This window comes from Elephas maximus, chromosome 21 (genome assembly GCF_024166365.1).
Source record: "Elephas maximus indicus isolate mEleMax1 chromosome 21, mEleMax1 primary haplotype, whole genome shotgun sequence".
NCBI lineage: Eukaryota > Metazoa > Chordata > Mammalia > Proboscidea > Elephantidae > Elephas > Elephas maximus.
Window position 1 is genome coordinate 33,019,245 of NC_064839.1, and position 286,136 is coordinate 33,305,380.

General features: G+C 42.1%; 8 protein-coding genes across 8 annotated transcripts; 4 read left to right on the forward strand and 4 right to left on the reverse strand.

Annotated features, from left to right (window-relative positions):
* Window positions 1-4,340: 4,340 nt before the first annotated feature.
* Window positions 4,341-15,298, forward strand: LOC126065056 (chemokine-like factor). Its single transcript, XM_049864722.1, has 4 exons — window positions 4,341-4,649; window positions 9,918-10,076; window positions 11,967-12,062; window positions 15,120-15,298. Exons 1-4 carry the CDS (start codon window positions 4,542-4,544, stop codon window positions 15,243-15,245), a joined length of 489 nt encoding a protein of 162 aa, XP_049720679.1. The 5' UTR covers window positions 4,341-4,541; the 3' UTR covers window positions 15,246-15,298.
* Window positions 15,299-15,381: 83 nt separating this feature from the next.
* Window positions 15,382-32,826, forward strand: LOC126065087 (CKLF-like MARVEL transmembrane domain-containing protein 2). The gene is made up of 4 exons (XM_049864751.1): window positions 15,382-16,162; window positions 19,330-19,488; window positions 30,295-30,393; window positions 32,647-32,826. The coding sequence occupies exons 1-4, from the start codon at window positions 15,686-15,688 to the stop codon at window positions 32,824-32,826; spliced, it is 915 nt and encodes a 304-aa protein (XP_049720708.1). The 5' UTR covers window positions 15,382-15,685.
* A 405-nt stretch (window positions 32,827-33,231) lies between these two features.
* Window positions 33,232-38,712, forward strand: CMTM2 (CKLF like MARVEL transmembrane domain containing 2). The gene is made up of 5 exons (XM_049864752.1): window positions 33,232-33,352; window positions 33,515-33,744; window positions 33,870-34,028; window positions 37,830-37,931; window positions 38,401-38,712. The coding sequence occupies exons 1-5, from the start codon at window positions 33,232-33,234 to the stop codon at window positions 38,593-38,595; spliced, it is 807 nt and encodes a 268-aa protein (XP_049720709.1). The 3' UTR covers window positions 38,596-38,712.
* Window positions 38,713-51,189: 12,477 nt separating this feature from the next.
* On the forward strand, window positions 51,190-61,408 carry CMTM3 (CKLF like MARVEL transmembrane domain containing 3). The gene is made up of 5 exons (XM_049864721.1): window positions 51,190-51,696; window positions 55,362-55,517; window positions 56,597-56,692; window positions 57,142-57,304; window positions 60,215-61,408. Exons 1-5 carry the CDS (start codon window positions 51,556-51,558, stop codon window positions 60,241-60,243), a joined length of 585 nt encoding a protein of 194 aa, XP_049720678.1. The 5' UTR covers window positions 51,190-51,555; the 3' UTR covers window positions 60,244-61,408.
* A 718-nt stretch (window positions 61,409-62,126) lies between these two features.
* Window positions 62,127-145,226, reverse strand: CMTM4 (CKLF like MARVEL transmembrane domain containing 4). Its single transcript, XM_049864720.1, has 4 exons — window positions 144,916-145,226; window positions 94,179-94,355; window positions 74,049-74,147; window positions 62,127-70,071 (listed from the first exon to the last, which is right to left on the reverse strand). Exons 1-4 carry the CDS (start codon window positions 145,099-145,101, stop codon window positions 69,907-69,909), a joined length of 627 nt encoding a protein of 208 aa, XP_049720677.1. The 5' UTR covers window positions 145,102-145,226; the 3' UTR covers window positions 62,127-69,906.
* A 12,821-nt stretch (window positions 145,227-158,047) lies between these two features.
* On the reverse strand, window positions 158,048-189,824 carry DYNC1LI2 (dynein cytoplasmic 1 light intermediate chain 2). The gene is made up of 13 exons (XM_049864710.1): window positions 189,518-189,824; window positions 189,283-189,356; window positions 187,171-187,287; window positions 183,057-183,287; window positions 169,850-170,019; window positions 168,763-168,856; window positions 167,712-167,847; window positions 165,468-165,579; window positions 164,642-164,701; window positions 163,832-163,873; window positions 163,307-163,424; window positions 162,358-162,474; window positions 158,048-161,030 (listed from the first exon to the last, which is right to left on the reverse strand). The coding sequence occupies exons 1-13, from the start codon at window positions 189,622-189,624 to the stop codon at window positions 160,930-160,932; spliced, it is 1,479 nt and encodes a 492-aa protein (XP_049720667.1). The 5' UTR covers window positions 189,625-189,824; the 3' UTR covers window positions 158,048-160,929.
* A 2,884-nt stretch (window positions 189,825-192,708) lies between these two features.
* Window positions 192,709-220,185, reverse strand: TERB1 (telomere repeat binding bouquet formation protein 1). Its single transcript, XM_049864724.1, has 17 exons — window positions 220,117-220,185; window positions 217,720-217,830; window positions 217,401-217,529; window positions 216,351-216,482; window positions 215,286-215,346; window positions 215,075-215,190; window positions 214,831-214,953; window positions 210,415-210,567; window positions 208,923-209,054; window positions 207,436-207,561; window positions 205,737-205,897; window positions 203,620-203,960; window positions 201,874-201,938; window positions 201,480-201,575; window positions 196,772-196,921; window positions 196,399-196,464; window positions 192,709-193,306 (listed from the first exon to the last, which is right to left on the reverse strand). Exons 1-17 carry the CDS (start codon window positions 220,145-220,147, stop codon window positions 193,119-193,121), a joined length of 2,181 nt encoding a protein of 726 aa, XP_049720681.1. The 5' UTR covers window positions 220,148-220,185; the 3' UTR covers window positions 192,709-193,118.
* A 20,066-nt stretch (window positions 220,186-240,251) lies between these two features.
* NAE1 (NEDD8 activating enzyme E1 subunit 1) lies at window positions 240,252-275,512 on the reverse strand. Its single transcript, XM_049863849.1, has 20 exons — window positions 275,370-275,512; window positions 271,494-271,597; window positions 271,340-271,400; window positions 269,476-269,506; window positions 268,674-268,745; window positions 268,366-268,445; window positions 263,049-263,158; window positions 260,172-260,281; window positions 259,266-259,328; window positions 258,703-258,766; window positions 258,321-258,412; window positions 256,555-256,614; window positions 256,324-256,457; window positions 254,792-254,867; window positions 254,470-254,509; window positions 252,877-252,963; window positions 249,854-249,946; window positions 243,380-243,494; window positions 243,245-243,294; window positions 240,252-240,576 (listed from the first exon to the last, which is right to left on the reverse strand). Exons 1-20 carry the CDS (start codon window positions 275,420-275,422, stop codon window positions 240,467-240,469), a joined length of 1,605 nt encoding a protein of 534 aa, XP_049719806.1. The 5' UTR covers window positions 275,423-275,512; the 3' UTR covers window positions 240,252-240,466.
* Window positions 275,513-286,136: the final 10,624 nt, after the last annotated feature.

A 286,136-nucleotide genomic window follows, 5' to 3' on the forward strand; every position in this document is an offset into this window, starting at 1 on the left:
AGTGCTTCAAATCCTCTTCACTTTCTGCAAGCAAGGTTGTGTTATCTGCATATTGCAGGTTGTTAATGAGCCTTCTTCCAGTCCTGACACACCGTTCTTCATATAGTCCAGCTTCTCGAATTCTACCGATTGAATAGGTATGGTGAAAGGACACGACGACCCTTATGCACACCTTTCCTGACTTTAAATCATGCAGTATCCCCTTTTTCTGTTTGAACGACTGCCTCTTTTAATCCATGTACAGATTCCTCATGAGCACAATTAAGTGTTCCAGAATTCCCATTCTCTGCAATGTTATCCGTAATTTGTTATAATTCACACAGTTGAATGCCTTAGCGTAGTCAATAAAACAAAGGTAAACACCTGGTATTCTCTGTTTTCAGCCAGGATCCATCTGACATCAGCAAGTATGTGAGATGTAGTCTCACCATTCTTGCTTCTAAGGACCATTCTGGTTGTACTTCTTCCAAGACATCTGTTCATTCTTCTGGCACTCCATGGCACACTATTCAATATTCTTCGCCAACACGGTAATTCAAAGGCATCGATTCTTCTTCAGTCTTATCGTCCAGCTTTTGCATGCAAATGAGGTGGTTGAAAACACCATGGCTTGCGTCAGGCACACCTTAGTCTTCAAGGTGACATCTTCGCTTTTTAACACTTTTTTTCCCCCATAGAATCCATCAAAATTGGAGCTTAAGGCTTGAATTTTTTCTTCAGTTCTTTCAGCTTGAGAGAAATGCTGTGTTCTCCCCTTTTGGTTTTCTAACTCCATCTCTTTTCACATTTCATTATAATACTTAAATTTGTCTTCTTGAGCTGCCCTTTGAAATCTTCTGCTCAGCTCTTTTACTTCTTCATTTCTTCCATTCACTTTAGCTACTCAGCATTCAAGAGCAAGTTTCCGTGTCTCTTCTGGCATCCATTTTGGTCTTTTCTCTTTCCTATCTTTTTAATGATCTTTTGCTTTCTTCATGTATGATGTTCTTGATGTCACCCCACAGCTTCTCTGGTCTTCGGTCATTAGTGTTCAATGTATCAAATCTACTTTTGAGATCGTCTCTAAATTCAGGTGGAATATACTGAAGTTTGTACTTTGATTCTCGCGGACTTGTTTTCATTTTCTTCAGCTTCAGCTTGAGCTTGCATATGAGTAATCGATGGTCTGTTCTGCACTTGGCCCATGGCCTTGTTCTGACTGATGATATTGAGCTTCTCCATTGTCTGTTTCCACAGATGTAGTCGATTTGCTTCCTGTCTACTTTGTCTGGAGAGGTCCATGTGTATAGTCACCATTTATGTTGTTGAATAAATGTATTTCCAACAAATAGGTCATTGGTCTTACACAAAATTCTAACATACAATCTCTGGCATTGTTTCTATCACCAAGGCCATATTTTCCAACTACCGATCCTTCTTCTTTGTTTCCAACTTGCACATTCCATTCAGCAGTAATTATCAATGCATCTCGATTGCATGTTTGATCAATTTCAGACTGCAGAAATTCGTAAAAATCTTCTATTTCTTAATTTTTGGCATTAACAGTTGGTGAGTAAATTTGAATAATAGTCATATTAACTGGTTTTCCTTGTAGGCATATGGATATTATCCTATCACTGAAGCATTATACTTCAGGATAGACCTTGAAATATTCTTTTTGATGATGAATGCAGTGCCATTCCTCTTCAATTTGTCATTTCTAGCATAGTAAACCTTATGATTGTCCAGTAAAAGTCTATTTCAGCTCACTAATGCCTAGGATATCGATGTTTATACATTCTGTTTCATTTTTGATGACTTCCAATTTTCCTAGATTCATACTTAGTACATTCCATGTTCCTATTATTAATGGATATTTGTAGCTGTTTCTTCTCTTTTGGAGTCCTGCCACATCAGCAAATGAAGGTCCCAAAAGCTTGACTCCATCCACATCATTCAGGTCAACTCTACTTTGAGGAAGCAGCTCTTCCCCAGTCATATTTTGAGTGCCTTCCAACCTGAGGGGCTCATCTTCTGGCACTGTAATAATGTTCTCCTGTTATTGATAAGGTTTTCACGGGCCATTTTTTTCAGAAGTAGACCGCCAGGTCCTTCCTCCCATGGGGTCTGTCTTAGTCTGGAAGCTCTGCTGAAACCTGTCCACCATGGGTGACCCTGCTGGTATTTGAAATACTGGTGGCATAGCTTCCAGCATCACAGCAACAGGCAAGCCACCACAGTACAACAAACTGACAAATGAGTGATGGTGATTAATTATTAGGGATTACCTAATTGAACACCTAGGAGTCCTTGGGTGGGACAAATAATGAAGTGCTCCACTAGCTGAAAGGTTGGTGGTTTAAAACCTACCCAGAGGTGCCTGGGAAGGCAGGCCTGGTGACCTGCTTCCGAAAGGTCAGGGCCTTGAAAACCCCATGGAGCAGTTCTACTCTGCACACCTGGTGTTGCCATGAGTTGGAACTGACTCCATAGCAACTAGCAATAACAACTGAGCACCTACTCTTATCCAGGCACCTCCATACACAGTGTCATTTATTCCTCACCCCTTCCCCCCAACAACTCTGAAGGTAGATATTGTCACACCCATTCTCCCATCCAACACTCAGAGAATTAGAAAACTTATTCAAAATTATAAGAAGCAGTCATTAAGTGGTAGAGCTGGAACTCAAGCCCATCTGTCTTGCTTCATAGCTTATGGTCTTTCCTCTGCACTTTAACATTTCCAGGGTCTGGACTCTAAATGTACTAGGTTCCTCAGGTAGGCACATTCAACATTCCAACTGGACAGACAAATGGTGTGGCAACCTCCTCCATAGTTGGGTTGCAAAAGTCCAGACAGGAGGTGTGAGGTAGCTGGGATCTTATAATCCAATAGGCCCAGGCCCTGTAATCCAGGTTGTTGCCCTTCAGGAGTGGTGACTGCATGTGTGTGTTCCAGTGCTTGGGTGGTGCTTCAGTAGAGGTGTTTCCCAGCTCTCCCAGTAGTATATGATGCAAGCAGTCACCTCTCAGGCAGGCAGGAAGAAGTTATTTGCCAGAGGGTTCACTTAGCCTCCAGATCTATTATCTGAAAGCTGCAACCCCATCTTATGCTTCCTAGATATCTGCCACAGACCTAGCACAGGGCAAGTGCACCTTCCATAAATAAACTTCAGGATTAAGTTCAATATTTTGGGGAGTAACAAGATGAGATTGTTGAAGGTACCTGTTGATCAGATTTGAATGTATGAAATGGATTGAAGCTGAGATGGGCAGGATCCAAAGAGGTCTGTGTGGACTAGGGTGATGGCCAAGTTATTCAAGACAGAGTTAAAATCAGATAAAAGGAGCAACACAGACTTCATATACCTAAAAGGAAACACTTCAAGATGGTGGAACTATGGCTTCACAGGAGCACTTGTGAAAAACATGAATTGAAATATCTAAAGGGCCTCCAACCATTCTAGGGAAAACACCACCAGTGGGAGGCAAAAAATAAAAATATGCAGAACAAACATAACCCAGACTGCGTTTGAAAACTCAGACTGTGAGCCCCTGCGAGCAGAAATACAGTCTCAGGCCCAGGTCATTCACTCAGACTACACATATTCTACCCTATTCTGTACCAGACCCTGGGGACCCTGCAGTGAGGGAGGCAGACAGGCAGGTCCCTGCTTTTGTAGGATATATATATCCACCAAAAACCAAACCCACTGCCGTCGAGTCGATTCCACCTGATGGCGACCCTATAGGACTGAGTAGAACTGCCCCATAGAAGTTTCCACGGAGCGCCTGGCGGGTTGGAACTGCCGACCTTTTGGTTAGCAGCCGTAGCACTTAACCACTACACCACCATGGTTTCTGATATATATATCAGCTGGTGATAAATGCTATGAGGGGAGAGTGACGGTAGCTACTCTAAACGGGGTGGCCAAGCGAAATCCTCTCTAAAGAGATGGCACTGGACAAGGCCAGGGTGTCGGAAGGCAGGCTCCTCCCTTCCCTCCCGCCCCGTGAGGAACGGCTTCCAGACAGGAAATCTCCTTGGGAGAGCTGAAGACCAGTGTCATTAGCGCTAGGCAGGGAGAAGCGGCGCTTTAAAGCGACTGAGGACAGCGGTTTGGCCTGAGTGGCTGTTTCTGATAGGCGCCGTGGATTCGGTTCCTACTCATAACCACCTATAGGACAAAGTAGAACCGCCCCATAGGGTTTCCAAGGAGCAGCTGGTGGATGCCAACTGCCGACCTTTCGGTTAGGAGCCCAGCTCCGAACCACGGGCCACCAGGGCTCCAGTGCCCTCTAACGGTGATGCGTGCGGCCGGGCACGAACTGCGAGATTGGGCTGAGCGAGGGTTGCCAGACGACGGCCCCCGTGGGGCGCATGCCCACAAGCTCGGGCCACGCCCACACGCACATGCGCGCAAGAGCGCGGGAAGCCTGGGAGAGCGGCGGGCGGCGCCCGGAAGCAGAGGCGGTTGCAGTCGCTGCGCGAAGCCCCGCGGAACACTGCTCTGAGGAGACAGGCTGCAAGGGGAAGTGCAGCTGCTGGATCTGCCGGCGCTATGCAGGCAGCGCAGCCGCGGAGGCCGGATTCCACCCAACCCCTGCCGAAGGCGCCGTATCGTCCCTTCTGTCTAAGCGTCAAAGGCCACGTGAAGATCCTTCGGCTGGTGAGGGCCGGGCCGTGGGCGGGGGCGGTGTACATTTGAAGCCGAATGTCCTGTTTTCTCCTTCTACCTTGTCTTTCTCATGTCCTCCCCAGGGGCAAGCCATTTTGCTCTGCACCTGAGAAAAGGAGAGAAATAAGACCCTGTCGCCTTGCTCAGAGAGTTCATGGCCCAGTCATAAATCACAATATCCAGATCAACAGGAATGACCTACACTTGCACGCACAAACCAAGTTCCTAGGTCACCGGGTGAGGGAGATGCAATGGCAGCATTCAGAAGCCAACAAGACACCGTGTTTATTCTAAGTCAGGAGTTCGCGGTGACCATGCTGGAGGCTGCTACAGTGGACAATGATGGAACTGCCTGTTTGTGGGGCGTCAGACCGTAACATAACAGGAACACTGCAGTCAGTTCCCAATATGGCACCCTAAGAGTTTTGGAGAACTTGAATCATCTGGAGGAAGGTGACCTGGTTAGAGAAGTGGAAACTATTCTTAGAATGTTGAAGGAATTGGAGAAAAGGGGGAGGGAAAAATAATTGTTTTCAATTTTAAAAAGTTCTTATGTAGAAAAGCGAGTGGAAATAGATAAAAGTTACAGGGACACACATTTCCACTTAATATGAGGAAGAATTTTATATTGGAAAAAAATTCTGAAATTGTAGGGTCACTTGGGAAGGTACAAGCCAGGACAGCATGGTGTCCAGGCATGGAAGACTACTTGGTGAGGATGTTGTAAAGGAGATTCAAACTTCAGGTGATTGGGTAGAATAAAATTACATGGAATATTCTTCCCGCCTAAGAGTTCATCATTCGGAAAAATAACTATAATATAGTACAAGTCAGAATGCATACGAAACTGCTCTGGAGTTCAAAGGAGGGAGAGATTACTTTTGGGTAGGAGTAAATAATCACAGAAATGGCATGAAGGTCGAGAGTTTTATGGCAGGTACTGGAAGCTCTGGAACACTGGAGTAGGAACAGGGTTTTATGACAGAGTTTTAGTTTTTGACATTTTAATTGCTTCAGCAAACGATTTGAGTATTTATGTTCAAGCTCTGGGCTAAGAATTGGAACAACATAAAAGAACCAAGTTCCCCAACTCAGAGTTCTTTAGTTTAGTCAGGGAGACACAGACACATGTGAGCAGATAGCTCTCATATGTGGTAAGATGGACATAGAACACAGAAGAGGCATCTAACTCAGGATGGAATAAGGGGAAGTGTCAGGAAACACCCTAAAGGAACCTAGTGTAGAGGGTCAGGGGGAGTTACCTGAGCAAAAGCATGGAGGCAAAAAAACAGTATAGTTAATGCAGCAAACTGTAAGCAGTTGACTATTGCCTTATTTATTCATTCAACAGACATTTTGTGAATGCCTGCCATGTCCCAGGCACTTTCCAGGCTCTAGGAAAGATCAGTGAATAAAACAAAGACCCTTGCCCTTACGAAGTTTACATATTGGGGTTGGTGGGCAGGGGAGACAACACAGTAAACATAATAAATAAATATGTAGCATTCTAGATGGTGGTAAGTGCTACGGAACAATACAAAAGTAAAGCCAGGTAAGGGAGCAGAAGAGTGGGGACTGGAAGGAAGGTTGCTGGTTGCAGTAGTAATCAGATTAGGCCTTGTTGAGATGACATCTGAGCAAAGACTTGAAGGAGATGAGGGAGTTATCTATGAGACTATCAGGAGGAAGAGTGTTTAAGGCAGAGGAAAATCCAGTGCAAAGGCCCTGTGGTAGGAATGTGCCTGAGGGTTCAAGAAAGAGCAATGAAATGAGTGTGAATGGAGTGGAATAAATGAGGGGGACATAGTAGCTTTTGAGTAAGGAGTGTATGATCTGACTTACATTCTTTAAAAAGTACATCAGCTGCTATGCTGAAAATAGAGGGGATTGCTGCAGAGGCAAGGGTAGAACCAAGAAGACAAGTTACAGCTATTACAGTAATCTGGGCACAAGATGATGATGGTCCAGACTAAGGGGGCCTCAGGGTGGGTCATAAGAAATATTCACATTTGGGATATATTTTGAAAGTAGCCCTAACAAAATTTTCTGATGAACTAGATGTGCTGTGTGAGAGGAGGAGTGGAGTTCCAGGTGACTCCAAGGTTTTTTACCTAAGCAATTGGAAGGATGGAGTTGTCATCAACTGAAACTGCAAAGCCTGTGAGTGAAACAGATGTGGGAGGAAGATCAAAAGTTCAATTTTGGACTTCAAGGTTTGATTAGAGGTGTTTATTAGACATCCAAATGTCAGTACTGAGTAGGCAGTTTGCATATACCAGACCAGATTTTGGAAAAGATATTTGGGCTTGAGAAGTAGAGGTAGCTAAAGCCACACTGGATGAGATCATCAAGAGAGGAATGTAGATAGAAGAGGACCATAGATTAAGCCCTGGAACAATTCAACATTAAGGGGTTGGGGAGAAGAGGAGGAACCAGCAAAGAAAACTGAGAGGGAGCAATTGGGGAAGCAGGAGAAACCAAGAATGGTGTCCTGGAAGCCAAGTATAGAAAGTCTATCAAGGCAGCGATCAACTGTGTCAAATATTGATGAAGCATCAAGATGAGGACTGAGAATTGAATATCGCAATTATTCTGTGGATAAAGTATGAGGCATGTCTGCTAGAGAAGTAGGGTGGGACTGGATCATCAAAAACCTTGAATACCATTGTGAGAACCAGCCAAAAACCAAACCTGTTGCCATTGAGTCGATTCCGACCATTGTGAGAGGTGGGCTTTATTCTAAAGACCACAGGGAGCCACTGAAGGATTTTAAATAGGTGAAGAAATGCACATACAAATTTGCATTTTAGAAATTTTGCTGTAGTATCTCTGTCAAGGTAGTTCCAGGAAAAGATGCAGCAGATCAGTAGTTGTAGGAATGAAAAGGGGAGCAAGCATTCTCAGAATGTTTGCATTCAGTCAGCAGGACCTGATGATTGAGCAGTTGTGGGAAGCAGGAGGGGTGATCTTAAGTTTCTAGCATGAGTAATAAGGTAGGAGGTGGCATCACCAATCGAGGTAGTCAATACAGGAGGAAGGGGCAAGATGAGTTGTTTGGGGCATGGTGAACTGGAGATTCCTGTCAATTATCCAGATTAGAGATTCTAAATGGCTATTTGTGAAGTTTTGGAGGATAGACATGGCTAAAGATCCAAATTCATAGAGTAGGTTGTGGACAGAACCCAGAGAGATGCCAGCATTTTAAGGGAATGAGTTAAAGGAGAGCCCACCGAGAGAACAATTGCAGAGATAGAAGAACTAGGAAAAGTGATGCAGGAGCCAAAAGAGTAGGGAAGTAGGAGAAAGGTGCCCAGTAACAAATAAGTCATGGGTTCCAGTAGGATAAAGATTGAAAAATGTTCATTAGATTTAGTAATTCGGAAATCATTGATGAGCCTACGAAGCAGTTTCCCTAGAGTGGTAAAGACATCATAAACATGCTAGTGGGATATTTAAAAAATAACTAGAAACAAAGGACAGGGGCTTAGGAAAGATATAGAGCTGTAATAAGGATTAAGGAGAACCCTGGAAATTTTAACAAAATGGGGTAATCATCAATGCCAAATACCATGGTGCAGAAAGGTTAGAGGATGGAGCCTGAAAAAGTGACCTTTGATTTCATAATTGGTGAACATAAGAACTTGGTTCATTAGAGTAAATGGAGTGGTTTAAGATGACATGCTGCTAATATTATACAGTATCAGTTATTAATTAGTTACATTTACTAGGTAGTCAAACTGCTTTAGAAGTTTAAAGCTAGGCTATTTTTATACTAATAAAGTAATTTAAAGCGTTATGAAAAAGCTTGTATAGATTCAAAGCAAAAAAGAATATGTAGCTGCTGCCAGCTGACAACTGATTATAAAAGTCCAGCTAGAGAGGACTTGACAAACCGTGTACAAAGAACACAAAGAGACTTTGGATAGAGCTGTCCCTGATAATGGCATTGATGGAACTCTCTGGGACCTGCCAGCTCATTTTTTTCCTTTAACAAGTCGCTTGAATTGCCATGTTCTATATCTTCATTTGGAAATGAGGTAACTGGGTTAGATGAGTTACCTTCAAGAGTTTTTTTTTCCTCATTTAAAATATTTTTCAATTCTGATTGTATTGTGTTTAGACAAGAAGAAGTGTGTAAAAATTGCACTTTGAATAATAAAGCTGTTAAACATCAGAATTGTTTTTCTCTGACAATTTGTTTTAAACTTCCCTCTCCAGTATTTTTCATGACAACATTATAAATTTAAATTTGACAGTATATTCCATTTTTCTAAGAATTTAGGAGTGATGAATGGTAGGTAGCTAGTATAACGACTTTGTTGAGAAGCATTAACAGGAAGGGGAAAACAGAAGTGGTTTCTGCGGGGAGCAGGATGAAAAGAAGGGGTGTGTATGTATGTGCTTGTTTTTAAGAGTAGTCAAGTATGTTTATAGGATGAGGAAAGGAGCTGGTGAAGGAGGAGAGATTGAAGGAAAAGGACATGTTTGATGGGAAAATATCAAGAGATGTGGAGAGTGATGGTGTTATATGTATAAGTGGAGTAATTAATTAGACTAAAACAGAGAGGGACACTGTCATGGATTGAATTGTGTCCCCCAAAAATATGTGTCAACTTGGTTAGGCAATGATTGCAGTATTGTGCCGATGTCCTCTATTTTGTGATTGTAATTTTATGTTAAAGAGGATTTGGGTGGGATTGTAACACCCTTACCCAGGTCACATCCCTGATCCAATGTAAAGGGAGTTTCCCTGGGGCGTGGCCTGCACCACCTTTTATCTCTCAAGAGATAAAAAGGAAAGGGAAGGGGGGGGCGGTGCCTCATACCACTAAGAAAGTAGTGCAGGAAGCAGAGCCTGTCCTTTGGACCTGGAGGTCTCTGTGCAGAGAAGCTTCTAGTCCAGGGGAAGATTGACAAGAAGGACCTTCCTTCAGAGCCGACAAAGAGAGAGAGCCTTCCCCTGGAGCTGACGCCCTGAATTTGGACTTCTAGCCTACTGGACTATGAGGGAATAAACTTCTCTTTGTTAAAGCCATCCACTTGTGGTATTTCTGTCACAGCAGCGCTAGATGACTAAGACAGATACCTAGTCCTCTAAAACACAAAGAGAACTCAATATCCGTACACTTTAATCGTGCTTGTTTTATATGTGTACGCATATGGCAGAAACCCATTTATCTAGTTATTTTAGAAATTATCATTTTTATAGCTGAAAACTGTATTCAATAATAATTGAATAGTTTTTTTGTTTCCTTACAGGTACTAACTGTGACATCTATGGTCTTTTTTATCCTGGCACAGGCCCCTGAACCATACATTGTTATCACTGGATTTGAAGTCACCGTTGTTTTCTTTTTTATAATTTTATATTTACTCAGACTTGATCGATTACTGACATGGTTGTTTTGGCCTTTGCTTGTAAGTGTTCAGTTTTACAGTTAAAATTTAACTACTTTTTCCTACCATAACCCGTTGCCATCGAGTCAATTCCAACTCATAGCGACCCTATTGGACAGAGTAGAACTGCTCCATATGGTTTTCAAGGAGCACCTGGTAGATTGAACTGCTGACCTTTTGGTTAGCAGCCATAACTCTTAACCATTATGCTACACACTCTGTTCTTCAGTCCTCCTAAGCTTTTAAGATGATATGTAATAGGTTTAGGAACTCTACCCCACTGCTCATGTGTTCTCTATAGTCCCTGGGGGAGGTTCTCAGGAAACCAGGGCAGCCACAGAGCATAAATTCCCCTTCTCTGAGCTCCATCTATTCATAGATGTGGCTAACCCTTCTGTTAGGAAAATTCACTTCAGTGTGGGTCTTCTAAAGAAGTTTAAATTTAGGATAATTTTGATAAAAGTGTAGATATTCTTAATCTTTACCTCTTTTAAGTGCATGTTGCTATGGCCTCAAAATTGGGAAAAGAGAGGCAAGTACTCCTGTATCTCTGCCTTTCGCCTTCCACATCTCAGATCACTACATGAACAATCAAACTAATTTGGGGGGGATGAATAAAGTACGATTTTATTTTACTTAAAAATGTTTGTAATAATGCTAAGTCGTTTTAGTTCATCCTGAAGTACCTTAACTTAATAGCATACAGTCTTCCACCTGCTATACTTATGGAGTTGGGAATAACTTCCCAGTGGAGTACCCAGATGGTTCTGAAAATTGCCCAAACAGGTGGCTTAAAGGTATTTGTTAAGGTGTATGTGGCACTTCAGCCTGGAGTATATGGTGGTTCTAGGAAAAACCGAGTAACTTCACCTCTCCTCTCGTGAGTCTCATCTGCAGCATCTCATCTCTGAAGGTCTCCCTCCTAAGTCTTCCTATTGCTCAAACCCCCTTTGGTGTGTCCAGTGGCTGCTGTGTCTTCCTCTACTACACTTGTCTCATCCTCTTGGACATTGAAGTGCCAGTTATCCAAGCTGACAACTCCTATTCAGGAGAGAGGACTTTAGAGTTAACCTAGGACAGTTAGTCTCAATATCTCCTGCCAATGAGAACTTTTCTTCCTAAGTGTATCTAATTTTGCCCTGCCCCTATTGAACCTCTTCCTACTTTCTTTTAATGTGTACTTTCCTAAATTAGCCAAATTTTGAAGTTTGATAATTCTGTGTTAACGGTTCCTTCCTGCCTATAGTTATCTGCAAACATACATAAACTTGTGATCTGCTCCTGCGAAGATCACAGCCTGGGAAACCCTGTGGGGTAGTTCTACTCCGTCGTACAGGGTTGCCATGAGTCAGAATCCACTGCACTGCACGCAACAACAGTAATGACATGGCCAACAGCTGTGAGACTTTCCTGGAAGTTACCGTTTCCTTTTTCTTAATTGTGTACTGCTTTTAGTTTTATTAATTGCATCTTAGTGGCATTATAAAGTTGTTTGATTTGCAACGTAGACTACTACACATTTTCGCTCATATTATTAAAAGTGAGCATGCTAGCTTCCCGGTGTGTCCATTTTACCGTAAACTTTCTGCATAGCCAGCACTTTCTTTCCTAACCAGATAAGTTCTCCCTTCAACTACGTTTATGTTAAAAAATAACGAAGCTTGTTAAGTAGTTAAATGATTGGTGTAACGACAAATCACGGACAAAGGGAACCACTAGGTGTCATTGTAGACCAGATACAATACAGGTGTCGTTTGACCGTGGCAGTTTGGTTTCCTTGAGATATACACGTAAGTTAGTTTTTTCTAATAAAATCGAACTTTCAAAATAAATCTTTTCAGAGCTGATACTTTTTTTAGCATTGCTTAGTGATCTTCATGTAAAGTTGGCCTTTCTATTCTGGGTTTTCAGGATATTATCAACTCATTGGTAACAACAGTATTCATGATAATTGTGTCTGTGTTGGCACTGATACCAGAAACCACAACAATGACAGTCCTTGGAGGGGTAAGTGAATACATTTCTGGATTCTTTCTTCAGGATTGTTCAGAATACAAATCCGTCTGAAAAATAGATACAAGGCAGAAAATTATGCTCTATTCATCATTGAGGCTCCTAGGCCTGTACACCGTGCCTAGTGGCTTAATGAATTATTTTGTGTGTGAATGCATGCCCTGATTAACATGAAGGAATATGATTTCACCCAAAAACTGGATTTAACCAAATACAGAGATCGCAACATATTTTTTTATGTAGGGCTTTCTTGTTCACAAGCTCATATCCCAGAAGCTCAGGAATAATAATTTCAGCCCCCAGAAAATGATACTCAGTCACAATAAACACTCCTCAGACATAAAAATATTATAGGCAGTGTTGTTACCACTAGATCTATATATTTGTACCCTACTTCCAAAAGCAGCACTGGTGGCACAGTGATAAAGAGCTGGGCTGCTAACCAAAAGGTCAGCAGTTCAAATCCACCAGCTGCTCCTTGGGAATCCTATGGGGCAGTTCTATGCTGTCCTGTAGGATCGCTATGAGTCGGAATCAAATCTACAGAAATGGGTTTGGCTTTTTTGGTACTGCCAAAAAGGGTTTAAGCCTGCCCAGAAAAGACCCAAGGAGAATAAAAGTGAAGGTAATTCAAATGAGTGAAAAAAAACCCTGTGAAGTTACAAAAGTGAGAAAGGATAATAATCATATCAGAAAACCTAGACTGAGGGAAGCTGCTGCAATTAGTTACAATAGTTAGCTCTGAGGAACCTGATGGTCAAGGTAAGGAAAAACATGATGGGTGAATTTCAAAGCTCTCCCCTTTAAATAAAAGAATACATAATGAGAGAGAGATTATTCTGAGTCAGTTACTGTTTAGCTCCTTCTTCAGATGCAATATAATAGATAAAGTAATGGTGGTAGAAACATTGTAACTAAAGGATTCGTTTGAACCCTGCTTGAAGGAAAGCAAATCAATTTAATCAGACTCTTCTGGAAGGCAAGCCAAAATTGTTTTTAAAAAGTAATTTCATTATAGTTCTGACTGATAGGCTTTTGAGATTTCTTGACAGTGGTTCAGCATCATTGGGTTTTTCCAGGTCCTGATCTGGAGAATTGATTTAGAAAGTTCTTCTTAAATAAATCTTCCTCCTACTTCCATGCCCTTTCATAGTATGGATGACCTAGAAGAATTGATCACTCTCAGACAACCATGTAGGCCAGAATTCATGATTTTTCTGTCTTCCTTATTAGGCCCTAAGCAACTTCATGAGGAGTCAGAATTACTCTAGAAGTGACATACTAGCACTGTAACAGCAGTTTCACCAGTTGTCTTTAAAGATAATTTTATGCCTCTGGAGAAAAGGAGCCCTGGTGGCACAGTGGAAAAGTGCTCAGCTGCTAACCAAGAGGTCAGTGGTTCAAACCCACCAGCCACTCTGCAGTAGAAAGATGTGGCAGTCTGCATCAGTGAAAATGACAGCCTTAGAAACCCTGTGGGGGAGTTCTCCCGTCTTACAGGGTCGCTATGAGTCAGAATTGGCTCTACACCAGTAGGTTTGGGGTTTTTTTTGTTGTTTACTTTCATTCACTTCTTTATGCATTCATTCACTTATTTATTCCTAAAGTGTGCTTTGGCAGGTGCTGTCATAAAATACAGAGCTGTGCTGTCTAATACAGTGGCCACTAGCCACACGTGGCTACTGACCCCTGGAAGCATGGCTGTAAGTGTAAAACATACACGGGATTTTACTACCCAAAAGAAAAATATCTCAATACTTTACTATGTTGATAAGGTGCTAAAATAATTTTTGGATATATAGAGTTGAATAAAATATATCACAAAAATTAATTTCACTTTTTTAACTTTCCTAGTGTGGCTACTAAAAACCTGCTGCCGATGAGTCGATTGCGACTCATAGTGACCCTATAGGACAGAGTAGAACTGCCCCATAGGGTTTCCAGGGAGTGCCTGGTGGATTCAAACTGCCAGTCTTTTTGATTAGCAGCCATTGCTCTAACCACTACACCAGGGTTTCAAGTGTGGCTACTAGAAATTTTTAAGTTAATTATGTGGCTTGCATTGGTGGCTCAATTTATATTTCGGACAGCACTAGGCTAGCATGTGAGTCCTACCCATCAGTTGCTTAGAGCCTAATACAGGAGACAGTAGTGCAAACAGCTGTATATGAGATGTTGACAGAGTGCTGTGGAGCACAGAAAAAAGGAAGCAATGACGTCTTTGGCAGAGGAATTGCAGTTTGCCGAGAATAAAAGGGGAGGGAAGGAGAGGAGTTCCAGGTGGAGGAGCCAGCAATGTGCGGAGTGCCTAGGTCATGGAAGGACCGGGAGGAGGTGTGCAACGTGGTCACAATCTAGGAGGTGGTGTCTTGAGATTCTGGGTGGAAACGGAGGTAATGAATAGGGCCACGTTGTGGGAGCCTTGTCTGCAGTCAAGAAGCCAGATTTCTGGCTGCTGAATGGAGCAGACCAGATGGCCATCATCAGAGTATCTAGAGAACCCCCTTGTGTTCTAGGGTATTCCCATCACTAGAAAATTTTATTTTCTAAGGCCCTGTTTAGATCCCACTTTATCAGATGGAACTCAGCCTTTGAGGGTGTGCTCTAAATCATCATTCCAGTTCTCCAAGGCTTTTATCACAACTACCGTCCCCCTGGTTTAATCTTAAACTGGTGTTAACTTTGACCCTTTCTTCAGCAGAGTTTGGCAACAGGGAAGTCAAACAGTTGAACGTAGGGAATAGAAATGTTGATTGATAACTAAATATGGTCATTAGGGCTCAAAATGATACATCCAGCTTCCAGGACTAAAGTCAAACAATAAAGGCAGACAAGTAACTTACGTCAGAGCCCAGGGCCACTTCCTGCTCACTTCAGTTATCTCCTCCCTTTCTATCTTTTTATCAGGAGCATATGTCCATCTCTGAGGTCTCTTCCCATTTGCACATTAGGCACACAGTGGGGGCAGTCTCAGTCCCTTAGCAGGAGAGGGTGCTGGGGGGAAAACCACTTAACTTGGTGGCTGCTGTGACACTGTGTCTTTGTTTCCAGGTGTTTGGACTCGTGTCAGTAGTGTGCTGTATTGCAGATGGGGCCCTTATTTACCGGAAGCTTCTGTTTAATCCAAGTGGTCCTTATCAGAAAAAGCCCTCTCATGAACAAAAACATATTTTGTAATTTTATATTCCTTTTTAGTTGATGCTAAGCATTAAAATTTGTCTTTATTCTTCCACATGTCTGCAGTTCTCATTTTGCTCTCAGTATTTTTGTTTACTGGGATGAGGGCTGAGGAGATTCGTGGGACATCCGGTGCCCACTGCTCACCCTGACTCTGACCTCCAGTGGGGCGCAGGGAGCACTGCTCCTGGGATTGGGGAGCGGGGTAGAATGTGCCAAGGCGCGCCTTACATGGCCGCTGGAGTTCATTGCCTGGCAGCCTGGGGGTGGTGGGCTTGCGAAGAGGGTGTCTGGAGGGCTCGGCTTGTCCTCGGGTTGCGCGCGACGAAAGGGCGGCTGGCAGCCGTTGGGGCGCGCCGCTGGTTACCCGAGGAGAGCCGGCCGCCGCGGTGCTGCTCAGAGCCGCAGGGCCAGTCAGACGCCAGGCCCAGAAGCCCACCATGGCCTCCCAAAACGCCAGACGCGGGGCACCTACAAAGAACTTTCAACCCAGACGGTCAACGCGCTCAGTGCGGTACTCAGCGCCGGCGCCTCCCAGCCGCTCAGGGCTCTCGGTGCGCTCCTCAGGCTCGGTGCGCTCCTCAGGCCCGGCGCGGTCCATACGCTCAGAGCTCTCTGTGCGCTCCTCAGCTTCGGTGCGGCCAGCACCTTCCCAGCAGTCAGTGAGTTATGGAGCCCCGGCGCCGCCAGCAGCACCTCCGACTCCGGAGCCTCCAGCACCTTCGGAGCACCCCTCACACACAAAGACTCACACGGCACATGGGCCTTCCCCTGTACATTACTTGCCATTGACTGCAAAGATGAAGAATGCGGCCAAAAAGCGTGCTGAGGGCCGGGCCAAAGTCCCACACAGATACAGGGACAGCATCAAGCGCTTTTTCTTCTCACCTACCGGAATGTTGAAGGTCCTGAGGCTGGTGAGTGGAGAGCTGGTGACCTGGCTGGGTGACAGGCCAGCCGCACCCTTGGGGATTGATGCCCAGGGGCCGCTGCCTCCAGGAAGTTCCCGGCTTCCCCTTACCACTCTTTTTTATTATTATTATTATTATTATTATTATTATTATTATTATTATTATTATTATTATTATTATTATTTTTGCCTCAGCTCTTCTCCTCTCCATCTCTGCCCCTAAAAACCTCAGCCCTTATTCCTAAATTTGGCTTTTTCTGTCTTGGTTTTGTATTTCTCAGGTTTCCTGTCACATATATTGTCCTTTCCAAAACTGTGTTTGGCTGATTATGCAGACATAACATTTTGTTCTTCTATTCCAAGTATGCCTGATTGAAGGGTTAAAAGTATTTTTCACGTGATAAGTTGAGTTTGTACAGACGAACTAGTTCCATGTTTGCATTCTTATTAATTGGCATGTTGCTAACTGAACTAGCTGGCCAGTCACTGCTTAATGTCATTGATTATCCATGATTGGTAAGTTCAGTTAATTTAATTAGAACAGTAATACTGGCCAACTACTTTGCATCCATTAAATTAGCAGAAATTTTGATGATAAAATCTAGTGTTGTCAGGTTGTGGTGAAATTTGTACCCTTCTACTCTGTCCATACCTGTTGCCATCGAGTTGGTTCTGACTCATAGTGACCCTATAGAACAGAGTAGAACTGCCCCATAGGGTTTCCAAGGAGCAGCTGGTGGATTTGAACTGCCAGCTTTTTGGTTAGCAGCCGAGCTCTTAACCACTGCACCAGTAGGACTCTCTGCTCTATTGGTGGCATTTAAACTAGCATGACAATTAATAATGAGTAATGAGAAAGCCATGTGGCAGATGTTCCTGCCTTTTGACTCAACAGTTCCATTCCTGGAACTGCTAACGAGATTATTCAATAGAGACCAAAATCTTTATGCATAAAGATATTCAGTGCAGGACTATTTGAGTAAGAAAGAAGAAACAATTTAAAGGATAGGGATATGATTTAGAAATTAATGTTCATCAAGATAGTAGTTTATTATGAAGTAATTCATAATGAAAGGAGCCTTAGTGGCACAATGGTTAAGGGCTTGGCTGCTTACCAAAAGGGTTTGAGCCCACCCAGCTGCTCCTGGGAAGAAAGACCTGGCAATCTGCTTCTGTAAAGATTACAGCCAAGAAAACCCTATGAAACAGTTCTCTGTCATATGGGGTTGCTATGAGTCAGAATTAATGGCACCTAATAATGAGATTTTTTTAATAATGAGAACAATAATAATAGAGTCCTGAAACATGGGGATTTTTTTTTTTTAATTTCTAAGTAAAATATGTATGATTGTGATTGCAGCTACATGACAGACAGCTCTGTGGTTGGGCCTAGAAGATAATATACAAAAAGGAAGCAACTGTGTTTCAGTGGTGGGAGTGTGGGTGATTTTTTTCCCAAGATCTTTTTGTTAATTTTTTTCAAAAGTATATAAGTAGAGCATACTTGTTGCAGAAAAATTAAAAAGTATACATAAGAAAAGCCAATATAGCACTGATATCAAAACCAGACTGAGTTCAGAAAGAGAAAACAGAGATTTCACTTGTGTCAAAGTAAAAAATCTTAATATATTTGCAGAAAATATTCAGCAATATTTTTAAAACATACCATGAGGAAGAAACATAAAGATGATTTCAGTATTAGGACTCAATTAAAATAACTTATGATATTATATCTAAAAGGAGGAAAAAAAAAAAACCTATGAGAGTGCATCAAATAGAGAACACATTTGACAAAATTCAGTACTCATTCCTGACTGCAAAAAGAAACCAGTAAAATAGAAGTAGATATTTTATTGACATAAAAAGACATCTCAAACCAAAAGTCAACACCATACTTAAACATCAGAAGGATTCCCATTAATATGAGCAAAAAGATGTTCACTATCAATGCTATTATTCAACATGTTTCTGGAACTGCTAGTCATCACAATTAGGAAAAAGAAATAAGAAAATTTGAGAGAAGAAGCAAAATATATGACTCATTTCTTGCAGCTGATATGATTGTATATTTAAAAAACCCAAGGTCAACTAGAAAGCAATTTAAAACCAGATAGCTAGGAGACTCATTATTGAGTTAATAAACCAATCAAAAGTGTTTCTATAAACAAGTGACCAGTCAAAATAGAAGAAAATATTTCTCTTTAAAACAGGAATTAAAATGAAATAAATACAAAAGATCTATATGAAGAAAGTTTTAAAATTCCGAGGGATATAAAAAAACCACTAAAATAACTGGAAAGATGATTTTTTTTTTAATGTAAAACTAAATTTCATAATCTTTCCAAATTAATCTATAAATTAAATGTAATCCCAATTAAAATACCAACGGGCTTAGTTTAGGGAACTTAACTAAAACAAGCATGGGAGACAGTCTTAGAAAGTAATGAGGAGTAGGTCAAACAGAAACACAATATAAAGTGAAATGCCTATAATTTTAAAGGTATTAGAGAAGAAATTGGCAACTCAATGGAAGAAAACAGTCTCAAGAGACCCAAAAAAGAACTTAGTATACAATAGAGGTTGGTGTATACAAATAATTGTGTTTTCCAATAAATGTTGTTGGGCTAACCAGCGGCTGTTTGCACAAATATAAAGCTGGAGCTCTCCCTCCGTCTTTCCATTAAAATCAATTTCAGAGAGATGAAAGATTTAAAATGGAATTATTTAAGCAGGACACAAAATATAAATTTGACATAAAAAAAAAAATTTAAACTGCTAAACTGAAAAAAAGCCACAAACTAAGTCAAAGGACAAATGACAAAGGGGAGAAATATTTACAATACATGACAACCACAGGCTATTTTCCCTTTTTTTATATATATATATATATATGTATGTATATCTGTTTGTATTCTGGCATGAAGTATAAACTAAGGGATTGAGGGATGAGAAAGAAACTGGTATTTTTTACCTTTCTATACTCTGTGCATTTTTACTGTGCACATGTATCATTTCATTTTCTAAAAATGTAAGAAATTTTAAAAACAAAATGTATGTGCAAAACAACGCAAGAAATTACAACACAATCATTTATATTCTGACAATTTACATATATATATATATTTTAGTAACATTAAATGTGCATTAAAACAAATCCTGTCTCTTTTATTGCAGGGTCTTATCACAGGAGCATTGGCCTGTTTCATCCACGTCCAAGCCCATGAGTCGTTTATAGCAATCACAGTTTTAGAAAGCTGCATCGTCATTTTTTTTATTCTAACATATATGATAACCCTTCAACACTTGATGACTTATTTACACTGGCCCTTACTAGTAAGTGTTCATTTTCATAATTCAAATATAAGCTTTTCCCTCACCCCATAAAGGCTCTCCTCAAAATGAAACAACAGAGCGCTCTCTCTCTCTGGACAAGGACATAACTGAGCTGTGACAGTTAGGAGTTGTCCTGTCCCTTGGGGAGAAAATAGCCTAACACCTAAAATGAGTCCTTGAAGTGCACTGTCCTCAGGACAACCAACTCGCACTCCCACTGCTGGCTCAGATTGTAAAGCCCATCTCACTGTGGCACATGGTTCTTTTTATCTTGCACTTAAGAATGTTTCAATTAGTACATTCAGTAGATAAACACACTTTTCACCCATGGCTTATAAAACAGTGAATGCTTCTACTTTGCAAACACCCACCCAAAAGCAAGAGGCAATATGACAGTTGTAGAAAAATTGCCACACATACCTTGAAGAGTTGTAGGAGTCAACCTTATTGTGTTGGTTGAGAGCCCTTACTCCCAAAGGGGTGCCATGTGGTAGAGTACCCAGGAAAAGACATTGCACAGCCTCCTGCAGTAGCCATTTCCAGAATTTCACATTCTTTACCAGTTGAACAATTCTTGCAGTGACTCCCTCAGATCTCAGATAAAGCCTGTTGGTTCTGGAGCCCACAGATCTGCATCCTCCATGGACTAGAGGGGCAGCTCAGCTGCATAGTTAGGAACACGGGTTTTGTCCAGAGACAGACGCGAGGTCCAGTTACTTGTCTTGTCCCCTTACTAGCCATGTGACCTTTTCCTCCTCTGCATTTCATAGATGGGGAAACCGAGCCTTAAAGGTCACATGGCCTTTGGTCAGCTCTGATAACCAACTCCCCTTGCTGCCTCTTTCCTTGGGAAGGAGCGTTCTCCTTTCTTTGGATGACTGTGGGAGCCCAGAGGGTGAGACATGCTCAGAGGACCTTGCCTTTTTCTTGCTACTGTCCTCCAGGGCCAGGGCCTGGCACAGCACGTGGATATGCCTGGTGAGCTCCTAGGAGCTTCATAGTATGACAACTCTGACTCACCAACAAGGTTGCCCAGTGATTCTGATGCTCATCTACCTAGCAGCACACACACTGAGCAACCCCACAGTCAGTCAGATGGTGAGTGATCTATTTGACTTGGAAGTCTTTGAAAAATGCCCATCAAAACAGGGCCCAAACTGTGTTCGCTTCCCCTACGCAGTCCCTTCCTTTCTACTGTGCTCTTTCAGACTGCATGAGATGGAGGACTTGTGCATATAACTTTGCTCGGAGGGGCAAGTAGCTACCACTGGGTGGTAGTGGGGAGGCCTTGGCATTGCAGGCAATGTGCTGGTTGAGTGAGAGCACTGGTGCCTGGGAAGTGACTGTTCAGTACTTGAGAGAGTGGCCAGACTTGGAGACATGCTGGAATCAAGCTGCAAGAAACTCCTGGGACCTTGTCAAGAGGTCAGAGCAGAAAGCCACAGAACATACCACCTGTGTCATCCTGGAACTGTTTCAGTGCTTGGGCTGAAGCTGTCCAGCATGCTCAGCTGTCATTTCCTTTCATCCTTTCCCTCCAGACAAGATGGTTTGGTGCCCAGGAGGTATAGGATTCGGGTAAGGAGTACTGACTTCCTTCAAGGCTCACCCCAAGGATAGCATCCCCTACTTCCATTCTTGGTTGACGAAGGGCTGAGGGCCAGGGTTCTACCAGGGAAAGAGATGAAAAGTCTGATAAATATGGGCTTCAGACCCTTATAGGTCCCTCAAAGAATACTGGCCTCAGACACAGTGACCTGCTGAGACCTGTGAGCTCTGGGACCACGTTGGGCAGTTGTGGCAGGACCATCTCTGGGCAGATTATGGAGCCTGTGCTTGGGGACTCACACCCCAGTCTCTGAGCTGTAGCTGTCTGCTTCTGTGAAGGCTGTGCTGGTGCCCTGATAGTAGGAACCCTGACATTATCAAGGAGGGTGCAGGTCCAGCCCTCAGCTCCTGTCCTGACTTTACATCAGTATTAGTGAAAGGACAACTTTCCACACTCCAACTGTAGTAGAGTCACTGTTTTCATTTTTAAGGTTAGCAGCTTTACCCACCAAAGTCCAGAGTCAAAAGTGACCTAGTAGTGCAAGCAATTAAGTGCTTGGCTGCTAACTGAAAGGATGGCAGTTCAAATCTACCCAGCGGCTCCACAGGAGAAAGACCTGGTGATCTGCTCCCATAAAGATTATAGCCTAGGAAATCTATGGGGCAGTTCTACTCCATCACATGGGGTCACTATGAGTCAATAGCAACTTGAAGACATCTAACAACAGTCTAAGGTTATCTGCCAACATGCCCAAGAAACCCATTGGTGTCAAGTCAAGTCTGACTCATAGTGACCCTACAGGACAGAGTAGAACTGCTCAATATGGTTTCCAAGGAGTGCCTGGTGGATTCGAACTGCTGATCTTTTGGTTAGCAGCCATAGCTATTAACTGCTATGCCACCAGGGTTTCCTGCCCAGGAAAAATATCCCATAAAAAAAACCCACTGCCTTCCAGAGCATAGAAAAGGATGGAATACTCCCAAACTCATTCTATGAAGCCAACATAACCCTGATACCAAAATCAGGTAAAGACACCACAAAAAAAGAAAATTACAGACCAATATCCCTCATGAACATGGACGCAAAAATCCTCAAAAAAATTCTAGCCAATAGAATTAAAAAACATATCAAAAAAATAATTCACAATGACCAAGTGGGATTCATACCAGGTATGCAGGAATGGTTCAACATTAGAAAAACAATCAATGTAATCTATCACATAAATAAAAGACAAGAACCACATGATCTTATCAATAGATGCAGAAAAGGTATTTGACAAAGTCCAATGCCCATTCATGATAAAAACTCTCAGTAAATAGGAATAGAAGGGAAGTTCCTCAACATAATAAAAGGCATTTATACAAAGCCAACAGCCAACATCATCCTAAATGGAGAGGGTCTGAAAGCATTCCCCTTGAGAACAGGAACCAGACAAGGATGCCCTTTATCACCACTCTTATTCAACATTGTGCTGGGGAGCCAGACAAGGATGCCCTTTATTACCACTCTTATTCAACATTGTGCTGGAGGTCCTAGCCAGAACAATTAGGCTAGAAAAATAAATAAAGGGCATCCAAATTGGTAAGGAAGAAGTAAAAGTATCTCTATGTAAGATGATATGATCTTATACACAAAAATCCCAAAGAAACCACAAGAAAACTGCTAGAACAATAAAACATTTCAGCCAAGTATCAGGATACAAGATAAACATAAAAAATCAGTTGGATTTCTCTACACCAACAAAGAGAACATCAAAGAGGAAATCACCAAATCAGTACCATTTACAATAGCCCCCAAGAAGATAAAATACTTAAGAATAAATCTAACCAGAGACGTGAAAGACCTACACAAAGAAAACTACAAGACACTACTGCAAGAAACCAAAAGAGATTTACATAAGTGGAAAAACATACCTTGCTCATGGACAGGAGACTCCACATTGTGGAATGTCAGTTCTACCCAAAGCAATCTACAGATACAATGCAATCCCAATCCAAATTCCAACAACATTTTTTAATGAGATGGAGAAACAAATCACCAACTTCATATGGAAGGGGAAGAGGCCCTGGATAAGTAAAGCATTACTGAAGAAGAACAACAAAGTGGGAGGCTTCACACTACCTGATTTTAGAACCTATTATGCTGCCACAGTAGTCAAAACAGCCTGGTACTGGTACAACGACAGATACACAGACCAATGGAACAGAATTGAGAATACAAACATAAATTCATCCACCTATGAGCAGCTGATATTTGACAAAGGCCCAAAGTCCATTAAATGGGGAAAAGACAGTCTCTTTAAAAAATGGTGCAGGCATAACTGGATATCCATCCTCAAAAAAATGAAACAAGACTCATACCTCTTGTATGGGTAACTAACTTATACAAGAGTTACATACATTAACAAAAGCTAACTCAAAGTGGATCAAAGACCTAAATGTAAAATGTAAAACGACAGAAGATCATGGAAGAAAAAATAGGGACAATGCTGGGAGCCCTAATATATGGCATAAACAGAAAACAAAACATAATTAACAGTGCACAAACACCAGAAGAGAAGCTAGATAACAGGGAGTTCCTAAAAATCAAAAACTTATGCTCTTCAAAACACTTCACAAAAACGGTGAGAAGACAACCTATAGACTGGAAAAAATTTTTGCTACGACATATCCAATCAGGGCCTAATCTCTAAAATCTACAAGATACTGCAAAACTTCAACCACAAAAAGACAACCCAATTAGAAAATGGGCAAAGGATATGAACAGGCACTTCACCAAAGAAAACATTCAAGCGGCTAACAGATACATGAGGAAATGCTCTTGATCATTAGCCATTAGAGAAATGCAAATCGAAACTACAATGAGATACCATCTCACCCCAATTAGGCTAGCATTAATCCAAAAAATACAAAATAAAAAATGTTGGAGAGGTTGTGGAGAGACTGGAACACATACACTGCTGGTGGCAATCTAAAATGGTACAACCACTTTGGAAATCGATTTGGTGCTTCCTTAAAAAGCCAGAAATAGAAGTACCATATGATTCATCAATTCCATTCCTTGGAATATACCCTAGAGAAATAAGAGCCGTCACACAAATAGATATATGCACACCCATGTTCATCGCAGCACTGTTCATGATAGCAAAAAGATGGAAACAACCTAGGTGCCCATCAATGGACAAATGGATAAACAAATTATGGTATATTCACACAATAGAAAACTACACAACTGTAAAGAACAACGATGAATCCGCGAAACATCTCATAACATGGATGAATCTGGAAGGCATTATTCTGAGTGAAATTAGTCAGTTGCAAAAGGACAAATATTGTATGAGACCACTATTATAAGAACTCAAAAAAAGGTTTAAACACAGAAGAAAATATTCTTTGATGACTATGAGGGTGGGGAGGGAGAAAGAGGGGTATTCACTAACTAGATAGTAGTAGACAAGAACTATATTTTTATCTTAGGTGAATGGAAGGAAAACGCACAATACAGGGGAAGTCAGCACCACTGGACTAAACCAAAAGCTAAGAAGTTTCCTGAATACAACCAAACACTTCGAGGGACAGTGTAGCAGGGCTGGGGGTCTGGGGACCATGGTTTCAGGGGACATCCAGGTCAATTGCCATAACAAAGTTAATTAAGAAAATGTTCTGCATCCCACTTTGGTGAGTGGTGTCTGGGGTCTTAAAAGCTAGCAAGCGGCCATCTAAGTTGCATCAATTGGTCCCAACCTACCTGGAGTGAAGGAGAATGAAGAACACCAAAGACACAAGGAAAATATTAGCCCAAGAGACAAAAGGGGCCACATAAACTGGAGACTCCATCAGCCTGAGACCAGAAGAACTAGATGGGCCCAGCTACCACCAATAACTGCTAGGGAATACAACAGAAAGCCTCTGACAGACTGGGAGAAAAGTGTGGTGCAGAACTCAAATTCTGGTAAAAAGACCAGACTTAATGGTCTGACTGAGACTGGAGGAACCCCAGAAGACATGGCCCCTAGACCATTGCCGAAACCAACTCTTCAAAGACTAGACTGGACTAAACCCAAAAAAACCACTGCCGTCAAGTTGATTCCTACTCATAGCGACCCTATAGGACAGAGTAGAACTGCTCCGTAGAGACTGGACTATAAGATGTAAAATGACACTCAGGAAGAGTGTGCTTCTTAGTTCAAGTAGATACAAGGAACTAAATGCACAGCTCATCTCCGGAGACGAGAGGAGAAGACAGAAAGGGACAGGAACTGGTTGAATGGACACAGGAAATCTAGGGTGGAAAGGAGGAATGTGCAGTCACATTCTGGGTCACATAACAGTGTGTGCATGAATTTTTGTATGAGAAACTAACTTGGCCTGTAAACTTTCATCTAAAGTGCGCGCGCACACACACACACACACACACACACACACAGACAAAAAGAACCCACTGCTGTTGAGGCGATTCTGACTCATAGCAACCCTGTAGGACAGAGAAGAACTGCCCCATAGGATTTCCAAGGCTGTAATCTTTACAGAAGCTAACTGCCACATTGTTCTCCCACAGAGCAGCTAGTGGGTTTGAACTAGTGGGTTCGAACTGCTTACCTTTTGGTTAGCAGCTCAGCACTGAACCACCGTGCCACCAAGGCTCCTAAGGAAAGTATACATCGTAATTATTGTCTTCTGAATAACCCATATTGCTAATACTTATACATTGTAACAAATACTATCCCACATGGTCAGATGTTTTTGCCAATAGAAAGCGATTTTTAAGAAAATGAATATAATAAACTATATTTTAAACTAAAACTCTATAGATGTGATGATTCAAAAATACCAGCAGCTCCTTTACATTGATAAATAAGAGGCTTTAGAAGGTTCCACTTCAAGTAAGATTAATGAAAAACAACAGTTCTGTTGATTTCCAATCAGGCTTTGCCACGTGTTCAGCCAGCTCCTGGTGTGAGGGAAACCAATGAAACAAATAGTAAATATTTCCTTTTTTCCTAATATTCAGTGAGTTTTAAAAATAAGCATTCACCATTAAAATATCTCTTTCCTTCCAACTTATAATTCTACACAATTTTGTGTATCTCAGAGAACTGGGGAGAACAATGGGGGAAATAATAGTCAAGCAACCACCCTATTTCTCATTTTAGTCAGAGGAGGCTACTTGAGTCAATGGGATATTTAGTGGAGGAAAGAAAAGGATGATCAGTAAGGACAACTAATGGGCCACATTTATGAGGAAACCCAGAGTCTTATATGTGGCAAGGCTCAGCTGCAATTGTACCCCAGTCATCAGGTAGAACATAGCTCTCTCTCTGTCCAGATGAGGCCAACAAGAGGGTCTGTGCCCAAGGCCAAAGGAGGGAGGTGGGTCAGAAAGGAGGCCTTGGGAACTCAAGTCAGATTGCTAAGGGGCATATCTTCTTACTGGCTGAGCAACCCTGGGCCTGCTGCTTACCCATCTGTAAAGTGGAAAGAATGAGAATTTGTTGTGAGAATCAAATGAGATGGCACAGTGCATGACCCATAGTAAATGCTCAAGAAACATGAGCTTTAGTAGAAATGTTAGGTACCAGGCAAATCTTAACTCCAAAGGACAGTTCCAGAGAGCAGTTCCTTGGCAGTGAGGACCAGAGTAAACTATAATGTCTAGTAATCCAAGAAGGAGACAGCCAGCTCAAGATTAGCTAAGTCTGGTCTGTGTTTGGCTTATGATTATTATCATTATTAATGTGCCTTTATTGAAATTATCAATGATCTATGACCACAGCTAATGAATTTCAATTTTTAAAAGTTTACATTCTGCTTCTTAATTGTAAGAGTTCTTGTTCACATCTTTCAATATCTTGGTTTACACAATCCTCAGGCTTCCTGTACAAGCTTCCTGTATAGTTGCAACCTGCTGCTGTACCTACCCAGTCGACCTTGCCCCTGCCCGCAGAACCCATCTGGGACTCACTGCCAATGCCTACCAGCCCTGCTCCATGTCCCCCTTCCACTCTTACCTACCAGACACCTAAACAATAGACATTAATGCCCTTGCAAGAGGCAAGTTGCATTCCACAGTAGGGTTCCTTGCTCACCAGCCTCAACAGGAAGTATACCTGGTGTTTGCACAAAGTTTATTAGCTGTGCGTATTTTGAGAGTATATATCGTGAAGCTGTATTCTGATGCACTCTTAACTACCCAGCAGATGGCCAGGCACCTTATCAGATGCTTTTGGATCCATTATGCCATTTAATCCTAAACCAATCACGGTCCCCATGTTAAAAATTAGCAAGTTGGCACAAAAGGGTGATAACCCATGCCCCAGGCCACACATCTACGAGTTGACAGAGCAAAAGAGGTAATCAACAAAAAACACTCTCACCTTATTTGCACCATGCCATTTTGACCCTCCATGAACCCGTTTTACAAAAAATGCCAAAAATGGATGCTGTACTCACAGCCTATTCAGGTGTTCCTAATAGGAGTCCCTGGGTGGCACAAACACTTAAGTACTCAGCTGCTAACCAAAAAACTGGAGGTTTGAGTCCACCCAGAGGCACCTGGGAAGGCCTGGTGATCTACTCCAAAAAAATCAGCTATTGAAAACCCTACAGAGCATAATTCTACTCTGACACACATGGAGTCACCATGAGTTGGAATTGACTTGATGGCAACTGGTTTAATATGGGAGGCAATAGTGAGTTGAGTTCTGACTCCACTCCGTAGCAGTTATTCAATCTTAGGCAACTTCACAAACCTCTCTAAGCCTCCATTTCATCCTCTGTAAAATGAAGATAACAGCAATACTGAGTTTGAAGGATATTGTCAGCTATGCCTGGTGCAGTGAAGAGTACCCCCTGTTGTTGTTAGGTGCCGTTGAGCCGGTTCCAACTCATGGCGACCCTATGTACAAAAGAAAGAAACACTGTCCTGTCCTGTGCCATCCTCACAATCATTAGTATGTTTGAATCCATTATAGCCACTGTATCAATTCATCTCATTGAGGGTCTTCCTCTTTTTTGATGACCCTCTACTTTATACGGGTTTTTTTTTTCTACTTTATCAAGCATGATGTCCTTCTCCAGGGACTGGTCCTACCTGATAATACATCCAAAGTATGTGAAACAAAGTCTCACCATCCATTTGTTGAAACATCCCAATTGGTATTCCATCAATTCCTGGAGACTTGTTTTTCACCAATGGCTTCAGTGTAGCTTGGACTTCTTCCCTCAATATTATCGGTTCTTAATCATATGCTACCTTCCAAAATGGTTGAATGTCAACCTGCTGTTTTGGGTACAGTGACTGTATGTATTCCTTCCACCTTCTTTTGATGCTTCCTGCATTGTTCAATATTTTGCCTATAGAATCCTTCAATATTGCAACTTGAGGTTTGAATTTTTTCTTCAGTTCTTTCAGGGTGAGAAATGCCAAGCATGTTCTTCCCTTCTGGTTTTCTAAAGTCAGGTCTTTTCTATTTCATTATAAAATACTTACCTTTGTTTTCTCCAGCCACCCTTTTAAATCTGTTCAGCTCTTTTATTTCATCATTTCTTCCATTCATTCTCTATGTTTAAGAGCAAGTTTCAGAGTCTCTTCTGGCATCTAGTTCTGTCTTTTCTATCTTTCTTGTCTTTTTAATGACCTTTTGCTTTCTTCATGTTTGATGTCCTAGATATCATCCCAGAACTTGTCTGGTCTTCGGTCATTTGTGTTCAATATGTCAAATCTATTCTTGAAATGGTCTCTAAATTCAGGTGGAATATACTCAAGGTTGTATTTTGGCTCTCGTGTACTGATTTTCATTTTCTTCAGCTTCAACTTGAGCTTGTATATGAGCAATTGATGGTCTGTTCCACAGTCGGCTCATGGCCTTGTTTTGACTAATGATATTGAACTTCTGCATTGTCTTTTTCCACAGATGTAGTCAATTTGATCCCTGTGTATTCTGTCTGGAGAGGTCCACCATTTATGTTGTTGAATAAATGTATTTCTAACAAATAGGTCATTGGTCTTACAATATTCTATCATGCAATCTCCAGCGTCGTTTCTATCACCAAGGCCATATTTTACAACTATTGATCCTTCTTCTTTGTTTCCAACTTTCATATTCCAATCACCAGTAATTATCAATGCATCTTGATAGCACGTTTGATCAATTTCAGACTGCAGAAGTCGGCAAAAATCTTCAATTTCTTCATCTTCGGCAGCAATTATTATCATATACACTGGGTAGCAGAGCTCCTTGATGTCTTTCGGCTAGTGCACCAGACTGGGTGCCACTACCAAGTCAGGCCATCATGACTTAAAGACTTAAAATGGTCAGATGAGGTATCTTATTGTGGTTACATAACCCTGGGCTTTTGACCCACCTAACACATGAAAAAAAAAAAATTTTTTTTTTTTTAACGCATGACTCCATCTCCTGCATTATTGCTCTGCTACCAAAGCCCACCGTCTGCTTATTCTCAGAAGGATTCCTCCACCAACTCATCCTCACCCTTCATTTCAGCACATAAAGAAGCAGGTTGGGCTGGCAGCTAAAGAACCAGTGCTGAAAATCCAAAATGAAGGACACAAAACAGCCTTTAGATGTCAGGAGGAACTCAACTCTAGCCATGTCTCAGGGAAGAGCAAAGGTCAACAGCACAGCCAAGCACACTAAAATGTCAAGCCCGAGCCTCTGATGGGTTTGTGCATTCTTGGGATGTGCAAAACCATAGCAAAGTGTGTGACCTAACTTCCAGAGCATTGGTTTTACCTGCAGATTTGGGAGTGGAATTAAATCGGTAACTAAAGTGCTAATCTAAAATTTTATTCTTATATAAAAACAAATGTGTTATGAAATAGAAAGCAGAATTTACATTAACTTAAAATGCAAAACCTGGAAAAAATCATATTACGGAGGGCCTTTTTAGACTAGGCCCCTAGACCTCCACGTATTTTTATGCTCATGTTCTTCTGCCCTTTAAGAAAAGTCTGCTGGACAAGTTTGAAAAACAGTGCTGTCAGTTTTTGTTTTGGTTTGGGTTTTTTTATATAATGAAGTTAAACCCATTTCTGCAGACAAACTCCTCTTCAAGGCCTTGAAATCACATAAACTCATGTCTCTGAAGGATGTAAGAATTATGCCTCTCAGGGTTCCTCTAAATCAAAGGGAATGTTTTTAAAAAGATACCCATTCTTTTACGGGTAATTGACCAATTTAAATATTTTATGAATTCCATTTTCATGCAAAGTTGACAATTTTCAATTCTGTATTACAGGATCTTATCAACAGTATCATTACGGCTGTGTTCCTTTTCATAGTTGCCATCTTGGCGATGCAAGAAAAGAACAGAAGGAAGTTGTTCTATACTGGAGGGGTAAGTAGAGGCCTTCATGACTCCATTTAAGATCAGGATCCCAAGGCTCTTTGAAAAGGAAACATGGCAGGCCATTGTTATTTTATTTCTAGAACAAAATCCCCACCACCACTCCATCTCTCCCTTGCACCGACTTCCTCAGATGTGAAGTTGCACAAGCGAAGATCTTGAAAATCGTCATTCTAATACTCATTCTCCAAACAGGTGTAGAAACAAGAGTCTGTTAAACCCCTTTTGAGAGTCGTACATACTCATTTCTGAAATGTTGGAGCAAAATGTTCTTGTTTATAAATTTGGGCTTTGATTTTTTTCTGGACTAGGGAATTTTATTTTAAAGGCAGATGAAAAGAGTGCATTGTAAAGGAAAACAAGTGCATTGTCAAAACTGAGTAGCCTAGCCTATTCAAGAAGGAAGGGGAGGAAGGAAGCTATACAAGTTGAAGTGGCCAGTATATGCCTCACACCAGACTGGGCACATCATGACACTCTTTACAACTCTCATTTTTACAGGTATGGGAACTAAGGTTAAATGCCTTGCCCTGGGCCACAAGGTTGGGACAAACTGGAACTCAAACCCTCATCATATGGAGGAGCACAAGAAATGGCAGATTAAATGCTTGGAAGATGGGGGGAAGGGGTGGCAGGGCTAAACAATGGGGACAGAAATTAATCAAGGCAAAAGGTTTAAATTCTATGAATTCATTCCATAATCAGTAAATATTTGTCAATCCCATGGGACTGTGCCAGCCCTGATCGCCATGCTGGGGAATGAGTCCCTTGCCTAGGGGAGCTCACAGATTAGCTAGGGCAAGACCTACCTAGGAAAAGTTCATTAAGCAGCCAGAGACTAAGTGACCATAAGAGAAACATCCAAGCCAGTCAGGCGCAGCCGAGCACCAGGAGTCTCGAATGCTGTGGGCTGCTGGTCCCCAAAGGAAGCTAGCTCAGCTCTCCAGCCTTCTCCTGCCTGCCGGAGGCTCCCATCCCCTGTCTCTATCAACTCTTACCTGGATGGCAGCAGTTTCCCAGCTCCCCTCCCCCTCCCCATCTCCTGCCCTGTACCCTCAGGTCCCTGCCTCCATTCGCTTCATGGCCACTGAAACTGGGCTTTCTGAGCCTCGCACCTGACCTCAGCCCTCAGCCTCATCACCATCCTTTGGGGAGAGTTCCATAGCTCATGCCTCTCCAGCCTCAACTCTGCCCCCTCCTTCACTGGCTCCAGGGGTCTTTGCCACACCAAATTCCTACCCCCCTCCCATGCCTCGAGCTCTCCTCTTCCCAGTCACTGCCCTTGGAAACTCCTGCCTGCTCTTTCAAACATAGCCCAAGAGTTCTTTCCTCTGAGAAGGCTTCTCAGGACACATCCTGACCTGAGCCGTTATGGCCAGTGCCCTTCCCTGGTCCTTTCCTGGTGCCTCAGCATCCAGTGAGGCCACTACTGGTGGCAAGACTCACCATTCCTCAAATCCCCTCTCTCTGCCTCTGGTAAAGGCAGAATGGGCCTGCAGCAGCTGGCAAGGCAGACACCAGGCGGGAGAGGGGGGTCAGAGGCAGTGGTGTCACTAGGGTTGGTGTCACTCACTGTGGTAACTCATGGTGTCACCCCCACCCCTGGCCATGGACCTCCTCGGTACCAACTTTGTACTAATGTTACTGGTAAACTGTAATTCCCGCCTATCACTCCTTCTTTTCCTTTAATTACTATTTCAGTCTCAAAAATGTTATTGATAGAGGTTCACAAATGCTGATTAACACAATATTGTAGCTAAAACATAAAAAAATTTGACAAAATCAGCAACTATAAAAAAACAGAAGCAAAAAATTAGCATCACATGCTTCTAGCAGGTGCAGAGGAAACCACGTGATTCTAAGCATCATTGTAATTGGATAATAATGACAGCTCTGACCAGAGCGCATTAACCAAAAAAAACATTGGTTCAAAAAGTAAATTAGCCTAGAGTTTTAGCCTTGTAGGTATATTGATACATGTAAGCGGGGTTTACAAAACATGTTTTGCTGATATAACTATAGGGATAGTTCTAGAGATAGTCATTTTGGTGTCACCCCCTACGACAGTGTCAGCCAGTGTGGTCTGCACCCCCCCAACCCCCTGGTGACATCATGACACTCTTTACTGGTCAGAGGGGAAGAAAAGGACCTTGCGGCTCCTCCCCGGGATAGGGACAAGAGAGTATTGCTGTGGGCTGCACAATAACCCCACCTTTCCTTCCCCTATGGTCTTGTGCTGGACAGTCCCTGTGTCTCGCAGCAGCAATCGTGTGTCTCCTCGACGCGTTTGTGGTCACCAAGAAGATGAGGTCAGCTATGAAATCACTCCTGCAAATCAAAGTGCTAAAAAAGCCGGCGCCTGAGCCAGGACACTCGCAGATGCACCTGTCTTCCTCCAGTCACTTCAACCCCACCAACTACTGAGCTTGGATGCTTTTACCCATTCTGGCCCACTTGTGACCATAAAGTCGGGGCTGCTAAGTCGGGAACACTCCTGCTTCCTCATGTTGCCTTGTGTAAAGGTCGCGTTGCATTTTCATGAATGTGGTGCTGAGCCAGCTGGTTGCACGGCGCTGCTGCCCCAGGAGGCCCGGCGAGGGTCACGACCCCGGGTTTCTGCTGCCAACCGGACCCGACCCGGAATGAGAACGGCGGCTACAGCCTTAGGGCACCCGGCGAGGCTCCACCAGGCCAGGAAGGGGAGCTTGGCGTGGAACTAGCACCAGCGTGGCGGGCACAGAGGGGGGACCCGGAGGGAGCCTCCGCGTGGATGGTGGTGGGCCTGGAGGCTTATGGGTTAATAAGAACTGCGCTGCACCGCGCGCTGAGATGGAGCGGGACCCCAAGCGGAGGTGGGACCCACGCGTTGAGCCAGCACGCGCCGAGACAGCTCAAGCGTTGGCCTTCCCTGGGCCCGGCCGTTGGCTGAGCACCGCCTCTGAGCAGGTCGGTGGGCACCAGGCTCTCTCACAGATCAGGCCTGTCAGGGGACATCGGGAGAGGTTGCACAGCCCCTGAAAACCTAAGGACTCGGAAGTGAATATGACTGATAAGGGCAAGGGCAAGGGCAAAGCCAAGGGTAAGGCCCCGCCAGCACCTCCACCCGCTGCAGCGCCGGCTGCCCCGCCTCCTCCCCCACCCCCGCCCCCGCCCCCGCCCCCGCCGGACAAACCAGCGGAGGACAAGAAGGTAGAAGAGAAGAAGCCCAAAAAGCAAAAGTCACCGCAGCCCAAGGATGAAGTGGGCACTAGGAAGAAGTGTCGCCGGTACCGGTGGGAACTTAAGAGCAGCAACAAAGAGTTCTGGGTTATGGGTCACGGCGAGGTCAAATACCTATCCGTGGTGAGCAGGGCTGGTATCCAAGACGCAGGTCCAAGGACTGGGGAGCGGGCTCTAGGGGTTTCCAGAGGGGCTCCGGGGTGGGTTAGAACCCTTGGCCGCTGGCTCAGGAGCCTGTCTCCCGAAAGGGTTGCCTGGTAGTAGCGCTGATCCTGTTCACGGGCTTGTCGGTGCACCCATTCCTGACGCTCATCGTCACCATGGAGCTGTCCATCCTCATCTTCTTCATCATCATTTACACTTTCGCCATCAACAGATACCTGCCCTTCATCCTGTGGCCCATTACGGTAAGTGAGGGTCGGGCGAGGAGGGAGGAAGTACCCCTGCCGTTGTGCCTTCCTCGTGGGTCTTGGCACCTGGGAAATGACTGAACAGAGAAACACGCCTTCCCTCCCGTTTCTGTAGTCCCGGCAGCCGCAGCTGGGGGTGGGGGGAAGTTAGGCAGGAAAGGCTCTGAGCAAGCCGAGCTGCGGTGTGTGGGGAGGTGGGGGAGGTTGGAAGGGGCCAGGCCGGGGAGGGGAGGTGGGAGCTCTTACCAACTTGGTGGGCAAGGTTAGAGGGCCTGAGGCTTCACTGTCATGGGGGGTGGGGAGAGCTGCTCACAGCTGATGAGGGAGATCACTGGGGAAGGCACCTACCCCCAGAATTTAAGGAAGAAAATCAGCTTCCCCATAAATCAGTAAGATAAAATGAGAGTTTTTAAACATCACTCCTAAAGCAGACTTAGATCTCCACCCTATAAAGGATGTTCAGGCCAAGGCAGTGGTCCAGTGGAACAGGACAGAGGTGAGATTGTTCCCGCAGATTGAATGCGAAGTCCTGGATGCTGTGAACTGAAATCCCTCTGCATCACCTGTGTAATCACAGAGCACACCAACCTGACTCCTGGCCAGTTGATGAAGCTCCCAAGGCTCCACGCTCACTGCACACCCATAGCGTGCCTCCAGAGCTCTACGCTCACCATTTCACTCACCTCACACAGGATGAAACTGGGGCTCAGAGCTGCCAAATCACTTGCCCCAGGTCACTCAGATAGTAAGTGGCAGAAAAATAATTCAAACCCAGCTTTGTCAGCAGAGTCTGAGCCCCTAACTACACTCTGTCCTGCCTCCCTATTAAAAGGACCCAGGTCTCAGTGGGGTTGGTGAGGATCCCCAATACTGGGAAAAAGGAAAAGAGGGTTGAATCAAGATTCATGGGCAGGTACATGCAGAGGACAAGGTAAAAGGACAGAGGACAATTCCCCAGTGAAGAAGCCTGAGAAGGTACTTATATAATTCTGGCAAGGTGAAAAACCAACGAAACCTGAAAATTCCCCTGCTGCACTTACCAAAAATACTAGGGGAAATGTGACCAATTGTGTTTTAACCGAATGGCTGAGCTGGCAGAAAAGAAAGCGAAATACAGAGGTGCCAGAAATGAGGGGCGGGTGGGGCAGGGAGGGGGGAGTGTGTGGAGAACAGGAGCAGTGATCATATAAGCTGCTGAAGTGGGGGTGGGAATGGCCGGTGTGGTAATGTCCTGGGGTTTCATACACTCTTAAGGTCATAAGATGAGGTCTTGATCCCAAGCAAAGTGGGAACCCTGCATAAAGCCAGCACCCTGAAAAGACTGCGTGCATCCTCAGGAAAAAATGGATAGAGACGACACACACCATTCCCCCACACAGAGGAACAAGAAAGTGTTTTCATTTCTTCCTGCCCTTTGAGTGGAAAACAAACAAACAGAAAATAGAAACTTTGGGCCTGCCCTTTGTACAGATTTGTAGTTTCAATTTTTACTGCCTGCATTTTAGAAACCTTCATGCCTTAGAATTAGGGGAGGAAAAAAAGATCCCAATGTGATGATATTCTTGGAGCTTCTGCCAGAAACAAACGCAAGATCACAACCAAGTGCCCAAGAGATTCTCACAGGAAGAAAAAAAAATGATATCAAACATGAACTCACAAAAACAAAACAAACAAAACACCTGATTTTTTAAAAATTCCCCGTGAGTAAGAGTAAGCAAAATAACAAACTGAAAGACTAGAAGCACAAGACTATGAGATAATAGAACAGTTGTCTGATATTAAGAAATATGCTTAAAATGACTAAAGACATAATTAAGAGCCCTAAGAGAAGAATAAGACACTGTGAGGTCAGAATAGATTTTTTTTTTTTAAGCACAAAGCACAAAGTACAACATCTAGAATTAAAAATATTGTTATTGAAATAAAAATGTCAAAATAAAAAAGATCTGATATATGCTATGACATAGATGAGTGAAATAAGTCAGACACCAAAGGACAGGTATCATATGATGCCACTTAATATGAAATATCTAAAAACCCTTTGCTGTGGAGTCGATTTTGATTCAAATATTTAGAATAGGCAAATGCATAGAGACCAAAGTTTATTAGTGGTTACCAGGGGTGGCTGGGAGGGTGAGAGGGGGAGTTATTGCTTAGGGAGCACTGAGCTTCTGTTAAGGGTGATAGAAAAATTTGGAAACAGACAGTGGTGATGATTGCAGAACATGGTGAACATAATTAATTTCATTGAATTGTACACATAATTGTTGAAATAACAAATGTTTTGTTATATATTTACCACAATAAAAAATATTTTTTAAAAAGTCAATAGGTTGGTTAAAAAGCAGATCAGAGACAGCTAAAGAGAGAATTAGTGAACTGAAAGATATGGAGAAATTGCCCAGAATATACCATTGAGAGATAAAGAGAAAATATGAAAGAGGATGAGAAACAGAGGACAAAATGAGATAGTCCATTATAAGTCTAATAGGAATCCCACAAGAAGAGACTCAAGAGAATGGAGGAGGAGACATATTCAAAGTGATAATGACTGAGAACCTTCCAGATGTAATGAGAGTGATGTCACTGAAATTGGCAGAGTGGGGAACTCCCAAATTCTGTCCCTCTACTAAAGAAATGATTAAGCTGGAAAATACTGTCAGACTCAATCTTGTTGGAACTTGAATTTAATAAAAAACTTAAAACAACCAGGTAAATACTTAATGAAGAAAGAAGCTAGTGGATTCTGATAAGAGAGCATTGTGGCATTTTAACTTAGCCACCTATCATTCTTCCTCCCCAGCTCAGTAGAGGCCATGAAGATTGTGACCCACATTCCTGGTACAACTTGCTGGTACCAGAGGGAACAGTATGGGCCCTGTTCTCAACTGTGGGAGAGACTATGAGACCAGAGTTGGGTGGCACCTGGCTATAATTACGGAACATTTTGATCGAAGATTTTATAGAAGAATCCTGATCAAAAGGGGGAGAAATATGGAACAGAATTTCACATTTTCTTGAAATTCAGATTTTCTGGAGCCTTTGAGGCTGGATGACCCCTGAAACTATTACCATGAGAGAATCATTAAATGTTAAACCTCAAACTGAAACTATTCCCTGAAGTCATCTTTAAACCAAAGCAGCTGTAGCTCTTAATCACTATGCCACCAGAGTTTCCAAAGAATAGTTTAGCTTAATTAATAAAGAATGTCTGCCTTGAGCATTGTGCTGTTTTAAATAATTATCTATATGGGTTCAAATTGACAACAGCAGCTCGGAAAGTTAAATGAGAAGCTTAGGGGGCAGTGAGTTTATGTTAATGGTGGGAGAATAAAATGGTTGCACATCCTGAAGAATATAACCAATGTCATTATTGAGTTGTACATATAGAAATTGTTATGTTGGCGTACATTTTGCTGTGTATATTTTCACCAAAAAAATTTTTTTTTATTTTTAATAAGGTGGAAGTTTGAAAATCAGTCCCTTTGAAGGAAGCTATGCTGTGTTGAAGGAGCCCTAGTGGTGCAACAGTTAAGCGCTCAGCTGCTAACTGAAAGATTGGCGATTCAAATCCACCCAGCGGCTCTGTGGCAGAAAGACCTAGAGATCTACTCCCATAAAGATTAAAAAATAGATTACAGCCTAGAAAACCCCGTGGGGGCAGTCCTACTCTGCTCCGCGGGGTCCCCGTGAGTTGAAAATCAACAGCACCAAACAAAAACAACATGCTGGGCTGGGTGTTGCAGGTAGCGGGCTTGGCCCTGTTTAAGGCTGACTCTTATCGCTCCCATCTTTCAGGACCTTCTCAACGACATAGCTGCCTTTATTTTCCTTCTGTGGGCTGTGATCTTCGCTGTGAGAAGTCGACCAACCATGCACATGCACTACTTCATAGCTGTGGTGAGTTCATCCATGTCAGGCCATTTATTTGCTCTGCATTCGTCACTTTGGGAGAATGGGTGTGTTTTTCCTGTTTCAAGAAAGGGCTTCTTTTCTTTTTACAAACTCTTGGGATCAAGGCAAAGTTTAATAGTAAATAAAATTGGTAAATATCTCCAGTGGGGAAGCCAAATGAAGGTGATGTCTGGGGAGGCAGCCAAGCTAAAGGCTTCCTCCTTGCAGCTGCTGATCCCAGAGCAAAGGGCCCTACCCTGCTGGGTTTAAAGAGAGAAAGGACACGAGATGAAAAGACTTGAAAAATGGCTTTGGGGGAAGGCGAGGCTAGGGGAGGGACAGACTCTCTTGGTTCTGGTAGTTTGAGGGGACAAGCTGACTGGACGTGTTAAATGGCATCTATTGATGAATTAGAAACAGAGATGGGAACCTTTGGAATGAAAAGCCGAAGTAATGAGGATCCTTTGTTTTCCAGATATGCACTGGTGTGGCTGGACTATTTGCTTTAATTGATGTATGTCTTCAAAGAAGGCACTTCACCGGCAAGAGGGTCAAAAAGACTACGCTGGTTCCTCCTCCACCAAAGGACAAGACCAAGGAAAAAGAAAAGGAACCTGAAGCAAACAAGCCACAGGGACCTGAACCAGACAAGGGGACGGGAAAGAAATGACTGGAAAGACACTCTCCTACTGTCAGAAATGGCAGTGTATTTTACAACAAAACCTATTTCCACTGTCTTCCTTGTCTTCTTTCTAGAATGGTTTTCTTTTTCATTTGAATAACCACCTTTGCTTGGAAAAGAAATTTCTCTTTAAATGGCCTTGATGTAAACATTATTTTGTTCATTTAACAAAAGTTACTGAAAGTGGTGCATAAGGTGAGGTGGGAGCTGAGCCCTGGAGGTGCTCCCAGGCTACATGGCACAGAAGGATTGGGGGACCAAGAGTGTGTGGATGGGCACCAGCTGTCAACACTAACCAGCCAAAAGGACCAGAGGAAAATGAGAAACTGGAAAACAAAATGCGTTCACTTTGATATTTTTATTTTACATTTTTCTAAGGCATCCAAGTAGTCATTTTGAGAAAAATAAGGTTATTGGCCTTCCTTACTCTTTTTTTTCTAAATTTTATTTTATTGTTGAGAATATACACAACAAAATATACCCCAATTCAACAGTTTCTACATATACAATTCAGGGACACTGATTACATTCTTCAAGTTGTTCACCTATTCTCACCCTCCTTTTCTAAGTTGTTCCTTCTCCATTAACACAAACTCACTGCCTTCTAAGTTTCCTATCTAATCTTTCGAGTTGCTGTTGTTAATTTCATCCCATACAGATCTTAAAAGAGCACAATGCTCAAGGCAGACTTTCTTTACTAGTTAAGCTAAACTACTGTTTGGCTTTAAGAAGACTTCAGCAGATTTTTTTTTTTTTTTTATTGTACTTTAGATGAAGAGTTACAGAACTAGTTTCTCATTCCACAGCAGTACACACATTGTTCTATGACATTAGTTAACATCCCCACAACATGTCAACACTCTCAACCTTGGGTTCCCTATTACCAGGTTTCCTGTTCCCTCCTGCCTCCTAGTCCCTGCCCCTGGACTGGTGTCCCCCTTTAGTCTCGTTTTGTTCTGTGGGCCTATCCAATTTTTGGCTCAAAGGTGAACCTCAGGAGTGACTTCATTACTGAGCTGAAAGGATGTTCGGGGGCCATACTCTCAGGTTTCTCCACTCTCTGTCAGGCCAGAAAGTCTGGTCTTTCTTTTGGAGTTAGATTTTTTTCTACATTTTTCTCCAGCTCTGTGCAGGACCCTCCCTTGTGATCCTTGTCAGAGCAGTCAGTGGTGTAGCCGGGCACCATGTAGTAGGACTGGACTCAGTCTGGTGGAGGCCGTGGTAGAAGTGGTCCATTACTCCTTTGGACTTATCTTTCCCTTGTAATCTTTAGTTTTCTTCATTCTTCCTTGCTCCTGAAGGGGTAAGACCAGTGGAATATTCAGGAGATATTTATGGCTTAAGGTTTAAAGATTATCTCAGGGCAATAGCTTCAGGGGTTCATCCAGCCTCCATGGCTGTAGGAAGCCTGGAGACCATGTGAATTTGAGATTCTGTTTTGTTCTGTTCCCCTTTTTGATCAATGTCTTAGTTATCTAGTGCTGCTGTAACAGAAATATCCACAAGTGTATGGCTTTAACAAAGAGAAATTTATTTTCTCACAGTTTAGGAGGCTAGAAGTCCAAATTGAGGGTGCCAGCTCTAGGAAGGCTTTCTTTCTCTGTTGTTCTGGGGGAAAGTCCTTGTCATCGATCTTCCCCTGGTCTAGGAGCTCCTCAATACAGGGATCCCAGGTCCAAATGACATGCTCTGCTCCTGGCACTACTTTCTTGGTGGTATGAGGTCCCCCTCTGCTTGCCTCTTCTATATCTCAAAAGAGATTGACTCAAAACGCAACCTAATCTTGTGGATTGAGTCCTGCCTCATTAACATAACTGCCACTAATCCTGCCTCACTAACATCATAGAGGTAGGATTTACAGCACATAGGAAAATCACATCAGATCACAAAATGGTGGTCAGTAATGGGAATCATGGCCTAGCTAAATTGACACAAATTTTGGGGGGACACAATTCAATCCATAACAACAGGATTCTTCTATGGAATCTTTGATCAAATTGTTCAGTAATGGTAGCTGGGCAACATCCAGTTCTTTTGGACTCATGGCAGAGGAGGCAGTTGTTCCTGGACTCGATTAGCCCCACATTCCTATCTTCTTCCTATTCCTGACTCTTTCTTCCTCTGTTGCTCCAGGCGAATAGAGATCAATTGCTGTACCTTGGAAGCCTTCCTTACTCTTATTTTGCAGTACAGTATTGATCCTTGTTTGGAGTTCCCTTGGGAGGGGGCAGTGGGGATGGTAGTATCTCCTCAGGACTGGGGGCTTCCAAGGTCCTGAGTCAACCTGCTGGACCCAGTAGGGTGGGCTCAGGTAGAATTTTGGGCATGGTCCCTCAGAGCTTGCTCAGCCCTCTGGGACTTGCACTGGCTCCTTCCAGTGAGGACTGAGCATTAACTCAGGACCCTGCTCTCACAGGACAGTCTAGTCCTCATGGGGGGGGGGGGGCCCTGAGTGATACAAGAGCTGCTGAAAGGAGGTCTGTGTGGGGGAGCCTGCAGTGCCGAGGCCTTTCAGCGAGAGGTGAGATGTTGGCTGGGCGTTGGGGGCCACGGTAATGACTTGGGCCTCTGTTCTAAGTGCCATGTGGATGCCCTGAGGCTAGGAAGTGCCAGGTCCTCTTCTCACTGGGAGATCCCACTCTTGGCTTTTGCTGAGAAGGGAGTGCAGCTGGAAGGATGCTGCTGCCTGTCATTCAGGTGAGGGATACTGGCCGCTGGGACAGAGTCAACAATGAAGCAGGCAGAGCTGGAATCTGGTCTGGCTGGGCCCTTCTCAGAATTTAGGGCCATGCCACTGGCCCCAGACACAGCACCTCTACTCTTGAAGTCCACTGTTCCCTCCCTAGCCCTCACATTACCCCCCTGCAGGCCTGGCTGTGTGAGGAAATCTTACAGTGAATGTGGGAGACTCTGTTGTTAGCTGCTGCCCAGTAGCCCCTGACTCCTGCATTCTGTGATGGTTATGGTTATGTATCAACTTGGCTAGGCCATGGTTCTCAGTGTTTGGCAGATATTATGTAATCATCCTACATTTTGTGATCTGATGTGAGCAGCCAATTAGTTGAAAGAGGGGTTTCCTTGGGGGTGTGATTTATATCTAATATGTATGGATGTTCTGGCAAAGCTTGCCCTCTCCTGATCTTGTATCCAACATGTCATCCTCTGACCTCCGGTTCTTGGGATGTGAGCCAGCACCCTGCCATCTGACCTGAAGGTTTTGGGATTCGCCAGCTCCTACAGCCCTGTGAGCCAGCAGCTTGCCATCTAACCCACAGATTTTGGGTTCATCAGCCCCTGCAACCACATGAGTCAGAAGCCTCCATTCTGACACCTGACCCACAGATTTGGGACTTGCCAGCCTTCAAAGCTGCGTGAGCCATTTCCTTGAAATAATGCTCTCTCTATATATGTATTTTATATATACACTTCAGTGGTTTTGCTTCAGTAGAGGACCCAGCCTAAGACATTTGGTACCAAGAGCAGTTCTAGAAGAACAAAATAATAAGGATGAATTTTCTGAATTGGTTCTCCAGTCTGGCTAGTTTTAAAGGCCCTTATGAGTCTGCCTCCAGCAATAAAAAGGGCACTGCTAATCCATGGCATTGGGTAGCAATCGAAATATCATCACCAAGGGATCAAATATTTGTGAGAGACAAGGTCAATGATTGCATATTTTATACTTTTCTACAATTGTTTCAGAATAAGAAGTGTAGGGAAGGTGATTGGACCAAGGACAAAGTGGTGAAAGAAAGGGATGAGCTCAAAGCATTACAGTCAAAGCTCAGGTGCCACATACAAGACCTGAAAGTTGCCATTTGTGCCCTGAAAAAATGTCTTATTTCTTATAGTAACACAGCTGACATTGCGGAAAACCAAACCCAGAGACTTATAACAGTGGCTGAATTAAAATGCCAATTGAATTCCCAACCTCGAATAGTGTCTGAAGTTAAAGCAAGGGCACTGAGTGGGAAGAAATGGTATCCAGAAACCTGGGATGGCAGTGTATGGGCAGATAATTGGGAAACAGGGGACATCGATTCTCTAATTCTATTGAATCACTCCTGACAACAGAACCTGCTTCCATAAAGATTACAGCCAAGAAAACCACAGGGAGTTGCCATGAGTCAGAATTGACTTGACGGCACAAAATAACAGCAACATGAAAAACAACAGTCTGTGGTAGTGCAAACAGTTAAGCGCTCAACTACTAGCCAAAAGGTTGGAGGTTCAAACCTACTCAGAGAAACTTTGGAAGAGAGGCCTGGTGATCTACTTCCAAAAAGTCACACAGCCTTGAAAACCCTATGGAGGAGTTCTATTCTACAACACGTTGGGGTCGTCATGAGTCAGAATTGACTCTACAACAATTAACAACAACAATGGAAAACAATAAAATACACAAACAACTTCCGAAATGAGAAACTGGGATTTTTTAAAATTATACCTGAGCTTGTCCACTAGGTGGCTTTGCCGATCTTGGTTAGGACTGCTCCCAGGTTTGAAGGTTGGCAGTTTAGGAGTTGGCGGTTTGGGGGTTGGATAGCTGTTGGCTGACCTAGGCTGCTGTCAGTTGGAATGACTGAGGCAATTCAGCTCTGTGTCTCTCCCTCACCAACAGACTAGCCTAGAGATATCTTTATGGAAAAGGCAGAACACACAAGATTGTAAGTGGAAAAAATGTATGTGCAAGACTGGCACACCCTCAGTCTCTTCCGCCTTACTTTGTTGGCCAACACAAGTCACAGAGCAAAAATAGAAACTGCAAAGTCCCATGGCTAAGAGTGTGAATACAGACAGAGGCAGTGAGTTGGGGCCGTTAAACCAATCAGCCAGCTGCCTATAGAAAAAGTATAAAAACCACAGATAGGAAGGATAGCTACCAACTTTGTAATGGTGGCTGCCTCTGAAGAGGAAGGAAGGATATTGGGTAGAGGATGGGGTAGAAAGGTGACTTCAACTGTGTCCGCATTATTTAATTAAAGATGCAGAGTGAGAGAGCCTGAACAAACATGGCAAAGTATCAGCTTTTGTTAATTCTCAGTGACGAGAATATTCTCAATGTTGGTGATTTAACTCTGCTTTTTGTGTATGAATTTTTTTCAATTAATACAGAAAGAAAAGAAAATGGGGTGGGGAGGGATCTTTCCCACTCATCTGAAGAGGTGGTGGGCATGACCTTGATACTCAAATCAGACCAGAATAACAAAAAGTAAACAAAAGACAGACGTCAATTCTATTTATGAAAATACTGTCGTTGCTAGGTGCTATGGAGTCGATTCTGACTGATAGCAATGCCGTGTGACAAAGTTGAACTGCCCCATTGGGTTTTCTTGGCTGTAAACTTTATGGGAGGAGATTGTCAGGTCTTTCTCCCTCAGAGCTGCTGGATAGGTTCTAACCACCAACCTTTCAGTTAGCAGCTGAGCACTTAACCAGCGCTCCTTAATTCATGGAAATAGAGGTGGAAATCCCAGATAAAATACTAGCAAAATGGATCCTGAAGTTTATCAAAAGAACAAGACAGCATGACCCAGTAAGTCACAGCCCACAAATGTGAGGATGGCGGGCATGAGGAAAACTGTTGCTGTGATCACCACAGTCAAGGATGAAAGGAGAAAGACATCTGGATACCAAAAAAAGTGAGAAAAAGAAAAAAAATCTGTACGGCAAAAACTACCACAAGCAAAGTAAGACAGATGGTAAACCAGGAAAAAATATTCCATTCAGAAAAAGGACTATTTCCTGAATATATGTGTTCTTTGTGTAGCATTTTTAAAAGATCAACAATTCAAGAGAAAAAAATATACAAAGGATATGAAACGTCAGTTCTCAGAAAAGGAAATATAAATGGCTCCTAAACATATGAAAAAAGTACTTATTCCACTCCTAACTAGAGCAATGCAAATTCAAATCACCCTGAGAGATCTTGGTTTCTCAATATCATTTTCCGGCTGCTGACAGAAAGGTTAGTGCTTTGAGTCTACCCATAGGCACCTTGGAAGAAAGGCCTGGCGATCTACTTCTGAAAAATCAACCATTGAAAACCTTATGGAGCAGAGTTCTACTCTGATACACATGAGGTCTCTATGAGTTGGAAACAACTAAATGGCAACTGGTTTAAACACCATTCTCCACTAAAAGAACCAGGGCTCCTTAAAGAAATGGCTGATTGTTGAAGTAGGACAAGGGGAATACAAACTAAGTATGAAGTATCTTATAGTCAGAAGATAAGGAAGTGGAAAACAAAAACCAGTGGGGCATGCCAATGGTACACTTCAGGAGCCAACCTGAAGAAACGTTTAATGGCTAAAGCTGGAACGAGTTGACCGACAAAATACATTATGATAACATTGAATTATAACCCAACAAAATATATTATGATAGCATTGAATTATAACCCAAAGAATAAAATAAGTATCCATGCGTCCACTGACACAAATATGTGATTGAATAAATAAATAAATGGAGGAAAAGGGAAAATCTTTCTTACAGACGGAATGTAAAAGGGAAGAGGAAATGGAAAATCACTATTAGCATACCACAGTCATAACTGCTATAGGCAAGACCCACTAATGAGTGCTAGAATTAGTGAGGGAAACATTAAGGGGAAACTGGATATTTGCATAGCTTCAAAGCATCACCTTAAAAATACTTGTTAATTTCTGGGGTGATTTTAACATCTGTCCCCAAATTATTTGAAACTCTTCCCTCCAGGAGACGGAGTTTAACTCCCCTCCTCTTGAGTGTGGGCTGGACATGATGACTCAATTCTAAGAAGCAGAGTATGTTGTGGGGTGCCCTCGAGTCAATTTTGGACTCATAGCTACCCCGCATGACAGAGCAGAACTGCCCCATAGGGTTTTCTAGGCTGTAATTTTTCTGGGAGCAGATCGCCAGGTTTTTCTCCTACGGAGCCGCTGGTTGGTTCGAACCACTGATCTTTCAGTTAGCAGCTGAGCACTTAACTGTTGCACCACCAGGGTTCCTTACAGAAAGGGAGAAACAGTAACTTTGCAGTGGAAAAACCTGGCAGACATCGCCTTAACAAGTAATCCCTATCAACATCAGCAGTAATACATCTTACTGATGTCATGTACCCTGTAATAGGATAGGATGAAAAGGGCGCTTCACCTCTGTGATAGTCTTCTAAAAAATCTATAACCCCAGGTAGCACAACATGATGAACATAGCCAATGTCACTGAACTGTACATGTAAGAAATGTTGAACTAGCAAATGTTTTATTATATACATTTTTACCGTGATAAAACTACTTAAAACACAAACAAAAAATCTATAACCCCAGTCTAAACATGAGAAAACATCAGATAAACCAAAATGGATGGACACAGGCATTCTACAAAAGACCTGACCGGTACTCTTCAGAATAACAAGGAAAGAATGAGAAATTATCACAGATTAGAGGAGACTACAAAGACATGACAACTGTTATGGACTGAATTGTGTGCCCCAAAAATGTGTGTCAACTTGGCTAAGCCATGATTCCCAGTACCCTGTGATTGTCCACCCTTTTGTCATCTGATGTGATTTTCCTATGGGTTGTAAATCCTGTCTCTATGATGTTAATGAGGCAGGATTACAGGCAGTTATGTTAATGAGGCAGGACTCAATCTACAAGATTAGGTTGCGTTTTAAATCAATCTATTATAAGATACAAAAGAGAGAAGCAAGCAGAGAGAAAGGGGAAGGGAACTCATACCACCAAGGAAGCAGCACTGGGGGCAGAGCATGTCCTTTGGGCTTGAGGTTCCTGTGCCGAGAAGCACCTAGACCAGAGGAAGGTTGACGACAAGTGGCCTTCCCCCAGAACCTACAGAGAGAAGAAGCCTCCCCCTAGAGCTGGCACCCTGAATTTGGACTTCTAGCCGCCTAAATTGTGAGAGAATAAATTTCTCTTTGTTAAAGGCATCCAGTTGTATTTCTGTTACAGCAGCCCTAGATAACTAAGACAACAACTAAGTGCAATGTGGGATCCTGGATTGGATCTTGGGACAGAAAAAGGACATAGTGGAATAATGGCAGAAATCCCATTAAAATCTGTGGTTTAATTCATCATATTGTACTACGGTTAATTTCTTAGCTTTGACAAATGTGTACTATGGTTATGGAGAATGTTAACATCAGGGAAAGCTCAGTGAAGGGTACACTGGAACACTGTATCACCTTTGCAACTCTTTTTTAAGTCTCAAATCTCAACTTAAAAAAAAAAAAAACTACTCTGGGATACAAGCAGCCCTGCTGGCGCAATGGTTAAAGTGCTCGGCTACTGACCAAAGATCAGTGGTTCGAACCCATCAGCTGTTCTGAACCCATCAGCTGTTCTGTGGGAGAAAAGATCTGGCAATCTGTTCCCATAAAGATTTCAGCCTAGGAAACCCTATGGGGCAGTTTTGCTCTGCCCTGTTGAGTCGCTGTGGGTAGGATTTGACTCAACAGCACACAACAACAACAACCCTGAGATACAACTGTCCACTCTCGCCAGATCCCCTGTCTGGGAACCAGGCACTCCACCTGCTGGGGTAGGTGTCAGCTGGGTTGACCTCTACAGAAGAAAATGTGATACCCACTAAAATCAAAATACTAAATGCTCACCCCCTTGGCCCCCGAGCTCCCTATCTGAGATAGGCTGCTAGAAGTGAAATGATGGCAGTCCAGGGTCATTCCCGCAGTGTTGTGAGCAAAAGCAAAGGATTGGAAACCACCAAAATGTCCCTTGGTCCCTGAGGCTTGTTAAATAAATGTGTGTCCATCAATCCATCCCACCTCCCCCACCCCGTGTGGCAATAGCACAGATGCTGCCTACTCTTTAGAGCCCATCTTGGCTTTCTGGGGTCCCCCACCCTGCACTCGAAGAGCTCATCATTCTTCCCCCCAGCAGTGTCGCCACATCAGCTTCCTATCTCAATCCTCACAGCAGCCTGGTGAGGATGCCTGCACATCCATTGCTCACATGGGTAGGCTGGGGCCTGGGCCTCTCAAATCCCAGCTGCAGGCACTGGCTGAGCCTTCCCCACCATGAAGAAGGAGGGAAAGCCCTGGATCTGTGGAGGCCTCCTGCACGGGAATGGAGTCACAAGGACCCAGGTTCAAATCATGACACGTATACCCGGCAGACAACTCAGTCTCCCGCCCTCTGTCTCATCTGTACAGAAGTGACAAGGGCAGCTCCTGCCTCACAGGCCTGCAGAGGTGGTGCAGGGAGAAGAGGGACAAGTGGGCCCAGGCCGGGCTAGTCACTTAGGTGCTCGATGACAGCAATCCCCTTCCCCAGGTCTGACATGAAACTGCCCTGCAGGACTGACATTGATTTCTGCCATCTCTGCCAGGCCCACAGTTCTGGGGGAACCAGGAACAGGACTGAGTCTTCTTGGGGCCTTCAGCACGCTGCCTGGGCCAGGCCAGTTGGGCAAGCCACACCCTGACTTCCTGAGACTTAACTTGGGGCCCTGCACCGGGAGGAAATACAGCCCAGGCCTGAGAGAGTAGGGTGGCAAAGGCTCTCCCAGGGCCACCCTCAACACTGGATTCACAGAATCTGCCCCTAAACCTGATCCTTCCTCAGGAGTCCTCACCCTGGGCTGACCCCACCCCCCAGGGCCCTGACTTTTCCAGGTGTTAGCCCAGACCTGGGCGAAGTCCTATCTAGCCCTCACTCTCCCTGCCACATCCAATTCTGAGATCTCACATTGGAAATCCTTCTCAGATCCTGGGCAGACCCACCACCCTGTCATCCAGACCCTTTCTTCTCCTGCCAAGACCACTGGGTTCCAAGTTTCCCTCCACACTGGAGCCAGACCTGAGAGGGTCAGGCCCAACAGACTGTAGTTTCCATACTCCTACAAGCTCTGGTATCAGGGAGAAGAAACCCCCGCTAGGTGGGCCAGTGCCAGCCTCAGGATCACTGGCCAGTAACCTCTGTCCTGCCCACTTTCCTAAGCCCAGGACTGTTCGACCTGTATGGGTGTGTCTTGAGGGACAGGTGACCTCGTCCTACCCCATTTATCCTTGTCAGGCAAGGGCCTCTCTGAGCTGCCCTTCCTGCATTCCAGTGACATTTCCTGATGCTACCCTGTGTGACAGGCACGGAGCTGGGGCTGGGCTACAGTGACAGGCCCCTGGGGACCTCAAAGCCTTGTCTGGGGATGGACAGCGGTCATGGGTGTCCAGTCACCTCACCCAAGGAAACCCACTTCCCCAGCCCTTGTCAGCCCTTAGTCCAGACACTGTGCTTTTCTCAATACCCTTTTTTTTTCAATTGACATATAATTTACATGAAATAAAATGCACCCATTTTAAGTGTAGAGTTTGATGCATTTTGACAAATGTTTGTCCCTATGTAACCACATCCCAATTAAAATAGAAAACATGTCCAGCTGAGTGGTAGCCTCTTGTATGAACCTACCACAGTTTGTTTATCCCTCCACCTGATAAGGGGCATTTGGTGGTTTCCAGTTTGGGGCTATTAAAAACAAAGCCGCTATGAACGTGAGCATACCAGCCTCTGTATAACCGTGGGCTTTCATTTCTCTTGGGTAAATAGCTAAAATGGCTTGCTCATATAACAGGCCTGTGTTCAACTTTTTAAGAAACTGCTGAACTGTTTAACGTTTTACACCCCTGTCAGGAGTGTACGAGAGTTCCATTTGCTTCCCATCCTCACCAACACTTGGTAGTGTTTTGAAGCCATTTTAATAACTGGTAATAGTCTCACTCATTATACAAACAATTGTGAAGATGACTCAGGACTGGGCAATGTTGTGTTTGCTGATATATATAAGGTCGCCATGAGATGGAGCCAACTCGATGGCAACTAATAATAAAGTATCATATTGTGGTTTTAATTGCCATTTCTAGATGTCTAATGATGTTGAGAATCTTTTCATGTGCTGATTGGACATTCCCATATCTTCCTGGGTGAACTGCCGATTCAAATCTTTGGCGCATTTTTAAAATTGGGTTGGTCTCTTCTTCTTACTGAGTTTTGAGCCAGTCTTGTTTTTAGTAACACAAATCCGAACTGGGGCCTCCACTCAGCTTTTTGAGTGAAACAGAACACCAGGGGCGGCCCTCCACAATCTGGCCCCGCCCCTCCACAATCTGGCCCCGCCCACCTCTGACCTCTTCCACACAGGCTGAATTGTAACAAATATTGAACTAGCAAACGTTTTGAATATATATGTGTGTGTATATATATATTACATATATGTAATATGGAACCCTGGTAGTGTCGTGGTTAAGAGCTATGATTGCTAACCAACAAGTCGGCAGTTCGAATCCACCAGGTGCTCCTGGGAAACCCTAGGCGGCAGTTCTGCTCTGTCCTATAGCTTGGAAGGAGTCGCAATCGACTCCATGTCAACTCCATTGGTTTGGGTTTATATACATATATATATTTTAACACCTGTTTTCAGGAATCCCCTCATTCGGGATTCTGTTTGGTGTCTGTCCCCCAATCCACTTCAGACAGTTGGGGCTCCTCAGGGCTGTTCACTGCTGTATCCTGGGCTTCTAGCCCTGCTGCTGAATGAATGAATGAATGCCTCTTACCCAGCTGGAGAGATCAGGGAAGGCTTCTCTGAGCAAACAATGCTGCACTATGCTCAGTGAAGAACTGTTAGGTGCTGTGGAGAATGGGGAAGGAGGAGGAGTTAACTGGGTAAGTAGGTGCAGGGAGAGCATCCAGGTGGGGGATGGAGTTAACGTTTACAAAGGTCGAGGTTTGTGGTTTGCTCAAGACACTGTAAGGCAGGTGGGTGGGGAGGAACCAGAAAGAAGAGGGCGGCAAAGGGGTACTTTTTTTAGTTTTTAGTGTCTACACCAATACACTGAGCCAGATGGGAAGCTCCCAAAGTTTTGTGCGTGTGTGTGTGTTTTTTTTTTTTGGGGGGGGGAGTTGGAGTGGGAGCGACCCTTTTGGCTGCCAAGAGAGGAAGCTGAGAGACCCCTTAAAGACACTCGCACCCGTCCAGGGAGACAGGAATGCCTTGGGATCTAGCGGTGGCGTGGGGGTGGAGAGAAAAGGACAGAAATCAGAGAAAGCTTTAGGAGGTGAAGGTGGGTCTTGGTGGCAGATTAAGGATAAAGGGTGAGAGAGGGCAAGGACGACAGCCAGGTCTCTGGATCGTGGGGGGAGAACAGATGGCGGTGCCTTTCGCAGAGGCCCAGGCGCCACGAGAATGTCACGGGCTAGGTCTTGGTCACACCGAACTCCAGACGCCCTGGAAATGACGTGTGTGTGTGTGTGTGTGTGTGTGTGTGTGTGTGTGTGTGTGTGTGGTGTGTGTGTGTGAGAGAGAGAGAGAGAGAGAGGTGCGGGGGGCTGGGACCCCGAGGTGTACGTCTGGTAGCAGCCCCACCAGCATGGAAAGGGTGGGAGTCGAGGACCAAATCGAGGGGCTGCCAACACTGAGGCCCGAGAGGATGGGAGGGGTGGCCGAGGAGGTCGTAGGGAAACTCCCCGCCGAGAGAGGGAGGGGAGGGGTGGGCCAAAGCCTTGGGAGGACGAGGGGGAGGTCTTTGTTGTTTAGAGGCCTAGGTTCCTGGGTCGCGGACACGCGCATGGGCAGGAAGTCAGACTCGAGACAGCTAGTGTAGACAAACCTTCCGGGCAGGGAGAGATGGGTGGGAGCTTGGACGGGGTGTTCGAGGAGGGGATAATAAGAAGGGATTGAACCGCCAAGTCAGGGGTGCGGGGAGACTGCGGGATCCGAGGAGGCCCCAGGCCCGAGGCCGGGCCTGCCCAGCACCCGCCGGAGCAGCCGGGGTCAGAGGGGAGGTGGCCCGGGGCGGGCCGCGGGCGGGGCGCCGGGGCCTGCGCCCCTCGCGGCGAGGCTCGCCTCTTCTTCTGCTGCACAGGCTCAGTTTCCGCTTCCCTCCCAAAGCGGGGTGAGAGGGAGGGCGGCCGAACCCTGGCCCCTGCCGCCGCCGCCATGTGGCCCCCAGACCCCGATCCGGACCCCGAGCCCGCGGGCCGCTCTCGGCCCAGCCCGGCCGCCGCCGGGCTGCGCGCCCTCCTGCCGGCTCGCGCCTTCCTCTGCTCGCGCAAAGGCTGCCTCCTGCTGGCCGAGTCGGTGAGTGCGGCGGGGGCCCTGCCAGGAGGAGCGCGGCCTCGGGGAAGCCACCTGGGACCCTCCCCCGCCGACTCCCTCGGCTGCGCCGTGCTCCTTTCTCAAGTTGAGGTAGAGGTGGGGTTGGGGTCCGGGTGGGGGTGCCGCGGTCCGAGCACCCTGCGTCCCAGCGCCCGGCTCGGCCGACTCCTCTTCAGAGCCCTCGAAGTTGGAGAAACTTCCCCGAGTTTCGGACGTGTTCACTGAGGCTCAGAAAGCCAGGCAGTGGCGAGGCGGGGCCCGAACTCAAAACTTCCCGCACTTCTGGAGCCCGCGTGTCACAGGTTGGGGGGCCGTAGGAAAGCCCGGCTGGAACCGGCAGGGGGATCGGTTCCCGCCACCGACGCGATGTGACTGTCTGGGCCTCGGGGCCGGGCTGCGTCTCCGGCATCGCCTGGCCTCAACAGTGGCGCCCTGCTCCGCGAGCCCTCCGCCACCCCCTGGGTGGGCCCCGGGGTGAATCAGCGCGCTCGGCTCTCCAAGAGCCGGGGTGGGGTCCACTTTCCTGGGCGCCGGGAGCACCGGTCCGGAGCTGCGGGGCAGAGGCTGCGGAGCCTCAAGGGCGGGAGGTCAGAGAGAAGCCCTGCTAGCTGGGGGCGGGGGGCTGTGTAGAGTGGGAAGGGGTTCCCGGGGATTGGGCAAGGCCTGGCCGCTCTGCTGGGGGCGCCAGGCACCCCCGCGGCTGCAGTGGGGCGGGGGCGGGCCTCAGCGAGTGACTTCATTCCCCCTCCTCCGCTCCCTCGCCCCGCCCCGCTGAGCTCCTTCCCTCTCTCCCCCACCCCGGCCTTCTGGCCGCCTTTGTCCTTCCTACAGTACGGAAAGCTCCCTCACTGTCTGCCTGTGGGGTGGGGGTTGGCGCTGGGCCTGCAGGGACGGAGGAGGAAGATGAGAGGTGAGCACTGGGCGGCCACTGGTTACTTAAATCCCCCAGCACCTTGACAGTACCTGCCCTGATCCCACTTCGTAGAGAGCTGAGGTCTAGGGGGTTTGACCGGGAGACCAGTTGAGGGTCCGAGTGAGAGCCAGGCCAAGAGAGGGGGGAGGAGGATTCTGCCCCCAACCTCTTGACTGTACCTCCCAGGGTGGATGACAGGAAGCCATCCCACAACCAACCTCTCTCTTCTGCCCCTGGAGTCAGCTAGCACTTGTCCAACTTCCAGGTGAAGGGCCAGGGCCCCAGGACTCAGCCTGAACTCTGAGAGACTTCTTGGCTGGCCACCTCAAACCCACCTAGGAGACTGACGGGGCCACTTGTGGGGAGAAACCTAGAATCTACTGTCTACTGAGTGGACCCCAGACTCCCCCCAGAACCTCCCATGGGTGGAGAGGGTGCTGGCCAGAGCACAGAGCAGGCCCTTGGCCTGGGGTGGGGAGAGGGACAGGGATCTATATCTAGGAGGATGAGGAAGGAGGGGAGGAAGTGTGAGGCGGGGGCACTCAGAACAAGGGGAGCTGTCCTGGTCACTCCTGCCTCCCTGCCTGGTCATCTCCCCAGCCCCCACCACCACGCAAGTTGGGAGGCTGACATGGACAGGAAGGGGAAGGAAGTAGCCAGCAGGAATCAGGAAATGAGGAAACAGGAATTGAGAGAGGGGGATCTTCAGAATCAGGCTGGTGGGGGTGAGGGGACAGGAAGAGGAGGGACACAAGAACAGCCCTGGGCACAGGACGTAGTAGTCAGCCCCTCTCTGGGCCTTAGTTTCCCATTTGTCCAAAGAGGGCCCAGCTACCCCCATGGGTGTGTTCAGGGCAGAGGAGGGGTGCCCTGGAGGTTCCCTGGCATTCCTGAAGCTCATTGTCTTTGGGCATCTGAGTGTCCCTACAGGGCCTTTGAGCCAAGGTGGTGTCCACCTCTTCCACTGCTTGCACAGGCTCTGGGCTCCACTCCGAGCACCTCAGCTAAGGATGTGCTCACAGCCAGCCACAGTGACAGAAACCAGAAAGATGAAAACCTCCCCCAGCACCCCCAGGGCAGTGTCGCTTAAGAAGTCCAGCTGTGGGGTCAGCCATCCCACGGTTCAAATTCTGGTGCCCCTCTGAGCAAAGCACATCACTCTTCTGAACCTCAGTCTTCTCATCTATAAAGTGGAGCTGTGAGCCACACCTGGCGCATGGGTGGTTGTGAGGATCAGACCCTCAGCAGGCACTGGGCACAGAGGAACCCGTCATCTTGGCCTGCCCTGCACTGCATACCTGCAGAACTACCTGGGTGCCTTAGCGCTCTCCAGCATCAGTTGCTTCCACCTTCCCAGTGCTGTGGACAAGGCTGCAGCGGACATTTTGATTCTTGTAGTTCCTTCTGCCCCTTGTGAATTATTTTCTTGGAATAAATTCCCAGATGTGGAATTCCTGCCTCAAAGGGTAGTGTACCCTAAAGGGTAAAGTATTTTTCACAAAGGTCGGATGAATGATGAAGCAGGGCCGAGGTGTCTGTAGAGTGCATCTTCTGGATGTTTTGTCCTATTCGAATGAAAATTGTCAAATATACAAACGTGGAAGATTTATACCATTAACACCCATATACCTACCACGGAAAATGGTACAGTTGTTTACCACTTGCCACTGGGCCAACCCTGACTCATGGTGACCCCATGTCTATCAGAGTAGAACTGTGCTCCCCAGGGTTTTCAGTGGTTGATTTTTCAGAAGTAGATCACCAGGCCTTTCTTCCGAGGCACCTCTGGGTAGACTGCAACCAACGTTTTGGTTAGCTGCCATGCTCATTTTTCCCACCAGGGACTCCTGTGTTTAACACTGTTCTATTTTTGCTTTATCCCATATGTATCCATCTGTCACCCCAATCCATTTTATTTTTTGATGCAAAGTAAGTGGCAGACATCAGTACATTTCAACTCTAACCACTTCAAGGTGTATGTCATTAACTAAAAGTTCAGCTTTGATTGTTTCTTTTTAAGGTAAAATTTACATCCATGAAAAGCACAAATCTTAGGTGTTGGGTGTTATTTTTGAAGCTGGTTCCTATTTCGTTGGATCCCTTGGGCCTGCTTAGCTTTGATTTGCCCCTGCTGGGCACCGCTGGTCGCTATGAGTCGGAATCGACTGGATGGCACTGGGTTTGATTTTGGTTTGTTTTGGGGCACCACTGGGTTGGGTAGTTTCTGCCACATGCTGGGGTGAGGGGTGGGAGATTGAGGCTTCCTGATTGGGTCCTTGCAGGGAGCTATAATGGGGTCAGGACTCAGCCAACTCCAGAAGTGCTGGGGGCATCCTGGATCCCATGTTGTTGTTAAGTGCGGCTGAGTCAATCTCAACACATAGCGACCTCATGTGACACAGTAGAGCTGCCCCATAGGGTTTCCAAGGCTGTAATCTTTACGGGAGCAGATCACCAGGTCTTTCTCCCATGGAGCTGCTGCTAGGTAGGTTCAAACCGCCAGTCTTTTGGTTAGCAGCGAAGTGCTTAACCATTGCGTTACCAGGGCTCTTTGGGCCTCATAACTGGGTGGACATCCTGACTCTGCCACTCACCAACTGTGGGACTTGGGGCAGGTCGCTTTCCATGATGGAGCCTCAGTTTCCTCCTCTATTCCTTCCCGCAGGATCTCTGAGCACTTGGCAAGGGGCCCTGAAAATGCTCTGACTTCTGTCCTATACACCCCCCCTCCCAGGGTCTCTCGTTCATCGCCTTTGTCTCCTATGTGGCGTCCTTGGCATCCACCTTCTTCACGGCACCCCTGCTGGAATTCCTGCTGGCCCTCTTCTTCCTCTTTGCTGATGCCATGCAGCTGAATGACAAGTGGCAAGGCTTGTGCTGGCCCATGATGGTGAGAGCTGGGGCCTCGAGAGGCAGGGGCTGGCTGCCCAGCCCATGAGCAGTGGCCAGAGGAGGAAGCCAGAGTGCGTTTTGTTCCCTTTCAGCACAGACCCTTTCTTCAACGCATTGAAGGGGCTGTTTGCAGTTGGTTAGAGCCAGGTGGAGAGACGTGGCTTCACACAATCCAGGTCCCACCACTCAGCATCCATGTGACCTGGAGCAGGTGGTTGTACTTCCCCAGCCTCCAGCGAGGTGGGAACTCAGAGACGGGCCCTCTGCCCTTGGCCACCAGGTGGCGCTACTGCTCCCAACTGGGCCTGCAAGGAATGAGCCTCAGCCGCAGGAATTCAAGCCATTTCCACATGGGCTAGGCGGGTTAACTGAGGACTTGCAGGGATTTCCCGGCCCTCAGCCATCTGGCAGCCCTGGCCTCCTTTTATCACCTGGGACGGCCCAGAGCCTGGCCGGTGGACTTTGCTGAATGAAATGAGGCACAGAGAAGGAAGAGCAAAAGTGGGTGAACCCTGGTCTCCTGACTTCACATCCAGCGTTCTCCCGCCTGCCTGAGGAGGGCTCCACCTTCTGGCCCATTTAGGGATGGGCAAGCAGAAGCCCCAACATAAATGGATCTGCTACGAGTGCCCCACTGGCGAGCCAGAAAGGAGCACGTGGTGGGTTCCGACCCCTGCCTCCCCGCTGAGTGGGGAGATCTGCATTCAGGTCAAGCCATAGGTCAAGCCAGACACTGCAGACTGGAAACCATTCCCTGTTGGGGACGGGCCCAAATGGACCAGGGGCAGGACAGCCTCAGCTGCTGGCAGCCAGCAGAACAACAGGACTAAGACCAGAGGCAGCCGGGTAGGAGCAGGCACGGGAGGAGCATCAGGGAGTGCAGGAGGGGCCCAGGTAGGGTAGGAACCCATGGATGCTGGGCCTGTAGGCCAGATGTATGACCAGGCCACCGCGCTCATGCTCCTCTGGGAACAGTGGGGTTCCAGCCCCGCTCCTGCCACCAAGTGCCCTTCTGAGCCCCTCTCCCCTGCCTTGGCTCCCAGCCGGCCCCCATGTGGCATCCTCCTTTCTCCCCAGGACTTCCTTCGCTGTGTCACGGCGGCCCTCATCTACTTTGCCATCTCCATCACGACCGTCACCAAATACTCTGATGGGGCTTCCAGAGCAGCCGGTGTAAGTAGCTGCCCTACGTCTGGGAGGGGTGTACCCAGTAAGGCCTCCCTCAAACTCACCACTCTCTGCAGCCCAGGTACCTCTGTGTACCCTCACTTGGTGTGGAACCTGGGCACATTCTTTCCCTGCTTGGGCCCCACTTTCTCATCTCTAACGCAGACCTCAGCTATTCCAGAGATTCACCCTGCTGGACCTGGGTTTTGAAAGGCTGCTTGCCAAACCGAATGAACACTTAATTTTCTCATTTATCACTAAATCGGGGGTCTGTGCCCACCAAGCCAAGCTATATACCCAAGCAGATAAGTGGGCTGTACAGCTGGGGCGGCAACTCCTCATTCTCGCCCTCCCCACTCCCAGCCTCCCGGACCAGGGGCTCCTAGCTCCTGATGATGTGCCCTATCCACTTGTGCCCACATCCTGGTTACCACCCTGTCAACTGTGCCCCACAGGTGTTTGGCTTCTTTGCCACCATCGTGTTCGCAATTGACTTCTACTTGATCTTCAATGAGGTAGCCAAATTCCTCAAACAAGGGGACTCCACAGACGACACGCAGGCAGGGACCAGATGCTCCCTCCCAAAGTGGCCAAAGGAAGAAGGTGACAAAGCAGTAGGTGGGTAGCTGCTCTGAAACCCGGAACCCAGCTGATCACATCGGAGGCTGTTGCTGCTGCAGCCAGCCCTCCCTTGGCACTGGGCTAGCGGAGGTTGGGGTAGGAGCATTTCCTAACCCTCCCCCACCCCCCCTGCCAGCAGGAAGTGTTTTTTCGGCCCAGTTCTCCTGTCCTTTCAAGTGTCACTGATTGTAAAACCAGTCCCCTGGGGGCGCACAGGCTCCCCAGGGCCTCAGCCTTTCCAGAAAGGGTGAGCTGAGGGCATACCCCATCCCCACCCAGCAGGGCTCATCGCCTCCTCGGTGAAAACTTCTCCTATGAGCCTGGGGGCTGTCCGTGCACAACAGTCCGTACTCCTGCCTCCAGGGGTCACCTGTCCACCACACCAGCTCTCCCTGCAGTCTCCCAGCCCAGGGGCTCAAAAGCCAGAGAACCACGAGCACCCAGCCAAACACAGGCAAGCTCAGGCTTGTTTCGTTTTTTACTTCCAAGGAGTACAGCCTTCTGGCCCCTCAAGCTCCCTTTCACCAGCTCAGAATGGCTGCCATGCGTGCCCGTTAACTTATTTAAACAAAACCAGAGTTGAAAGTTGGGTGGCTGGCTTTTTAGCCTATGACAGCACAGCACATCCTCGGGTGTTTTGCCCTGCACAGGCGGGGCATGTGGCGTGGACTCTCAAAGGGGGATCAGGAGGGACCACAGCGGGTTTGGAGGTTCTGGTGCCCCTCAGGCTTTCCATAGGTACAGCCCAGGGGCTCCTGCCTAGAGAGACCACCAGGGGAGGTCCCCACCCCAAAGGGCAGGAGGAGCAGAGCAGGTGGAGGCTGAAAGGGAGAACAGAAGCTGACCTGGGACAGAGGACCTGGCTTCTCGCCTCTGTAACCTACTGGCCATTTCTCTTTCCCACTCCCCTCACGACCCCCAAGAGGGCCCTGAATGTCTAGGGAGCTGCCACTGTTAGCCAGCAGCTCGGAGACCTCAGGGGGCTCCCTGCAACTGTACCAAACTCACCCAGGCCAGTGTCCCCTGCTCTTTCCTGGGCCCTTGTGTCAGCAGGTTTCACCTGACACCCACTGGGACTGCCCTGGGCTGGGCACTAGGGATCTGCCAATGGGCAAGGCTGGGCCACCTGCCCTCGGGGAGCATACAGCCCAGGCAGGAGTTAGAACCAGAAGCAGAAAGTGGTTGTGTACACCGCGGGATGTATGTCCAGACAGACTTAGGCGAAAGCCTCCCAGATGGGTTGGAAATTACAACAGCAAAATGGGAGTGAATAGTGGTGCCAGCCTGGCCGGAGGCTGGTGGAGGTGACCAGAGCTTGGTGTCGATGGAGGTGCAGGAACGTGCACAGAAGAAATGGGGCAGGTGGAGGGAGAACAACTGATTATAAAGAGCAGTCCAGGTGAGGTGCTTCTCTGGAACAGGTGGAGGTGCCCCTGGGCAAGGGCCAGCGGTAACACATGGTGGGATAGGTAAACTAGGGCAGCACAAAGGCCCTGTGAGGAGTTGGGACCATTCCCATGGGATACCTGTTGCCCAGGACCCAGCCAGGTAGTTTTTGAACGAGCGGTCTCCTACAGCTGGCTTCTGGGTCTACAGGGATCTGCAAAGCGCAGAAACCATTCCTCTGCCAAAAATGGGTGACGCTCACCTTGCCCTGTACTGCAGCAAATATTAGGTTAAATGTCCCCAGGCATTTTCTTTAGGCCTTTGCAACCTGCTACCAATTGTCTAGGAGTCCTGGTGGCACAGTGGTTCAATGCTCAGGTGCTAACCAAAAGGTCAGCAGTTCAAACCCACCCAGTGGCTCTGTGGGAGAAAAGACCTGGTGATCTAGTTCTGCAAAGGTTACAGCCTAAGAAACCCTATGGGGCAGTTCTACCCTGTCATACACAGTCGCTATGAGTTGGAGCAGACTCGATGCACACAACAACCAGATGTGTGCTACAAGGGCTTCCAGACAACCATCCCAATGAACAAGTAGTAAATGTGGACGGAGACATGTATTTGAATTTTTGGGGTTTCTTAACATTTGGAGACTTTCATGTATATAACAGTCTCTGGTGATAAATTATTCCTGGCTTATGTAGTAGAACTGAATGTATCAAAATCTCATCAGGCTAGTCATTGGTACAGGGGCAAGGGGAGGAATCAGGGTTTGGGAGGCTTCTCCTAGCTGCCCCACCAGCCCCTGCCCCACGCTCTGGGGAGCCAGCAACACATGAGGGCAGATAGGGTTCTCAGAGCCAGGAGGCCAAGGAGAGGGGGTGATCATCAGAAAATGGTACCTGAGGCCAGGGTGGGGGATTAGTGACTTGGGTGGCTTCCCTTCCTGGGGCTGGGGGTTCTGACGAATCTCCAGAATAGCCTTCAGTGCAGGGATTTCAGGAACCCCTGAGTTGTACCTCACAGACAGACCCATAACATTATAAAATTGTTTCTGGTCACAATCTAAAAATAAAGACGGGAAGGGGATTGAAACTATAAAATGGCTAAAAAGAGGCTTTTGGATTTTTCCATGTATTCTAATTTTTTGGACAATAGCTGTCCCCAAAGTGTAGGCCCATCTTGTCCCACCAACATGGGGGGAGAGGTAGGGTCAAGATGCAGCTGTGAAGCCCTGAACCCCCCCTCCCTGGGGAGACTTGTGGGGGCATCCAGGCTTCAGTTGGGTGGATGCATGACCCCCTCACCTCCACACACTTGGCGGTGAAAGGAGCTGCCTGTGGAGGGTCCCAGGCACGGGGCTTGGCACAGCCGAGTAGCTGCCCTCTTGCCAAGCAGTTGGCTCTGGGTGAGGCCTGAGCCCAGGGTGCCTGCCAACAACCTGCTCTCTGCTTCCCTAGAGGCCATTCCAGGCACCACTGCCCTGGGAACTCCGACCAAGCATCCTCTCTGCTTTCCTTTCAGAAGAGGACTCTGACTCTGACTCTGACTGAAGGCCCGCTCTTGCTGGGCAAGCCGAACCCCCCGGGACCTTCACGCCTGTACCTCCTGCGCGAGCTGGCTGGCAGTGTGGCCAGGGGACGCTGAGTTGGAAGGAGGCTGTGACTACTCGAGCAGCAGCAGGAGATGCTGACAGTGGGCCTCCCCACAGCCTCAAGGTATATGTGTTCCAGAGTCCAGCATACAAGATGGTATCCCTTGGCTTAGCACTATTTAACTACTCTGCACGAGGGCATCTTAACTATTCCAGCCCTCACCCGTTTCTGCCCCCATGGACTTTATGTCGTTTAACTTCTCTGCCAAAGACAAGCACAAAGAAGCAAAGCCTCGCGTTTTCGCCAATGCTCAGATCTTGGTGTCGAATGGAGCCTTACAAACTGTCCGTCACAGAGAGCATTGCACACTGCAAGGTGGAGCAGAAGGGTAAGGGCTGGGGCAAGGGAGGCTGGTCTGTTCACAAATGGGGATAAAACAGAATCCACAGCAGGGCCAACCCACCAGGTCCCAGTGGCTCCTCCTGACACTCATCTACATCTGGTGCATCTGCTCAGCCAGGCACTTTGTTGAGAATAATTCCATGTCTTCCCTCTTCCTTCTTGAAGCTTCTCATCTAGGAAAGAGTGGGTCTCAGGGCCTATAACTGACACCCTCACCCTTGGAGACAACGCCTTCTGTGGGTGAGATGGCTATTCTGGGTCTAAGACTGTTTCAAAGAAAAGTTCCTTGACTAGCTGACCAGGTCCAAAAGACAGACAGTACCAAATGATCTAATAGCAGGGCAGCATCCTGGGCAGCTGGGCAGGCCCAGCCACACCCCCTCTTGTGGGAGAGAGGTTCTTGGGATGCATCTCGGGATGCACGTACTTCTAGACACCAGAGCAGGTTTACTGACCATCTCATGAGGGATGAGCCGAGCCTTCTGTGTCACCTAAGGACTTACATTGTGTATGTATCTTCAGTGGAATTTTGTAACTTTATATAATTTTTTTTTTATACAAAAGCAGCTTCTTAACAAATGGCATTTCCTGCGACCCAAGGGGCCTTGTGAATGAGCCTGAGCTCTGGGCCTGGGTTTGGGGCATTTGTATCCTTTTTCTCTCTTGCATGTGACTCTCCTACCCTGAAAAAATCATACTGGATTAAAGCAGACTGACTGCCTGCTTGGAATGTGTATGTGTGTGTTTGAGAAGACCTTATCCACCTGGAGGAATAACCGCACGACATCAGGACCGCTTTTATGCTTCTGCATAAACTAGGACCATGTGGTGTGACTCCCTACACCTTTAGGTTTTAGCAACAAGCCAGGGGCACTTACTCTGGACCAGGCACTGGGCTAAGCATCTAAAGTGCATTCTCTTACTGAATCCTCTCGCAATCCTGTTAGGAAAGGTTGGATGACTTGCCCAGGTCACCACTGCCCTTGGAGGGTCGGGGCATTTCACTTAGGTATCAGGGCACCATCCCTGCCAGCCTCTCAGGCAGTCATAACCTGGGGCTCTTATGGTTTGGAAACTGGTTGCACCAGGGACCTCAGACTTGCGGCCTGGAGGTCCTTGGTCCGCGCTGGCTCTGGTCAGTCGGAAGAGGCAAGGCATGGCAGGACAGAGGGAGGCACTGCCGTGGTGCAGAAGGGCTGCCCCAACCTGCACGCTTAGCGCACGCTGTGAACACGTGTGAACGTTGTGTGCGCAGAGGCCGAGAGAGGCACATGATGGCGTTTACTCCACTTCACCAGCCACGCAAAGCCACAAAGCTAGCTGTCACCAGGCATCTGAGTCCTTGTCCCATCCCTTGAGCTGTGTCTCCATTCACCTTCACATAACAAGCGTGTGCTGTTTCAGGGCAGGGCGGGAGGTGAGTGAAGGTGAGAAAAGAGAAGAGATGATAAGGCTTTTACATGTCTGTTTATTAAACAAGAACTCCTTCATGACAACCTAATACAATATTTATTATGATTAGTGTGGAGAAAATTATTTCCCTCTACATACAAAAATACAGATTTGAACACTATGAAAACAATCAGGACAAGTACCGTGAAAAATTGGTCCTTCAAAGCAAATAAAGGGGGAAAACTAGGGCAGCGTGAGGCTTTGTCTGCTGTTGGAGACAAATAAGCAGGAGCAAAGCTTTGAGGGGGCCCCAAAAACCACTCCATGTGGACAGAATCAAACCCGAGAGCCAGCTGGAGGGGCGTGCCCCTCCACGGGGCACTGGTGTGAATTTGAGAAGGGGGGCCCCTGACCAACAAACAGCGTAAGCCAACATTTACCAGATGGACAGCACCTCAGAAGGCCCATAGCTCTGTCTTTAAAATGTAAAAAAATAATAAAGGACATAAGAAGCAACTTGTAATAGTTAATAACATTGCCCCCCCAAAAGTGCCACTAGGTGAAGTACCAATGAATAATCATTATATTAGAAAGTTACTACTTAGCCACCTGACTTGACTTCCTTTGTTATAAAATAACTACATATTCTGACCCTTCCAAAGACAAAGAGAAAAATGCTAGCATTTCATGTCTCCATAAAGCAATACCTTCATTTTGCAATAGCTCAGCCAGCTCACTCGGCTGTTTCTTGGCCAGCTGTAACTACCGTCTGGCACGGGGGGGGGGGAAGCAAGAGGAGCAGCCTTAGTGTTACCTGTGCCTTCACACCATCAAGCTGCTCACAGCAAAGAGGCTATTTTGCTCAGGCCAAAAGCCTAGAAGGGGCCACCGAGCTGGCCCAGAGTGTCTCTGAACTGAGAGGAAGGTGAGCAACAGGAACCAGCTGAGACCCTCCCGGGAGCCCATCTGGCTCAGCAGGAGGAGGCCCAGAGGGACAGGCCTGACTGAGCTGACCCTGGGGGCCACCACACCAGAGAACACCCTGCTGGTCACCAGCCCGCTGCCACCAAGGAAGGAGCCAGACAGGCTTTTCAGCATTTTAAATCCAGGAAGGCGAAGCCAGCACTGATGGTATTCTTTTCTCTGCTGAATATGGAACCACTTTCCTATTACTGCTCGAGGTGAGTGGTGGGTCTTCAAAATGAACACGTGGTTCAAAAACACCAAATGCAATTTATACTGCTTAGTACTTATTTCACAGAAATATATTCTCTCTCTCTCAGACTATCCAAATAAGCAGAAATAAGATGGTGGGGAGAAGGCAGGGGAAAGGAGACAGGAAAAGCCTGTTCATTTGTTTCTTTTCTTTTTAAAAATACATATGAAGTCAAAGGGAATGATGGCCAAACCTCCAAACCAGCATTGCTGAAAGCATTATTAAAAGGACGAGATCTAAAATCGTGCTACAAAAATAGTGTTATCTGGTTTAACCAAATGTACATCTTTTTTTTCAATCCCATGATTGACAAGAGTGCTTGTGTGACACATGGAAGGCACCAAAGGTGAAGTGATTATAATCTGTCTTAAAATATACAAAGACAGGATTGCCTAGTTTGGCGGAAAAACAAATACACTCATACCTGTAATAAATAGTTTACTGTTTTTGCCATGGGTTCCTGAACTCTACAAAATTCAACATATACAAATATTTTCAATCCCTAGCATTCTCTTAGAGGGAACCACGTCAAACAAAATCAAGTTATGAAAAGCACTGATTTTATCCAAATAGATTTCACTGTGGGGCTGGATTTGAAAACGCACTTTTAAATGAGTGACAGTTTTCAAGAGCTGGAAGCAGGTGGCCCCTCTGCAGGCTGGGGCCGGCTTGGGAGATGTCCCGAGTTTCCTGCCCTTGCCCTCCCCCAGGAGCCTGTCTCCACACAGCCCTCGGGCCAGCCAGTTCTCCCTTCAAGCCCTGAGCATTAGCCTTCCTCACTTCTGCAGAGAGGACAGCAGTCTCAACACTTGCAAAATGGATTCTGGCCAAGGCAGGAAGGCAAAGCAGGGCCTGCACAGGGAAGCAGCCACCAGCTGGGCCTGGCTCTGCTTCTCATGGGAAGCTCTCTCCACTGTCCTCATTTTCCTGACCATTCCTTCAGGTTGCTTTCCTGATAAAAGAGGGTGTTTCCTACTGGGTATCAACAGAGACATCCAAAGACGACTCAGATTTGGTATTTTCAGAGTATTGCCGAGTCCCATACAAACCATTATCAGAATGTCATCGCACACCTTCTCTCCTTCGAGGCACAATTATGAAAAGAAACTCTGGGCCTCGCCCTAAATCTCATCAACAGAGCTGATAAAGGCAGTTTCAGACAAGTTCTTACTCATAAATCAGAACTATTAAAGTTCTGATTGCCCCCCCGAGTCTAGCAGTATTAACACCCTAACTGAAGGCTGTCTGACCACTGGTGTATTACACATCCCAATGAAACCAGGCCACCTACCTCTGTGCATCTATTTAGCAAGTGACCTGAATTAAAGTCTTGGCATAAAAAATGTAGACAAGAAACTCACTAACCCTATGAAACAGATACACCATTCAAGGATCCATAATCTAGACTTGGTTTTTGGCAGGTTGCCACTGATTCAAACTCACGGGTTTGTGGGTAATTTTTTCTTTACCGTTATGTTTATGGATTAATAAAAACTGGAAAGAAAAATAAAAAATGCCAAAGGTTGAGAAACTGTATCTTACTGGAAAAGGAATACATTCTAGTCAGAAGAATGAGAAGACATGTCAGGACCCACTCCTGTTCCAAGCCCGACAGTATACAAATGCAATTTACTGGAGTGAAGAAAAGTCAAAAAGAACACTCACTTTCAGAAGAAAAATCTCTGGATCTAACCCATATTGAGGATATTTTCTTTCAGAGATAGTTTCTGCATAAAAGAAATGTAAAAGGCCTAATATTTCAAATTACCTTCTCGACCAGTCAGCTCTTAGGATTTTAACGGTATCTGCAGAGACGAAACAAGCGCTTTCACAAAGAGCTAGGAAAGTTTACAAAGCTGACAAGAAGAAGGGTTGGGTCTGTGTCCTAAATATCCAAGATCGCATTCAAACCAGGTTCTGAGTCACCTGTCCAGATTCACAAGTTCCCAAAAACTAGACGCCAAGAGCCCACCCACGGCACCAAGGAATACTGGCCCCCATCACTGAGTTCTTCCCCTCAAGCTGATTCTGGACCATAAGACCTCGCTTTTCCAAAGACAAGAGGATAGGAAGGTAGTTAACCAAGTACACGTTTTCAAGACAGCCTGGGTTTGTAAACATGTCTAGTGGTATAAAGAGTCTGACGGCAGACAGGGCCTGGGTGAGCTGGGTCAGGGTCTCCTTGTTCCTCCCTCCTCTCGTCTCCCCGACCTCAGCAGCCCAGAATGGCAGCCCCACAAGCTATCACCTAGCTGGTCCTGGGAATGCGTGCTGATAAAAACCTCTGGATCCTGTAACTTCACGAGGAGCTAAACAAGCATTCGGAGACCTCACAAGCTAATGGTGGTTCCCCAAACCGGAAGCACTTTTTATCCTGCTGGAGAGAATCAATCAGCAGCCCTTGGCCTAGAAAGTATTTTCTCCTTTTCCTACCTGTTTAACGCCATTATGTTCCTGTAAATAAAGAGAAAATGACAATTGGGCAGTAGCACACTGATTTACTGGTTGTTTCGTCTTGAATCTGGAAGGCACAGTTGGAACCACTTAAATCATCGCTTCCTTCCAGAATCACTAAACTGTCTCTCTGTTTGTCTCTAAGCTCTATTCATCTGTCAGGACAGGTTCTAAGACCAGCACATAGAATATCTTGCACAGATGGGACTAGGCCTTGGTCCACCTCTAAGAACACAGGGATAGGAGAAGGACAGCTTCCCAAACAGCACATGCGCGTCTACAAGAAAAAGTGGGCGGGGGCCACAGAGAGGAGACGGCACACAGACACACAGAGTGGCTCTTCAGGGCTTATTCATTGCACAGACGTGTGGACAAAAGAGTTAGTGCTTCACCTCTCACAGACTCCATATGGTTTAACCCAAGAATGAAGCACTAAGAAAGCTTCAAAAACAGACTGAAAAAACTGCCCCATGAAAAAACTATAAGAGAGTAGGAATGGTTTCAGTTGAGTCCTAAAGCTGGCCAGAAGCGGCTGATGCAGAGACATCTTGTGCCTGCAGTGCCTGCCTGCAGGCTGAGCCTTCCTGCTGGTGCCAAGGGTGGAGATACCTTCAGCCTCCCAGGGCCACACCTCTCAGAGCCAGCCTGGGTTCCTCACTGGCTTCCTTGTGGTCCAGGCTGAGCTTTGCCCACACTGTACATGTTAGCTCAAGCTGCCAAGGAAGACATCACTATCGGACCTTCATTCTTGCTTTTTTGTAGGCAAAGATAATCTACTTTGAATGACTGTTACTGCACAGGGTAAAACTCTACTTGCTTTACTTTAAATCAATCCTCTCTTACAAGATTTTAATTTGTTAACAGCCTCTGCCCTTTTCCAGCTTTCTATGGGGCCAAGAAGTATCTCTAGGCCTTCATGATTGTAATCGCTCCGTATGAAAGGGAAAAGGAACTTCCCTCCAAAGCTTTAGCAGTGTGAAGTGGGGAGAAAAGAGAATAGGAGGAAAAGAACTCCCAGCAGACCAGATGAGTGCCAAGATAAACTTTCTCTGAAGACGTCAGGCTTGCATTCATCTAAAACCACCAGAGAGTCCACCAAATGCTTGAGGGTTTCAAGTGCACTGTACAAATTCAAATTTACACAGCAACAGCCGTTCTCGTCAAGTTTGGCTCCAACAATGAAAGCCAATATCGTCTCAACAGAAAAACAAAGGTTGCCACAGCCTTAAAATGCCCCAAACCAAACGGACGTTGGCCCATATTGGAACTCTTAAATGCAAAACTAAGCTTTCTTCAATTCACAGAGAGGTCATTTTAAGCCCCCCGCCAAATCTAGATTGTCTTGTGCTTATACACAGAAGGCAACATAAGAAAAATACAGGTGTCTCTTCACTCACCATAGACAACTATATTCCCTTTGTAACTTTTCCTCAGCACACTGTCTACATGGGATGAGACGTCGTTCTGTGCATTACACCCATTAGAAGGTCTACATGGCCACTTCCAGGGCTAGTGGAAGCTAATTAAATATAAGGAAAAACATTGACAAAAAGCAGGCGGAGCCTCATTGCACAAAGGATATTAAATAGTTACAGGAACATAAATAATTGAAAGATTCTAGCGCCAGGATCCAAACTGACTCCTAATTCACTCTGTGGCATCAGATGTCATCACCTTCTATCATCTACCAGCATTTACAGTGTCAATGGGCTTCAGAACCGTTTCTTGCAGCAGACTACACATCCTCAGGGGGCCAATCAATTGTCTCCTTTTCACCAGATGATAAACTGGTTTTATTGAAGTGACATGGGAAAATTGGACAAGAGTCCTGCCTGAATGGTATTCTTTTTCTCGATCTCACTTCAAAGGCGGCCTTTTATGGAGGCCATGTAACATGCTTCCCAGAAGGCAATGTCTGATAAGGTTCAGGGTGGTCCTTTCAAGTGGGCCACTGAATGCAAGGCTGAGTCTTTGTGACCCTGTTTTTAAGTGGACAATAACCGTATCTCCTAGAGAGAGATAAACCCAATTTTAACTACACATACATACCTAACAAATATGAAATAAATACATAAAATGAACAGATAAAATCTGGATGTCATTATCTCCCCCCAGAATCACTACACATAACAGATTTGAAGTTTAGGAAGCACGGTTTGTGCTGACACAGGAGGAACATGGGAAGAGGGCTCCATCGTATCAGCTGGGTAGCACCAGCTCTGGACAGGCTTGGCTGCCCTCTGTGAGAGCTGAATGAGGTGAGTATCCACCAGACGGGCTGGGGCTGCACCAGCAGCCAAGGCTCCAGGGGCAGGCATGGTGCTCAAAGATGTGACCTGGGCCGCTGCCATGAAAAGAATTACAGCAGAGCTCGCATCGTACCAGATGTTCAGTTCAGGGAGCTAACCCCTAACCCCAACCCTTCAGAGACAGTATAGTACCATTTCCTGTCAAATCCCCACTCCAGCAGTGTTACCTGATCAATCCCCCCATTGCAGGAAATCAGATACTGCCTGTTTTTGATGAATGCAATGCCACATGTCCATGGATGGACACTTTCTCACACACACGCTCCTTCCCGCACTCAAACACATACTCGCTTTCCGAGTTATTACTCAGTACACTGCTAAAGCTGTAAACGGTCATTAGAAGAAGACCCTTGGGAGTCTCCACATCACTGCAAAATCTTCCAGCCAGCAGTAAGGGTTTTTTCCTCGGTGAGGGCTAGATGCAAAATATTGGAGCTAGAGTGAAGTTTGTAAACATTAAAAACAGTTCCAAGAGTGAAAACCTGACAAATTAAAATTTTTTCTATAAAAGATAAAATTAATCTCCAATTGGGGGAAAAAAAAAAACATAAAGCAACATAGGGGCTCGCTGAACTCATTCATCGCAAATAACCTTCACTTCATCAAGGATCCAATCAAAAACTCTAAGTAACTAGATTTTTTCCCCCAACAACTTCAAGATCGATGTTCATGATTATGACCCGAGGCACCAAATGCTAAATCAGTGCCTTCTGAAGCTTCAGGGAAAGGATGTGTAACGGTGCAAATTCAAGTATTTCAAATCCTAGACTATTCAGAATCACTTAAGAACTCTTCTTAGGCATTTGAAAATTAGAACATATCCCCTAAAACGGGTGTGTGGGTGTTTATTTGTAACACACAAACACCCCCCCCCCCCAACCTGTGGGCCATGAAGCCAGCAAACGGGCAAGTGCTTTGGCTGGTGGAATGAGTTGTATTTCTTTCCTGGTTTCTACCTGAGAAGGTAAAATGACAGGAAATCTGCAATTCAGCCTCAAAGCATTTAGGGTAAGTAGGACACTGGAAAGCAAGACAGTCCCCATATTCCCAGAGAAGAATCTGGGATTCAAGAAAGTGATTAATTTGAGGAAGAATCAAGTGATTTCTCAGCAGGGTAGGAAACAAAAGGTGACCCTCCTGTGAGTAAGCAGTCCTATGGAGCTGTCCCAAGGGGACAGAAGCTCTTCCAGCCCAGTAAGGTCCAGACCTAGCAAAGAGTTCAACCAATGCACCCCTCTGCCAAGACCTTCAGGGTCACACATGGCCTTCCAGGCTTGTGCTGGCTGTCTCCATGTCCAGGTAAGGAAGACAAGGAGGAGGCAAGGATTCTAGCAGCCAGCTTCAACGCTGCCCTGGAGTGCACCATGGGAGTGCAGAAACTTCCAGGAGCTGCCTGAGAATCGCTGTCGACGGACTACTCTGACCTGTGCCTTCAATTCCTTGATTATATATATCTTTTTCCTCTTAGCAGCCTCATTTAATCCAAAGTCTTGACTTGTTACAAACACATGTGACAGGGTGGTTCAGAGTCAAGATGTGAAGCCTGTGTTCAGAGACTGTTAAGATCTAAGGTGGACACAGAAAGCCAGTGAGGCTGGCTGCTCCCACAGCCACCACAGGCTGGAGAATCCATGGCCTGTTGGCAGCCCATAGCTGTCTGGACAGCTGGATATGGGGGCTTCGTCCACCCATATACCGGCCAACAGGGCCACTCAGAAAATCCTTTTCCCAAATGAACTTTTATCAAAGAGGACAAAATTCAATATAATAACATGAAAATCTGACATGATAAGGGAAAGAAAACTTGATTGAAGGGATGGGCAGGAGGGAGGAGGCCTCTGCAGGTCCTCACGTGTCCAGGCGCTGGATTTCAGGACGACTGTCCACATCTCTGGACTCTGTGTGGGCTCGGATGTAGTCATTGGTGCTCTGTTGGCGGAGGCTGACTCTCCATTTCTGCACAGACAGGAATGTGTTCACCGCATACACCGCAGTTGCCAAGAAGCCAAATAGCTAAAAGAAACAGGCTTGGTTAGTACTTGGGCATGTTACCTGTTTACAGGGTCTCAGGGAAGAACAGACTCAATGGCAGTGGCTTTGAGTTTTTTGGGTGCTTCCCTAATAAACCCCATAATCGTGAGTATGGTCTATGAGTTCTGTGTGGTCAATGCAACAAATTATCGAACCCAGCAGAGAAGTATAGAGTGCCATGGAGGGACAGACGGTGTCAGAATTGATAAAAAGTGTGGAAGCATGCCTGACCTCTAAAAACAAAACAAACCCTCTGCCATCCAGTTGATTCACAGGAATCAGCCTTGAGCTGTTGACCTTGATTCTCCTTCCTCCTTGTGAAGTTAGAGGTCAGACACAGCCCCTGCCATGCCATTTTTACAATTGGGATCAGAAGCGGGACTTGTTGGGATGACTCCAGAGGCATGAAAGCATGGGACTTTGTAAGAGAAAGAACAATGTGAGAAGTGAAATTTTTGATTCTTATGTGGTTACTTTGGTTGCTGTTACCTATAATAGCTGAAAGTCAGTGATGTTATACTGCAGCTGCAGGGAGAAAAGCCACATCTGGAGTAGCCTGGGGCAAAAGCCAGCTTGATTAAACAAGAGGATTGATAGGGGGCCCGGGTCTACTGGTTCCACCCAGCCAGAGGCCCGAGGCCATAATACATATGATCGGGAAGATAGTCAAGGGGTGGAGAAGATGAAACTGGAATGTTCTTAAAAAGGGTGATGTGTTTATTTGAATGCACTATGGATATTGAATGCTTCTCCTAAAAGCAGACTTAAATGTATGATAGAAATGAATATTGAGTCTGCCTTTAGCTAACATTTGATTGGATATGCTAAAAGGGGAACTAGGATTTGCCTGAAACAAACACAGGCTGTTCATTTCAGTGCAGTAGCCCAGTGTATACCACAGCCCCACCCTAACCCTTGGGCATCAGGAAATTTGCATTTGAAAAGACATGCAGACCCACCCAAGCTGCTGAGAGAAGGGAACTTTTGCATTTGAAGAAAAGACCTGCAGAGAGAAAAAAAAGACTGTTTTCCTTTTTGAATTTCTAGCAAGTGGTTTGCCTCTGGATATATCAAAGCAGGAAGTCAGTGCCCATCAGAAGAACCCCCTTCTAGGACTGGAAGTTAAAGGGAACTGGCTAGTAGACAGCTTGGTATGCTCACTTATGGTTACCACCTGTGTCCACTCAATGAGTGAAAGTGGAGGAGGTGCAGCAATGAAGAGATGGGCTGAGTTTGGACAAATTCCACTGGCACCCTTTGACCTAGCCCATGGAGGCTAGGGATGAGAGAGAAGGGCTGGGTGGTCTGAAGGGCAAGTTGTGTGGACTCCTAAGCCTATGGGTGGTGCCCCCTGATGAAGGGGCTGGGTGGCCTGAAGTGCAGGGAGGTGTGTGTGGACTCCCCAGCCTACAGCTGGTACCCATTGACCTAGCCCACAGAGGCTAGGGTTGAGCTGGCCAGAACCCTAGCAACTGGGTTGAAGAGAAAGATGTTTGACACCATGAGTTGGTGTACGCTACTGCAATCTGATGGCTCGCTGGACTGGACTTTGCTGATGGATGCAGATGCTCAAAGTTCCAAGCAGAACAGAAGATTCTTCGTGACCAAGGAACATGCTTGTCTCCTGGGAGTACTGGTTTGGTAGGGAGAGGCAATTTAAACATTAACTATCTAAAACAGGGGGTAGATAAAGGCATGAAGTGGCTGGTTTTCATGACCGTGCTTACATTAAATGAGGGAGACAAGGGAGGATCTCCACTGAATAGATTCCCCTTTTCTGGATAAGTCTGGGGAAGAGAGGGTGGGGAGATATTGATAGGGTTATGTGATTCAGCTGTGAGTGTTGACTGTTAACAGGGTTAATTGTGATTGTAAAGACTCCAGTTGCAGAAGCTGTGTGAAGAGTGGACGAAGGAGAAGGCACTGCTGGACTGGAGTACAGTGGCCGAGCCTAAAGTCCCTTAAAGTTTTGCTATGCTGATACCTCATGAGTCTCAGAGCAAGGGAATAATCTTGCAGTCAGGTTTTATCAGAGGCCAGAAGGAGTGAAGATGAGATGACCTTTTGGAGAACCTGACCAGATTTGATCTGGTCAAGTGGACACCTGCAGCAGACCTGAATGGCTGGTGCCTGAGTAACCTCACCCTTAGGACTCTTAGCCCTACTGAAGGACTAATTGTTAATGACTGTTTTAGACTGTAAAATGATTAGAAGGGGAAGTTGATCCTTCAAATATGACTAGAAGAGCCAGGGGTGGTCTGTGGTACAATGAATTACTTAATTTGGCCATTCTAGCTAGAGTTTGGAAGCCATAATTTTCGTAACTCCCACCAAATGACTAGGTGGGACAATGCAAATGAGGTGCCTGTGGCCCACCAAGGGGACTGGATAGCTTGCTAATAATGTAAATAAGGCACACGGTACCTTTGTGGGGGTAGGGCCATGCAAATAAGGTATACGGAACCCTAACGAGGGGATTGATCAGTTTTGTCATCCCACTAGGCTTAAAATGAGCCATCTCAGAGGCAGAAAGAAAGGATCTCAACACCACCAAGAAAGAAGAGCCAGGAGGGGTGTGTGTCCTTTGGACCTGGGATCCCTGCCCTAAGAACCTCCTAGATCCAGAAGACAGAAAGCAAGACTGTAAACACAGAAGACTGTAAGAGATGCAGTGCAAGACTGCTGTGGTGGGGCCTCCCGGCCCATGCAGCCAGAAAGCTGAGTGCTTCTGGGCACTTATGGGCAGAGCGAAAAGAGCTCTGTAACACTTGCCAGAGCAGAGCAGAGGCCAGGCCAAGGGGCCAGAGAGAAGTGTGCTTGTGGGCACAGCTGAGAAGAGCCTGTCCTGATGGAAGAACTGTATCCCAAGTATTCCAGAACCTGAATTGTAACCTGTGACTTCACTAATAAACACCTTAATTGTGAGTATGATCTATGAGTTTATGTGGCCACTGCAATGAATTATCAAACCCAACAGAGAAGTAGAGAGTATCATGGGAGGGACAGATGGTGTCAGAATTGATAAAAAGATTCAAGGGTGGAGGCATGTCTGACCTCCACCTCATAGGAATCAGCCTTGGGCTGTTGATTTTGATTCTCCTTCCCCCTTATGAAGTTAGAAGAGGTCAGACACTGCCCTTATGCCATGCTTACACCTCTGGTCTTGGATGAGAAAATGCACTGTATTCTATCTACAATGTAGACAGAAAATTTGTGGTCTCCCATATGAGCCCCAAATCAAGCCACAAGGGCTACCCAACCTGCCTCTTACCTCTAAGTGGTCAGCTCCAGGTTGAAGAAGCAGCAGGGTTTTAATTACCTGGCAATGATTGATGAATCTACCGAGTGACACTTGGGAGAACAGCTAGTTTAATAATTTCTATAAACACTTTAATCTCCCCTCCAGTTCCAGAAGTGATACATGTTCTTTGTAAACACAGAAATGCAGAACAGAGAGAGTTAAAGTCTCACCTCCTGTGGTTCTCATCCCTTCCCCATGGCACCCCACCCTGAAGAACAAAAATGTCATCTGACTGCTAACCGGTGAGACTGTCGTCTTCTTCATTAAGGCCCCACACTCACAGGTGAGAGTCTTAAAAGCAACCTCACTAACAGACCTCCTGGGCTCTGTGTGGTACAGGGAATTTGGTTCTCAAACTAGAGCATGCATCAGAATCACCCGAGGGCTTGTTAAAATACACTTCTGATTCCATAGCTCGGGGGCGGGCACTGAGAACTTGCATTTCTAACAAGTTCCTGGGAGATGCAGAGGCTGCTGTTCCAGAGGACCACACTTTGAGAACCACAGGACTGAAGGAACTGGCAAGTCCACTGCCCAACAGCAGCACCACTCACAAGAAAAAGCTAAAGGAGAATGAACAGGACACATGCTTGGGGAAACAGCAGGCCACGGAGGCCCACAAACCAGTGTGTGTTTTAACCATGTCAAGTTCGCTTACCACAGCGGCAATTTCTGCAACTGCTTTGTGGTTTAAAGCAGCCAGTACAATCGATGCGATAAAGAAAAACAAAGTGCTGAGTCCAGTGTTGACCAAGTCCTAAAGAGAAAGAAAAATAAAATAAAACCACTTAAAAAAAATCATTCCATCCTTTCCCCTAAAAGCAATTGAAAAACTCTCAAAAAGTACAATGCCCACCCTCTGCAACGGCTACACGTTCTGGTCTTGAAGCCATAAAAGGAAGGCCAACATGGTAACAGCTTATGATGCTGCTTGGTAAATCACCACAGCAAATTCCACGTTTCCGCCAGCCAAGTTACCGTGATTTAATGACTTAGAGAAATAGCAACCAAAACTGCTAACCCATAAAGGACATGCCCATCAATTACTGTTTGGAGCTCTTTTGTCCTTTTTTAAAAAATACATTCAAGTCACCTTGGTGTGGACAAAGTCCACAAGTCCAGAATGTATTGAAACTGGTAAAATCTCCTTAAAGATACCCCCTCATCCACGTGTGGCCTTGAAAGAATGCTGTTTTCATACACAGAGAACACACTTAGTTGTCTTAGTTATCTAGGGCTGCTATAATAGAAATACCACAGGTGGATGGCTGTAACAAAGAGAAATGTATTCTCTCAGAGTTTAGCAGGCTAGAATTCCAGATTCAGGGTGCCAGCTCTAGGGGAAGGCTTTCTCTCTCTGTTGGTTCTGGGGGAAGGTCCTTGTCATCAATCTTTCCCTGGTCTAGGAGCTTCTCAGCGCAGGAACCTCGGGTCCAAAGGACGCACTCTGCTCCCGGCACTGCTTTCTTGGTGGCATGAGGTCCCCCTGTCTCTCTGCTTGTTTCTCTCTTTTATATCTCAAAAGAGATTGATTTGAAACAAGACAATCTTGTAGATTAAGTCCTGCCTCATTAACATAACTACCTCTAATCCTGCCTCATTAACATCAGAGGTAGGATTTACAACACATAGGTAAATCACATCAGATGACAAAACGGTGGGCAATCACACAATACTGGGAATCATGGCCTAGTCAAACTGATACACATTCTGGGGGAAACAATTCAATCCATGACACCTAGCCAGACCTCAGACTTTCTTACGCATGGTCTGTCAAACCTCTATATTGCTAAAACCTAGAGGATTTTTTCCTGAGCTCCTTGGATACCAAATAAGATTCCATGTCTAAGGTTTCAAAGGTTTAACTCCTGCCTTGCTTGTAGAAAGAACATACAACAGTAGTTAAGAGTCACAGCCAGACTAGGGTTCTAACTAGTCAGATGACTGCACAAGCTACTTCATTTCTGTGTTACTTGGATAGCATCCCCCTCCTCCCAGCGCTGGGGATCTCCTAAACTTGCAGCAACATTGTTCAAATGTTTAAATTTTTCAAATGCTTTTAATGAGACATGTATCTACTAGCCATATATGCTTTCCAGGCTGCCACAGTCTTTCCCACTCCCTAATGCCTCATACCCAGCTACTTTTTGTTACCTGCATGGCCCCTGAAAACACCTGAGGTTGCAGCCCCTCCTTATGCTAAGAGAAGTGGAAGGTAAAGGAATAGGAGCTCAGCAATTACCTGTCCCTTCAGCTCCTTACATAAACATGTGCTTTTGGGTCTCTCTGTCAGTAATACGGGATGTAATGAGAGGTGTGAGCCTGGGCAAATGTAATAATGATTAGCACACTCTGGCCCAGAAGGCTCTAACTAAGGCCTGTCCATCATATCTGGTGCCCAACAGCTTTACTTGATTTGCACAGTGTTCAAAACAAATTTGAACAAACCAACATTTAAACACTAGAAGACTGCACATAAAAACTCAATTTCTAGCTGCTCTTGAAAAACTCTATGAGAAATCTCAAGTTTTCTGCTGGAAATCTGCTGGAGCTGAGTGGGAGACTCCTTCTCCCTCCCTACCCCGCCCCCACCTTCTCTCTTGTCCATAAAAAGCCCAGCCCCAGAGAATGAGCCACCCTACAATATGCCCCATGCTTCCATACTCTGTGCCCTAATCAGCCCTCAAGGCCCAATTGGCATCTGGCATTTTCTCTGAACTTTCCCCGACTCGCCCACGCCAGGCCTCCTGCCCAGAGGAATTCACTACCCCTTGGTCTGTGTGTTCCCATACCTCATACAACACTGGGCATATTGGGCACACACAACACATGAAAGGAGCTTGCTCTGCACTTTCAATTTCTCAAACCTGGCACAAAGCAGGTGTTCAATAAATATTTGCCCAACAGTTTGCTGATAAGACCCTTGTAAGCATGTTCAGCCAAGGGCTGTCACTGCAATCTTGCTTGGCTCTCCAACCACTGGCCTCTGTGGCTGGCTCTAGTTTCAGCTCTACCCATGGTTGAGACAAGAAAGTTTAAGACCACTCTGGACATACCTGGGCACTGATTCATGCTCAAATGGCCCCAGTAACAAAGGGACAATCATAACATTGACAACAGTGGCAGCTACAGTTTGTGGAGTTCTTACTGTGCCAATCATTTTACTTTCAGTGTCTCAGTAAATACTAACCTATTTATGATCCAAAATATCTAGAAAGCTATTATTACTCTGCTTTTATATATGAGGAAAACTGAGTCCCAGAAAGAATGAGTCATGCTAATGGACAAGGGCTCAGGGATCAGCAAATGGCCCCTCTGGGTGACACTAGACTGTTCTCAAGGCACCAGAGAACTTGGCTGGGTCCTTAGACAGGAAGAGGGCTGTGTGAGGTCATTGACAAGGAGCAGCCCAGGAGAAGAAGGAAAACCCAGGGCAGTACAGCAACACAGGAGGTGGGAGTGGAGAGCACAGCAGGAAGGACAGAGTGTTCTATAGCAGATACTGCTAAGAAGTTCAGTGGGGTGAGAGCCAAAGAGTAGCCAGAGGATCTGAGAACATGGAGGCCCCAATGACCAGAGGATTCTCAAGGATATAGTGGGAACAGAAGCCAGAGAGGAAAGATAAAGCCAGGACCGTGGGAAGGAGTGGTAGTTGTGTTTGGAGTGGGACACATAAGAGGCTTTGGGGGGCAATCAATAGCTGATAATATCCTATTGCTTGACCCAGGTGGTAGCTACCTGATCTTTACAATTCCTTATTAAACAGTACATTTACTTTTATAAACTTTTGTGAATATGCTGTATTTGACAAGATAAGGCTAGGGAAGAAAAACGAAGAGGTAGGGAGTAGAGAAGGCAAACACAGACCTCATCTTGAGGGAGGGAAGTTGGCTGAGCAGCCTTGCTGGGGAGGGGGCTGAAGGAGAAAGAGACAGGCAGGGGAGGAGGCCTGTGGTACTAATTGCAGGAAACAATGTGGAAGACATAGGTGTGTGAGCTCCTTATATACAGGGAAAAACAAATACCACAGGATAAATCCTATGAAAACAAACAAACAAACCCATTGCCATCGAGTCAATTCCAACTCATAGCAACCCTATAGCAGAGTAGAACTGCCCCACAGGGTTTCCAAAGAACAGCTGGTAGATTTGAATTGCCAACCTTTTGATTAGCAGAAAACCTCTTAACCACTACACCTGATAAGGCTCCCATAGAGTCATTAAAAAGAAAGCTGAGAGGGGCGGGTCCAAGATGGCGGACTAGGTGGACGCTACCTTGGATCTCTCTTGCAACAAAGACTCAGAAAAACAAGTGAATCGATCACATACATAACAATCTACAAACCCTGAACAACAAAAACAGATTTAGAGACGGAGAACGAACAAATACGGAGAGGCAGCGATTGTTTTCAGAGCCTGGAGCCAGCGTACCAGTCAGCAGATTTTCTGGAAAAACTAGTTTCCCAGTGATGGCTCGGAGACAGCAGTCCATATCAAACCACATAAAGAAGCAGACCATGACAGCTTCTCCAACCCCCCAAACAAAAGAATCAAAATCTTTCCCAAATGAAGATACAATCCTGGAATTATCAGATACAGAATATAAAAAACTAATTTACAGAATGCTTCAAGACATCACAAACGAAATAAGGCAAACTGCAGAAAAAGCCAAGGAACACACTGATAAAGCAGTTGAAGACTTAAAAAAGATTATTCAAGAACATAGTGGAAAAATCAATAAGTTGCAGGAATCCATAGAGAGACAGCATGTAGAAATCCAAAAGATTAACAATAAAATTACAGAATTAGACAACGCAATAGGAAGTCAGAGGAGCAGACTCGAGCAATTAGAATGCAGACTGGGACATCTGGAGGACCAGGGAATCAACACCAACATAGCTAAAAAAATATCAGATAAAAGAATTAAAAAAAAATGAAGAAACCCTAAGAATCATGTGGGACTCTATCAAGAAGGATAACCTGCGGGTGATTGGAGTCCCAGAACAGGGAGGGGGGACAGAAAACACAGAGAAAATAGTTGAAGAACTCCTGACACAAAACTTCCTTGACATCATGAAAGACGAAAGGACATCTATCCAAGATGCTCATCGAACCCCATTTAAGATTGATCCAAAAAGAAAAACACCAAGACATAATATCATCAAACTCGCCAAAACCAAAGATAAACAGAAAATTTTAAAAGCAGCCAGGGAGAAAAGAAACGTTTCCTTCAAGGGAGAATCAATAAGAATAAGTTCAGACTACTCAGCAGAAACCATGCAGGCAAGAAGGCAATGGGACAACATATACAGAGCACTGAAGGAGAAAAACTGCCAGCCAAGGATCATATATCCAGCAAAACTCTCTCTGAAATATGAAGGCGAAATTAAGATATTTACAGATAAACACAAGTTTAGAGAATTTGCAAAAACCAAACCAAAGCTACAAGAAATACTAAAGGATATTGTTTGGTCAGAAAACCAATAATATCAGATACCAGCACAACACAAGGTCACAAAACAGAACATCCTGATATCAACTCAAATAGGGAAATCACAAAAACAAACAAATTAAGATTAATTAAAAAAAAAATAAAAATAACAATACACATAACAGGGAATCATGGAAGTCAATAGGTAAAAGATCACAATAATCAAAAAGAGGGACTAAATACAGGAGGCATTGAACTCCCATATGGAGAGCGATACAAGGCGATATAGAACGATACAAGTTAGGTTTTTACTTAGAAAAATAGGGGTAAATAATAAGGTAACCACAAAAAGGTATAACAACTCCATAACTCAAGAAAAACGTAACGACTCAACTAACAAAGTCAAACACTATGAAAATGAGGATCTCACAATTTACTAAGAAAAACGTCTCAGCACAAAAAAGTATGTGCAAAAATGAAATGGCCAACAACACACATGAAAAGGCATCAAAATGACAGCACTAAAAACTTATTTATCTATAATTACGCTGAATGTAAATGGACTAAATGCACCAATAAAGAGACAGAGAGTCACGGACTGGATAAAGAAACACGATCCATCTATATGCTGCCTACAAGAGACACACCTTAGACTTAGAGACACAAACAAACTAAAACTCAAAGGATGGAAAAAAATATATCAAGCAAACAATAAGCAAAAAAGAAGAGGAGTAGCAATATTAATTTCTGACAAAATAGACTTTAGACTTAAATCCACCACAAAGGATAAAGAAGGACACTATATAATGATAAAAGGGACAATTGATCAGGAAGATATAACCATATTAAATATTTATGCACCCAATGACAGGGCTGCAAGATACATAAATCAAATTTTAACAGAATTGAAAAGTGAGATAGACACCTCCACAATTATAGTAGGAGACTTGAACACACCACTTTCGGAGAAGGACAGGACATCCAGTAAGAAGCTCAATAGAGACACGGAAGACCTACTTACAACAATCAACCAACTTGACCTCACTGACTTATACAGAACTCTCCACCCAACTGCTGCAAAGTATACTTTTTTTTCTAGCGCACATGGAACATTCTCTAGAATAGACCACATATTGGGTCATAAAACAAACCTTTGCAGTGTCCAAAACATCGAAATATTACAAAGCTTCTTCTCAGACCACAAGGCAATGAAACTAGAAATCAATAACAGAAAAACTAGGGAAAAGAAATCAAATACTTGGAAAATGAACAATACCCTCCTGAAAAAAGACTGGGTTATAGAAGACATCAAGGAGGGAATAAGGAAATTCATAGAATGCAACGAGAATGAAAATACCTCCTATCAAAACCTCTGGGACACAGCAAAAGCAGTGCTCAGAGGCCAATTTATATCGATAAATGCACACATACAAAAAGAAGAAAGAGCCAAAATCAGAGAACTGTCCCGACAACTTGAACAAATAGAAAGTGAGCAACAAAAGAATCCATCAGGCACCAGAAGAAAACAAATAATAAAAATTAGAGCTGAACTAAATGAATTAGAGAACAGAAAAACAATTGAAAGAATTAACAAAGCCAAAAGCTGGTTCTTCGAAAAAATTAAAAAAATTGATAAACCATTGGCTAGACTCACTAAAGAAATACAGGAAAGGAAACAAATAACCCGAATAAGAAACGAGAAGGACCACATCACAACAGAACCAAATGAAATTAAAAGAATCATTTCAGATTACTACGAAAAATTGTACTCTAACAAATTTGAAAACCTAGAAGAAATGGATGAATTCTTGGAAAAACACTACCTACCTAAACTAACACAATCAGAAGTAGAACAACTAAATAGACCCATAACAAAAAAAGAGATTGAAACGGTAATCAAAAAACTTTCAACAAAAAAAAGCCCTGGCCCGGATGGCTTCACTGCAGAGTTCTACCAAACTTTCAGAGAAGAGTTAACACCACTACTACCGAAGGTATTTCAAAGCATAGAAAAGGACGGAATACTACCCAACTCATTCTATGAAGCCACCATCTCCCTGATACCAAAACCAGGTAAAGACATTACAAAAAAAGAAAAGTATAGACCTATATCCCTCATGAACATAGATGCAAAAATCCCCAACAAAATTCTAGCCAATAGAATCCAACAACACATCAAAAAAATAATTCACCATGATCAAGTATGCACGGCTGGTTTAATATCAGAAAAACCATTAATGTAATCCATCACATAAATAAAACAAAAGACAAAAACCACATGATCTTATCAATTGATGCAGAAAAGGCATTTGACAAAGTCCAACACCCATTTATGATAAAAACTCTTACCAAAATAGGAATTGAAGGAAAATTCCTCAACATAATAAAGGGCATCTATGCAAAGCCAACAGCCAATATCACTCTAAATGGAGAGAACCTGAAAGCATTTCCCTTGAGAATGGGAACCAGACAAGGATGCCCTTTATCACCGCTCTTATTCAACATCGTACTTGAAGTCCTAGCCAGGGCAAGTAGGCTAGACAAAGAAATAAAGGGTATCCTGATTGGCAAGGAGGAAGTAAAGTTATCACTATTTGCAGATGACATGATCTTATACACAGAAAACCCTAAGGAATCCTCCAGAAAACTACTGAAACTAATAGAAAAGTTTGGCAGAGTCTCAGGTATAAAATAAACATACAAAAATCACTTGGATTCCTCTACATCAACAAAAAGAACACCAAAGAGGAAATAACCAAATCAATACCATTCACAGTAGCCCCCAAGAAGATAAAATACTTAGGAATAAATCTTACCGAGGATGTAAAAGACCTATACAAAGAAAACTACAAAGCTCTACTATAAGAAATTCAAAAGGACATACTTAAGTGGAAAAACATACCTTGCTCATGGATAGGAAGACTTAACATAGTAAAAATGTCTATTCTACCAAAAGCCATCTATACATATAACGCACTTCCGATCCAAATTCCAATATCATATTTTAAGGGGATAGAGAAACAAATCACCAATTTCATATGGAAGGGAAAGAAGCCCCGGATAAGCAAAGCATTACTGAAAAAGAAGAAGAAAGTGCGAGGCCTCACTCTACCTGATTTCAGAACCTATTATACAGCCACAGTAGTCAAAACAGCCTGGTACTGGTACAACAACAGGCACATAGACCAGTGGAACAGAATTGAGAACACAGATATAAATCCATCCACGTATGAGCAGCTGATATTTGACAAAGGACCAGTGTCAGTAAATTGGGGAAAAGATAGTCTTTTTAACAAATGGTGCTGGCATAACTGGATATCCATTTGCAAAAGAATGAAACAGGACCCATACCTCACACCATGCACAAAAACTAACTCCAAGTGGATCAAAGACCTAAACATAAAGACTAAAACGATAAAGATCATGGAAGAAAAAATAGGGACAACCCTAGGAACCCTAATACAAGGCATAAACAGAATACAAAACATTACCAAAAATGATGAAGAGAAACCCGATAACTGGGAGCTCCTAAAAATCAAACACCTATGCTCATCTAAAGACTTCACCAAAAGGGTAAAAAGACCACCTACAGACTGGGAAAGAATTTTCAGCTATGACATCTCAGACCAGCGCCTGATTTCTAAAAACTACATGATTCTGTCAAAACTCAATCACAAAAAGACAAACAACCCAATCAAGAAGTGGGCAAAGGATACGAACACACATTTCACTAAAGAAGATATTCAGGCAGCCAACAGATACATGAGAAAATGCTCTCGATCATTAGCCATTAGAGAAATGCAAATTAAAACTACGATGAGATTACACCTCACACCAACAAGGCTGGCATTAATCCAAAAAACACAAAATAATAAATGTTGGAGAGGCTGCGGAGAGATTGGAACTCTTATACACTGCTGCTGGGAATGTAAAATGGTACAACCACTTTGGAAATCTATCTGGCGTTATCTGAAACAGTTAGAACTACCATACAACCTAGAAATCCCACTCCTCGGAATATACCCTAGAGATATAAGAGCCTTCACACAGACAGATATATGCACACCCGTGTTTATTACAGCTCTGTTTACAACAGCAAAAAGCTGGAAGCAACCAAGGTGTCCATCAACGGATGAACGGGTAAATAAATTGTGGTATATTCACACAATGGAATACTACGCATTGATAAAGAACAGTGAGGAATCTGTGAAACATTTCATAACATGGAGGAACCTGGAAGGCATTATGCTGAGCGAAATTAGTCAGAGGCAAAAGGACAAATATTGTATAAGACCACTATTATAAGATCTTGAGAAATAGTATAAACTGAGAAGAACACATACTTTTGTGGTTACGAGGGGGGGAGAGAGGGAGGGAGGGAGGGAGAGGGTTTTTTATTGATTAATCAGTAGGTGAGAACTGCTTTGGGTGAAGGGAAAGACAACACTCAATACATGGAAGGTCAGCTCAATTGGACTGGACCAAAAGCAAAGAAGTTTCCGGGATAAAATGAATGCTTCAAAGGTCAGCAGAGCAGGGGCGGGGGTCTGGGGAAAATGGTTTGAGGGGACTTCTAAGTCAATTGGCAAAATAATTCTATTATGAAAACATTCTGCATCCCACTTTGAAATGTGGCATCTGGGGTCTTAAAGGCTAACAAGCGGCCATCTAAGACGCATCAATTGGTCTGAACCCACCTGGAGCAAAGGAAAATGAAGAACACCAAGGTCACACGACAACTAAGAGCCCAAGAGACAGAAAGGGCCACATGAACCAGAGACCTACATCATCCTGAGACCAGAAGAACTAGTTGGTGCCCGGCCACAATCGATGACTGCCCTGACAGGGAGCACAACAGAGAACCCCTGAGGGAACAGGAGATCAGTGGGATGCAGACCCCAAATTCTCATAAAAAGACCATACTTAATGGTCTGACTGAGACTAGAGGAATCACGGCGGCCATGCTCCCCAGACCCTCTGTCGGCACAGGACAGGAACCATCCCCGAAGACAACTCATCAGACATGAAAGGGACTGGTCAGCGGGTGGGAGAGAGATGCTGATGAAGAGTGAGCTAATTATATCAGGTGGACACTTGAGAGTGTGTTGGCAGCTCTTGTCTGGAGGGGGGATGGGAGGATAGAGAGAGAGGGAAGCTGGCAAAATTGTCTCCAAAGGAGAGACTGAAAGGGCTGACTCAATAGGCGAAGAGCAGGTGGGAGTACGGAGTAAGATGTATGTAAACTTATATGTGACAGACTGATTGGATTTGTAAACGTTCACTTGAAGCTTAATAAAATTTAATTAAAAAAAAAAAGCTGACATTAATACTTTGAAAATGCACCAGTGTATAAAATATGTACTTTGCATGGTCCTCCTTATTTTCCATTTGTCATCCATATTTACATAAACCTAGGCTCCTGAATGACGCACTTCTCTAAATCTACACGAATCATACCCTATTTCACTCACCAGCTGACTCTGCCAGGGAAAAAAATGCTCCTAGCACCTTGTTAGAAGAACACAGCACAACGAAGGCCACCCTTCTGTAGTGACGTGATGAGCTGGGATAGGCCTGAAGAACCCTGTCTCTTCTCCCAGAGAATAGACTCATCGGGTCCATGTAACACACACACACACCCTTTTTTTAAAACAATTTTTATTGTGCTTTAAGTGAAACTTTACAAATCAAGTCAGCCTCTCACACAAAAACCCATATACACCCTGCTACATACTCCCAATTACTCTCCCCCTAATGAGACAGCCCGCTCTCTCCCTCCACTCTGTCTTTTCATGTCCATTTCGCCAGCTTCTAACCCCCTCCACCCTCTCATCTCCCCTCCAGGCAGGAGATGCCAACATAGTCTCAAGTGTCCACCTGATCCAAGAAGCTCACTCCTCACCAGCATCCCTCTCCAACCCATTGTCCAGTCCAATCCACGTCTGAAGAGTTGGCTTCGGGAATGGTTCCTGTCCTGGGCCAACAGAAGGTCTGGGGGCCATGACCACTAGGGTCTTTCTAGTCTCAGACAGACCATTAAGTTTGGTCTTACGAGAATTTGGGGTCTGCATCCCACTGCTCTCCTGCTCCCTCAGGGGTTCTCTGTTGTGTTCCCTGTCAGGACAGTCATTGTTTGTAGCCGGGCACCATGTAGTTCTTCTGGTCTCAGGATGATGTAGTCGCTGGTTCATGTGGCCCTTTCTGTCTCTTGGGCGCTTAATCGCCTTGTGTCCTTGGTGTTCATTCTCCTTTGATCCAGGTGGGTTGAGACCAATTGATGCATCTTAGATGGCTGCTTGCTAGCGTTTAAGACCCCAGATGCCACTCTTCAAAGTGGGATGCAGAATGTTTCCTTAATAGATTTTATTATGCCAATTGACTTAGATGTCCCCTGAAACCCTGGTCCCCAGACCCCTGCCCCTACTACGCTGGCCTTCGAAGCATTCAGTTTATTCAGGAAACTTCTTTGCTTTTGGTTTAGTCCAATTGTGCTGACCTCCCCTATACTGTGTGCTGTCTTTCCCTTCACCTAAAGTGTTCTTATCTACTATTTAATTAGTGAATGCCCCCTCCCACCCTCCTTCCCTCCACCCTCTCGTAACCACAAAAGAATGTTTTCTTCTCAGTTTAAACTATTTCTCAAGTTCTTATAATAGTGGTCTTATACAATATTTGTCCTTTTGCAACTGACTAATTTCACTCAGCATAATGCCTTCCAGGTTCCTCCATGTTATGAAATGTTTCACAAATTCCTCACTGTTCTTTATCAATGCGTAGTATTCCATTGTGTGAATATACCATACTTTATTTATCCATTCATCGGTTGATGGGCACCTTGGTTGCTTCCATGTTTTTGCTATTGTAAATAGTGCTGCAATAAACATGGGTGTGCCTATATCTGTTGGTGTAAAGGCTCTTATTTCTCTAGGATGTATTCCAAGGAGTGGGATTGCTGGATCGTATGGTAGTTTTATTTCTAGCTTTTGAAGGAAGCGCCAAATCGATTTCCAAACTGGTTGTACCATTTTACATTCCCCCCAGCAGTGTAGAAGTGTTTCAATCTCTCCACAGCCTCTCCAACATTTATTATCTTATGTTTTTTGGATTAATGCCAGACTTGTTAAGAGTGAGATGAAATCTCATTGTAGTTTTGATCTGCATTTCTCTAATGGCTAATGATTGGGAACATTTCCTCATATATGTGTCAGCTACCTGAAAGTCTTCTTCAGTGAATTGTCTATTCATATCTTTTGCCCAATTTTTAATTGGGTTATTTGCCTTTTTGCAGTTGAAGTTTTGCAGTATCATGTAGATTTTAGAGATCAGGCGCTGATCAGATATGTCATAGCTAAAAACTGTTTCCCAGTCTGTAGGTAGTCTTTTTACTCTTTTGGTGAAGTCTTCGGATGAGCATTAAGTGTTTGATTTTTAGGAGCTCCCAGTTACCTAGTTTTTCTTCTACATTCTTTATAATGTTTTGTATACTGTTTATGCCATGTATTAGGGCTCCTAACGTTGTCCCCATTTCTTCTTCCATGATCTTTATCGTTTTAGATTTTATACTTAGGACTTTGATCCATTTTGAGTTAGTTTTTGTGCATGGAGTGAGGTATGGGTCTTGTTTCCTTTTTTTGCAGATGGATATCCAGTTATGCCAGCACCATTTGTTAAAAAGACTCTTTTTCCCATTTACCTGTTTTGGGGCCTTTGTCAGATATCAACTGCTCATATGTGGACGGATTTATGTCTGGATTCTCAATTCTGTTCCAATGGTCCATATATCTGTTGTTGTACAGTACCAGGCTGTTTTGACTACTGTGGCAGTATAATAGGTTCTAAAATCAGGTAAAGTAAGGCCTCCCACTTTGTTCTTCTTTTTCAGTAATGCCTTATTTATCTGGGGCCTCTTTCCCTTCCATATGAAATAGGTGATTTGTTTCTCCACCTCATTAAAGAATGTCCTTGGGATTTTGATCAGAATTGCATTAAATGTATAGATCGCTTTTGGTAGAACAGACATTTTTATAATGTTAAGTCTTCCTATCCACGAGCAAGGTACGTTCTTCCACTTATGTAAGTCTCTTTTGGTTTCTTGCAGAAGTGTACTGTGGTGTTCTTTGTATAAGTCTTTTACATCTCTGGTAAGATTTATTCCTAAGTATTTTATCTTCTTGGGGGCTACTGTAAATGGCATTGATTTGGTGATTTCCTCTTCAATGTTCTTTTTGTTGGTGTAGAGGAATCCAACTGATTTTTGTATGTTTATCTTGTATCCTGATACTCTGCTGAACTCTTCTATTAGTTTCAGTAGTTTTCTGGAGGATTCCTTAGGGTTTTCTGTGTGTAAGATCACGTCATCTGCAAATAGAGATACTTTTACTTCTTCCTTGCCAATCCGGATGCCCTTTATTTCTTTATCTAGCCTTATTGCTCTGGCTAGGAGTTCCAGCACAATGTTGAATAAGAGCGGTGATAAAGGGCATCCTTGTCTGGTTCCCAATCTCAGTGGGAATGTTTTCAGGCTCTCTCCATTTAGGGTGATGTTGGCTGTTGGCTTTGTATAAACACCCTTTATTATGTTGAAAAATTTTCCTTCTATTCCTATTTTGCCGAGAGTTTTTATCATGAATGTGTGTTGAACTTTGTCAAATGCCTTTTCGGCATCAATGGATAAAATCATGTGATTCTTGTCTTTTATTTATGTGGTGGATTACATTTTTTTTCTAATGCTGAACTATCCCTGCATACCTGGTATGAATCCCACTTGGTCATGGTGAATTATTTTTTTGATATGTTGTTGAATTCTATTGGCTAGAATTTTGTTGAGGATTTTTGCATCTACATTCATGAGGGATATAGGTCTATACTTTTCTTTTCTTGTGGTATCTTTACCTGGTTTTGGTATCAGGGATATGGTGGCTTCATAGAATGAGTTTGGTAGTATTCTATCCTTTTCTATGCTCTGAAATACCTTCAGTAGTAGTGGTGTTAACTCTTCTCTGAAAGTTTGGTAGAACTCTGCAGTGAAGCCATCCAGACCAGGGCTTTTTTTTTGTTGGGAGTTTTTTGATTACCATGTCAATCTCTTCTTTTGTTATGGGTCTATTTAGTTTTTCTACCTGTTTGTGTTAGTTTAGGTAGGTAGTGTGTTTCTAGGAATTCATCCATTTTTTCTAGGTTTTCAAATTTGTTTGAGTATGGTTTTTCATAGTAATCTGATATGATTCTATTAATTTCAGTTCGGTCTGTCGTAATATCGCCCATCTCATTTCTTATTCGGGTTATTTGCTTCTTCTCCTGTTTTTCTTTTGTCAGTTTGGTCAGTGATTTATCAGTTTTGTTGAGTTTTTTTAAAAAAACCAGCATTGGGTCTTGTTAATTCTTTCAATTGTTTTTCTGTTTTCTATTTCATTTCATTTAGTTCAGCTCGAATTCTTATTATTTGTTTTCTTCTGGTGCCTGTGGGTTTCTTTTGTTGCTCTCTTTCTATTTGTTCAACTTGTAGGGATAATTCTTTGATTTTGGCCCTTTCTTCTTTTTGGATGTGTGCATTTATTAATATAAACTTGCCCCTGCGCACCGCTTTTGCTGTGTCCCAAAGGTTCTGATACGAAGTGTTTGCATTCTCATTGGATTCTATGAATTTCTTTATTCCATCCTTAATGTCTTCTATAATTCAGTCTTTTTTGAGCAGGGTATTGTTCAGTTTCCAAGTGTTTGGTTTCTTTTCCCTGCTTTTCCTGTTATTGATTTCCACTTTTATGGCCTTATGGTCAGAGAAGATGCTTTGTAATATTTCAATGTTTTGGATTCTGCTAAGGCTTGCTTTATGACCTAATATGTGGTCTATTCTAGAGAATGTTCCACGTGCACTAGAAAAGAAAGTATAGCTGGTTGCTGTTGGGTGGAGTGTTCTGTATATGTCTACGATGTCAAGATGGTTGACTGTGGCATTTAGATCTTCCATGTCTTTATTGAGCTTCTTTCTGGATGTCCTGTCCTTCACCGAAAGTGGTGTGTTGAAGTCTCCTACTATTATTGTGGAGCTGTCTATCTCACTTTTCAATGCTGACAGAGTTTGTTTTATGTATCTTGCAGCCCTGTCATTGGGTGCATAAATATTTAATATAGTTATGTCTTCTCGATGTATTGTCCCTTTAATCATTATATAGTGTCCTTCCTTATCCTTTCTGATGGATTTAACTTTAAAGCCTATTTTGTCAGAAATTAATATTGCCACTCCTGCTCTGTTTTGATTGTTGTTTGCTTGACATATTTTTTTCCATCCTTTGAGTTTTTGTGTCTCTAAGTCTAAGGTGTGTCTCTTGTAGGCAGCATATAGACGGATCTTGTTTTTTAATCCATTCTGCCACTCTCTCTTTATTGGTGCATTTAGTCCATTTACATTCGGAGTAATTATGGATAGGTATGAATTTAGTGCTATCATTTTGATGTCTTTTTTTGTGTGTTGACAGTTTCTTTTTCCCACTTGATTTTATGTGCTGAGTAGGTTTTCTTTATATATTGTCCTTTCCTCATATTTGTTTTTGTTGATTTTGTTTCTGCTGAGTCTGTATTTTTCCCTTGTATTTTATTTTGATGAGTAGGATAGTTTGTCTCCTTTGTGGTTACCTTATTATTTACCCTATTTTTCTAAATTTAAAACTAACTTTTATTTCTTTGTATCGCCGTATCTTCCTCTCCATATGGAAGGTGTATGATTACATTTCTTAGTAATTCTTTATTATTTTAATGTTGTCTTCTTTTACATAATAACATCACTGGCACTGGGTTTTGGGTTTGTTATCCTGTGTTGAGTTTTTTTTTTTAATCTTGCTTTGTTTTTTCGATTTCCCTATCTGGGTTGACTTCTGGTTGCTCTGCCCAGTGTTCTAGTCTTGGGTTGATACCTCATATTATTGATTTTCTAACCAAAGAACTTCCTTTAGTATTTCTTGTAGTTTTGGTTTGGTGTTTACGAATTCCCTCAACTTGTGTTTATCTGGAAATGTCTTAATTTCACCTTCATATTTAAGAGACAGTTTTGCTGGATATATGATTCTTGGCAGGCAATTTTTTACCTTCAATTTTTTAAATATGTCATCCCATTGCCTTCTTGCCTGCATGGTTTCTGCCTAGTAGTCCAAGCTTATTCTTATTTGCTCTTCTGTGTAGGTGACTATTCTTTTATCTCTTGCTGCTCTTATAATTGTCTTTATCTTTGGTTTTGGCAAGCTTGATTATAATATGTGTTGGTGACTTTCTTTTTAGATCTACCTTATGTGGAGTTCGATGAGCATCTTGGATAGATATCTTCTCATCTTTCACAGTATCAGGGAAGTTTTCTGCCAACAAATCCTCAACAATTTTCTCTGTAATCCCTCCCTGTTCTGGTACTCCAGTCACTCATAGGTTATTTCTCTTGATAGAGTCCCACATGATTCTAAAGTTTTCCTCATTTTTTTAAATTCTTTTATCTGATTTTTCTTCAAATATATTAGTGCAAAGTGATTACTCTCCGAGTTCAGAAATTCTAGCTTCTACTTGCTCAATTCTGCTCCTCTGACTTTCTATTGAGTTATCTACTTCTGTAATTTTGTTAATCTTCTGAATTTCTGATTGCTGTCTGTCTATGGATTTTTCCAGCTTATTAAAGTTTTTATTATGTTCCTGAATAGTCTTTCTAATTTCTTCAGTTGCTTTATCTGTGTGTTCCTTGGCTTGTTCTGCATATTGTCTCATTTCCTTCCTGATGTCTTGAAGGGTTCTGTATATTAAACTTTTGTATTCTGCATCTGGTAATTCCAGGAATGCACTTTTATCTAAAATATCCCCGGATTCTTTGTTTTGAGAGCCTTTTGAGGTGATCATGGTCTGTTTCTTTATGTGACTTGATATTGACTGTTGTCTCCGAGCCATCTATAAGTTATTGTATTAGTTTATGCTTGCCTACTGTGTTGTAGCTGCTTGCTTTGTTTTGTTTTGGTATGCCCCTTTGGGTTGCTTGAGTGAGCTAGCTTGATTATTTTCACCTTTGGAGCTCTGGTGTCCTGTCCCCAGCTGGCTAGAGCTGTTATCAGGTATATCAGTCTAGGAGTCCATTCAGTTTTCTTGTATAAATTCAGCTCAGGTTTCCAGGTAGCTGATATCAAGTGTGTGGTACAGGCTCTGTCCTACAGTCTTAGAGGGGCAGGGGTGATTGGTGTATATACCGATATCTGATTGCAGCAGGCGGTCATGCTGTGAACAAGGCAGGGGGCTGAGAACCGACCCCCGAGTGTCTCTGAGGAAAACGTGTCTCTGCTCCCTAGAGTGTGCTGGTGGGTGGGTTTTGCAGAGGGACCATGGGCACCCAAAGTTTTTGTTGTAAGGAATGGGAGGTACCAGTTATCTTTGGATCCCTGTCGCGGGTGGCTGGGGGACCTGAGTGAAGCTACCAGTCCTTAGGTCCCTGTTGTGGGTAGGTGAGGACCTTGTTTCATAGGCAAAGCAATGTCAAACATCAAACACCCACCTCTCCACCGCACAGCTAAAATGGTTGGAGTTTGCCAACAAGGGCCTATTCTCCCGAAATAGGCCCACACAGGTCCATGCAGAAGGGAAAGGCACACACACCCTTTTGTTGGGTAAGCATACACCAAAGGGTGGGGATTCTGGAAAGCATCCTAAGGGACAGAAAGGTCCCAAGTGATCACATCACCGCCCAGCCATGGGCCCCAAACACCACCACCCAAAATGCCAGATATCAACGTTCCAGAGAAAAAGATGCAACTTCAGTATGACCAAATAACATGGAAATACACCAATGGAAAAGTCTTTTTTTATTAAAACAGAAAAATCAGAATTTCAGAAAGGTCACCTGACAGGTATTTCTAGGGATAAGGCCAGTATCAGTTACTGAGAAATTTGAAGCACGGTCTTTTAACAGATTTCAGGCTTTTATTAAAAAAACAAAAAAAACAAAGCCATTTCCATCAAGTCCATTCCGACTCATAGTGACCCTAGAGAACAGTGTAAAACTGCCCCATAGGGTTTCCAAGGAGCGGCTGGTGTACTCGAACTGCTGACCTTTTGGTTAGCAGCCGGACTCTTAACCACTGTACCAAAAGGGCTCCAATATAAGTAGACAAAACAGAATTAACATCAAACCTGGTGAAAGCCTACAGGAGAATGGAGTGATCAACAGTCTGCTGTAAACCACCTCTTAGATTAGATTAATGCTGTAACACTGGCAGCGACAACCACTTATTGGGCGGCTCACTAAACAAATGCCTTATAACATTTTATTATCTCCTTTTATTCTTAAAACAACCCTGTGAAAAAATATAGCCCAAGGTCATACAGACTTCCAGAGCCGCCTGGAATTGGAACCCAGTCAGGCCTGCCTGACTCAGGGCCCATGTTCTTATCTTTTCCAGCAGCCATTCCTATGCCCATCATTCACCCTTCAGCCACGCTCCTCCCTCAACAAGTATTTATTAGTGACACCAGAGGCCAAGGATACCAATGGCCTTGCCTCCTTGAACTTTAGTTGGGGGGGCGGGGGGACAGGTTTGTCAGGTTCTCTTAAATGATCTGATTAAAAAAAAAAAAAAACACTGCTGTCAAGTCGATTCTGACTTATAGTGACCCTAGAGGACAGAGTAGAACTGCTCCATAGGGTTTTCAAGGAGTACCTGGTGGATTTGGTTAGCAGCTGTAGCTCTTAACCACTGCCCCACCAGGGTTTCCAACTATTAATCCCTTTTAAATTCTGTTTACTATACCATCAATTTAGGTTGTGATTCTTTAAGTATTTTCTCATGGAGGTAGGACAAACTTTATTTCACCTTAAAAATAGTTGAAATTGCTCTAAAAACAGAAAGTCTATTAAACACGTTTTTAATAGAAGTCCTGGTAGCACAGCAGTTAAACGGTAACCTAAAGGTTGGTGGTTTGAACCCGCCCAGTGGCTCTGTGGGAGAAAGACTTGGCGATTTGTTTCTGTAAAGATTACAGCCTAAGAAACCCTATGGGGCAGTTCTACTCTGTCACATGGGGTCACTACAGGTTGAAAATCGACTTGACAGCACCCAACGAAAACATTAAAAAGAAAAAGACTCAAAGCTAAAAACAACCAAAAAAAAAAAAAAAACAAACCCTCAAGAAAATAAAATAGCTGAGACATTAAAACCTGTCACAAATTCTTGGACAAAATGCTCCCAGTATCTTGAGGCTTACAGCTTAAATTTAAAATGCCATCACATTTTTTTTTTCTCAGCTTTCAAAGGTGAGACAAAAACAGTTTTCAACTGGCATCAACTTTGCTAGCTCAGCAACTTTCTTTTCATTTTTTTTTTTCCTCTTAAAAAGAGCTAGGGCCAACTGGGACAACACAGAAAGTGTGTTGCCAGGAAGACCTTCCCCTCTCCAGATCCTGAAGATTGCCGTGGGAGGGGCCGTGCCAGGCCAGGCACCGGCACCAGCTCCTCCCAGGGCTCCTGCAGCAGAGGGGACACCTTCTCAGGGTGCGTGTAGGCACCCAGCACCAGACAAAGAGAGAGCCAAGACGACCTGTTCACGTGGCTCAAGAGCCCTGTTCAGGGTAGGTGGTCTGCAGCGGTCTCCTCCTGTGCCCTCTCACCCTCTCGGCAGCAGTAGTGCCCGCATGAGTCTACCCCCAGCACCGCAGGAGACGGAAACGGCTGACTGCGTGGCATGTGTCTCCCTAACTGATTTGCTGAGCTCTTGTACATGCCTGTTTGCAAAGAAATCTGAAGAACACCCAGTGATATTAAGTTTCCTTCCTCATACATCACCGTAAGGACAAGTAATGCAGCTTCCCAGGCCAGCCAGAGGGCAGGGGTGTCAAAGAGGCTAAGAACCCAAACCAGAGAAGAGGAAACATTTCCACTCAAGACTCTGTCATTAAAACCGCCACACCCTCCCGGTTGCTCTGAATGTCTATGCAGGCTTTGCAAAGTATTGACATGTTCATTTCTTCCAGAAGCAATGCTTTTGGAAATGGCTTTTGTGTCCAGTCTGAAAAATGTACAAATGTATCAATTCCATTTTTTCTCTTTCCCGTATTCTACAAATATCAACACTACCAGTCTTCAGGTGATCACAAAAGTGAAACAACATTGAAAGGGGAAAAAGGGATTCTGTTAGAACGTTTCTACCATTAGTTAAGATTCCATTTGGTTTGTAGTTTTACTCACCCCAGTAAGGAAATTTAGCTTTCACAGCTGAGTTATGATGGAATACTGAAGTATCAAAACGAAGTGGAACCAAACAAGACACGGAGAGATCCCAAATCCCCCTTGAAGCCGAGTAGCACCCGGTCCTTCAGAGTCTGAGAGTGGTGACTTGTACTCACCGTCAGGTTCCAGTTGATCTGGGGGATCCTCACGTGTAGGTTGAGACTGAACAGAACCAGCAAAACCCCAGTCACCACAAATGCGCTACAGCTCACGAACTCAAAAAAGTAGAGGCCCTCACATGGGGCGCACTCCATGATGGTCTCTATGCAGATGAACGCAATCAAGGCCAAAATCTAGGAAGAAAACGGGAAACATACATGTACGTGGATACTCAGTACACATCTGTGGGCAAGCATGCCTACCATGTCTAAATAAAACCCAAAGACAGCGGCAAGGGACGGCCACAGAGTTCTTTTCTGGGGACAGGAGTGGAACTGTCAGAAATATGGCCTGACTCAATCCTTACATAAGAGCAGGTGTAGGGGTCTTGATGAAGAGATCAAATTCCCGACGTAAACAACTAAGCCCCCACCAAAGTACGGTAACATCTATCTAACACCATGTGGGCACTGAAGGCAAACTGCTGTCTCTTGTGAGGGAGTAGAAAGGAACGTTGCTGCAAAGTTTTTAGTTCTTCCTCTGCCACCAGTAAGCGGACATTGCCTACGCATGTTTCTAATTTATAGTTTCTACCATAGTGATTCCAAACATTGAGAGGACAGAATCCTAATTGTTGCCATTTTATCCCCAGGAATGAAAATGCCATCTGCAGCTCTGCTAGTGGGTCACGCTGAGGTCACTCAGGTTAACTGGGATCCTTCATGGCTTTAAAAGAATGATTGGTATAACCACGTCTCCCCCATAGCAACCAAACACCAAACCTGTTGTCATCGAGTCGCTTCCGACCCTGCAGCAAGGAGTAGAACTGCCCCATAGGGTTTCCAAGGCTGTAAATCTTTACGGAACCAGATCGCCACATCGTCTTCTGTGGAGTGGTTGGTGGGTTCAAGCTGCTGACCTTTTGGTTAGCAGCCAAATATTTAACCACTGCACCATCGGGGCTCCCTGCCACACACTAGAAGTCCCTAAAAATAAGAGGTCCACCTAATTCATGGGATATCCTTTAAAAAAACAAATTACTGGACTTGATCATAAGAAGATGGACTGGCAGTTCATAAAAACATTTTTAAAAATCTACCCATAACTGAATCAATTTCTTTCTGGAGGGCCAAAGTGACATTCTTGCAATATGTCCCAAAAGATCTGAGATGATAAAGTCAAACAAACAGACATATGTCAATGGAAATTAAAAAGTTTACTTTTAAGGTTGATTTCAGGAGGAGGAGGCCTAAAGGCTGAGGCTTGGAGGAAAGGCCAGGTGGTTGTGAGCACCTAAACACAGATCAGTCTTGGGCTCTTGGCCTCCACTTCGCACTGTTCACCAGGCATGTGTCACAGCTCAGCAGAGGTCAAGCCCATGCCAGCACTTCCACGCCAGCCCCACCTTTCAGGTCAGGAGGCACAGCAGGCACGTCTGTGGTCCCAGTCTTGTCCTCTAGAGCCAGCAACAACAGCATCACCAGGGAGCTTGTTAGGAATACAGACTCTCTGACTCTCCTCCTAGACTTACAGAATCAGAATCTTTTTGACAAGATCCCCAGTGATTTAAGTGTGAGAAGCCTGCAAAGCACAGGCAGGCTGTTCCTCGGGCCCTTCGCTGCCTACTGAAGTCCCACTAGTTCCACAGTCTCTTCCGATGCTCCACTCAGTGCCATCTCCTCCCCATGTTGTTCCTGCTATGTTTCTCCCTGACAGATGTTGCTTTACACCACCCTCTTCCAGGAAGGCATGCAATTTGTGATTGAATTCTACTCTTTTTTTGTATTTACCATCGTGCATCTCTCTGCCTCCGAAGCCTTTGAGGGCAGGGGCCAGTCCATCTCTCTCTGCCCCAAGGCACCAAGCACATTGTGGCAAATGAGAGCTCACTGAACCACCAAATATCCCGTATCTACAATTCCTGAAAGAAACCCTGGTGGTGCAACGGGTAAGTGCTTGGCTGCTAACAGAAAGGTGGGCAGATCAAACCCACCCAGCAGCTCCATGGAAGAAAGACCTGGCGATCCACTTCCGTAAAGACTACAGCCAAGAAAACCCTATAGGGCAGTTCTGTTCTGTCACGTGGGGTCACTATGGGTTGGAATCGACTCACGGCATCCAACAACAACACGATTCCTGGTGTACTTGTCAGTGTCTGCACACGAAAGTACACATGAGTGGTTCTGCTTTTTCCACTGTCAATAGTTCAGTGCAGTAACCCTCCAAGAAACCTTTCCTGTAATCCACAGTCTTTCCACATTTCTACTCTAAGTTATCACAGGCACTGGACTTTAGGTGCACACTCTGTGCTTCTCCTCATGGCTCTCCTTACAGTTCTCTACGGAGCCATAGACCTTAATTCCCCACCTGAATTACATGCCTAACTTGCAATCAATTCACAGAAGAAATACTTCCTATAAGGGAAGCTTCTAAACTTTCTTTTTTTTTTTTCACCCCTGCAATCAGATCTAGTAATCTTGGGCAAGAAATAACACACTGTACTGATGACTTACAAATGTTTCTGGTATGCTAACTTCAACCATATTTGCATGGGAAGACAACACCTACATTCTTAAAGATTAAAAATGGTTTCAAGAATACATAAATCTAATACGCCATTCAATACAGCAGTGGATAAAACAGACAAAAAGCCCTCCTCACCAGCTCATGCCCTAATGAAAGAGACATTTTTAAAAATTAAATTAAAAAAAATATAGCATGCTAGACAGTGACAACTACAAAGGAGAAAAATTAAAGCAGAGCAGGAGAATGAAATGCAACTGGGCTGGGGGGTGTTTGACATTTTAGGCAGAGTAGTCATGGAAGGCCATACGGAGAAGGAGCAACTAGAGAAAGAGCTAAAGGGAGTAGGGGAACAGCTACCTGGAAGAGCATTCTAGGCTGAAGGAGGAGCTTAGTCCAAGGAACAGCAGAGGCCCCACGGCTGGGGCAGGGTGAGCACTGGGGAGACAGTCCTAGGAGACGAGGTCAGCATTACAGGGGGCCAAATGGCCTGGAGGTATAGTGAGGGCTGTGGTTTTGACTCTGGGTACAATGGAAACACTGAGAGGCACAATCTAATTCAGATTTTTAAAAAGCCACTCAGATCTTATGTTGAGAATAGACTTCAGCGCAGACAAGGGCAGAAGCTCTGAGAACAGAGATGAGACCTTTGCAATAAGGTAGGCAAGAGCAAGATCATGGTGGCATGGATCAGGATGATGGTAGCCCAGATGGTGAGAAGTGTTGAATTATGGAGGTATTTCGAAGGTAGAAAGCCCCAGTGCCGTCGTCGCTCCTTTGAAGGTAGACCCAACAGGATTTGGTGACAGACGACTGGATACTAGGTACTAGAGCAGGGAGTCAACCCAAGGTTTTTAGCCTGAGTATCTGGCAGAATGACATTGCTAATAACAAAGACAAGAAAGCCAGGAGGAAGAGCAGGTTTGGGAGTGGGTGTCAGGACCTCAGTTTTGGACAATCTAAGTTTGAAGTGCCTATTAGCTTCAAGTCGTTTGTTGGATTTATGGGTGTTGAGGTCTATGATGAAGTCATCACACTGGATGAGGTGACGGCTTAGGGTGTGAGTATAAACAGAAAAGAGGACTAGGGGCTGAGCCTGAGGCACACCAACATGTCAAGGTGATATATTTAAAGAGCTAGGGTCTGGTGGCACAATGATTAAGCGCTCAGCTGCTAAAGGTAAGGTTGGCGGTTCAAATCCACTCAGCGGCTCTGCGGGAGAAAGACCTGGTGATCCACTTCCGTAAAAATTACATGCAGAAAACCCTACAGGATAGTTCTATTCTGTCTCATGGGGTTGCTCTGAGTCGGAATCAACTCAAACAGCACCCAACAAGAATAACCTGGATTTAAGTTTCAGTTTGCCAGTTGCTAACTGGGTGTGGGAGTGCGGTGTAATGAATTACTTAATACAGCCCTTCTGGCCATGGCCTTGTAACTCCCACCCAGGTGAATGGGTAGGACTGTGTGATAGGTTAATTGTGGCCCACCAAAGGGACTGCTCAGTTTTGCCATCCCTCTAGGTTTGAAATGAACTACTCCAGAGGGGTGAAAGAGTTGCCAGACCTGACCTGTCGGGAACCAACAGCCTGCAGGCCAGATCGCCTGGTGTGCACGGTAAGGCAAGCAGTAATGCTTGGGATGCGTTTTCCACGTGGGAGAGACCGAGCGGCAGAGAGTTTACTCAGGCCTCCAGAACCAGTGAAAAGCAGCACTCAATCAGCAAAAGATAAGTACTTGCGTCTAACCTACCTCATAGATCAAAAAACACCACTACAGGAAAAACCTCTCTCTCATTTACCTGCCCCCTCCCCCCTCTGCACCGGGGCGGGGCCCAGGCCAGCTTCAGAGATTGCTGCATCCCCTGGGCAGGAAGTAAGACCCGTCATGTGCCCTAAGCCATTCTCCTGGCCTTGGAGAGGGAACAAATTAACAAACAGGAAAAAATAATCTGCCAGCTTCCCTAAACTGGGAATTCAGGGCAGGCACAGCTCCTTTGCTTAGGCACAGGCATAAGGGGTCCATGGTCTTTGAATGCCTTTCACCCCTGCATAGGCTGTATGAGCCTATTTCAACAGCATAGGCCCTTATTAGTGCAGTACAACAGGGAATATACCTGAAGCCTAACTTCAATTGTATCAGCTATCTGGTGGAGTGACAGGTCCTCTCTGCCTATTAAGCAGGGTCCTTACCTACCCATATCAGGGGCCTGAGGATTGGTGGTTCCACCCATGCCACCTAGCTACCGGAAACAGGGGTCCAAGAATAAGTGGTGCCTCCCAGTCCTTACAGCCAACAGCATTGGTTACCCAGAATCCAGCTGCAAAACCCACCCACCTAGGCACTCTAGGGAACAGGGACACACCTTCCCCCCAGACACTCAGGGGCAGCTGTCAGCCTCCTGCCTTGCTCAGCTCGTGACCCCTACTACAGCCAGATACCTGTGCCTACACCAATCACCCCTGCCCATCTAGGACTGTAGGTGAGAACCTGCACCACACACTTGGTGACCAACTAGCTGGACACCTGAGCTGAATCCATACAAGAAAAGTAAACAGACTCCTGAACTCACATCTCTAGTAACAGATCTAACCACCTGATGACAGGACGTTAGAGCTTCAAAGGCACCAATAATCAAACTGCCTCACACGAGCAACCTATTTGGGCATATCGAAACAAAACAAGAAGCTAGGACAGAGTAAGCAAACGTAAAATAAATAAATAATATAATAACTTATTGATGGCTCAGAGGCAACAGTCAATATCAAATCACATACAGAGGCAGACCATGATGGCTTTAGCAAGCTCCCAAAACAACAAATCAAGAAATCTTCTGGAGGAAGAGATCTTCCTGTGATTACTAGAGGTAGAATACAAAAGACTAATGTGCAGAACTCTTCGAGATCAGGCAAAATCCAGAACAAGCCAAGGAATACACAGACAAAGCAAGAAAGGAACTTAAGAAGAATATAGAAAAGCATAATGACAAATTTAACAGGACGGAAGAATCCATAGAGAAACAGCAAACAAATCCACATGATTAACAATAAAATCTCAGAATTATACAACTCAATAGAAAGTCATAGGAGCAGAATTTAGGCAATGGAAGTCAGAATGAGTGAGACTGAAGATAAAGCACTTGATGCCAACTTATCTGAGGAAAAATCAGGTAAAAGAATTTAAAAAATGAAGAAATCCTAAAAATTATGTGGGACTCTACCAAGAGGAATAATCTACGAGTGACTAGAGTACCAGAACAGGAGGGGATAACAGAAGCTACAGAGAGCATTGCTGAAGATCTGCTGGCAGAAAACTTCCCTGATACCGTGAAAGATAAGAAGGTATCTATCCAAGATGCTCACTGAACCTGACACAAGGTAGATGCCAAAAGAAAGTCACCAAGACATATTATAATCAAACTTGCCAAAACCAAAGATAAAGAGAGAATTTTAAGAGCAGCTAGGGATAAACAAAAAGTGATCTACAAAGAAGAAGAGTCAGTAAGACTAAACTCAGACTACTCAGCAAAAACCATGCAGACAAGAAGGAATGGAATGACACATATAAAGCATTGAAGGAAAAAAAACTGCCAGCCACGAATTACATATCCAGCAAAACTGTGTCTCAGATATGATGGAGAAATCAGAGCATTTCCAGATAGACAGAAGTTTAGAGAATCTGCAAAAACAAAACAAAAATTACAAGAAATACCAAAGGGAGTCCTCCAGTTAGAAAATCAATAACATCAGATAACAACCCCAGACTAGAATACAGGACAGAGCAACCAGATATCAACCTAGATGGGTAGGTCACAAAAATAAATCAAAGCTAAAACACTGAAAATAGGGAAGCAAAGATGACAATATGTAAAGATGACTACATTAAAACAGAAAAGAGGCACTAAAAAATACAGTCATAAATCTTTCATATGGAGAGGAAGTCAAGGAGATACAAAGAAATAAAAGATTGGTTTAAACTTACAAAAATAGGGGTAAATATTAAGGTAACAACAAAGGAAACTAACAATCCTACACATCAAAATAAAAAACAAGAAAAACATAAAGACTCGGCAAATACAAAATCAACAACAATGAAAAAGATGAAAAGAAAATACGTAAAGAAAAACAACTCAGCACAGAAAATTAAGTGGAGCAAAGAAACTGTCAACAGCACACACACAAAAAAGGACATCAAAATAACAGCACTAAACTCATACTTATCATTAATTATGCTGAATATAAATGGACTAAACGCACCAATAAAGAGAAAGAGTGGCAGAATGGATTAAAAAAAAAAAAAAAACACGATCCATCTATATGCTGCCTACAAGGGACACACCTTAGTTAGACTCAAAGACATGAACAAACTAAAATGCAAAGGATGGAAAAAAAAAAATTACCAAGCAAACAACAATCAAAAAAAGACCTGGAGCCAGGCGGGGCCAAGATGGCGGACTAGGTAGACGCTACCTCGGATCCCTCTTGCAACAAAGACTCGGAAAAACAAGTGAATCGATCACATACATAACAATCTACGAACCCTGAACAACAAACACAGACTTAGAGACGGAGAACGAACTAATACGGGGAAGCAGCAATTGTTTTCAGAGCCAGGAGCCAGCGTACCAGTCAGCGGATTTTCTGGAAAAACTAGTTTCCCAGTGATGGCTCGGAGACAGCAGTCCATATCAAACCACATAAAGAAGCAGACCATGACAGCTTCTCCAACCCCCCAAACAAAAGAATCAAAATCTTTCCCAAATGAAGATACAATCCTGGAATTATCAGATACAGAATATAAAAAACTAATTTACAGAATGCTTCAAGACATCACAAACGAAATAAGGCAAACTGCAGAAAAAGCCAAGGAACACACCGATAAAACTGTTGAAGAACTCAAAAAGATTATTCAAGAACATAGTGGAAAAATCAATAAGCTGCAAGAATCCATAGAGAGACAGCATGTAGAAATCCAAAAGATTAACAATAAAATTACAGAATTAGACAACGCAATAGGAAGTCAGAGGAGCAGACTCGAGCAATTAGAATGCAGACTGGGACATCTGGAGGACCAGGGAATCAACACCAACATAGTTAAAAAAATATCAGATAAAAGAATTTAAAAAAATGAAGAAACCCTAAGAACCATGTCGGACTCTATCAAGAAGGATAACCTGCGGGTGATTGGAGTTCCAGAACAGGGAGGGGGGACAGAAAACACAGAGAAAATAGTTGAAGAACTCCTGACACAAAACTTCCCTGACATCATGAAAGACGAAAGGATATCTATCCAAGATGCTCATCGAACCCCATTTAAGATTGATCCAAAAAGAAAAACACCAAGACATATTATCATCAAACTCGCTAAAACCAAAGATAAACAGAAAATTTTAAAAGCAGCCAGGGAGAAAAGAAACGTTTCCTTCAAGGGAGAATCAATAAGAATAAGTTCAGACTACTCAGCAGAAACCATGCAGGCAAGAAGGCAATGGGACAACATATACAGAGCACTGAAGGAGAAAAACTGCCAGCCAAGGATCATATATCCAGCAAAACTCTCTCTGAAATATGAAGGCGAAATTAAGATATTTACAGATAAACATAAGTTTAGAGAATTTGCAAAAACCAAACCAAAGCTACAAGAAATACTAAAGGATATTGTTTGGTCAGAAAACCAATAATATCAGATACCAGCACAACACAAGGTCACAAAACAGAACGTCCTGATATCAACTCAAATAGGGAAATCACAAAAACAAACAAATTAAGATTAATTAAAAAAAAAAAAAACACATAACAGGGAATCATGGAAGTCAATAGGTAAAAGATCACAATAATCAAAAAGAGGGACTAAATACAGGAGGCATTGAACTCCCATATGGAGAGTGATACAAGGCGATATAGAACGATACAAGTTAGGTTTTTACTTAGAAAAATAGGGGTAAATAATAAGGTAACCACAAAAAGGTATAACAACTCCATAACTCAAGATAAAAGCCAAGAAAAATGTAACGACTCAACTAACATAAAGTCAAACACTATGAAAATGAGGATCTCACAATTTACTAAGAAAAACGTCTCAGCACAAAAAAGTATGTGCAAAAATGAAATGGCCAACAACACACATGAAAAGGCATCAAAATGACAGCACTAAAAACTTATTTATCTATAATTACGCTGAATGTAAATGGACTAAATGCACCAATAAAGAGACAGAGAGTCACGGACTGGATAAAGAAACACGATCCATCTATATGCTGCCTACAAGACACACCTTAGACTTAGAGACACAAACAAACTAAAACTCAAAGGATGGAAAAAAATATATCAAGCAAACAATAAGCAAAAAAGAAGAGGAGTAGCAATATTAATTTCTGACAAAATAGACTTTAGACTTAAATCCACCACAAAGGATAAAGAAGGACACTATATAATGATAAAAGGGACAATTGATCAGGAAGACATAACCATATTAAATGTTTATACACCCAATGACAGGGCTGCAAGATACATAAATCAAATTTTAACAGAATTGAAAAGTGAGATAGACACCTCCACAATTATAGTAGGAGACTTGAACACACCACTTTCGGAGAAGGACAGGACATCCAGTAAGAAGCTCAATAGAGACACGGAAGACCTACTTACAACAATCAACCAACTTGACCTCACTGACTTATACAGAACTCTCCACCCAACTGCTGCAAAGTATACTTTTTTTTCTAGCGCACATGGAACATTCTCTAGAATAGACCACATATTGGGTCATAAAACAAACCTTTGCAGTGTCCAAAACATCGAAGTATTACAAAGCTTCTTCTCAGACCACAAGGCAATGAAACTAAAAAAAAAGGAATCAATAACAGAAAAACTAGGGAAAAGAAATCAAATACTTGGAAAATGAACAATACCCTCCTGAAAAAAGACTGGGTTATAGAAGACATCAAGGAGGAAATAAGGAAATTCATAGAATGCAACAAGAATGAAAATACTTCCTATCAAAACCTCTGGGACACAGCAAAAGCAGTGCTCAGAGGCCAATTTACATCGATAAATGCACACATACAAAAAGAAGAAAGAGCCAAAAGCAGAGAACTGTCCCTACAACTTGAACAAATAGAAAGTGAGCAACGAAGGAACCCATCAGGCACCAGAAGAAAACAAATAATAAAAATTAGAGCTGAACTAAATGAATTAGAGAACAGAAAAACAATTGAAAGAATTAACAAAGCCAAAAGCTGGTTCTTTGAAAAAATTAACAAAGTTGATACACCATGGGCTAGACTGACTAAAGAAATACAGGAAAGGAAACAAATAACCCGAATAAGAAATGAGAAGGACCACATCACAACAGAACCAAATGAAATTAAAAGAATCATTTCAGATTACTACGAAAAATTGTACTCTAACAAATTTGAAAACCTAGAAGAAATGGATGAATTCTTGGAAAAACACTACCTACCTAAACTAACACAATCAGAAGTAGAACAACTAAATAGACCCATAACAAAAAAAGAGATTGAAACGGTAATCAAAAAACTTTCAACAAAAAAAAGCCCTGGCCCGGATGGCTTCACTGCAGAGTTCTACCAAACTTTCAGAGAAGAGTTAACACCACTACTACTGAAGGTATTTCAAAGCATAGAAAAGGACGGAATACTACCCCACTCATTCTATGAAGCCACCATCTCCCTGATACCAAAACCAGGTAAAGACATTACAAAAAAAGAAAAGTATAGACCTATATCCCTCATGAACATAGATGCAAAAATCCTCAACAAAATTCTAGCCAATAGAATCCAACAACACATCAAAAAAATAATTCACCATGATCAAGTGGGATTTATACCAGGTATGCAAGGCTGGTTTAATATCAGAAAAACCATTAATGTAATCCATCACATAAATAAAACAAAAGACAAAAACCACATGATCTTATCAATTGATGCAGAAAAGGCATTTGACAAAGTCCAACACCCATTTATGATAAAAACTCTTACCAAAATAGGAATTGAAGGAAAATTCCTCAACATAATAAAGGGCATCTATGCAAAGCCAACAGCCAATATCACTCTAAATGGAGAGAACCTGAAAGCATTTCCCTTGAGAACGGGAACCAGACAAGGATGCCCTTTATCACCGCTCTTATTCAACATCGTACTTGAAGTCCTAGCCAGGGCAATTAGGCTAGACAAAGAAATAAAAAGTATCCGGATTGGCAAGGAAGAAGTAAAGTTATCACTATTTGCAGATGACATGATTATACACACAGAAAACCCTAAGGAATCCTCCAGAAAACTACTGAAACTAATAGAAGAGTTTGGCAGAGTCTCAGGTTATAAAATAAACATACAAAAATCACTTGGATTCCTCTACATCAACAAAAAGAACACCGAAGAGGAAATAACCAAATCAATACCATTCACAGTAGCCCCCAAGAAGATAAAATACTTAGGAATAAATCTTACCAAGGATGTAAAAGACCTATACAAAGAAAACTACAAAGCTCTACTCCAAGAAATTCAAAAGGACATACTTAAGTGGAAAAACATACCTTGCTCATGGACAGGAAGACTTAACATAGTAAAAATGTCTATTCTACCAAAAACCATCTATACATATAACGCACTTCCGATCCAAATTCCAATGTCATATTTTAAGGGGATAGAGAAACAAATCACCAATTTCATATGGAAGGGAAAGAAGCCCCGGATAAGCAAAGCATTACTGAAAAAGAAGAAGAAAGTGCGAGGCCTCACTCTACCTGATTTCAGAACCTATTATACAGCCACAGTAGTCAAAACAGCCTGGTACTGGTACAACAACAGGCACATAGACCAGTGGAACAGAATTGAGAACACAGATATAAATCCATCCACGTATGAGCAGCTGATATTTGACAAAGGACCAGTGTCAGTAAATTGGGGAAAAGATAGTCTTTTTAACAAATGGTGCTGGCATAACTGGATATCCATTTGCAAAAGAATGAAACAGGACCCATACCTCACACCATGCACAAAAACTAACTCCAAGTGGATCAAAGACCTAAACATAAAGACTAAAACGATAAAGATCATGGAAGAAAAAATAGGGACAACCCTAGGAACCCTAATACAAGGCATAAACAGAATACAAAACATTACCAAAAATGATGAAGAGAAACCCGATAACTGGGAGCTCCTAAAAATCAAACACCTATGCTCATCTAAAGACTTCACCAAAAGAGTAAAAAGACCACCTACAGACTGGGAAAGAATTTTCAGCTATGACATCTCAGACCAGCGCCTGATTTCTAAAATCTACATGATTCTGTCAAAACTCAATCACAAAAAGACAAACAACCCAATCAAGAAGTGGGCAAAGGATATGAACACACATTTCACTAAAGAAGATATTCAGGCAGCCAACAGATACATGAGAAAATGCTCTCGATCATTAGCCATTAGAGAAATGCAAATTAAAACTACGATGAGATTCCATCTCACACCAACAAGGCTGGCATTAATCCAAAAAACACAAAATAATAAATGTTGGAGAGGTTGCGGAGAGATTGGAACTCTTATACACTGCTGGTGGGAATGTAAAATGGTACAACCACTTTGGAAATCTATCTGGTGTTATCTGAAACAGTTAGAAATAGAACTACCATACAACCTAGAAATCCCACTCCTCGGAATATACCCTAGAGATACAAGAGCCTTCACACAAACAGATATATGCACACCCATGTTTATTACAGCTCTGTTTACAATAGCAAAAAGCTGGAAGCAACCAAGGTGTCCATCAACGGATGAACGGGTAAATAAATTGTGGTATATTCACACAATGGAATACTACGCATCGATAAATAACAGTGAGGAATCTGTGAAACATTTCATAACATGGAGGAACCTGGAAGGCATTATGCTGAGCGAAATTAGTCAGAGGCAAAAGGACAAATATTGTATAAGACCACTATTATAAGATCTTGAGAAATAGTATAAACTGAGAAGAACACATACTTTTGTGGTTACGAAGGGGGGAGGGAGGGAGGGAGGAAGAGGGTTTTTTATTGATTAATCAGTAGGTAAGAACTGCTTTGGGTGAAGGGAAAGACAACACTCAATACATGGAAGGTCAGCTCAATTGGACTGGACCAAAAGCAGAGAAGTTTCCGGGATAAAATGATTGCTTCAAAGGTCAGCGGAGCAAGGGCGGGGGTCTGGGGAAAATGGTTTGAGGGGACTTCTAAGTCAATTGGCAAAATAATTCTATTATGAAAACATTCTGCATCCCACTTTGAAATGTGGCATCTGGGGTCTTAAAGGCTAACAAGCGGCCATCTAAGATGCATCAATTGGTCTCAAGCCACCTGGAGCAAAGGAAAATAAAGAACACCAAGGTCACACGACAACTAAGAGCCCAAGAGACAGAAAGGGCCACATGAACCAGAGACCTACATCATCCTGAGACCAGAAGAACTAGTTGGTGCCCGGCCACAACTGATGACTGCCCCGACAGGGAGCACAACAGAGAACTCCTGAGGGAACAGGAGATCAGTGGGATGCAGACCCCAAATTCTCATAAAAAGACCATACTTAATGGTCTGACTGAGACTAGAGGAATCACGGCGGCCATGCTCCCCAGACCCTCTGTCGGCACAGGACAGGAACCATCCCCGAAGACAACTCATCAGACATGAAAGGGACTGGTCAGCGGGTGGGAGAGAGATGCTGATGAAGAGTGAGCTAATTATATCAGGTCGACACTTTAGATTGTGTTGGCAACTCTTGTCTGGAAGGGGGATGGGAGGATAGAGAGGGAAGCTGGCAAAATTGTCACGAAAGGAGAGACTGAAAGGGCTGACTCAATAGGGGGAGAGCAAGTGGGAGTACAGAGTAAGATGTACGTAAACTTATATGTGACAGACTGATTGGATTTGTAAACGTTCACTTGAAGCTTAATAGAAGTTAATAATAAAAAAAAAAAGACGTGGAGTGGTAATGTTAATTTCTCGCATGATAGACTTTAAAGTAAAATCTAACACAAAGGATAAGGAAGGTAACTACATAATGATTAAAGGTCAATACACCAGGAGGACATAATCATAATAAATATTTAAGCACCAATGACAGGGCTCCGAAATACATAAAAGAAATTCTAACAGCAATGAAAAGATAAGACAGCTCCACAATAATAGTAGGAGACTTCAACACACCACTTTCGGTGAAGGATGGAACATCCAGAAAGAAGCTCAGTAAAGATGCGAGAGATCTAAATGCCACAACCAACCAACTTGATTTCATAGAAATATACAGAACACTCTACCCAACAGCAGCCAAGTACACTTTCTTTTCCAACACACGTAACATTCTCCAGAATAGATCACATATTAGGCCATAAAGCAAGCGTTAACAGAATTCAAAGCATCGAAATATTACAAAGCATCTTTTCTGACTGTCAAGACATAAAAATAGAAATCAGTAACAGAAAAAGCAAGGAAAAAAAATCAAACACATGGAAACTGAACAAATACCTTGCTCAAAAACTACTGTGTTAAAGAAGAAATTAAAGACGGAATAAAAAAATTCAGACTCAAATGAGAATGAAAACACACCCTACCAGAACCTCTGGGAAACAGCAAAAGCAGTGCTCAGAGGTCAATTTATAGCAATAAACACACACATCCAAAAACAAGAAAGGGCCAAATTCAAAACATTAACCCTACAACTTGAAGAAATAGAGAGCAAAAAAAGAAGCCCTTGGGCACCAGAAGAAAACATATCATAAAAATTAGAGTAGGATTAAATGAAATAGAGAACAGAAAAACATTCGAAAGAATTAACAAGACTGAAGCTGATTCTTTGAAAAGATCAACAAAATTGATAAACCATTAGCCAAACTGACAAAAACAGCAGAGGAAGCAAATAAACCTGAATAAGAAATGAGACAAGTGATATCACAACAGACCCAACTGAAATTAAAAGAATCATAACAAAATACTATGAAAAATTATACTCTAACAAATTTGAAAACCTAGAGGAAATGGACAAATTTCTAGAAACACACTACCTACCTAAACTAACACAAACAGAGGTAAAACTAAGTAAACCTATAAAAGAAGAGATTGAAAAGGTAATTAAGAAACTCCTAACAACAACAAAAAAAGTGCCAGCCCTGACAGTTTCACTGGAGAATTCTACCAAACTTTCAGAGAAGAGTTAACACCACTACTACTAAAGGTATTTCAGAGCATAGAAAAGGATAGAATACTCCCAAACTCATTCTATGAAGCCAGCATAACCCTGAAACCAAAACCACAAAAAAAGAAAAAAGAAAATTACACACCAATATCCTTGTGAACATAGAAGCAAAAATTCTCAACAAAATTCTAGCCAAGAGAGTTCAACAACATATCAAAAAAATGATTCAGCATGACCAAGTAGGATTCATACCTGGTATGCAGGGATGGTTCAACATTAGAAAAACAATCAATGTAATCACATAAATAAAACAAAAGACAAGAATCATATGATCTTATCAATTGATGCACAAAAGGCATGTGACAAAGTCCAACACCCATTCATGATAAAAACTCTCAACAAAATAGTCATAGGAGGAAAATTCCTCAACATAATAAAGGGCATTTATACAAAGTCAACAGCTAACATCCTAAATGGAGAGAGTCTGAAAGCATTCCCCTGAGAATGGAAACCAGACAAGGATGCCCTTTATCACCACTCTTATTCAACATTGTGCTGGAGGTCCTAGCCAGAACAATTAGGCTAGAAAAATAAATAAAAGGCATACAAATTGGTAAGGAATAAGTAAAAGTATTTCTATCTGCAGATGATATGATCTTATACACAAAAATCCCAAAGAAACCACAAGAAAACTGCTGGATCAATAGAACAGTTCAGCCAAGTATCAGGATACAAGATAAACATACAAAAATCACTTGGATTCCTCTATATCAACAAAGAACATCAAAGAAGAAATCACCAAATCAATACCATTTACAATAGCCCCCAAGAAGATAAAATCCTTAGGAATAAATCTAATCAGAGATGTAAAAGACCTATACAAAGAAAACTACAAGACACTACTGCAAGAAACCAAAAGAGACCTATGTAAATGGAAAAAAATACCTTGCTCATGGATAGGAAGGCTCAACATTGTGAAAACATCTGTTCTACCCAAAGCTATCTACAGATACAATGCAATCCTGATCTAAATTTCAATATTTTTTAAGGAGATGGAAAAACAAATCACCAACTTCATGTGGAAGGGGAAGAGGTCCCGGATAAGTAGCATTACTGAAGAAGAAGAACAAAGTGGGAGGCCTCAAACTACCTGATTTTAGAACCTATTATACCTCCCCGGTAGTCAAAACAGCCTGGGACTGGTACAACGGATACACAGACCAATGGAACAGAATTGAGAATCCAGACGTAAATTCATCTACCTATGAGCAGCTGATGTTTGACAAAGGCCCAAAGTCCATTAACTAGGGAAAAGACAGTGTCTTTAACAAATAGTGCTTGCATAACTGGATATTCATCTGCAAAAAATGAAAGGAGACCCATACCTCAAACCAGGCACAAAACTAACTCGAAATGGGCAAAGACCTAAATATAAAATGTAAAACAATAAAGATCATGGAAGAAAATATAGGGACAATGCTAGGAGCCCTAATACATAGCATAAACAGAACACAAAACATTACCAGCAATGCACAAACACCAGAAGAGAAACTAGATAGCCGGGAGCTTCTAAAAATCAAACACTTATGCTCATCAAAAGGCTTCACCAAAAGGGTAAAAAAGACAACCTACAGACTGGGAAAAAATTTTTGGCTGTGACAAATCTGATCAGCGTCTAATGTCTAAAACCTACAAGATGCTGCAAAACCTCAATAACAAAAAGAAAAATAATCCAATTAAAAAATGGGCAAAGGATATGAACAGGCACTTCACCAAAGAAGACATTCAGGCTGCTAGCAGATAACATGAGGAAATGCTCATGATCATTACCCATTAGAAAAATGCAAATCAAAAGTACAATGAGATACCATCTCACTCCAACAAAGCTAGCATTAATCAAAAAAACACAAAATAAGGTTGTGGAGAGACTGGCACACTTGTACACTGCTGGTGGCAATGTAAGATGGTACAACCACTTTGGAAATCAATTTGGTACTTCCTTAAAAAGCTAGAAATAGAACTACCATACGATCCAGCAATCCCACTCCTTGGAATATATCCTAGAGAAATAAGAGCCACCACATGAATAGATACATGCACACCCATGTTCACTGCAGCACTGTTCACAATAGCAAAAAGATGGAAACAACCTAGCTGCCCATCAACGGATGAATGGATAAATTGTGGTACATTTACATAATGGAATACTATGCAATGATAAAGAACAATGATGAATCCATGAAACACCTCATAACATGGAGGAATCTGGAAGGCATTATGCTGAGTGAAATTAGCCAATGGCAAAAGGACAAATATTGTATGAGACCACTATTAAAAGAACTCAAGAAAAGGTTTAAGCACAGAAGAAAACATTCTTTGATGGTTACCAGGGTGGGGAGGGAGGGAGGCAGAGAGAGGGAGGGGTATTTACTAACTAGATAGTAGACAAGAATTATTTTAGGTAAAGGGAGGGACAACACACAACACAGGGGAAGTCAGCACAACTGGACGAAACCAAAAGCTAAGAAGTTTCCTGAATAAAACCAAACGCTTTGAGAGACAGAGTAGCAGGGGTAAGGGTCTGGGGACCATGGTTTCAGGGGACATCTAGGTCAGCTGGCATAACAGAGTTTATTAAGAAAATGTTCTGCATCCCACTTTGGTGAGTGGCATCTAGGGTCTTAAAAGATAGCAAGTGGCCATCTAAGACGCATCAATTGGTCCCAACCCACCTGGCGCAAAGGAGAATGAAGAACACCAAGGACAAAAGGAAAATGTTAGCCCAAGAGACAAAAAGGGCCACATAAACCACATAAATAAGCCTGAGACCAGAAGAACTAGATGGTGCCCAGCTACCACCAATGACCACCCTGACAAGGAACACAACAGAGAGTTCCTGACAGATCAGGAGAAAAGTGGGGTGCAGAACTCAAATTCTCGTAAAAAGACCAAACTTAATGGTCTGACTGACATGGCCCCCAGACTCTCTGTTAGCCCAAAACTAAAACCATTCCCGAAGCCAACTCTTCAGACAACGAATAAACTGGACTATAAGACATAAAATAACGCTCGTGAAGAGAGTGCTTCTTTGGTCAAGTAGACACAGGAGACTATGTGGGCAGCTCCTGTCCAGAGACGAGATGAAGGCAGAAAGGGGCAGGAGCTGGTTGAATGGGCATGCGAAATCTGGGGCGGAAGGGAGGAGTGTGCTGTCACATTACAGGGAGAGCAACTAGGGTCACATAACAATGTATGTATAAATTTTTGTATGAGAAACTAACTTGAACTGTAAGCTTTCACTTAAAGCACAATTTTTTAAAAAATCAAATGAAAATATATGTAATGGGGCTCCACAAATGATAAAGCACTGTATACAAAATGAGGAAATAAGAAACATGTTATAATCTATGTGCACAGTTTTTTAACTATAGAATATGTTATACATCGTTTTTTTAGCCTTTTTTTGCTAAACAGTATAACCACAGGTATTTCCACATAAATATAAATATATATGCTTTTAATTATATGCTTATACACACAAAAACACACATATATATACATACAGAAAAGAGAGATACATAAATACACCCACACACATCTATACATGTACCATAACTGAATTAATGCCTTCCTGGTGAGTTATTAACACCCTGCTATTAGAAGCAATGCATTTTTTTGCCTGCCTTTTGGCACAGCAAAATGTCAAATCTTCTCCAGCACGCTACAATCTAACAACAGCTGCTGAGGTAAAACCTACCTATTGACCAACAAGAAGGAAAAAAAGACTCTGATAAAGTTCTACTGGAAGCCAGCAACTTCAAGGCATCCAGAGTCAAAAGTAATTCAACATCTAACAGCTTTGCAGCAGATAAATGCCCCAGGTAAAACCGGACAAAGACGTTGGTGAAGATGTAAATAAGGAAAAGTTGTTGTATTTGCTAATCGGTAGACCATGGGTGTCCTTGGAGAGAACCCTTTCCACTGTAGGACCTACCAAGTGACACAGAGTAAATATTTTCACAGTTGATAAGTTAACTGATATTAAAAGAGTGTCAGATTTCCACCACTGTTACTAATTATGATTGGCAATAGAAAGCACTGTACGGGAAGAAAGCAGGGAGGGAGGGAGGAAGGCAGGGCTGGTGAATAAAGTTACTGTAATATTTCTTCAATTTTCATAAAGCCCATGTTACTTAGGATGGGTGTATACACTGTTAAGATCTTTCTGGAGGGTTGTGGTAATCAAAATACCATTCACCAACACATCCAGCTGTCCTCTTTCCAGGCAGTGTGGGGTTAAAGATGGGCGTGGCCCTAGGATTTAGTCTCAGATGATGAAGCTTATGTTCCAGAGGCCCTCGCTTGCATGGACTGCTTGCAAGACCCTGGAAGAGACCCTAGCAGTGTGTTCACATGGTCATGTTTCTGTAACATCTACAAAAGTAACTATCTTAACTCTAATTCATTAAGACCACTATCTCTTTCCATGCCAACTTCGTCTCCACCACACTTGTTTAGGTGGTGACGGGCATTTTTTGGATTCAGGCCATTGGAAGCTGAGTAAGGGACACATTAAGTTTGCATTTAGCCGTCACTTCCATGTATGGTTAAACTGCTGTATACGGGTGGCTTCCGGATATACTCCTGCCATCCACTGCATGGACCTGACATCATGACATGAAGGAACAGGTCCACAAATTCACGATATAAATGTGTCCCACAAAAGGAGCCCTGGCAGCGCAATGGTTAAACATTCGGCTGCTAGCCAAAAGGCTGGCAGCTGGAACACACCAGCAACTCTGTGAGAGTAAAGATCTGGTGATCTGCTCCTGTAAAGACACTAAAAAAAAAAAAAAAAAAACACTGTCTTTGAGTTGATTCTGACTCATAGCGACCCTATAGGACAGAGTAGAACTGTATGAGTTGGAGTCAACTCAACTGCACACAACAACCCTGTTGAACTAAAAACGTGTGGGTAGTGGAGGAGAAATGGGGTTAGAAATACATGGAGCCAGAAGCTAGTCTGTGGAAAATCCTTTAATCATCAAATGCATAAAACTGTAAGTGAACGATCCTGTTCTCAACAGTGTTTTAATGGAAGGTGTGTCCCATCAGGAATATAGTCAACAACGCTGCATATGTCATTATAAACGCACCATACATTTTCTCCCTTTTTGACAGAATCACATGAAATAAAATTTGTCAGGATTCCAGGGTCTGTAGGGCATAAACCTGCAAGCAGCAAGTACGTATGTATGGGAGGTTAGAGTTTCATGCATCCCAATATCAGATCAGATCCGACAAATCTTGAACAAAGTGTGACAATCCCAATGGCACACAAAATTGCCTCTGACACAGTGAACCAGCCTGAAGAAACCAGTGTTCCAGTGACAAAACTCCTACACCTTCTCATCAGTAAGTCTGTACATGTAGTTTAAAAGTAGATTTTACAATGATGTTGCTCAATACGATGCAGAGAACTGTTCTTGTGCACATTTAAATTTCAGATAGATGTGTAGACTTTTTCAGAATTAGTGAGCATATCAAAGTTCAAATACAGTGGGAAGAAGGCCAAAAAATGAAAATTAAAAAAAAAAAAAAAAGGCTTTTTAAATTTATAATTTACTGTGCTTCTCATTCTAAATAAATCCTGTCATGGATTGAATTATATCCCCCCAAAAACGTGTGTATCAACTTGGTTAGGCCACGATTCCCAGTGTTCTGTGGTAGTCCTCCATTCTGTGATTGTAATTTTTATGTTAAGAGGATTAGGGTGGGATTGTAACACCCTTACCATGTCACATCCCTGATCCAAAGCAAAGGGAGTTTTCCCTGGGGACTTCATTCCACCAAGAAAGAAGCACCAGGAGCAGAGCGCATCCTTTAGACCCCGGGCTCCTGTGCAAAGAAACCCCTAGTCTAGGGGAAGATTGACAAGAAAGACCTTCCTCCAGAGTTGACAGAGAGAGAAAACCTTCCCCTGGAGCTGACGCCCTGAATTTGGACGTTTGGCCTACTAGGCTAGAGAAAATAAACTTCTCTTTGTTAAAGCCATCCACTTGTGGTATTTCTGTTACAGCAGCACTACATGACTAAGACAAATGTTCACCATTGTACCTAGTTTTGAATTTTTTAACTTTTTCCAAAGGCCTCCAAAATCACATGAGCCTCAAGCTCCTCAAAATCTGGATCTACTTCTGGGCTTGGGCAATGAAATGTGAGTGGATGAGATACCTGTTCCTTCTGGCAGAACTTAAGAAACTGTGAACAATTTCCTTGGGCTCCCTCCCCGTCACAGCAGCCAGAACGTTCCAGACCAGGTGGCTTCCTTGGCCTGGGCCTAGCCAGCTGCCTAGTAACCAGAGATGAATGTGTAAAATGGGTGAGAAAGAAACCTTCCCTGTTCTAGGCCACTGGGATTTTTTTTTTTAATGGTAATATACACGACCAAACATACATCCATTCACGATTTCTACATGAATAGTTCTATAACATTGGTTACACACTCCATACTGTGTCACCATTCTCACTATCTCTATCCATATTGTTTAATCACCATTAATTTAGGCTCTCTGCCCCTGAAAGCTCTCATCTGTACTTTAACTGTTGTCAGATTAAGCTCATATAGATAATTCTTTATAAAAGCACTATGTTCAAGGCAAATATTTTTTATTTATTGGGCTAACCTGTTGTTTAATTTAACAATGGCTTCCTGGGATACTTTTGGTTCATGATTTAAAGATTACTTCCAAGCATTAGTTTGGGGGGTTTCCCCCAGACTCAATGTATCAATTAAGTCTGGTTTCCATATGAGTTTCAAGTTCTGCTAAGCCATTGAGATTATAGGATTGTTTGTTACTACAGCATAATTCAGCCCATTCTGACTGTAAATGGGTGCTCTGGCATAAAGTTAAATTCTTTTTTTTTAATTTATTTATTTTGCTTTAGGTGAAAGTTTACAGATTACGTCATTCTCTCATACAAAAAGCCATACACATCGTGCTCTGTACTCCCAGCTGCTCTCCCCTTAATGAGATGGCACATTCCTCCTCTCCACCCTGTATTCCCTGTGTCCATTCAACCAGCTCCTGTCCCCCACTTCCTTCTCATCTCGCCACCAGAGAGGGGTCACTGGCATAGTCTCATGTGTCTACTTGAGCCACGAAGTTCACTCCTCTCACCAGTATCATTTTCTATCTTACAGTCCAGGCCAATTCCTGTCTGTAGAGTTGGTTTCGGGACTGGTTCCAATCTTGGGCTATCTAAGGGTCCGGGGACCATGACCATCAGGGTCCCTCCGGTCTCAGTCAGACCATTAAGCCTGGTCTTTTTATGAGAATTTAAGATTTGCATCCCACTATTCTCCTGCTCTATCAGGGAGTCTCTGTTGTGTTCCCTGTCAGGGCAGTGATCAGTGGTAGCCAGGCACCACCTAGTTCTTCAGGTCTCAGGCTGATGGAGTCTCTGGTTTATGTGACCCTTTCTGTCTCTTGGTTTTATATTTACCTTGTGTCCTTGGTGTTCTTCATTCTCCTCTGCTGCAGGTAGATTGAGAACAATTTATGCATCTTAGATGGCCACTAGCTATCTAGTACACAATTTGCACAACAATATCCTAGGTATAAAGTATGAAACTTCAAATTTTATAGAAGGTATATGTTGCAGCCTTACTCACTCTGAAAAATAACAGATCCAAATGGTCTTACAAACTCTTACGGGGCTTTTAAGGCAAAGACATTGACTGTGCTATTTAAGGAGCCCTGGTGGTGACATTCAGAGGGTGGTGACATAGTGGAAACCCTGGTGGCGTAGTGGTTAAGTACTACAGCTGCTAAGCAAGAGGTTGGCGGTTCAAATCCACCAGGTGCTCCTTGGAAACTCTATCGGGGCAGTTCTACTCTGTCCTATAGGGCCGCTAAGAGTTGGAATTGACTCGATGACAGTGGGTTTGGGTTTTTGTACTTTTAGTGGTATAGTGGTTAAGAGCTACAGCTACTAACCAAAAGGTCAGCAGTTTGAGTCCACCAGGCACTCCTTGGAAACTCTATGGGGCCGTTTTACTCTGTCCTATAGGGTCTCTATGAGTGGGAATTGATTCAATGGCAATGGGCTTGGTTTTTGTTGGTGCAGTGGTTAAGAGCTATGCTGCTAAACTAAAGTTCTGCAGTTCAAATCCACCAGCTGCTCCTCGGAAACGCTGTAAGGTAGTTCTACTCTGTCCTAAAAGGTCACTATAAGTTGGAATAAGCTAGATGGTAATGGGTTTGGGTTTTTTGTTTTTTTTTTTTTTTTGGTGCTACTTAAATTCATTTAACACAGAAATGTTCTGAATTCATTCTTCGAGACTATCATAATCCTAATACCGAAATCTGATAAGGATAAGAGAAAAAGTAGACTCAGTCAGAATTATAAATACAGATGTAAGATACAAAATATTAGTAAATCAAATCCAAATTGGATACATTCCAGGAATGAAGGAATAGTTCGAAAGCAGCACATTTACTAATGTACTTCACTATCATAATATATCAAAGAAGAACCATATGATCATCTTAATGGTGCCAAAAAGACATTTAATAAAATTAAATGCCTATTTTTGATTCAAAAAAAAAGATTCCTAGGAAGCCGGAAACATAAGGAAACTTCTTTAAATTGATAACAACTATACAAAACCAAGAACAAATACCATACTTAACCGTGATATTAGAGCCATACTCATTAAAATAAGGAACAAAATATCCATGGCCACTATTACTATCATTTCAAGATTGTGCCGGAGGTTTTAATCAATTCAGTAAGATAAGAAAAAGAAATACCAGTTGCAATTAAGAGGAAATTCACAAAGTAAACTGTCATTATTTGCCAGTGATATATGTATGTATATATTTGTTGTTGCCATCGAGTCAATTCCCACTCATGGCGACATGTGTGCAGAGGAGAACTCCTCCATAAGGTTTTCAAGCTGTGACCTTTCAGAAGCAGACTGCCAGGCCTGTCTTCCAAGGTAACTGTGAATGGGTTCAAACTGCCAACCTTAGGGCTTACCGATTTGTGCCACCCAGGGACCCCTGTATATATATTAAACCCAAAAAAAACAAACCCATTGCTGTCGAGTAGATTCTGACTCGTAGCGACCCTACAGGACAGAGCAGAACTGCCCCATAGAGTTTCCAAGGAGCGCCTGGTGGATTCGAACTGCCAACCTTTTCTTTAGCAACCACAGCACTTGTTAGGTGGTGCTGAGTTGATTATGACTCACAGTGACCTCGCATAACAGCAGAACTGCCTCATAGGGTTTTCTAGGCTGTTATCTTTATGGGAGCAGATCACCATGTCTTTCTCCTGCAGAGCCTCTGGATGGATTCAAACCACCAACCTTTCAGTTAGCAACCAAGCACTTAACCATTGCGCCAACAGGGCTCCTTATTTGAAATATACACACATGCAAAAATAACAGCATTCAAAAAAATGCAATCCTAAACTACACCAAAACCAAAAAACCAAACCCGATGCCATGGAGCTGATTCCAACTCATGGTGACCTCATGTGTTATAGGGTAGAACTGTTCCATAGGGTTTTCTTGGCTGTAATTTTTATGGGAGCAGATCACCAGACCCTCCTTCCATGGAGCTGCTGGGTGGGTTCGAACTGCCAACCTTTAGGTTAGTAGTCGAGGACAAACCGCTTGTGCCACTATTCACCAGAGGCTAAAATTATTATTCTTTTGAAGATGTCTACAACAATATGAATCCATAGCGGCTCCTCCTATGGAAGGTGAGCACTTAGGCCCCCTGGCAATCCATGAGTTAGAGACAAAGGCCAGGTCACCAGTAAGTGAACCCCATTTCCACACTAGTCAGGTGATACCAGAGCCCCTCTTCTGAAAATGCATGTATGCTCCACTTTGTCAGCTCATGCACAATCTACAGGGTAAAAACACAGAAGCTCATTTGGCCAGCAGGATAGCAACCCCTAAGGATTCTGTTAACCGGGCCATAACTACCCTCCCAAAGCTGAGTGGTGAGCACACGCACACACAGCAGGGCCCCAGGTACCTTCAAAATGAGAGAGACTCTAGAACATTCAAAACTAAAATGTCTGTTTTCACCAATACTGAAAAAAATGCTTGAAAGATGAGACATGGCTTGTACTTAGCCACAGAGACCCAACAGACAAGTTGCTAAAACGTTGCTTCTGCTGGAAGACCTTATGACGTGCAGAACTGGGAACCTAGCGAGTCAGCAGAAGGGCAAAGCAGTGAATCCCGCTTCAGAAACCAGCTCCTTTCTTATGAGTTGTGGCAGGCTGACTACTGTCCACCTAGAATAGCCACACCCTAATCACTGGAATCTGTGAATATGTTACCTTATATGGTAGAAGGGACTTTAGATGTGATTAGGAGTTTTGGCCTAGATTATGCAGGTGGGCCCAATGTAACCACAAGCAAACAGTTGCTGCCAGTCAACTTTAACTCATGGTGACTCCATGTGTGTCGGAGTAGAACTATGCTCCACAGGGTTTTCAATGGCTGATTTTTCAGGAGTTCACCAGGCCTGCCTTCCGAGACACTTCTCGGTGGACTCAAACCTTCAAACTTTAAATTAGCAGCTGAGCACATTAATTGTTTGTATCAGTCAGGGACTCCAACATAATCACAGGGGTCCTTATAAGAGGGAGGCAGGAGGTCAAAGAGGAGAGAAGACGTTGTATGACTGGCTTTTAAGATGAAGAAGGGACCACAAGCCAAGGAATGTAGGTGGCCCCTCCAAAAACAAACCAAACCCACTGTCATCGAGTCGATTCCAACTCATAGCAACCCTACAGGGTTTCCAAGGCTGTAAATCCTGGCAAAAACAGACTGTCACATCTTTCTCCTGTGGAGCCACTGGTGGCTTTGAACCGCTGACCTGGAAAAAGCAAGGAAATGGATTTTCATCCCTGAAGCCTCCAGGGAGAACGCAACCCTTCCGATATCTTAATTTTTGACTTTTGACCTCCAGGACTATAAGACAATAAATGTGTGTTGTTTAAGCTACTACATTTGTGGTAATTTGTTACAGCACCAACAGGAAACTAATACACCACCTTACAGGGGATACTAAGATGGGATCCTGGAGTTAATAAGGCTCAAGGCCTTTCCTCACCACCTTTATGAGTCTGAGGCCAAGGGTTCTAAGCTGCTCTTCATACATACTTGGAGCCCTGGTGTCACATGGTTAAGAGCTCTGCTGCTAACTGAAAGGTCATCCGTTTGAGCCCACCAGCCCCTCTGGGGGAGAAAGATGTGCCAGTCTGCTTCTTTAAAGAGTTACAGCCTTGAGTGAGGACCATGGTCTTGGGGAACATCTAACTCACTTGGCATAACACAGTTTATAAAGAAAATGTACTACATTTTACTTTGGTGAGTAGCAACTGAGGTCTTAAAAGCTTGTGAATGGCCATCTAAGATACTCCACTGGTCTCACCCCATCTGGGGTGGGGCAAGGGAGAATGAACAAAACCAAAGACACAAGGGAAAGATTAGTCCAAAAGACTAATGGACCACCACTATCATAAAAAAAAAAGCCTCCACCATACTGAGTCAAGCATACTAGATGGTGCCTGGCTACCACCACCAACTGCTATGACAGGGATCACATTAGAGACTCCTGGACAGAGCTGGAGAAAAATGTAAGACAAAATTCTAACTCACCAAAAAAAGAAAATAAAAACACCAGACTTACTGGTCTGACAGAGACTGGTGAAACCCCAAGTGTATGGCCCCTGGACACCTTTACAGCTCAGTAATAAAGTCACTCCTGAGGTTCACCCTTCAGCCAAAGATTAGACAGACCCATAAAACAAATGAGACTAAATGGGCACGCCAGCCTGGAGTCAAGGACAAGAAGGTAGGACGGGATAGGAAAGCTGATAACAGGGAACTCAAGGTCAAGAAGGAGGGAGTGTTGACATGTGGGGTTGGTACCCCATCTCACAAAACAATATGTGTATTGTTTAATGAGAAAGTAGTTTGCTCTGTAGACCTTCATCTAAAGTACAATAAAAAAAGAAAAAGAAAAAAGTTTACAGCCTTGGAAGCTCTACAGGGCAATTTATCTTGTTTTTTTTTTTTTTTTTTTTTATAGGGTCACGAAGAGTCAGAATCAACTCGAAGGCAATGGGTTTGGTTTTTTTGGTTTTTTTTTTTTAATGTATACAGACTACTAGTTAAATGCCAGATCACCTTACAACATAAGCTCCCAGGCCAGAAGCTGTTAGATGGTCTGCAAGAGGCTCAGATGGCTGACCACTGCTACGCCCCTTAGCGTTATCAATAGCTTGCACTTAACATCAATTATGTAAGGAGGGAATCAGGCTCTGTGCTGGGCACAGTCCATATACTATCTCTGTCATGGATTGATTGTGTTCCCTGAAATATCTGTCAATTTGGCTAGGTCATGATTCCCAATATTGTGTGATTGTCTACCATTTTATCACCTGATGTGATTTCCCTATATGTTGTAAATCCTAGAACTATGATGTAATAAAATGGATTAGTGGCATGAGATCTACAAATTAGATAGTGTCTTAAGCCAATCTCTTTTGAGATATAAAAGAGAGAAGCAAGCAGAGAGACACAGGGACCTTACACCACCAAGAAAGCAGTGCCGGGAGCAGAGTGCGTCCTTTGGACCTGAGGTTCCTGTGTCAGAATGCTCCCAGACCAAGGGAAGACTGATGACAAGGACCTTCCTCCAGAGCTGACAGAGAAAGAAAGCCTTCCCCTGGAGCCACCCAAACCCAAACCAAACCCAAACCAGTGCCGTCGAGTCGATTTCGACTCATTGCGACCCTATACAACAGAGTAGAACTACCCCACAGAGTTTCCAAGGAGCGCCTGGTGGATTTGACCTGCTGACCCTTTGGTTTGCAGTCGTAGCACTTAACCACTACGCCACCAGGGTTTCCTGAATTTGGACTTCTAGCCTACTGGGCTGTGAGAGAATAAACTTCACTTTGTTAAAGCCATCCCCTTGTGGTAGTTCTGTTAGAGCAGCACTAGATGACTAAAACAATCTCTAATCTTCACACCATTCAGCAAGCAGGTGGCATTTCCAACATGTGGCCCAGGGATTCGTCCAAGGCCCCAAGGACAGCAAGAAGTGGAGGTGACATCCCAGTGCCTTGCTGCCCTCCTTCAACTTTGTTCTCCTACACCAAGTACCTGATATCAGGTGCCTACAGGTATATGTCCGTCCCTAAAGAGCAAGGAGCAAATATTTTTTGGCTCTGAAACAAAGGAGCTAATTGCAGGTGTGAATTATTTCACCTGTAATCAATGCTTTTGTGTGTGATCTTTGGTTTCATTGCTTTTCTCCTGCTAAAGTGTCCAAGCTATGGCTTTGCGAGTTGCAGAGAAAGGAAAACTACCCATTTAAGAAAGGAGCCCTAGAGGCACAATGCTTAACCGAAAGGTGAGTGGTTCGAACCCACCCAACGACTCCACGGGAGGAAAACCCGTTGCCCTCGAATCGATTCCAACTCATAGTAACCCTACAGGAAAGAGAAGAACTGCCCCATAGGGTTTCCAAGGCTGGAATCTTTACAGAAGCAGACTGCCTCATCTTTCTCCTGCAGGAGAAAAGACCTAGTAATCTGTTTCCGTAAAAGATTACAGCCTAGAAAACCCTATGGGGCAGTTCTACTCTGTCACGTGGGGTTGCTATGAGTCGAATTTGACTCTGTGGCACCCAGCAACAACAACCGGTTCAGGAAGGGCAAAGACAGCCCTCAGGAGCTAAAGCCTCCCAGGCTGGCAGGGAGGACTCATTAGTCAGTAACGATTAGTTAAGCAAAGGAGCCAAGAGGCCAAGGCAAATAAGCTCTCTGTTGTCGGAAGGGAGAGATGAAGACAAAAGGAAGAGGCTGCCAAGGGCTCAGGGTGGTAGGAGAAGGAGGAGGAGGACAGCAGCAGGAACAGAGGGCAGCGGTGTGTGCCTTCGGTTCTATCACCAGGCTGTACCACCCCCAGGGAGCTGTCAACTTGGTTTGGTCTGATATTGGTCCATGTCACCAAGGCCTCCTGAGCCAGTATTCCTGACAGATCTTTCATGCTGGTTCTACTGTTGTAAATAATTTTACTATTTTGGAATCTTAAAGCCAAAAACTAAGAGTTGAACTTGGAAGGATTGCATTTCAATTTCTTTTCTGGGCAAGGCTCTCATCCTTAACATAAATGACTGTACTTACAACATAAGAGAGCTCTATTGCCACATTAAACCCCAAAGGTTACCTGTCAATAATGGCTAACCACAGACTATCACAGACTCAGGCAAATTAAAATAGCCTGATTTCTGGATATCCAGCTACTTAGCATACCCAATAGTGTTACCCAATAAATTAAGTGCAAAATGTTTTCCTGTTTAAAAAAAAAAAAAATTTTAGAAAACCATATTATGTGGTTTGATGATATAATGGCACATGAATTCAGAAAACCACAGAACGGTCAGCATCTTTCTCGCCAAAAGAATGCCCACAGAATTTCACTGTAAATGCCACCCTGCCCAAGAAGCTACATTTTCAGACCGTTTAAATTAGTAATGGAGTAAAAACAATGCACATGTAGAGGAGAGAGGAAACAAACCGCCTTGAACCACGCACATCTGAAGATGTTTAACTCTGCTGCCGGCAGTAGGGTTTTATATCCCCCCTTCCTTTCTCATGGTCCTGGCTCTGTGGATAAAGCTGAACCCCAGAAAGTAGTGTCGCATCCCCACATAACTCAAAAGCAATACCTTCCCCCTTTCCTTCCTATTCCTGCATTAAAACTTATAACCCAAGTTCCTGGCTGTAGGGCACTCCCACCCTAACAGCTCTGACAAACCACCTTAATTAACTGAATGGGAACAAGGGCAGGCTCTCATTTCCTCTTTGAATGAGAAACCAGCAGGCTGAGAGGAGCTTTTTACCAAGCACCAATTTAGGCCAAAAAAGAACTCCGTATCCACCTGGAACGCCCAGCTCAGCCGTAAGCCTCACTGCCTTAAGGGTCCCCAGCACCCTGCATCATCCAGCTAAGAGAGGGTTCTCAGGGCCAGCTTCCGTGAGTGGGGAAGCAGCAAGATCAGAGCTCGAGGTACAGGGAGGAGGGGGGTCTCTTTAAACGGCCAAGCCCTCACTCCCCAGGACCACAGAGTTGCACAGTTCAGGGTTATCATTCATCACAGTGTTTGTCAAGAGTCCCTGGGTGGTGCGAATGGCTAATACACTCGGCTGCTAGTGGAAAGGCTGGAGATGAGGAGTTCACCGGAGGGGCCTCAGAAGAAAGCCTCGGTGATCTACTTCCAAAATTCAGCCAATGAAGTCCTTACGGATCGCCATGGTCTGACCAGGAGGAGGGCACAGGCACGGGCAGCATTTAGTTCCAGTGTGCACGGGGTCACCATGAAGGCCTACTGGAAACCCACTAATAACAATAGCAACACTGTAAACTATGGATTTTAGTTAATAATAATGTATCAATATTTCCTCATCAATTGTAACAAATGTATCCCAGGAATGCAAGATGTTAACAACAGGAGAAAGTGAGGGGGGGACATATGGAAACTCTGTACTTTCTGCCCAATTTTTATGTAAACCTAAAACTGCTCTAAAAAAAGCCTATTTTAAAAAATTTCAGTTACAATAGCTCCAAAAAAGAATGGCATACTTAGGTATAAATCTAACATGTAAACATACACTGGACCTGCCTGCTGAAAACTGTAAAATGCTGATTAAAGAAATCAAAGAAGGCCTAAATAAGTGGAGAGACATACTGTGCTCATGGATTGGAAGTCTCAGTACTGTTAAATGTCAATTCTCCTCCACAAGTGATCTACAGATTTAACATAATCTCAAACACAATCACAGACAGACAGACAGACACACACATATATATATATTTTTTGTGGATAGAAACAATATGATTCTAAAGTCAAAGAAACTAAAATGGCCAAAACAATTTCGAAAAAGGACCAAGTTGGAATACTCACACTACGAGATTTTAAGAATTACTATAAAGGTTATAATAATCAAGACAGTATGATGTTAGTAGAAGAACGGACACACAGACCTGAGGTTTGACAAAGGTGGAAAGGCAATTTAATGGAGGAAGGATGTTGTTGTTCTGGGCCATCAAGTTGCTTCCTACTCATAGGGACCTTATAGGGCAGAGAACTTCCCCACAGGGTTTTCTAGGCTGTAATCTTTATGGGAGCAGAGCACCAGCTCTTTCTCCGGCAAAGCTGCTGGTGGTTTAGAACCACCGACCTTTTGATTAGCAGCCAAGTGCTTAACCATTGGACCACCAGGGATCCTTGCAGGAGGGATAGTCTTTTCAACAAATAGCGTTGAAACAATTATACATCAATAGGCAAAAAATACGAACTCAACCTAATTTTCTCACCTTGCACAAAAATTAACACAAAAAAGTTCCACAGACCTAAATGTAAAGCTATAAAACTAAAAGAAAATATGGGGGAAAATCTTCACGGAAATTGTTCAGGAAACCTGGAACAATAAATACCTAACTGTTAATGGAAGTCCTCCCTAGCTGATGAGAATTTTTTTTTCTTCATTTTGCCATATAGTCTGATTTTGTTTTCATCAACAGACACAAATTGTTTATAATCATAAAATAAGTTATTTCAATTTTGGGAAACAGCATTCAAATAAAAAATGTGATGTCAAGATAACACGGATTCCTAGATATGACACCAAAAGCATAATCAATATGAGAAAACAAATAATACATTGAATGTCATCAAAATTAAAAACCTGCTCCATATATCCCACAAACTGGGATAAAATATTTGCAAGTCATATATACAACAGAAGTTTTGTATCCAAAGTATATAAAAAAGAAAGTACATATGTATGTATACTTATTACTAAAAAGAATATAAAGAAAAAACATTTAGGGAAACCATTATGAGATACCACTACACACAGAGAACGGCTTAAAAAAAAAAACAAAACAAGACAATACCAAGTGCTGGTGAGGATGCGGAGCAACTGGTACCCACATACGCTGCTGACGGGTCACTCTGCAGAACTGTTTGGCAGTTTCCTAATCAGTTAAAACATACACTTAAACATGGCCCAGGGAACCTCAATGAAATAAAAAACTATGTTCACACAAAAACTGAACATGAATGTTTATGGCAGCTCCATTCATAATCACCAAATCACGAAACAGCCCAAATGTCCTTCAACAAGCAAATGAATAAACAAACTGTGGTACATACCTATCATGTGAAAATACTCAGCGGTAACAAGGAATGAAATATTGATAAACACAATAACGTGAAAGAATTTCAAATGCATTACACTGAGTGAAAGACAATCTCAATATGAATCCACTTATATATGACATTCTGGAAAAGGCAAAGCTATAGGGACAGGGAACAGACCAGTGGTTGTCAAGGGTTGGGTGTGACTACAAAGGAGCAGAACAAAGTTTTGTGAGTTGATGGAACTGTTTTGTATCCTATTATGTGGTAGTGGTTACAAAAATGTATGTGTGTTGACCTTCTGTTGGCCCAGGGCAGGAACCATTCCCAGAGCTAACTCTTCAGACAGGGATTGGACTGGTCAATGGGTTGGAGAGGGATGCTGGTGAGGAGCGAGTTTCTTGGATCAGGTGGATACTTGAGACTATGTTGGCATCTCCTGCCGGGAGGGGAGATGAGAGGGTAGAGGGGGTTGGAAGCTGACGAAATGGACACAAAAAGAGAGAGTGGAAGGAGGTAGCAGGTTGTCTCATTAGGGGGAGAGCAACTGGGAGTATGCAGCAAGGTGTATATAAGTTTTTGTGTGAAAGACTGACATGATTTGTAAACTTTCACTTAAAGCACAATAAAAATTTTTTAAAAATGTATGTGTGTTACAGTTCATAGAACTGTACACCAGGAAAAAAAAAAGTCAATGTTACTGTATGTTAATTTAAAAAATAGAAAGAACACATGGAGACCACCAACATCCCTGGCATGTGCCCAAACCTCTATAGCTCAAACTTTGACAGTTTTATCATGCTCTCAAAAAATAAAATAGCGTGCATTCTTTTATTAGATTTTTTGTTTGTTTAATTCAAAACTATGATATGACAAATTCTAAATTGGTTTTAGGTGTTATTTCTCCCAGATTTAAAATATTTCTAGAATAAAGCCTTCATGTTTGTCTCTCAGTCAGGAAACAAGACAAAAATATTATGAAGAAAAAGTTCAATCTCCAAAATGGCAACCAAAACAGACAAGACTAAGTCGACTGGACTGGGCTAACTAGAGACAGTCCAAAGCATAATACAGCAGAATGGTCATCTAGCTGTATACTTATGATTTGTGTACTTTTCTATACACAGCTGTCCTTCCATAAAAAGTTATGAAAAGCAATAATGTAAACATATATTTACAAATCCCAAAATGGTCTGTGTTATGCCCCCAAACAAGTTATATAACCGTATGTCTAATATCCCATTTTTACAAGTATGCATACACAGGAACAAAGTCTGGAACAGATACCTAATTGTTAATGGAAGTCCTCCCTAGGTGATGAGAGTAGCTTTTTTCTTCTTCATTTTGCCATATAGTCTGTTTTGTTTTGTTTTTAAAATAACAAACATAAATAATTTATAACCAGAAAATAACTTATTTCTACTTTGGAAAATGGAATTCAAGTTAAAAACATGGCATTTAAAAAAACCTACTGCCGTCGAGTTGGTTCCAACTCAGCGACCTATAGGACAGAGTACAACTGCCCCACAGAGTTTCTAAGGAGCACCTGGCGGATTCGAACTGCCGACCTCTTGGTTAGCAGCCATTGCACTTAACCACTACGCCACCAGGGTTTCTGTGGCATTTTTATTACAGGTAAATTTATGTATGACTTAGATGGTAAGCTCCTTGACATAAAGGATCTTTGTAAGCCTCCTACAGTTCCAGATTTTCCCAAGACACTTTACCAGATGTGTGGTTGGAGAATGACGAATAGAATTATGGGAGACGTTTCAAGAGAAGTGGCAGCTTCAAGGAATCACGCAGGTGGCCAACGTGTGCAGATGAAAGGAGGCCTGGGCGTGATAGTGAAGTGGCAACATGGCTCCTGAGATGGAACACAGGCCAGGGAGTGGACCTATGGCAAGACGGGGAAACTTGGGAGAGGTGTGAGGTAGAGCTGAAGCAAACGCCTGGATAGAGACAGTAAGAGGCATTTGCAGGAAAAGATCAATATGTTCATTCATCCCTTCCAGGGCCAACCATCCTACTCCCCTTTCTCCCCATCCATCCCCAAAGGAAGTGGTCCCAGGCTGATCTTTAAACAGGGGTGTCATGCTCAGGACCCTGAGTGAACAAGGCGGGGCAGGCACTTTTCCCAAGGACAGACAACCCACAGGTTGGCAGGCATCTCTAATGTGGCCTAGGTAGAAAAGCTCCACCCTAATATAGACAGCCATCATTTAGGCCAATCAGGTACTCTCTGAAATTCAAACACCATCAGTAAGTTAGCATCGAGACAGCAGATACACCAGTGATGAAACATTTTAAATTTATAACCTATAGAATGTATTTATAATATGTATAAATAGATCTCTATCAGAAAATGCAATGCCTACAACTTTACTTAAGCATTCTTTTATGATCCCTCTGACCCTCAAGAGTTGCTTTTGGGTTATGCTATCACTTACAGAAACTACCTAAACATACCGCAGCAGATTCTGAATGTTGTACTGCACTTTTGTGAAGCTACTTAACAGTGAAAGGGATTTGTTCCACAGGGCCTCTTAATACAGCATTCCTTAAGAGCTAGAGATTGTATTTCCCACTGCAAACAAGTTAGGCAGCAGTGTTTTTAACATAACTCTTCCTCACAGTCTATTTACTTTAAAACACAGGATTAGCCTCAGCCAGTTTTTTCCTCTTGGCAGCAACCTAGCAGGGGCTTTGCATTTTATTCAAAAAACAACCTTCCTTCAGCTTAGTTTTCAACCTCTACTCAAGTCCTTGACTGGACTTCACTCGTGGGGCGCTTTCAGGTCAATGGTGGCCAATCCTTGGCTATCTGAGACACACACAGTACTGTACACTCCCCTCCACAGCAGGGCAAGGGCCCCTGAGCCCCACCAGCCAGTTTTTGGCCCCAAGTTTTCAGACCAAGGCAGTCAGTGCCCACAAGCCCTTGAGAGACAAGCTCTGTGGGCACATCCTCCTCCACGGCAGCCCAGCTGACAGAAGATAAAGCACTTGGTTGACCTAAGGCTACAGTGGGACGAGCACAGGGCCAGGTGGAGCCAGCCCTCCTTTAGATGCAATTAGGTCTGTGAAGGAAGGACATGGCCCCTTGTGACCAAGGAGCCACAGGCTGCCCTTGACCAGGTGGCTAGAACGAGAAGCTGAGTACTGTTGGGTAAAGCATTTGACTCAAAACCCCCACCCCAAGATTGATGAAGCCCAATTGCCTAGCCCTCCATCAAAGACCTGACTTACCAGTGGGTCCTGCAGTGAACATCCCTCCCCCATATCTGTTCCTGGCAACCCAGAACGGACCAACATGGTAAGCGTGGTCTGGTCCTGGGAGCAGCCTATCCAGTCAGCCACAGGCCCCTCAGTGCACACACCGAAAAAGGAACTCCTAGAGTGGAAATTTTATCAGGTGATCTGTACCACCCTCTATTACCCCATGTGACAGAGTGGAACTACCCCACAGGGTTTTCTAGGGGGATCACCAGGTTTTTCTCCCACAGGGCCACTGGGTGGGTTCAAACTGCCAACCATTCAGTTAGCAGCTGAGCGCTTAACCATTGCGCCACCAGGGCTCTTCTACTACCCATCAGATGTAATCACTTGCTTGACAGATGTTCTGAAGAGTAACTTAAGATCTGAGCAGGACTGAGAGTTTTTAATTTCAACAACATGGGAACTCCTTCAAAATGAGTCAGGAGATTACCTGTGTATCTGTATTCCTTCACTCATTCAGAATCGAATACCTCATCTTCTACAAGCTTCACAGAGGGACACATAAAATAATGGAGGGTCCTGCACAACCCTTATCAATTCAAAAAAAGTCTAAATTCCAATCTAGTTTAATATCACAGCTAAGCCATGTCTCTAAAATGTGTTTCCTGGTTAAATAATCAAGAAATCAAAAGACGCATTGCACTGGGCAAATCTGCTGCAAAGGACCTCTTCAAAGTGTTGAAGAGCAAAGATGTCACCCTGAAGACTAAGGTGCGCTTGACCCAAGCCATGGTATTTTCAATCACATCATATGCATGTGAAAGCTGGGCAATGAGTAAGGAAGACTGAAGAAGAACTGACGCCTTTGAATTGTGGTGTTGGCGCAGAATATTGAATATACCATGGACTGCCAAAAGAACGAACAAATCTGTCTTGGAAGAAGTGCGGCCAGAATGCTCCTTAGAGGCAAGGATGGCGAGACTGCATCTTACATACTTTGGACATGTTGTTAGCAGGGATAAGTCCCTGGAGAAGGACATTATGCTTGGCAGAGTGCAGGGTCAGCGGAAAAGAAGAAGACCCTCAACGAGGTGGATTGACGCAGTGGCTGCAACAATAAGCTCAAGCATAACAACGATTTTAAGGATGGCGCAGGACCGGGCAGTGTTTTGTTCTGTTGTGCATAGGGTTGCTATGAGTCGGAACCGACTCAACGGCACCTAACAACAACAACAACAACAATCAAGATGTAAACTCCTCCACATAGCATCTTTATGCCAGTGAGTAACAGACCTCACTCTGGGTGGGAACTTAGCTTGGCAAGAGGCGAGCAAAGTAAAACATGGCACCCCTCTGGGCTGATGAACTGGGAGTAGGCAACCCCTTCTCCCAGTGGCTACTGCCCAGTGCTAGGGCACATGGCTGGCAACAGACCATGCAAGGTAGATCTGTTTCCCTCACCCTCTCAGCAGGACCCACTATGCAGTGTACAACCAGCCCAAACATACAACGTGGCCTTACACAACAGAGATTCACAGCAGAATGTCAGGGACTTTCTTTGTTTCACTTTGAAACAATCTGGCTAAATCCTGGAAACCCTGGTGGCATAGTGGTTAAGTGCTACGGCTGCTAACCAAGAGGTCAGCAGTTCAAATCCGCCAGGTGCTCCTTGGAAACTATGGGGCAGATCTACTCTGTCCTGTAGGGTCGCTATGAGTTGGAATTGACTCGACAGCAGTGGGTTTTTTGGTTTTTGGCTAAATCCTGTATTTGACAGGTCTTGATGACCCAGATGTTAAGTATTAAGAAGTTAACTGTTGTAAACAGCTAAAATTTAAAGAATAAAAAAAAACACTTTGTTTTCATTTATATTAATCTGGTTTGAGACTCAACTGTAGATTTTATATAGCTCGTTAAAAAAAAAAAAAAAAGCTACAGCTTTGGACACATTTAGACACAACCATACACCACACGGGACTAAGTTTCCTTGGTTTGAAAGGTTAGGGTTATCGCCTCGTGGGACAATCCAGTTAATTGGCATAATACTGTTTTTAAAGGTTCTATTTATCTTTGGAAACCCTGGTGGCATAGTGGTTAAGAGCTACGGCTGCTAACCAAAAGGTTGACAGTTCGAATCCACCAGGCGCTCCTTGGAAACCCAAAGGGGGAGTTCTACTCTGTCCTATAGGGTCACTGTGAGTCAGAATTGACTCCATGGCAATGGGTTTGGTTTTGGTTTTGGTATTCTCCCTCCCAGTTCGATGAGTAGTGTCTCGGGTTTTAAAAGCTTGTGAGCAGCCATCCAAGATAGAATAATTGGTCTCTATTGGCCTTTTTTTTATTATTATTTTTTATTGGCCTGGAGGAAAACCTGGTGGCGTAGTGGTTAAGTGCTACGGCTGCCAACCCAAAAGACTGGCAGTTTGAATCCACCAGGCACTTCTCGAAAACTCTATGGGGCAGTTCTACTCTGTCCTATAGGATCGCTATGAGTTGGAATCGACTCGACAGCAAGGGGTTTTTGGGGTTTTATTTGCCTGGAGCAACAGAGGAAGACAGAAACACAAGAATCAGAGAAGTAACTGGACCACAGGCCTAACAGCCCCCATGAACAACCGTTGCCTCTAACTGGAGACCAGAAGAACTAGACCGTGCCTGGCTACCATTATCCAATGTTTCCATCAGGGACACGATAGATGGATCCTGACAGAAAGGGAAAAAATGTGGAACAGAACTTTAAATGCTGTTTAAAAAAATCCAGACTTACTGGACCCAGTGAGGCTGGAGGAACCACCAAGACTACTGCTCCAGGGACACTCTTCGAACCTTGAAATGAAACTATCTCCTGAAGACATCTTTAAACAAAAGAACAGGTTAGCTCAAAAAGTAAAGAAGGTCATCCTTAAGAACTGAGCTTTTTAAAGAAAGGGATAACAGTAACTCTAAAGCATAGATGAGAAGTTTAGGGGGCAGTAAATTTAAATTAATGGGGGTGAAACAACTAGAACAGAAATGAGAATGTTGACACAATGTGAAAGCTGTAACTGAGGTCACTGAACAACGTGTAGAAATTGTTGACCAGGAACATGTTTTGATGTGTATATTTTTACTAAAAATACAATTGAAAAAAAAATAAAAAACCCACAGAACTGCAGAGCTTCCCAGGATCTCCCCAACCTGGCAATTAGTCATTCCTTGTAAGCTTCACTTATCCAACCAACTTGGTAGCCCCTTGACCCCCAAAGTCCAAGATCAACAGTTTAAGGTTTTTCCAAAGCTTCCTGGGAAGGTAGGGCATGCTCAGCATCTCCCCCTTGATCTTACCAAAACCACCTTCGCGCAACACAGAGCCAGTGACATCCTCGTTTCTACCTCCACTTCCACCACACATTTTAGGACCATGCAAAGAGACATGTAGATTTTAACCTGTGACAGGTGGGGGCTGTTCCCCCAGTTACAGCTCTAAAACCACACCCCAAAAGGAGCAAATGTGCTGGCAGATTATCCTGACCTCACTTTACCACCAAAGAAATTAAGGGAACCAAAAGGCAAATTTGTATCTACCAACACCAGGGTTGTGTTACAACCCAAACTTTGGGGTTCCCAAGTCAGCTGCCTGTCTCAGTACATTTGCTCGGGCATTTTGCCTGGATGGTTAAATACCTTTAAACAGAACATCACAGGCAAAGACCTGATTTATCATAGTCTTAAAGACTCTCTCCCCACAATCACATAAAGGGTAAGATATCAGAATCCACAGAGCTGTCCCACATCTGGCTTCACAGAGGAATCAACTCTCATCCCTACAGCAGCAGCAAGACACAGGGGAAAGAATGCCAGCCTGAGGCTCAGGTTCCAGGACCATCAACCAACTGGGTGGTGGTGTTGTGGGGTGCCATCAAGTCGATGCCAACTCACAGTGACCCCATGTGACAAAGAATTGCCCCATAGGGTGTTCTGGGCTGTAATCTACAGGAGCAGATCACCACGTCTTTCTTCTGCAGAGCCACTGGGTGGGTTCAAACCGCCAACCTTCCGGTTAGCAGACAAATGCCTAACTGTTGTATCAACAGGGCTCCTTAACCAACTGGGTAGCCATGGGCAAGTCACAACTTCTCTAGTGGTCAGATTCCTCACTCACAGAACAAGCGAGGGGCACACGTGGATGGCTTCAAGATCTCTTCTAGTCTTGTTTCCAGTTTCTGACTGTTTTGAACCACCTTGAACCTCCACTATGGTTTATACTATGCTCTTACCTTCAACATGAGTTAGTTGTTTTTCTTTTCTTCCTGGATCCGGGACTTGTTCCGAACTCACTGACACATCAAACTGAACTTGGATGAGTAGCCAAGTGAGTACAAAGCACCCAAGTGTTCACCACCATGAACAATGAACAGAAGAAAACCAGGTCTCTGCAGGTGTTTATCAACTTAATACAATAGAATGGAAGTATTCTTCTTTATCCAAATCTGTCCAGAAAGCCAGAGTCCAGAGAGCGAGAGACATATATAAGGCGAGTGTCTTAGTTACCTGGTGCTACTGTAACAGAAATACCACACGTGGGTGGCTTTAACCAACAGAAATTCAAATTCAGAGTGCAGGCTCTAAGGGAAGGATCTCTCTCTATTGGCTCTGGATCTGTTTTTAGCTCCTATTCCTAGATTGGGGCGGTTCTACTCTGTCCTATAGGGTCGCTATAAGAATTGACTGGATGGCAGTAAGTTTTTTGGTTTTTTTTATTCCTAGAGTCCTTAATAATCATGTGACTTGCTTTCTTAATCTGTTTTTATATCTTAAGAGATTGACTTAAAACACACCCTACAGTAATACTGTCTCACTAACACATCAAAGAAAGCCCATTCCCAAATGGGATTATAACCACAGGTATAAGGGTTAGGATTTATAATACATATTTTTGGGAGACACAATTCAATCCATAACAGTAGGCTCGTTTATAATCAAGTGCTTCATCATAGGACATCGGGCAGAGCAAAGAAAAGCCATTGAGGATGGGCTTGGCAGGGTCAGCAGAAAGGAGCGGGGGAAGGTCGTGAAAGGGACATAGGATTCTGCCTCACCCTGGTTCACTCACTTCCAGGGTGTCTCCTGGCTGGGCAAAGGGCTGCAGCAGCCTTGCAGCAGTGCCGTGTTACTGTGGGAGAATAAGCAGCCAGTCAGGCTGAAGCCACAGATTTATGTGGAGAGAAGCCGATGAGAGTAATGGACCAGAATGTAGCCATATGGAGGTGGGACTCATCCAAGCCACACACGTAATTTTAAATTTTCTAATTGCCATATTTTAAAAAGTAAAAAGAAACAGGTGAAATTAATTTAAACAATCTATTTTATTTAATCCAAATAGCCAAAATACCATTTCAACATGTAATCAGCATCAAAATTATCAATCAGCTATTTTGCATTCTGTTTTTCTACTACATCTTTGAAATCTGGTGTGCATTTTATACTTACAATACATCTCAATTTGCACTAGCCACATTTCAAGTGCTCAGTGGCCACATATGGCTGGTGGCTACTGTCCTGGACAGCACAGACCTAAAGACTCTCCATTGCTTTCAGAAAATCCAAATTCATTAGCCTAACAATCCAGGCCCTCCCCAGTTTGGGTCCCCTCATCCCTTCCCCTGCACTCCACACTCATCTAACCACTTGCCCTTCCCTGTCCACATCTTTGCCTGGTGCACCATATCTGATTCACCTCTTTAAGCCCTCCTGGACCTGCCCCTGACTCCCAGCACCTTTATGGTCCTTCTCCAAAGCATGCATCACACCTTATTCCAAGTACTGGCCATTCAACACCTTATGTGAATGTGCCCATTTCGCCCCACACCACAAGCACTTCCCTGCCAGGCCCACTGTCCCTGGTCTTGATTAGAGTACCTGGCTCAGGTGGTCAGAATGGTTGGTGTACTTTGTCCACCCCTGACCCGCAAGCCGACTGGAAGCACCTTGGAGGCAAAGATTTTTATCTTATTTGTTTCTAGCAGTACCTGGCCCATAACTACACACTGACACATATATACAGTACAGAAAGGGGCAGGGCATGTTAGAATTTTTAGCAACATCTTGCTACCATCTCTGATCTTGATCCAACTATAAAATTATTTAGCCAACTCAATCTCAAATTATACACATTTGTAGGGTTTAGACGGAAAATGGTTGAGAGAAAGTAGACATGCTAAAGAAACAACTGCCACTGCAAGAGCCATCGTTCTGGCTTTTTTTCACCGGCATAAAACTCTCTTAGCCTTAAACTGTTTTTCATAGCTGTGCTGGAATAAACGGGAAACCACAAAAATGAAGGCTTCCACCGTACCAGTCATCAAATCACAGGAGCAATAAAGAAACCATCCACAACTATTCACATCTGATTAAACGCTGGACATTTTAAGTGTTTGTTAACCCATTTAACTCTCTAATGGAACCAACCATTTGAAATTTAGGGGGACAAAACCTGGATCCCAATTATTTTCTCCCGCCCTCTCCGGCCTTCACTGAGAATCGCTGACCTCCCTTCTCAGGCCCCATGGAACTGCTGTTCTTTTATTTTAATCAGGAACTTTATAAAAACAACCATTATGAGCCTCCGTCTCAATCCCAGTCAGGACTTTTTCTTTCCATGTGTAAAAAGCATGGTACTCTAAAGGGTTCTCAAAAGATACTGGCTTGGCAGATCACAGGCGATCCTTTCTCTGAACATGTTAATCAGAAAGCAGGCCTCAATAATAATTACAGAATCCCTGGTTTTCATTTTACACTTTTCTAAGCAAAAAGCTTGGCAAAGCTTCTTATGGTTTCCCCTCCTTTTACAAAAATCTGTCTCTTAAGCAAAAGCTTCTGTTTCCTAGTAGCAGTAGATACTCTTTTAAGACTTTAAGTTAAAAAAAGAAAAGTAATTACAATGGCATTTTGTGTCCATATTTTCCACTTAGAACAGAGTCCAGAAGTTCCCAGCCACTTTATCACAGCCCTGAAGTAAATAAAGCTTGTTTATTTATGTATAAATTTCTGTAAAATATATGCATTATTTTTCCCTTATGGATCCCCATGTTTTTAAATAATTTTGCCTTATAAATTGTATTCAATAATAATCCATTTTTCTTTTGTTTATTAAAAACTATGCATATCCAACAAATTCAACCCTGTTTATTCAGTGCTAGGCACTGGGCACAGAGCAGCAAACTTAAATCCAAGTCCCTGCTCTTGTGGAGAGGATGTTCTTATCAGGTGGCAAATGCTATGGGAGAGAAAAAAGCAGGGTGAAAGAGACAAAGCGTGGGGAAGGGGAGAGCATCCCACTCTTGACAGGGTGGTCAGGGAAGGGCTCTGTGGTAATGCAACTTTTGAAAAGCCACACAGGTATTTGGGGAGAGTAGTAGGGGGTCTCATGGCAACCCCATGTGCTGCCAAGTAGAACTGTGCTCCATAGAGTTTTCAAGGCTGTGACCTTTCGGAAGCAGATCACCAGGCCTTTCTTCCGAGGCGGGTTTGAACCACCAACCTCTTGGTCAGCAGTCACACACTTAAACCATTTGCGCCACACATGGGGTCGCCAAGAGTCAGAATCAACTCAAAGGCCAGCGGTTCAGTTTTTTTGGTCTTGTTGTTAATAGGGGAATGGGTAGAAGAATAAACCTGAAGTATAAAGACTGTGAAGCAAGAAGATGCTACTTAAAATGTTAATTGAAGCTCTGATCAACATGAAATAAGAATCTCAATTACACAGATGTGGTAATAGGAGATTGAGCGGATTCCCAGAGAACCCCAATGTGAAAACCAGGGACAGGCTCCATCATTTTATGTGAGGAGATAAGGCCACACACGGGAGGCACTGGGCTGAGGGCTGGACCCCCTTTAAGTAAGAATTCTTCACACAAAAATCCTCCCCATCAGGAAGTAAAACCTGCTTAAAAGTAAGACTGTTGCTGTCAGGTGCCATCGAGTCAATTTTGGACTCACAGCAACCCCAAGAGACAGAAAGAACTACCCCATGGGTTCTTCTTGGCTATAATCTTTACAGGAGCAAATCGCCAGGCCTTTCTCACGTGGAGACACTGGGTAGGTTCGAACCAACCTTTCGGTTAACAGCCGAGTGCTTAATGTCTCCAACTACTAAAAGAGCAAGGTCTGCTCCCCAAGGAAATGTCCCTTTCTGAATTCTGTACCCTTCTACTCATCTGTCTTCTCTTCAGACAGCCGTAGCGTCACTTCTCAGCCCTGGACCACTTAGAACCAAGCCTTTTAAATTGGCTCTTAGCTGCCACACTTGACCCTGAGGCCATTCCCTTGGCCAGGAGTTCCTTGCTCTTACCAGCCACCTCTCCCAGTCTATCCTTCCTCCTGGTCTGTTGAAGTCCTACCTTGCTGAAGAATCCAAATCGTCTCACCCTTCTTTTTTCTTCTCTTGTACACACAGCCTGTCATCCAGCAATGTCCTTACTTTCCAAACAAAAATATCAGGACACATTCTGGGTTCGTGGGTATTTGCTATAGGAATCTCGTTATTGCAATGCTTGAACAACTTCATAGTTTAATTTTCTTATTGCTGTTTTCATTAGGATGTGCTTATATATATGGTCTAAGGAGAGAGCATAAGAAATTGGGACTGTTGTGGAAAATCCAGGCCTTTGAATAGGGCTCTATGTTCTAATGAATAATTTTCTTTTCCAAAGAAAACTGACATCATCCTACAAATGTATTTGGGGCTACTTCCAGGAATAAGGATGCCAGAGGAAGTGACAGCAGCTGGGGGCTGAAGGCAAAAACGCTGGCATTTCCAGGTTATTTCGGGAAGCTAACAGTACCAGCATGGAAAAAAATCAGGCCAGGCTGCCATACATACCTCAGTCCTCAATGGGGCAGACCACATGTGCTGCCGTTCAGGTACATCCAGCACCATCTCTGGGCTGGAAACACCCCCTCTCTCTCCCAGGAGGGAGATGCGTCATGGAGTCCACAGGGCATGCACTCGCCACCTACCCTCAGCACCTGAGAGAGAGAGAGAGGCTAGGCTGCTCTGAAGTGTCCTGCTCTTGTTGTGAAGTGCCTCGAGTCAATTTTTGATTCATAGCAACCCCACGTGATGGAGTAGAACTGCTCCCATAGGGTTTCCTAGGCTGTAATCTTTACAGGAGCAGCTCGCCAGGTCTTTTCTCCTGTAAAGCCACTGGGTGGATTCAAACTACCAACCTTTCAGTTAGAAGTTGAGCACTTAACCACTGTGCCACCAGGGCGCTTTGGGAACGACTCTTTCTGCTTTCCAAATAAGAACCAAAGGTGCTCCGGGGCTGTGAAGAAAGAATGACTTTGGCCCTGTGGCCCAGGATGTGGGAGAAAGATGTGGCAGTCTGCTTCCATAAAGATTCATAGCCTTGGAAACCCTATGGGGTCACTATGAGTCAGAATCTACTCCACGGCAGTGGGCGGGTGGCCCAGGAGGAGCCAGAAGGACTTACTGAGCTCGCCATTTCCAGCATTCTTACTCGTGGGTAAGCTCACCGGAGGCTTGGAATACACTGAGATTTTGAGGCACGTCTTAGAGAGAAATGGCAACCACTTCTGTAATTCTTTAAATACTAAATTTGAAACTCACTTTAAATGATTTTCTTCCTGATTTCTTTTAATGTTACAATATTTTTTAAGATACTGCTTTTAAGGCAATTTCAGATTTACAGAAAAATTAATCAGAAAGTACAATTCCCATATACTTTCTCCACCCCATACACAGTTTCCCCTATGATTAACATCTTACACTCCTGCAGCACAACTGTTACAACTGATGAACCAATATTGACATGTTACTGTTAACTGAAGTGCACAGTTTAGGTGAGGGGCTCACTCTGTCTTGTACAGGTCTATGAGGTTTGCTAAATGCAAAATGCCGTGTGTGCACTACAGAATCATAGAGAATATGTCACTGACCTAATAATCACCTGTGCTCTACCTAGTCACTCCTTCCTCTTCCCGAATCCCTGGCAACAGCTGATCTCACCATCTCTACAGTTTTGCTTTTTCAGAATGTGTTGTAGTTTGAATCATAGAATATGTAGCCTTTTCAGGTTTTTTTTTTTTTTTTGCTTAGCCTTGTGCATCTAAAAAAAAAGCCATGTCTTTTTGTGACTTGATAGCTCATTTCTTTTTATGAATGAATAATACTTCATTATACGGACCTATCCATTCGCCTATTGAAAGGCATCTTAGTTGCTTCCAAATTTTACCAGTTATAAATAAAGCTGCTATAAACGCTCACATGCAGGTTTTTGTGTGGACATAGAATCTTTTAACTATTATATAAAATGGGGAGGAAAATGCTTTCAAACAGAAAAAAAAAACTACCATTAGCATCAAACAAAAATGTATTAAGTACCTGTTAATTGTGCTAAGGTCAGAAGGATGCCTGTTTTTACAGGAAACTTTATTGAGAACCCAGAACCAGGCCTGAATTCAGCATCAAGTTTGTTCAAGAGATCAGTATTACCTAAATCACTCCCCGTCAGGGTCTCCAAATTATAAAGGATGGACAAGTAATGAGAAGTTACTTAAAAGTTGTGGTTAGTATATTGGCTTTAAGGCTAATCTATACATAGAGCTAATAACAGCTAACATATTAGTAATATTCGGATAGAAGATACCTACATGTGGTATAAAATTCAAAGGTATGAAAAGTTATACAGTGAAAAATAAGTCTCCCTTCCAAGCTGGGTCTCAGATATTCTATAAAGCGATGTTCTTTTGATGACGTGGTATGTAAAAGAAGCTGTGCTAAGGACTTTGCAGGACAGGCTCATTGAATTCTCTGTATGACACAGGTCGTATTAACCTACCCTCGATTTACAAGTGAGGAGATCTGCTTGTGGCCAGAGGTGAACTGATTTGCCAAGTCTCATGGCTCTCAAACTCCCTCCACACACATACACACGCTGCCTCTGAACAAAGGTGACCTCATTTGCCATGGATATAATGGGGGCGATTTGTAAGAGAGATGTAAGTGTTCTACACACTTATGCCCTTTCGCAAGGTCTTAGATGATAATTTTACTACTTTGAATCATCATAAAAAGAGTGGTTATAACTTTGCTTTTCTGCTAGGGTTTATTTGATTCCAAGCTGATGTTCAGGAAGACAACTTCCACAGGTAAGTAACAACATTCTTCCTAAGGGAACGTGGGACTGGTTTACAAGGAGCCACTTTATGGTAGATTCGAGAATCCAAGGCAGTGAAATCCACTACCTCATGCTCCATCCCGCCCCACCCCAGCACATTTTCAGAGAGCAGAAACCAGTCAGGACTATGTGTTGGCTGGCTTGAGATGAAAAACTGACAAGGTTTCCATCAAATAAAAGATATGTTACCTAAGAGAGCACCTATTAAACATTAACCCCTTAATGCTTCCAATTCCTGAAATGCTCATCAAACCAGATGCCATAGGATCAGTTACGACTCACCGCGATCTATGCATGTCAGAGTAGAAGTGTACTCCATAGGGTTTTCAATGGTTGATTTTTTGGAAGTAGATCTCCAGGCCTTTCTTCTCAGGCACTGCTGGGTGGACTTGAACTTCTAACCCTTTCGGTTAGCAGCTAAGCTCGTTAACCATTTGCACCAGTCAGGAACCCCCAATCAGTTACTACCACCCATATTCTACTATTGTGGAAGCCAAGACACTACAGAGCTAAGAGATTTCAAGATCAGCAGAGCTAAAGTTTGAATTTAAACATCTGTTTCCTGACTTCGTTGTCGTTGGGTGCCGCCAAGTCAATCTTCAACTCACAGTGACCCCATGTGACAGAGTAGAACTGCCTCATGGGATTTTCTTGATTATAATCTTTCCAGGAGCAGATAGTCAGGTTTTTCTCCTGCAGAACAGCTGGTGGGTTCAAACAGCCAACCTTTAGGTTAGAAGCTGGGCACTTAACTGTTATACCACCAAGGCTCCTGACCTTTGGTTTATAAAAAGTCCTGAACAAATGCAATGTCAAAAGTCAATCAGGCACTTGGGAGGGGGTCAAAGGAGGGGTGTGAAATAACAAGAGCCCCTGAGGGGTCCTTCAGAAGCTGATAAGGCGATGCTGCTTCTGGTACTTTTGAGAGTCTCTCATTCACTGGCAGGGGCAGGCCTGTAGGGTGAGGAGCAGGGCACCACAGGACAGCACACCACTCATGGAGAAATCAAAACCCTTCTAAGCATGTCACTCTGGCATTTAAAAACTCACCCATAAGCTTGCCAATTTGCCCAAAGATCACAGAAATGTTTTTGGTCTCAAGGTCTCCCGTACTGCTGTGTGGAATGACTCAGAACCACGTGTTCAAGAGGCAGTAAAGAGCACACTCTGAAACCAGTCTGCCTGAGTTCAAATCCCAGCTCTGTAGAGTACTAGCCATGTGACCTTGAACTAAATCATAACCTCTGAGCCTCAATTTCCTCATCCATAAAATGAGGATGGCAACAGGACAACAGGAGTGTAAGCACACCCTAAATGCCTGCTGTTCTTATTACTCAAGGAGCCTTGGTGGCGCAGTGGCTAAGCACGCAGCTGCTAACCAAATAGTCGGCAGTTCAAACCCATCAGCTGACATAGCAGTCTACTTCCGGAAAGATTACAGCCTTGGAAACCCTATGGGGCAGTTCTAGTCTGTCCCATAGGGTCAAAAGGGCAAATGGTTTTATTATTGTTAGTCAGAAAATCTTGTCGAGACCTGAGGTTAAAAATTAAATGGTTCTGGTAGAGCTGATTGCTAGCACCCACGTGAGATGTTCAACACTAAAATGATACAGAACCGTACTGTACTTTTCAAGTTTTAATGTGCATGTGAATCAACTAGCGGGGCTGGTTAAAATGCAAATTGATTCAGAAGGTCTGGGAGGAGGCCCTGGAGTCTGAACTTCTACCCAGCTCTCAGGTGATGGCGAGGTGGCTAGTCTATGGATGGACCACTGTGACTCACACAGCCCACAGACTGAAATAGGCCACAAACTCCAAAAAAAAAAAAGTGTTTAAAAAAACTCAAAATTTCCTCAGAAACCACAGAATTAGAACATAACTATAAATTTTGATGAGATTCTGAGCTTTGTAACATCTTATTGTTATTGTTGTCATCGAGTCAATTCCAACTCATGGCGACCTCATGTGTGCAGAGTAGAACTGCTCCATAGGGTTTTCAAGGCTGTGATCTTTCAGAAGCAGATCGCCAGGCCTGTCTTCTGAGGCACATCTGGGTGGGTTCAAACCACCAACCTTTCGGAAAGTAGTCAAGTCCTTAACTGTTTGCGCCACCCAGGGGCTCCTTGTAACGTCTTAGAGCTATCTTTATGATGACTTGTTTTCTTTTTCAGTTCAAATTTAGAGTCCAATTCTTGGAGTTTTGTGGGGAATTTTCCTCCTAACCCCCCTAATTTTTATGAAGGGTGAGAAGCCCAAGTGCATGGAAGATTGTTGCAAGTTGCCATACCCTTCGAGCAGGTCTCTTTCCTTCACTCTTCCATGCAAAGCCTCGTGCTCTTCAAATTCTAGAGATTAGACAACTGGTGGAGTCAGGCAAGATCCTAGGGGCTAGGTCCAAAAGTTCTTTCAGATGAAAAGTAAAACTCTACAACAAAACAGCACCTAACCAAACCAAACCCAATTTCGGCTCATAGCTCCCCTATAGGACAGAGTAGAAACGCCCCACAGGGTTTCTTTATGGAAGCAGGCTGCCACATCTTTCTCCAGTAGAGGGGCTGGTGGGTTTGAACTGCCAACCTTTTGGTTAGCAGCCAAGCTCTTAAGCCACCACATCACTAGAGCTCCTACCTAACCAAAAGGCAATGATAAATAATACCGGCTTCCATTCCTGGCCTTAGATGGCAAAGTCCCAGCAAAGAGGCAATAATTAACATTCTGCACAAACTACTGTATTGTAGAGGGTCACTGAAAAAGAGGAAGATCCTCAACGAGAAGGGCCGACACAGTGGCTGCAACAATGGGCTGAAATACAGAAATGACTATGAAGACGGCAGGAGGCAGGGCAGTGTTTCTTTCTGTCGTACATAGGCCAGAACCTTAACAACAACTACATTTTAACTTTCACCAGATCATTGGAGTGACAAGTTAGTTCAGGTTTGCCAAGGGCAGGTTCTATTTACTCTCCAAAGCCCAGGGAGTAAACAAAGCAAGGCACTTAACACATCCCTGGATCCAAGTTCCAACCCAATTCTTTTTGATTCATTTCAGATTCTCCATATGCAAGCCTCTGTTAGACACCCCCCCCCCCACCCCCATTCTTTTTGCTAGCAGCAATGCCTAACTGAAGAACCAATACATCTTTGAGAGCATTCCAGCTTACCAGATAAGGTCAGTTTAAAATTCTAGAGAAGGATAACCTGCTTCATTTGTGTTTCCTTAGAGTCCTTCAAAAATACCTTCTGGCAATCAGTAGAACAAGCCTTTCACCCAGGAGAGAGATAAAACCGTCTATGATTTTTCGATTCACAAACACTCAGGGCTTTATTTAGAGGGTGTTGACACATTATATTACTCCCAAGGAATGTTTATCTGTGCACTCAAGTAAGCGCAGGGAGGCTGGTGCTCGCAAGAAACTGAACGCACGTGCACTGCAGCTCCATGCAAACAGCTCCTCCGGCTGCGAAGCCTAGAAAGCTTTGCCGAAGGGCCACAGAAGAAAGCCCACCTGTGACATCAGGGGCAGGCAGTTCTGAGCTGGACCATGACCTGTCCACAACTGAGCTAAACAACTGCCCAGAGAGGCCTGTTATGGAACCACAAGACAAGGGCTGAGCCCATAGCCCTGAACATCACGAAAGCTAAAAATAAGGACCCTAAGAAATATGCTCCACTACGGACGAGTCTAACTGAAAGTTCTCTGTGTTTCCTCCAACACTGGCTACCCTCTCAGAGTGATGTAACTCTGGGTACCAATTGAGCAGTGCCAGCTACTCAGCTAGGGTGGAGCACTCTGGGATGCTGATTCTGTCTTCCCGGTTAATTAGGAGGAATCCAAACTCTGCAGTATAAACTGGGGACTCTGTGGGTTGATCTGGGCTCACCCACTGCATCTGCGCTACATGTGTCCCCCATTCAACAAATATTGACTGCTAGGCGCAGGGGAGGAAACCAAGCCACCACAATCCCCTAGTAGTGGAGGCAGACACAGACACCCGCGGTAAGGAGAGGTGACAGTTGTGCGGCCCCAAAGACCTGCCACAAATTACTATGACCAGTAGTACCCAAGGGACAGCATGGCCCCCGCCCCGGGCTCCGCGCACCACCACTCCCAATGTTTGGGCAGGAGTGGACAGGTAGGCCCGAGGGCAGGTGTCCAGGTAGAAGGCGCACACCTGAGCCTCAGGGGCTGGAGCAGACAGGCTCCGGCCGGCCGAGGGCAGAATCCCTAGCGCATGCGGGAGGGCGGCCTGGGGACCTGGCCAGGGAGGTGGGGGGTACGGAGGTCTGCAAGGCGGGGGTCGCCGCAGAGGCCGGCCGGGCCTGAGCCCCCGAAGCGGGAGTGGGGAGGGAAGGTGTGCGGCGAGGCCGCCGCCCAGCACCTGGGGCCCCGCCCGGCACCTACCACTTGCGCGACCTTGAGGCGGCCGAGCGCTCCGCGCAGGTAGTCGAGATCGCAGCGCAGGCCGGCCAGCCCGCGGCGCTGGCTCACCGGTTCGGTGGTGGGCTGGTATGGGCTGCTGGCGCCCGAAATCATGGAGGTGCTCGAGGCCTCGCCCTCGAAGCCGTCCAGCTCCTCTCCGCCCCGCATGCTGCCGCCTGGCCCGGGCCGCCTCGCGCGGCCGGCTCCCGCGCACGAGCGGCTGGACTCAGTGGGGCCGCCGCATCGCCGCCGCAGCCTGACCGCCCGCCCGCCCGCGGCCCGCCTGCCGCCGTTGCGCCCGCCGCCGGCTGCGGCCGCGGCTCGGTCCGCTCGGGCTCGGCTCCCGCCGCCTAGGCAGCGGAAAGGGAGGGAGGCGGGAGCGGGAGTAGAGGGAAGGGGGCGGGGGCCGGCGCAGCGGCGGCGCGGGGAGGAGCGAGCGCCCGCCAGCCCGCCCGCCGGCCGCTCGGCGGCGCTCCGCGGCTCGCGAGGTGGAGGCAGCGGGGCCGCGCCGCGGGGCCTCGCGGTGGGCGGGGCGACGTCTCCTCGGCCCCGCCCAGGCCCCGCCCTCACCTGCGCCGCGCGCGGGGCCTGGCCGCTGCTCCGCCCCTGCAAACCCCGGCGCTCAGTGACCGAGTGGGGAAGCGGGTCACCGGGAGGAAGGGGGCTGAGGAGGGGGGCTCGAGGTGGACCTAGGGAGCAGGGAGCTGCCTTCTCAGAATGCTGTCTTAGTTTCTCCGTGGAGAAAGTGGCGTCCTCTACAGGTAGGCTGGGGCACTACCGTGCCAGCCCCGTGCCGGGAACAGTGCGTCACCGGGTGGGCCTGACTCGGACTGTTTGACAGACGGGGTAAGTGTCTGGGTTCCTACCTCTGGCACCTTTGAACAAACCAGTTCTGGGGGCAGGGGTGAGGAGTCGGGGTGAATGGGGGGTCGTTCAGTACAGGGTCTGCACGACAGACCCGTTGCTGTCCAGTAGATTCCGACTCATAGCGACCCAATAAGACAGAGCAGGATTGCCCCATAGCATTTCCAAGGAGCGACTGGTGGATTCGAACTGCCGACCTTTTGGTTAGCAGCTAAGGTCTTAACCACTGCGCCACCAGGGTTCCGCACGACAGACACACAGTAAATATTTGTGAATTACGCCCAAAGTAAGTTCTGGATCCACCAGCCTGACGGAGGAGGGGAGTTAACACAGTAGATCCTTGAGTTTCCTCTCAGCTGAAAGGTTTTGCAATCTCTAAGCATCAAGTCAGATTAAACAGATTTTGAGCTGAAGGGCACCAGTTAGAGACCAATTTGCAATTAAAGTGTAAAGTCTAATTTTAAGCTTAAGTGAAACACTGACTTTCTAAGAATCGTCACTTTGATGTTGAACCCTTCCATACCACAAATGCTGAGAGCTTCCTGTGCTCTAGATACTGAGCAGGGCACCTGAAGAAGGTATTATGACTCCCATTTTACAGAAGAGGGGACTAAGGCTCCAGAGCAAAAGTGGCTTGTCCAAGATCACATGACTAGTTGGTGGGCAGAGCCCAGGTTCCAACTTTTTTCACTGCACAATGTTGCCTGCTTCAGATGGACTGGTGAACTCCTTGCTGAGAAGCAGTAAATACCATACCTATGGCGACTTCGGAAACCCCAGTGGCTGTTGTGGTTAGGGTTACTATGAGTTGGAATCGCCTCGATGGCAATGGGGTATGGCAATTTCAATGTAAAGAGTTTCTCATCTTCTAGTTACCAAAGACAGAAAACACAGCAGCTTTATCTAACCAGCAAATTTACTGGGCACTAACTAAGTGCTAAGTAATATGCTAGGAACCGGGTATGGACTGTCAGTCAAAGGTGACAGGCTGAATGACTGAATGTAAGCTCTGGCCTCTGCTGTCTCCCAAAACCCCAGTAAAATGACAGTTACAGGGGTTTATCTTTTTAAGGACATAAACCCACAGGGATAAATAAGAGCAAAATGTTGGAAGCTGGAAAGCAAATGCGCAAGTGGTAACTAATGGGTTACCCAGTGGTGGTTCAGTGGTAGGAGTCTCACCTTCCATGTGGAAGACCCAGGTTCAATTACCAGCCAACACACCTCATGTGCAGGCTCTACCTGTCTGTCAGGAGGTTTGTGTGTTGCTATAATGCTAAAAGGGAGTTTCCAGGTTGATGGACTAGGATGATCTACTTCCAAAAATCAGACAATGAAAACCCTGTGGATCACAATGGTCTGATCCGCAACCAATCATGGGGATGGTGTAGGACTGGGCCGCTCATTTCCTTCTGTTGTGCATGGAGTCACCATCAATTGGGGGCCAACTCGATGGCAGCTAACAACAACAAAGTGGCAGATCCAAGAAAGCTAAGCCCCAAGCTGGCAGCATTTAATCCAACCTAGGTTATATCACAGAACAAAAAACTCAGGAATGGGCAGCACCAAGTGTGTCTAGGAGTGGAAGTGAAGGGAGGAGTAAAAAAATACGAGAGGATTGATTGAAAGTCTGTTTAAAATCCCCTCCCATGTGCAAAGGCCCGGAGACAAGCAAAAGCAAGGGGCTTTGATGAGGCCGGAGTGCAGAATCCAAGGGGAGGAGGACTGACAGGGCCCATAACTGCAGAGGGAGCCTTTGGCCAGGGCCTGCCTGTAGGATGCTCTCTGGCTTCAGTGGATTGAGTAGAACCAAGATTGAAGGCTTCCCTCCAGTACTTAGTAACTGTTCCCTGTTTCTGGACACTAGCCTAAGTTTATTTTTAGTTCCAGGAACAGACTCAAAGTTTTTCCTTCAGATTTTTCAACAGAGGTTCACAGCCTTTTAAAGTGTATTGTTGGGAATCCCATACAGGTCCTTAAGTAGTAGACAAAACCTGCCATTATGGTGACTTTCTCAGTGTTAAGTTGTAATACATCAAGAGTCTGTGGCTATAGCTGTGCCTCTGGGGGTGCTGATAGAAGCAGGCAGGTCCCTGGGGGTCCAGGGTCTGGTCTACAAGTCCAGGACTGACTTAGGCAACCAAACTCAGAAAAGACTGATGAATAAACCAGGTGCTACTTTAATTCCTGCCAGAGGGTAGACTGCCAACAAGAATGCTGATTCTTATCTCAGTTCCTGAACTCAACAGAAAAGAGCTGCTTGGGGCAGCTTGGTGGTACTGAGGAATACTTCATGCACGCAGACATGCTTGGGCCTCAGGGACCTTCGGACCTGCCCAGGGTCTCTCATAACAGGGCACTGACAAGTTCCTGATCACTGCCCCTCTTCTCTGCCTTTGTGGCTGCTCAGTGCCTCTGTCTGTCCTCCAGACTATGCTCAGGTTACAAATTCCTTAAAAACCAAAAAATCAGTTGTCATTTAGTCGATTCGAACTCATGGTAACTCACATGTGTTTCAGAGTAGAACTGTGCTCCATAGGGTTTTCAGTGGCTGATTTTTTGGAAGCAGATCACCAGGCCTTTCTTCCAAGGTGCCTCTGGGTGGATTTGAACTGCCAACCTTTCAGTTAGTAGCTGAAAGCTTAACCATTTGTGCCACCCAGGGACTCAGATAGGGGCTACTCCCTAGGATGGAGTCACTGGGTGGTACAAATGGTTAACAAGCTCTGCTGCTAACTGAAATGCTGGAGATTGGGGTTCCACACTGGGGGGCCTTGGAAGGTCTGATGATCTCCTTCTGACAACTCAGCCACCGCAAACACTATGGAGCTCAGTTCTGACAAGCTTTGGGTAGCCATGAGTTGGAACCGACTGCATGGCAGCTGCTTGGTTTAGTCCCCATGATCTCCAGTTCCCCTGGACCAAGCCTGGACTCTTGCCAAGTCTAACCTACTGCTTTTCATAAATTTAGTAATCAGGAGCCCTAGAGACTTCTACCTCATACAAAAATAGTGATAAGCAGATTTCAAGCATAAAGTGTATAGTGAGAAAACTGATGAAGTTTATCAAGAACAATTATCAATATTAAGCATGAACCAAATACCCAAGAACATTTAATGTTTTAGTGTTTCAAGACTAACAACCTGGTTTGCAATGATTCTTCTAAAAGGCCTTTTAAAGAAGGTTGTCGTTAGCTGCTGTGAAGTAGATTTTCAGCTCACAGCTACCCCATGAAGGGCACCAATATAAATTCCTTGTGTCAGAAGGATTAGACTCAAAGATATAAAAAACAAACCAATAAAAACCCATTTTTGTTTTTGGAAGGAGTTGCTGCCCCTTCCTCAGCAGCAACTCCTCACCAGTGTGCTCACATGACCACAGGGAAGGGCCAGCCCTGGGCGAATTCCAAGCGGGAGCGGTTCAGAGGTTAGAGTTAACTGCTGCTTAGAAAGAACTTGTCCCCTCAGCCGGAAAAATGCTCTTCAAGTTTCTAAAAATAGTGCTTGCTGGGATTTTCCAGTTTAACATTCCTTTGGTTCCTATGATCAAGGACAATCCAAGCCTAGCCACTCCACGCCCCTTACTGGAGCCTGCAGTGCAATCCCATCCTCGGTGGGACCCCAGTTTATGGTGCCTGTTGTCTCTAACCACTGGCACTTGATGATTCAGGGAGTATTCGAATTGTTTGCCCAGCCAGCTGCCTGGCTCTTCCTGGCTGTCCTCACCTGGCCGCCCTCACCTTCCCACCCATGACAGAGGAAGGGGGATGATCTTCTAGGGAAGAAGGCTGAAAGTGACCACAAGGGAACATGGCAACTGTCTTCACTTACCTACCATACTGGTTGTCCACACTGGGCCAGGTGCTCACTAAATCAGCTAGGTGAACCTCAGGGAGCCACTGAGGTAGCCAAGAGGGAGTGCACATCATACATACGTGTATCAGACATACATCAGCACACTCCATGTGCCAGGCACGTCACATGCTGAGACCCTGGAGACTCTCAGAAAAGAACTGTTGGGGGTGGAAGTGAACAGTAACCATAGTGGACATACTTGTTTTTGTCTACCCAGCATCCATCCCCCTGCTTCTAAGGGTGGTACCCCCACCTTGTACTGGTGGCTTCCACTCCAACACCCACCTCCCTGAACAGTGATTGGTGTAAGAGTTGGTACCTGACCCAAGAAAGCCCAGTCATGGTTCTTTCTGCACTGATTTGCCCAGGGCGGACATAGGACCTGGGTTGAGCCAATGAGAAGCCTACCCTGAATTTTTCTCTTCAGAATACAGGGATTCTCAAACTTTAATGTGCACATGAATTACTCATGGGGCAGATTCCCAGGACCTCCTCTAAAGAGTCTGATGCTTAGGCTAAAGGTGGGGAACAGCAAGGAGTCTGCTCCTACAAGTGTCTACAGGACTACAAGGCCAATACAATTGCCTGGGGCAGGGGAAGGCAGGGAAAGCTTCACAGAGCTAAACTGGGTCTTAAAAGCTAAGTAGGAGTTCATTTCAGCAGCACACAATCCTGCCAAGTGCTTCCCCCCTTTTGAAACAGTCTCCATGCTTCGCATATATGAACCCACACCCTCCTGATTTTCCTCCTACCTCTCTGGTTGGCCTTTTCAGTCAGCTCTAAGGGCTCAGCCCCTAGAGGTCAGTATTAACTCAGAGCACTAGCCTCATCCCTTCCCCATGACTACAGCCAGACCTTTCTCTTGTGCTCCAGCCACAGATTCAACTGCCTACTAGACATCAGCCTCGGGTGTCCCGAATTCTGTGGGGCATACCTCCTCATCATCTCACCTGCTCTTCCCCACCCCCTGCGTACAATAAAAACACCTGTTCCTTTATGAGGCCAGTAGTGGTAGTAATAGTATTAGTAGCAGATGACACTTACATATATTCTATGTGCCAGACACCACTCTACATGGTTTTCATATATTAACTCATTTAATTCCCAGAACAGCCCCATGAGGAGGGCTAATTCCTAGACATTCCTTAGGGCTCGGGCTAGATGTCCTCTCAGCTAGGAACACCTTCCTGCGTCCCAGGATGGGTAGGGTGCTCCTGCCCTGGCTTCCACCACCCCTTTCATCAAAACATTTATTACATGACATGATAACTCACTGTTTTCCCACCCATCTGCAGTCCTTCCAGACCATGAGATCCAAGAGGGCAAAGGCACCTCATTCATCTCTGTTGTGTCCTCTGGGTCGGGCTCAGGGCTGGACTCATGGCAGGCATGCAGGGAACCATTTGTTGAACAGAGGAATGTACTCACTGGCTTTGTTACATCCCACAAGAGGTTAATCTCTGCGGGCCTCAGTTTCCTCATCTGTAAATTGTAAAAGATTTAGAATTGTGTCGGAGACAAAGTAAATACTCAGCAAATGTTAACTCATTATTTTGTTGTCATTATTGTGTATAAGCAAGGGAAGGAATTCTGGAAAGAGGAGCAAGGATCTGATGGAAAGGCCTGAAGGGTTCAGAAAGGTGAGTTCTGGATTCTTGTTCAGACATGGGCAGGGGTTAGAAGGTATGTGAAGGGCAGAGGCAGGGACAGATGGGGCTAGAAGGGTAGGTTGGGGGCAATTTCTGAAGGTCCCCACAGTTAGGGGAGCCATCAGAGCTGCTGTCTGCTCATTAAACATGGGACCGACGTGACTGGATTTGGGAGAAAAAAAGAACAGATTAATAATTCAGTCTTATCTCCTCAGTATCAAATGGGCAGTGGAGACAGTGTTACCTTGAGTAATATACAGAGTCCTACAAAGCCCTTTTAGAGGGAAAAAGGTATCAGGGCCCTCAAGAGTATGTCTGTGGGTGCCAGGGCACCTCAGGCCCATTCAGAAATGCCCAAGTTCAAAAGCATGGCTCTTGAAGGGGGGCTAGAGGCTGCCCAGATCAGTGAGCACCTGAGCTAAGCCTCAAAGGCAGGGCAAGTCTTAGGTCAGAAGTAGGCAGGAAGGCATGATGACAGGACATGCCAAGGCCAGAGTCAGGGAGGCTGGGGGGTGAGGGAGGGGGAGTGAAATACCAGCTGAGGAACCTATTCATTAAAGAAGTTGGGGTCGGGTAGGGAGGTTTTAGGAGCTAGGTTATGAAAGGCCTGGATGTGACACCACTTTTGCTCTTTAATCTGCATACACGGGCAGACATGAAGCTGTGGTTTGTTTTCAATTAAATGCATTTATTTGGAAACACTCTCAAAATTAAAAAAAAAAAAAAATACAGTAAGGTAAAATTTTTTTCCCCTAAACTCTTTGAGCGTAAGCTGCCAACCTAATACCCTATCACCCCAAATACATAAGTATTCCCTACAAACAAGGACATTCTCCTCCTTAACAGTACAACCATGGAAATCAGAAATTGTTATTGATACATTGTTGTTAGTTGCCCTGGGGTCGATTCTACAGGGTTTTCAAGGCTTTTACCTTTTGGAAGCAGATTGCCAGGCCTGTCATCCAAGGCACTTCTGGGAGGATTTGAACTGCCAACCTTTCGGCTAGTAGTCCAGTGCTTAACTGTTTGTGCCACCTAATCCTCAGACCTTATTCAAGTTTTGCCAAGTGTCCTTATGTCTTTGTAGCTAAATGATCACTTAAGAATGATGTGTTGCCTTTAATCTCCTTCAAACAATTCCTCAAACTTTCCTTGACTTCCATGACCTGAACGTGTTTGAAGATTATAGGCAGTTATTCTGCAGACTATCCCTGAACTTGAGTTCATCTGATGTTTCCTCATGATTAGATGTAGGAACCACATTTTTGACATGAATGCCCCAGAAGTGATGTTGTGTTCTCTTCAGTACATTCTATCAGGAGGCACACAACTTCTATTTGTCCCATTACTGGCATTCTCTTGGACCAATTGGATTAGGCTTGTGTCTACCAGGCTTCCCCACTTGTAAATTAGTTTTCCCCCTGTAATGAATAAACTTGGGACAATTTGAGTCTCAAAAGAAATAAGGATTATAACCCATTGAATAAATTATATAAATTGAAATTTTGATGAGGAATGGGACACTTTCTCATTAAACTTTTAACTTATGATTTTATTTATCAATACAGACTCATGGCTTCCTATTTTATTTAATGGCTTTTAATCCATTGTGAACATTATTATTTTGATGCTCAAATTGTCCTTGATTGGCCAGGGGCCCTTCTGTGTTCTTTTGACATGTCTCCATCATTCTTTGAGCATTTTCTTACTTTATGGCATAGAAGGCATTCCAGGCTTATCCTGTACATACCCTGCCCCAGCCCTGGAACTACCCATTAATATAATTACATATATGACCATTAAGTTTACACTGATACTGCCAATTTCAATCCAGTACCATACAGTTCACTCTGGTTTTCTCTTTATCAGTGATCCTGTATAGCCGCCACCATACCCCCATCCCTGCACAGATGTCCTCCTTACCACATGACCCCACGCCGGGCCACCCTTCTTCATATGGAGGCTGGTTCATGCCACTCAGGCTCTGACACCCCATACCTGGTCATCTTGCCCTGTGGGCTTGCCCTCTTCATCCTACTTGGGCTCTGACACCCTGCCCCCACCCCCACAGGATTCCCTCTTCACCCTGCTTAGGCTCTGACACTCTGTGCTATACCATTCTCTCCCCCCCACCCCCCACCCCTTGGGGTGCCCTCTTAACCCCGCTCAGGTTCCAAAACCCCCCTCTAGGTCACCATAGCTCCCCCCGCCCCCCCACCTAACACAACTACCATGCTCTGTCCACCTAAAGGCTTTAAAGGCCAAATTTTTGGGTAAAAGGAAGAGCACCACAAAGGTTTTAATTTTTGTTTTGAGCTGAGAGAAGCTGTGGCATCAAAGACATCAATTGGCTTCTCTGTCATCCCCAGATGACAACTAGCCCTGTAGGGTCAAGGCCCACCTTGTTCACACACCCCCACCCCCATCTCCCCATCTGATTTACCAAAAGCAGCCTCCTGTCATCAACCTATATCCTCAGCTCCTTGAAAGATGGCTCTGGTTTCTGAGGAGAGGCAAGGAGGAGGCCCCAAGGGGGCCACATTTCCCAGCCACACATGCGGATGCCCACGCATGCAGATGGCAGAGAGCTGTCTGCCCAAGAAATCAGGCAGTTGCCCAGGTGATGGAATTTATGGTGTTGAAAACTCACCTACCCTAAAATAGCTCTCTTGCTCACTATATAAACTAGTAATTTATTTCTTCAGACTTAAGACCTGGTGTTTGTTACCGTCTGGGCTGGAGAACAGCATGCAGACTGGGCAGGGAAGGCAGCAAGGCAGTACTGGTGAGACTTGGATTCTCATTCCCAACTCGACTTGCTGAGTGACCTTGGCAAGTCATTTCCCTCTCTGGCCCTATTTTGTCTCTAAAATGGTGATTTCTAAGGCCCTTTCAAGAACTAAGGTCTGTCTTTTATCACACAATTAGTTCAGAGCTGATTGTTTGGGGATGCTGTCTGTGCGGAGGCACTATGCTAACTAAGCACTTTGCTAAACACACAACTGAGTGCACCCAGCCTCCCTGAGATAGGTGAGATTCTCTCCTCACTTTACAGATGAGGATGCTGAGATTCAGAGAGGTAAGAGATTTGTCTATGATTACACAACTTTTCAGTTTAGGAGCCAGGACCAAACTCAGGTCTTCCCGACTTAGGGTTCCCTGCCCAGGTGTCAGGGCTGGAGCTGTGGCCTACAGTTTTCCTCTTATGTTACAGTAGTTCAACTCAATGCCAGAAATATGCATGGTTCCAAGCAGGGGTGAGAATCACCTAGCACAGTGGCTGGTCTGAGGCTGTGCTTGGTGACGCCTCCCCCGGGAGCCAGCAGCAGGAGGTATTTTAGGAGCTCCCCTTTGTGCCTAGGACCGTGCTCCCTGTGGAGTTGCAGGAGAAACCTGCTTCCAGAGGGCAAAAACTGCAGGGGTGTCCTAGTTAAGGCAAACCCACCAAGTCACTGGTGCTGATTTTCCCTGGGGCAGATAAAGTGAGGGGGAAGATGGTGGGGGGCAGGAGAGGCAATTGAGAGGTCACAGGGAAAGACTACCAGAATCCAAATTCGAACGGTCATAAAAACACGGACCTTGACCAAGCCTCTGAAACTCTGCACGTGAATGTTCTCAAAGTGCATTCTGTGGAACCTTGAGGATGTCCACAAAGTCATGTGGAAAACCCCACACCTGAGCCCTTCTGAAGTCATACGTAACTAGTAAACCAGAAAATAGAACAAAAATTTGTTTAACTCTGAGTGTCACAAAACCACTTGACCACCTATTATACACAATGCCCCTAAACACACTTTGTGGAACTTAGATTTAGGCTTTTGTAAGTGGGAAAAGGCCCAGGAATGTCAAGTGCAAGGCAGCCAGTTAGGGGCAGAGCCTGCACCAGAACCAGGGGCACTCACGTGCTGTAACTGCACCCCACAGCAAAAGTTTAGTGCCAGGCTAGCATTTGTTAGGTGATCCTGAGTAAGCCAAAAATTGATTCACTGGAAAACAGTGCCAAATATTTTAAATATCAAAGACAGATGTAACATGTCGCAGGCTGCTGACAGATGTACCAAGGCACCCCCAACTCTTTAAATCACTGCTTTAAAAAGGAATATAGTTTTAAGTTGTTGAATTATTCTGAAAATGAAAATTAAAATGGTTATAATAATCTGAACTTTGCATCTTGTTTGCCTTTTCTAGCAGAACTTTAAATAGTTCTCATGACGGGCTGACGGGTGAGGTGGGATTGGCGGGAAGACAGGGCAGTGAAGATAGAAGGGGAGCCTGAAGATCACTTAATGTTAATTCAGATCTATGCAAGAAATAGGTTCAATTCAATGTTACAGAAAAATATTAACACAGGAAAATCTCTCAATGTTCTTGTTTCTCTTCAGTTGCTTGGTAAAAGCAATCAAGATGGAACACAAAGTTAAATGTTATGGAAAATCTGAACTTTATCTACACAGGAATTTCTTAACAAGCTTAGAAACACTTGAAAGGTCAGGTTCCCTCTGTCTGAATCTTGCCCAAGGTTGGGGTAAGGACTTCATGACCTCGCCACCCTCCCACACAGAGTCCTGGAGCTCCCAGCCCCACCAATCCCGAGCCTCTCAAGCCCTTGCTTTCTCAGCACAAGTGTCTCCTCCCTTCAGGCTGGATGACCACTCTCCCAAGAGACACTTCTGGGGTACGTCTCCACTGTGGCCTGCTTCACTGCACCAGCAGGGTGGACTGTCCATCCACAGTGGGAGAGTCTTGGCTTCTTCCTTAGCCCTGCTCCCAAAAACACTGCTACTGGTCTGTCATCTCTGTCTCCTAGTCAGAACACACTAGCTGTGCCTCATCAAGCAAGTCACAGCAGGCCTTGCAGGGTAAGAAGTAGAGTACTAAATGCCTCCATCTTCACCTCTGGAATACAGGGGTCAGTGTGGCAAATGGCACCTGTGAGAACTACACCAGGGATCATCATGGTGAATGGTCACAGGATAGCCATCCCTCTAATCTCCACTTTCTTTAGAGATATTTAAACTACAAAGTCACAAAGGGAAAAGGTGAATTCTAAGGAGGTACAAATAGGGTTGCCAGGACAATGCTAATTAGGGACAGCTTCACAGCCAACAATCACACTGAAGACCGACCATGTGCCAGGTACACATGTACCTCCTCTAATCTTGACGACAACTGTTCAGAAAGGAATTTTGTCCCCATTTATAAACACAGTGCAAGGGAGCCTAAAAGGAGTGAGGGAATGGTTTGGGCTTTGTTATTTTGCTTCTTGACCAACTTCTCATCTGTGTAAACTATACATGCCTGTTTAGAAAGTAATGAAACTTCTGTAAGTTCAGAGGAAGCACCAGAATTGAAACCCAGTGGGCCCCATGACCGCCCCAACATTCCAGCTGCTCTAGATTAAGGAACACTAAAGAGATATGCAATCCCTGAACCTTGGTTAGATCCTGGATCTTTGTTCCTAAAATATATACTTTGATACATATATAGAGGTGAGATGCCCTGATGTTTAGGTGATTCAGGGGGCAGGGGAATGTATGTGTGTATACTGAGAGATATTGATGGCTGGAGGGGAAGGAGGGAGGAATAGAGAGAAAACAAATGTGAGAAAAAGTTAATTGGTAAATCTAGGTTAAAGAATGTAGGTTTCAATATTCTCCTCTTTCAACTTTTCTGTAGTGTGATGGTTAAATTGTGTGTCAGCTTGGCTGGGCCATGATTCTCAGTGGTTTGGCAGTTATCATGTAGTTTGGCAGTCGTATAATGTGATCACTTCCGTGTTGAGATGTGATATAATGTGGTCACCTCCATGATGGGATATGCTGTCAGTAGCCAATCAGTTGAGAGTTTTCTTGGGTGTGTGGCCTGCATCGAATATAAGCGGACGTTTTGGCAAGGCTCGTGGGCTTTTGCTAGCCCTGGATCCTGCAGCTGGCTCCTGTTCATCTCACTTCCGGTTTTGGGGACTTGAGCTAGCAGCTTACATGTGGTCTTGCCTGCCAATCTTGGGATTCATCGATTTTCACAGCCTGAGAGCAAGAGCCCTGCTCTCTGATCTGCTGATCTTGGGTTCGCCAGCCCCTGCGGCTATGTGAATCAGGAGAAGCCTCTATCCTGACCCACAGACTTGGGATGTTCCAGGCTCTACAACTGCATGAACCATTTCCTTGATATAAATCTCTATATATTTATATGCTTTGCTGGTTTTGCTTCTCTAGAGAACCCAGCCTAAGACATGTAGGTTTAAAATTTTTCAAAATAAAAAGTTGGGGAGAAAATTTGTATGATAAATCAGCTTTAAAGAGCAAAAAATTCAACATACTTAAAGTCTAATAATCAGAAGGCAATGCATGCACCCTAATATAAAGAATCCCATTTTCTTGAACAGGTTTTACCGTACCCCATTTAAACAGATGACAAGCACTGTGGTGCAGTCACTCTGAAATTCTTCTATGGATCCTCAATGCTTCTAAATTAGGTCTGTGAAAAACAGCCCAATTCAGACCATGACAAATTTACCCAAGAGGCAAGAAAACTCACAAACCCTGTTATGCTCTACCCACAGCTTGGAACTCTACAAACATCTCAAAATAGGTTTTAAAATATTTTTTCTTAATCAGCGTTTCTGTTAATTTAAAGCTAGAAAGATATACATTTTTAGCTGCATGGTCTGATACCTTATATCATTAGCAGATAATTTCATTTATCTTCAGTGGGATGATTTATCACAAAGAAAATCACCAAAAAGTATAAGCTGTCTGGATTCATGTTTATTGAAGCCAGTAATTAGAGACATCTTCTTTTGTTTCCAGCACTAGAAAGCAAGGTTCCACATGACTGCATATGCACCCAGATAGAGCCACACCCCTGGAATAAGGCTGGTGGGGGCCAAGCTGCAGTCCTAATTTTAAGTTAAAAATACCAATAAACTTAGTGTGTAGACAACAGTGAACGTTCGCTTACAGCATCAACATTGTTAAGGTTATGATATACAGAGCAGTCACTTTCAACTTTGTTAAATTAATAAAATATGACAATGCCTTCAGTTTAAATACTGATTTTAAAATGCCAATCAAAAAAAAAAAAAAGTGCAAACAAAATAGTCTAGCAGCATACCCGTTGCATTTTTAGGAAAGACCGATTCGTGGCCGTTAATCTCAGCCACATCTTCAAGGTTGGGTTTATTGATTTCCATTTTAAAGACGAACAGCAGATGTAACCACTATAATGTATATAAATAGTCAAATTTGTCTTTAACAGTCTACCATACAAGTGTATTCTGCAAATAAAATTTTTACTTTAAAAAGTAAAGGCTGTTTGTTGTTTGGCCTTTGGTTCCAATGCTTGAAAATCCCAAAATAACAACAAAAAAACTCCCTTCCCTCTATCCCCCAAAAAGAACCCTGCAGCTCCCCAAAGTTGGTAGACTTTGGCAACCACTAAGCACATGACACTATGCATCAGCTTCTTCTGATACTAGGAGCATCCACTTCTCATGAGAAACTAAAGGTAATCTCCAAGAAACCTTCCTTCACAAGACAGGCATCTGAGCATTTCATCAGTTTTAGTACATTTTATATTGACACAAAAAGTGCTTAGCAGTTCAAATGATACAAAATAAACAAAAACGAAATTTTGCATTAAAATTTAAAAATCGCACTGTATCCATCTCAGGCCTGTGCCTTTCTAAGAATTCTTTCTTGTTTCTGAGGTTAATCATTGTTTCCCCAGCCATTATGGAGAGAGTAAGTGACCTACCTTCAGTGCAGCCACAGGCTGTTTGGCATCAACTGGTCACTACAACACAACCATCATTCCACAGTCAGTTTACTATCATTACCTAGACAACCTGGTCATTGGAAGCCACTATATATATATATATATATATATATATATATGTTTTTTTTTTTTTAACTGAATTAAAAAAAAAAAAAAGCATATGTCCAACAATAAAACTGGCACAAGAAACATGTTTTTTTTTTTTTTTTTTTGTCAGAAAGGCAAGTAAATACTCAGCTCTCTCCTTAACAGTGTTCAGACATTTACAAAAAAGCAATTCAAGACCATCTTAGAGTCTTGTTATATAATATAGGCTATTAGTTATGCCCAGTAGTTTATTAGTGGTCAATCAAATCTGGTATGCAAAAGTAACGACATTAGGGAAGTTATACGCAGACACATTACAAAAAACATTCATATAAAAAAGTAAACTCCACATAAGTGAATTGTGGTTTTTCCCTTGGTTTGACAACAAATGCTTTACACATTAAATTCATGGTAGTGTTTGCATTTAAATGCTGCGTCATGTATAAAAGTGCCATTTCAAATCCACAACAGTCATTTCCAGAATGGTGGCATGACATGACACTGTGCATGAATTTGCAGTAAATGGGGAGACACCTGAAACTCTTATTTCCATAAGAAAAAAATGCTATGTTTTATGAAAAACACAAAACCAGAGAAATGTATCATTTCCATTTTCCATATAAAACATTCACACTTATTCTTCCCTCTGATAGCACTGCTCAGACCAGAAAACTAAGACAAGACCCTTTTTTTATCAGTGGAAATCTGTGAAGGTCTCCACGGACTGTAAGGCAGGGACTGGTGCAAGCCAATGAACCAGACTGCAATGACATTAACAACCTCCCTTGGACTTTCTGTAGCGCACTGCATTATGGTAAAACGAGAGGTCAGTCACTCACTCTATTAGTAGGCCAGCCTGTGGTAGTTAAAAAAAAAAAAAAATTAAATAAAGCAGGCGCTATTTAGAAAACACAATTCAAAGTTAACTAAATTTGTAACTGCTGACTTTCAACGCATCCCACAGTGACTGTCTGCCCCACAATGCATATGCGTGGAGCCTAGCACCTCCTACAAGGCCATGGCCTGGATCAAGCATGTGGGTCCTGGGCAACCTGCCGTCTTCCCCACCCGTGTCAGCTTCACCTGACGCAGGCACCCCCACACCTAACACATCTCTGATAAGCTGAAGATGCATTCAGAACAAGTCTAATTCCCATTTTGCTTTAGTGTTTAGTTTGGAAATGCTTCTAAACTTAAATCTTAAACAATGATTATTTGACTGCTACTGAACACACAGTATTTACTAACACTGCTCATCTCCTTCTTCCACCTCCCTCAACGTTCAGCTTCCCCATCATCACTTCTCTCATTCCTCCTTCAGTCTTTCTCTTCCCTGGACTTTTTGCCATTTCATCTGCTTCTCAAGAACAAGTGAATTTGCTAACAGGCAATTGGTCAGACTAACTGCCATCTGATCAATGATTTCCTGGTCTCATTTGCTTCACCCTGATAGAAACTGGGGCCTCTTTCCCTCCATTCACCTTCCCCTCCACAAGAAGCCCAGCTGCACTCGTGTCCATAAGACAGCCACGTGCCCGAGAGTCCAATGGTCATCCTTAACAAAGGGGTCTGACACGTAACCTTCCTAAATGGGCATTTCACACTCGGACAAGCCAATGAAGTTTTTTTTTTGTTTTTTTTTTTTTTAAGTTATCTCCCTGGCCCCAAAAAACTGATAGCATGTGCCATATCAGAAAAATCCTGGTCTTAGCAGATCAATATACATAGTTATTTGGTCATTTTACATATACACTTTTTAACGAGTATCAGGCTTCATTTTCCGTTGAAGAGTTTGTTACCATGGGGTCTGGTTTTCGAGTCATTCTATCCAGTTCTTCCTGAACATTTGTCAACACAGTTTTTTGTCCTGAAAAAAAAAAAAAAGAACACTTACAATTATGCAGACTTCTGTAATCACTTGTGATGATTTTAACCTCAGTAAGAGGAGGAAAGCCTTTTCTCACTGCACTGATTATGAGGAGATGGACCCTAACTCAGCCTTTCTTAATTCCAAATACCACAGGTCTGTGACCCCTTCAGCTACGTGACTGCCCCCTGGCAAGGATGCCCTTGTGCCAAACACAAGGGCCTTTCTGAAACTCTCCTACTACCCACCCTAGCCTCTATGCATTTTCACCACCAGCCTCCTAAAGATGGCATTTGAGTTTTGGGCATGCAGGAAACTACTTTTGTTTCCCTGGACAGAATAGGTGCTTGGGTTTTGTTTCTAATTACAACGATCTAGACTGACTCATATGGGTAGCCCAGAAATACCACATTTCAACAGGAATGTAAGACAAAGGACAGGTCATTTCTGTACAAACTTGGTGGTCATATTTTTTTCGCTGTCAAACACTAACTGGGCCTGGAAACGGCCGCGTTTCCTGTCAGGGAATACCAGCCCACAGACTGGGCCACTAGACCAGATTCTGAGTCTCCAAGAACTCAGGGGCCCCTGGAGGCCCAGGCTGACTTGTAAATGGAGTGGTCACCTTTGCCCTGGAAACAATATTTGGGGAAAATGCTGTATTAACATATTTTATACCCAGTGGGAAACTAAAAGCAAAGCCCTTTTTGAAATGTCCTCAACCTCCCTGGGCAAATGTGTCATTTCCCAAGGAACTTGTTCTTTTGTTTCAGAGACCTCCAAGACACAACTTTGCCCCACCAGCCCACACAGAAGGACAGGTGGGTGGGCTGCCACAGAGCAGAGAGGTGTATGTGTGATGGTGGGGGAAGCTTCACAGGAGGGGAGATGACCACCCTCCAGTAAGGCAGTGAGGGTGCACAGGCTCCAGCGTGTGGCAAGACTGTGGCAGTGAACAGAAATACTTGTAAAACACCACAGAAAATTAAACAGAATAAATAAAACGTCAATGGCATACCGTCATCTACAACCTCCAGTGGAAAGAGCTTCTACACCAGGGTTTGTGGTATGCCTCAACTCACTCGACAGTCAGTTCCTGAGAACCTGACTATACTAAACCCCACCTTAAATGCGCCAAGGAAACCTGCATGGTTTCAGGTAATCCTACTGCAGAGCACAGCACATGCTCAGTATAAAGTGGAGCTCTGCTTCCTTGCTTGGCTGCTCAGAACCCCAAGGGGCTGCAGTTGAGATGAAGGCAGACCTCCCCATCCTTCCAGCACTGCCCAACCACAAGGGTCACCAGTGTCCGAGGGCCCTTCCGTACCTGACTTCTTGGCTGTGCTCTGCACCCCGCCGGCACCGGGACTTCCAGGAGAGCCTGTCTTCTTGCTCAACAGACTGTTGAAGAAACTAGCCAACACCCCTTCACTTGCTGCGTTATCTAAGGAAATATTAAGAAAAAAAAAAAGCATCATACAAACTGGATGACTTTAGTGAACCAAAGAAACCGGTTCTCATCTTGGAATTGCCCGTTTGTGGCTATCATCATCCCAGGATACTGCGCATATCCATCTACTACGATTCCCTACATGCTGGCACAGTTGGGGCTAATTGTGTGGCAGCATGATTATTAAGTGGAAACATGTTTACATCCCACTTCTTTGGGGCAAGAGATGACCTGCACTCCACATCATCTCCCTGTTCACCAGTGTTTCAAAGTTGTATAAGCCCTTAACATTCCAAAACTGCTGTGAAAAGCTATCATTCTGAATATAAGATGCCTGCCTAACAAGAATTAAATAAAACTTTGTTTTGAGGGTTTACAGCTACCAGTATCTTTGGATATCACTAAACTACTGGGATAAAGGCTACTTTAATAAGTAATTGAGTTGACAAGAGAAGTGAAAGGGAAAAAAATTCCACAATTCATAAATATTAATATATAAACACAATGAGAATGAAAACTACAGATTCAAAATACACACTTTAAAATGACTATCCATTTTGTGTACCTCTCTGAAAGAACCTGTACACTCTAACTGAGGTCCTTCACAAAACCAGGCGTGAAGGCCATATATTCAAACAAAGGAACAGGCCCTAGTCTCTGCCAACCACGAGCCTCCCTCTGCCTCCCAGGAGAGGGGAAGTGGGAAGCAGACCTTCTTGGGGAAGAAAATAGCTGCCTTGGGTCTCCTCTCCCAAGCCCAGTCACCTATACCCTACAAGCTCAGGCCTAAAACGAAATAACTCTCATACCAGGATAGGATACATACTTTTGATGTTTGGATCTGGCTTCTTTACCGATGTGCCTGGGGAGGCGCTGGGTACGCTGGCTGGTCCTCCCCGGCCCTGGGTTCTTGGCGAACCAGCAGGTCCTCTTGCAGGGGATTCCTTAAGTCCAAAACCAGCCCAGGTCACACACATGCATAAAAATAACAGGAAATACATATTCAAAAAATGAAGACACGCTTCTTCAGGTTATTTTTCACCCTCCAGGGAGACGAGTGCAGGACTGGGAGTTTGTTCCCCTGCTCAGTCCCTTTCTAGACCTCAGTTTCTCCAGAGAGAAGATTATCAAGATAACAAGGCCTGCTCGCTCTAACTCCCAGAGTTGTATTCCTTCATCAGACATTCCCTGAGTTCCTACTATGTTCCTGGCCCTGGGCTTTTGGGGAGACCAGATCCCCTTTGAAAATATAAAAGGCCAGACAAGTATAAGCTCTCACAAATAATGGTATGAAGTCTGAAGACACCCATGAAACTGGGCCTTGACCCTCTGTTTAGTGTAAGGTACTCACGGAAGCTCTTGTGGGCGTGGCTGGCTGCTTGGCAAGGAGTGACTGCAAAGAGAGGGATACAACGGCCATTAACCAAGGCCTGCAGAGTGCACCGAAGGTCTGGAAAAAAACTTACTTCACGTATTCCACCAGAGGGCATCGTTAAAAAGAACCCAATCACATGTTTTACAGTATAAATGCAAAAAAGTAAAATTGAGCAGTTTGGTATATGGTGAAAAAGATACTGCAGGTAACCCAGTTTTGAAGCTGGGGAAGCAAGCAGGGCACAGAAAGGAGAAAACAGTTGACAAAAGATTCATCAACACCCACTGCTGACCTGCCTGCACTATGAGGTGGTCCATGAAGTGTCTAATTACAGTACGGGTGAAAGAAAAAGGTGAGACTGAGTCTGTGTTCTAACAGCTTGGGGAAGTTGTTCTCCTCACCTGTAAAATGGGCCTATCAGCTCACCTGCCTGCATGCATAGAGCTGTGTTGGGCTATGTGAATACTCGAAGGGAGGTCAGTTCACTTGGAAAACTGTCAGCGACCTAAATGGCCAGAAAACCTACATTTCCAGAGGGAGATGGTGCTTAAAAAGACAGTAAGCCTGTTGCTGGAGGAGAACGTGCAAGGCAGGGAGGGGCGCTCTTCAGGCAGCTGGTCCAGCCCCTACTCTGTACCAATCCTAGAAGGTAGAGAATGAGGAGAGCTGTCCCCAACCCCTGCAATGCTGCAAGCTCTGCGATCCCCTACATGTGGGCATTCCCACCCAGGAAACCAGCACCTCACACATGAGGAGGCTCTGTTCTAGCCCTGGTGCTCATCTTACCTGTTGCTTCATTAGGAACACTTGCTCATCCTCCGCTGCCAACTCTTTGTCATGGACCAGCTGTGAAGTGACAGACTCATTTGTGATCATAGCCCCAAGAAAATTTCCAACTACAGCCAAAATTCATGCTGAAAGACTGTTGGGCTTGGGCCTCCACAAGGGTCTGATGGGTGTGGAGGGGCCAACAAGACTACAGAGTGCTGTTCTTCTAGCCTGGCACAAAAAGAAAACCCCTCTCCCAAAACCAGCCTTGGTATTTGGTCAAGTGACATGTTTAAATCTGGAAGGCTACGTGCCAGACAAGCACTAACCACCACCTCCCAAACCAGGATGTAGTGGACACTGTAGAAGCAAGGGAATCTAACAGCAACAATGCAAAGGCAGCAGCAGCACCGTCAGGACTGGATGGGAAGCCCCAACCCAATTCCATGGGGCACTTCTTCACTGGAGCATGCCACACTGAGCTGATTATGTAATACCAAACCTCAAGTTTCAAAAGAGCCTTGAGCTACTTTTTTTTTTTTTTTTGAGACACAATGTGTAAGACATGTTTCTTAATAGGGTTTTTATCCCATGAAAGTAGGAGCCCTGGTAGACCAGTGGTTAAGTGCCTGGCTGCTAGCTGAAAGGTCACCAGTTCAAACCCACTAGCTGCTCAGTGGGAGAAAGATGTGGCAGTCTGCTTCAGTAAAGATTACAGCCTTGGAAATCCTATCGGGCAGTTCTACTCTGTCCTGTAGGGTCACTGTGAGTCGGAATCAACTTGATGGCAACAAACTTGGTTTCCCATGAAAAACACAACTGTTAAAGTGACTGACTTGGGTACCTTTCTCACAGGAGGTTTCATAATGAAGTCTTCATAAGCATCTTCTGGCTTCACTGTTGTGAAATTTTCATGTAAAATAGCTATTTTCTTTTCATTGTCCCAGCCTGCGGGTCTAAAGGCAAAGAGAGGGGAGGCTGACTTGCTTTTCCTGGGTTTGCCTTACAACATACTCAGAGCACATGCCAGCCTACAGGACCCCTGGATGAGACCCCTTCCCATGAGATCTAGTCTGTGGTTGCAGCTTTTGGTGGACAAGCCAAAATTCAATGTGGATATAACCCACAGCTCAATGTCACAGGTCCTGCCCCCACTGACCTCTCAGGCCCCGAGGTCTGAGGAGCATCATGAGATCTCACTGACTATACATGCTGACCCACAAGAAGCTCTCCCACAAAGCCACCCCGAAGTGCAAGGGCACAATGGAGCCCTGTTCCAACACAGGGGAGAATGCAGAGAGCAGCAGAGGACAAAGCTCTGGATGGGACTCTCTCTCAGGTTCTGGTATGGAGATGTCCCCCAGAGGCCTGTTTCTCTCCCTGAGAAATATTCTGACAAGTCATCTTGTGGACTGCTTCATTAATTTTGCTGGTGTGGGAAGATGTGCCCTGGAGCCAAGGGACACCAGGCCCTACATCCATCCCAGGCCTCAAACCAGAGGGGCACAAGGAGTCCTCAATGTTCCTATATGGGTGGGACCCAGCTCAACATCCCAGGTCAGGATAGCACCTAGGTTCCATTAAGTTGCAGCCAGTGGGTCCCACCTGATTCTCTAAGGTAGCAAATGTAAAACATCCTATATGACAGACAGACTTCAACTTAAGAAGCTCTAAAAGACAGCAACTGATAGTTTGCACAGGCCTCTCATTCTCCACCCAACTCCTGCTCCATAGCTCTTCAACCAAGAAAGTCTTAGCCAGGGTGCCCCACCCACCCAAATGGTCTTGCTGACTTCAGCAGCTCCTAGCAAAGTTGCTGACAGGCCACTATCAGCAAGGCCAAAGGTGCAAAGGGACAGGCTATGCTGAGGCACTGCTGCAGTGTTCAGAAGCAACGAGACTCTTCCACTCCAGATCAGCCCCAAACCCAACAGGCCTCTCTGTTCCTCCTACTCCACAGGACTACGTCACATGATTCAGTGACAGCAGTTGCTGAGCTTGTCTTTGGTGCCTGCTGGCTGCTCTGGATAGGGATTCTCTAAAACCAGTCCCAGCCTCTAGGTTCGGCTGTCTGGGAGGGTCCGTGTGAGGCTGACCCTGAATGTTCATGATACAACTTACTCATCTCTGAGAGCTCTAGGCTTTCCCATCTTCTTCAACTTCTCACATTGTCCTCCCACTGTTCCTTCTGGTCTCCTGGCAAACACCACTCATCCTTCCAGCAACACCCCCTCTGCTTTCTACGCCCCCTCACACCTCCTCCACTAACCCGTGACTGCCCTTCCCCTCCTCAGCTGTCATTATTCATTGATATGCACATGTCCCCACAATGCCATGTGCAGAGACCACATTTCATTCATTTCTGAATCTCTGGCATAGAACCTGGGCAGCCACGAAGTACTCGGTGTTTGCTGAATGAACGAATGTAATTTTTTTAAGCTAAGAGGGTATCTAAGCACCAAAGACACCTAAACATTGATCTACTACCACAGTCCCCTCTGAGACCGAGGCTTCATCATTATTTATGCAGTTAGCAACACTTATTACTCTCCAGAAAGCACATCAGAGAGAACGACAAAAACACAACTCAGACAAACAAGTATCCAAGTCTCTGCCCAGGATAATCAGCAACAATGGCTCCAAAAGTGTGCTATGAAGGAAACACATTCAGAATAGCTGAAGCCAGCAAGAGGGCCTACAGCCATCCCTGCCAAAGCTTCAATGAAGATATTCAGGACCCCCAAAGCACAATTCCCTATACTTCAACTCCTTTCCCAGCCAGTGTTTCACCAGAGTTGACAATAAGCGCCAAAAATAGCTGGCTTGAGTTTTGGCGACTTGCTTTCAACGAAGAAAGGCAGTACTCCCCACCTCCATCTACCCACTTCCTTCAGTCCTGAGGCAGAATGCCACATAATCTGGAGCGGAGCAGAGAGGAGAAGCTGGCCTACCAAGTCCAGCCCAAGCACTTTGTCCCAGAGAAGCAGCAAGCTGGCTACCTAAGACACCTTATTTGAAAGGGTAAAATATATAAAGTAGATATAATATAAAAAGAAGAGTCTGAAAGCATCACCTCCAAAGAACTCACATAAAAACTGCATCCTTTTCCACAACTAAGGCAGGTATGGTAAAGTGGAAACCATAGGTTTTATGAACAATGTACTTATACAACAAGTCGAGGTTTTTCTCTTCCTTCACTGATGTGTAAATCAAGGCAGCTCCATCTAATCAACCTGCTTAAGGAAAACTGATTCACTGTAGGAGAAGATAAAATCAAACACACACAAGCACAATCCTCAAAACATTATTCACAGGTGGACCATTTTTTGATTAATACATGATTAGCACAGAAAGTGCTGAAATTTTAAAAACTAAAAAGTTAATAGCACCAGGTGAACCAGGTCAAAAGCATAAAGCATGTTGATGCTAGAGGGCCTGAAGTTCATTTTTTAACATGTAAATTATTACTGGCTTTGAGGCAAGCCCAGGAAATACCCTCAGCATATCAAGGTACACAGATTCCTCCCCAGTCAGATGCTCATGTGTGACCAAGTTCATCATTAAACACACCTCTTATGTGTGATGGGTGCCTACATGTATCAGCACCACCAGTTGGTGTCTTCAGCCTCCAGTGGGCTGGACAAGCTAAAGGGTCCAAAGAAAGAAATAGGAACTCATCCCTGGGTGTGGGATTGTGACACCAAATGCTACTGGTTTTCCACAGAAACAAGACTCAAAGGCTTTTGACACAGCATCTCTCATGGACAACACAAAACATAAATATGTGAGAAACACCTGTGGCATCTAAACCAATGTCCAGTTGGGTAATTAACCATTGCTGCCAAAAAAGCAAAGTTTAAAAAGATTTAGAGACAGCATGATAAAATTGCCACATATCAGCTTTCTTCTTAACATGAAAACCTATTAAATGTACAACATTAAAAATATAACATGATCAAAGATAGGGATAAGTTGACAAGCCTCAAATTACAAAATAATAAAATACAAAGCCAATAAGAAGATTTCTCCCTGGGAGGTGCCTTATCTCTTTGAAGATGCCCAATTTGGAGGGAAGCTTAGGTTAGCACACAGAGAGGAGAGTAGTGCCCCTGGGCCCTGCTACAGCACCCCAAGGATACACTGTAGGCAGAAGCTCCGAAGGTGTGACTGGATGAAGTCAAAGTGCTCGTCCCTGTAGTCATGCTCCTTCTCCAGGACACTCACTGCATCACACTGCAGGGAACACAGACAGAAGGACAAGGGAGTCAGCGTCTTGCCTCTCTGCCTGCTGAGGGTGGATGGACATAAGGCTTTCTTCAGAATAAGTATCAGAGGTCCAAATAAGAAAGCCAGAGCTTTCTTCTAAGGGTCCAAGCAGTAATTAAAATAAACAGAATGAAAGCAGCTGGAGATTTTTCACTTTCATCTTGGGCCTCAGGTTCCGTATCTGTAAATTGGGGATAAAGTACGCCTGGTCACCTCGCAGTTGTTCTAAGTCAAACAAGGTAACATCGGGAAACAAGCCACAGTACGAGGCTGTGCACTGCCCAACTCCGCGGGGCTCCACTCTCAGACTATGATGCGGACAGCACACCCTGGAGGTGGGCAACATGGTGGCTCTGACTGGGAATAAAGTGCTTTTGAAACTCAAAGTGTTTTTAAAGCTACTTTCTTATGTAAGAGACACATCTTTGTTTCTCTATGACTGAACTTAATTTCTATTCCTACCTCGGCATTCTACAGGGTAGGAGAAACTGAAACCTAGAGTTCTCTTCCTTCTTTTCCTAAGATTGTTAACGTTTGTTTCTCAAAATTCTTCCAGGTCCAAGAGAAAATGTGCTATCTACTTGGACCCTCAGGGACCAATGGCCCAAAGTATCCTGCTCTCCCCCATCATTATTTTCACCATGATTTCGAACCAGATTAACTCATTTACACAGCCTTAAGAAAACGGCTTTTTACCTCAGTCTGAATCACTCAATAAAGTCAACAGTGCTTCACAGAGAGATCACCCAGGTCATGAGCAAACTGAGCAATGTCACGTTTCCAGCAGTGAGAGTAACTGGAAGTATTTTCTATTCGGACATATTCAATATAGCTTAAAAAATCCCAAATAAACTCAACTCTCCCTTGAGAAGAAACCTAATCGAAGCTTCCCAAATGTTCTCTCAGATGGTGCTTGTTCACTGACCAAACACGGCAAGTTTAGAATTTCCTGGCACCCACCTTTGTACACACCACCAATACTGGGATCCCCAGGTTATGAGTAAGCACATTGTCACCGAGAGGCAGGGCAACATTTTCTTCATCTGCGCCTGAGGTCAGAGGCCCTCTTCTCTGTGGGGAACCTTGAAAACCTTCTTCAGGCTCAATATACTCTTGAAAATCCTTCACAACTACAGGGGAGAAAAGAAGATAAATAAATGTGTTCGTGTGTGTGTGTCCATATATATACACAATATTAAAAATATAGATGGTAAAAAAAAAAAAGATGGTGGCTTAAGAAATTGATAATGCACAAAACGTTAAGAGTTGTGACAATCTTCCCAATCCCATACTACTGCAACATTAGGATTAGGGATCTGCAAAGGGTGATGCAAAACGCCAATTGTACCAAATTCATTCTGACCTATAAAACTTCAGAGCCAACCAAAATAATCCATTGCCATCGAGTTGATCCCGACTCATAGTGACCCTATAGGACAGAGTAGAACTGCCCCACTGTGTTTCCAAGGGGTGCCTGGTGGATTCGAACTGCCAACCTCTTGGTGAACAGATGTAGCATTTAACCATTACGCCACCAGTGTTGCCAAACCTCAGAGCAGCAAAGATAATTCCCTACAGCCAGCTCTTTTTTTTTTTTTTTGATGATTAGATGTTTACTTTTATTAAATAATAGATTTCTTCTGATAACAAAAGTGATATAGAAAAATTAGAAAAGACAGAAAGACAAATAACCACAATTTACATTTTGGTATAGGTCCTTTCAGTCTTTTTTTCTTTTCATATGTATGTGTATAAAAACACAAATTGGTGTACACAAACATATTTCTTATAAGAGAAAACGTGGGATCACGTTTACATTCTGTTCTATGGCACTAGTTGCCATCTAACATTTTTGATCATTTTCTGATGTATATGAGTATTCTTGAAATCATAATTTTTAATGATTCCATAGTATTCCATCTTATGCTTACAATCAGTTTATTTTACCAATCAGTTTATTTTACCAATCTCTATGGATCACAGTTTAGCTTCTGACCCCTACTTTTTTTTTTAATTTTTATTGTGCTTTAAGTGAAAGTTTACAAATGCAATCAGTCTCGCATACAAAAATTTATATACACCTTGCTATATACTCCTGATTGCTCTCCCCCTAATGAGACAGCACACTCCTTCCCTCCACTCTGTATTTTCGTGTTCCTTAGGCCAGCTTCTGACCCCCTCTGCCCTCTCATCTCGCCTCCGAAGAGGAGATTCCAACATAGTCTCAAGTGTCTACTTGACCCAAGACGCTCACTCTTCACCAGTATCATTTTATATCCCATAGTCCAGTCCAATCCCTGTCTGAAGAGTTGGCTTTGGGAATGGTTCCTGTCTTGGGCTAATCGAAGGTCTAGGGACCACGACCTCCAGGGACCTTCAAGTCTCAGTCAGACCATTAACTCTGGTCTTTTCACAAGAATTTGGGGTCTGCATCCCACTGCTATCCTGTTCCCTCAGGGGTTCTCTATTGTGTTCCCTGTCAGGGCAGTCATCAGTTGTAGTCAGGCACCATCTAGTTCTAGTCTCAGGCTGATGTAGTCTCTGGTTTATATGGTCTTTTCTGTCTCCTGGGCTCGTAATTACCTTGTTTCTCTGGTGTTCTTTGTTCTCTTTTGCTCCAGGTGGGTTGAGATCAATTGATGCATCTTAGATGGCCACTTGCTAGCATTTAAGACCCCAGAAGCCACTCTCCAAAGTGGGATGCAGAATGCTTTCTAAATAGATTTTATTATGCCAATTGACTTAGAGGTCCCCTGAAACCATGGTCCCCAGACCCGTGCTCCTGCTGCACTGGCCTTCGAAGCATTCAGTTTATTCAGGAAAACTTCTTTGCTTTTAGCTTAGTACAGTTGTACTGACCTCACCTATATTGTGTTGTGTTTTCCTTCACCTAAAATAATTTTTATCTACTAATTAGTAAAAACCCCTCTTCCTCCTTCCCTCCCTCCCCTCTCTCATTACCATCAAAGAGTATTTTTTTCTGTTTAAACTATTTCTCTAGTTATTGTAATAGTGGTCTGATACAATATTTGTCCTTTTGCAACTGACTAATTTCACTCAGCATAATGCCTTCCAGATTCCTCCATGTTATGAAATGTTTCAAGGATTCGTCATTGTTCTTTATCGATGCATAGTATTCCATTGTGTGAATATACCATAATTTATCCATTCATCTGTTGATGGGCACCTTGGTTGCTTCCATCTTTTTGCTATTGTACATAGTGCTGCAATGAACATGAGTGTGCATGTATCTGTTCGTGTAAAGGCTCTTATTTCTGTAGGATATATTCCAAGGAGTGAGATTGCTGGATCATATGGTACTTCTATTTCTAGCTTTTGAAGGAAGCGCCAAATCAATTTCCAAAGTGGTTGTACCATTTTACATTCCCATCAGCACTGTGTAAGTGTTGCAGTTTCTCCACAACCTCTCTAACATTTACTATTTTGTGTTTTTTGGATTAATGCCAGCCTTGTTGCAGTGACATGGAATCTCATTGTAGTTTTGATTTGCATTTCTCTAATGGCTAACGATGGTGAGCATTTCCTCATACATCTGTTAAAGCTACCTGAAAGTCTTCTTTAGTGAAATGCCTGTTCATATCCTTTGCCCATTTTTTAATTCGGTTGTCCTTTTGTAGTTGGGTTTTTTGCAGTATCATATAGATTTTAGAGATCAGCGGCTGATCAGAAATGTCACAGCTAAAAATTTTTTCCCAGTCTGTACGTAATCTTTTTACTCTTTTGGTAAAGTCTTTGGATAAGCATAGGTGTTTGATATTTAGGAGCTCCCAGTTATCTAGTTTCTCTTCTGCCTTGTTAGTAATGTCTTATATACTGTTTATGCCAGGTATTAGGGCTTCTAGCATTGCCCCTATTTTTTCTTCCATGATCTTTATCGTTTTACATTTTATATTTAGGTCTTTGATCTATTTTGAGTTCGCTTTTGTGCCTGGTGTGAGGTATAGGTCTTGTTCCCTTTTTTTTGCACATCGATATCCAGTTATGCCAGCACCATTTGTTAAACAGACTATCTCTTCCCCATTTAACTGACTTTGAACCTTTGTCAAATATCAGCTGCTCATATGTGGACAGATTTATGCCTGGATTCTCAATTCTGTTCCATTGGTCTATGTATGTGTTGTAACAGTAACAGGCTGTTTTGACTACTGTGGTGGTATAGTAGGTTCTAAAATCAGGTAGAATGAGGCCTCCCCCTTTGTTCTTTTCAGTAATGCTTTACTTGTCTGGGGCCTCTTTTCCTTACATATGAAGTTGGTGATTTGTTTCTCCATCTCATTAAAAAATGTCATTGGAATTCGAATCGGATTTGCATTGTATCTATAGATCGATTTTGGTAGAAAAGACATTTTTACAATGTTAAGTGTTCCTATCTATGAGCAAGGTATGATTTTCCACTTATGTACGTCTCTTTTGGTTTCTTGCAGTAGTGTCTAGTAGTTTTGTTTGTATAGGTCTTTTACATCTTTGGTAAGGTTTATTCCTAAGTATTGAATCTTCTTGGGGGCTACTGTAAATGGTGCTGATTTAGTAATTTCCTCCTCGATGTTCTTTTTGTTGGTGTAGAGGAATCCAACTGATTTTTGTATGTTTATCTTGTATCCCGATACTCTGCTGAACTCTTCTATTAGTTTCAGTAGTTTTCTTGAGGATACCTTAGGGTTTTCTGTGTGTAAGATCATGTCATCTACAAACAGAGATACTTTTACTTCTTCCTTACCAATCCGGATGCCGTTTATATCTTTATCTAGCCTAAATGCTCTGGCTAGGACCTCCAGCACAATGCTGAATAAGAGTGGTGATAAGGGCATCCTTGTCTGGTTCCTGATCTCATGGGGAGTGCTTTCAGGCTCTCTCCATTTAGGTTGATGTTGGCTGTTGGCTTTGTATAAATGCCCTTTACTACGTTGAGAAATTTTCCTTCTATTCCTATTTTGCTCAGAGTTTTTAACACGAATGGGTGTTGAACTTTGTCAAATGCCTTTTCTGCATCAACGAATAAAATCATGTGGTTCTTTTGTTTTACTTATATGACGGATTACATTGTTTTTCTAATGTTGAACCATCCCTGCCTACCTGGTATGAATCCCACTTGGTCATGGTGAGTTAATTTTTTTCATATGTTGTTGAATTCTATTGGCTAGAATTTTGTTGAGGATTTTTGCATCTATGTTCATGAGGGATATAGGTCTGTAATTTTCTTTTTTTGTGTTGTCTTTACCTGGTTTTGGTATCAGGGATATGGTGGCTTCATAGAATGAGTTTGGGAGTATTCCGTCCTTTTCTATGACCTAATACCTTTTTTAATACCTTTAGTATTAGTGGTGTTAATTCTTCTCTGAAAGTTTGGTAGAACTCTGCAGTGAAGCCATCTGGGCCAGGGATTTTTTTTGTTGGGAGTTTTCTGATTACCTTTTCAATCTCTTCTTTTGTTATGGGTCTATTTAGTTGTTCTACCCCTGTTTGTGTTCGCTTAGGTAGGTAGTGTATTTCTAGGAATTCATCCATTTCTTCTAGGTTTTCAAATTTGTTACAGTAAAATTTTTTGTAGTAATCTGATATGATTTTTTTAATATCAGTTGGATCTGTTGTAATATTGCCCACCTCATTTCTTATTTGGTTTATTTGCTTCCTCACCTGTTTTTCTTTTGTCAGTTTGGCCAATGGTTTATCAATTGTTAATTTTTTCAAAGAACCAGCTTTTGGTCTTGTTAACTCTTCCAATTGTTTTTCTGTTTTCATTTCATTTCATTCTGCTCTAATTTTTATTATTTGCTTTCTTCTGGTACCTGAGGGTTTCTTTTGTTGCTCTCTTTTTATTTGTCTAAGTTATAGGGATAAGTCTTTGATTTTGGCCCTTTCTTCTTTTTCTATGTGTGCATTTATTGATATAAATTTACCTCTGAGCACCGCTTTTGCTGCGTCCCAAAGGTTCTGATTCGAAGTGTTTGCATTCTCATTGGATTCTATGAATTTCTTTATTCCATCCTTAATGTCTTTTATGACCCAGTCATTTTTGAGCGGGGTATTATTCAGTTTCCAAGTGTTTGATTTTTTTCCCCTGGTTTTTCTATTACTGATTTCTACTTCTATGCCCTTATGGTCAGAAAAGATGCTTTGTAATATTTCAATGTTTTTGGATTCTGCTAAGGCTTGCTTTATGACCTAATATGTGGTCTATTCTAGAGAATGTTCCATGTGCACTAGAAAAGAAAGTATACTTGGCTGCTGTTGGGTGGCGGGTTCTGTACATGTCTATGAGGTCAAGTTGGTTGACTGTGGCATTTAGATCTTCCGTGTCTTTATTGAGCTTCCTTCTGGATGTCCTGTCCTTTACCGAAAGTGGTGTGTTGAAGTCTCCTACTATTATTGTGGAGCTGTCTATCTCACTTTTCAATGCTGAGTTTATGTAGCTTGCAGCCCTGTCACTGGGAGCATAAATATTTAATATGGTTATATCCTCCTGGTATATTATCCCTTTAATCATTATATAGTGTCCTTCCTTATCCTTTGTGGTGGATTTAAAGTTAACGTCTATTTTGTCAGAAATATTGCCACTCCTGCTCCTTTTTGATTGTTGTTTGCTTGATATAATTTTTCCATCCTTTGAGTTTTCATTTGTTTGTGTCTCTAAGTCTAAGATGTGTCTCTTGTAGGCAGCATATAGACAGATCGTGTTTTTCATCCATTCTGCCACTCTCTCTTTATTGGTGCATTTAGCCCATTTACATTCAGCATAATTATAGATAAGTATGTTTTTATGAGTTTAGTGGTATCATCTTGATGTCTTTTTTTCTGTGTTGTTGAGTTTCTTTTTCCCACTTAATTTTTTGTGCTGAGTAGTTTATATATTCTTTTTCTCTTGTTCATTGTTGATTTTGTTTATGCTCAGTCTCTATTTTTTTTCTTGTATTTTATCTTGATGAGTAGGATAGTTAGTCTCCTTTGTGGTTACCTTAATAAGTACCCCTATTTTTTCTAAGTTTAAACCTTTCATTTCTTTATATCACCTTGTCTTCCTCTCCATATGAAAGACTTATGACTACATTTCTTAGTCCCTCTTTATTGTTTTAATGTTGTCTTCTTTTACATAATAACATCGCTGTTCCCGTTTTGAGCTTTTTTTTAATCTTGATTTTTGTGATTTCCCTGTCTAGGTTGATATCTGATTGCTCTGTCCAGTGTTCTAGTCTTGGGTTGATACCTGATATTATTGATTTTCTAACCAAAGAACTCCCTTTAGTACTTCTTGTAGTTTTGGTTTGGTTTTGATGAATTCCCTAAACTTCTGTTTATCTGGAAATGTCCTAATTTCACCTTCATATTTGAGAGACAGTTTTGCTGGATATATGATTCTTGGCTGGCAATTTTTCTCCTCCAGTGCTTTATATGTCATCCCATTGCCTTCTTGCCTGCATGGTTTCTGCCAAGTACTCTGAGCTTATTCTTATTGGCTCTCCTTTGTAGGTGACATTTTGTTTATCCCTAGCTGCTCTCAAAATTCTGTCTTTATCTTTGGTTTTGGCAAGTTTGATTATAATATGTATTGGCGACTTGTCTTTTAGAATCTACCTTATGTGGAGTTCTCTTTTAGAATCTGTCTTATGTGGAGTTCATGAGCATCTTGGATAGATACCGTCTCATCTTTCACAGTATCAGGGAAGTTTTCTGCCAACAAATCTTCAACAATTCTCTCTGTATTTTCTTTTGTCCCTTCCTGTTCTGTACTACAATTACTCGTAGGTTATTTCTCTTGATAGAGTCCCACATGATTCTTAACTTTTCTTCATTTTTTAAAATTCTCTTATCTGATTTTTCTTCAAATATATTGGTGCCAAGTGCTTTATCTTCAAACGCACCAATTCTGTCTTCCACTTGCTCAATTCTGCTCTTCTGACTTCCTATTGAGTTGTCTAATTCTGTAATTTTATTGTTAATCTTCTGAATTTTTGATTGCTGTCTCTCTATGGATTCTTGCAGCTTATTAAATTTTTCATTATGTTCTTGAATAACCATTTTAATTTCTTCAACTACTTTATCTGTGTGTTCCTTGGCTTGTTCTGTGTATTGCCTGGTCTCCTTCCTAATTTCATTCCTGATGTCTTGAAGAATTCCGTACACTAATTTTTGAATTCTGCATCCAGTAATTCCAGGAAGGCACCTTCATCCAGAAGAGCCATTGATTCTTTGTTTTGAGAACTTGTTGAGGTGATCATGGTCTTTATGTGACTAGATATTGACTGTTGTCTCCAAGCCATCTACAAGTTATTAGTTTATGTTTGCTTACTGCATCCTAGCTTCTCGCTTTGTTTTGTTTTGATATGCCCAAATCAGTTGCTTGAGTGAGCTAGCGTGTTTATTTTTGCCTCTGAAGCTCTGACGTCTTGTCACCAGATCCTGCAGCCAACTCTTAAAAACACCTTTTAAAAAATTCTAAGGCTTCTTAGTTTCTACTATGGAAAATGTCACTTTTTATATATATCTTAGATTTTCAAAATATCAGAATAGCTGAACTGTTGTTACTTCAACATTAGTGATCATCAGAAATGGGTATAATTTATAAAACTCCCCAGAGTCTTCATTAGAAATACTTAGTAAAACAATTTGAGTTCCATAAGAACACTGTTTCTATACTGCTGAGCAGTGTTGTTTTTGAGGAGCACAGGTGTACTTGCCCAGCTCCAGCACCATATGCATTCCTCAGCGTCCTCACTCTCGTGAACTCAGTCTCATCTTTAGGGAATCCTGAGTCACGTGTAGTGTATATGGGCCTGATCCTGCCTAAATCAAAAAAAGGGTTAGTGGTACAACATCCATTTCCTGGTATACATGTGTAATACTCTGGCCAAAGGTGCAACCCAGCAGGAGGCCTGTGGTGCGATTAATTACGTTTGTGTGTGGCCTTTCTAGCCATGGTCTTGTGACTCCCACCCAGGTGACTGGATGGAACTGTACAAATAAGAACAATTGTGGCCCACTGAGGGGATTGGTCAGTTTTGCCTTAAAAGAGATCCAAGTCCAGAGCAGAGAGGAGAGCCCACCACCACCAAAGAAGGAGAGACCCAAAGCAGAGACCTTCAGCAGATGGTACAGTGGGCTTACTGGCCCATAGATGAAAATAGCTGAGTGCCTCTGGGCAGAGACCGAGGGCCAGGGAGAAGTCTACGCCTAACCCACAAATTTGGGACTTGCCAGCCTCCACAACCACGTGAGCCACTTTTTTAATATGGTTCGTGAGTTCTGTGAGACATTGCAGCAAATTAGGGAACCCAAAGACAGAAGGGAGAGTACTAAGGAGAGAGGGAGTAGTTGATGTTAGAGATGATGGAGTGGTATAGCAGCTTGGAAAAGTTAGACATCTGGGATGTCTTTAACCTCTGCCTCACAGGAACCAGCTCTGTCCTGAACCTTATAAAAGAAATTATTCCTTTAACAGGCCTTCAGACTGGGAGTGGTCCATGACCTTGGTTAAGACAAAAAACAAACCGAAACCAAACCCATTGCTGTCGAGTCAATTCTGACTCAGAGCAACACTATAGGACAAAGTACAACTGCCCCATAGGGTTTTCAAGGCTGTAAATCTTTATGGAAGCAGACTGTCACATATTTCTCCTGCAGAGCAGCTGGTGGGTTTGAATTGCTGACCTTCTGGTTAGCAGCTGAGCACTTTAACTGTTAAGCCAGGTGACCATAAAGCCCACAGACCTGCACTTTTACTTGGGCACTTCAAGGTTCATGTGTCAGGCCAGAGAACCGGGACATGAAGATTAAAGTGACTCTGAGCCAGAGGAGCAAATAGGCAGCTCTACCCCTCTATGCCCAACAGGACTGAAGGACCACAGGCCTTCAGCAACAACATGATCACTAAGTAAATGAAAATAACTGGATTAAAGAGAACCTAGAAAAAGGTGCACATATGCCTCTTTACCCACAAAACAGGTTTCAAACATTTTCTAAAAATGAATTTTAATTTACAAAGATTTTAAGTTATCACTATATGAGCTTCTCGAATTATCTGGGAGCTGTCTTTCATACGATACTGGACAAACAGAAAACCGAACAAGCCCTAAAGTGCACATAATTCATTTCTACACCTTCTCTTTAAGCTCACTCATATAATTTTCATTGCCAATATAAACAAACCATTCCAGAGATCTTTCCTCCATTTTGGACAAAAACAGAAGAATTTTCTGATAAACTTAGCATGGCCGTCGAAGGGTCTTGGAGGAATGAAAGGGCCTCACATTTTCTCTTTAAAAGCATTTTAACAAACCTTCAAATCCATGAAAAATACAATGGCTTAATTGTCTGGGTAAGACCACTAACTGCCCGACATCACGTGATGCATTTGAGCAAGGCTTCCCAGACAGTGAGCGTGGCAAAGTCTGGAACGGGCCACCGGTGAGCCATGCTACCATGGGAAGTGAGGCAGAGCTGGGGCAGCTCAGTCTGCTCTGTGAGCCCGTTACTCAGTGAGCTGCATCATCGCTGCTGTACTCTGTGCGCCATGATGTGAAAATGGCTGGGAATCCTGGATTGCACCATTCACACTCTAAAGGTATGACTTACTCATGGCTGGCCAACCACAGTAGGAAACTTATATATATATATATATATATATATATACTTTTTAATAATTCAGCGTTTTAGAAAATACATTAGAAAAAAGAGCAAATCTTTGAAGCATAATACAGGTAAGTGAAAAGGGAGGATTAGAAAATAGGATTGTATAATTGAGACAGTAAAATGGGCACTTCCCTTAGCATACACACATACCAGTGTTAACCATCTCTCTCTAGAGGGTGGGGATAACAGGTATTTCACAGCAGGGCCCATTAGCCCACCTGCAGCTCACCTTTACATCAGCTGGGAGCGCATATGGGAAGTAGATGCACGCTGCTCAACTGTGGCTACTGCCACCTCTTTCTCGTTTTTCCCCTCCTACCTCACTGATCACTCCAGAGACTCCACAGCCTTGAGAAGACCCCATAGGTGGCACCTAATCTCCTACATAAGCCCGGGAAGCTCCAGACATAAAGCCAGAAAGACTAACCTACACTCAAACACCCCTCTGGTGGCTGCTCTACCGATCCCCTCACTTAGATGGATCCTGCAGGCATACAGCTGCCACAGACCCAGGACCACTGGGGAAACTGATCCTGAAAGACAGCGGCTGCCCATGGAGCAGCTTTCCAAAATCAGCAGACTGGTGGTTGGTTTTGATAGGAAACTCATAGGGTAACAGCCCTTCACTCACTCAATACATGCCCAGAGTCTAATTTATCTGGAAAGTGGGAGTTCTCTGAGCAAGAAGATGGCCAACTGTTTTATTTAAAATGTCACCTAAAAGCTACGCGAACTAAGGCATTCCTTCAATGCACAACTTAAAGGCGTGACTACCATTCCAATCATTTCAGAGGAGGGGCAATGAAAGCAGAGGCCCTCGGAAGGCTAACCAGGATGAGTCATGGACCTGGTCCAGCAAATACTACTTGCCCTCCAGTGCCCTCTCCTTTTCCTCCTTATAACTGAACCCTGATAACTAGCTACACACAGGAAAGACTACATTTCCCAGCCTCCTTAAAAGACAGCAGGCAAAAGGAGAATGAAGAACACCAAGGACACAAGGTAATTACAAGCCCAAGAGACAGAAAGGGCCACATGAACCAGAGACTACACCATCCTGAGACCAGAAGAACTAGATGGTGCCCGGTTACAACCGATGACTGCCCTGACAGGAAACACAACAGAGAACCCCTGAGGGAGGAGGAGAACAGTGGGAGGCAGACCCCAAAATCTCATAAAAAGACCAGACTTAATGGTCTGACTGAGACTAGAAGGACCCTGGTGATCATGGCCCCCAGACCTTCTGTTGGCCCAGGACGGGAACCATTCACAAAGCCAACTCTTCAGACATGGATTGGACTGGGCAATAGATTGGAGACAGATGCTGGTGAGGAGTGAGCTTCTTGGATCAGGTGGACACTTGAGACTATGTTGGCATCTCCTGCCTGGAGAGATGAGAGGGTGGAGGGGGTTAGAAGCTGGTGAAACGGACACAAAAAGACAGTGGAGGGAGACAGCGGGCTGTCTCATTAGGGGGAGAGTAATTGGGAGTACGTAGCAAGGTGTATATAAGTTTTTGTGTGAGAGACTGACTTGATTTGTAAACTTTCACTTAAAGCACAATAAAAATTATTAAAAAAAAAAAAAAAGACAGCAGGCATGCACCCTTTAGCCCTTCTTTCCACTTCTTCCATCTGGCTGCCTGGGAGATGAATGTGAATGCTATGGCTCTAGTTGTCAGGAAGAGAACCACACCTTGAGATGACAAAGCAGCAGCAGAAATGGGCCAGGGTCCTTGAGCTGTCTTCCTAGAGCTGCTTTCCTGTCCTGAACTGCCTACCTCTATATCTCATCTATGTGAGAGAAAAATAAGTTTCAATCTTGTTTAAGCCATTGCTATCTTGAGTTTCCTTTCACATGCAGCTGGATCTAATCCTAAGTGACAAAGACATCAATGACTAAGAACACAAGATAAATTTCCTGTCTCATGAAAATACAAACTCCTCAGGAACAGGCAACTTGTCTGGTGTACTCCCCACTGTACCCCAGTACCTACAACAGTGCCTGGTATAGGACAGACATTTAAGAAAAGAGTTAAAAATAATGCCCTCAGTGACGATGACTGCACAACATTGGGAATCTAATTAATCCCAACAGATTAACTTAAAAGTGGTCTAAATGGCAAAGTTTATGTAATATATTTTACCATAATTGAAAAAAAAAAAATACGTTTGGCTCAATCTCTCTCTTTTTTTTTCTTTCTGTTTTAACAAATCTTTACAAGGTATCATTCTAAGAAAACAGGTTCAGAGAACTGAAGTCTCCAGTGCACTAACCCACTTATCTGGGTGCAATGCTTTATGTGCAGTGGATGAAAACACAGCTCTTCAGCCTCAGAGCTATTCTGAGTTGTCTTTAGGGTCTTCACTTCAGGGGAAAAAGAGGCATTATCTAGAAAGGTCAGTGGTTGAAGACAGGAGAGCTGAGCTGCATAACAATTGCTGAGGCACACATGCAGGCGACCCAGGAACACGCACACAACCAACCAAAGAATAATATCAACAACTCCCTACTTCAGCTAATGTGGAACAGGAGCAAAAGGAAGTGTGGGGCAGGAAGACACGGCAGGAAATTCAATGCGAAAAGCACATCAAAATTTCTGAACCCTTTGCCAGGAAGTGTGACAATCCCGTGTGCAATGCCCAGAAGCCCTCATTAATTCGCTAAAGGGAATGATGTCATCCTGTGGAAATACGCCAGGCTGAGCCACGCCTGCCCTGGCCAAGACTGCTGTCACTGGTGCTGCTGCCGCCACTGGTGCTGCTGCCACAGCTCCAGCCCCTGCCCATCCCGCTTCCCTGGCAAGTGGACAGCAGCTGATGTAACCGCACAGAAGCAAGGGAAAGGAAAAACAAGTTTCTGAATCACGTTAAGAAAAAAAAAACCAAACTTCTTTTAATTTTAAAGTTCTTTGCTCTCAAAACAATCTGGACGTCCTTAGTCTTAATAACAGCCTTTCATTTTAATGACAGAAAAATGACCTTCCTGTTTCTAACTAAGTCACACTTGCTGGATTCCAAAATGAACTAAGGAAGGAACTGAAAGATTTTTCTTTTTTAGAGCTTCCTCTAAGCCTGCCAACAAGAGGATCCATAGTGCCTTAATCACCAAAGGGAATGCCAGGGCAATGGACTCGAGCTGTAGCGACCCCAGCAAATCCCCACACCCACTGATGCTAACATAGCAGACAGAGAGCAAGAGAAACACAGAAAGATCCATAGAGTGCATCACATTTTGAGGTGGGGAAAATAAGGGATTCGTATTTTCAAAGAGAGTCAACGAAAACAATGAAGAATACTGATTCATTTCTTTTCTTCAACTGTGATATCTGAGATAAAGACTATCTGAATACTTTTTGACTACTGAACTTACAAGACCAACTCTGAAATAAATGGTGCAAACAAAATACAAACACTCTTATAAGAGCAGCTTTGCAGCTTCCTGATACTGTGGAAAGGAAGAAGGTCAGAACCTTCCAAAGAGACTACTGAATTTTCCAGTTAAGAAATTCTGTTTTACTTACACTTCCGTTCCAGTTCTCTCATTTCTTCTGGTGGAATTTTCATTTTATCAATGTGCTCACGTAAAACACTAGCCCATTTCTGAAGAGATTCCATCACAGTCCAAGGCCTAGACATGTCTGCAACAAAAATGACCAGGGTCTCTGGCAAGGACTCAGCAGAAACAGCAAACTTCAGCAGGCCTTTGTGGTACAGGTCTCCGTCCAGAATCCACACATTGCAGCGCGTGTGATCTGGGAAAAGAAGTGAAGGTAAGTTACCGCGTGATAATGACCATCAGCACTGTTTTGAGAAGAGCCACAAGGAAGAACTTGAAGGTGACGGCCATAGAATTCCATGCGGGATGTAGGCAGAAATCCTAACCAGAAAAGGGCCCAAGTGCTCAGTGGATGGCAACTCTCAGTCTTGGTGCCTCCGAACTTTCCAGACCTTAAAATTAAAAAACTACCATAAGAAATGAAGTGTCCACATTTAAAAAGATTTCAGTAATATCTAAGGAATGAAGTCATTTTCACTTTCAACAAGAACCAAAAGATACTAAGGAAAGCAGCAAATGTTCCCTGTTCAACTGCGCCATAGTTAAAATAATCCATTCTCCTAAGATATCAGCAATCTGTGAGGCAGTGAGCTGTGCCAAAGAGCCTGTGGTTAAACAAACTCTTCTTGTGTCATTCATACTAAGTAACACATTCATATACCATGAAGGGGTCCCAAAGAGACAGGACCTTTGTATTTAAACAGCAAGCTAAAATCATTCTTATAGAAACTGAGACGTAAATTACTGGATACTTGATAACACTAAGGAATTACAGTTATTTTGGGTTTGATAATAACAATATGGTTATGCTTTTTAGAAGTTTTTATCTTTTATACTTACACTTGGGACTATTTACAGATGAAATGACATAATGTCTGAAATCTGCTTTGAAATAATCCTGTGTGGAGTGAAGTGCAACGAGTGAGGGTATAGCTGAAACAAAACTGACCAAGAACTGGTAGCTGTTGAAGCCAGGTGATGGGTACCCAGGCTCATGGTATTAGTCTCTCCACTTCATATATACTTTATAGTTTTCATAATAAAGAGTTAGAAACATATAAACTGATGTGCAAATGCTGATATTTAAGGAAGCACGTGGTTCTAAAATCACACCCGGATGATCCAACTGCAGAAGACAATTCTTCAAATCAATAATATATTTTTTAAAAGTTCAGATATCTTTTATGAGAACAATTTTTCACAAAAGCGCCTTGAGGAAAAACTCCTACCATCAAAAATATCGCTTCATTAACTTTTTCCCCCAATAAATTCCAACATACACTTTAAAAACCTTCTTCCATTAGCTACCTTTTTAAATAAAATCAATTCATTAACATGCTGCAAAGGCTTATATTCATGTCTTTATTCCAACATTATAATAAAATATCTACATCCAGCTACATTTTCAAACTCTAATATATCTTAGACAGTAGTTTTGGTTTAGGTTCGGTGAATGCCATCATAAATACTGCTCTTCAAGGGAGAATGAAGAAAGCCAAAGACACAAGGGAAAGATTAGTCCAAAGGACTAATGGATCACAACTACCACTGCCTCCACCAGACTGAGTCCAGCACAGCTAGCTGGCGTCCAGCTACCACCACTGACTGCTCTAACAGGGATCACAATAGAGGGTCCTAGACAGAGCTGGAGAAAAACGTAGAGCAAAATTCTAACTTACAAAAAAAGACCAGACTTACTGACCTGACAAGAGACTGGAGAAACTCCAGGAGTATGGCACTTGGACACCCTTTTAGCTCAGGATGAAGTCACTCCTGAGATTCACCCTTCAGCCAAAGTTTAGACAGGCCCATAAAACAAAACGAGACTAAAGGCACACACCAGCCTGGGGCAAGGACTAGAAGACAGGAGGAGATGGGAATTCTGGTAATAGGGAGCCCAAGGTCAAGAAGGGATAGTGTTCACGTCACGGGGTTGGTAACCAATGTCGCAAAACAGTTTGTGTACTAATTCTTCAATGAGAAGCTAGTTTGTTCTGTAAACCTTCATCTAAAGTACAATAATAAAAATAAATAAATAAAAGTAATCAAAAAAAAAAAAAAAAAAATACTGCTTTCTACCCAAAGCCTGTGAGTCTGAATGCCTACCCAGCACCAGGCATGCTTCCCTTTTTCCAGTCTCACTCCTTGCTACACACTACACATAATTCACCCACATGCCTGGAGAGCACACACACCACACATGATGTTAAACAGATGCCCCCAACCCTGTAGGCAGAGGTCCCTTGGCATGTAGTGTCCCACCACAAACTAGGGACAAGCCAGAGACTATTTTCTCTATCTGGGTGAACGTCTGTAAGAGCGTATATTTATAATCTAGTCATACCACACAATAAAAAAAGACGAGGGCTGAAACACATATAATTAACCATAAAGATAAGGGCAACCCTTCCACCAAAGAACTCACAAGTGGGAGGCCTAAAAACAAAAACATAAATGCACACACAACCTTAAAAAAATCTGACATAAACGTTAATGTACTTCAACTCAAAGGCAAGTGAATAGATTAATTAGCATGAGGCTTTGGCATGAAATACATTCATGCCATCTTGAAACAGAAGAGGCTGTAAAGACTCACAGAATATCTACACCATATTTTGTACCCTGAAAAGGAATTAACACAAAAGGGTACTAGAGTTACCAAGTTTCAAGCACTCTGCTACACCTGACACACAGTATTTCTCACCTACTGACCTGTAAAACAAGCACTGGTACCTCAATTCTACTAATGAGGAAAATGAGATGCACAGTGGTTGAGTTACCCAAGGCCACACAACTAGTAAGGGCAGGAGTGGGATTCTGAACCAGCTCTGCCTGGCTCCGCAACTAAAGTCCCACAATAATCATGCCGGCCAACAAAGACAGGAAGCAAAAGACTCAAACACATGTGAGGCCCTCCAGGCTGGCTCATTAGCCTGAGTCCACTAAGAGCCTGCCCAGGCTGCAGGGGGTCTAGACGGGCACCTGAATGCCTCTGTCCTTTTTACACAGGAGAGCACTAGGCACTAGGTCTACCTCCTGCCTTCCTTTCACATCCTTTAGGGGAATATTCAGCATGGCAAAGGAAATGTAGGGGAGGGGAGGCAGGAATCAAATCCCTGGGGCTCTACGATGTCCACTAAGTTAACATTAATACAAGGCCTCTTTCCAAGTTTTCACAAGAGACCCCTACTCATGCCCTCTACTAATGACTCTTGGCAATCACATAATTATAGCACTGGGAAGGACCCTAGCCAGCACTCTTCATTTTACCAGTAATTGAACAAAGGTACTTTATATTTAGGCCACATAGATAAGTTCCCTACAAATAAAAAGACCTAGGCACCAATAATAATTTAAAGTCATTCAAAAAATCTAACACAAAGAGTAAAAGATTACAAAGGAGGCATTACTGAGTCCTAGTAACTGGAAATTATTGTTCCAATCCAACTCACAATTACAAGAAACAATATTCAAAATAATATCTAATCCTTAGAAGAATGCTTTTAGTCATCCTAACTACTCTGTAGGTAGAAGACTATTACAATCTAGGTAAGGAATTAAAAAACAACATTATCACCTCCACATCCCTAGCGCCTCTACCAAACACAGGAAATTAGCTTTTCTAAACTGTCACAAAGAGACTAAGAAAACTCTCTTGTGAACATGCTGTTACACTCCAAGCCATACCAATTTCAGACTCTCCACTAGAACCAGGCAAAGGAACAACAGTGCCCAAATCAGCTGCCAACCATTTCTCTCATGGAGAAAGCCAAAGCTTTTAAAGACACTGGTTTTTACTATCTTTATATGCACCTGAAACTTTACCCTCAGTATCTCCTTTTAAGTGGGGGCTGGCCAGAGCAGCAACCAACAGCCCAATTTCCCATTTTTGCTAACATTCTATGTGGGAAAGTGGGGAAGGTCCTTCATGAAACATACACATCATTTATTCCCTTGTGACTAATTCTTGTAGAATTAAATAGAAAATTGAGACTGTCTGGACATGCTGCAAGAGCTGCAACCAGGGAGTCGGAGTCCTGCATATACCCCTGATGTGGATCAGTGCTTTCTTTACTCACCATCTCGGTCCTCATCGTGGATGCTGAGGTAGAGATATTCTAGGCCTCTTCCTTTTTTGCCATGCTCAGCTCCCTGTAGCTTAGTCATAAGGGTTGTTTTACCAGAACCATCTTCACCTACAAATGATTTTCACAGACAAGGACAAAGACAAAAGTGTACTGTTTATTCTGTGCAAAGATGAGAAGTCCTGACATTTGAATGATGACGAACAGCTAAAAATTTCATGCAAAGCCTCTGTCGAGGTCTCATCTGCATTCATAAACAAGGCAGGCTTTGCTGTAAGGGTGGCTGGAGGGATGGGATTGAAGGCCCCAAATTCCAAAATGACATTCTACTGTAGTTATCCTTACCTCACAATAGAAGTACTAACTTAGGACCATAGGCCCTACCTACAATTCATAACACATACATTTGGAGAAGTGAAAGGGGAAAATGGGTATAGTTTCTCACAAAGTAAATGCTTACCACAAGGAAAAAATTTTCAAAATATAATTAACCTCAAAGTCTGAGAACTCTGAATTAAAAACTATCTGATCCTGCCTCACAACCATTAAGGACAGAGATTATTATTCACTTCTGATTTTAGTACATCTCCTTCATTAACATTCTTAGGCTGGGAAACGATGAAAATAATACAGACCTAAGCAAAACTCTTAAGTACGGTCTCTGTAATTATCAAGCATATTCTCATCTCCCTCTTCCCAACTAATAAACCCCCTGTCCCCTGGCAAAAAAACAAAACCCTAAATACCAAGGAGAACCACCAAGAAGAAACATCAGCAGGTATCCCTGGGATTAAATAATATGGTATTTCAGAACATGAGCACTAAAAGGCATTCCACAGATCAAGAGCTTTCTCTCCACCCCCAGTGCCACTGCTTCATTCAGGCCCTCCACATCCCACCTAGACCATGGAGAGCACCTGTCAGCCTGACTTCAGTACCTGCTCATTTCCAGCCACCCACCACTCTGCTGCCAGACGTATCTTTCTAAAACACAGATCTAGTGATCTTGACAATTTCTAATAGTTGCCTATTGCCTGCTGCAGTGGTTAAGACCTGAGGGCCACCACTCAGAAACACTGGGAAAACCATTACCTCAGTAATTCTTATGAGGACTGCAGGATGGAGGTGAAACAAAGGCCCCTGAAGATAACAGCCTTTCAGGAAAAAGCACCAACTCTTCACCCTTTCGCAATATGCCCCCAACTTAACTCATCAAAAATCTTCTGCAAGAAGCATCTAGCTGTTTCCAAATCTCACACCCTCTTGTCACCTCTGTGTGCCTGCAAACACTGCCCCTCCCTGACCCTGCCCATTGACACTTATCCTTCAAAACAGCAGACCCAAAAATTACCTTCTTTGAACTCCACCAAGCAGTGTGATGCTCCCACACTAATCTGCCCCCCAGTGGCATGGTGCAGTGCAATCACTAACACATCTGTCTCCACTGGACGGATTCCCGTGCAGTGTCAGAGATGTCTGTGCAGTGCCCCTGCCCCATCCACAGGACCCACTCGACAAATAGCTTTGCTGTGTGAAGGAACCCAGTCAAACTTCCTCAACTGTACGAAAAAAAAAAAAAAAACGAGGCAGAAAGGTAAAGCGACCTGACTCGGGTAACTCAGCAGTGGGGTGGAGTAATGCAGAAAAACCCTGGGTGTTGACTCCCAAGCGTCCTGTTCAGCCCCTAAAAACGTCCAAGTGCTGCTCATGAAGACCAAGGAGCTACTGTGACATCTCCCTACAGCTCCAACCCCAAGTCACCTCGTTCTCCCAACTCCTCGACCGAACCTTATCATCTACTTCCACCGCTCTCCACCGGGTAAGGGCATTTAAAACCAGGCTGATACTGCGGCCAAGTGACCGAACGGATGTGTTGACAACCCCACGCCAGTACCACGGGGCTCTCTAAAAGGAGCAACATCCCAACCTCGGGCGTGGTGGGCTTGGCCACTCTCCGGCTGGCCAGGCTCTGCAGTGCCCTAGCGGCCGAGGCAGGCTGCGGGGCACAGGAAAGCTGAACCTGCGGAGGGCCGGGCGGCCAAGGCGCGAGAGGGGCGCCCGCCTAGCCCACCCAGCTCCCGGGCAACGCCCGCCGCCGGCGCTCACCGAAAACCAGGATGTTCTTGCCGGACGGCAGCTTGGACCTGGCGCGAGTGGACACTTCACTCAAGATCGAGGACCTAAGGCGACAATGACAACAGCGGTCAGCCCCGGAGCCGGCCCGAAGCCGAGACCCCGGACCTAACCGGCCGGCCACTCTGTCCGACGATCCGACCCAGCCTGGCCGGAGAGCTCCCCACCCCGCCGCGTCCTCCCCGGTCTGGCCGCCCCGCGGCCTCACCACAAACTCTGGCCCTCCTCCTCCTCAGTGGTCAGGTCACCGGCGGCCGCGACTGCCGGCCCGTTGGGGCCCAGCAGCAGCTTCTTCTCCACCCCCACCGGCGCCATCTTGCCAACTGCAGCCACAAAGAGGGCCCTCCCCCGGGCCCGCCGAGGACCCGCGAGGACCCTGGCGGGGCCGCCCGCCGCCCGCCGCTCCCGCGCTGCGTCTCACGGCGGCCGCCCCGCAGGGTCCGCGCCGCCCGCCGCGTCTCGCAGGGCTCTGGGCGTCCGCAGATCCCCGGAGGGTCGAGAGGCCTCTGCGGTGGCGGGCGGCGGTCAGGCGGCCGCCGGGGCAGCCGTGCGCAGGGAGGAGCTGGTGGCGGCAGGAGCAGAGCCGCCGGGGTTGGGGGCGCGCTGGCGGCCTCTGCTGGCCGAGAGGCGCAGCGGCGCCCCGCCCCGCCGCGGGTCCTCGCTGGGCTCGCGGCTCGGCTGTGCTGGACAGCTGAGGCAGCCAAATGGACAGACCGGGAAAGTCCAGGCTTCGGAATCAGACTAATACGCGGTACTGGCATTTATCCAGCGCTTTACCGTGTGCCAAATGGTACATGGTGTCGTACCTTGTCTCTCTGAATCTTATTCCACCCACTTACAGTTGAGGAAACTGGAACTCAGACATTTTAAGAAAACTGCCCGAAGTCCCAATGCCAGAAACTAGCATCCTGGTACTCCGAATCTTATTCGCCAATATTAAACTATCCTATCGTGAATTGTGCCTAACCCTAATCAAACCCTGCATTGAAAGACAACCCTTAAACGAGACCCCAAAATCTTCATAAATAACTCCGCTTTTGCCCTCCTCCTTCCTAGATCCTGTAAGACTGTCGAGATAGTGTCTTTAGTGCAATAAACGATACATTTGGCTTTGCTTTATAAACAGGTTATTTTGATATTTTCAGGGATCCAGCATTTGATATGAGAAATGGGAGGCTTTAATTTCCCCAATAAAAGGGGCGGGGAGAAGACAAGTGAAGGGGATGTGAAAGGGCGAGGGGGAGGGAAAAAAATACAGGAGTCCACAATAACAAAAAGTGGGAACCACCCAAATGTCCATCAGCTGATAAATGGGTTAACAAAATGTGGTCTATACATACAATGGAGTATTATTTGGCAATAAAAAGAAGTACCGATGCATGCTACAAAATGAAACTTAAAAACATTATGCCAGATAAAAGGAGTCACTGGGTGGTGCTGACGGTTAAGGTCTGCTGGGCTGCTGACCAAAAGAAAGGTTAGAAGTTTGAGTCCACCCAGAGGCACTTTGGAAGAAAGGCCTGGCAAACTACTTCCAAAAAACCAGCCATCGAAAACCCAATGGAGCACAATTCTGCTCTGACATATGAGAGATTGCCATGGGTCAGAGTCTACTCCATGACAACTAGTACTGGTCCTCTTATTGTGGGGTTAAAAATAAAAACCTTTAAATAATAGTTTGAGCCTAAGAGTTGCCTACCTTAACAATAATCTGAGAGCTTGTCATGTAAGATGCCAAGAAGTATCTTGAGTATAGTCCATATAAACCGTTGGGTCTCTAGCAAAGCAGCCAATTTCCTACTCTCCCCTCTGCTGTCAGGGTATACTTAGGGTCACATTTCTCTCTGTGCATGTTTTACAATGAGGTGTCTAGTGGTCAGTGACTAGGTCCACGAGAGGACATGACACACTGTTCTGCAGAAGCATGAAGTAGCTGGGGATTGTAGGCCTGAAGGATTTAGACAGGGAAGGAGAAAGTGGTAGGATAGGCACCTTTTTCTCAAAGGCTGATCTCTTGAAAAGGGATTTTCGGGATTCTGTAGAATGTACCCCCGAGAGGCACATTTCATTCAGCATAAGGAAGAACTGGTCATTATCACCCTGTGAAGGACTGACTTACAGACTTCTGAGGCTATATAGTCACCAATGTCTAGATTATTGTACATTAGCCATGCTCTGGCAGGGAACTATAACTGAAGTCAGTTCCAACTCTAGTGTTCTGTGATTATTAAAATTATTTTTATTTTGTATTGAATTGGCCAGTTTTGAATTCCTAAAGCCAAATAGTCCTCTAATAAGTCATTATTATTTTGCCTTCCTTTTGATTTGTCTTCATTTATTACCAAATCTCTCCATCTGAGGAAATAAAAGCAGTTCATGTTAACCTAAATTTAGCCAGGACGTTAGAATGAAATTTCAAAGTCTCAGGAGGCAATACAGGTTATTTTAAACATGGTGTCACTGACACAAAACAGCGTCTAAACCACAGTATGTCATACTCTTGGGGGCGCTTCTGTAAGTATTGTTTGGTTTTTCCTTTTCATATATAAAGTCCAATCAATCAAAGAACTGTTACCAAAGACCCACTTTAAGCGGAAAAAATGTTTAGACTGTATATAAACAATGTTAAGAGACAACTTCTGATTATCTTTACCAATAAGGCTAAGGCAACAGGAAAAACGTTTTCCCTTGTGACCTAAAAAAACTTCCATAAATTTCATGAAGTATAAATTAAAATAACCTAGTAGACTATTTAAATCATGCCCCTAGTGCTCAGTACATACTGACAAATAATGTATTCATTCCCACTTTAAATGCCACAAGGAATTTTCCTAATTGTAAATTATTCTCTTACCTAAAAGAAATTTTACATTTAAATAAAATTTTCTGCTTATTGATCTTATGAAATTTTCATTGTGGGTCACAAAATAAGAAATTTAACAAAAATTCTGCATTATCCAAGTAGAAGTGGTTATGATCTGAAAAGGTCAAAGAATACATGCTTGTAGGGAAACGCCCCCTGGGACTGGAGAATCTACTAGAATGACTAAGCAGTGAACCAGTGCCTACAGGGCACAGCTTTCAGGCCCTGTTACTTGATCACTCTGCCACAGCTGCAGCCTTGAGAGGCACAATAGAGGCTGCAACAGCATCCTTCAGGGATCACACTGTAATATAAAATGAGCAAGACAAACAGAATATTGAGATCTAATACTTTGATTTTTCATTAGAAGAAAACTAACATAAAAACCAACAAAAAATTGTTTTAAACTTTGAAAAGTAGTTAACCTGACCATAGAATGTAGGAGTATTTAAAACAAATGCACAATTAGCATTCAGAAAAGAAACATTTTAATTAACAAAGTGTCATATATTGACTTAGTTTATGGGAACCTCACTTAGAACAGCTTGAGAAACTGTCTTTCTAAAGTCTGGGGATGAGCTTTGGCGCTGGGTTTAAAAATAGAAAAATCCAAATGTCTCACATAGTATTAATTACAATATGTCAAATAATGTTCAAAGGCTAATAGTTATTTTTTTCCTCTAAGCTGTTCCTTGAGCTTAAAGAAAAAAAAGATATTCCTAAATAAATTTTGACCTTACGAAAGAATTTTGTCTTACTAATCTGCACACTGAAAATGTATGTTTTTTAAATTGTAATAATTGATGACTTCCAGAATAACAAAAAATTTTTAATTAAATTGTATCCCAATTCCACATTCTCTGTGAGTTGAGATGAATATCTAAAATTTTTATATCTTCAAGGCACTGTATTTTGAGTCCAAATGAAAAACTGATAAAGTATTCAATCAAGGAGTTGCACACTTCTGGCGTTTGGTCAGCTTGCGGTATTTGTGAGCAAGGTCCACAGCTCTCCTTCCTTGCTGAAAGGGGAAAGACCACAAAATTGAATTCCAGTGATTTCCCATTTTCTTAACTCCACTGAAAAGGTAATTAACTTCTTCTTCAGTAAAGTTTTTACGAATTCTTCTTTTCTCTGTAATTAATGAGAATTGTAGACTATATTAGTTCTTGAAGAAAAAAAAAGTTCTTGAGATCCAAATAACTGCTTAACCTACTCTAAGGATATAAACTGTATAGTAAGAAAACTTTATGCCTGGGATACTTATGATATAGATATCTACTTCAATTAGAAAAAAAAAATGAGTGGCCATTATTAAGCCAGATGCTGTGATTTCTTCAATAATTGTAACTTAATCCTATTACAGTAATACTTGCAACATCTTTGAATCGAGAAACACGAAAGTTTATAAACATTCAATTGTTAATTCTCTCAACAGTCCTGTGAGGACAGTTAACAAAAGCTTACCTATCTTATAGATACAGTCTTCCCAAAGGGCTCCATAACTTCATAGAATAGAAAAGAATACCAACACTTGTTACTTTAAATATCAGGCTGGATTAATATTTTTAATGAATAAAGGTCTTTTGAAGTTCACTTTAAAAAACACATTCACTACCTATATAGGGTACTCAGCTTGATCAAAACTAAAAACAAAACAAACAAATAAAAAAAAAAACAGGCTGCATAATGGGAAATGAAGTTTTTAATCTATCTGGTTTTTCGGAATACTTTCTACAACAGAAAATATGCATAGCTGGTACTTGTAAACAAGTATTCTCTGGTGATGATTACTAGGAAATGGTTTTCTTCAAGCTTTTCATTCATTGTTAATTCATATTATCATTGTTGGTAGATGCATGTGAAGAGTTTTGTACTTCCATTTGAGGCTGTTTTTCACACCCGTGGGATTGGAAGTAGTAGTGCTGGGAAACTTAAAAAATCCTACCCTTGGCCATCTGTTCACCTCAGCTAAGATAACAGAGATCTCCACAGCTCAGACCTTTTAAAACAGAAGAGAAAACCTTACAGCAGAAGGATGAGAAATCAATGTAGATAATGTATATTACTTAATGGTATCACTTAGAATGCTCCATGAGGGCAGGGATTTTTGTCTGTTTTGCTCACCATTGTATCCCCAGTGCCTAGAACAGTGTCTGACACATTAAAAAAAAAAAATACTGACCAAAAAAAACCCACTGCCATGGAGTAGATTCCGACTCATAGCAATCCCATGGGACAGAGTAGACCTGCTCCATAGGGTTTCCGAGGCTGTACATCTTTACAGAAGCAGACGTTGGAGCCACTGGTGGTTTCGAACAGTCAACCTTTCAGTTAACAGCTGAGCACTTTAACCACTGTACTACTAGGGGTCCTCTGACACACAGTAGGTGATCACTAAATATTTGTTGAATGAAAAAACATTATCATTGCCAAAACTGCTTCGAAACTTATCAATGAAGTTACTCCTTACTTTGGGATCCACTGGAAAACTATACTTATTTATCCAAGAAATAGGTGGTTTCAACTTTACTTGCTATGTGATTCGATCTCATTATAATCAGGACTGGGTAGGTTATTATAATTTTCATTATATTGAGGTGTCTGGGTTGTTCATGTAAAGCCAATTCCACTTTTCCACTGCAGCTGCCATCTCACTAACTCCTATACTTAACATGTGCACCTAATTTTTCAAAGGTTTCTGCAGCAGAATACTGGACAGCCTGGGAGAAGCCTTGGCTCCTTTAGTGTTCCTCTTAATGTTGATCAGTGTCAGGGAAGAAAAGAGGAAAATGAGCAAGAGGGTTCAGGTCTAGAGACTCTTATTTTCAGACCCTCTCAAGATACCAATCCACCCTAGAAGAGAACCTTGGGGAAATCTTCAAATGATTACGTAGATGCCTCAATGGTCCCTTCTCAAAAGAATGGTATCAAATTTGGGTATAACCAATATCAAAGGAATGGTAGAGAAAGTCTCCAATAGAAAAGGGAAATTTTATCAAGAGGGGAAAAATGGCAATATAGTGAACATCCCTGGCCAGGTTTTAAGAAAGAGATATAAAACCTAGTGAATCACCACTTTCTCAAGATGCCTTTCTAAATTCTAAAAAAGCAGGTCAAATTATTAACTGTTTGGTTTTAGCAAAAGCAAATTTTAACCTACAAAAGATTTATGGTATTTACTAGCTGACTGCTATTTAACAGTATTTAGGGTGCCTCTTTATAATAAATGTACAACCATAATTATGCCCATGTCATAAGGCTCTGCAGATGACTTTTCATATCTGCTTTTGAGGCATATTGGGAAAAAAAACCTATTTAATAATTGGATGCCAAGTTCCTTGTCAAGAACATGATTTCCAAGTGTAACATGTTCATATAGAAAAATATCCATTTTCTAGCAGTTTCTAGAGAAAATATTGCTTTCAAAAGTAGGCTCCCCTGTAATGGCACTATGCTTATTTTTAATTTGCATGCAGAATTAACCTAGAAGAAGATCCAGATATAAAAAGTACATTTGAAATTTCTTTCATGGTTTTGGCAGTGAGAATGGCCAAATGTCTGTGGCAAAACGCTTCCTGGATGTACTAAGCCCAAATGATAATGTTCTTTAAGTTTCTGCAATAAATTTAGAATGGTGATAAACCTGAAATGTTAACCCTGTAGTTAAATAAAAATTCCCACAAGTTAATTAATCATTTAAGAAGTATTTCAATTTTTAAGCAGGCCTTTAAGGTTTATAGTTTGTTTCTTCAGTTTTGATTGTTTGAAGTGCTATAGTTATTAACAAAAAACTCTCTGAAGCACTTGTGCATAGGAGAGTAATCTTGTTCTTAAAACAGAAATGTGATTCAGTGGATAGAACGGGTTTTTGGAGAAAGGTTTCCGCCTGAATCTAAGCTCTGCCTTAAATTCATAGTACCTTAAAGTAGGAATAAAATGATACCTACCTTACAGTGTTGTTAAATTCTAAGAATTAAAGGTAATGATATTAATAAAACACCTAACAAATGCTTAATAACTGTTAGTTTCCTCCTGCTGCTTCCTCAGCTGGCAGGCAATAGGTATGCAAACAACACGAGGAAGGAAGAAAGAAAGAAGCATCTTTTTTTCGGAGTTCTGACTCACATCAGAGCCATTAATGATGAAACTGAGAACAACCAATCAGTTGTTCTTTCTCAGGAATATATGAAATTTAAGTTTATTTAAAAATTAAATATATTCACTTATTCCTCCAGGGGTAGTAGATTGGTTACTGGGCTGTCGTCTTCTACGTGGGGTCAGCAGAATTTCTGAAAAACACAGAAAACATTTAGCATACTTAGAGTATCAGTCTGAGTAACAGCACATCAATGCTATTAGTATGGTATTTCCTTGTTTCTCCCTTCTAGTAGGAATTCTTAGGTGGGTTAGGAAGAATTTTTAAACCACCACAGACTAAATCTACTCCCTGGGTACATCTTAAATCACTAGCTGCTCAGAGACAGATTTTCTTTTCAACATTATTTTACCCTCTAGCTTTTAATATACTTAATACTTTAGATGAGAGTTCAGAAGGTATAGTCATAATTACAGTTTTAAAGCTGTTGAATTAATTACTTTTGTTACAGATAAGTGATTTCCTTAGTTCACTTTTGTATCTGTCTTCAGCTTCCACAATGACTTTGTGACGATCACACTGGTATGGGCAAGAGTGCAAGAGCTTGCTAAAATTTCGGCTATTCAGGGATTTTCCTACTGCAATGCAACCTAAAAGAAAACATAGTGATGTACAGATGTTACAAAAATATCTCGTAACAGATTTATGAAAGCAAATATCTTTATGTTGGTAACTGAAGTCAAATCAGAAACTAAATTATAAATACCTCAAGAAGTTCAAAGTCATGTGAGAAAGTAAAGACAACAAATACAGCACAGTGAAGTAGGTGCTGGGCTGGAGGTGTGAACAGATAGGATAGAGCTATGGTGACACAGAAGAGAAGCATTCTAGCATGGTCTGGTTCAGAACAGGAACCATTGTTAGGGAAGACATCCAAAAAAAGTGACCCCATCCTGTGTAAACTTTCACCAAAAACACCATAAAATATTATTTAAATAAGTAAATAAATAGAAACTGACCTTTAAGGCCTTTTTTTTTTTTTAACGTTTTTAATTATAGAAATTTTCAAACATATAAAGAGAATATAATGAACCCCCATGTATCCATAACACAGGTTCAATAATTAACCTACGATTGATCAGTCATGTTTAACCTACACTACTACCCATTTTGCTGTGTCCCTCACATATATATTGGATTGTGAAACCTAGTATTTGCATTAAGTATCATTTCAACTGTAAATAACTCACATGCATCCGTAACAGATAAGAACTCTTTTTAATAAACAAACAAAACCATTACCACATCAAAGAAAAATATGCTTAATATCATCTAATACCCAGTCAGTGTTCAAATTTCCCCATCATTTCAACATTTCTTTTTACATCTGGTTTGTTTGAATCATGATCCAAACAGGTCCACCATTACACTTAGTTGATATGCCAATTGGGTTTCTTTTAATCTATATGTTTTCCTCCCTTTCCTTCTCTGTCAATTATCTGTAGAAGACACTGAATTGTTTGTACTACAGAGTTTCCTAAAGTCAGGGTTTTACAGATAGTATCCTAGTTATGTCTTTTAAAATGTTCCTGTATGCCCTTGTTGTTGCTGTTGTGTGCCATCGAGTCAATTCCCACTTATAACACTATAAAATAGTAATTAGAGCTAGATGATTGATCAGATTCAGGTTCAATTTTCTGGACAAGAATTCCTCATAGGTAGTAATGTGTCCTTCTAACTGCATCACATTAAGGGGAACATAATGTTCGAGTGCCTCTCTTTTTACTGTTAATACCGATGACCATGTTCAGGTAATGTTCCCTACATCCACTTATTATAAAGTTCTCCATTAGCCTGTCACCTAATGGTATCAGTGACCCATTCTTAAAGGACTAGGAGAAGTTAGCCATGCAGATAGATAGCTGGGGTGAAGACATTTCAGATGCCGTTAACATGTACAAAATCACAAAAACAATGAAAAAGCATGGTGTGTTCAGAGAATCATAAGTACTCTGGTGTGGCAGGGGTATAGGGTATGAGAGGAATGTAGAAAATGAGAGAGAGAAAAATTGAGGCTGGGGAAAGTTGCAGGAAGCCAGATCAAGAAGGATCTTGAAAGCCATTCTAAGGAATTTTAACTATCTTCCAGGCAACAGAGAAGAACTGAAGGATATTTGGTAAGCAAGGAAGTGATATGACTTCATTTGGCTTGTGGAAAGCTCAGCTGAAGACAAGAGGATCAGCTGAGAGGTTAGTTTAACGGTTCGGAAAATAAACGAGGGGATTCTGAAACAAGGCATTGACAAGAAGAGTCAATGGAGGGTGACATTTATGAGGTAAAATTAGCAGAATTTTATGAAATAACTGTTGAGGTAAGGAAGAAGTTTAGGATAATTCTCAAGTAATTTAGTATCTGATTAGATGGTGAAGTTTAGAATGAACATGGCACATTTCTAGCAGACAGAAAGAACAAATGTGTAGTAAAATTTAACAAGTAGTAACAGGACAAAATTCCAAAAAATTTTGAAAGCCAGGCAGAGAATTTGATTCAGTGGGTTACAGAGAGATTATTAAGGGTTTTTAAGCCTGGTGGCATGATAAAACCCACCAAACCCACTACCGTCGAGTCAATTCCAACTCACAGCAATCCTAAAGGACAGAGTAGAACTGCCCCACGGGGTTTCCAAGGTTGAAAGTCTTTATGGAAGCAGGCTGCCACATCTTTCTCCCACGAAGTGGCTGGTGGGTTCAAACCACAGACCTTCTGTTAGTAACCCAGCACTTTAACCACTGTGCCACCAGGGAATACATATTAGGAGGAGAAGCTAACAGCAATATGCACGTTAGAGTTGGTGGATGGGCAGCCCTTGAGGCTGAACAACTGCTAGAAAGTTGCTGGAGTAGCAGCTACGGAGCGAAAAGGGCCTATGACAGAAAGAAGAACCAAATTTGAGAGACTTAATATACAGGATGTAAAAAAAAAAAAAAAAACAGGATGTAAGGAGGGGAATAGTCAGAGATGATTTGAGGTTTGAAGTCAAAGAGACCAGAAAAATAGTGGCAACACTGACAGAAATGGAGCGGCTTGGCCAGGGGAGGGCAATTTACAAGAAAAGGTGCTGTGTTTTAGAAAAGTGGTTAACAACAAGATATCTAAATGGGTATGTCCTGAGTGCAGCTAGAAATGGAAGAATGAGGCTATAGCAGGTACAGATTTGAAAATCGTCAGCAAAATGACAGCTGAAGCCATGAAATTAAATGTAGAGACAGAATTGAATAAGCACTGGAGACTGTGTCTTCGGGGGAATGCCTATAAAAAATGGGCAGGAAGAGAAAGATAAAGGAATAAATAGGCTACAAATTTCTTGAGATGAGGACTGAGTTCTATTTATCTGTGTCCCAGTTTCTGCCATAGAATGAGTGCTCTAATAAATATTTGTGAAATTAATGGTTAGTGAGGGAAGAAAGAACCTAGGAAGAGCCATCTCAAAGAAACTAAGAGATGAAAGAGGGTTAACAGTTACGGAGTATTCACTCTGCCAAAATGAACACTTTAAACCAGAGGTTCCCAAATTTTCTGGATTCATGGCACCTTTAGGGTCTCAGACATTTTTTTACAGAACCTCGGGCCCAAAAGGAATATCTCACAGTTCTGTTAAGATCCAGAACAATTTAATAAATATTTATATTCTAACAATTTGGTAGCCATTTGAAAAAAATTATACATGTAAGTCCAAAGAAAAAACAGTATTTGTATTTCATCTTTATTAAGTACAATTACTTCCTAATGGGGTGTGTGTACTTAATAGGTACAGCACAACTTTTCTGAAACCCTGGAATCATCTTGGATACTGCCACCCTCATTTCCTATTCCACATTGATTTTCATGCAGTGCTTGCTTTTGATCCCAACAACCACTGAAATCAGCTTCACAACGATATAACATCAACAAAAGGAAAGCAGTGTGAGCTAATATTGACAATATGAGCTACCTTGAGCTAGCAGTCATTTAGTGTCCAACAGATGTTGACTATCGTTGTGTTTGCCTTATAAAATTTAAAATATTTTGTAGTGCCCCTGTGAATTCATGGCACCAGGGTAGACGGTTTGGGAACTGCAGCTTTAGACTACTGAGAAGAGAGGAGAGGATTTCAAGGAGTGGTAGTCAAGAGTACAGAGCTACTAAAGAGGGTAAGAATTTTTTTAAGTCATTGGTTATGGGGGGAAAAAAGATTTCAGGTAACTTTCTCTTTTTTTAATGTTGAAGTTTAGTAGAATGGAAATAAAAGAAAAACCAGATTGCAGGAGATTAAGAAGAGAGTACATACATTGAATAAGAAGGGAGCAAGAGCAGGAATCTGGCAACAAAAGGAAGAAGGAGTGGATAAACACTTAAAGGCATAGCAAATCACATAAAGTATTCGAATTTTTTAAGGTAAGAAGTGAGCATAGTTTAAAGTGTTAAGAAAAGGAGTTAATGGATAGAGAGAAGAAAAACACTTAGCAATTATTATGATGGGTAATAAATAAATGAGATTCAGAATATGGTTAGATATCAGCTTTAGGGTAATAGGAATAAATTCTTCATCTAAGACTGAAGGATAGTGATGTTGTGAGTTAATTGTGTAGTAGCCTTAATTTTCTCCATAGAGCAGGGTACAACAGTAAGAGTAAACAAAGAGGAAATACTGGAGTATGAAAAAGGAGGTGAAGAGATGGATTAAGAACTGGGGAACCTTTACAAGGGCACTGCCTAAAAAATAAATAATGGTGTGCAGAATATTAGAAATATTTATATATTTATTGTAAAAGTAAAAAGATATTGTTTAATGCTTAATCCCTATAATGTTTACAACACAATCCAAAATACCTATCTACTTACTGGCTCTCTGAAAATGTAAAAAAATGTTTATTTTCGTCGGTAAGCTTAAACCTACAGATTATATTAATGTGACAGAGAATAATAAAGTAATAAACAAGTAGTTATTGCATAGATTTATATAAACAAATATTGAGATTTCAGCCTGATGCAGATTTATATTTCTGCAGGTAGGCAGTATCAACATTTGTGTTTTATGATGATCTGAATCATTATTTCTCCAAAGGAAATGAAGTTTAATCACACAGGTAGAACTATTACAAATTCTAGTTAATTAATATCATATAAAGTTTTAATTATGAAGTGACCATAATTTAAAAAAAAGTTACCTGAGCACCTATACTTCAACATTGTGGAGCAACTGTCATTTGCTAGAAAACTGATGACTTCTTTATTTATTATGTCTGAACATAATGTAAATGGATCTGAAAAAAAATTGCAAAAGTCAAGATTTTTTTGATCAATGAAAAGGACCTGTCATTTGCAAGATTTATTAATGTTCAACATTTTCATAAACTTTAGCCCACATCCAGTCATCTCGGTGGACAAACGGAAAGGTTCTGAAGATCAATAAAAGATTACTGAGGGATTAACACCAGAAACAGAGGCAAAGGAATGGTTTATATATTAGAGGGCAGATACACCAATGTATATTTTTAGCTATATAAGTCATTTGAATACCTGTTTTCTTGAAAAACCAGAGAAAAACATTTGTAATCATACCTGTTACTGCTAACTGTTGTTTTCTATTTTTGACGATGGGAGTTGGATGTTTAAAAACATGGTCACTAAAAGAAAATAGACACCAGGTTACTAAACGTAAACATGTTGTTTGGTGTGTAGACAAATGTTTCTGTGAGCAGTGGTATACGTCTGGAGGTTTGGCAAGCAGAAAGAGCTAGAGCCAGGATCTGCCAAAATCTACCAAATTCTGCCAAAGTAGGGTCTACAACACTTATAGCCTTCTTTCCAGACTGGAGTTGAACAAAACTCCAGAGAACAATAGTATTGATACCAGAACAACCGTGGAAGAAAAAACTATACAACAGAAAGGAAAAAGGAACCACGGCAAAAAAGGAGAGAACAAAATCAGTGGGCAGAAAAAGGGCACGGGTGCAGGATAGAAAAGTACTGACAATCATCACTTAAGGATTAAAAACATTAGGCATTTAAAAATCCTTCCTGACTCCCAAAACATTTGTGTGTTTGAACCCTGTGCTCCTGGATGAGTAAATAAGTTATGACTATACTTCCACAATGGTAACAGGGAATGCAGAAAAAGGCCAGAGCTGTAACCAGAAAACAGATACAGTGATGGCTACAGCTATAGCTATCTGTCCATGTACTGTAAATATACTGGTAGGAGGAAGTACACAGGAGGAAAGAAAGAATTTAAAAGAAACTGAAAATATTAATAACTCAGCAGACACTAATATTAAAATATTAATAACTTAGTTGAGGTAGAAATAAGGCTAACGCTAACGGAGGAAGAAGGGTGTGGGTGGAAGGCCAGAGGGAAAGAAGACTGGCCCAAGAGCATTATCTCACTGTTTTTCAATTCCACATCTCTGAGAAATCAAGGTAAAATTATCAAGCATGGTGCTGATGAGGAAAAAAGGGGTGGTAGTGTAATCCATCTTCTGATAATGATATTTTGCCCACTCTCCCTATAACAGCTTGCCCAGAACACAGCGGCATCCTCTTTAGTTTTACTTCGCACATTAACCATCAGAGGAGAAAAGCCCAAGAAAGGATTTAAGAAGAAAAGCTACAACTCTGGGTGCAACTCCAAAGGCTACCTGTGAGGGGAAAATAATACATACTAGAGGTGGAATGTAGGGAACAAATGAAAAGGCAAGTCCAAGCTAGACTTTCATCACACCCTACACTAATCATAAATCTATTCCCTTTTCCATATTATAGTTACATACTGGTTTTTGCTATATTGCTGATGGATTATCAATGCATGTATTATTACTTTAGGTATGGGGTTTCATTTTAGGTTTTCTATTTTGAGTATCCTTTCTAAAAATCGGAAAACCTGGTGGTGTAGTGGTTAGGTGCTACAGCTGCTAACCAAAGGGTCGGCAGTTCGAATCTGCCAGGTGCTCCTTGGAAACTCTATGGGGCAATTCTACTCTGTCCTATACAGTCACTATGAGTCGGAATCGACTTGACAGCAATGGGTTTTTTGGTTTGGTTCTAAAAATCAAATCTAATCATGTCTCTCAACTTAAAATCCTCAATGGCTCCCTATGCCCTGTGAGTTAAAATAAAAATAACATGCAAGGCCCTAGATGAACTGTCCTGTATCTCCCTGCATAATTCTTTTCCACCACTTCCTACTTTAGGCTGCTCCCAAAATCATTTTTCAGCATTTCTATATCCCCAGTGCTTAGTTAGTGCTTAGTACTATGGCACATAGTAATACACGAATAAGTAAAATTAGAAACAGTGATCAAACTATACCTTGACTGAGAAGCAAAATTATCTTTTTCAAAAGTTGTTTCTTCACGTAAGTTTTGATTGCAGCTTGAATTGGCTCTACATAAAGTCTTATTTTTCCCACTCTCCCTATAACAAGCATTAACTGGATTTGCACTCTCTAACAGGGTCTTCATCTGGTCATCATTTGAACATGCTTTAGACGTAACTCCATGGGATTTATAATTCTGAGGCTGACTAGACTGGCTTTTATCCTCATCTTCTGCTTCAGCACCTCTACCAATATTATGTGCATGGAGGTGTTTCTGAAAGCTTATCTTCATAGATGAAACACTATCTTTATATCTTTCTGTTTGTATGTGGCCCTATAATGTAAAGACAACAAGTAAATCATTTCAAGATAATTCGTTTGCTTTATAATTAAACTATATTCCCTTCAAATAATGCAAAAACAGTTTATGGTTGCCAATAGAATATATATATGATCTGGGGCAGTTCACATTAGTAATAAAAAGGTAATTTATTAAAAAATGGTGTTACACAATTGGTAGGCATCTGCGGAAAAATAAGTTGGATACGTATCTCACAATTTATACAAAGATAAAGCTGACATGAACCAAATATTTAAATGAATTGAATATATAAATAGAATTATATATGTCTTAAAAGAAACCACGATATTTTAATATTCTTAAAGGGAATAAGACCTTTACAAGTGTTACACAAAACCAATAAATCATAAAAAGAAAAAAACTTATATAATTGACTGCATAACATTTTTTTAAAGTTCTGCTAAGACCAAATGTATTATAAATCCTAAACCACTGAAAAAATGGAAAAAAAAAAGTTCAGTTAATAGGTCAAGATGAAGTATAAAGTGTTTAAAAGTTAATATAAAAGAAGACAAAAGAAGTAGAAAAAAAGGAAAAAAGAACATATGGGACAAAAAGGAAAAAAATAGCAAGATGGCAGACTTAAATCTAAACATATTAATAATTACAATAAATGCAAATGAAGTAATTACACCAATTAAAAGCCAGAGATTGTCAGACAAGAATTAAAAGACTAAATATATGCTGTTTACAAGAAATCTATGCTAAATATAAAAAAAAATATATATATAGATAGGTTAAAAAATAAAAGAATATGTCCACCAACTGATGAACAGATAAACAAAATGAGTATAGCCATACGATGGAATATTATGTTGCCATAAAAAGGAATGAAGTATTGATACATGCTACAACATGAATGAACCTTGAAAACATTATGCTAAGTGAAAGAAGCCAGTCACAAAGGACCATATATGATTCAATTTATATGAAATGTCCAGAATAGGCAAATCTATAGAGACAGAAAGTAAATTAGTAGTTGGTTTAGGGTGGGGGGTGGGAGGGGATGGAAAGTGGGGAGTGATAGCATTTCATCACCTTGTTTTGAGATGAGGAAAATATTCTGAAATTGACTGTGGTGATGGTCGTACATAACTCTGAATGTACTAAACACCACTGAATTTTACACTTTAAATGGGTGAACTGTATAGTATGAATTATATCTCAATAAAGCTATTACCAAAAATATATGTAAATATAAACATAAAAATATATTTTAAAATATACATATATATCAGGATTTTACTCTAGAGTTGTTTACAGTGGTGATGATTTGAATAAAACATAAATTTCAACAATAAAGGACTAGTTAAATCAATTATGGCACACCAACAATATAGAACATTACTCAGTAATTAAAAACAATGAAATTACTAACTTGGAAACTATGTTTCTATTTAAAAAAAATACACATACATACAAAGACTGTATATATACACACAGAAAAAAATGTGAAAATACATGTATGTATAGATAGATGAATAGATAATTCTCCATTCCTTCTCTTTCTTGAATTCCTATTACTCAGATGTTATATCTCTTGGTTTTATTTTCCATGTTTCCGATATTTTCACTTAAAAAAATTTTTTTGTTCTGTGTTCTAGGATGATTCTTCAAGTATTACTACTGAATCTTAAACTATTAAAAATTTAAAAATAACTTAGCAAGAAAAATATTTTTACCCTCCAACCTCTACAGTTTAAAAATATTTGAAAAAAGTTCTATATTCTTTGAAATAAAGAAGGCTACCTCATCTTTTTCTCTCTCAAGCTGTTTTATTCTGCGCAGAATTTCCTTTGCTTTCTTCCAGTACTCTTCAAGATTCTTCTCTTTCACATTCATGTCCTTTAATTGCTCTGCTTCATTTTCATCAAAAGAATATTCTCCTAAACTTAGAGACAATTTCTCAGCTTTGTCATATGGGAAAAAACAGTGAGTTTATCCATTACTAGAAATGCTATTTTAATGGTTTTTTAATAAGGACATCCTCACACGCCCCTTCTCTAAATTGTGCCCATTCAGACTACCTTAACTACCTAATACTGAAAAATAAGTGGTAAAAGTACTTGGCAGAGGCCCAGGATCCAAATACATTCACTCCTGACTTATTGACATGGTTAGGTTCCAAAGACCAAGTCATTATAAGAAAACCGGCATTCTGTAAAAGTGAGGGATGACCACATCAGATCCCAAAATGGAGGATAATTACATCATTACATCACTGCCAAATTACATCATTACATAACTGTCAAATTACATCATCATATAATTGACAAACTACTGAGAATCATGGCCCAGCCAAGCTGATACATAACCTTAACCATCATAGCCAGCATTACTCTCGCTTTGCACCTCGGTGTTCGTTACTGCCAGACGTATGTTGTTAATGTGCAAATTAGTAGGACAGTAGATTTTTTATTATTGTTGTAAATGTGAAATATCAGATAACAAGATAGTTGATACGTGAGGACTAGGTATAGTCATAAATTAGACTATCCTTGAGAGTAACAGGAAGGAGAACAGCATGAATATAAGTTATGCCAGGCACATAAATACCTTCAGGTGTTTAGATACTAGTTTAAAAGTAGTTTTTTTTTTTTTAACGGTTTACATAAAGTGGTTCCTTCTCATAATCCTTTAAATTCCTAAAATCTTTCCGCACATTGAGTCACAGCAGTTTTTCTTCTACAATGACTAAAGTCCTTACCATGGTCACTGCCCTCTGCGCTCCAGCCACACTTGCCATCAGTTCCTTGAATGCATCAGGTTTCCTCCTATCACAGGGCCTTTGTGTCTTATTGTTGCTTGTGCCTGATAACCCACTAACCCATAACAAATTCCCTTCTTTTCACCCAATTAACTCTATACCTACAGATCTCAGCTCAAGTATCACTTCCTCCTGAAGCCTTCTCTGCCCCAAGTCTAGGTCAAATTTCTTTATTATAGGCTCTCAAAGACCTGTGTTCATCCCTTCATAACCCTTATGTCAATTTATAATACAGTAACACATTCATTTTTTAGATTATTCAGTTACGAACCTACTTCTCCTGTTAAACTGCACTTTATGAGTGCACAGTGTGTTTTTGCTTATCACTGTATCCCCAGTACCTAGCACAGTGCCTGGCATATAACAGGCAAACATTTTTTAAATAAACAAATGAATGCACTTTATATTATGATTTTATAATAAATCACCCTTAACATCCAAATTTAAGTCCTACAAACTAACTTTGTCCATACTGCATAAAATAAGTAAATTATACTGCTGCTCTGTTTCGGATAGGTTTGTGCATGCAGAAAATACCTAGTTGCCCTGTCCAAATTATACGCTTTGCTTTTCAAATGTAAATAGATCCTGGCTGCTAAACGGGCTTGGCTCCTTAAAGTAGAAATAAATTCCCCTTTATAAGCTCTGGCTGGTATTTTCTTAAAGTAACAGCAAACTTACTAGTTTTTTTGCAGTTGTGAAGCACAAAAGTGGCAGCTCTGTTAAGTTCTTCATTTTGAGATTCAGTTAAGGCTTGTATCATAAGTGGAAGCCCATTGTTCTTAAAAAGGTCATACTGATTTTCCTCTGAGAAATGTATAAAAAATTAAAGCAGAAGACAATTATTTTATCATGAGCTATCTACAAGAGGTCATAATTCTTTCTTGTGAAATTCTGAACATATTTAAAAAAAAAAACAGAGAAAAACATAGTTTAAAAAGCATTTTCAACTTAGGAATTAATCCACTTACACAAAATACCTAAGTCTCTTAAGTGATCATCTAGTGTCGTATCTAATAAGAGCAGTGTCATACCTCGTAAGAGTAAACAAACTGCCCTCGTTTGTTTGTTTTTCAAGTATTGTTGTTGATGTGTGCTGTCTAGTCGATTCTGACTCACAGCAACCCTGTAAGACAGAGTGGAACTGCCTCATAGGGTTTCCTAGGTTGGGATCTTTACAGGACCAGATCGCCAGATCTTTTCTCCCAAGGTGCACCTGGTGGGTTTTAACCAATGACCTCCCTGTTAGAAGCTGAGTGCTTAAACACTGTGCCACCAGGGTTCTTTTTTTTTTAAGCTATTAAAAAAAAAAACCCAATCCATTGCCGTCCAGTCAATCCCGACTCATAGGGACCCTATAGGACAGAGTAGAACTGCCCATAGGGTTTCCAAGCAGCAGCCAATGGATTCAAACTGCTGATCTTTTGGTTAGCAGCCTGAGTTCTTAACCCTAAGTTACACAGAGGTTAAGAAAAAGCATACAGAAATAAACCAGTGGGGGGAGTAGAAAAAGAAAGGAAGGAAAAGAGTGGAAGAAGCAAAAGAGAACAAAAGTAGGATAGAGGGGAGAGAGAAAGATAGAGGAGATTGAAAGGAGAGGGGGGGAGAAGAAAGTAGAGGGGGTTGGAAAGAAGGAGGAGAGTGGGAAAAGAGTGGACATAGGGCGGGAGGAGAGTGAGAAAGAGTAAACACAGAGAGAGGGCAGAGAGTGAAGAGGGGGAAAAATGCAAAGGGGAAGAGAAAGAATAGCAAGGGGAGAGAGTGATAGGTAGATAATCTTTGAAAGTTTTCAGCAGGAGAGAAAAGGATCAGCTCTGTGCAGCAGTGTGAAGAGTAGATTGAAAAAACTAGGTTAAAAAAAAAAAAAAAAAGGAGCACAGGGAGGAAACAACTGCAATAATATCAGTGAAACATGTTGAGGAGCTGAGAGCCTAAACTGGGAGAGCTGCACTGGAATTGGACAGAAAAAGATAGGAGGGGTAAACAGAAGTAGGACTTTAGTGACTGACTGCATGTTGTGTGTGGAGAGGATGGGGAGTTAAAACGACTGAGCCTGAATGGGAGAAAGGCAGCACTTTTAAGCCTTTCATATGACTAGAGGGAGAAAAATAAAAGTGTATTTTTATTTTGTTGTTTTAATAAACACACTAAACAAATCCAATACTTACCACAAGCCTCTGTGCAATGACCAAGAGTGAGAATAATGCTAAATTTTTCTCCTGCATCCAGACTTTCATGAAGCAGTAACGCCAGAAGTTTTGAAACAATATGGTACTTGGATAGTACTACCCCAAAAGTAGCTATTAGCATAAAACAGCAAAAAAAAAAAAGTTTAAGTACAAATTTAAAACTTACAGCTATAACCAAAAAACCCAAACCCACTGCCGTTGAGTCAATTCTGACTCATAGTGACCCTACAGGACAGAGTAGAACTGCCCCATAGAGTTTCCAAGGAGCATCTGGCGGATTTGAACTGCTGACCTTTTGGTTAGCAGCCATAGCACTTAACCACTACGCCACCAGGGTTTCCTACAACTATACATATACTATATATTCCACCCCCCCAACTATTTAAAAAAAAAATCTACATAGTATCTAATATACATATAAATATATATATTTTGGGTTATATATGTGTGAACATAAATAAATATATTGTAATAAGATAGTTGGCTTACATAGTCCTCATTAATCTCTCTTCTTATACTAAAGGTATTTTACTAATACAAATTTGAGAAATGGCTTCTTCTTAATTGTTCTGTATAACATTATAACTATGAAATAATACTGCCTACATAACCAATTCCTGCCTGACACTGAAATACACTATTATCTGGTCATGGTGCTACTGTTCATGATGCAATGAAGCCTAACTGAAGCCAAGCTGTAACAAAATTCAAAAAATCCACAATTTCAAGCTATATTTCTCATGAGGCTTTTAACAGAGTCCACCCAGGGTCTAACAATACTGATATCAACAATAAGGTTGTGGATTCCTCAAGGGATTATATCTTAACCATTTTTGTACCTCTAGATATCACAGAGAACCTAGCACATAGAATGCCCTCAATACTGAGTTTTAAAAAATCATATACTGTTTTTCTGTTATTTGTGAATATCAATAGTTTCTTATGACAAAGATTCACAGGCCTATCATTCCTCAGTGTCTGTACACATGAGAAGCAGCCATGGGTTCCAGTTTGCTTCTGCCACCCACTCATTAAGGTGCAATGGGCAAGTTAGACCTCATGCTTATAAGAAAGAGGCATACCTATCTTAATTCTTCATTTAATTTTTTAGAAATCTATAAACCAGGTTTTCCATTCCTTAAGTCTCCAAAATGTCTTTTGATTTCTCAGTCTAAAGCTTTTAAGTTAATGCTGGGTTTTAAAAGTAAAATAAAGGTTTATGAATGACAGAATCTTTTCTTGAGTGTATCATTAGACTTGAACTCAGAAGACCTAGATCTGAATCCTTAGGGAAGTTATAACCTCCATGGGCAGATAAAGAGTTGGACTAGATAATTTCTAAGGTCCCCCCTAACTTGAGAAAAACTGGAAGTCCAGTCCATGTCAGTGTACAATCTGCCATTTCAACATCCACCATGATGAACTGAAACAAAGTACAACTGTAGAAAAATTACTAAGCGTTTTCACTCACGATTATCAGCAATACATGCATCCACTGTTTTTGTCACCACCACTGCAAGCTTTGCACTGACAAGAGTCTTGTGTGAATCAGATTCCAGTTTCACAAGAACTTGAGATAATACATCCAGTCCACCCACAGATATAAAGTATTTCTGAACATGTGCTTAAGGAATAAAGCAGCAAAACTATTAATATCTCATATTAACAAGACACTGCACTAAATGTAACATTAACTTGACTTTTTTAAATACTTTACTAAATATCCCAAAATTAGAGACTATCTAATCTTTACCTGTGTATGTGTATAATCATAATAGATTACTTATGTAAGAACCTCACTTTGACAGAGTACAACTATATGCATAGTATACTATATTATATAAAAATACATGGTTTTTTATTATTGTTTCTTTCTTGGGTGCTATAAATCTCATTTTATTTAGTGAGAACTGGTGCATTTTGCAAGAATAGCATTATTAAACTCACTAATTCAATAGCACTACAATGAGTAGAGTCGTTCATTTTGCTTGGTATTATAATTAGTAAACTGCCTGTTTTCTGAATTCCAATGTAATTCGTTTGTCAGATCGCTTGAATCTACAAAGGACAAAGTAAGTAATGAAACTCTTCCAAAAGAACGTGTATTTCATCCATCTTATTTAAGCTTTTTTTTTTTTTTACTTCTTGAAGCATAAAATTATAACATACCATTGAGAGTCATAACTATTCCAAGAAATTCAATAACAGGTATTTTTTGTAAAGCCTGTAGTCTTTTGTTCTCCTATTGAAAATGATTCTAATGAGAGTCCGGCGACTGAAGTGCCCACAGCCCTTATCACAGTAACAGGCATATAATAAATTGGTATATGAGCTGGTGACTGTACTGCTGCCACACACCTTCTTCCCCGTCTGCCCTAGTTCTATAAATGAGACCCAAGATGATTTAAAGACAAAAACTACTTTTATATTACTCAATAAAACACAGAGATCTTAATCTAAAAAATATTTTCAGAATTTTCTAAATCTGGGAAATGAACTATTAGTAAACATTATTTAAGGGCAAGCATTTTCAAAATTATAGAGATCCCAGGTTTCTTTACCATTTGAAGATTTTTTTAAACTTCAGAAAAAAGTATTTTTAAATGCTTAGATGAAAAGAACACTATGTTACCACAAAATTTTTCAAGTATATCCTGAGCCATAAGCAGAAGAAGATCCTAGTCGGTAATTACTGATTATGAAATGAAGACTTCAGATTTTTTCTAATCTATATTTTGTACCAGCGTGCTGAGGGTAACAATCCCTCATTCAAGATGGCTTTTAGAGAAAGAAGAAATGTCAAGGCATCATGGAAATAAGATTCCAATTTCTGGAATTCTACAGATAACATTCCTTTGCATGTGAACCATTACTAGTTGTTTTAAACATCTGAACATAGAAGTACACCAACAATGTATGAAAGGTTCTAGTTGCTCCACATCCTTGCCAATATTCAATATTGTCAGCCTTTTTACTTCTAGCCATGCTAGTGGGTGTGTAGTGGTATCTCTTTGGGATTTTAGTTTGGATTTTCCTGATGACTAATGATGTTGAGGGGGCAGTGGTGGTTCAGTGGTAAAATTCTTGCCTTCCATGAGGGAGAAGAGTTCAATTCCCAGCCAATACACCTCAGTACAGCCACCAACCATCTGTCACTGGAGGCTTGCGTGTTGCTATGACATGGAACAGGATTCAGTGGAGTTCCCAGACTAAGAAAGACTAGGAAGAAAGTCCTGGCAGTCTATTTCCAAAAATCATGGATTACAACGGTCCAATTCTGTTATGCATGGGGTTACCATGAGTCGGGGCCAACCTGATGGCAGCTAACAACAATAATAATGCTGAGTTTATTTTCAAGTGCTCATTTAATATTACCATTTTCTTTGGTAAAGTATCTGTTCAAATATTTTGCCCACTTTTTAATCAGGTGGTTGTCTTATTTTGATTTATAAGAGTTTTTTTTTATTTTGCATACAAGTTCTTTATCAGCTATATGTTTCCCAAACATTTTCTCTGAGTCTGTAACTTGCCTTTTCATCTTCTTAACAGGATCTTTTGAAGAGTAAAAGAGTTTAGTTTCAATGATGTTTAAGTTACCATTTTTTTCTTTAGTGGTTTATCCTTTTTGTGTCCTAAGAAATCTTTTGTCTACCCAGCCTTGTGAAGATTTTCTCTTACTTTTTTTTTGTCTAGAAGATTTATAGTTCTAGCTTTTACATTTAGGTCTTGGAGCATTTCAGGTTACTTTTTTTTTTGTATACTGTGTGAAATAAGGACTGAGATTCATGTTTTAGATGCGCCTATCTACTTTTCCAGCATCACTTGTTGATATTATCTTTTCTCCCACAAAATTACTTTGGTGTCTTTATGGAGAAATCAATTAACCATATATGTGTGGGTCTATTTCTGGGCTCTCTACTTTGCTCCATTGGTCTATATTTCTACACTGAAACCAATACCACACTTTCTTGATTATTGTATAGTAAGAAATAAAATCAGGTAATATAATTCCTACAATTTTGTCCTTCTTTTCAAAACAGTTTTTACTATCCTAGGTCCTTTACATTCCCATGTAAATTTTAGAATCAGCTTGTCAATTTCTACAGAAGAGCCTGATGAGATTTTAATTGGGAAAGCCATGAATCTAGAGATGAATCAAGAAGCCCTGAGAAGTGACATTCTAACAATACTGAATCTTACAGGCCATGAGCATGGTATATCTCCCCATTAATTTACACCTTCTTTAATTTATCTCAGCAATGATTTTTAGTTTTCAGCATACTGAAAATTGCACAATTTAGGTAGAAATTGTTGAATGAGAAACTAATTTGCTCTGTAAACTTTCACCTAAAACTCAACAAAAAATTTCTTAAAAAAGAGAATGTTTACACAGCTTGGTCTAAGAAAGAATGCCTTGTTCACACGTTCCCAGAGGCTAGGAAACAGAATTGATAATGTTAAGAAAGGCTGTAGTTTAACGACCCCTTGGTAACTTTTTGCCGCATAGCCCCTTTAGTGCCTGCTAACATGTCTTTGCTGCATTTGATAAAAACCTCACTGATCTCCCTGAAATTTGGAACACTGTGGCATCCTGCTTGGATGTTAAAGTGTATCTTGATTTGCCAATCATTATATTCTATACTAAAATTTTCTGCTTTCATGTTTTAAAAAAAATTTGCACCTATTTCATTAAATGTGTCCCTAAACATTTAATTTTTTGATATTATTGCAAATGATGTTTCTTTAAATTTCCAATTGTTTGTTGCTAGTATACAGAAATACAATCGATTTTTGTATGTACTGACCATGCATCCTGAAACCTTGTTAAAATCACTTATTAGTTGTAGCAGCTTTTTTGTAGATTCTTAGGATTTTTCTACATAGACAATCATGTTATACATGAATACTTTTTTGTTTTGTCTTTTTCTTTCTACTATACCCTTATTGGAGCCCTGGTAGCACAGTAGTTAAGAGCTTCAGCTCCTAATCAAAGGTCAGCAGTTCCAATCCACCAGCCACTCCTTGGGAACCCTATAGGTCAGTTTTACTCTGTTCTATAGGCTATGAGTCAGAATCAACTCAATGGCACATAAAAACAACCAACAACAACATTCCCTTATTATCCTTTTCATGTCTGTTAAGATTTATAGTGATGTCACCTCCCATTACTGATACTGGTAATTTTGGCTGTCTCTCTTGATTTTTTGATCAGTCTGGCTACAGGATCAATTTTATTGATCTTTTCAAAGAACCAGCTTTTGGTCTTGTTGATTTTTCTCTACTGCTATTCTTTTTCTATCCCAATGATTTCTGATTTTCCTTTTATTATTTCCTTTCCTTATACTTATTTTTGAGTTCAATCTGCTCTTTATTTTCTAGTTTCTTAGGCGGAAGCCAGTATAACTGATTTGAAACTTTTCTTTTTATGTAAGCCTTAATACTATAAATTTCCCTTTACATTTGACTTTTGAGGATGTTTCTATGTTGCGTTTTCACTGTCATTCAGCTAAAAATATTTTTTAATTTCTTTCATGAAATTGTTTTACGGGTTTGTACTTTTTTTTTTTTTTTAAGTTCTGAGTAGCTTAATTTCCAGATATTTGGGGCTTTTCTAGAGGTTTTATTTTTACTTATTTCTAATTCAATTCTATTGTGATCAAGAGAACACACTCTGTGGAGTTTCAGCTTTGCTATCTAGTTGCTCTGTTTTATGAGGTCATTCAGGGGATTCAAAACTATGCTACCACACCATCTCTCCAATATCCTCCTAACAATATCTACTTTTAAGATTTTCCTACCTCCAATAGTCTAAATGCGTCCAAAATGACACAATTTACTACGCTTTGAAGTTTCCTCAAGTGTAACCTAGAGAGTAATGAATACTTACTATTATTTGAAAGAGTGAGTCCGATAAATGAGCAAATAGGGCGAATTATCTCAGGTTTCATGCAATTTATTAACCACTCATTAGCATGTAAAAAAAGTGAAGAGCAAATTGTTTGATTGTCATCTGAAAGGAGAAAAAGTCGATCATGCTGTAATATGACATTTGGAAAATAACAGTTGTAGGAAATTAGAATCTCATTTCTGCTTAATTTTTATTTTTACATTTTAATATTTGAGATAATTACCATTTTGAGGATTGTTGACACAGACACACAGAGTACTGCACACTGAAGACCACAACTGATAACTCTGGAAAACATTTTCATCTGACAAATTCAATTCATATTTTGAAAGAACTGTCCTTTTTAGTCAAAAAGAAAAGGAAGTAAATTAATATAAATGTGTTAAGGTCTTAAGTAATGAATAATTAATAACAAGAAATTTATATTTGCTTACCTGAACAATTGTGACAGAACTTTAATACAACCTGTTTCTCTCACAAGTGTTTGTCCAGTCCCTTAAAAAAAAAAAAGCCTGTATTATATGAATATGACTTTTAAAAAAATAATTACTTTAATAAATAATTAACTTTTTATCACTTATTCTTAACACAGAATTATAGTAGATAAAAATCTGTAATCAAGATTATTATGGGAACGAAATATCCAGAATGGAATTAATGAGAGTGTTGACACATTGTTAAACATGTACCCAATATCACTGAACAATATGTGTAGTAATTCTTAAATGAGAACCTAATTTGCTGTGTAAAGTTTTACTGAAAACACAATGAAATAAAATAAAATAAAAAAGATTATGGAAAATACAATATATATGATTAGAGATCAACAGTATTCAAATTTCCTCTAAAAATGGCAAACACTTTATTTTGCATCAGGGTTCTGTGTTAAAATACCAAAATAAGCTCCAAAATAGAAAAATTTAAGTTCTATCTTTCCGAAGTCTAAAAAATAAAATCTGTAATTATTTCAAATGCTTATAGAATTGTTAACAATTTGAAAGAATTATATATGGCAATTAAAAAAAAACCTTAGCCTGGGCGGTAGGTATACAAGAACACTCCACACTATCTTTGCAATTTTTCTGTAAATCTGAAATTATTCCAAAATAAAAAGTTAAAAAAAAAAAGTTTGGACAAAGGCTATGTGAAATGTATGACTATTGCTGGCTGACAGACAGTAAATGCTATAACTACATGGTCAATTAAGGTGGAAAATCAACCACATTAATTCATTAAATGTCTCTTTTGCTTTTAAAGCTGTTACTTTTCAATGTTAGGTAGTACAAATCACTGTTTCTTACAATTAACAATAAATATTGAATGATTAAATGTATGCTATTAGTTCTCTTTAATGTCAGTTCTCAGAAGATAGTAAGATAAAAAGACACTGATATACAAAAAGACACTGATATACAGACTACAATAAAAGGACTAATAATGACTGTGCCAATTTATTATCTTTAAAAATGTTTTTACAACATACAAAAAAATATACTTACTATTATTTGAAACCAGAACCAAAATAACATAGACAGACATTCTTTTCAAATTTATGTTAGAATCATTATTAGATAGGAACCAAATTAAGTCTTCAAACAACTCTGAAGTGCACAAAGTCTGCTGACAATAAACTAAAATATAAAAATATAATTTTAATTATTATTTATCAGCACAATTTTTAAAAGACAGTGAACAAATTATAAAGTTTTCAAACTAGGGGTGGCTCTTAACCAGGTTTCATTTAATTGACATTTATTAATCATACAACATAATTTTTGACAAACTGATATATGCCTTCTCAATCAACAGACCAAGGAAGCCATATCTTAATCAGAAGTACTTGATCTAGGCTCCAGAACACATACCTCATTTGCCTAGTAATTTCTAGTAAAAGTCCAACCAAAAAAATTTAAGAGGTTAGGTGACAAAATACAGCAAGAGAAACAATTTAGGAAAATGCAGAAACTTGCTTTAGAAAAGGGGGAAAATTATACTACCGCTATTTTTCTTGAGACTTTTCTAGAAATATCTCTTCAAAAATGAAAAAAAAAGATATCTACTTGACAGTGGTTAATTTTTTGTGGTAATAGTGCAATAAGCAAAAATTTTAAAATAATAATTTAAACAGAGTGATGCTAATCAGCATTTTATCCAATGTCTAGGACCAGTCATTAGAGCCTCTCTCAAAGGCAAGGACTACATCTTATTTATTCCTATATTCCCAATGCCCAGTTCTTAGTAAGTAATTAATAAATGTTTAGTGAATGAAAATACAAGAATATAAAGCTGGTTTGACAAGCTGATGGTTTAGATTCAACTACATTTCAGGTATATTGCAGAGAAAACATTCTTGTCAACATGAATTTCTGTATCCAAAGCAGATCTATGCAAATATGTAAGATGGCTGTGGAATATCTTCATCTTTCAAGTAAAGCACTTGGACAATGCTATCCAGGAATTTAAAAAGCAATTTAATTGTAAAGTTGTTTTTGAGTAGTTTGTTAATATGTATGCTTGAAACACAATGAAATAAAACTTTAATATTTTACCATTTTGTTCTGCGACAGCTCCTAATGTATATAAGGCTGCTTCTTTTACCATGCTATATTCACTTGACTTCGCAAGATTTTTTACAAACATCAAACCACCAACTTCCCGAAAATAAACACTTGCTTCACCTGTAGGGTGTACAGACAAAACAAAATAGAAATTATCTTTGATTATTCTTTTAAGGATAAAGTATATCACATGAAGATAGCAACATAATAGGTACAGTAACTTAGTGGAAGAGAAAGAACTATGCATATTTGAGATACCACAGTACTAATGAATTAGAATCACTGATAAAAATTCACTATTATATCTTACTGTTTTGTTGACAAATTGAAAGAATAGTGACCAAAGCATCCTTTTGTGAAAAAGGGTTGTCCATTTGGTGTTTTAGACACTCCAATAGTAAGTTCAGATCAGTCTTCATTTCTAAAGAACAAAAATTTCATTATTTTAAAAAGTTTTCTTTCAAAAACTAACCACTTACATTTTAATTTATAATTGTATATCTGTGAAATGTTTCACTTTTAAAATTAGCATTATGACTTTTATAATCTACAAACAATAAGGAATGTAAGAAAGGTAAGTGTTTAAATAAAAGAACTTAAAACGAACTTCTTAAACTTTCATTAAATACTGGAATAGAAAATCCACATATTCTCTTTTTAAGTAAAACTACACTTGTTTAAACAGAAATTAGAAAGTATTTTGAACTGAATGAAAATGAAACTACAACATATTAGAATTTGTAGGGTGCCCTGGTGGTACAGTAGTTAAGTGCTCGGCTGCTAACCAAAAACCTGGCAGTTGAAACCCACCAGTTGTGATCTAGGAGAAAGTTGCAAACTGTTTCTATAAAGATTACAGCCTTGGAAACCCTACAGGGCCACTATGAGTCGGAATTGATTCGATAGCAAGAGGCTTGGTTTGGTTTACTAAAGCAGTATTTAGGAGGAAATTTATAACCGTGAGTGCCTGTGGTTGTTGTTAGGTGCCATTGGGTCGATTCTGATTCACTGAGACCCCATCTACAACAGAAGGTAACACTACCTGGTCCTGCACCATCCTCACCATCGTTGGTATGCTTGAGCCCATTGTTGCAACCACTGTGTCAATCCATCTCATTGAGGGTCTTCCTCTTTTTCACTGACCCTCTACTTTACCAAGCATGATGTCCTTCTCCAGGGACTGATCCCTCCTGATAACATGTCCGAAATGTGTGAGACGTAGTCTCACCATCCTTGCTTCTAGGGAGCGTTCTGGTTGTACCTCTTCCAAGATAGATTTGTTCATTCTTTTGGCAGTCCATGGTATATTCAATATTCTTTGCCAACACCACAATTCAAAGGTGTCAATTCTTCTTCAGACTTCCTTATTCATTGTCCAGCTTTCGCATGCATATGAAGCGACTGAAAACATTATGGCTTGGGTCAGACGCACCTTAGTCTTCAAGGTGACATCTTTGCTTCTTAATACTTTTAAAGAGGTCTTTTGCAGCCGATTTGCCCAACGCAATGCCTATATACTACCATATATCTTTACTAGAGCTTTTAAGAAGAGTAAGCTTTCATACTGTCTCCAGATCCTCATCTCCCATTTTGATCCCAATATTCTGCAACCTGACTGAAATTTATTAAATTTACTGCTAATAAAACAAATGTGACCTCTTAAATGCAAAATTCAGAGAATAGTTCAGTCTTTATCTGTGACATCTGACACTGATGCTCTTATGCAATCTCTTGTGAAGCATTCTCTTAAGACTCTGATTTCCAAGATACACTCTCCTGCCTCTCCCTTCACCTTTTAAGAAGTTTCCTTAGTCTTTTTTGAGGGCCTTCTTCCTCAGTCAAACCCTTAAGTAATGATGTGCCTTAGGGAACACCATTTCCCATCCTTTTTTCTTTTAATTCAATATTTCCTCTCTGGGTAATCTCCTTGTCATGGATTGAATTGAGTCCCCCCAAAATACGTGTCTACTTGGTTAGGCCATGATTCCCAGTATTTTGTGGTTGTCCTCCGTTTTGTGATTTTCCTATGTGTTATAAATCATAATCTCTGCCTATGGTTAAAGAAGATTAGGGCAGGATGCAACACCATTGGACTTCTAGCCTACCAGACTGTGAGAAAATAAATTTCTCTTTGTTAAAGCCATCCGCTTGTGGTATTTGTTATAGCAGCACTAGATGATTAAGATACTCCTTCATGCCTGAAATCTGTATATACTGTGTAACTCTGAAATCTTGTATATACCTCCACTAAATCACCTATCATAAAATAGTTTAATTATCAGCATATCATTTCCCGAATAAAGTAATAGTTTCCTGAAGCCAGGAATTATGTGATGGGCACAGAGTAGGTGCTCAATAAATATTCATGTAAATTTTGGAATGACTCTTCTGTTTCCTGGATCCTGTCAGATAACATGCAGTATAATCCACAAATATATTATAAAACTAACTATTCCATATTTACATGTTTTATGCAAATAACACATGCCTTCTACTTTGTCTGCCAACCGTGCCCTCCCCCTGCAAGGTATTAACATAATCATCAGTATGCCAATTTCTTTTTACATGTTGCTGTTAAAAAAAAAAAAACAAAAATCAGCATAGCATGCTTACAAAAACACCTTTTGGGGGGAGGGCACAGCTGGCAAACAAATATAGAAGGTGCGTGTTATCTGCGTAAATAAGGTACTAGCCACAAATTTCTCACCTTGCATTTTCTTTGTGTCTTCACATTCCATGCTTGTCTGTATTCTTTTTCCTTATATTTCATCTATAAGATAAAAGTATTTTCTCAACTTAAATAAATATTTGAGACTGCTAGAAATATAAATACAAAGCAGTTGGGAAAGAACAGTATTCCTGAAGCTAGAAGGCCCGAAACTGAATCTGCAATTTATTACATGTGTGATATTGGACAGGTTGCTTAAGTTCTCTGCGGTTCAGTCCTCTCACCTGTAAAATAGGTATATTTCTACTTCATAGGATTGTTAAAAGAATTATTTGAAAACATACAGAAATGCAACAGCATTCTTCAGCACTATAGGCATTCAACAAATTTTACTGAACAAATGACTGATTGATAGAATTTAATTGGCTTTCTTCTGGTGCCACTTCCTTAATTCCTTTTCTGTAAATTTTCATCCCATTGCTTCAGATTGGGCACCCCTCCATGAATCAGAAGTTTAAACTCACACACACACACACACACACTCTCTCTCTCTTACTTCGGATCTGCATTTCTCTTCACAAGATAAGCCTAATACAAAAGGCTTTTTTCCAACCCATGGTTATTTTTGACATATTCCACCATTAAGTTTAAATTTTTGTTTATATCTCATTTGTTAGAAGGTAACTAGCAACCCTGATATGACCTCTCACATGCTCTACTTTAAAATGCTAAACTGATTATTTAGAGAGTCCAAGTTAACTTCTTAGAGCAACAAATCAGGACTATAGAACTCTAAAATTCTCACTTACACCAACTCCAAAGGGAGTTAGCTAACTAAACTCCCTCAATTAAGGAAGTTAAAGAAAAACAACTAATTATAGGGAGATATCTAACTCGTTTCTATTTTTCATTCTCACTCTCAAAATGGAAATAAAATTACTAAACAAAAAATAAACTTAAAAAACAATAAATATGAAACTCTTTTATAAAATAATATACAAATATATATAGGTTTTGCTATTTTTTAACCTAAATATTCTGTTAAAAGACAAATGGCTAAGTACATTATGGTACATCCAAAGGACAGAATATTGTTACAAGAATAATGACATTTACTAGGAATGTTTAATAGCAAGAAAAAATGCCCATGTTACAATGTTAACCCAAAAGGGCAAGACTCAAAATTTTATCTACAATATGATCCCAATTAAGTAAAGGCAAATATAAAATAAGAGTGGCTGCACACAGGGTAGATCCCAAAAGCAAGTCACTAAGACATAATCAAACTTGCCAAAACCAAAGATAAGAGTGAATTTTAAGAACAGCTTGGGATAAAGGAAAAGTCATCTACAAAGCAAAGTCAGTAAGACTAAACTCTGACTATTTGGCAGTAACCAGGTAGGCAAGAAGGCAATGGGATGACATATAAAGCCTTGAAGGAAAAAAATTGCCAGCCAAGAGTTATATATTCAGCAAAACTGTCTCTCAAATATGATGGCAAAATTAGGGCATTTCCAGATAAACAGAAGTTAAGAGAATTTGTAAAAACCAAACCAAAATTACAAGAAATACTAAAGGGAGTCTTCTGGTTACAGAATTAATAATATCAGATAACAACCCAAGACAAGAACACAGGACAGGACAATCAGATATCAACCCAGATAGGGAAGTCAAAAAATAAATCAAAATTAAAGCACTGAAAATAGGGAAACAGAGACATCAACATGTATAAGACAACATTAAAACAAAAAAGAAGGACTAAATAATGTAGTCATAGAACTCTGAATGGAGCAGAAGTTAAGGCGATATCAAGAAATAAAAGATTGGTTTCAACTCAGAAAAACAGAGGTAAATTTTAAGGTAACCACAAAGGAAACCAACAATCCTACATATCAAAATAAAAAAGAAGAAAAACATAAAGACTCAACAAATACAAAATCAACAACAATAATAAAGATGAAAAGGAAGTACATAAAGAAAAATGACTCAGCAAAGGAAATTAAGTTTAACAAAGAAACTGTCAACAACAAACACACACACAAAAATACTTCAAAATGACAGCACTAAACTCATACCTATCAATAATTACACAATGTCAATGGACTAAATGCACCAATAAAGAGACAGAGAGTGGCAGAATGGATAAAAAAAAAAAAACACAATCCTTCTATATGCTGCCTACAAGAGACACACCTGAGGCTCAAAGATACAAACAAACTAAAACTCCAAGGATAAAAAATATATATCAAGCAAACAACAATCAAAAAGAACAGGAGTGGCAATATTAATAATCTCTGGTAAAATAGAATTCAATGCAAAATCCACCACAAAGGATAAAGAAGCCCACTATATAATGATTAAAGGGTCGGTACACCAGGAGGATTTAACCACAATAAATATTTATGCACCCAACGACAGGGCTCCAAAATACATGAAACAAACCCTAACAGCACTGAAAAGAGAAATAGTTCCACGATAATAGTAGAAGACGTCAACACACCACTTTCAGTGAACAACAGAACATCCAGAAAGAAGCTCAATAAAGACACAGAAGATCTAAATGTCACTATCAACCAGCTTGACCTCACAGACATATTCAGAACACTCCACCCAAGAGCAGCCAAGTGTGCTTTCTTTTCTGATGCACATGGAGCATTCTCCAGAACAGACCACATATTAGGCCTTAAAGCAAGCCTTAAAAGAACTCAAAACATCAAGATATTACAAAGCATCTTTTCTGACCATAAAGACATAAAAGTAGAAATCAATAACAGAAAAGGAAGAAAAATCACATACATGGAAACTGAATACCTTTTGCTCAAAAATTACTGGGTTAATGAAGAAATCAGGGCCAGAATAAAGAAATTCACAGAATCAAATGAGAATGAAAACACATCCTACCAGAACATTTGGGACACAGTAAAAGCAGTTCTCAGAGGTCAATTTATAGCAATAAATGCACATATCCAAAAAGAAGAAAGGGCCAACATCAAAACATTAACCCTACAGCTCAAACAAAAAGAGAGCAACAGGAGAAGCCCTTGGGCACCAGAAGAAAACAATAAAAATTAGAGCAGGAATAAATGAAATAGAGACTAGAAAAACAACAGAAAGAGTTAGCAAGACCAAAAGCTGTTTTTTTTAAAAGATCAATGACATATAGATTGAATTATGTCCCCCAAAAATGTGTGTATCAAATTGGTTAGGCCATGATTCCCAGTATTGTGTGGTTGTCCTCCACTTTGTGATTGTAATTTTACTTTAAGATGATTAGGGTGGGATTGTAACACCACCCTTACTCAGGTCACCTCCCTGATCCAATGCAAAGGGAGTTTCCCTGGGGTGTGGCCTACCCCACCTTTTATGTCTTGAGAGATAAAAGGAAAAAGAAGTAGAGAGTTGGGGACCTCATACGACAAAGAAAGCAGCACCAAGAGCAAAGCACGTCCTTTGAACCGAGGGTCCCTGCACCTGAAAAGCTCCTCGACCATGGGAAGATTGAGGACAAGAACTTTCTTCCAGAGCCGACAGAGAGAGAAAGCCTTCCCCTGGAGCCGATGCCCTGAATTTGGACTTGTAACCTACTAGACTGTGAGAAAACAAATTTCTCTTTGTTAAAGCCATCCACTTGTGGTATTTCTGTTATGGCAGCACTAGATGACTAAGACAATCAACAAAATCGATAAACCATTGGCCAAACTGACAAAAGAAAAACAGGAGAGGAAGCAAGTAACCCGAATAAGAAATGAGATGGGTGATATCACAACAGACCCAACTGAAATTAAAAGAATCAGAACAATACTATGAAAAATTGTACTCTAAGAAATTTGAAAACCTAAAGGAAATGGACAAATCTCTAGAAATACACTACGTATCTAAACTAATACAAACAGAAGTAGAAAAGCTAAATAAACCTGTAACAAAGGAAGAGATTGAAGAGGTAGTTAAAAAACTCCCAACAGAAAAAAACCCTGGCCCTGATGGTTTCACTGGAGAATTCTACCAAACTTTCAGAGAAGAGTTAACACCACTATTACTAAAGGCATTTCAGAGCATAGAAAAGGATGCAATACTCCCAAATTCATTCTATGAAGCCAGCATAACCTTGATACCAAAACCAGGTAAAACCAACACACAAAAAAAGAAAATTACAAACCAATATCCCTCATGAGCACAGACACAAAAATCCTCAATGAAATTCTAGCCAACAGAATTCAACAACATATCAAAAAAATAATTTACCATAACCAAGTGGGATTCATACCAGGTATCCAGAGATAGTTCAACATTAGAAAAACACAATGTAATTCATCCCATAAATAAAACAAAAGAACCATATGATCTTATCCATTGATACAGAAAAGGCATTTGACAAAGTTCAACACCCATTCATGATAAAAAATTATCAGCAAAATAGGAATAGAAATTACTCAACATAATAAAGGGCATTTATAAAAAGCCAACAGCCAACATCATCCTAAATGGAGAGAGTCTGAAAGCATTCCCTTGAGAATGGGAACCAGACAAGGACACCCTTTATCACCACTCTTATTCAACATTGTGCTGAAGGTCCTAGCCTGAGTAATAAGGCAAGAATAAAAGGCATCAAAATTGGCAAGGAAGAAGTAAAAACATCTCTGTCTGCAGATAATATGATCTTACACACGGAAAACCCCAGAGAATCCACTAGAAAACTACTGGAACTAATAGATTTCAGCAAAGTTTCAGGATACAAGATAAACATACAAAAACCAGTTCGATTCCTCTACATCAACAAAGAGAACTTTGAAGAGGAAATCACCAAATCAATACCATTTACAATAATCCCCAAGAAGATAAAATACCTAGGAATAAATCTAACCAGAGACGTAGAAGACCTATACAAAGAAAACTACAAGACACTACTGTAAAAAAACAAGAGAGACCTACATAAGTGGAAAAACATACCGTGCTCATGGATAAGAAGACTCAACATTGTGGAAATGTCAATTCTACCAAAGCCATTTACAGATACAATGCAATCCTGATCCAAATTCCAATGACTTTTTTTTTTTAATTAATTTTTATTAAGCTTCAAGTGAACATTTACCATTCCAATCAGTCTGTCACATGTAGGTTTACATACATCTTACTCCCTTCTCCCACTTGCTCTCCCCCTATTGAGTCAGCCCTTTCAGTCTCTCGTTTCGTGCCAATTTTGCCATCTTCCCTCTCTCTCTATCTTCCCATCCCCCCTCCAGTCAAGAGTTGCCAACACACTCTCCCGTGTCCACCTGATTTAATTAGCTCACGCTTCATCAGCATCTCTCTCCCCACCACTGACCAGTCCTTTTCATGCCTGATGATTTGTCTTCAGGGATGTTTCCTGTCCTGTGCCATCAGAAGTTCTGGGGAGCATTGTCTCTGGGATTCCTCTAGTCGCAGTCATACCATTAGGTATGGTCTTTTCATGAGAATTTGGGGTCTGTATCCCATTGGTCCAATGACATTTTTTAATGAGATGGAGAAACAAATCACCAACTTGACATGGACATGGAAGAGGCCCCAGAAGCCTCACACTACCTGATTTTAGAATATATTATACTACTGTGGTAGTCAAAACAACCTGGTGCTGGTACAACAGATACATGGACCAATGGAACAGAATTGAGAATCCAGATGTAAACTCATCCACCTATGAGCAGCTGATATCTGACAAAAGCTCAAAGTCTGTTAAATGGGGAAAAGGCTGTCTCTAATAAATAGTGCTGGTCTAAAAAAAAAAAAAAAAAAATTTTTTTTTTAACTGGTTAGCCATTGGCAAAAAAACAAAACAAGAACCATTCCTCACACCACGTACAAAAACTAACTCAAAATGCATCAAAGACCTAAATATAAAATCTAAAATGATAAAGATCATGAAAGAAAAAATAGGGTCAATGCTAGGAGCCCTAATACATGGCATAAACAAAACACACCTCAGAACTAATAATGCACAAACACCAGAAGAGAAACTAGATAGCTGGGAGCTCCTAAAAATCAAACACTTATGCTCATCAAATGACTTCACCAAGAGTAAAAAGACAACCTACATACTGGGAAAAAATTTTCGACTATATCATATCCGATCAGGGCCTAATCTCTGAAATCTACAGGATACTGCAAAACCTCAACAACAAAAAGACAAACAACCCAATTAAAAAGTGGGCAAAGGATATGAACAGACACTTCACCAAAGAAGACATTCAGGTAGCTAACAGATACATGAAGAAATGCTCATGATCATTAGCCATTAGGGAAATGCAAATCAAAACTACAATGAGATACCATCTCACCCTACCAAGGCTTACATTAATATAAAAACACAAAATAATACATGTTGGAGAGGTTGTAGAGAGACTGGAACACTTGTACACTGCTGGTGGGAATGTAAAATGGTATAACCTCTTTGGAAATCAATTTGGCTCTTCCTTAAAAACCTAGAAGTACCATACAATCCAGCAATCCCACTCCTTGGACTATATCCTAGAGAAATAAGAGCCATCGCATGAATAGATATATGCACACCCATGTTCACTGCAGCACTGTTTACAACAGCAAAAAGATGGAAACAACCTATGTTCCCATCAACAGATGAATGGATAAGCAAATTATAGTACATAAACACAATGGAATACTATGCAATGGTAAAGAACAATGATGAATCCGGGAAATATCTCACAACATGGATGAATCTGGCAGCCATTATGCTGAGTGAAATTAGTCAGTCACAAAAGGACAAATATTGTATGAGACCACTATTACAAGAACTCAAGAAAAAGTTTAGACACAGAAGAAAACATTCTTTAATGGATGTGAGGTGGGGAGGGAGGGAGAGGAGAATTCACTAACTAGATAGTAGACTAGAATTATCTTAGGTGGGAAGGGAAAGACAACACACAATGCTGGGGAATTCAGCACAACCAGACTAAACTAAAAACTAAGAAGTTTCCTGAATACAACCAAACACTTCAAGGGACAGCATAGCAGGGACTGAAATCTGGGGTCCATGGTTTTAGGGGATAACTAGGTCAACTGGCATAAGAAAGTTTATTAAGAAAACGTTCTGCATCCCACTTTGGTGAGTGGTGTCTGGGGTCTTGAAAGTTTGCGAGCGGCCATCTAAGATGCATCAATTGGTCCCAACCCACCTGGAGCAAAGAATGAAGAACACCAAAAACACAAGGAAAACATCAGCCCAAGAGTCAAAAGGGCCACATAAACCAGTGGCTCTGTCAGCCTGAGATCAGAAGAACTAGATGGTGCCCAGCTACCACCAATGACCACCCTGACAGGGAACACAACAGAGAGTCCCTGACAGAGCAGGAGAAAAGTGTGGTACAGAACTCAAATTCTAGTAAAAAGACCAGATTTAATGGTCTGACTGAGACTGGAAGGATCCCAGAGAACATGGACCCTAGACTCTCTGTTAACCCTGGACTCTGTGTTGGTCCAAAACTGAAACCATTCCCGAAGCCAGCTCTTCAGACAAAGATTAGACTAGACTATAAAACGTAATACTTGTGAAGGGTGTGATTCTTAGTTCAAGCAGATAAAAAAAAAAAAGATACGTGAGACTAAATGGGCAGCTCCTGTCCAGAGGCAAGATGAGAAGGCAGAAAAGGACAGGAGCTGGTTAGATGAACACAGGAAACGTGGGGTGGAAAGGGGCATGTGTTGTTACATTATAGGGATTGTAACTAGTGTCACATAACAATATGTGTATAAATTTTTGTATGAGAAATTAACCTGAGCTGTAAACTTTCACTTAAAGCACAATAATAATAATAAAGTAAGAGTGGATGGAACGACAACAACATATTAACACTGTCTGTAGGTGGTGGTTCTATGAATGCTTTATTCCGCTGTTGTCTATTTTTCACAATTTTTATAATAATAATAATGGCTTCTAACTTTCAATAAGTGCCTATAGTGGGCTAGGTATACACTTTATAAATACACTCAATTCTCCTTATTTATACAGTCCCTAATTTCAAATTTGCCCCCTCACTAAAATTTATTTGTAACTCCAAAATCAATACCCATGGTACTTTCGGGGACATGCACAGAGCAACAAAAAATTTGAGTCACCTGCTAAGCGCATTCCCAGCTGAAGTCAAACAAGTCAATGCTCTGCCTTGTTTTAACTCTTATACAGTAAACAAGTGCCAGTCTATTTACTGCCACATTTTTCACATTTTTGTGCTTTTTGTTGGTGATTTCACTATTTAAAATGGTACCTAAGCATAGGGCAGAAGCACTGTCTAGTGTTCCTAAGCAGAAGACTGTGATGTGCCTTACAGAGAAAACATGTGTGTTAGATAAGCTTTGTTCAAGTTTAAAGTGCTGCTGGTCATGAGTTTAACGTTAATGAATCAACAATATATATTAAATAAGGTGTCTTTAAACAGAAGTCATAATAAAACAAGGTTAAGTACTTATCAGTTGACTAAAATGTGACCAGAGGTTTGCAGGAACCTAAACCTGTATCTTCCCTAGGAGCGATGGCTTCCCAAGTTCATACAGCTAGTAAGTGCCACAGTTGGAATAGCGACCAAGAAAATCTGAGGAGAGGGCCTACACTCTTATATTATACTGCCTAACATATATACAGGAGTCCTGGTGGCGCAGTGGTTAATGCAACAGACTGCTAACCAAAAGGTGAGAGGTTCAAAACCACCAGTGGCTCCATGGGAGAAAGATGTGACACTCTACTTCAGTAGAGATTTACAGCCTTGAAAACCCTACAGGGTCACTGAGCTGGAATAGACTCGACAGCAATGGGACCATATATAGATGTGTATTCTTTTTGAGGAAATTAACATTTGGAAAAAGAAGACTAGATAAAAAACGGACTGTTAAAAAAGACAGACTGGAGGGCTGGGCCGAGATGGCTGACTAGGTAGACGCTACCTCAGATCCCTCTTGCAACAAAGACTCGGAAAAACAAATGAATTGATCACATACATGACAATCTACGAATCCTGACCAACAAACACAGATTTAAAGACTTGACCTGAGTGACAGAGACTGACAACGAACAACCACGGGGAAGCAGCGACTGTTTTCAGAGCCTGGAGCCAGCGTCCCAGTCAGGAAACCTTGGTGCCAGCCTTTGGACTGGGTGCAGCGGAGCTGAGCATGGCATCCTGTGTCGGCACAAACACGGGGTGCAGCCCTACCCCCCTGAACTGACCTTGGGAGGGGGCCCAGCTGGTCCGTGAGGGTGGCGTGGCAATGTGGCTGGCGGGAGGAGAAGTCGCCAGGAGGCAGCGACTGGTTTTGGAGCCGGTAGTGCAGCGTCCCAGCTGGGGAACCTTGGCGCGGGGCTTTGGACTGGGCGCAGGGGAGCTGAGCACGGCATCCTGTGACGGTGCAAACACGGGGCGCAGGCCCAGCCCCCTGAACTAACCTCGGGGGAAGCCCAGCCAGTGCACATAGGCAGTGCAGCGACGCGGCTGACAGGAGAACTCACTGGGAGGCAGCGACTGGTTTTGGAACCAGGAGTGCAAGCATCCCAGCCGGGGAACCTTGACGCTGGGCTTTGGACTGGGAGCGGAGGAACTGACCGCGGCTTCTGAGACAGCGCAAGCACGGGCCTGACCCTCGGGGGCAATCTCTACCCAGCCAGCGCACACAGTCAATGCGCCCCTCAGGAATCTCAGATAAAACAGCCATCCCAAGCAAGATAAGTAACTTTGTCTATATTTCGGGGTGCTACTCTCTACTATTTATCTGAACCCTCCCCTCCCCTTCCCAGGCAGCTTCATTAACATTGGAATTTCCTGAGCCAGAGAGTGAACTGCTCTGCAGTTTTTCTTTTTTTCTTTTCTGTCTTTTCCTAACCCATTCTCCTGGCCTGAGAGAAGCAACTACAAAAAACCGAGGGACCAAAAATCCTTCCCTAATTGGACTAAAAACACAGAACCAGCTCCAGCCAAGCATATGTGGTCCACAGTCTTGGGCTTTCATCCCTACAGGGAACAAGGTGGCTATTATAATGCAAAGGCATTTCTGATAGGGATCTGACTGCAATTGTTTTAGCGGATTTACTGGAAAGACAAGTTTCCCAGGTCTTATATCTCTGTGTATTCAACAGAGCCCTCACTGACCCACAACAGGGAACTGAGGGCTGAAGCTACCCCCAGACCACCTAGCCTCCTGCCTTAGGGGTCTAAGGAGGGTGACACCTAACAATCGGTAGAGGTACTTGCATTGGGGGCCTAAGGTACAGCTGCAGAGCCCACCCACCAAGGTGCTTTAGGAATAGAGACACACCTACCTTATTGACACTTGGGGGAAGCCTGTCAGCATCCTGCCCCCCCTGGAGTGTGAACCCCAGCTGCTACTAGAATCTGGTGCACACAACTATCACCACTACTTCTCTAGGTGGATAGGTGACAGTCTGCATCACACACTTGATGACCCAAAATCAGATTCTACTCAAGATTAGTGAATGGACTCAGGCATATATATCTGGTAACAGCCCAAACCAGCTGGTAATAGGTCATAAGTGAGTCAAGGGCTACAACAATCAAGACAGCGCAAGCTAGTAGCCCATCTACGTATATTGAAAGAAAACAAAATAAGATAAGACTCAGTGAGCAAATATAGAATAAATCACTACAGTATCTTCTTAGTGATGGCTCGCAGACAGCAGTCGATATCAAACCACATAAAGGAGCAGACCATGACTGCTTCTACAACCCCCCAAACTAAAGAATCAAAATCTTTCCCAAATGAAGATACAATCCTGGAATTGCCAGATACAGCATATAAAAAACTAATTTACAGAATGCTTCAAGACATCAGGGATGACCTCAGAAATGAAATAAGGCAAGCTACAGAAAAAGCCAAGGAACACACTGATAAAGCAGTTGAAGACTTAAAAAAGATTATTCAAGAACATAGTGGAAAAATTAATAAGTTGCAAGAATCCATAGAGAGACAGCTTTCAGAAATCCAAAAGATCAACAATAAAATCACAGAATTAGACAACGCAATAGGAAGTCAGAGGAGCAGACTCGAGCAATTAGAATGCAGAGTGGGAAATCTGGAGGACCAGGGAATTAACACCAATATAGCTGAAAAAAAATCAGATAAAAGAATTTAAAAAAATGAAGAAACCCTAAGAATCATGTGGGACTCTATCAAGAAGGATAACTTGCGTGTGATTGGAGTCCCAGAACAGGGCGGGATAACAGAAAACACAGAGAGAATAGTTGAAGATCTGCTGGCAGAAAACTTCCCTGACATCATGAAAGACGAAAGGATATCTATCCAAGATGTTCATCGAACTCCATTTAAGATTGATCCAAAAAGAAAATCATTAAACTTGCCAAAACCAAAGATAAAGAGAAAATTTTAAAAGCAGCCAGGGATAAAAGGAAGGTCTCCTACAAGGGAGAATCAATAAGAATAAGTTCAGACTACTCAGCAGAAACCATGCAGGCAAGAAGGCAATGGGATGACATGTACAGAGCACCGAAGGAGAAAAACTGCCAGCCAAGGATCATATAGCCAGCAAAACTCTCTCTGAAATATGGAGGCGAAATTAAGATATTTACAGATAAACACAAGCTTAGAGAATTTGCAAAAACCAAACCAAAGCTACAAGAAATACTAAAGGAAATTGTTTGGTCAGAAAACCAATAATATCAGATACCAGCACAACACAAGGTCACAGAACAGAGCATCCTGATATCAACTCAAATAGGGAAATCACAAAAACAAATTAATATTAATTATATATATATAAAAAAAAAAAGCTCAAAACAGGGAATCATTGAAGTCAATATGTAAAAGATCACAATAATCAAAAAGAGGGACTAAATACAGGTGGCATAGAACTGCCATATGGAGAGGGATACCAAGTGATATAGGACAATACAAGTTAGGTTTTTACTTAGAAAAATAGGGGTAAATATTAAGGTAACCATAAAGAGGTATAACAACTCCATAACTCAAAATAAAAACCAAAAAAAAGTAACGACTCAGCAAACATAAAGTCAAATACTATGAAAATGAGGATCACACAATTTACAAAGAAAAACGTCTCAGCACAAAAACGTAAGTAGAAAAATGAAATTGTCAACAACACACATAAAAAGGCATCAAAATGACAACACTAAACACATACCTATCTATAATTACGCTGAATGTAAATGGACTAAACGCACCAATAAAGAAACAGAGAGTCTCAGGCTGGATAAAGAAACACGATCCATCTATATGCTGCCTACAAGAGACACACCTTAGACTTAGAGACACAAACAAACTAAAACTCAAAGGATGGAAAAAAATATATCAAGCAAACAATAAGCAAAAAAGGAGTAGCAATATTAATTTCTGACAAAATAGACTTTAAAGTTAAATCCACCACAAAGGGTAAAGAAGGACACTACATAATGATAAAAGGGACAATTGATCAGGAAGATATAACCATATTAAATATTTATGCACCCAATGACAGGGCTGCAAGATACAGAAAACAAATTTTAACAGAACTGAAAAGTGAGATAGGCACCTCCACAATTATAGTAGGAGACTTCAACACACCACTTTCGGAGAAGGACAGGACATCCAGTAAGAAGCTCAATAGAGACACGGAAGACCAAATTACTACAATCAACCAACTTGACCTCATTGACTTATACAGAACTCTCCACCCAACTGCTGCAAAGTACACTTTTTTTTCTAGCGCACATGGAACATTCTCTAGAGTAGACCACGTATTAGGTCATAAAACAAACGTTTGCAGAATCCAAAACATCGCAATATTACAAAGCATCTTCTCAGACCACAAGGCCATAAAAGTGGAAATCAATAACAGAAAAACTAGGGAAAAGAAATCAAATACTTGGAAAATGAACAATACCCTGCTGAAAAAAGACTGGGTTATAGAAGTCATTAAGGAGGGAATAAAGAAATTCATAGAATGCAATGAGAATGAAAATACTTCCTATCAAAACCTCTGGGACACAGCAAAAGCAGTGCTCAGAGGCCAATTTATATCGATAAATGCACACATACAAAAAGAAGAAAGAGCCAAAATCAGAGAACTGTCCCTACAACTTGAACAAATAGAAAGTGAGCAACAGAAGAATCCAGGCACCAGAAGAAAACAAATAATAAAAATTAGAGCTGAACTAAATGAATTTGAGAACTGAAAAACAATTGAAAGAATTAACAAAGCCAAAAGCTGGTTCTTTGAAAAAATTAACAAAATTGATAAACCGTTGGCCAGACTGACTAAAGAAATACAGGAAAGAAAACAAATAAACCGAATAAGAAAGGGAGATGGGCCACATCACGACAAACCCAACTGAAATTAAAAGAATCATATCAGATTATTACGAAAAATTGTACTCTAACAAATTTGCAAACCTAGAAGAAATGGATGAATTCCTAGAAAAACACTACCTACCTAAACTAACACAATCAGAAGTAGAACAACTAAATAGACCCATAACAAAAAAAGAGATTGAAATGGCAATCAAAAAACTCCCAACAAAAAAAAAGCCCTGGCCCGGACGGCTTTACTGCAGAGTTCTACCAAACTTTCAGAGAAGAGTTAACACCACTACTACTAAAGGTATTTCAAAGCATAGAAAACGACGGAATACTACCTAACTCATTCTATGAAGCCACCATATCCCTGATACCAAAACCAGGTAAAGACATCACAAAAAAGAAAATTATAGACCTATATCCCTCATGAACATAGATGCAAAAATCCTCAACAAAATTCTAGCCAAGAGAATTCAACAACATTATCAAAAAAATAATCCACCACGGCCAAGTAGGATTTATACCAGGTATGCAAGGCTGGTTTAATATTAGAAAAACCATTAATGTAATCAACCATGTAAATAAAAGACAAAAACCACATGATCTTTTCAATTGATGCAGAAAAGGCATTTGACAAAGTCCAACACCCATTTATGATAAAAACTCTCACCAAAATAGGAATTGAAGGAAAATTCCTCAACATAATAAAGGGCATGTATACAAAGCCAACAGCCAACATCACTGTAAATGGAGAGAGCCTGAAAGCATTTCCCTTGAGAACGGGAACCAGACAAGGATGCCCTTTATCACCACTCTTGTTCAACATTGTGCTAGAGGTCCTAGCCAGAGCAATTAGGCTAGACAAAGAAATAAAGGGCATCCAGATTGGCAAGGAGGAAATAAAATTATCTCTATTTGCAGATGACATGATCTTATACATAGAAAACCCTAAGGAATCCTCCAGAAAACTACTGAAACTAATAGAAGAGTTTGGCAGAGTCTCAGGTTATAAGATAAACATACAAAAATCACTTGGATTCCTCTACATCAACAAAAAGAACATTGAAGAGGAAATAACCAAATCAATACCATTCACAGTAGCCCCCAAGAAGATAAAATACTTAGGAATAAATCTTACCAAAGATGTAAAAGACCTATACAAAGAAAACTACAAAGTACTACTACAAGAAACTAAAAAGGACCTACTTAAGTGGAAAAACATACCTTGCTCATGGATAGGAAGACTCAACATAGTAAAAATGTCTATTCTACCAAAAGCCATCTATACATACAATGCACTTCTGATCCAAATTCCAATGTCATTTTTTAATGTGATGGAGAAGCAAATCACCAACTTCATATGGAAGGGAAAGAAGCCTCAGATAAGTAAAGCATTACTGAAAAAGAAGAAGAAAGTGGGAGGCCTCACTCTACCTGATTTCAGAACCTATTATACAGCCACAGTAGTCAAAACAGCCTGGTACTGGTAAAACAACAGGCACATAGACCAATGGAACAGAATTGAGAACCCAGATATAAATCCATCCATATATGAGCAGCTGATATTTGACAAAGGCCCAGTGTCAGTTAATTGGGGAAAAGATAAGTCTTTTTAACAAATGGTGCTGGCATAACTGGATATCCATTTGCAAAAAAATGAAACAGGACCCATACCTCACGCCATGCACAAAAACTAACTCCAAGTGGATCAAAGACCTAAACACAAAGACTAAAACGATAAAGATCATGGAAGAAAAAATAGGGACAACGTTAGGAGCCCTAATACAAGGCATAAACAGAATACAAAACATTACCAAAAATGACGAAGAGAAACCAGATAACTGGGAGCTCCTAAAAATCAAACACCTATGCTCATCTAAAGACTTCACCAGAAGAGTAAAAAGACGACCTACAGACTGGGAAAGAATTTTCAACTATGACATCTCCGACCAGCGCCTGATCTCTAAAATCTATATGATGCTGTCAAAACTCAACCACAAAAAGACAAACAACCCAATCAAGAAGTGGGCAAAGGATATGAACACACACTTCACTAAAGAAGATACTCAGGCAGCTAACAGATACATGAGAAAATGCTCTCGATCATTAGCCATTAAAAAAAAAAAATAGAGAAATGCAAATTAAAACTACGATGAGGTTCCATCTCACTCCAACAAGGCTGGTATTAATCCAAAAAACACAAAATAATAAATGTTGGAGAGGCTGTGGAGAGATTGGAACTATCATACACTGCTGGTGGGAATGTAAAATGGTACAACCACTTTGGAAATCTATCTGGCATTATCTTAAACAGTTAGAAATAGAACTACCATACAACCCGGAAATCCCACTCCTCGGAATATACCCTAGAGAAATAAGAGCCTTCACACGAACAGATATATGCACACCCATGTTTATTGCAGCTCTGTTTACAACAGCAAAAAGCTGGAAGCAACCAGGGTGTCCATCAATGGATGAATGGTTAAATAAATTGTGGTATATTCACACAATGGAATACTACGCATCGATAAAGAACAGTGACGAATCTGTGAAACATTTCGTAACATGGAGGAACCTGGAAGGCATTATGCTGAGTGAAATTAGTCAGAGGCAAAAGGACAAATATTGTATAAGACCACTATTATAAGATCTTGAGAAATAGTATAAACTGAGAAGAACACATACTTTTGTGGCTATGAGGGGGGAGGGAGGGAGGGTGGGAGAGGGTTTTTTACTGATTAGTTAGTAGCTAAGAACTGCTTTAGGTGAAGGGAAGGACGATACTCAATACATGCAAGGTCAGCTCAACTGGACTGGACCAAAAGCAAAGAAGTTTCCGGGATAAACTGAATGCTTCCAAGGTCAGCGGAGCAAGGGTGGGGGTTTGGGGACCATGGTTTAAGGGGACTTCTAAGTCAATTGGCAAAATAATTCTATTATGAAAACATTCTGCATCCCACTTTGAAATGAGGCATCTGGGGTCTTAAATGCTAACAAGCGGCCATCTAAGATGCATCAATTGGTCTCAACCCACCTGGATCAAAGGAGAATGAAGAACACCAAGGTCACACGATAACTATGAGCCCAAGAGGCAGAAAGGGCCACATGAACCAGAGACTTGCATCATCCTGAGACCAGAAGAACTAGTTGGTGCCGGCTACAACCGATGACTGCCCTGACAGGGAGCACAACAGAGAACCCCTGAGGGAGCAGGAGATCAGTGGGATGCAGACCCCAAATTCTCATAAAAAGACCAGACTTAATGGTCTGACTGAGACTAGAGGAATCCCGGTGGTCACGGTCCCCAAACCTTCTGTTGGCCCAGGACAGGAACCATTCCCGAAGACAACTCATCAGACATGGAAGGGAATGGACAGTGGGTAGGAGAGAGATGCTGATGAAGAGTGAGCTATTTGTATCAGGTGGACACTTGAGACTGTGTTGGCATCTCCTGTCTGGAGGGGGGATGGGAGGGTAGAGAGGGTTGGAAGCTGGCAAAATTGTCACGAAAGGAGAGACTGGAAGGGCTGACTCATTAGGGGGAGAGCAAGTGGGAGTATGGAGTAAGGTGTATATAAACTTATAGGTGACAGACTGACTTGATTTGTAAACGTTCACTTGAAGCTCAATTAAAAAAAAAAAAAAAGAGACTGTTGTATTCTATGTGGATGCTTTTGCTTTGTGTATGTCTGTGTGGAAGGGTGATTAAGGACCGTTTCCCTAAGTTTAATTAGCCAATATAGTCTGTTTTCAAAAATAATTTTATTTTTAAAGAAGGATAATATATAATTTTTAAATATAAGTACCTTGATATCAAAACTGACAACATACTCTACTTGTGGTCCCCTTTGTGTTCTCTATTTCTGTTTTCTTTTCTTACACTGCTTTCTAATAAATGGTTACTGTGCACAGTAAAATAAGATAGAATTTGCCAAGTACCTAGTAGCATTAATACAAGTCATCTATTTACTAGCTAAGCACTTAAAAACATCACAGCAAGGGACAAGTTAAAACTTTCAAGGTATTGATAATTGTAAAATTATATTTCAAATTATAAAAATAATTATAGTCCATCCCCAAGAACAAAAGTACCTGCCAAATAAAGCAGTTATTAAATGTTTTCAGAAACTTGGTGAATAGATGCAAACTGTCATGAACAAGGTTTCAAATACCTTCATATTCTCACACAAAAAAAAGAAAAAAGGTTGTTCCAGGTAACAGGAACAATCTATCCCACTTATAGGTTTCATTCAATCTACTCCTCAAAACAGTACTGGAAACTATTTCAGCAAGAAAACTAGCTGAATATTACTTTTACTTGGGCTAGAACATGTTAATATCCAAAGCTTTTTGCAATCTAAATATCACCCCAAATATCAGGAATGATGTTTTCCTGTGTAAACCTTGTTAGAGCTGAAAAATCTCACCATAAACTGTTGACAGTAGATACACAGCTTGGAATTATAGCAGAAATTTTCCTCTTAACTAGGAGAAACAAGGATTGTTGTTGGGTGCAGTGGAGTCGTTCTCGACTCATAGTGACCCCCTCTGGAGAAAGGGTAAATATGCAAGTATATGTTCGATAAATTTTGTTATAGTAGTTTAAACGTATTAAGTCTGAGAAAACATGCTGTGAGTACAAGGAGTTAGTTCATTTTAGAATACTAATTCTCCCAAACTCAGTAGATCAGAGCAGCCCTTTCCCATAAATCCTCAGTGCCTCATTCTAGTATACACAGGTAACCAATAATCTCCCCAAAGAGGGAAGCCTAACTCCACTGTTTCCTCAATTTCTGCTCAGTAATACCCGCTATGGCCTGGTTCACCAAAGGGCTGGAAGAACTCCTTTGAAAGAGTATATAGGTGGTCCCTCAGGATCTTCCAGACCAAGGTACTCAAACTCCTGAGGGACCACAAACCAAACAAACGAAACTCGTTGCCGTCGATTTCAACACATAGGGTTTCCAAGGAGCGCCTGGTGGATTCGAACTACCTTAGCTCTTAACCACTACACCACCACGGTTTCCTGAAGGACCAGGCGCTACTTAAATGCATGGATTCGGCCCCCACAGGCGATTCACCAGCAGCAGGTGGGACCCAGCAACTCCCCATTTAACATGCCCTGCCCCCTCAGGTGATTTTTGAACACGTGGTCCCCCATGATTTGTGAAAGGACCTTATCAGTGGATCCCAATCCTTTCACACATCAGAATCGCCTAGGAGCTTTCAAAACATGCAGGTACCCGGGGAATCTAAGATTCAGTTACGGTCAAGAAATGCCTGGCTCCAGACGTCTGACTAAATGGCAAGTGACAATTACTTTTTCCCGCCAGCTCTTTTGGACACTGGGGTCTGGGTCTGCTGCCTCTCAGGAAGGCCTATTCATCAAAGCTCAACAGATCACTTCACGGGGGTCACTTATGAAGGGAACAGCTGGGCGGCCCTGCATCTTTGCCCCTGTGAGGACAGAGCTGGGCCAGATGGCCAACGACAGACCACCTTCCACAGGAAGCAACTGACAAGGTGAACCCGGGCCAGTGCCGGGCTGGGTCAGGAACCAAACTTGCAGGAAGCTGAGACCGCAGTCTTTACCCTCAAATCGAAGCGCACAGGACTCCTTTCCTTTCTCCCTTGCTGCTCACCCACCTCGACGCCTGACTTCGTTTCCCGCAAAGCCAGCCGGGCTACCTCCGCTGGGCGGAACTTCCGGTGGCTCGCTCCACCCGCCCCCTACGCGGAACCTGTCAGGGGGTTGCTCCTCTAACATTCCAAAGAACACGGAGGTAGAAAGTGTGTGGATACAGAGTTTTTATGTGGAAAAAACTAAAAATCTGAAGGGTAAAATCCCCTAATCCCACCGCCCCCGGATTTTAGGGCTTCCATTCCAGAATTCAAAGGGGTTGGGAGAACAGCATCCGGGTCAAAGGTCGCGCGTGCGTTTTTCTTTCTCAACTTTCCTTCTTCGTTGGATCGTGTTGCTGGCGCTAGCTCTCCTTGCGTTGGACATGTCATTGAAGGGCACCTCAACCCCAACACGCATCCAGGCCCCCACCTCATCTGGCAGCCTCAGGAATTCAGCCCAGACGTACTTCACTCCTAGACCAAAGGTCTCAAGTAGAGCCAAAGCCCAGCCACTCTTTATGGTCCTGCCCCTTCCACCACATAGTTCAATAAAATCCATCCCACTGGACACTCGGGAGATGGAAGTGAGATACTGTTAGGGGGCAGTGCCTGCTGAAAGAATAGCCAAGGAACGGTTCAGCCTGTTAAGGTCCAAGAACACCAAATCCCTGTGAAGCACCCTCTTGGCATGTCTAACAGAGGTCCTAACTTGGGAGACACAAGCTTCACAGACCGACGCAGCCAGTTTACGGGCGTTAAGGTGCTGAGAGCCACGTGACACAATCCTCAGCCATAGATGAATCAAAAACAACCCCCAACCCCTCCGAGATTTTCATGCAGTTTGTTTCTAATTCCATCTGGTTTTGGGTTTTTGCCTTCTGATATGTTGATGAATGCTATCAGTCCAATGTGATTGCTCTTTTAAATGAAATTTAAGGTTTTATGTACTATGGATGGAAAGACCCCATAAAATTTCAAAGAGGTAGGTGGTAAAACCTAAGTAAAAATAATGGCACATAAAGGGGGACTATCTTGTATTCTGATAAAGCTGCATATCCTGAATATTCATCTTGTTTAATTCTGCTATTTGTTTTAACAAATAACGCCCATAGCTAAAATTTACACATGGCTGAAGTTCATTATTTAATATTGTAAGAAAAAAATACTGTAAGCTATTTCTAATGAAACTCAAAAGATTTCTGTGATAAGTCACTTTGAAAGAGCAAGTCAGTATTAATGAATTCAATTAGACATGGGTAGTTTTTATTTTCTGGGAAAGTGATGGCTTCTCTTCCCCTGTCTCCCTCTACGCCCTCAAAGAGCAAGACTACATTACAAATGAGAAAAATGTTTATTAACAAAACAATTTAACAGCTCTCCCTTAGAATTTTACAGACTAGAAGACAGCCTAAAAGCAATTACAATTTCAATTGTTAACACGCTACATAGGGTGCTTATTCTACAACTGGAAAGTTGCTGACGTTTGTGACATACCACTATAAATGTAAGTGTTATTAAAAATTACAAATTGTTTGGTGATTATTTTGATAACCTCTTGAGCAGCAGCTCCTGCAAGGAAAAAGGAAAAAAGCAAATCTTTGAAAATAGTAAATTTCAAGTGTTGTATAAAGACTCAATCTTAAAAAGAAAACCTTTTCCTTTCCAAATGAAAGGTAATCCAAAGCAGACATGACTTATTGAGACATATCAAAATGAAGGACTAGGGGGAAATAAGGATTATCACTTAAGGAGTACTGAGTTTCTATTAAGGGTGATGAAAACAAATATGGAAATGAATAGTAATCATGGTTAGACAATATGGTGAATGTAATGTCACTGAATTGTACACCTAAAAATGGCAAATGTTTTGTTATATATATATAACCATAATTTAAAATAAAAATGAAAAACTACAACTTTTTATAACTATTTTTTAAAAAGAAACAAAACTTTGTTCTATATATTCACACAATGGAAAATTACACCACAGTTAAAAAGAATGGAGTTCTTAATTATGGTGATAGAGAAAGATTGGCAAGCTATATTAAGTGAACAAAGTGCAAAACTGTGATATGGTTTGGTAACACTTTTTTCTCAAAGGACACCCTTCCGTAGCATTTGAATTTTGCCTTGTGCCTATTTTACTTTTATAATAGAAAGGGGGTAATAGTATTCTAAGGAGCCCAGCTGGTGCAGTGGCTAAGCACTCAGCTGCTAACCAGAAAGACCTGGTGATCTGCTCCTGTAAAGATTACAGCCTAGAAAACCCTATGGGCGGGGCTGTTCCACTCTGTCTCAAAGGCACCAAACAACAAAGGTATTCTAAAAACATTTGCAATTATGAAAAGATTTGTATCTAAATACTGACAGGCTGCTGTAACTACTCAAAAGAAAAAAAACTATCAATAAAAAAAGGCTCATCTTTTATAACCGGAAGCTTTGAGCCTCTACTATGTACCAGATACTGTTCTAGTTCCCTAAAATAGTAGATTCTAGGCACTAGTTTTAGTTCCCTACAATAGGGAACAAAATCCCAGCCCTCATGGACCTTACTTTTTAGTAGTGAGAGACATAATTTAAAAGCATATGAAATACGTAACATGTCAAATGACAGTAAGTGCTAGGGAGAAAAAGCAGGGAAGAGGGAGAACAAAAGTACAAGAGGAGGGACTCAATTTTAAATAGGGGACTCGGGGATGACCTTATAGGAAAGATAACATTTGAGCAAAGACCTGGATGAAGTAAGGAGATATAATGGCATATGCATAATGATTATAGAACATACAAAACCAAAACATTTCAATTTTTTTTTTTCTCTGCTACAGGTAAGTTAAAAGGAGCCCTGCTGGCACAGTGGTTAAGCATTCGGCTGCTAACCAAAAGGTCAGCGGTTCAAACTCACCAGCTACTCCATGGGAGAAAGATGTGGCAGAGTGCTTCAGCAAAGATTCCCAAACCCACTGTGGTGAAGTCGATTCTGACTCATAGTGACCGTATAGGACAGAGCAGAACTACCCCATAGGGTTTCCAAGGCTGTAAATCTTTACAGAAGCAGGCTGCCCATCTTTCTCCCACAGAGTGGCTGGTGGAGTCAATTCTGATTCATAGTGACTCTATACGACAGAGTAGAACTGCCCCATAGGGTTTCCATGGAGCACCTGGTGGATCTGAACTGCCGACATTTTCATTATCAGCCATAGATCTCAACCACTACACCACCAGAGTTCCCCCATAAAGATTACAGCCTTGGAAACCCTATGGAGCAGTTCTACTCTGTCCTATAGGGTTGCTGTGGGTCGGAATCAACTCGACAGCAATGGGTTTTGGTTTGGACAGGCAGGTTAATCGGCCGTTCAACCTCTCTAGTTGTGTTTATTCTTAGCATCTGAACTGAATCTGAATAAATACCAATTTTCTTTTTCTGTGACTTGGAAGGTTATTTTGCTATTTTGGCATAAGAAACTCGGTTTTAGTTTAAATTATCCAGAATCAGGTTTTGAGTTTGCTTAGACTATAGTTTTGTTAAGTTTGTATCATTCATTTATATTTTAAACACTGAATATTAATCAAACCTGGCCTGCCTTCAAAATATTAATAATCTCAGAGGAAAATATTATCAGCATATAACTCAGACTACAGGAGGTCATAGGTGGAAGAGTATTTTTTTTTCTTTCTTGAGGGAAGTCGGGTGAAGGAAGGAAATAAAGGGAGTTTATAAAAGAGATAAGTAACTTTTGTAATTGGGTCTTGAAGAACAAATAGGTTTCAGATGTGGAGAAAATAGGAAGATTTAGGACAAATGGGTCCAGAGGAGCAAAGATACAGAAGCAGGAAATCAAAGGACATGTCTGGGGGGAAAGTAAGTAATGTGATAAAACTGAGGCCAGAAAAACTGGGTGGAACCAGAACACAGAGATTCTTTAATGTCAAGCTAAGGTCCCTGTGTCTGTGTCTGTGTGTGTGTATTGGCAGAGTAGGGGGTTAGTTAAGTGAGGGATATAATCAGAGTTCTGCTTTAAAAAGATCAATGACTCTTCATGACTTTAAGATGGACCTTAAGATGGGAGAGATGGAAGGCAGGGAGACCAGTACGGAAGCTACTCAAATAATCTAAGCTTTACATCATGTTTCACTAACATCCCTAACTAAAATAGCTAATAAAACAAAAATTTATGTTAAATTAGTAACTGTGCTATATAGAAACAGATGACATAGTCTTTTCTTCTATTGAACTCACCCCCCAAGAATGCAGCAATGGTATGTGGCTCAGCAGCTCCGTATCGGCAACTATAGGAAAAAATTGAGACGTGAATTTAGATTAGTCTTACAACAGGAAGGGAATTCTCTCTTACATGCCCTAGTAAGTACTCACAATTCATGAACATAGTCATCTTTCACTATTACAGATAATCCATATTCCTGAAGGAACCCAGTGAGACAAGACTTCAACTTTCCTATATCTTCTTCAACTTGATAGTTAGATACCCCTAAAACAAACAAAAAGTATATATATAATAAATCTTCATTAAAATATATATGTAATTCAAAATTAATGGCTACCTCCTTTAATCCACTTTCAGGTATTCTAGTCAAAACAGTAAGTTGTGAAAATGAAGTAAGGGTAAACATAATGGAAAGTAAGACCAACAGTTACACTGGAAAACTGTAACAATCAAAGAGAACAAATGAAACACTAAAAATTCTAGTTCAATAAATTTGTTTTGTTCATAGCTCCATACCAGTGTCTGAAACAGTACCTGGCACATAGTTGGTGCTCAATAATTATTTGATAGAAGAACTGAATACATGAGAAAGCAATGTCCTTTTTCATACCTTTTATAAAAACTGTCTTTACTATCCATTTCTTTTTGTTGTTGTTCTTGCTGAGAATATATATAGCAAAACATACCAACAGATTCGACATGTACAATTTAGTAACAGTAATTACATCCTTCAAGTTGTACAACCATTCTCACCCTCCTTTTGAGTTGTTCCCCCCATTAACATAAACTCACTGCCCCTGAAGTTGCAATCTAATCTTTCAAGTTGCTGTTGTCAATTTGATCCCTTATAGATAGCTCTTAAAAGAGCATAATGCTCAAAACTTTTTTTTTATTGCGTTTCAAGTGGAAGTTTACACTTCAAGTCAGTTTCTCATACAGAAACTTGCACACACATTATTATTTGACCCTAGTTGCTCTCCCTATAATGTGACAGCACACTCCTCCTCTCCACCCTGTATTTCCCATGTCCATTCAACCAGCTCCTGTCCCCCTCCGCCATCTCATCTCACCTCCAGACAAGAGCGGCCCACATAGCCTTGTGTCTATTTGAGCTAAGAAGCGCACTCCTCACCAGTATCATTTTATATTGTGTGGTCTAGTTTAATCTTTGAAGAGTTGGCTTTGGGAATGGTTTTAGTTCTGGGCTAACGGAGAGTCCGGGAGCCATGTCCTCTGGGGTCCCTCCAGTCTCAGTCAGACCATTAAGTCTGGCCTTTCTACTAGAATTTGAGTTCTGCACCCCACTATTCTCCTGGCTCGATCAGGTATTCTCTGTTGTGCTCCCTGTCAGGGCAGTCACTGGTGGTAGCTGGGCACCATCTAGTTATTCTGGTCTCAGGCTGATGGAGTCTCTGGTTTATGTGGCCCCTTCTGTCTCTTGGGTTCATATTTTCCTTTTGTCTTTGGTGTTCATTCTCCTTTGCTCCAGGTAGGTTGAGACTAATTGATGCATTTTAGATGGCTGCTTGCTAGCTTTTAAAACCCCAGACATCACTCATCAAAGTGGGATGCAAAACGTTTTCTTAATAAACTTTGTTAGGCCAATTGACCTAGCTGTCCCCTGAAACCATGGTCCCCAGACCCCTACGCCTGCTACTCTGTCCCTCGAAGTGTTTGGTTGTATTCAGGAAACTTCTTAGCTTTTGGTTTGGTCCAGTTGTGCTGACTTCCCCTGTATTGTATGTCGACCTTCCCTTCACCTAAAATAATTCTTGTCTACTATCTATCTAGTGAACACCCTTTCCCTCCCTCTCCACTCTGGTAACCATTAAAGAATGTTTTCTTCTGAGTTTAAACCTTTCTTGAGTTCTTATGATAGTGGTTTCATACAATATTTGTCCTTTTGTGACTAATTTCACTCAGCATAATCCCTTCCAGATTCATCCATGTTATGAGATGTTTCATGGATTCATCATTGTTCTTTATCATTGTATAGTATTCCAGTGTGAAAATAAACAGTAATTTGTTTATCCATTCATCCATTGATGGGCACTTTCGTTGTTTGCATCTTTTTGCTATTGTAAACAGTGAAGACTTTTTTTTTTTTTTAATACATTAAACTACTGCTTGGTTTTAAGAGGAAACGCTGGTGGCATAGTGGTTAAGTGCTACGGCTGCTAACCAAAGGGTCAGCAGTTCTAATCCACCAGGAGATCCTTGGAAAGTCTATGGGGCAGTCCTACTCTGTCCTATAGGGTCGCTATGAGTCGCAGTTGACTTGATGGCACTGGGTTTGGTTTTTTTTTTTTGGTTTTGGTTTAAAAAGACGTCAAGGGATATTTTCGGTTTAAGGTTTAAAGATTATCTCAGGACGATAGTTTCAGGGGTTCATCTAGCCACCCTCCATGGCTCCAAGAAGTCTGGAGTCCATGAGAATTTTAAATTCTGTTCTGCATTTTCCCCCTTTTGATCAGGCTTCTTCTAGGGAATCTTTGATCAAATATTCAGTAACGGTAGCAGGGTACCGTCCAGTTCTTCTGATCTCATGGTGAAGGAGGCAGTTGTTCATGGAGGCAATTAGCCACATTTACTATCCATTCCCAGGAGATTAAATGATACTGAGGACATTTACTGAGCACTAATAGGTGCTGGATACTGTTTGAAGCGCCGTGTGTGTGTGTGTGTGAAGTAGGTACCATGATTAATCTCATTTTACAGATGAGAAAACTGAAGCACAGACAGATTAAGTTACTTGCCTCAGTTACTTGGTTATTAAATAGCATAACTGGAATATAAGCCTAGGCAGTTTGCTCCAGAACAAATGGTTTTAATGATTGAACTATAATGTCTCCAAAGGTAGGCTATTATTATTACTACTGAAGAAAAAAAATATAACATTCAGATATTTTACAAACATTAATATTTTTAAATTCCTCTTGTTTAAACACTATGATTACTACTCTTCTTCATCACAGTAACACTTACCCTTTATTGAGTACTTAAAAGGTGTTAGGCAGTATACTAAGTGATTTTCATACATCACACATTTACCCCCTACAATCCAGTGGAGTAGATACTATTATCACCATTCCATAAAGAGGGAACTACGACTTGGAGGGAAATAATGACTTATTCAAGGTCCCAGAGATAGTAAAGTGATAGAGCTTAGATCTGAACCCAGGTCTATCTCCAAAGCCTGTGCTCTATATGGTAGCTAGTCCGCCAAGATAGCTCCCGAGTGAACCCTCCATCCCAGTACTCATGCCCTCATGGGGTCCATTCCCACTCTTAGTCTGAGCTGGTCCTATGAAACCAAAATAAAACACAGCAGAAGTGATGCTGTGCGACCTCTAAGGCTAGGTCAAAAGAAGTCTACCTGCTACCTGGATCTTTTGGAAAATTAACTTTGGGGGAAGCCAGCCATCATATAAGAAGCCTGCCCTGAGACTATCATACTAAAAAGAAGCCCAAGTTAGCCATATGGAGAGAGATACCTGACCAGGCCCCAGCTGTTCCAGCTATCCTGACTAAGGTGCCAGACATGAGTGAAAATGTCTTTTTAGATGCCTAACTTAATCAAACCTTCAGAATGACTCCAGCCCCAGGTACCATGCAACCACATCAGACCTATCACCATTTTTCCACACACATACATACAGAGTGAAGAATTGCCTAGCTGAATCCAGCCAATCCACAAAACTATGTGAAATAATACACTGTTGTTTTAAACCAGTAAGTTCTGGGGTGGAATGTTAAATAATAACAGGAATAAAAAATTCTGATCAACACAAATATAGCAGTACAAACTTGGCATTTACACCTACTCCTTACTTTTCAACTATCTTGTTATCTGACATTTTGCATTTACAATAGTAAAAAAAAACCTACTATCCAACTGCTTTTTGCATTAACGATGTACATCTGGCAGTAAGGAACGCAAGGTGTTAGACAAGAGTAACACTGTGATGGTTAAGGCTATGTGTCAACTTGGTTGGACCATCACTCTCAATGGTTTGGCAATTATTGTAATGAGGTAATGTGGCATTTATGTAATGATGTAGTCATCTTCCAGTTTGCGATGTGATGTGGTCATCCTCCATTTTTACATAATGCCAATTTTTGCACATGAGTTGGTGTTTGGAACCTAACCATGTTGATAAGTGAGGAGTGAGTGTATTCCTTTTCTTCTTCTGGTAAGCTTGCTTATTAAGCTCTGGGGGCATATACTACATTAGTTGGGGCAACAGGTTTTATGATATGCATAGATTGTGTTGTTGCTATTGTTAGGTGCCTTCGATTCTGACTCATAGTGACCTATGCACTACAGAATGAAACACTGCCCAGGGCTGCGCCATCCTCACAATTGTTGTTATGCTTGAGGCCATTGTTAAAACCACTGTCAATCTATCTTGTTGAGGGTCTTCCTCTTTGTCACTGACCCTCTACCAAGCATGATGTCCTTCTCCATGGACTGATCCCTTCTAATAACGTGTCCAAAGTTTTTAAGACATAGTCTCGCCATCCTTGCTTCTAAGGAGCATTCTGGTTGTACTTCTTCCAAGACAGATTTCTTTGTTCTTTTGGCAGCCCTTTGTATATTCGATATTCTTTGCCAACACCACAATTCAAAAGCATCAATTCTTCTTTGATCTTCCTTATTCGTTGTCCAGCTTTCACATGCATATGAGGCGATGGAAAACACCATGGCTTGGGTCAGACACACCTTAGTCCTCAAGGTGACATCTTTGCTTTTCAACACTTTAAAGAGGTATTTTGCAGCCGATTTGACCAATGCAATGTGTCTTTTATTTCCTGACTACCGTTTCCATGGGTGTTGATTCTGGATCCAAGTAAAATGAAATCCTTGACAACCTCAATCTTTTCTCCGTTCATCATGATGTTGCTTATTGGTCCAGTTGTGAGGATTTTTGTTTTCTTTATGTTGAGATGCAATCCATACCGAAGGCTGTGGTCTCTGATCTTCATCAGTAAATGCTTCAAGTCCTCGTCACTTTCAGCAAGCAAGGCTGTGTTATCTGCATAATGCAGGTTGTTAATGAGTCTTCCTCCAATCCTGATGCCCCATTCTTCTTCATATAGTCCAGCTTCTCAGATTATTTACTCGGCATACAGATTGAATAAAACTAAAAAACCAAACCCAGTGCCGTCAAGTCAATTCCGACTCATAGCGACCCTATAGGACAGAGTGGAACTGCCCCATAGTTTCCAAGGAGCACCTGGAGGATTCGAACTGCCGACCCTTTGGTTAGCAGCCATAACACTTAACCACTATGCCACAAGGGTTTCCACAGATTGAATAGGTATGGTGAAAGGATACAACCCTGATGCATACCTTTCCTGATTTTAAACCACACAATATCCCCTTGTTTGGTTCGAACGATTACCTCTTCATCCACGTACAGATTTCTCATGAGCACAATTAAGTGTTCTGGAATTTCCATTCTCTCCAATGTTATCCATAATTTGTTATGATACACACAGTCGAATGCCTCTGCATAGTCAATAAAACACAGGTAAACATCTCTCTGGTATTCTCTGCTTTCAGCAGGATCCATCTGACATTAGCAATGATATCCCTGGTTCCATATCCTCTTCTAAACCCAGCTTGAAGTTCTGGCAGTTCCCTGTCAATACACTGCTGCAGCTGCTTTTGAATGATCTTCAGCTAAATTTTGCTTACATGTGATATTAATGGTATTGTTTGATAACTTCCACATTTGGTTGGACCACCTTTCTTGGGAATAGGCATAAATATGGATCTCTTCCAGTCAGTTGGCCAGGTAGCTGTCTTCCAAATTTCTTGGCATAGACAAGTACTTCCAGTGCTATATCCAACTGCTAAAACATCTCAATTGGTATTCTGTCAATTCCCAGAGCCTTGTTTTTCACCAAGGCCTTCAGCACAGTAATAATTCTGCACAATTAAAAATACTGTCAAGAATAAAAATATTCTAGGCAACTACAGATTTCTGAGATTATGCCAGTTCCCCAATTCCTACATTTGCAGGTAACAAAAAATAGATACTGAGCAATGAAATCCCTACACCTTCAGGGTTCTGAGTTCAGAAGTCAATGGCATACTTCTTGTGGCTTTCCTAATCCACTAAATTAAACTCAGTGTGAGTCTTAAAAGTAAACTATAGAAACTAACAGGAAAAAAAGATTTCTTGTATAAACATTTAACCAACGCTCCCCTATAACAGTTCAGAATCAAATTCTATTTACAAATATTTACACGTAAAAAACAAATGGCTAGAAAAGGACGGTGCGAATGGTTGCACAACTTGAAGAATGTAATCAATGTCACTGAACTGTACATGTACAAACTGTTGCATTGGTGTGTGTTTTGCTGTGTATATTCTCAACAACAAAATTAATAAAATTTTAAAAAAGAACAAAAACAAATGGCAGAATAAATGTTTTTCAAAGGAAACAACAAAATAAAAACAAATGGCAGTGCCTCTTTGGGATGAACTAGGTGTAAAGTTTATGCGATTCAAATGCCACCATTATAAACACCCTGAAACTATTTTAAGATTCAATTCAATTCAAGTGACCATTCACGGTTTTATTATACTTGGTAATTCAACTGCTACTCTTACCTGGATATCTACCATGTTGCTTATGAAATCTATCAACAGCCCGTAACATTAAGTACAATACTATCTCGCTATCTGGATTGTCCATGCTGGAAACTGAAAGAAAAAAAAAATCCAGTATAATTTGGGCAATTTACAACATATGAACAATGAAGGTTTCAATTTACTATATATTCTAGTTTAAGAATACAAAACCATTTTACCACAAAATTTAAAATTTTGTACCAGTAAATAACAGTAAAATAAAGGAGAGATACATTAAAATGAAACCGTGTATTATTAAGCCATATTCACATAATATCTGCTAAAGTAGTGACATGCTGACTTTAAGTCTTCTACATATCATACAACCAACTCTGTGATTTTATAGGATTTTTTTTTTTAATTTTTATTGAGCTTCAAGTGAACTTTTACAAATCAAGTCAGTCTGTCACATATAAGTTTATATACACCTTACTCCATACTCCCACTTGCTCTCCTCCTAATGAGTCAGCCCTTCCAGTCTCTCCTTTCGTGACAATTTTGCCAGCTTCTAACGCTCTCTACCCTCCCATCCCCCCTCCAGACAGGAGATGCCAACACAGTCTCAAGTGTCCACCTGATACAAATAGCTCACTCTTCATCAGCATCTCTCTCCTACCCACTGTCCATTCCCTTCCATGTCTGATGAGTTGTCTTCGGGAATGGTTCCTGTCCTGGGCCAAAAGAAGGTTTGGGGACCGTGACCACCGGGATTCCTCTAGTCTCAGTCAGACCATTAAGTCTGGTCTTTTTATGAGAATTTGGGGTCTGCATCCCACTGATCTCCTGCTCCCTCAGGGGTTCTCTGTTGTGCTCCCTGTCAGGGCAGTCATCGGTTGTGGCCGGGCAACTAGTTCTTCTGGTCTCAGGATGATGTAAGTCTCTGGTTCATGTGGCCCTTTCTGTCTCTTGGGCTCATAGTTATCGTGTGACCTTGGTATTCTTCATTCTCCTTTGATCCAGGTGGGTTGAGACCAATTGATGCATCTTAGATGGCCGCTTGTTAGCATTTAAGACCCCAGATGCCTCATTTCAAAGTGGGATGCAGAATGTTTTCATAATAGAATTATTTTGCCAATTGACTTAGAAGTCCCCTTAAACCATGGTCCCCAAACCCCCACCCTTGCTCCGCTGACCTTGGAAGCATTCAGTTTATCCCGGAAACTTCTTTGCTTTTGGTCCAGTCCAGTTGAGCTGACCTTGCATGTATTGAGTATCGTCCTTCCCTTCACCTAAAGCAGTTCTTAGCTACTAACTAATCAGTAAAAAACCCTCTCCCACCCTCCCTCCCTCCCCCCTCATAGCCACAAAAGTATGTGTTCTTCTCAGTTTATACTATTTCTCAAGATCTTATAATAGTGGTCTTATACAATATTTGTCCTTTTGCCTGACTAATTTCACTCAGCATAATGCCTTCCAGGTTCCTCCATGTTACGAAATGTTTCACAGATTCGTCACTGTTCTTTATCGATGCGTAGTATTCCATTGTGTGAATATACCACAATTTATTTAACCATTCATCCATTGATGGACACCCTGGTTGCTTCCAGCTTTTTGCTATTGTAAACAGAGCTGCAATAAACATGGGTGTGCATATATCTGTTCGTGTGAAGGCTCTTATTTCTCTAGGGTATATTCCGAGGAGTGGGATTTCCGGGTTGTATGGTAGTTCTATTTCTAACTGTTTAAGATAATGCCAGATAGATTTCCAAAGTGGTTGTACCATTTTACATTCCCACCAGCAGTGTATGATAGTTCCAATCTCTCCGCAGCCTCTCCAACATTTATTATTTTGTGTTTTTTGGATTAATACCAGCCTTGTTGGAGTGAGATGGAACCTCATCGTAGTTTTAATTTGCATTTCTCTATTTTTTTTTTTTAATGGCTAATGATCGAGAGCATTTTCTCATGTATCTGTTAGCTGCCTGAGTATCTTCTTTAGTGAAGTGTGTGTTCATATCCTTTGCCCACTTCTTGATTGGGTTGTTTGTCTTTTTGTGGTTGAGTTTTGACAGCATCATATAGATTTTAGAGATCAGGCGCTGGTCGGAGATGTCATAGTTGAAAATTCTTTCCCAGTCTGTAGGTCGTCTTTTTACTCTTCTGGTGAAGTCTTTAGATGAGCATAGGTGTTTGATTTTTAGGAGCTCCCAGTTATCTGGTTTCTCTTCGTCATTTTTGGTAATGTTTTATATTCTGTTTATGCCTTGTATTAGGGCTCCTAACGTTGTCCCTATTTTTTCTTCCATGATCTTTATCGTTTTAGTCTTTGTGTTTAGGTCTTTGATCCACTTGGAGTTAGTTTTTGTGCATGGCGTGAGGTATGGGTCCTGTTTCATTTTTTTGCAAATGGATATCCAGTTATGCCAGCACCATTTGTTAAAAAGACTTATCTTTTCCCCAATTAACTGACACTGGGCCTTTGTCAAATATCAGCTGCTCATATATGGATGGATTTATATCTGGGTTCTCAATTCTGTTCCATTGGTCTATGTGCCTGTTGTTTTACCAGTACCAGGCTGTTTTGACTACTGTGGCTGTATAATAGGTTCTGAAATCAGGTAGAGTGAGGCCTCCCACTTTCTTCTTCTTTTTCAGTAATGCTTTACTTATCTGAGGCTTCTTTCCCTTCCATATGAAGTTGGTGATTTGTTTCTCCATCACATTAAAAAATGACATTGGAATTTGGATCAGAAGTGCATTGTATGTATAGATGGCTTTTGGTAGAATAGACATTTTTACTATGTTAAGTCTTCCTATAGGATAGGATTTTATGTATGTATTAAGCTTTATATTTTGAAATAATTACTTGGATAGGTTTAAACCCACTGCCGCCGAGTCGATTCCGACTCATAGTGACCCTAAAGGACAGAGCAGAACTGCCCGATAGTTTCCAAGGTATTTACATTATCCTTTATACACTCAATATTACTGTACATAAAATAGCGATATCTTTAAAACTAATTAAAATTAATAACCTGGCAGCAGAAGGTTACTACACTTACTAATTTCATCCTTGTTAAGTGTATCCAAACCATATTCTTCAGCTAAGGAGCGACATCTTACCACTCGAAGAAATGCAGAATTACTGCCTTAAACATAAGAAAAACATAACGGAAGTAAATGACTATAACACATGAATATTCTGAATCACAGGTCACTTTAAGAACAGGAAATCCTGTACATACTCTTCAGACATGGGTATGTGATGATATGTCTTCTATCTGGCTCTAATGGTTAGCAGAGAAAGCACTAAAACACAAATCATCTTAAATTCATACCCTTAACACTACAATCAGTTCGAGACTGAGTAAGCAGGTGATGGCACCTCTCTGAGCCTCAGTTTTCTCATTTATAAATTGGGGATAATACCATTTGCCTTTGAAAGTTGTTCCATGGATCAAATGTGATGACTGTGCCTAGCACAATGCCTGACATGACTCAATAAATAATAGCTTTCATTATTATTATTATTATGGATAATTAGTCCTAAAGGAGTTAGTGGTATATATTGTGCTGTTGGTATACATAAGGATTTTGGTTGTCCTTTTTTTTTTTTTTTAACTTCTACTACGGAAATTTTCAAACATACCCTGAAGTAGAGAGAACAGAATAATAAACCCTCATTTATTCAATATCCAGCCTTTAATCTGGGATTGTGTAATCTAGTAGAACAAACATTAACGCAGAAACAAGGTGCAAGATTAGTCACGGAACAAAATATTAAAGCTAAGCCTCAACAAGCATTCTGGAAGAGTCATGAAATGGAAAAGCTGGATAAATCTACTTTAAGGATAGGGACCAGGGTAAATATGGACTTCTGTAGAAACTAGGGACAGTAGCTACAGAGAAAAACCTTCAGAAGTCATGTAAAATAAATGTTATATCATTCTAAAACTGACCCTTAAAGAAAATGTTTTTGGCCTACCGAGGACGTATCAAGAAAACCTCCAGGAAAGCTTCTACTAAGGGTGATGGAAAAATATGGAAACTAACAATGAAGACAGTTGCACAACACAATGAACCAATGTCACTAAATCATACAAGTGAAGAATGGTGAAAAGGCAAATGTTTTGTTACATACACATTTATGGGAATTAAATAAAAAGGAAGACCCCAGGAACCTAGCAACCCTGAAACTAGATGGCAAAATTCTTAATTCCATTAAAGTCATGTGACACAGATTAAAAGGAATATTTAAGCCAGTACAATCTATGTACATGTGATTCAAGATTACACCCAAAATCTTCGGATAAAACTTTCCCAAATTACCTAAAATTAATAAGCTGAAAGTAATTCTGTATTAATGACAATTCAATGTTCAATGAACTGACCCTAATGTCCTTTTAGTACTGCCATAAATAGATATTCTCTACCTCTGATCTAGTCATAAAATACCCTCTCCATTTATTAAAAAAGCTTATGCAGTAATTAAATATATCTACAGAGTCAACTCAACAGCAACGGGTACAGTACAGTATGGTATACCACTGAGATCATGGAAAATTTTAAATTTCAACCACTTAAAGTTGCTGGGAACATTCCCTATGGCACATTTTTATCAAATAAAGTATGAAAATTAATTCAAGGGGACTTACAGAGTAACTTTAATTCTTTCTCTGAAATGGACTCTGGTGCCTGTAAAGAGATAAATACAGGTTTTGCTCCAGTATAAAAGAGATTAACAGAGGGTGCAGCACAAAGTCAACTCGCTGCAAGATGGGGTGCTCTCTCAAAACGCTGGAAGAGCACTTTAAAAAGATCTTGTTTCCTAATAACGGGCTTTTCTCACTAGGGAGGTCAGGGAGTGTTCCCTCGAAAGAAGCACTGAGCCAGTGCCACAACTCTCTCTCTACTTCCTGGCTGTAGTACAGCCCTTTATGGAGCTGCACCACAAAGGTACAGTGCCCAGCAGCTTACCTGGCCTATGGACTGCAGCAGTTTGGCAACGTGATTACCCACAGCAGCAGCATCTCTCTTTGCTTTTTCACGGTAACTGGAGAAGAACAACAAAAAAGCTATTATTAATAAATTTTCAAATTGACAAAATTTAAATTATCACCATGAAGCAAACAAAAGATTACCTTCCTTTTCATGAAAAAGTACTGGTCTGGGAACATATGAAATGGAAAGATGCCAATGAGATGCTGCCACCAGAATCCATTAGTGTTTGGGGGTCTTTCCAGAGCTGGTGATGGACTCTTAGAGCTCACTAACACCCTAGGCACTTGCTGTACCATGTTTTTATACAATAACTTGCGCCTTCTATGTCTGTTTGCCAACCACGCCCTTGCTCCACAAAGTATTTTCATAAGTGCCCCCATGCCAATTTTTTTTTAACATGTTGCTGTAAAAAAAAAAAAAATCAGCAAAGCGCACTTACAAAAATACCTCACGGGGACAGGGCACAGTTGGCAGACAAATGTAGAACATGCACGTTATTTGTGTAAAAACATGGTAATCAACAGCACCCAACTTAAAAGCTGGCATCCTATAAAACAGAGGACCTGAGAACTGTGCTCACTCAGAGCATGGTTTGTCTCCTTTAAGTCAAAGACACAACTGTCACCTACAAATTCATTTGAAACTTTTAAGTCTGTTCACATTGTCACCCTCTAAAGATGATCAGTGTTTAAGCTGACAGTCTCCTACGGAAGGTTATGCTTCTTTCTCTTCACAATTAACCTTTCCCAAGTGTTAAGTAATTGAGCCCTTAGGCTAAGACAACAAACAAAAATTTGGTAGACACTGACTAAGATGAGTAATGCAACCTGTCTGGGGAACAGAGGTCTCCTCTGTGACATTATCTGGCCCTTGAGGAAACCAAGCCAGTGGCCCTGGATTCATCAGCACCATGCCTAAAAACTACACGCAAAATCATATCCATGGAGATCCATCCCTATCCCTATCTGGGTTCAGGCTAGTGATGCCTGGATAGGTGTCTCCAGCAGTCAGGGATTCTTCAAGTTATGAAACATTCGTGATAAAAAAATTCATCAAAACTAAAGAGTTCAAAGTTTTAAGTCACAGATAAGAGACAGTATAGCATGTGGCTAAGTGCATGGGCTCTGGAGGTGGATTTGCTGGAGTTTATAGCCTGGTTCTGCCATTTACCACTGTCTAAACCAAAGTAAGTCACCTTTCTATGCCTTAGTTTCCCCATCCCTAAAATGGTGGAACAACAGTCTCTCTCTTACAAAGCTGTTACAGACATCAGTTAATACAAAGAATAATCCTTAACACACAGTAAATGCTGAAATGTTAGGTTTTATCATGAGATATAAGAGAGAAAATCTGGCCCCTAAGTCCTTTAGCTTATTTTTAAAACAACAAGGTTAGAGTAGGCTTTCATTTGATTTCTGATAGATGTAATTTTCCCCACTGATAAAATGCTTATCTCTAATATAAACAGACTAATTTGTCTGTTACATGGTTTGAAAATAGTGACTTACACATTTTGCAGTTTTATATATTTGCCTGAATCTGCAATCATATCAGGAATTGTGCCTCGAACAGGTAAATCTCCTTGGCCCTCCTTGGCCACAAATTCCTTTAAAGCCCGAGCTAAAATCCAAAAAGATGGTGTCTAAAAGAATAAGGAAAAAAATGGAAGTAAGTAGCATTTTAATTTGACCCAAAGGTTTTGGCAGCATTATTTTTATCTTTTTGTTTTCTTTGGTTACCTGTTTGGTGATATTTACGCAGCGATCATCATTAAATATATCTTCAATACTGCTTGGAATCTAAAACATAAGACATCTACTAAGAAATTTCCCACTTTGTTTTCAAAGCTATTTCTTCCAACAAGTTATTTGAATTCTCAAATTATAATCAAATACAAACTTCAGATTTATTTAGACTTTTACTTAGAGTCACATGGAGATCTGACTGGGAATGAGAGGATGAAAATCCTCTCCTGCCCATGTTGTTATCATTAAAGGTTGACGTATTACATCTTAGAGTCAGCAAGGGTCCAAAGAAAATCTTTTTTTATGTGGTTACACTCGACGATATAACAAGACTACAGACATTAGTACCAGGCTAGATTTCTAGTCTTTCATGTTTTTCTATCTTGTCAAAAACCTGAAATCCTTATATCCTGAAACTGCCACTCTGACAAAGCTGGATAGCTAAATTAAGTGCTTTTACTGTTAGCAAGAGCATGATAAATTAATAAAAACTCTAGAAATCATAGGTTTCAATTCTGCTGATTTGTGGAGAAAAGAAATTTCTCATTGGGAACCTCCTTACTGGTCTCTCTGATGCCACCCCTAATCCCCTACAGTCAGTCGATTCTCAAAACAGCCAGAATGATCTTTTAGAAACATAAGTCAGGTCACTCTACGGCCCTGCTCAAAATGCTCCAATAGCCTACAAGGCCTATTATGATCTAGCCCTGGTGTGTCCCTCCAGACTCAAATCCTTCCCACGACTGTCCCCTTTGTTCCCTTCATTCCAATCACACTGGCTTTCCTACTGCTCCTTGAACAAATGCCAAACTTGATTCTACTTCAGCACTTCTTTGCATATATGCTTCCTTAGCTTGCAAAGTTCTTCTCCCAGCCCTTTGCACGTCGCTTCACGCAGGTTTCTGCTTAAACCCATCTCTTTAGAGTCTTTTCCTGGCCTCCCATCTAAAAGTGCCTCCCAATCCCAGACCCCCTTTAGTCTGTTCTAAGTTTGGTCAGAGCACTAATCTCTCCCTAGTGCATGTATCTGTTTACACAGTTTACTGTCTCCAACCACTAAAACCTTAATTGTTTGTTTTAATTGGGGTAAATTTTATATTCAGTGAACTGCAAAGAACTGAAATGTATAATTCGATGAGTTTTGGTTAACTATACACATACTTTAAATCACTACTCCAATCAATGCCTCAATAAGCAACACCATCTCATTGTCTCCAAATTTTTTCTAAGAATAGCTTAAAGTGCTTTCTTATCTTGAAAGGCAGTATTTTTGCTTTTTTTTAATTATAAGAAAATTCTAACTTAAACTACCAGGTATTGTTATTGCAAAGCTCCTCAAAAACCTCACTGGCCAGATTACACCAACAAAACAAAACAAAGGGTATATAAGCTGAGTTATCCTCATGTTCCATTATATTCAAGTAGTTACTATCAAAAGCGAATGCAGGGTAAGAAGATTTAACTGTTCAAGCAACACTATTTTGGGCCAGCAAAAATACCACTTTATGTAACTCCTACCTCCAAACTGTTACAAGTCTCAAATCATGTACTTCAAATAAAAAATTTATATAAATCATTGAATCACTGAAGCACTGGCATCCATTTTAACAACACAGAATTGTACTAAAACAAGATTCAATATGTATTATAAAAATTTACTTCTAACCAGCTATACAATTAAAAAATACTGTTATATCTTTATAATCAACTATTTCACATGTAAGAAAACATCTTATATGAAAGACCTCAGCAACTAATACCTGAGTTGTATTTAGTGCTGTGTTCACATTTTTAATAGCTTCCTCAAAATTCTCTTCATCTTCTGGGGCCCCATTTTCATTCTTTAGAATTCCTATTGAAAAAGAAATTAGTTAGCAAACAAAAGCCCTTCTCACTCTTCCTCTTCCCCAAGTATTACGGAAATAACCTAGTCAGATTCTGAAGGAACAATCAGAATACCGAATCTTATGAAGAAATATGGCTTCTCGTTAGCCATTCTCAAAACTATACAATAAATGGCTCCTTAACCTCCCCAAGGCAAAGAAAAACTCATGACTGCATCATCTGACACAGGTATTAACCAAAAAATCCAAGTTTGCTTTTCAAACTTTATACAACATTTAATCACATCCACACTCTTACCTTGTCTAATCAAATCCCTGAAGTCCTCTTTTTCTTTGTATGTTTTAGGTATTCGTCCATTTGTCTAAATCATTTGAAAAATTTAAAAATCTAGTTACAAAAATTCAAAATATGGAAATTCAGATTTGATAGAAAACACAAACTGTAGGCCATTTCTCATTTGTTACCCACTGCCGGTTTTAGAATAATATTTATTCAAATTTTATTTTGTTAATTAAAAAAAAAAATCAGTGTCAAAAGAGGAACTATTACATTTTAATTTAAAAGCACCCTTTTGCCCTATAGGAGCCCTGGTAGCACAGTCGTTAATCGTTTGGCTGTTAACCAAAAGGTCGGCAGTTTGAATCCGCCAGCCACTCCCTGGAAGTCCTATGAGGCACTTCTACCCTGTTCTGTAGGGTCACTATGAGTTGGAGTCCACTTGACAGCAACGGGTTTTTTCTGCCCTATAACTCCATAAAGAAAAAAATTAATCTCCTGCCCCCATCCAATGAAATCCTTTATAATAAATTAAAAATACAGTCACCTATGGAATGTCTCTAAAAAAAATTAAAAAGACATACCTCACTATACCACCGTGCTAAATATTTAGCGATGATCACAATCCATGGAGTGTGGCTGTGATCCTAAAAATAAGAGACAAATCAAAGAAAATGTCAGTATTAGTTAACATTAATTCTTTACTACAACATCTCATTTTCAACAAATTCAACATTATTTACTAACCATCTCCTGCTATATACAGAATAATGAATGGAAGAAAATGAATGAGATTAATACAAACTGCTTTATAAATTATTTTACACGTAGTATCCAATGTAATCCTGATATGTCAGGTTTGTACTATGATTGTCCCCATTCTACCAACAAGAAAACAGTCTCAGGATGTCACCCAAAAATTTAGCTCAAATGTGTTGATTTCAGATACCAATACCAGACTAAGAAAGAGAATCTTCTGTGTCTTCTGATGAACCAAACAAACATCTGTGTCTTAATTAATATGTACATGAAAAATATATACATACTCCTCCAATCATATAGTTTGATTATTATAAATATCATTTCTATAATGAAATATGCAAAGTTGCCTTGGAAGTTCTAAAGCACTGAAAATAAATTTCAAGAGAAATCAATTCCAACAAAGATCCATCCCAAATTCAAACTATTTTTGAAAGGACATCTATTTGTTTAGGCAAGGGCATGAACAGGGCTTCTGAGACCTGTTAACGTTTGTGTTAGTTTCTTGACCTAAACACAGGTATGTTCATTTAATGTATTTTTCTTCAATAAAAAAGTTTTCAAATTTTTGGGGAAAACAGATTTATTTGACACAAATAAGCTAAAATGCCATTATAGTGTAATCTGGATGACAGGTACATGGAGGTTTATAGTATTTTCTCACTCTTGTGTAATTCAAAAACGTTAGGCTAAAAAGAACGTTTTAAGTCTGTAAGATGGAGACTACCAACCTTTTTGTCCATATTATCCAAATCATAAGACTGAAAGTGTTCTCTCAACTCAGGAAATGGTTTATCCAGTCGAAGATCCTCTAGTGCATTATCCGGGTGAGATTCTATTACTGAGAAACAGAAAATTTCAAAAGGTAAACTTACTCTTCAGCGATACTACTGGCAATACACTTCATTATAGGAACTTAGGAAATTTCCTTCTATAAGTTTTAAGTGGACATAGGACCTACAGATTTTTTTCAGTGTGTTACTGAGGTATAATTTTATTCAGGGCTGGATTAAGGCACATGAGGGCCCTAAACACTGATCATCTGTGGGGTCCCTGCCTCTGCTTACTCGCACATTCAAAAGAGGCATGAGAGTTAGACATATGCATGTATACATGTGTGATTGTGTGTCTTAGCTATTCACGATGTAACTTCTTTTTAAATGCAACTGTAATATTAGCGACTGAGTACAAAAGTTCCCTATGCCATCTTAGTAGAATGTGATGAACTGGATTATAAAATTTTTAGTGGACACGGGATACTAAGATCTTTTACCAGTCCCAGTGCCCTCGAGTCGATTCCAACTCATAGCAACCCTATAGGACGGAGTAGGACTGCCCCATAGAGTTTCCAAGGAGCGCCTGGTGGATTCGAACCGCCAACCCTTTGGTTAGCAGCTGTAGCACTTAACCACTATGCCACTTATAAATCAGATTTTCTACAAAAAGAATATTCCCCATATTCTACAACAAAGAAAACAAGTCAGTGAACCTAGCTGTTTCAACAATCAATGTAAAATTCTCTTGATCTTCCACAACAAAAAACTGACTTTCACCAATTTTGCTCTAAACGGCTCTTGCTTCAATTTTGATGCTTGTTTTTTATAATAAATGCTATAATTATAAATGAGCAAACGAAAAGATGTCATAGAAGAAAATTTAATGATCAGAAAAACTACAATTTTATTTTTAGATAAATCTTTCATCTCTAACGTGTTATAATTAAAAATATTTCTACTCTTTGCTTTTAGAAGTTCTTCAATGATTTTGTCACAAGCTACCAAACAGTATCTACTTCCAGATATAATAATCAATGAATCAATGCTGTGAGCTTGCTTTTTCTTGTGTCCTGTCTGCTTGGCATCTATGGGCCTCTGCTTTGGACAGCTGGTGCCCCTGTTCTGTTGATGCCCTAAGCACGTGCTTACCTTGCTTTTGGGTAATCCATACCAAATCTTACTATACAGTAAATTGCAAAAATTTTAAGCGGACTATAGTTTTAATATAAGTAAAGCCAAGATTCATTTAGAGCAGAATCTCCTTGTAATTATAATTAGAAAAGATAAAACATCAATAAAATATAAGTATGGATAGCACCTAACAACTTACCCTTCCTCCTGTGGTCCTCAGTAGACAGTATCACCATCTACCTAGACACCTGCCTAGAAACCTAATGGTCATCCTTCACTTCTCGCTTCCTTGGCCTCAACATCAATCACTCACCATGTCCTGATCTCTCCACAAAGTGGAGTACAAGAAAATATATAATTGCACTGATTAGAGATACAACCAGTTCTGTCACTTGCTAGATGTGTAACCTTAGGTAAGTAACTCAATCTCTCTATGCCTCAGTATCCTCAGCAGATATCATAGCACCTCCCTTATAAGGGTTTTTATAAAGATTAAATGAAATAAACTACATAAAGGCAGACACACAGCTAGCAATGTTAACCTTCATTATTATCTACCCCTTCATCCCTATCCCTGAAATCTATCCTAAATCAGGAGCTCTCACTCTCTCCCTCACCTAACCAAACCAAACCAAATCCACTGCTGTTGAGTCAATTCCAACTCATAGCTACCCAATAAAAAAAAAAAAAGGGTAAAACTGCCCCCATAGGGTTTCCAAGGAGCAGCTGGTGGATTCAAACTGCCGACCTCTTGGTTAGCAGCGGAGCTCTTAACTGCTGTGCCACCAGGGCTCCCTCTCTCACCTAGACCACCAGAAATCTTCTAACAGCAACCCCTGCCTCCGAACTTTACCTCTTTAAACCCATCCATATTCAGCTTCCAGGGTGACTCATTTAAAATAAAACTTTCACCCTGTTACTCTCCCACTTATAACTCTTCAGTGGCCCACCACCTCCTACCAGAAGCTTATCCTCTAACCACTCCCTAACTGCCCACACAGATACTCCTCCTCAGTGATGCTACCAATGCCAATGGCTATCACTGTACTAGTAAACTGCCTGGCCCGTACTTGGTACACAATGAAAACATGTTCTAGACTAAATAAGAGTACTCCGTGAGTATTGAAAGAAAATTTTGTGATGACTTAAGAGTCAAATCTTATAAGGACTATTACCAGCCCTGAATTGATGCAGGCCTGCCCATAAGTGACTTTGGTCTCCCAGGAGACTGTTTCCTTGGCTATAGTGTGGAACTGCATCTGAACTGAGGGAGCTGTGACACAGCATGAAGGTCTGGAGCCTGCATAAAAATAGAATAAAAGATTGATGGGGAAAAGATGGTATGAATTCTACATGTCTAAGTGACCCACATATCTTGGCTCTCGCTTACAGCAGCGACACATGCCTTGTGTGAGTGATAGGAGAAAGCAGCTAGGGACTTGTGTAGCTGCAGGGTCTCCTAATAAAATAAAGAAGCCATACCTGTTGTATCACCTGCTTTGTATCCTTTTATAATGCTAAGTAAAAGAAATACTAGATTAAAACCTATGTGTGCTTCTGAGTTTCACTGCCACTTTGAACACCGTAACCAAAGTTGTGCTACTACAAATTTACTTCATAAACTTAACTGTCTAAATTGTCAATTTTCTAAAATTATAGCCAGAGCAACTAATAGCAAACCCATATGCTCAACAATTTTACCTGGATGTTCTTTTATTATGATCCTCATATAACCAACTAGTCCATATGTCCTACAGACCAAAAGAGGGATTTGAGAATTCCAGAGGACATCTGCTAAACGTAGTAATGTACTGCGAAGAAAACCAAAATAAGACGATGAGCAAATAGATATATGCCAAACGTGAAAATGCCTTAAAATAAAGCAACTTTCTTACTCAAATAATAAAGGTAAAGAGACATCTACTACACTTACATAAGCAAGTCAAGGATGTACTGAAAAGCAAGCAATTCCACAAGGGTACAGTCTTAAGGAAAGTATGTATTTTGGACTCAAGTATTCTAAAAGCCCCAGCTTTTTTATATTGAAAGGCACTTTCTAAACATTTCTATAATGAAGATAAAAACATTTATAAAACTCTTGTAAAAAAAGACCAGTCGCTATCAAATCAATTCTGACTCAAGGGGACCCCACGTATGTTTGAGTAGAACTGTGCTCCACAGGGTTTTCAATGGCTGACTTTTCAGAAGTAGATCACCAGGTTTCTTCCAAGGTGCCACTGGGTAGACTTGAGTCTCCAACTTTTTACTTAGCAGTCAAGTGGATTAACTGTTTGCACCACTCAGGAATTCCTATAAAAACCCTTGTACAGACCCCAAAATGATTCCTATAATCAAGTCTTACTAGTTTTCATCACTAAAAAATAACCAGTGTTCAGTTTAACTACTCTAAATACATTTTTAAAAATTTATATATAAAATATATTAAAAAAGAATTTTCCTCTTTCCAGTTTCGTCAGTGCTGGAAGATTTACGCTGTTAGGCGCCATCGAGTCTGTTTCGACTCACAGCAACCCTATGTACAACAGAACAAAACACTGCCCGATCCTGCACCATCCTCAAAATCCCTGCTATGCTTCAGCCCACTGTTGCAGCCACTGTATCAATCAATCTTGTTGAGGGTCTTCCTCTTTTTCCCTGACCTTATACTTTACCAAGTGTGATGTCCTCCTCCAGGGACTGGTCCCTCTGGATAACATGTCCAAAGTACGTGAGACAAAGTCTCACCATCCTCACTTCTAAGCAGCATTCTGGCTGTACTTCTTCCAAGACAGATTTGTTTGCTCTTCTGGCAGTCCACGGTATATTCAACATTCTTCGCCAACACAATAATTCAAAGGCATCAAGTCTTCTTCAATCTTCCTTATTCACTGTCTAGCTTTCACATGCATATAAGGCAAGCTATGGTCCTTAGAGTGACATCTTTGCTTTATAACACTTTAATGAGGTGTTTTACAGCAGATTTGCCCAATGCGATACATCCTGTGGTTTCCTGACTGCTGCTTCCGTTGGTGTTGATTGTGGATCCAAGTAAAATAAAATCCTTGGCAACTTCAATATTTTCAATATTATCTGCACAGCATACAGACTCAGTAAGTATGGTAAAAGGATACAATCCTGATGCACACCTTTCCTGGTTTTAAATCATGCAGTAGCCCCTTGAGCTGTTTAAACGACTGCCTCTTGATCTATGTACAGGTTCTTCATGAGCACAATTAAGTGTTCTGGAATTCCCATTCTTCGTAAGGTTATCCATAATTTGTTATGATCCACACAGTCGAATGTCTTTGCATAGTCAATAAAACACAGGTGAACATCTTTCTGGAATTCTCCGCTTTCAGCCAAGATCCATCTGACATCAGCAACGATATCACTCGTTTCACATCCTCCTCTTCTTTTTTTAAAATAGTTTTACTGTGTTTTCAGTGAAAGTCTGCACAGTAGACTAGGTTCCCATTCAACAATTTGTACACAAACTGTTCAGTAACATTGGTTACATTCATCACCACGCGTGAACTTTCTCATTGTTTCCGTTCCGGTTGTTCCATTTTCAGGAATCTAGTTTCCCTATCTCTTTACCTTTTCATCTTTTTTTTTCTTTTATGTAATTGTTAGTATTAAGATTTTGTTACAATAATAACAGTGTTTTTAACATTCCTATGCATAGATGGAGTTCATAACCCAAAAAGTTAAACCCAATGCCATAGAGTCCATTCCGACTCATAGCGACCCCACAGGGGTTGCACGGCTGTAAATCTCCACGGAAGCAGACACCCACATCTCTCTTCCACAGAGCCACTGGTGGTTTTGAACCACTGACCTTTCAGTTAGCAGTCAATCACTTTAACCACCGCACCACCAGGGCTCCTTAATCGAGTTCATAAAGGTGAGTATTTGCAGAAAATTTACATGTGCTAAAATCTACATGTGTTAACTTTTTTTTATCGTACTTTTTTAGATATAGGTTTACAAAGAAAACTAATTTCTCATTAAACAATACACATATTGTTTTGTGACACTGGTTGCCAACCCCACATGTCAACACTCTCCTCTTCTTGACTTTAGGTTTCCCATTACCAGCTTTCCTGTCCCTTTCCTGCCTTTGCATCCTTACCCCCAGGCTGGCATGCCCTTTAGTCTTGTTTTGTTTTACGGGCCTGTTCAGTCTTTAGTTGAAGGGTGAACCTCAGGAGTGACATCGTTACTGAGCTAAAACGGTGACTGCAGGCCATATTCTTGGGGTTTCTCCAGTCTCTGTCATACCAGTAAGCCTGGTCCTTTTTCTTTTTTTTTGTGAGTTAGAATTTTGCTCTCTATTTTTCTCTGGCTCTGTCTGGAACCCTCTATTGTAATCCCTGTCAGATCAGGGGGCAGTGGTGGCCAGGCACCATCTAGTTGTGGTAGACTCGGTCTGGTGGAGGCTGCGGTACTTGTGATCCATTAGTCATTTGGACTAATCTTCCCCTTTTGTATTTGGTTTTCTTCATTCTCCCTTGCTCCAGACAGGGTGAGACCAGTAGAGTATCCTAGACGGCTGCTCACAAGCTTTTAAGACCCCAGACGCTACTTACCAAAGTAGAACATTTTCTTTATAAACTATGTTACACCAACTGGGCTACATGTTCCCCGAGACTATGGTCCCTAGCCCTCAGCCTAGCAATTTGGTCACTCAGGGAGTTTGTATATGACTTTGGAGCTTCCATGACCTTGCCTTGGACAAGTTGTGCTGGCTTCCCCAACACTGTGACTGTCTTACCCTTCACCAAAGTTACCACTCATCTATTGTCTATTTAGTGTTTTTCCCTCTCCACCTACATGTCCTCTTCTGAATCCAGCCTGAATTTCTGGCACTTCCCTGTCAATGTACTGCTTCAACCATTTTTGAACGGTTTTCAGCAGAATTTTACTTACCTGTGATACTAATGATGTTGTTTGAGAATTTCCACATTCCGTTGGATCACCTTTCTTTGGAATGGGCACAAATATGGATCTCTTCCAGTCAGTTGGCCAGGTAGCTATCCTTCAAATTTTTTGGCACAGGCAAGTGAGCACTTCCAGCATTGTATCAGTTTGTTGAAACATCTTATTTGGTACTCAGTCAATTCCTGGACCCTTGTTTTTCACCAATGCCTTCGGTGTAGCTTGGATTTCTTCCTTCAATACCAGCGGTTCTTGATCATATGCTACCTCTTAAAATGGCTGAATGTCAACCAATTCTTTTTGATACAATGACTCTACATATTCCTTCCATCTTCCTTTGATGCTTCTTCCTGCATCACTCAATATTTTGCCCATAGAATCCTTTGATATTGCAACTCGAGGCTTGAATTTTTTCTTTAATTCTTTCAGTTTGAGAAATGCCAAGGATGTTCTTTCCTTTCTTTCCTGTCTTTTTAATGACCTTTTGCTTTCTTCATGGATGATGTCCTTGATGTCATCCCATAATTTGCCTGGTCTTCAGTCATTAGTGTTCAGTGCGTCAAATCTATTCTTGAGGCAGTCTCTAAATTCAGGTGGGATATACCCAAGGTCGTACTTTGGCTCTCATGGATTTGCTTTAATCTTCTTCAGCTTCAAACGGAACTTACATATAAGCAATTGATGGTCTGTTCCGCAGTCGGCCCCTGGCCTCATCCTGATGATACTGACCTTCTCCATTGTCTTTTTCCACAGATGTAGTCAATTTGATTCCCGTGCATTCCATCCGGCAAGGTCCACATGTATAGTTGCCATTTATGTTGTTGAAAAAAGGTATCTGCAATGAATACGTTGTTGGTCTTGCAAAATTATACCACCACTGGTCTGTCAGTTTGTCATACTATGGTGGCTTACATGTTATGGTAATGCTGGAAGCTATGCCACTGGTATTTCAAATACCAGCAGGGTCACCCACTGTGGACAGGTTTCAGCAGAGCTTCCAGACTAAGACAAACTAGGAAGAAAGACCTGGCTTCTACTGCCAAAAAAGAATTAGCCAGTGAAAACTTTATGAATAGCAGTGGAACATTTGTCTGATACAGTGCTGGAAGATGAGCTCCTCAGGTTGGAAGGCACTCAAAATACAACTAGGGAAGAGCGGCCTCCTCAAAGTAGAGTCAGCCTTAATGATGTGGATGGAATAAAGCTTTCGGGACCTTCATTTGCTGAGGTGGCATAACTCAAAAAGAGAAGAAACAGCTGCAAACATCCATTAATAATCAGGACATGATATATACGAAATATGAATCTAGGAAAATTGGAAATCATCAAAAATGAAATGAAACACATAAAGATCAATATCCTAGGCATTAGTGAGCCGAAATGGACTGGTATTGGCCATTCTGAATTGGGCAATCGTGTGGTCTACTTTGCCAGTAATGACAAACTGAAGAGGAATGGCACCACGTTCATCATCAAAAAGAACATTTCAAGGTCTATCCTGAAGTAAAATGCTGTCAGTGATAGGATAATATCCACACGCCTACAAGGAAGACCAGTTAACACGACTATTATTCAAATTTACACGCCAACTACTAATGCCAAAGATGGAGAAATTAAAGATTTTTACCAAGTTCTGCAGTCTGAAATTGATCAAACATGCAATCAAGATGCACTGATAATTACTAGTGATTGCAATGCGTAAGTTGGAAACAAAGAAGGATGAGTAGTTGGAAAATATGGCCTTGGTAATAGAAACAATGTCAGAGATCGCATAATAGAGGAAGATTTATAAGTGCTTCCAATTAAAGGCTTCTATGGGACCTGGCAGTGCAGTGGTTAAGACCAACAGCTGCTAACCAAAAAGTTGGCAGTTCGAATCCACCAGCCACTCCTTGGAAACCCTTTGGGGCAGTTCTACTCTGTCCTATAGGGTCGCTGAGTCAGAATTAACTCGATGGCAACAGGTATATGGGCATAGTTTAAAATTTTTTTAAACTAAATCTTAGATTATGAAGAGAAAAGAAAATCATGCAACTCTAATAAGAGATTAAAATAAAAACATATTAACATAAAAATTTACCTTTCAGGGAGTTGAGTTGCAACCACAATGGTAAACCTACAGAAAAATGAAGGATCATTGTCTAGAAGGTTTTCTGGACTCTAAATAGGACAGGGGAAAAAAATTCAAAATTTTCACATTCATATTAAACATGGCAGAAACAGTTAAACTATTTTGGAACAAATGAGGCAATATACTAGACTCCAAAGTTAAAGTAATTCAACTCTCAAATAAACATAGACGATACAAAGATTCAAAATTCCTAGGATTTAGAATTATTAAAATAATTATATCTCCATACAGAAATAATAATGTTTATATGTATGTACCTCTTCCACAAAACCTCCAGAGACATCAGTATTTAATTCTTGTAAGAATTCCATGGCAGCTTGAGCTCGGTTCTTTTTAAAAACAAAGCATTTGACTTGAATTAGAGAAAAATCGATTACAATGTAACCCCTCAACTTACAGGGCAGTCAAAACACATTGTAAAACTATCGAATTTCATGCATACGTATGACAATTCTTTCTGCAGTGCTTAAACTAGGATTCAACCAGAATATTACTTAAAACAGCTAAAATTTTATTATCCAGAGTCCTTAAATGACTATACTATTTGCACTCTACTTTTCTGATTAGGCAAATAGACAGAAAACCCTGGGTAGCAGGTGAGGATGTCCTGAATCAAGTTCAGACTCAAACTAACCGCCAACATCTATAATCCTGTACAACAGAGGCCAATCATTAAAGAAACAGTCATTCCCATTCAGAACACTGTACTAAGCTAATACTGTAAAATTCTTAACACAAACTATAAAACTAAAGGGTATTCCAGTTATCTCTTAAAAATTGTGTTGAGCACAATACTCCATGCTCTGAACATACCATTATTCAAGATTTACCTTTAATAAAAGATACACGATACAGTATAAAAATATAGACAGTACTTCTAAGTTTTCAGACTAACAAATATTCATATAAAGATTCACAAGATCAGAAAAACGAGCTGATTCAACTTTTTGTCTCAGAGAAATAAGCTCTTTTAAAGTCTAAGCTTTTCAAGCAATCAAAACATAGTGGCATCATTAGATGCTCACACACAACTATATCCTATAACAAACAATGTTTTACCTTTCCGATACTGCTTCTTTGGAGGAAAAAACTACAATGGGGAAAAAATAAATTAATTCAATTAAAAGCCTTATTTGACTATAAAGGAAAGGTTACTCATAATGCCAGGTATATTTCATTCATAGTATAAAACAAATTATATTTTGATCTCAGATTGTAAAAGCCTTCTTAAAGGAAGAAAATTAGATGAGACTTGTAAACAAAGATGGGCTAATAAATCAATACTTCCCAACGTGTATACACAGAATGAGAAATTTCACAAGAAGCTCTGAAAGAAAAGAGTTCCTTGGCTAAAAAAAAGAGTTTAAGAAACACTATATGCTGTATGTCCTGCTTGGAAATGCAAAATATATATATTACACAGGACAGGAACCATCCCCGAAGACAAATCATCAGGCATGAAAAGGACTGGTCAGTGGGGGGGAGAGAGATACTGATGAAGAGTGAGCTAATTAAATCAGGTGGACACAGGAGAGTGTGTTGGCAACTCTTGACTGGAGGGGGGATGGGAAGATAGAGAGAGAGGGAAGAAGGTAAAATTGGCACGAAACGAGAGACTGTAAGGGCTGACTTAATAGGGGGAGAGCAAGTGGGAGAAGGGAGTAAGATGTATGTAAACCTACATGTGACAGACTGATTGGAATGGTAAATGTTCACTTGAAGCTTAATAAAAATTAAAAAAAAAAAAATATATATATATATTACACATACTTTGTAAGTCTGGGTTTTGGGTTTGAAAGTCTTTTGGTAAAGAAATATTTAACTTCATTTTACCCATTTTCCAAACTCATCCAACCGTGGAATCCATTTGCCCATTTAACAGTGATTAATATTACCTAGAACCAGAGTTCCCCAGACCACACTTCAGGAAATATCATACTGAACACTGAACCGTTTGCTTTTGCATGTAACTATAACAATTCTATATCGACGGCACTGGGTTTATAACAAATTTATTCAGGTTTCCTCCCACACATATGCTTGTCAGGTTCCCAGCCCCAGATCTGACACTGCTGATCAGAGTCAAGGTGCCACTTACAACACAAGCTCACTGGCTCCATAAGAAAGAGAAACCTTAACCTTACATCCTACTTTAATCAATCAAGCACACTACCTGCGTACTGAGATTAAGCAAGCAAAGACAACAGGACTTTTTCTTAGATACCAATAAAAGGGCTGTATTGTGGATAAAGGAAACTTATGCACACACCCAGAGAAGACATCAAAGCTCTATATGAACCAGATCCTGTTTTTCCTTGTATTTATTTGCTATTGTTATTTACTGACAAATCCAATGAGAGATCCCAGACCCCAAGTCCCTGAAAAGGTGAGCCTGAAATTCCAATTTGGGGGTGTTCTGAGAGTCTTAATATAATCTTTAAAGAATGATATCCAGGCCATCTTTAAAACTGTACTTTCATAGAGACTGTGTAGTGTAGACAGAGATAGCTAGACCAAGCTAACAAAGAAAAGGTATTGCTTTTCTCATTCTCATAATCCTGAAATATAATTACTGTCACTCACATAGTAACGCCTCAGAATCAATGCAAGGACTGAGGAAGTGTCCAGATTTCACAAATAAAGGAATAATTACTACTCCTTTGCATTAATAACAACAATAAAGATAGTAATCATGGGTACTTTTTATTAATGGCCTATTTGCCAGACACCCATGCTAGCACTTTACCTATAAAATAACATTAATTTACTTCATCCTCACTTTAAGTCTAAACAAAGGGATTATTTCCACCTGAGAGTCAAGTCACTCTGCTGGAAGAGATGAAGCTAGGATTCAGGCCTCACTCTCCTATGACAGTACACTGCCTTCTCTAACATGTTCATATTTGAAAATAACAGAACATACTTGTTTCCAGCATCTTCTCCGCTGACCTGATTTCCATCAATAATTGTAAATGAACCAACACCTGGGAGACAAAACAGAGTCAGTCAAGAAAATACATTTTTAGTTCAAAACCTTAAAGAAGTAAATTTAGAACACAACCATAAAACTACATTACCTGGTAGTACCAAGTTTTTAAGAATTTCAGTTCCTGTGGCTGTTGCATTTATTAGGCAAACATGAGCAGATTCTAAAGCCTCTTGCCCATGATCACCCCACAGTCTACAAAACAAGACACAAATTCAACATTTCTAAAACTTTCACAAAAATATAACTTTCATACTTGAATGATCTTTCATTTTTAATGCGTTCTTCCATAGGGGAACTGATATAACCATGGCAACCATGTGAGACAGGAATAGCAGATGCTATTACCAGAATTACATAGTTGAGTAACCTAAGACTAAGACAAGTTGATGCCTTGCATAGTAAGAAGAGGGTCAAATCAGAACCAGGAACTTGCTCTTCACTTCTGGCTCCTCCTCCATTACTCTTTTCAAACCAGAGAACTTACAGAAGTCTTTAACTCACAGCTCATTAACATTAAAGTGTCTTAGATTTGAAACTTGTTCTCTATTTCATTTCTCCTTAAGTTACATGGATCCAGTGCATTTAGGATCTTGACACAGGGCTTACTGCTGTGACATCTGCAAAAGTGAGTAAAAATTTTAGCAAGAAAATGTCATCAGCTTCACATCAATTTCTAGGGAAGAACTTTAAAATATAATACACAATGAACATTCTAATCACATGATTAATAAATGCAAAATTAATTAACACAAAGATGTAATAAGAACTAGAAATGAACGTTGTAACTTGATTCACAATGGCACATTGTTACAGGGGCAAGGTACATAATCACACACAAATCACTGTACCTGGGCCAACCTCGTTATCTTCACCCAGGAAAACCTATTAACTAATTTATCTTTCCTTCTCAGTAATATAGGAAGCCCTGGTGGTGCAATGGTTAAGTGCTTGGCTGCTAACTGAAAGGTTGGCAATTCAAACCCACCCAGTGGCTCCCGGGTAGAGAAAGACCTGGCTGCCTGCTCCTGTAAAGATCACAGCCTAGAAAACCCTGTGGGGCAGTTCTACTCTGTCACACAGGATTGCTATGGGTCAAAATCAACTCCACGGCACCTAACAACATAGGAAGTATAAAAATAAAAAACCAAACCTGTTGCTGTCAATTCTGATTCACAGCAACCCTACAGGACAGAGTAGAACTGCCCCATAGGGTTTCCAAGCAGTGCCTGGTGGATTCGAATTGCCATTCTTTTGGTTAGTAGCCCATTTCTTAACCACTGCACCACCAGGGCTCCTAGGAAGTATACATGGATCCCAAATCATTAGAAAATTGCCACAGCCAGGTAGGTATTAGCAGCCTAGAGAACCAATAGGACTTTAATGTTCCTTCTTCATCACCGGACCTAAAGCAGCTTTCCCCTTATGTGCAGCCACTGTGTCCTCCAGAGCATATCACAACCTGTAACTGCTGTAATTGGTTTTTTATTTGCTGACTATCCATCTCCCCTCTCTGCTCTAAGCTCCATAAGGGCCCTGAGCACTCTGTTTCTGTTCACCACTGGAGCCCCAATACCTGGCACAATGCCTTGCCCAGAGTGATCACTGAACAGTTGTCAAATGAATGGGGGGATAGCCTGAAGAACCAGATGAATAGCAACATCTGTTTGTGTTTTTTTTTTTTTTTTCCCCATGAGAGTAGGGCACACAGAAGACTCCAATATATTTGGTTAATGGATCCTTGGGTAGTTGGGGAGCCCAGGTGGCACAGCCCAGGTGGGCAGTTCAAGTCCACTAGCCGCTCCTCAGAAACCCTACGGGGCAGTTCTACTCTGTCCTATAGGGTCACTATGAGTCCAAATAGACTCGTCGGTAACTGGTTTTTGGGTAGTTGGAGAGTGAGCCTAACAGAATAATAGTGTATCCCTAAACATATTTCAAGAAGGGGCGAAACAAGAAATCAATCCTCTCTACTCTCTTGCTTGGCTAACTAAGGGGAGCCAGAACCTTTCTGACAACTTCACTTTAGACTGCTTCCCTCTGACACTTCAAAGTCAATAACCAGTTCTCCCAATGAAAGGTAAAGTGTGTTTCTTAAATGTCAAGAACTCAGCAAAACCCCTCTTTTGTTAAAGTTGCTTGTTGGGTACTGTCAAGTCGCCTCTGATTCGTAGCAACTCCATGTGACAGAAGAGAGCTGCCTCAAGGGTTTTCTAGGTTATAATCTTTACAGAAGCAGACTGCCAGGTCTTTCTCCTGCAGAATTGCTGGGTGGATTCGATCTGCCAACCTTTTGCACCATCAGGGCTCTTTTACAGTTGCTTAAAAAATCCGTTTCTGTAGAGTTGATTGCAACTCATATTAACCCTATAGGACAAAGGAGTACTGCCCCATAGGGTTTCCAAGGAGCACCTGGCGGATTCAAACTGCTGATCTTTTGGTTAGCAGCCACAGCTGTTAACCACTACGCCACCAGGGTTTCTATTACAGTTCCTTAGTGACCTTAAATATCTTCTCAGCTCTGTCACATATGGTTATATCTGCATTCAAAACACAAGGAACTCCAAGAATTTACAAGAGAACATAAGCTGCTTACAGGAATTCTACCACCTTGCCTCTTTGGCCAGAAGCTGGAAGCAAAGTGATGTGACACAGTACCACCTCTCTGAAAAAGCCAGAAGAGCCTGAGTTTAAATCCTGGCTTACACACACAGGGCACAGGACAAACAAGTTACCTAAACTCACCAAGGCTGTTTCCCTTTCTGTAAAGCAGAATGTCTGCCTTCAAGGCTGCTATTAGACTTTAGCGCCTAAAGTCCGTAATACAGCCCTAGACAGTAGTGCAAATGGGAGTTTCTGTTCTTAGGTACATAAAGTAACTTCTCTAGGGTTGGGGGCTTCAGAAACTTGGAGGTGAGGGGAAGCATCTTTGTTACCTCTATCGCTTCAGCACATAGAAAATGCTCAATAAATAAGGAAGGCGGAGTGTGAGGAGAAAAGGCAAGCGGGAAAGCAGCAAAGGACAAGGCTTAGACCTCCACTGCCCAACAAGGCAGGTCCCTGAGTGGCTCAAACTATTTGCACTTAACTACTAACCTGAAGGTTGGCAGTTTGAACCTACCCAGCTGCACCGCAGAGGAAAGGCCTGACGATTTGCTTCCATAAAGATTACAGCCAAGAAAACCCTATGGAGCAGTTCTACTCTGTAACACATGGGGTCAGGATGAGTCCAAATTGACTGCAGCAGGGTTTGGTTTGGGCTTAGCCACGTGTTGCTACTGAGCACTAGAAATGTGGCTCAGAGATGTACTGTCAGAATCCACTCGATGGCAACGGGTCTGGTTTTGGGAAGCGCAAAATACACACAGGATCTCGAAGACAGTATGGAAAAAAGAATGTAAAATATCTCCAGTAAGTAAGCTTTTACACTGATTACGTTGAAATGGTAGTATTTTGGATATACTGCGTTAAATAAACATACTGGTAAAATTGATCACACCTGTCTCTTTTCACTTTTAACGTGGCTACTAGAAAATTTACAACTACGTATGTGGATCGTATTTGGGGCTAGCATTATATTTTTATTGGACAGAGCCGATTTTAAACAATACCTAACACTTGGTATCGCTCTCAGTCGCCGGGGTGGGGTATCCCCAATTCCCCCATTCTACAGGCGAGAGGCTGAGCGCGGCGTGGCGGGGCCGGTGGCCGCCCTGGTGACCCGGCTGGCGCTGGGACCGAGCCCTTCAGACCAAAGAGCGCGTGGCGGAGGTGGGGGAGTCCCGGCCCTCGCGGAACCCCCGGGTCCCTGGTCGGAGCCCTGAGCGCCGGCTCTCCGCGCCCCACACGGCCTGGCCTGGCGGGAGGCCTGAGAGAGGCCCCACCGCGCCGTCCGCGCGCTCAGGCCCGCCCCGGACGCAGGGGAACCCGCCGGCACGACCGCCACGCTCGGGAAGCCCCGGCTCACCTCAGCTGCCGGTCGTACTTCTGCTCCTTGCGCAGCTTCCCCGGCTGAGCCATGGCAGCGCTCGCCGCGCGGAGAAAAGCCGAGCCCCTGCAGAGGGCCACCACCACCACCTCCGCCCGCGCACAGGCGCACTGAGCGCCCCTTCGCAGCCGCCGCAGCCGTCTACGCGCCGCCCCTAGGGGGCGCCGCCACTGCACTGCGCACGCGTCGACGGTACGCTAGGCGTAGGCAGCCGCTACCCGGACCTGGTCTCGGGTGGCTGGTCCAGTCAGTCCGAGTGCAACAGCCCCGCAGGTCTACCAGTCTCTCCCTCTGTCCATGCTGTAATAGTGAGGGACTCGGTCTTTGGAATCACGCCGACTTGGGTTTTAATCATTTACTTGTGTGAGATCCCCTCTTTACCTCCCAAATCCTTAGTTTCCCCGTCTGAGCAATGGGGATACGTGGGTCTCCGTTAGAGTGTTCTTTTAGCCTTAAAGAAGATTTTGAATATACAGAGCCAGACTCACAAAAAAATCCTGGATGAATAATAACTTTCATTATTATGATCATTATTGTCCGTCCATTTCATCCAGTCTTCCCTGCAACAAGCCCACACCCTGAGGGTATGTTTTGTACCACAAAGTAAGCTGCTCCCAGCTCTTACCAAAAAGGAGGCCCTGTTTTTGGTTGCTCACAGACCCGTGAGGGAAAAGGGACAGTAAATAAGTGCTTGTCAGAGAATGTACGAAGAGAGAGAGGGTAGCTGGTATGTTGAGGGGTGCCCAGAGGGACCCCACCCTCTTCCTTTTCCAGGAATGTTTCAAGTGGTGTTGGGATGGAAGGGTGTTTTAAGCAGGAGGAACAGCAAGCGTCATCTTTGAGAGGCGGCGAAAGCACTGCAGGCTGAGCCGTAGCTTCTAGAGTGAGTTTGGTGTCCTGGGGAGTCAGACGAGGGGTAGGAAGTGGTCAGGGGAGGTTTGAGAGACAGCAGGAGCCAGGCTGTGAGGACTGTGAACTTGCAAGGAGGAAGTTAATGTCCGCTACTTCCTGAAGAGCCACTCTTCAGGAAGAGGATCGCTGCCCTGTGGGGATGGGTGGGAAGGAAGGGGCCACTGCCATAAGGCTGAGGGAAAGGGAAAGAGCTGAAAGTCAGGAGACCAGCAGGGAGGGAGACAAGGATTCCTCCCCCTCTACTTCCCAGACCCTATAGGCACCTTCAGGTTAATAATAATGGCCTGAAATAAGGTGAAAATGAGCACAGGTCCCAATGCCCACCCCTACCTTACCCTTGGTTGGGAACAGGGGAGGTGTCACAGTTTGACAGTAATAATGCAGTGATGATAGATGCAATTGTCCCTGGGTGTTGTCTCCAGGATCAGGGTGGGTGCACACTCCCCGCCACACCTTCCCTGGCCCTTACCCAGCACCTATGGGACATGGCTGTTGGGAAACAGAAGCATGAGGCTTTCCCAGCTCCTCATATGCTTATGCTGTCACATTTCCTTCTCCAGTTGGACAGGTGAAATATAAGGGATAATAAAATACGCCCAGGTAACGTGGCAAGGTCAAAAAGTGGCAAGTGAAAGTTCACCGCACAACCTCTCACGTTCAGTGCAGTCATTGACTAAATAAAAGGAACCACCCCCCAAAATCAGGGGGGAGTCATGTTGCTACCGAAGAAATACATGATTTTGAGAAGGTTTCTGTTGGTGGTATCTGTAAAAAAAAGATAGCTCAGTATAATTTTTCCTACATAATGGGACATAGTTATCTAGTGCTGCTATAACAGAGATAACATAACTGGATGGCTTTAATAAAGAGAAATTTATTCTCTCATAGTCTAGGAGGCTAGAAGTGCAAACTCATGGTGCCAGCTCCCAGGCAAGACTTTCTCTCTGTCAGTTCTGGGAGCAGATCCTTGTCATCAATCTTCCCCTGGTCTAGGAGTTTCTCAATGCAGGGACCCCAGGTCTAAAGGACAAACTCCACTCCCAGCACGTCTTTCTTGGTGGTATGAGGTCCCTCTCCTCTCTGCTCACTTCTCTCTTTTATATCTCAAAAGAGCTTTACCCAAGATACAATCTAATCCTGTAGATTGAGTCCTGCCTCTAATCCTGCCTCTAACATAACTGCCTCTAATCCTGCCTCATTTATATCATAGATGTTAGTGTTTACAACACATAGGATAATCACATCACATCACAAAATTGTGGACAATTACACAATACTGGGAATCATGCCCTAGCCAAGTTAACACACATTTTTGGGAGACACAATTCAATCCATAATGGGGCAAGAAGGCTGCTGGCTAATGACTAATCCCACCACCTGTTCTTCTTAGCTGTGTGACATTGGGCAACTCACTTTGTTCTTCTGAACCTCATTGTCCTCATCTGTAAAACGTTGTTGTTCAATGATGAATCCGTGAAACATTTCATAACATGGAGGAATCTGGAAGGCATTATGCTGAGTGAAATTAGTCAGTAGCAAAATTCAAGAAATAGTTTAAACACAGAAGAATATTATTTGATGGTTACAGGGTGGGGAGGGAGGGAGAAAGGTATTCACTAATTAGATAGTAGACAAGAACTATTTTAGGTGAAGGGAAAGACAACACACAGTACAGGAAAGTTCAGCATAACTGGACTAAACCAAAGCAAAGCAGTTTCCTGAACAAAGCCAAACACTACCAAGGCCAGAGTAGCAGGGACAGGGACCTGGGGACCATGGTTTCAGGGGACATCTAGGACAATTTGCGTAATAAAATCTATTAAGAAAACATTCTGCATCCCACCTTGGTGAGTGGCATCTGCGGTCTTAAACGCTAGCAAGTGGCCATCTAAGATGCATCAATTGGTCTCAACCCACCTGGAGCAAAGGAGAATGAAGAACACCAAAGACACAAGGTAATTACAAGCCCAAGAGACAGAAAGGGCCATGTAAACCAGACTACATCAGCCTGAGACCAGAAGAACTAGATGGTGCCCAGTTATAACTGATGACTGCCCTGACAGGGAACACAACAGAGAACACCTGAGGGAGCAGAACAGTGGGATGCAGACCTCAAATTCTCATAAAAAGAACAGACTTAATGGTCTGACTGAGACTAGAGGGACCCTGGAGGTCACGGTCCCCAGACCTTCTGTTAGCCCAAGACAGGAACCATTCCCAAAGCCAACTCTTCAGACACGGATTGGACTGGACTATATGTAGGCAGCTCCTGTCTGGAGGCGAGATGAGAAGGCAAAGGAGGACAGGAGCTGACTGAATGGACACGGGGAATACAGAGTGGAGAGGAGGAGGGTGCTGTCTCATTAGAGGGACAGTAACTAGGAGTACATAGCAAGGTGAATATGAGTTTTTGGATGAGAGACTGACTTGATTTGTAAGCTTTCACTTAAAGCGCAAAAAAAAAAATGTCAAGTCAGCTATGATTTGGGTACGACAGAACAAAACGATGCCCAGTCCTGTGTCGTCCCCACAACTGCCACATGTTTTAGTCCATCATTGCAGCCACTGTGCCAATGCATGGCACCAAGGGTCGCCCTCATCCTCGTTGGCCCTCTACTTTGCCAAACATGATGTCCTTCTCCAATGATTGATCCCTACAGATGACATGTCCAAAGCAAATCAGTCGGACAATGTTCTGATCCATAAAGTTTTCATTGACAAATTTTTGGAAGTACATCTCCAGGCCGCTCTTCCTCGTCTTAGTCTGGAAATTCTACTGAAACCTATCCATCATAGATGACCCTGCTGGTATATGAAATATCAGTAGCATAGCTTCCAGCATCATAGCAACACACTAGCCACCACAGTACAACAAACTGACAGATGGGTGGCGAGGATAATAATAATACCCACCTAATGGAGTTCTGGAAACCCTGGTGGTGTAGTGGCTAAGTGCTACAGCAGCTAACCATAAGGGTTGGCAGTTTAAATCCGCCAGGCACTCCCTGGAAACTCTACAGGGCAGTTCTACTCTGTCCTACAGGGTTGCTATGAGTCGGAATCGACTCGACAGCACTGGGTTTGATTTTTTTTGGTTTAATGGAGCCCTTGTGGCATAGTGGTTAAGAGCTACAGCTGCTAACCAAAGGCTGAGGACCCCTAGTGACGCAGTGGTTAAGGTGCTTGGCTGCTAACCAAAAGGTCAGTGGTTTAAGCCCACCAGCCAATCTTCAGGAGAATGATGTGGCAGTCTGCTTCAGTAAAGATTTACAGCCTTATACTGCAACAACAGTGATTACAAATAATAATGTGTGAGTGGATAGATAGGTAGATATGTAAGGTGAACAGGGAGGGAGAGCATGGGGAACTACACCTATATACATACATATGTGTACACCCTGCAAATACCTCCATGTGTGCAATACTGCACAGAGGGGACACAGTCATAAAATCTTCTTGACCTTAACCATATACCTCCCAGGACCAGGATACTGGACTTGAGGGCTAGGGACCATAGTGTGGGGGGACGTCTAGGTCAACTGGCATATCACAATCCATATAGACAATGTTCTACAACCTACCTGGGTGAGTAGCAATTGGGGTCTTAAAAGCTTTCGAGCGGCCATCTAAGATATAGTTGATCTCTTCCTGTCCAGAGCAAAGAAGAGGAAAGAAAACCAAGGACTCCAGGAAACAATTAGACTGAAGGATTAATGGACCACATGAACCATGACCTCCTTTAGCCTCAGACCAGAAGAACTAGATGGTGCCCCACTAGCACTACCTACGACTCTGACAGGGACCACAGTAAAGTAGGTCATGGACAGAGTGGGAGAGAAACCTGCTACGTAGGACCTTTGCTCTTTGTTTCTCTTAACCCCTTGGTCACATTTAAACCCCAAAACATTCCTTTTCCACTTATACTGGTGACACCTATTCATTGTCAAACATTTGAAAGACTCAGAAAAGAATAAAGAAGAAAATTAAAATCACTGGCCATGTCACTACACAAGGATCACCACTGTCAGCATATTCATGAATATCCTGCCAGGCTTTTTTGACATGTTTTAGTAGTGCTTGAACAAACAAATGAAACAAAATCAAGGTCATATGTATAGCTCTATGACCAATTTATTTCACTTAATACCCTACGGTAAGAATTACCCCCTGCTTTTTTTTTTTTTCCTAGATCAGCCTTGGAGAACTTCACCCTTAATAATAACACACTGTTCTGGTGTATGGATTGTTTCTGGTTTTTTACTACTGCCAATAGCACTGCAGTGAACATTCTTATTTACATATCTTTCTATGTGTTTCCAATGATTTCCTTAGAATAAAGTGGAATTACCAAATCAGTTGATACACACATGGTCAGTAATACATTTTCAAATGTAGAAGGTACATGTCAGAGTCACAGAAGAATGCCAGGCCTTTCTTCTGAGGTGCCTCAGGGTGGACTCGAGCCTCTAACCTTTTGGTTAGCAGTTGAGGGTATTAACCATTAACCTTTTGCACTAACCATTTGCACTACCTAGATAGACTAAAAATAAAAAAAAAACCAAATCTGTTTTTGTAGATTCAAACTCATAAATAAGACCAGACTTTCTGGTCTGATAGAGACTGGTGAAACCCTCGAAACTATGGCCCTTAGACACCCTTCAAACTTAGAACCAAAAACACTCCCGGAGATCATATTATAGCCATACAATAGAAAAAGAAAAAAAAAATTTTTTTTTTTTTTCTTTTTCGATAGACAGGCCTATAAAATGAACGGTAACACCATTGAGGAATGTGCACCTCAGAACAATCAACTAGATGAGACCTACAGGGCAGTATCTGCCCAAAAGCAAAGTTCAGAAGGACGGTAGAGGCAGGGAAGTTTGGCAAATGGACACTGGGAACCAAGAGAGGAAGTAGGGAGAGTGCTGACACATTCAGGGGTTTGCAACCAACGTCATGAAACAAGCTGTGTATAAATTGCTGCATGGAAACTAATTTGCTCTGTAAACTTACACATAGACAAAAATAAAATGTTTAAAAAAAAGATTTACAGCCTTGGAAATCCTATGGGATTTTTATGAGTCAGAATCAACTCAACAGAAGTGAGTTTTTGGTTAATGGAGTTCTCAGGAGTCCTAGTGGCACAGTGGTTAAAGCGCTCCGCTACAAACCATGAGATCAAAGGTGTGAACCCACCAGCCACTCTGTGGGAAAAAGATAGAGCAGTCTGCTTCTGTAAAGATTTCAGCTTTGGAAACTCTCTGGGGCAGTTCTAATCTGTCCTTCAGGGTCACTAGGAGTTGAAATTGACTCGATGGCAACAGGTTTGGTTTTTAATGGTGTTTTTATGAGGATTTGCTGGGAAAAAAATGTGTGAAACATAGTAAGAACGCAATACATGTGATCATATTATTATTGTTATTCTGATCCTTTTGGTGGGGCTGCTGGAGGAATAAAGGATGCTGTGGTGTGAGATGCCTGCTCTTTATTTTATTGTGGTAAAATATCTGTTACGCAGGACTGGGAAGTGTTTCGTTCTGTTGTACATAGGGTCACCATGAGTCAGAACCTACTCCATGCCACCTATCAACAATGACAACAAAATACATATATATAACAAACCTGGCATATGGTGGGCCTTCGGTACATGTTAGCTGAGCCAGTATCTGCTTGGACCTTTCCTGACGGATAACATGAAAGGATTCTGGGCCTGGGGGGTTCCCTGGTGAATGCTAAGGCTGCCATGCTACCCACACTGCAGCCTGACCAGGCATTATTTACACCTTGTGGCTTAAGTGAGAGAAATTCTAAGGCTGCCAGGAAAGGCAGGTAGCAGATCGTCACCTGGTTTATTGCAACTCTCATGCTTCCCCATGCTCCCCTTCTTCTGTGCAAACTCACCAGGGAGATTTACCACTGAGAAAGATGAACATGACAGACCCAGCACCACCATGAAATACGGCCTTCCAGCGAGGGACACAAGCCCCACACCAAGCGGTGTCAACCTGGGACACAAAGTGCTACTGTTTAGTTTCCCTGGCACTTTGTCTCCATGCCTATTCCGGCTGCATAAAGGTAGTCCTATGCCAGTAAGGGTGACTGTGTTGGAGCCATGGAGGCTAATCAGACACAGTTCCTGCCATCTGGTAACTCAGAGCCCACAGGTGATTTTTTTCCTGTTGTGCAGGGCCAAGAATCAGTATCAGACCAAGAAGCCACAGCCCCATTCATTTGGGCCGCTGGCTTTCCAAGTATGGTTCTGGACCAATAGCATCAATATCACCTGGGAACTTGTTAGAAATGCAAATTCTCATGCCCCACTTCAGACTTGCGGAATCAGAAACTCTGAGGTGGGGCCCAGGAAACTGTTTTAACAAGCTCTCCAGGTGATTCTAATGCCTACTGAAGTTTGAGAACCACTGTCCTGGGCCAACCTCCCACTGAACACGTAGAAAACTGAGCCCCAAAACCATAATACCTGTTGCCATCAAGTCGCTTCTGGCTCATGGCAACTCCATGTGTTGCCAAGTAGAACTGCACTCCATAAGGTTTTTCATGGCTGTGATGTTTCAGAAGTAGATTGCCAGGCCTTTCTTTTGAGGTAACTCAGAGTGGGTTTGAACCACCGCCCTTTCAGCTAGTAGCTAAGCTACTTAACTATTTGTACTACCAGGGAATCCTCATAACCACAACACTAGCCCATTTACTGAGCACTTACTATATGCCACGCAGGTCCTTGACCTGCCTCGTTTTGTGCTCTAAACCATCCAATGCAATAGATACCCTTGCTAACCCTGTTTTATAGATGAGACAGCAGAGGCTTAGAGAGGTGAGTGAAGTCCCTAAGGCATAGCTAGTACGTTGAGGTATGAGGATTACAAACAAACACACCAAGAGATATGAACCGACCTAAGCTCAGGTCTGTTATTTCACCCATCCTGGTTGGTATCAGCCAGGAGAGACTGGAACTTTAGCTTCCAGGAAGTTTGGGGCTACCTCTGCCCTGGAAGAGCTTATAGTCTCTGGGAAACCAGCCAGGAAGGATGAATCACATCCCAGGATGCCTCCCCAGGACTCAGCCACCAGCCCTCCCTGCCTGCCCTTGCCCATCCTAGCCCTATCACCTTGCACTTATTGGCCTTTCTCTTGCCTGTCCTTCCTACCCCATGAACTCCCTGAGGCAGCCGTGGGTCTGTACTGGTCACAGCTGTATCACCAGTGCCTAATAAGCCTTCTATAAATGTTTGTTGAATAAAGGAACAAATTTCTGAAACTACTTCCACCATACTTTCTACATTAAAAATATTTTTTTATTTTATTGTGGTTATATATATAACGAAAAGTTCGCTCTTTTAACCACTTTAAGTGTACAATTCAGTGACGTTAATTGCATTCACCATTTTATGTTACCATCATCGCTACCCATTTCCAGAAGTTTTTCATCACCCCAAACAGAAGCAATTCAGTTCCCCTTAGTGATAACTCCCATTTCCCCCTCCCTGAAGTCCCTGGTGAGCACTAATAAATTTCAGTCCCTATGGATTTGCCTACTCCAGATATTCCATATAAATGAGATCATACAGTATTTGTCCTTTGTGTCTGATGTATTTCATTCAGCATGAAATTTTCAAGTTTCATCCATGTCATAGCACATATCAGAATTTCATTTCTCTTTGTGGCTAAATAATATTCCATTATATGTATATAGCACATCTTGTTTATGGATATTCATCTGTTGATGAACCTTTGGCATCGATTACACCTTTTGGCTATTGCAAATAATGCTGCAATGAATCCTGGTATACAAGTATCTGTTTGAGTCCCTGCTTTCAAATCTTGTGAGTATATACCTAGGAATGGAATTGCTGGGTCATATGGTAATTCTATGATTCTATGATTAACTTTTTAAGGAACTTCCAAACTATTTTCCATCTTGGCTGCACCATTTTACAATCCTACCAGCAGTGCCCAAGGGCTCCAATTTCTCTATATCCTCAACAACACTTGCTAGTTTTCATTTTTTTCTGGTAACAGCCATTCTGGTGGATGTGAAGTGGCATCTTGTTGTGGTTTGATATGTATTTCCCTAATGATTAATGATGTTGAGCACCTTTTCATGTGCTTATTAGCAATTTGTATATCTTCTATGAAGAAGTGTCTGTTCAAGTCCTTTCCCCATTTTTTAATTGGGTTGTGCAGTACAAAGGATTGCTTTTATTTGGCTTTCTTGCTATGGTCTTGTAACTCCCACCAAAAGACTGAGTGGGGCTATGCAAATGAGGGCTTGTGGTCCACCAAGGAGATTAGATAGCTTACTAATAATGCAGATAAGGTGCAAGACACGCTTGTGGGGATGGGACCACGCAAATAAGGTGTATGAAACCCTAACGAGGGGATTGGTCAGCTTTGCCAACCTGCTAAGCTTAAAAGAGAGCCAATTCCAGAGCAGAGATGGGACCTGACTACCACCAAGAAGAAGAGACAGGAGCGGAGCACATCCTTCGGACCCAGGGTCCCTGCACTGGGATCCTCCTAGACCCAGGAGACAGAGAGAGAGCGCTATAACACCTGAGATAGTGCAAGATGGCAAGAAGCAGCAGAAGAGAAACAACAGCAGCAGAGGCAGCAGAACCAAGAGACCAGCGGGAGACAAAGCAGTGGGCCCCTGGCCCACAGAGCAAGTTAGTTACAGTGGGTATGCTGACCCATCGATTGAGAGAGCTGAGCTCCTTTGGGCAGGAGGTTTCCTGGTGGAATGGGGTGCCTCCACGCATTTGGTGATAGAGCTAGGCTCACGCAACCCACAGAGTGAGAGAGCTGAGCACCTTCTGGGCCAAGGCTTCTGGCAGAGAGCAGTGCCTGCGTGCACTTATAAGCAGAACTAAAAGAGCTTTGTAACACTTGCCCTAGCAGGGCAGAGGTGGAGGGCCAGAGAGAGGCATGTTTGTGGGCGCAGCTAGGAAGAGGCTGTCCTGATAGAAGAATTGTATTCTGAGCATTCCTAAACCTGAATTGTAAACTGTTACTTCCCTAGTAAGCCCCATAATCATGAGTATTGTCTGTGAGTTCTGGGTGGCCATTGAAACAAATTATGGAACCCAGCAGAGAAGTAGAATGCCGTGGGAGGGATGGTTGGTATCAGAATTGGTAAAAAGGTTGGAGGGTAGAGACATGACTGACCTCCGCCTCATTGGAATCACCCTTGGGCTGTTGATCTTGATTCTTCTTCCCCCTTGTGAAGTTAGAGGAGGTCAGAGGCCCCCACCATGCCATTTTTACAGATTGGCTGTCTTTTTGCTGTACTTTCTACCTTTTTTTTTTCTTTTACACTTGGCAGCTTGGACAGGGAAGAAGGCCCTCGGAAGCCTGCGGTGCCTCTCACCTGGCTGAGATCTTATTAAGTCCTAAGTGTCCCTGGTCCCCAAATCTGCTTTACAGAAGTCATCTGGTAGGAAGATCATGGTCCCTGAACTAGTCCCATCTCATCTTGCATTCTCTGCCCCAAGTGCTGGTTTAGGGGCGGTAGCCCTTTGCTTCCCCTCCTGGCCAACTCTGCTCTCAAACTGGGCTTGGGAGAAGCAGATGAAATAAATGCAGGCAGGAAGGGCCTAGACATATGCTCCAACTGGGACCCCTAAAGGCCCTCCTGGGCTGCTTTTATTTTAGGCTGTCCTTCTATCTAGGTGGAGCCCTGGTGGCTCAGTGGTCAAGAGCTCAGCTGCCAACCAAAAAGTCCGCAGTTTGAATCCACCAGCTGCTCCCGGGAAGCCCCATGGGGTAGTTTCACTCTGTCCCACACGGCTGCCACAAGCCAGAATCGACGAAACAGGTTTG

Coding starts and splice junctions, on each gene's coding strand:
- LOC126065056 (XM_049864722.1), top strand. CDS start 4,542: ATGCAGGCAGCGCAGCCGCGGAGGCCGGATTCCACCCAACCCCTGCCG. Junction 4,650..9,917: donor ACGTGAAGATCCTTCGGCTG/GTGAGGGCCGGG, acceptor GTTTCCTTACAG/GTACTAACTGTGACATCTAT. Junction 12,063..15,119: donor CAATGACAGTCCTTGGAGGG/GTAAGTGAATAC, acceptor CTTTGTTTCCAG/GTGTTTGGACTCGTGTCAGT.
- LOC126065087 (XM_049864751.1), top strand. CDS start 15,686: ATGGCCTCCCAAAACGCCAGACGCGGGGCACCTACAAAGAACTTTCAA. Junction 16,163..19,329: donor TGTTGAAGGTCCTGAGGCTG/GTGAGTGGAGAG, acceptor CTTTTATTGCAG/GGTCTTATCACAGGAGCATT. Junction 19,489..30,294: donor ATTTACACTGGCCCTTACTA/GTAAGTGTTCAT, acceptor TCTGTATTACAG/GATCTTATCAACAGTATCAT.
- CMTM2 (XM_049864752.1), top strand. CDS start 33,232: ATGGAGCGGGACCCCAAGCGGAGGTGGGACCCACGCGTTGAGCCAGCA. Junction 34,029..37,829: donor TCATCCTGTGGCCCATTACG/GTAAGTGAGGGT, acceptor CCCATCTTTCAG/GACCTTCTCAACGACATAGC. Junction 37,932..38,400: donor TGCACTACTTCATAGCTGTG/GTGAGTTCATCC, acceptor TTTGTTTTCCAG/ATATGCACTGGTGTGGCTGG.
- CMTM3 (XM_049864721.1), top strand. CDS start 51,556: ATGTGGCCCCCAGACCCCGATCCGGACCCCGAGCCCGCGGGCCGCTCT. Junction 51,697..55,361: donor GCCTCCTGCTGGCCGAGTCG/GTGAGTGCGGCG, acceptor CCCCCCTCCCAG/GGTCTCTCGTTCATCGCCTT. Junction 56,693..57,141: donor GGGCTTCCAGAGCAGCCGGT/GTAAGTAGCTGC, acceptor TGTGCCCCACAG/GTGTTTGGCTTCTTTGCCAC.
- CMTM4 (XM_049864720.1), bottom strand. CDS start 145,101: ATGCGGGGCGGAGAGGAGCTGGACGGCTTCGAGGGCGAGGCCTCGAGC. Junction 94,356..144,915: donor GCCTCAAGGTCGCGCAAGTG/GTAGGTGCCGGG, acceptor TTTTCTTCCTAG/ATTTTGGCCTTGATTGCGTT. Junction 74,148..94,178: donor AGATCAACTGGAACCTGACG/GTGAGTACAAGT, acceptor CTTTCTCTTTAG/GACTTGGTCAACACTGGACT.
- DYNC1LI2 (XM_049864710.1), bottom strand. CDS start 189,624: ATGGCGCCGGTGGGGGTGGAGAAGAAGCTGCTGCTGGGCCCCAACGGG. Junction 164,702..165,467: donor TGAAACCTCCTGTGAGAAAG/GTACCCAAGTCA, acceptor GTCACTTCACAG/CTGGTCCATGACAAAGAGTT. Junction 163,425..163,831: donor CCACGCCCACAAGAGCTTCC/GTGAGTACCTTA, acceptor TTTGGACTTAAG/GAATCCCCTGCAAGAGGACC.
- TERB1 (XM_049864724.1), bottom strand. CDS start 220,147: ATGGAATGTGAAGACACAAAGAAAATGCAAG. Junction 215,347..216,350: donor GGTTCTGGTTTCAAATAATA/GTAAGTATATTT, acceptor TTTTTTTTTAAG/GGACTGGACAAACACTTGTG. Junction 209,055..210,414: donor TGCATGTATTGCTGATAATC/GTGAGTGAAAAC, acceptor TTATGCTAATAG/CTACTTTTGGGGTAGTACTA.
- NAE1 (XM_049863849.1), bottom strand. CDS start 275,422: ATGGCTCAGCCGGGGAAGCTGCGCAAGGAGCAGAAGTACGACCGGCAG. Junction 254,868..256,323: donor TATATAAAACTGCAAAATGT/GTAAGTCACTAT, acceptor GTTCTTCTCCAG/TTACCGTGAAAAAGCAAAGA. Junction 249,947..252,876: donor ACTTAACAAGGATGAAATTA/GTAAGTGTAGTA, acceptor TTTTTCTTTCAG/TTTCCAGCATGGACAATCCA.